The following is a 288358-nucleotide window of genomic DNA, read 5'->3' on the forward strand; positions in this document are numbered from 1 at the left end:
ATGAAGCACTTGATTTTCTCTGGTTTCTCAATGAAGCGAGTTGTGACAAAATGCAACTCAGATTTCTGAATCTAAGGCTTCTAATTTTTTGATAGGTTTCCATGCAGTTTGATAGATGATGGATGAAGCATCATCATATTGAGCCAAATAGCAAAATGATGCAGCTCAAAAGTTGACTGTCTGAACTACATGCTTAAATATTTTTTTGCGCTTTGAAAAGGGAGTTAGTTTTAAACTGCACTTATGTTATTGAGGTAGCTTTTGTGCAAAAAAAAAAGTTTAGAAAAATGGAACCATGTCACTGATATACTTTGAAGTGAGTGTTGCGCAGTAAAATCAAAGTACATTCATGCAGCAGTAGTAGCGACAAATGGAGAGAATGATTTAGGCAGCTTGCAGCCTGCAGAAAAAAGGAAAAGATTAATTCTGATTACCCATGTGCCTTTGCAACACCATGTTCTGCCATGTTCAATTCACTGAGCTCAAATTCAGACATACCTGAAATAAACATTATTGAGATATATAAATATATTTATATCCCAATCCACATATGCTCTCCTCCACTTATACTCCTGGCTAACCTGATGCTGTGTGCCTGCCTTTCTTGCCTAAATGAAATTGTAACCGTTTTCTTCTTCTGAATTTTACCTGTTTTAAAGTTTGTAAAGCAATTATTCTTTGTAATAATTTTTGTAACTAAACTATGTATTGCGGAGCTTTTCTCCCTGCGCCTCCACTGAAAACGGGCTCCCTGAGCCCAGTTGACTTCCCCGGTCATCAAACTGGAATAAATAAATAAATAAATAAACAAATAAATATAGAAACACAAGCATTAGGACTTAGAAGCACACAAGACATGATACAGATAAATTACTTCTTTGTAACTTTATTTACAAGTACGAAAAGCAACCCTGTCACATGACTTTCAAACAGCACATGTACAAATGTGTCTCCTCTCTTCCATTAATGATTATTTGGTTATTGAATTGCTGACATGCTTACTGCTCCTTGTTTTTCATCTACAATCTCAGCCACTTTCAAATAAGCACATTATTTGTAAACATTGAACTCAGTAGTTTAAAATTAATTTCATTATCAAAGCGCTTTATAAACATATGTAGCATACAATGATGGCCTCAGATAGGAGTCCCCATTGGTATTAAATGCACATACTAACAGCAGTAAGAACTATATGTGACACTTAGCAATTGGATCCAGCCTGTACATGACATCCTACCAGCATTCAGGTGTGCAAACATAGGGATTATTGCCTTTAAAAATTATACATGACATCCTGTACATGACATGCCTGTACATGACATCCTACCAGCATTCAGGTGTGCAAACATAGGGATTATTGCCTTTAAAAATTATAAATGGCATGATCAATAGCAGTAATAGGGTGCTGGAAATGCCATCTCTTAGAGCACTGGACTTCAAATGTGCTTATTAAGGATAGGAACATTGCCTGCGGCACATTTTGTACATGAGATGGCAGTAGCAGAACATTCTTCCACTGTCTGTGACATCAGGGTCATGTCACTATCAGTACTGTATGACTATTACATGCACTACAGTCAGTTATCAGATTGTGCAAGACAAAAACACATGAAAAAAAATATATATATGTATATAACAGCAAATTCCAGTATATTATGCAAGTGGGACATATCACCCACCTGGCACACTCTGTTTCTGTGTTGTGAATACTATCTACAAAGCCAGCTACTGTCAAGCAAACATCCTTAAGAGTTGTAACTCAGTAAATCATGCTCTGACAGGTAATAGTGCCTTTAAGTGTCATAATAACTGTTACATTACCCATGCTAAAATCTGGTAATGTAAGGAAACTGAAGTAGTCCTTGTAAGTTCAAAAGCAAATATTAATGGGAATCTTAGTTGTCAAGTATTCTCTATGAGCTGTGAATGAAACGGTGTAAGCCAGATAATGGACACATCAACAATTTTTTAAGAGGCTTACAATTGAGTAGGAAGATGTAAGAATATTAGGACAACACCTGTAATAGAACAGTATCCTACAATCAAAACATCCAACTCTCTCTTACAAACAGGACTTTGCAAGGTACAGTGCCTGAGCACTTCTCATCTTTTTCTTACATAGTTTCATAAACTTCCAAAGAACATCTGCGGTGGTGCAGCGGTAGCATTGTTGCCTCACAGCAAGAGGTTCTCCCATTCGATTCTTGGATGGAGTGCGGGGAGTGCCTTCTGTGTGGAGTCTGCATGTCCTCCCCGCGGTTGGGTGGGCATTCGAAAGACATGCGTAAATGGGCGTGCCTTCATTGAAGGTTGAATGTCGAGCTGGCACCTTGGCGTTCGTGAAAATCTACTGCCAATCATTAGTGGACCGGAGTTCCGCTGTGGCGACCCCTAACTGGGAAAAGCCAAAAGACAAACGACAACAGTTTCATAAACTTCCAAATTAATTAGAAGTCAAAGTAGAGTGCAATGTGATGAACAGGGAGAAAGAGGCAGATGTGATTTGAAGAAATTATAATATGTTATGTATTTTAGATATTTTAGATATACAAATTTTCAATTGTTAGTTGTTTATTACATAAAGTCATAAGCTATTACTATATGCAAAGGTTTTGCACCATGATAATGCCTATTAGCACTTTAATGTAAGTCAGCAGAGGAAAGATTTTCATCAAGATTTTCTAGTTCACTGCGAAAAGCAAGATCCTTAGTTTGTTCTTACCAAAACTGCTTTCTGAAATTGGAGCCAATATTGAATATCGAACATTGAATATTTGCTCAGTGGGGTATATTATGATATTTTGTTGTATAAACAGCACTTACAGCTGAGTACATCATTCCCTGATTTACTAAAGGTGAAGCCAACTTTCTCTGAACACACAATAAAACAAATAAAGATTGTCTTTCTGCTAGGAAAAAACTTTTTTTTTTTTTTTTTTTTACATGGAGGTTATAAACAAAATTAAACAAAGTTGTTGCTCAGATTTAGTCCATCATTTAATTTCACAGACTGACAATTGAAAGAATTGTTTATTTGGCTGTAATGTTGTAAGAGTTTAGGAGAGAAAATATGTAGGAAAACTCCAGAATGTGTAGTCTCCAGTAGTTAATACTAATGTAGAAGCCATAGCTGGAGATCTGCTAGGGTAGCAAATCATTTCTACACACAGCTCAGCAAGCTCTTGCCTGGTGCCCTGCAGAGTTCTACAGCAGCAGAGAGACTTTGGAGTGAGTAAGTATCATTTTACTGCATTTTCTTGCTGCCTTTAGCTAATTCCACGTAAAACGCCGATTTTCTAGAGTTTCTGTGATTTTAACAGCTTGTTTCATCTACATATTGTACTGCCTGCACTTTAACAAAGTCATTTTTGTGTTTAAATTACCTGTTTAACTGTTGTAGGCCATACACTCAAGTGTGATAGTCATTTATGTGCATTTAAAGTGTTTTTTTTTTTATTGTATCTGCTTTATTTTCTGAAAAAAAAACAAAAAAAAATATACTGCTTTTCCCGCCTTTCTAAGCTAGTATATTCCAGTTCTCAGGTTAGTGCTGAATTCAGAGCTGTGTTACAAGTTTCTGTGTTTGCTCATACCTTACTTGGATAGAAGGAAGTTTCTCTGTTCACTGTGAGAGAGGGGAGCTTTGAGCAGCCTATCTGTCCCTGGAGGAGTGGTTTCAGTCCAGAAATTAGTAAATTATTGGCCATTTTGGGCTAATTTCTATCTCTTTCATTTCCCTGCTATAAAACCCGCATTTGCGCTGTTTTGCATGCCAGGCAGTGCCGGTTAGCTAGGCTATAACTATTCCCGGCACCACAAAGTCCGCTCTTGAATTTTTCCCTTGGAACTAGACAAACTTTCAACTTAAGCACTCAAACCATTCACTTCTCAAAACTCATAGCAAGCACTAATAAACCTTAGCACTAGACCCCCACCCCCATACTGTAGAGAAGGACAACGCTCTTTATTCAACCTTACAGCCAATCAGTAAAACAGTTCACTGTACCTATCCCTGCATGTCCAAATGGCAGTTTCAGGTGTACTCTCCGGTCCAACTGGTAAATCTGGGCATTTTGAGGCAATGTTACAATTGCCTCATGTACACAGACAGCCCTCTCCTCCTTCCACCAAACACTAATACATGAGAGAGATACAATTATACAGCCAAACTGGAGGCTAAGCTCTCTCAACCCAAGACTGGACCAGGCAGTCAAAGGAGAAGAGAAACACTTGCATCACACCACCAGTCTCACATAGACCTATGAAAGCAGCACTGGTAAAAAACACACATAAATACATGAAAACATACTCAGAGGCTCTAAATAAAATATGCAGAAGCAACAGAGACCTCCAAAGCAGGCATCCAAGCATCTTCCACCTACTAACACAAACCATGAAACACATACTTCACAAAACCAGTGTGCCACACAATCACAGCCCTTAAGACAAAATAACATAGCCAACACACTAGTAATAGGTGACTTTGTAGTCAGGCACACTGACGTCCCACTCACTAGGCTGAACAAGGAGAAGGTTACTGTTAGCTGCAAGGATCCGCCACATAACATAAGCACTCAGGTCACTCCAGAGCAAGTACAAATATGACTCTGTCATTGTTCATGTTGGTGTGAATGACCTGAGCCGTACCTCCCTGGACTACGTGAAAAGAGACATGGAGGAGCTCTCTGATCATGTAGCCCAGGCTGGTATAACCCTGACCCTGAGTAGCATCCTGCCCTCACCAAGAATGATACCACAGTATAGAGAAAAAATTATCAATATCAACAATTGTCTAAGCTTCTGGCGTCATTCAAAGGGGATCCAGTGTCTGTCAGCCTGGGATGACATGCTCGACAAGCCACATTGCTTTGCTTGAGATGGCTGGCACCTGTCACCCTTAGACTTTCGAATACTGGCCAAGGCTCTTGTCACCCCCATAGTGCCTTTTTTAAGCAAGACTTAAAAGACAAACCCACCACCGTAAATAGCACAAGTAACAAAAAACTGAGGGTAATTCTACTCAATGCCAGAAGTCTAAACCTCAAAATGCACGCACTAGAGGCACTCCTCAGTATGGAGAAAATCGATATATGCACAGTAACAGAAACCTGGTTTAAGGCTCCAGAAAACACCACAGCACTCGGCCACAAAACCCAGACTGAAATACAAAAGGTGGGGGAGTATCCATATTCATCAAGGATAACCACACCTCCAGGTTAGTGGCACAGCACAATGCTTCAGAGATCATCCACATGCAACTAACAATGGGCAAAACTGCTATTCAAATTATAGCTTGCTACAGATCACCCAACATATCCCAGGACCCCCACTCCACATTCCTGGAAACATAAAGGTCCTAGCAAACACCCTGATACTGGGTGATTTCAATTACCCAAACATTAACTGGGAGAACTACTCAAGTACAGACTCCCTTGCCTGACATTTTCTAGAATTTATAAACTCAAACGCCCTGGATCAACCGGTCCACACCCCCACCAGAGGTGACAACATCACCAAAATGGGCGACTGGTGTTCCACACCGGAGGTCAATCCCTCACTGGTTAGATCTGAGCATAAACTAATCACTCTGGATATCCAAATTCCGGCCCCACTCCCGGTCAAAGAAACCACCATGAAAAACTTTTCAAAATCAAACTTCACGTTACTTAACACCAAGGTGGGAAGTTTCAAAGCCCCCATGCTAAAGGATAAAGCTGTACAAGCTGCAAAATCCTTTATTAATGCACTCTATGGGCACCTACAAGAATGCATGGATCGTGCTATCCCAAACAAAACCAAGACTCATTCCTCCAAGAAAAGGAAACCAGTCTGGTGGACCCCTGCCGTAAACAAGCTATACAATAGAAGGAGGAAACTAGTACAGAAAATAGTAAAATCCTAAGAAGGGAGGACACCCCTGATCAGTATCAGCAAGAAACTACGTTCCCTCATAAAATCATCCAAGGCTAGCTTTGAAAGAAAAATTGCCATGGACTCCAAAGATAACTACAAGGCATTCTTTAGCTATGTCAAGAATCTAAGTGGCAATTCTCAGATCTGCTCGGAGTTAGTGCAGAATGACACAAAATACACTGAACCAACTGATATGGCCAACATCCTGGCAGACAGGTTCAGTGCAAACTTCACCCCCCTCTCAACCCCAAAAGGGCCCATGACTATACCAGAAAAATGTAGTGCCCCTAAAATCACAGACACTCAGGTTAAAACAGCCCTCTCCAAAGCCAAAAATACAGCATCAATGGAACCAGATGGTGTCCCAAGCTGCATCCTACCTGAGCTCAAAGATGAACTAACCTCCTCACCTAAACACACTGTTTAAACTTAGCCTCTCCACAGGCTACATGCCCACAGAGCACAGCAATGTTTATTCCACTCCACAAAGGTGGAGCCACAACGGACCTCGGGAACTATCGCCCTATAAGCCTGAATAGCTTGGTCTGCAAAGCTATAGAGTACATCATCATGGATCTCATTAACAGAGATGTTGGAAACCTCCAAACACTGGACCCTACCCAGTTCATATTTGTTAAGGGCAGATCATGCCTCCTAAACCTGGTGGACTTCTTTGAGACTGTTACCAAGGCTATAGATGAGGGAAAGGTGGTCCACACAGCCTACCTAGACCTTGCAAAGGCCTTTGACACCATTCCCCACTCAGGTATTATAGACAAGCTCACCAGCCTGAACATAAACCACTACGTCACGAGATGGGTTGCCAACTGGCTCACAGACAGAACCCACATGGTAAACCCACATGGTAAGTGGCATTCCCCAGGGCTCAGTTCTAGGACCCCTCCTGTTCAGCATATACTACTCAGAGGTACAGGCAAGCACAGAAGGACTATGGCTGACCAAGTTCACAGATGACTGCAAACTAGGGGCTATAATTGACTCTCTGGCTGACACAGACATCCTCCAAAAGGGTCTCACTGAGAGAGATACCTGGTGTCAAAACCATGGCCTCAAGCTAAATGCCAAAAAGTACATAGTCATCCCCTTTGGAAAAAACAAAGTACCCACAAACTACCACATAGGTGGTAGCCCCCTAAATATGCAAGATGTAATAAGGGATCTGGGGACCTAAGTAGATAGTAATCTCTCCTTTGATAATCACATTGCCAAAGTGGTTAGAAAATCCTTCTATGTGGCCTACCTAATCACAAAAGGGTTTGCATCTAGAACAAAAGAGGTTATTGGGCCCCTCTACGCATCACTCATCAGACCCATCATAGAGTACATGCCCCATTTGGGATATACCTTACAAGATACCTGCAACAACTGGAAAGACCACAGATGTACCTCACCAAGAGGATCAGTGGCCTCAAGCAGATGCCCTATGCAGATCGACTGAAGAAACTCCAGCTGTACTTGGTTGCATACTGCCTACTCAAGAGGCGATCTCTGCCTGACATACAACGCCATGTCCAACCCAGAATTGATGGACATGCTCCACCTAAAGAAAACCATATCCCCTCGAGCCACACGCTCCAGGGATCTAAACCTCACCACAACAATGAATAGGATGTGTTGGAGGGATAGATTCCTGTCCCAGAGACTTCCCATGCTCTGGAACAAGATTCCAATCTACATTAGGCAGAGCTCCTCGCTAACCCTCTTGAAGAGAAACCTTGACGAGTGGATGGGAAACAGAAAGCTTACCCCAGGGATCACTTCAATGGCTCTGCTGGACAGAGGCACAGTGAACTAATCTAAGGGGGCAGCGAAAGCCAACACATTCTGGCTAGGCATATAAATGCCTTTGGGCAGATAGCCTAGTACCTACCTATGAACATGCTAAACATAATATAAAGGGGAATTAAGAAATTGGTCAAGAACTCACCATATTTGTGATTTTTTCTGGTCCTGTTTTAGTTAATTTCCTGTTTTTTTTCTGATTTTATGTCATAAACCATCACTGGAACATGACTTGTTAGATCCAAACATAAATACCTATCCCACTGCATGGTGTGATCTCTAGCTCATGTATTTACCGGTCTTGAAAGGATCGGTGCTGCCTTCCTCCTCTCACTATGGCAGAGCTGATATCAGTTGCTCACATGTCCACTTTTAACTTAAACCCTTCATTTGTCCCTCACTCATCATGCACTTCAGGTATTTTCTCTCCATGTGCGCAGTGCATTTCTTTGTTTTAACAACCATACTATAGTCCCCTTCTTTGAGAATTTCAAAGAAAAGGATACCTGACCATAAGCCAGACCCTGTATAACTGGATTAGAAGGTTTTCTATTGTGTACTTGCACAATTATCAGAGTCGGGGTAAATACCATGCCGAGTCTCTCCTGAAATTAGCCATGGCCACAATGAGATGTATCTCATTACAGAAACACACAACATTTTTATTTAACCTTAAGATCTATAGAATAAATAATAAAAAAGCCTGGAGCATTGTAAAAGTATTGATAGTTGTTCTAATACATTTCTCATTAACTTACAACCTGAAATGTAATGAAATTTGTTTTTTGCCTGAAGGGTGGCTGTGACTTGTGTTTCCTTGAGGTATCTTTGAAAAGTTGTGAAAAAGTTTCATCCATGCTGAAATCTGCAGAAATATACAGACTGGAAAGTTGGTATAAAATAATAGAAAAGTGGCATAATTTATAGGCTATATTTACCAAACGTAACCTTTGAAGTGTCATCATTTTTGCTCAGATTTTACTACAGATAGTATTACTTCAGGTTCTGTGCTGTAGTAGTTATGCTCTCTGTTTTGAAGGTGTACACCCGCAGTAATATATGCATCATATAAACACCTGTGATAGAAATACATTTTGCTTTTAGACTTTCTCAAGTAGGCTTCAAACTGCAAAGTGACATTCTGATCTACTACTTAGTCTGTGCTGCCCAAAATCAACATTGATTTTAACAGAGATGACTAATTAAATGGCCAAACACACAGAAACAATATTCACTAGTATCTTATCTAGGTGTAATAAAACCAGCAAATCCACAGTTTGTATCCAATTGTAATTCTCCAGTCTTATAGAGATTTTAGCAGAAGGACTGAAGCTCTTTTAATAGATAAGCTCTCTGATAACTGATGTTTTGCACAGACTACAAGATATGGTGAATCTTCTCAACTTGAATGAGCTCTTTAGTGTTGATAATTGTCTAGGAGCAGTTCCTATGTAAATACAGATTGAAGGAATTTATTAGCAGTGATCTACTTAATGGGATCCCATGGGTCTAGGCGTATCACATGAATCAATCTTTAAAAGCAGGGCTGTACAAACTATGCTAAAAATTCTGCCTGTGAATGAAGGGTTCATCCTGCTAGGGGACTACGCATGATTCTTTGGGTATTTTCAACTACCAGTGGAAAGACGAGATTTTTTTTCTGTTATCTGCATAACAGAATGAAGTGCTGACTTTTACGTTCATGAAGCAGATTTCCAAGTGTTGCATCACTAAACAACAAGTGGTACCTGATATGAAGGGGGGGGGGGGTCCCTTCCAGTTACTATTGGAAAAATACGAGTTATTTTGGCAGCTCCGTTTAGATTCAAGTAGACCACCAGGTTTAATTGAAGCGACATCTATCACTTGTATTTTAAAATTGAGAAGTTTAACTAGGTAGATTTAGCCTTAGGGTTTGTCTGTATGTAATGGTAAGGAGAAAGAATCATATATACTTATTCCTTTTTTATGTATGATTTTTAAGTTATTTTATAATTTGTTTTAGATGTGCTCTTTTATATGTTATGGAGAATATTGTAGCACCTGTTGAATATTTATGCAGTACATTTTATCATTTATCTGTTTGAAGCATACTTTGCAAGGGAGGGCCAAGGGGGACTGGTTGTGTTGTTATTGGTTGGAATTAATTAATGAAGGGGTGTTGTTTACTATATAATGGTGGTTTTTAAAATGGTTACTTGTCTGATGAAGTCTGGCTATTAAGCTGGACGAAAAGCACTTTACCTGTATTTTATTTTTATTTTTATTAAATTTGTAGTGTGCAGTTTATCGTTCCTTTAGCAGTTTTTTTCAGTTTACAACTCCAAGATATATCCACTCTGTGCAACATACTCCGTTGTAATGCAACTGACCCTCAATCTCATTTCTGCTATTTGAAATCTTGAACATTGTCTATGTGAATCCTGGCTAAACATTGCCATTCATTAAATATTCAGTGTGTTTCATACAATATTTAAATATGCTGTTCACCCAAACAGGTAGTTATAAGTTAGTACTCATGAAAAATTCATTTTTGTCAATGCATGTTCATATATCTGCAGATATGGGACACAGTCTATATGTTATGCATAATGTTTTTCAACATAAAAGTTTAGTCTAGACCAAGTTCATACTATGTGTTGCTGTTTATGTTTTTATTGATATTTACTTTAAACACATAATTCTACAAGTATGCCTTTTTAATGTGGTGACTGTACACAGTTGTTTTAGTTTCATTACAAAAATCTTGTCATATTTCTGATCTCTATGTTGTTGAGTTCCACTGCATTGTCACTCTGCAGCCTTTGGCATGACATATGAACAGTTATCTGAATAAACATTTTTTTGCAATTTCAGAGGGCTTTTTGTGATCACTGTGGTACTGTGGTTGTCATGGTGCCTCCTTTTATAAGTTACATGATGAAACAATGCATCTGGCTGAAGCTATGTTTGGGTAATGATTTAAATCTATTTTTTCATCAGTATTAGTTCCCGAGCTGGCCTAGGCTTGCATGCTTTTTATCTGTTCACAATCTGTATGAAAAATGACATGGAATTGGCATTAGTACTGCCTGAGGTATTCAGTGGACAGGATTCACTGATTCTGTCTACCTGAATGGACTGTTGATAGCTGGTTGGTCAATTAGCAAAACAAAGTCTCCAATTCTGGGACTTAGGTAAAGTCTTTCAGAGATACATTTCATGCAAAAGTTCCTCTATTAAGTCTACTGAAAATTTAGTGTACCTCTTTTCTGGGCAGTAAAGAAGGAAAGAAATGTAGCACACTGTTTCCATCTTTCTTGTCATTGACATGACCACCCTGTTTTCTTGCCAAACACACACTTTATGGCAAATTTCATAAAGGGAAAATCAGTACTATACATGCAGTTAAGGCTGACTTTTTTTTCTCTCGCATGCCATGCAAATACTGACAAGCACCTTAAACACCAATAATGTATTAGGAAGAGTCATGTCAAAATGTCACACATAAATCCTTGCTGTACTCAAGAATATAATTTGTCATCATCTCTAGTAAGACCATCACACAATGTGTGCATGCATCATACGCTTAGTGATTCTATTCTCCTAGCAACTATTTATCAAATGTTTACTGACTGACTGACTTGTTTATCTGTTTATTTCTGTTTGTTGACTGGGTACGTGAACTGATCTACTGACCCTTTTCAGCCACAATCCAGGCCTCACAGAGAAGTAGGACAAATATGATTAATAACGGAGATTAAACAATAAAAGTCATATTCAAAAAGTCAAATTAACTTTATTCTCGATCAGATATACACAGCAGAGCAAGCTGAAAGAAATTATGTTGCTTGCTCCCCATGCAAGACATGACAATGAACACATAGTTTGAATGACAGTAAGACTAATGCACATACAGTAATAATTCAAATATTAACAACACAATCAATTACCACAATTGGACAGGAAGACAGACAGTATTATAGGTATTGCAAGACTATGACTTCATATTGTGATTGCTTAGAATATTGCACTTTGTCAGTTGTAGTACGATGTATTCTGATGTTCATATTGCACATGTATGGAGTGGTGACTCACTCCTGACTATTGCACATTCAGGAAGTAATAGCAGAAGAAATCAGGCTAACTGTAGCAGTTATTGAAGGTTACTATAGGTGATACTTCACAGCAAGTGGCATATTGATCTGATTATTCGCTGTCATGCCTGGCATTGAAGTTCATCAGCCTTACGGTTGATAAAGTTGCATATATAATGGGTAGGCCAAATGAATATTTAACAGTTACAAAAGGTACATTCGACTATAGCAGATGAAGGAATACATAACTGAAGAATATAAAATCAACACTGAGAATAACACAATAACATATTTACTAACAAGATTCACTGGTGTAAAGAAGAGTCAACCATTGCCTGTGAAACACTTGCAATTATTTTGATTAACCAGGTAGGTAAGTAGAGATTTTTTAAAATTCCTCCAGAGTGTTTTTGGCCTGATTTTGCTCAATAAATGGTCCCGCGTAGCAGGCCCTAGTCAATATAAAACTTTTTAACCTGCTGTGGTGTTGAATTTGAGCCTATATCATTGTTTTGGGTATGTCTTAATGAGTATGGTTTCATAAAGGGTAGTTTTTGCTTTATAGGGGCAGGTAATATAGATTTACAATCTTGAAGATAAAGCAGCTGAGCCAGAAAGATGCACTTTCATAAAATGGTAGCCAGTGGAGTCCTTTAAAAAGGTCACAGTGGTGGGTTTGGGAATTTGTTATTAAAGCAGATCTGAAAATTTTGTTTTCTGCAACTTGGATCCTTTGGATGTTGTTAGCAGAGTGTAGACTCAGTTTGGGTAAGCAGTGTTCAAGCTTAGAAAGGGACATTTTTAGCTAGTCTTCATAATAATGATAACTGTAGAGTCATAGGTGAAAGTGTCTGTCATCTGGGTTCAAACCCTGAATCAATGTGTCTTCTCTCTTTAAGATCAATACACTTACTTCTTGTGCCACAAGCTCATCCTGCTTTCACTTCCTCACCATGTCTCCATGGGCAGTCTTTCCATAACACCTTCTTCTTATCACTTGCCAACATCCTTAATCACCTTTCTCCATGGGCAGCCTTTCCTGAACACCCACTGCTTACTAACTCTTGACATCCTTAATCAACTTCTTATCCTCAAGAATCATGGCTGCTCTCTTATATTGTCATTCTTCCCAGATATTTTTATACTAAGCCATTAAATCTAACAAATACATCGATACTACTCTACATCTACATAAACAATTTCTACATTCTACTTGGAAATTGCGTAAGCGTTCATTGTTTTGTGTTACTTTGACTTAAATGTATAAATAATGTTAAACTTGTAGAAATGTTGAATCGCTGAAAATGGGATCATATCCAGTTGGACTTTCCCTGTCTACAAAAACTAACAAGCACACAAATAAATAAATAAATTAAATAATTTTGCAAAAGGAAGAGCAAAGTTATTGACCTCTTCTTCTTTGTTACAGGGTGCACCTACACGTGTGTTCTCCACCTCAAATATCTTGAAATGGGGGGACGGAAACTAGATGGCCAACTGAGAGAAGTGAATTTTGAGAGCTCCATAAATTAGTATAATAATATAGGAAAATGTTATTATTTTTCAAGTTTAAAACATCAGAAATCTATAGATAAACTACTAAACTACATAAATATCAATTTTGGTGGAGATATACAAAAATTTTCCTGTCAAGTAACTTGGAGATATATTGAGTCACTGAATATGAACAAGTGAAGGAATTCTCATCCAGATGCTGCTTTGAAAAAAGAACTGCAATTGATTACATCTACCTTACAGGAACTATCTTTGAAGATAGATGGCTTTAAAATGACTTAGAAAACCTCAAATTAAATTCTCAGAAACAGACTGATACTCTTAAGGAACTATTACAGCAACACCATACAAAAATAACAAATATAGAGACTTCTCTAAATGGCATTGAAGGGAGACTCAAAGAAGGAGAATTCCAAAAAGAATTTCTGCTTAAACAGAATACATGGCTGCTTAATAAAATAGATGACTTAGAAAACAGGGAAAGGAGAAATATAAGGATCTTTGGTCTGCCTGAAAATACTGAAGTTGAAGACATTATGTCATTCTTAACAACCTGGATTCCTGAAATTTTAGACTTGAAAGAGGGACTTCCATTTGGAATTGAAAGAGCACATGCAGCACTGAGGAACCCTGCTTCTAACTCAACAAATACGCCACCTAGATCCATAGTTATAAAAATTTCTTTCATTTCTGGACAAGGAACTAATATTAAAATTTGCTTGGTAAAACTCATCCTTAAAATACAATCAAAGCCTGATAAGGTTTAACAATGATTATTCTTCCAGAATACTAGAACAAAGGAAAAACATCTGGCCAATAATAAAACTGTTAAAACAAAGCAACATTAAAGCACAGCTGGCCTTTCCAGCCAAGATAAAAATACTTTTTACCAATGAGATGAGAACCTTTAATGACTTAGAAGAAGCTACTATATTCATCAAAAACAACAACATAGTGTCTATCCCAGAAGAAATGGAATGGATGGCCCATACTCTTAAAAGAATAAAATAAACAAATCCTTGGACTGATGCTAGAAAGAAGAAACAAAAAACTGATTACAAGATAGCTGTCCCAAAAACATAACTCGTACAACTACATCTCTCAAAGTATCAACTATGGTACATCACTTGGCATCTGTTTTTAATTTTTAAAAAAGGAGGGTTTCTTAAACAACTGAGAAGTAATGATGTATTCAGAATGTTCAGAGTCCAGTAAGTCTTCACAAATAAATGTAGGTCAAGATGAGTTACTATTTACATTATAAATAAGCCAAACAAAGCAACATATAATACAAACATAGAAGTTTCTATTCCCCTACTTGAACTCAATGAATACTTATCTTGTTAATTTTTCATTTATTTCACTTAAAATTTAAGTAATTAATTAACTAATAAAACAAGGTACCATTCATCAGAGTTCAGACACAAATGTAACAAATTAACATCATGTATAATTGCAGTAACAGTAGAGTGCTTTGAAAAAAAAATGCTGTCATGGAGACTAATACCTTCTTCAGTTAAAGTATGATTTAGAAATGTCATGTATATCCTGGTTGAATAATAGTAGCAAGCTTTTAGTACAAATGTCATCATTATTCTGTTTAAATATAAATTATGGCAGGTATCACAGCTATGAGTGCTGTTTGATCAATCCTGATATGGTGTGCATGGATGCAGCTGTGCCTGGCAGCTAGTAAAAATGTTATTATTCTGTCTAAACATAGTTAATATCAATTATGCAGGTATCACAGCTACTAGTGCTGTTTGATCAATCCTGATATGGTGTGCATGGATGCAGCTGTGCCTGGCAGCTAATACAAATGTCATTATTATTCTGTCTAAACATAGTTAATATCAATTATGGTGGGTATCATAGCCTCAAGTGCTGTTTGATCAATCCTGATATGATGTGCGTGGATGCAGCTGTGTCTGGCAGCTAGTACAAATGTCATTATTATTCTATCTAAACATAGTTAATATCAGTAATGGCAAGTATCATAGCTTCAAGTACTGTTTGATTAAGCCTGACATGGTGTGTGTAGATGCAGCTGTGTCTGGCAGCTGTTGTATGTTGCCATTTTCATCTCTGGGAAGCTGTGGGTTGCAGCTTGTGATCAAAGTTTACTGATGCTTGTGTATTAGGAAGAGACATTTGGTGTTTTAGTCTGGATCCAGGGGAAGGGGGTGGATAAAACTGTGATTTGGGATATTTTGGAAGAGAATTGTTTGTTTAAACATCTGCTGAATGAGAGGTGGGAAGGCTGGAAGAATGTGTTATCTGTTGTCTTGTTGTGGTGGCTTGTTGGGAGGCTTTTATTTTTTGATCTGTTTGCTCTCCATTCTTTTCCTGGCTGCTGCCTCGCTAAAAGGGAGGGAATTTGGGCTTGAGGTTGCAGTGAAGGGAAGCTTTGCGAGCCTCTGGTCTGCAGTACATAGACACATTAACAGAAACAGATGCTGCCAGGTTGCTATGGTAATGTAGACAGAGTGACAATAATGCTTAATGGCTCTGAGGAGCCTTCAAATTATTCTTGGCAATGTTTTTGGTTTTAAAAAATGTATATATAATAAAAGAGCTGTTTTAAATCACATGTACACATATTGATGGTCTCCCATCACTTAGTTTAGCTCATTAAGTTGATTAAAAAAAAAAGGTACTTGCGTATTATTGCAACCAGATTTTTGCGGTAATGCTGGTTGCTTTGGTTTACGTGAAAAAACACTAATAAAATCTTGTAAACTTTAAGAATATGTTTTCTGTAATGTTTATAAGGTTTAACAATGTTTACCATTAAAACCGCTGACAAATACAAGTGCTGAAAATAAGTTTCCCGTGTTACTGCCAGTATCTCATGTCAGCTAAGCTTGTCCCGTACCGCTTTAAATGCGTTCGTTTTCTCGTGCCATCAAAAGTTGTCAACGCTGTAGTTAACAGGTTTTTTTCAAAGGCAGATTGGTTTTTACATTTTTATTTGTACAGTTCTTTAGTTTTTGCTCGTTAAAAATACATTTGTGGGATTTACCAAAGACTACAGATAAGGAGGCAATTCAGCTATTACAGCAGTATGGAGTAATAGCCAGTTTTAAGGAATGCAGCTCAGGACATGCAATGAAGTTATACTATGGGAAACAAATATTTTGGAAGTGCAACTCTGCCAAATGCTGCCAACATATTGGAGTTCGGGAAGGAAACTTTTTTGAAGGAAGTAGAATAACTTTTGCAACTGCTGTTCGTTTCATCTATTGTTGGTGTAAACAGTTTACAACAATTAATTTCTGTCATGAAGAACTGGATATGGCTGACAAGACTATCATCAATTGGAGTAATTATTTAAGGGATGTATGTACCATGGAGTTGGAAAAACAAGACAAGAAACAGATCGAAGGGCCAGGGCATATAGTGGAAATTGATGAGAGTTTATTCACTCGGAAAAATAATGCTGGTCGTATCCTCCCTCAGCAGTGGATTTTTGGAGGGATCTGTAGGGAGACGAAAGAAACATTTTTAGGAAAAGTGCCAGATAGAAGTGCCTCCACATTGTTTGTGAAAATAAGGGAATATATCAAAGAAGGCAACCTTATTTACTCAGACTCCTGGAAAGCATATCAAACAAAACAACTACAAGAAGCTGGCTTCAGCCATGATAAAGTTAATCACAAGTACAATTTTGTTGATCCGGATACTGGAGTGCATACCCAACATATAGAAAGAATGTGGGGCTCAGTAAAGTGGAGAAACAAGAAATAACAAGGGACTGCACTTCACCTTCTACAGTCATATCTAGTGGAATATATGTGGCGCAAAACAGAACTGGCAAATTCAAAAGACTGCTTTGAAGAAATATTAAAAGCCATTGCTAACAACTTTCCTCCACACAAAACCAGAATAACAGCCATTAAACAACCAACATCTTCTGAGCTTTCTACAACAAAAAACAATGTAAAAGCCACTGAGCAATCCACATCTTCTCAAGTTTTGTATGCAGGAAACAGTATAACATCAACTGAACAATCCCTATCTCTAAGTATCAAATACTTAAAACAAAGCAATTAAAACAGACATTGCACTAAAAGTACAAGCATCAGTACATAAAATCAAAGCATTTCTGTGTACTTATAACAAAGTTTAGTAAACAACCGTTCTTTATTTAGTTTGAAACACTTTAAGTATTAAATACATAACCTAAGTTAAATTGCATGTCTCAGATTTCCTCTATACTGTATGAAAATGTTTAACCATTATATACTTTACCTATATTATTTTCTCATGTGTCCCGTTTCATCTTTTCTTCAAAAACATTCATTTAAAATATGATAAACTTGAATAATCCTGCCGACTTGTGTCCTGTTTCTTATTTTAAGTACTAACTCCAAAAATCACAAACTAAAGCAGAAAAATAAATCTGGAAAGCACCTTACATCATATGCCAAGTCCCATAATGCTTTCAGGCCAATATATGTACAGATGCAACCACTCATCTCTGAACTCAAAGCTCAAATTTTTTTACACCACGCTACCCACAAATCTTAAAATTATATGTGATAATCGCATAAAAAAGCACCACCAATATCCCAGCACACATTTGAACACTTTACCCTTCCATAATACATTTATTTTTGCTTGCTTACTAAACGTCAATAAAGAACATTGTATCGCAAAATATGGTTGCGATAATACACAAGTACCAAAAATAAATAAATAAATAAATAAATAATAAGCACAATTTTATATTTAAATGTATTTTGGTCCAAACACATTAAGGACTTACATAAGAGTGGAAGTCTGAGTTATTGTGAAAGACGAAGGGCACTTGGTCTTGTGCAGTACCCTTTGCAGTGGTCTGAGAGGTGAGCTTGCTCGGACGTATTAGGCATATGGGGATACCTGATTTTAGGGGTGTTTGGGGTTGCTGGGAAGTGCTAGAGAGTCATCAGGTTTCCTTCATGGAAATATCTGTGGGAATGGAAGGTGTGTTGAGTGGTTCACTGGCAGAGTGGCCACTGCATGGAACAGGCTGTTAAAATGGAAAAGGACAAATATTGGTTTGGATATTTTAAGAACAGCCTGGAAACACACCACATGAACTAGTGAATGGTATTCTGGCAAAACTGGATGGGCATTGTTGCCCATGCTTGAAGTACTGATATGTCTGTATGTAAGGATGGAAATATACTTATAACAAATAAGAAACTAGAAGGGTCTCATCATTTAAAGTATATGGACTGTATAAGCATGCTTGGAAGGAGCTAATAATAAGAATAAGCATTACAGCTTGTGATCTCTCAAATAACTAAGCAACAGCAAAAAAAAAAAAAAAAAAAAAGACACAATAGTTATGTAATGTATTCTTCTTCTTCCGGCTTTTCCCGGTTAGGGGTCGCCACAGTGGATCACCTGTCTGCTCATGATTGGCAGTGGAGTTTTACAGTGTTGAGTTGCCAGCCCGATGCCCAACCTTCCACGGAAGGCACACATGCATACACACTCATGCCTAGGGCCAATTTAGAGTGTCCAGTTCACCTACAGCATGTCTTTGGGATGTGGGAGGAAACCGGAGCACCCGGAGGAAACACACACGACCACAGGGAGGACATGCAGACCTCGCACAGAAGGCACCCCAGCCAAGAATCAAACTGGAGAACCTCTTGCTGTGAGGTGGCAATGCCAACCACTGCACCACCATGGCCACCCCTATGTAATGTATGATTTTAGTAAATCTAGACATAAAATATATAGTCATATAAGATGAAACAGTCTGCTGAATTTAGATATTAAAGACAGGTTTTAATAACATGGGCTTGTGTATAATAACACTACTGTCTTAACTTGTTATAAATGACACACACTACATTGAACATCAAGGGGAAGCATGATGATTTTCTTATATATACGTAAACATGCATAACAAGTCATGTAATTGCTTTAACTTGAATTGTAGTTTTTGTAAATCATCTAGACCATATATCATACTTAAGCGGTTACCAAGGTAACTAATGCTTTATACATGATATCAAACTGACAAAGTTGTTTAAGAGAAACAATAGAAGCCTGAACTTGAAATGTCACAGAATGTAACAATCATATTCTGAACAAATAGTATTAAATTGACAATAGACACTCAGTTTAATAACATGGGCTTGTGTATAATAGCACTAATGTTTTAACTTGCCATAAATGACATACACTATATTGAACATCAAGCGGATGCATGATGATTTTATCATATAAGTAAATGTGCGTAACAAGTCATATAATTGCTTTAAGTTGAATTGTGGTTTTGTAACCCATCTTGACCATACATAATACTTAAGCTGTTACCAAGGTAACTAATGCTTTATACATGACATCAAACTGACAAAGTTGTTCAAGGGAAGCAATAGAAGCCTGAACTAGTAATGTCACAGAATGTAACAATCACATTTTGAACAAATATTATTAAATTGACAATAATCATTCAGTTTAACCTTTGCTGATTATACAAAATAGAATGTTGCCATTTAAATCTAAAATTTTCAGTATATAGCATAACATGGCAGTTTATAAATATGGAAAGAGAATTTGTAATCCTTAATCACAATAAGTGAATTTTTTGTTTTAAACCTATAATTTCACTCATTTTATAATAAGAAATGACATATATGAAAATCCTTATGTGTAGGAAATGGGGGGAAGAAGGATGCACTGATAATTAAAATGCACTAACTTTCATCAATGTTCACATAGAACAAACTTGATGCTTTAAGTTAGCAACAAAGTGATTACTTAATTGCTGGCGAACAATGAAATATAACATCTGATATATCCAATAAATACATTGTATTATAAATATTAGGTATAAATATTATTACCATCTATTTATATTAAGTAATACATTTTGTGTGCTATAATCTTTGACTGTGGTTTTATATATGATACATCTTCTTTACTTTGACTGAATTGCTTGTCATCCATCTTTCATGTCAGTATTAATTGCTTATACAATAAGTAAACATTTATATTGTATTAGAATTCTGTCTAATCTACAATAGTACTATATCTGTTCAAAATAATATTAATAATGCTTATTCCTATTACAAATATTTTCCATATGATAATTCAATTTATGAAGCTCAGATGTTTTGGATTGTCGAGGTATGAGTGATAATCTGAGGGACTTAGTGTTATCCATAAGATTAGGAATGATTTTCACTCCATGGCTAATGCAGATCTTAGTTTGTTAACATTTATTAATTTAAATTTATTTCACAAAAACATTTTAAGTATGCCTGACTAAAACATTACTTTATTGGTAAACACTCAAAGTATAAAACTGATAATTTCCTTTAAAAGCTCAAACATATACTTTATAGATATCAGAGGAAAATGTTTAATAGTCACAATAAAACAAAAAATACATAGTCTAAAGAACCTAAGATGGATTTAACTTTATTATCTTTAAATACCAATGGCTTAAACAATCTTAGCAAGAGATCAAATCTACTGAAATATTTAAAACTGAACAAAGCACAAATTGTATTCTTTCAAGAAACTCATGACAATTACAAATGGAATCCTAAGGAATATGTGATATTGGTACAATCCACTTATAAGACAAAGACAAAAGGGGTAACAATTTTATGGAAAACAAATGTGATTAACCCAGAAATTATTTATAAGTATGAAGACAAAGAAGGCCTTATGGCATTAGTAATAATTAAATATAATAATAGAATATGGACCCTAGCCAATCTATACTGGTTCTGACGCATTGGAACAGGAACTGTTAAAAAACACTTGGATTTAATTTCCAATAATTATAAAGGCAACTTGATATTAGGAGGAGATTTTAACTGTATATTTGATATTTTTGAAAGTACAAATAAAAGACCACTGCATACATCTGTATCAAAAGCTTTAAACAAGTGTGTAGAATCATTTCATCTTGTAGATACTTTCAAATTTAAAGAAGATAAATCTTTGTTGTTTTCCCATCGAGATCACAGATTTGATACTCAAACTAGAATTGATAAAATATTTGCTGCCCATGACTTACAGTCTAAAATCATTAATTTCTCATTCACTCCCTGCCCCTTTTCAGACCACAATTCATTGATACTAAACCTTCAAAATGGGTACAAACCATTATTTTTTAATTCCAGAATTCCAGCATATATAACTAAAATTAAAGAGTTCAAACCCTGGTTATTATCTGAATTACAGTTCTTCTTAGATATTAATTACACCACAGAGATAAATAAAATAATGATATGGGACTCAGAAGCTTACATATATGGTAAAACTTTAACTTGGTATTAAAAAAATCAGAGAATGGCATTCTGAATTAGATCTACAATCCAAACTTTTGTCAGTAAAAGCTGAAAAAAATTACAATCATTTAGAGATGAAAAAGAAAGTAGAAGTATTAAACAATAAATGCAACAAAATTATAACACACAAAACTAGTTTAGCTTTAGAAAAACTAAAAATTAATACCTTGGCCACTTCTCCCAAATATCTACATAATTTATCCACAAAAATCAAAATACTATCAAAAGCTGATAACATTAAAAGCATCTTCAATGAAAAGAAAGGGAAAAAATGTCTCAGATATAGGTGATATTCTTGATGCCTATAGAAATAACTATATGGAATATTTCCAAATAGAAAATATACATTTCAATCAATTAAATCTAGATGAAAAATTTTCTAATATAAAATAATATCAGAAAAATTAAAACTAAATCTGCAAGCACCCATATCCTACAAAGAAATTACAGATACAATAAAAGAGGGTAAAATAATAAAGCTCCAGGTATAGCTGGCATAATTATGGAAATATATAAACATTTTCCTTCAAAGATAGTATCCCTGTTCCATAAAACTCTATTAGAAATTCAGTCACAAGCTTTAATACCATCCTATTGGAGATATTCCTTAATCACAGCAATCCTAAAGGAAAACAAATCCCCAGACCTCTGTACCTCATATAGACCTATATCATTATTAAATAATGACTATAAGATATTTATGACAATATTAACTAACAGAATGAAAATACCACTTTCCAAAACAATAAATAATGATCAAACTGGATTTATATATCATAGACACATACATGACAATATTAAAAGGATAATTTCTCTTATAGATTATGTTAATAAAGAAAATAAAGAAACACTCATAATTAGTTTAGATATAGAGAAAGCCTTTGATTCTCTAAATTGGGACTATTTATTCAAAATCCTAATGCTATTTGAATTTCCTGCATCCTTTGTTCATCTTCTAAAGAATATATATACAAATAATTTAGTGTATGTGAAGTTAGGTCCTTTTACCTCAGAATCTATATATATATATATAACAAAAAGGTACTAAACAAGGATGTCCCATGTCACCGATTCTATTTGCTCTGACTATTGAAATATTGGCAGATTCAATTTGTAACAATATAAAAATCAAAGGGCTAGATGTTTATGAACAATACAATTTTAAAGTAATGCTATTTGCTGATGACATATTACTAACATTATCTAATACAAAAGAGACATTAGAAAAATTAGCTATATTAATTGACAAATTTCACATGACTTCAGGACTCCATTTCAATAAATCAAAATTTTTATTTTTAAATAAAAAAAGTTCAGACTAAGGGGGATCCCATCATAGGGAAACAAGAATCTACCTTAAAATATCCAGGAATTTAGTTATGCAAGGATAATAATGAATTAGTCTCAAAAAAACTACAATAATATCATCAACACAATTAAAATCTCTGTGGAAAAATGTAACAAAATAATATTAACATTTGAAGATAGACTACAGTTAATAAAATGGTTTTACTGCCCAAGATCCTATATATAACCTTGGCAATATAACTGTTACCAGAAAGGAAAATACTTAAAGAAATAAATTCATGCCTAATAAAATTTTTATGGTTTCCCAAAAGAAACAGAATAGCTTTAACGCATCATATCAGACCATGGAAACAGGGAGGATTAAACTTTCCTGATATAGAAATATATATATAAAAGCATCATTATCTAAAACAATCTCAGATTGGATAAGTCCAAATTACTCTGAAAATTGGAAGGAATTGCTAGCTGTAATATCAATAAATGAATTTGATTTACAAAAAAAAAATCAAATAACAGATAAAAAAATTTGCCCTTGCACATATTATGTATTAGTATGCAATATAACATAACTAAACCCACTCAAACTCCTATGATTAATTATCACATTGACTCATTTAGGAAAATTATTAATGCAAATATAGATTTAAAAATCTGGTTTGATATTTTAACACCATTTACAGTCACAAAGAACGTTCCACATAAAAAATATAGAGAAATTATTAATTCTTGGGAACAGAAAGGATTTGTTTGTTGGCTCCAGTGTATCAAAGAACTTAAAGTTTTAGATATGGAAGTAATAAAAACAACATACAAAATTCCACAACAGGACTGGCTAACTTTACAGCATATTCTGTCATATTCACAAGATTTAAGTAGAATAATTAACAATTCTTCATTTACAAAACTACCTAAATTTATGAAATACATATATAAAATCATATATAATGACTTTGACATGGGAAACAGTATTTCAAAATTTTACAAAATACTGATAAACTATAAAACAACACCCAAAACCTTATACTGGAAATATATAACAAAAGTACACTCAATACAGTTAAGTGAAGATATTAAAACAAATATCTTATTATCGATAAAATATACATCCTTTACACAATACTGGAAAGTTTTTAATTGGAAATACTTGCACAGAGCATTCTTAACCCCAGACAGAATCAGTAAAATTAGTTCTTCCATAAAAAAATGTTTTTGATTATAGTAAGCACTATTGTAATTAAGGGGGAGGATACGTCTCTATAAACACTTTGATTTTTATTTTTAAAACTGTGTTTCTTTAAAGAATTGGTGCCTTTGTAGAGTGCAAAGGGTATTTAAATGGTAGAATTGCAGTTTTTTTTATACTTGAAAAAGGCTTGCATTTAGGCAGGGTGAAAGCGCTTGTACATTTAATTTTATAATAAATCTTTTCTAAGCCATCCCGAGTGTGCCTGGACCATTTGTTTTTCAGTTTACAGTTCTTAGTAAACGGTTCTGACTACTTCTTCCATAAAAGGAATATGTTGGAGATGTGAGCAAGTACACAATGCAGATTGGAACCACATTTTCTTTGTGTTAAAAATTAAGCCATTTTTATAATGGTATTAATAACTTTCTACAAGCTTTATTTAATGAATCATTTTATTTAACTAAAGCTCTTGTATTATTAAATGTGAATGAAGGTCCTCATTTGAATAGGTCACATGTATCTAGTACAGACTATGCTTGCAATTTCAAGGAGGTGTATAACAAGAAGATGGAATACAAACACAATACCAACTTTGGAAGACTTCCACAGCCTACTGAAGACCACAGCATTATTGGAAAGTAAAATTAAAGAACTAAGAATTTATCTAAAGCCATTTATCAACAAACCTTGGGGAAAAGTCTTATCGTTGATTGACATAATACAATAATTGATCAAACACTCTGATAATGAATTGGACATACTTATAAATTAACAGTATACATTAAGATCTTTTATAGTGTCAGGCTAATGTAAATAGTGTATATAGTTATTTAAGATGTTATGTATAAATACTTTAGAATTCATTCACATGTATATGAAAAATAAAAAAGAAATTTTTCTTGAAATATTATACTCCAGAACCCACTGAAGGCAATGACGGGTTAAAATGCAGTCGGCAAAGTATTCAGTTGTAACAGAGAGTGTGTAAGTTCACAAACATAATTTGATGCATTTATTAAATAAAAACATATCAGTTATGGAGATTTTACAGCAGTTTCTATTTTTCTTGCTGTGAGGAAACCAGAAATTAATGTGAGTTAATGTCAGTGTGATTCATAAGTGGAACACAGGGCATGCCTTAATAAATGTTTTCTACATTAGATTATACACAGTACAAGTATAACTTAGCTAGAAGGCACAACAGCTTAGATTGCTATTATACTAGCATCTAACAACAAACAAAATAATAATTTTCACGGCTATCATCTTCATCACTAGAAGTCACAGAGGCGGTCACTAATCAATAATGGCTTCTTGTCTCACTTCTAGGTAACCTGGGCCCATTTTGTAGTACATGGTTACAGTATGTCATTTTAATTACCTATCTCTGGGTTTCTGATTACATGCATATGGAGAAATTGATGTATGTGTCATTCTCCAGTAGTAAGGCAAAGCAAGAATTACTTCTAAAACCACTAGTCTAGATTTGACTTAGAACTGCTGGTTCTACACATTTTAGTTGAACTTAAATTCCATTGTGTGTGTGTGTGTGTGTGTGTGTGTGTGTGTGTGTGTGTGTGTGCGTGTGTGTGTCTATGCATGTGTGTTAACTAGCCTAATGTAAACACTTTGCAGCAGCTGTGACATCCCTTGTCTGTTCAGAGAGAACCTTACTTTTAGAAAAATACAGTTAATGATAAATACAAGGAAATAATTGTATGCAAAAAAACCTATATGTTATATACAGAGAAAAAAGCTGAAATTACCTGAAAGTGCAATTAATAACAAATACTTTAACTTCCTGAAAAATTTACAAGTATGACTAATAATCTATTGCCCCTCAATAACATTCAAATGTATCACATCTACATATAGTAAACAGAAGAGTCATGCTAATAATTTCAAATGAGGTGATTCTCCAATATTAGAAAAGAATGAAGGTGCAGGGAACATGTAAAACTGTAAAAGCAGCTTGGGTGCGAAGATAGCATTGCTTCTCATCATCCATGTACGTATGCAACGCCAGTGGAAAGGGACACTTATTTCCATGCTTCCAGTATATCTGTTATGTGACAGAGCTCCATTTATACCTGGTGCTCATTCTCCTTGGCAGGCGTGCTCTTTCTTAATCACCTGTGAAACAATAAGACATGCCATGCAGTAAGCTGTCTGTTTCTCTCATTCAAGAGAGTCCATATTGTATTCATGTTAGAAAATAAGTAGAAACATGAGAGTGAAAGGGACTGGAATGGCTCTGTCCACATATTACAAGTGTCTCCCATATTTCCTTTATTCCTAGCCTACTGTATCTCTCTGTCTTTCTCTCATGAACAACCACATGTGCGCACACACACACACACACACACATGCACACGCGCACACGCACACACACACACACACACACACACACACACACACACACACACACACACACACACACACACACACACACACACACACACACACGCTCTTCAGTGCTTGACCTTATACTTTCTCATATTACATTTATCTAGTGCATTGCTTAAGAGTAACATTTATACATTTGATAAATTGTACTACATATATTTTTTAAGTAAAAATTTTAAGGAGATCCCCTGATGTTTATAAAATTGTTTTTTTTTTTTTTTTTGTGCAGAGCCAAAATGCAGTCATGATGAAAATTTGATACAGCATATTAAAAGACATAGTTGTGACCTAAGCCTGACCACTAATTTGAGGGAAGCATTAGGTCCCTTGAGTGTGATGTGTCGAGATTACAGACTGCAAAGGGCACAAAGGTCATCTAATGATGTTTCAATGGATGGATGCTTTCAGTGTTTGATTAGCTAATTGATTTATTGATTTTGGTGACATTTACTGAGAAAATGTTTAAATCTTTTCTCAAAGACTGGAATTAATTATCAACCTACAATCAATCATTCTTTAAAAACTATATCCAAATCATAGGATATAAAGGTCACTCAGACATGATTTTGCAAAAAACAAGAAAAACATCAAAGCCTGAATGCTCACTGTGTAATGCCTTAGATCTCCGGTAGTGGAGGGTCATGGGATATATGCAAATGATAGGGACATCAAACCAGTGTTTCAGTCATATCACTTCTGAATGCCCATGACATTTTACTTTCACTTTTTTAAGTCTCTACTTGTAAATTCAGTTGAATAAAAGCAAACCTCATTAGGTGTATACATGCTATGTTTTACCCTTTTTCTGAGCTTGTCAGTACAGGATAAGTGGATTTTTTGGCCATTGTTGAGAAACACTTTAGAATGTAAGAGCCACGGGCATTCAAAAGCCATGTAGCTGAAACACTGGTAGCCCTTAAGGAATCAGTGAAGACTATAGCTTTAACGAAGACTTCTTGTAGTTTTAACTACATGATTTGGCTGTGTGACCTTTATGCACTTTTGTATGAATATTTTTGTGAAATTGTTGCACTCACCCTAAAGATATGGACATCAGGCTAGCCTGTTTTCTAACCTCTGTCTATTTGTAAAGGATTATCAGTAGTGTTTAAATGAAAACTGTAAAATGTTCTGCACTGACTCTTAATGGAGTGCTTAGTATAATTAATGGTAACCACAGTGTAAACTCTAATTCAGCAGACTCTAAACACTGACAAAACAAAATCGAAAAACTCTGCCATTGAATAGCAGATTACTGAATCTCTACCAAATTTGCTGTAGTAAAACCTTCTACCCACAATAAAAAGAGTCTTTTGGTTCAGTTTGTACACGGTTTACTTGAATCTCTACCTGTTCCCAAACAGAATCTTTGTACACTTGTTTATTCTTCTCAATACCTTCGGGTCGTTCTTTGGATATTAAGTTAACACCAGTAAAACAGCACAATTTGGCATCTTTTCATGTCCTTTTCATGTCAAAGACCATCTTAATTGAAATTGACATAGACGAATCTGAAGTATCTGGAAGTCAAACAGTACTCATTTATGCTTGCTGCATCCTCAGCTTGTAAAAATAAATTGAATTTGATCCAAGAAACTTTAAGCATTTTGCAAAGGGTGTGAGCAGTTCCTGTAAGTAACATAACTCTGGTATTACATGCAGCTTAGACAATCCTTTCTTTGTCCTCCATTTCCTACATAATTAAAACTGTTGCATACATTAGCAGAGTCACATTAGAACAAAGAAGGTGAAGAATATATTTCTCAAACAGCAGTCGATCCCCAAACATGAATGTGGTCTGTCCTTCCTGATATACATGCAGTTAGAAGATCGGTATCTCACTTTGTAGTCATATTTTACTGGAGAGACCTTTAAGGAAGAAAAAAGGCAGCAGAATTGCCAGCTACTCCTCTCATGTATTTTCATATGATGCTTCTAGCTTCTCAAGCAGCAACTAATTATGCAAGGTCTGTGCATAAAACAGTAATATAGAGGTCATATTACATTGTCAAGATCTGTACTGTAAACAGAAGGATTCCTTACTCTAGAACTAAATGCTGGCTACTAGGAAATTGTATGGCTTTTCTCAAATGGTAAGACTAGCCTTTTTGAGGAGGCTCCAGATTCTTACAGGAGAGGCCTATCCACATCTGAAAAAATGGTTCATTTTAAGTTAACTGATTTATAGATGTTCATTTTAGGAGGAACCACACTAAAAATAATCAGAAAAAAATATATGTATTGGTTACAAATCTATATGGAGGGAATAATGTAATCTAAGTCTCAGTTATTTAATCTTTGTTCTAAAATTACTTCCCTTCTGTGGTGCATTTCATTGTTCTCTCTCTCTCTCTTCTTTAACCCAAAGTGAGTTTTGCTGTCTAGAAGATGCTCACTTTTTTTAATAGAACCAGTATTACTGTTCACCTTGATCAGGAAATTGAAAAATAACTCAACACTTCTTTTTCAAAATGTTAAAAATTGGATAAAATCTCTTAGCTCTTTTCATGAAACTTAACTCAAGACTGGCTCGTGCAAATTATGATATATTTATTATGGAGCTTCTATTTTGTAATGCTGCCTGTAAGACCAAACATCTAGAATTGACCCCCTCTACTCAGAGGCATGGTTTGGACAATCGTCAGGGTGGTGTCCCAAAATAAAGCTAATACAAAGCTGAAGATTAAAAATAAAACAAAAAAGCTGATTCTCAAACTATAGCAATGAACTTATGAAATTATTATAACACAGACATAGCCTGCAAACACATAAGCGTGCTCATTAAAGAAGCTGGAATATCAGCCATGACACTGAAATGACTGACATTAGTGCACTATTGCAGCACTTGCAACTGTGCAGTGCAGATTACATCCTCTGACATCTTGAACTTAAGGTAGCCTCCCCCCTCTGTCCCACCCTAGGTAGAGTGCTGCCTTCACATTCAGTTATATTTTCCCTTTGTATTAGAAAGTATAAACCATGGCATTAGTTTGTGTAATTCTTATGTTTATTCATTTGTAGCTCAAAAGGAAGCATACTTGTCTTTGGGGTGAAAGTTGTGGGTTCTATTCTGACACCATGTAGTTCAACTACTGATACTGCAGTACATTTTAAGGGGTGTTGGGGTTGTATTGCACTCCTGAGTGTGCCCTCCTTTGGATGAGATTCCTAGTAACTATGAGCCTGTTTGTTTGCCAGCCATTCCCTATTGCAATATTATGAGTGTAAGTTACCTAATGGCTCAAGGTTTTAATGATGTTTGCACTCAATTACAGTGCAGTATTCGCAGTTCTTGACTCCACATAAGTTATGCTACATTTATATTAGGGGTTGGCATAATGGTTAGAGTGTTTACCTCACAGACACATGCTACATGGTTTGATTCTCGCCTTTGAGGGAAATAGGCTTAAAATGGCCTGCAATGGCAGCTAGCCTAGTACTTATCTATAAACCTATATTTTATTTATTTTATTTATTTATTTATTTAACATGTGTTGTGACCGGGAAAGTTCAACTAGGACAGAGCCTATGTTCAGTGGAGGCCTGGGGAGAAATGCTCCAGAACATGCCTTTGGATATGAATTATTGTTTTTAATAAGCTAGATGGTCCATTTTGTTTTAAATCTTCCCACTTCCAGTTATTCAGTTATACATGCCTTCCTTACCTATAACATTATCAAATTCACTCCAGCCTTTGCCGTGTTTATACCTCAAGTTTAATGTGCTCACTTCCTGTTTAGTTGCACACCTTGCTTTCTGATTATTTTTTACTTATTTATAATCTCCTCATTGCTATTAATATGTATAATATCATCTTAGCCAGCCACAGTCACATCCAATGCACTCCTATCATACCACTTCATAACATATTACCGTAGCTCACGTTTTTCTCCAGTGTTCTAACATACTCTGTCAGCTGTCAAGCAGTTTAGTACCTGGCTTGTTGCCAGATGACATCCAGTGCTGAACTCAACTCTCTAATCTCCCCGGCTACTGCTGTATAAGTACTCCATAATTCTCCTTACTCAGCAACTCTACCTTTGATCAATTACTTTGTATTCAGTATTGTGTTAACAGAGTGTATTAATCAATTAACAGTGATTATATTACTAAGCTGAATAAAAATATGCCATAAAAATGAAATTATCCTTTCTTCTTCCTCTTCTTTTTTTGCTGTAGTTCCTAATGCTTTCAAGCCCTGGAGACATCTGTCCACCTAAACTCAGCTACACAAATCAGCAAATTAAATTACCTCCATGTTATTGACATATACCATGCATTTTGCACCAGCTTTTCTCACACGCAGTCTTTCTCTACCAGGCAAAAGAAGTCTAATTATTAAAATGACAACCACATTCACTTCCTGTTGTGTTAAAAGTTAATAACATTTCAAATATAATTTAAAATATTCATTATGTTTCATGAAACCTTCCATCATTTGAAAAGCCTAAACTGGTTAGAACTGCCACATCATCTAACATATACACAACTTCTTACTACCTATAAAATTATTCAGAATCCATCTGCCTGTCCAGCACTAAAAAACATTCTAAAAAAACTATGTTTTCAGTTGCTCATTGTGATCCATTGACCAAAAACTCCTGTCTGTCTAGAAACCTAGGAAATCTGCTGGGGATTGTCTGCAGTCGTACAAGGGTGCTAAGGCCTAGAACTTCTTACCTGCATCCATCAGGTCTATACCCTCTCCCATCTCTCAAAACCACTCTGAAAGACTATCTGGCTCTGGTCTTGCTCAAAACCAGGATAAACTATATCCCTAAAAGTGAACAAATACCTTTTTTATTCCTTACACTTCCTTACTCTCCATATTTCACTTGCTCCCATACTGCTGTCGAATTCTCTTCCCTGACTTTCTCTCTAAATATACCATAAGCTTATTTTCTCTTACTTCATATTGCAATTCCTATTTATATTACACTAACTTAACTTTAATATCTCTACAAACTGTCTAAAATTTCTCTAAATATTAAATGATTGGCATATACCTTGTATTGATTCTTAACCAATGTTTTTATATTATTACTAATGTGTTATAATTATTTAAACTGCAGATGTTTTGTTTTATTTTTGAAGATTGTAAAATTATTGTTCTTAAAATATTTTATAATAATTTGGAGCTTTTCTCCCTGAGCCTTCACTGAAAATGAGCTTCTACCCAGTTGGACTTTCCCAGTAACCAAATGTAAATAAATAAATACATTCTCAGAAGTATAAAGCAACTAAACGAGGCTGGAGTATGGAATTACAAAACTTCAAAAATCATGGTATCCAACACAAGGTATCCAAGTTAAAGCATATTTGTTTTCAGACTTCAGCACAGTATCCCTGAAAATAGGATCCCAATGGAATTGCTGCAGAATTGCAATACCTGTAAAAACAGGATCCCAGTGGAACTTCTGCAGAATCATAGTACGCCTAAAACAGGATCCCAGTGGAACTGCTGCAGAATTACATTACCCCTAAAACAGGATCCCAGTGGAACTGATGCAGAATTATAGTACCCCTAAAACAGGATCCCAGTGGAACTGATGCAGAATTACATTACCCCTAAAAACAGGATCTCAGTGGAACTGCTGCAGAATTACATTACCCCTAAAAGCAGGATCTCAGTGAAACTGCTGCAGAATTACATTACCCCTAAAAACAGGATCTCAGTGGAACTGATACAGAATTACATTACCCCTAAAAACAGGATCTCAGTGGAACTGATGCAGAATTACATTACCCCTAAAAACAGGATCTCAGTGGAACTGATGCAGAATTATAGTACCCCTAAAACAGGATCTGAATGGAACTGATGCAGAATTATAGTACCCCTAAAACAGGATCCCAGTGGAACTGCTGCAGAATTACATTACCCCTAAAAACAGGATCTCAGTGGAACTGATGCAGAATTACATTACCCCATAAAACAGGATCTCAGTGGAACTGATGCAGAATTATAGTACCCCTAAAACAGGATCCCAGTGGAACTGCTGCAGAATTACATTACCCCTAAAAACAGGATCTCAGTGGAACTGATGCAGAATTGCAAAATACTCTATGTCCGTTTGCATGACTGGGACAAGAACGTTTATCAACTACTACCATGGAAACACTATTGTCCCGTCTACCCCCTCAGTTCCTTATTAGTGACTGCATACAGGCTGCTATTTAATTAATACTAGGCTAGTTTGAAAAATCTTTAATTTACAATATATCTATTCCTCTTTGTGTTTATTTTGAATAATTTTCTAAACTATCTTATAAACATTTTATTTTACAACTTTACTATTAACCTCATATAAAGCATTATATTTAACTTTACCATGGAAGAATGCCTCCATCTGTAGCAACCAGTTGTGTTATAAATATTTATATTTTCATTAATATTAAAACAACCTTCCAATGTGTATCAGAATTAAATTATTCATTTTAGAAACTTAGAAAAAAAGTGAAATTAACTTAATTTTTCCTCAGTGGAGGTACAAGATTAGGAATTAATGTTTTCATGTTGTTGCCATCAGGATTGGCTGAAACAACAGATTTTGCATCAACCTGCATCTTTTGAACAATAAGTATGAATCAATAACATTTGATATTATTGGTAGACTATAATCCTTAATGATTTACTAGAAAAGTTTAAATTTTATGAGGCACAGGTCAAAAATATGAGTCTAAAATCCGAAAAGTTTTGCAACATTCTGGACAGTTGAAAGGGGAAAGTGTGTGTGTGGACATATATGTATGAGTGCATGTTAAAATGTAACAGTCATGCAGCCTGCTGCAAATGACTCAGTAGAACAAATGGCTCAAGCAATCTAAATTTAATCTTAATTAATAAACAAATACATGTTATATTCACAAACAGAAATTCTTTTTAAATGCACTTGTGTCAAATAGTTCCTTTCCAGATGTTGAGCACAGCTAAACATTTTTCTAAGTAGAACCAAACTTGCCAAAGTGGACAGAATGACTACTTGAGTTTTTCATATAGCACCTTATACATGTAGCACTTGTTATCCGTTGGTGTGCATCCTTAGGAAAAGAGTTGCACTGATTAAAGTCTATGAACTATTTACGTTAGGGCATTTGAGACCATCACTCAGCTAGTGCGGTCTGTTACATAGCAACAGTCAGCAGCTGATGAAGATTTCTCAGATGAATTTACTTTGCAGTTGCAAATAACAGAAATTAGATATGCAGACATGTTAAGTAACAGACATAATAACTGTACCATATTCATTGACTGCAGTATGCACCCATGTATAAGGTAGGAGAAAGAGTAAAAGAGAAACATAGTGAAAAATAATACCACATGGCATATTTATTTTTATGTATTTATTACGTCTGTATTTATTTCCTCTGTTGTTGACTGGGTTGTTATTCTTTTCAGGTCATCCAATTTGGTATTCATACTGACTAGGGGAAATTTTGCCATGGTACTAGGGAATATCAGCTACTCTTTTGAGGACAGGAAGTGTGGTAATCTGGAGTTGCTAGGTGGTGCTGCAGGCCTGCTACTATAATTCTGGGAATCCCATAATGGAGAAGAATGCAGCAGAGCTGGAGAGAGGAGCAGGAGAAACCTTACTGAAGGAAGGGGAAGGGGATGTAATAACCATTTCAGAGCTGGTAGGCTGGAGACACAACTGCTGATAAATATGATGAGCCAGGCGCAGCCATAGGAAGGAGAAGAATCAAGGTGGTGACATGGAGGAGAGAGCGTTACAGGAAGAAGGAAGTGAAAGATTTAAATCACAACCAAGGGAAAACAATGGAGCTATTCTTGGCTGCTGAAGTAGCCAGTTTTCAGGGTTTACCTCTGCAACACTTCTTTGCCACAAGAAATAAGTTATACAGATGCAGCAAAGCAAGGAAGGATGTAAAAAGGAATTGATGGGGGCAAACAGTAGACGAGTGGTAAGAATAAAAAGTAAAAGTGGTGGCAGTTTCAATGCATATGCCATTACAGACAATATTATTTTGCCACTAGGAGTTAACATTAAAGACATAAAAGCATTTATTCATTTGGGAGATGAACATTTCTGTAATGTTGTTGTGTCTTTCGACTTTTCCCGGTTAGGGGTCACCCCAGCGGAACTCCATCCGTTAATGATTGGCAGTAGATTTTTTATGTGCCGAGTTGCCGGCCCTGACGCACAACCTTCAACGAAGGTATGCCCATTCACGCATGTCTCCACGCAGAAGATGCTCTAGCTGAGAATCGAACAGGACAACGTTTTACTGTGAGGCGACAACGCTACCGCAGCACCACCACCGCAGTTCTGAACATTTCTGTAAAGTGACATTTAAAAACTTTAACTTTCTGGAAAAATTTATGTCTGAGACTGAAAGAAGAAATGCAGAGCTTGAGATTACAGCTAAAAAAAGTAAGTAAATAAATGTGCAATTTAGGACTTCAGATATGGATAGGAATGAGTTTAAAATGTATTTTTTTTACTCTGCAATAAAGTATATGAAATAAGGAATATGTGGTGAAACAAATGTATGGACTGGGGGTTGGAAAATGTAACAGTGGTTGTTAAGGATGGGAAAATTCAACATATTTCAAATAAAATAATTGTGAATGATAGGAGTGGATTTGTTAGGTACTTTGGTCAACCAAAAGCATGTTATTTCTTTGGGGGTGAGACTCATTTAGTTCAAGACTACAACAATGATGTTGTGACTAATACAGGGAGAGGGGGCATACAGAAAAAAAAGTTAAGCCTTTTTATAGAAAATGTAAATAATTTGGACAGTTCTAGTTTGACTGCCCATACTAGAAATGGAAGGAGCAGATGAAGAGGAAAGCTCAGAAGAAAGACAAACAGTAGCAAATATTATTATAGACAGTGCTAAAAGATAAACTGGTATGGGGATGGAATACTGAAGGAAGGATAAACAATGAATAGGTACGTAAAGAAGAAATAATTCAAAGTGAGGTTATGGGGAGAGAAAAGATATACAATTTTAGATCCTGAAGACGAAGAAGAGGGAGAAATTGGGACAGGAGAAGAACAAGATAGTGAAAATCAATTGGTGGGAGACTTAGGAGAAGGAAAAAAATAAGATCTGGAAGTAAACACAAAAATAGGAAAAGGATGATATAGGAATTTTAGCATTAAATGTGAATGGCATTAGAAATCATATAAGAGGTTTGGCGGTGGATGGTGTAAAATAATGGATGTTTTTGCTTTTTAGATACTGGATGTAACAAAGAAGAAAAAGGAAAATAATACAGGCAGTATGGGAGGAGTGTTTGGTTGGTAGAAAATGAGACATGATCTGGAATAAGAATTCTGATAAAAATGAAAATATAAGATTTTTAGATGCAACAACAATGGTACAAAGAAGGTAAAGATATGTGATGAGAATGAGACAAAAATATGCAAGATTAATAGTGATTTATGCATATATTACTATGATGGAAAGAAAACAGTTGTTTGAAGAAATAAAAAAATATGTAAGCTAATATGCCTATAGTGATGGCAGGAGATTTTAAACTAACACAAGGAAAGAAAAAGGAAAAATAACACAGGATATTGAGATGTTAAGGGATTTAATATAAAAGTGGGAAAAAATAGAGAATTGACATATAAAAGGATTGTTAAGACTGAAAATGATTATATAATTTATTCTAAAGACGAAGGAAATAACTAGGGGAGTACAGATGACAGAGTTTTCGGATCATAGGGGCTAGAAGAGAGGAGGACAGTGAAATAATAAAGGAGGGAAAAGGAAGTTTAAAAAGGAGGTAGAAATGGTAAAAGGGAAATCTTATGGAAAGACCATATGACGATGAGATTGTTTTATAAAAATTAGACACTTTGATGCATAATGTATAAATAGAAGTGTACAAAATATATTTAGAAGTGGAAGGAATAATACAAAAATAAGGCGAATTATACAAAAATATATAAAGATGCTTTATGGAATTATGATAAACAGATAGAAAAAGGAAGTGACAAAATAAAAGAAATAGAAATTAAGCTGTATGAAAAGCATACATAAATACATACATACAAATATTTCAAGCACAGGCATTAATGTCCTTCTAGCTTGCCAACATATCAAAACTCGTGTTCCCATAATAGGTGTCCAAGCTGATCTTAAAAATATCTAAACTAGTACTCGCTTTAATGTAATTTGGTAGTCTGTTCCATGCATCAGCTATTCTGTCAGAGGACCAATTAGTGCACTTCTCATTCGTATAGAATAGGAATAGATTGTCTGATGATTCTATAATACTTTTTGATAACCCCAAACATTCCCAGAGGTAGTTGTCTCTAAATGTCCTATATACCAGTATAAGATCATCTCTTAGATATCTGTAAGAGACACTGTACAAGTTCAGATATTTTAATCTTTCATAATAACGTAAATTTTCACATCCATGGATGCCCTTGGTATATTTCTGCTGTACTCTTTCCAGTTTACTCATGTTTGTTTTCTTATACAGTTTCCATATTATTATTCCATACTCAAGTTTGGGTCTAATGTAACTAACAAACAATTACTTCATAATTTTTGATTTCCTAGACTTTATAAATCTTGTTATACAACTTAAACTTATATATCTATCATTAACCAATTGGTTCATATGATTAGAAAAACTCATAACTGGATCTACCCATATACCCAGGTCCTTAAACGAGTCTACAGTTTCAATCAGTGTGCTGTATTAAATATTCACCTTTCAATTTATGTCTCTCAAATCTCATATGCTTATTTTTTTATGTATTTATCAGCATATTATTTTCCTGTGCCCAAATGGTCACTAGAACAAATTTTTGTACATAGGGAAAGTTTTTTTCTGAAATGAAAGAAACAGGTGGTTTCCTCTTATTTAGTAAAAGATGTAGAAATGAGAGAAGTATGGATGGATGCTATCTTAGATAGCAAATGAGATATAAAATACAAACAAGATGATATTATAGAGGTGGCATAAAATGTTGTAGTGAACATGCATGAAAAAATGAATGGATAGGCAAGAAAAATAGAAAGTGAAGAACTTTCAAAAAATATATATTTTTTTCAAAATGATGGCATAATAGAAGGAATAGAATAGGTAATAATAGAATGTAAGAAGGGGTCTGTGCCAGGAATAGATGTCATACATTATGATGAGTACTGTAAGCTAACAAAGATGAAAGAGAAGTTTTATTTAAATATTAATGAAGGAAGAAAGGTCAGATGGAAGAAGGGATATGTGGTGTACTGATTCAATTTATATGGGATATGGAAATGAAATAAAGGATATAAAACATTGGAAGACCATTACACTAGGAAATATTAATTATAAAATATTTATAAAAATTTTACAAAAAGGGAGGGAAAACATATTGGATGTGTTAGTAGAAGGAATGTATAGTATAAAATGAGAAGTGGTGAAAGAAATGTTCATTGTAGTAAAAGATAAAGAAATAAGACTGATAACACATGATGCAGTTAAAGCATTTGATAAAGTGAGCCAAGAAGCAATGTGGCAGATTTTAGAGGCATATGGCATAGGGGAGAAATAATAATGTAATAAAGAAATTTTATAAAAATGAATTGATACAAGTTATGACAAAATGGATGGATTGGAAAAATAAGTGCTAAGGGAGGAGTAAAACAGGGATGCCTGAGGAACATGTGCTTAGAAGTATTAGAAATGAATGCAGTAGCAGAGAATGCATGTATAAAATGGCAGAGGCAAGATGTGAGGTGGTAGAAAATGTTGCATTATCAATATGTATGCCATATTTAGATGATTTAGTTCTAATGATGAAAAACAAGGGATGGATAACCAAAGCTGTAATAAGGATTAAAAAGTTGTTAAATGGCTGGTCTGCAGTTTAAAAAAATAAGTATAAGGGATTTGGTGAGATAGAAAAACATAAATGGAATGGAATATATTTCACACAAAAGGAAAGTTGCTATGTCCTTAGGATTTAGTTTGCCTGACATCTGGTGAGTATGAACGTATAATGAATCAATGAAGGCAGATACTAGAAGAAATAAATGTTATCTTGGTAGAAAAGTTTTTACTTATCATTTCAGAAAAAGACATCTTTGCTGAATATTTATATATTAGCATATTTACAGGGGGAATATGTAGTGTCCTACTTAAATGGAAAAATACTTAGTAGATATTTTTAGCTTCATGTGGAGCTCAAGACTAAACCTGGTGAGAAGAAGAATAATATATAATTAAAAAAAGGTGATTTGAATTTTAAAATTTAAGTGGTGCATTTAGCATTTATGCATTTATTTTGGTTAATGAGAAAGGTAAAAGGAAATGATAGGGCATTATAGAAAAAATATAAAAATGTATGGGAAGAAAAACAGGAGAAAGGACAAAAAGGACAGGATGGAAAAAAACGAAGATGACAAAAATAAAATTATGGAAGTGAAAAGTAAGTGAGGTTGACAGGAAGTGAAAAGAACAGTACAATATGATTTTAGATTTGCGTGTGTGTGTGTGTGTGTGTGTGTGTGTGTGTGTGTGTGTGTGTGTGTGTGTGTGTGTGTGTGTGTGTGTGTGTGTATCCATGGAGGGAATTAAAAGAAGACACAAAATGGCAATAAAAGGCAGAATAAAGAGGTTTGTATTTTTTTGGAAGCAGGAGATTTTTTGTGGAGTACTCTAGACACGTTACCGTTGAAAGGGAATATGAAATATAAGGTGCTAGAGGAAAGAAAATGTGCTGCCTGTAGTGAAGGAAAAACAACAAAACATTAGGCCTGATCCTAACAGACTTGCTGTCAGTACAAGTGACCACTTTCACGGAAAGCAGGCTGTCAGTAGGTCTTTTGGAATATGGTCCATGTAGTAAGCCTATTTATAGATAGACCTTACACCGAAGTAAGTCACTTACGCTGATAGCAGGTCTTTTGGAATCAGGGAGGACTTACACTGAGAGTAACTTCAATGAAATCTAGCCCACTATGTTTTGGATTTCAAAAAGAATAAGTATGAATATAAGAAATGAGTGTGTAAAGTGATTTAAAGCTTTTTTTAAATATGGCAGAAAATAATCCAAGGCTTTTGACATGGTTGATCACAAAATGCTTATAAATACCTTGAAGGCCTTCTCCTTAAACAACCATGCACTCCAGTGGTTTCAATCCTACCTGCAGGGCAGGCAAGAGGCAGTCCTATGGCAGGACAAGCTATCATCTCGCCTACCCATCACATTAGGGGTCCTCCAGGGCTCAATACTAGGACCCCTTTTTTTCTTTATCTTTATCAACGACCTTCATTCAGTCATCCCAGATGCCACCTGCAGTGACTCCACCTTGATTTGTTCTGACACCTCACCAGCTACTTTATTCACATTAACCCAAAATACCTTCAGTACAGTGGAAAAATGGCTCTCCAATCAACATCTAATCCTAAACCCCAATAAAACTAAGCTGCACCTCTTCTCCCTCACATGCAGAACCCCCCCCCCCACCATCCTTCAACATAACCACTAACAATGGCACTATCATCTCCCCAGAAGCCCAAACTAAACTACAGGGTGTCGTAATTTATAACACCCTGAAGTTTGATGCACATATCAATCAAACTATCAAAACCATTAATAGAAAAATTGACTCTCTTTACAGAATCAAACATTTCCTTACCCCACTTGCTAGAACTGCAGTTGCCTGTTCCCATCTACTATCAGCTCTTCTCTACGCCTCACCTCTATTCTCCAACTTAAACAAAATAGAACTTAATAAACTATCATCCTGCTATAACCACATTGCCAGAGTTGCTACTGGCACAGCCTACCGGCCACATTACTGTGACAGCCTAAATCACCTAGAATGGCTGGAACTGCCTAGCCTCCTGCAGTTCAACCAGCTAATAGTGCCGCATAAAGTCCTTTACCAACCAGAAAATACACCTGCACTAAAAAATATTATCAGCTCCTACACCAGTACCTGGCCACTGCGATCATCCACTAGACTCCTAGTTCAAACATACAAATCCAACTACTTAGCTTGGGACTCTCTGTTTGCCAACTCTGTTGGAAAAACATGGAACAGACTCCCAGCTGACTTGACCCTAGAACCCTCACTAACTCAATTCAAAAACAAACTCAAGAAATACTTCAAAACTCATTGGTTATGTCCTTGCACTAACCCCGACTAGTGACCTCTCTATTACTTAGGTGCCTTACCTTCAACTACATCTAACTTTTTTCTACCACATCATTTCAGGAAGGGTCAATTGTATAACTACTGCTCAATGTGTCTTAAACCTGAATGTAATGTTATGTATATACAACTTTGAAAATAATGTTATGTTTTGTAAAGTGTTTTATAATAAGTTAGTACTATATGTGCTAAATGCTGGTATTGCTTATGACTGTAATCTGCTTGAATCTAGCATTTACTAAATGTTCAATGTGTATTATTATCTTGGAGCTTTTCTCCCCAAGCCTCCACTGAAAATGGACATGTCAACAAATGTAAAATAAATAAAAATAAAATAAATAAAATAAATGCGTGTAAATATTAATAAAATATCCCTACTCTTTGGGTGACTTTTTGTGAATTGGTCACTAGATGAGAAATAGAGCTGTTACTGGTGATCACTGAATCTAAGATGGAGGCTGTGAGTGGAGATAAGATGTAGAAGGAAAAAATGTAAAGCACAATTCAGAATGAAAATATGCTTTGGAGGTATATATCTCAACATCACAAGTCTGCGTGACACTGTTTTTGAAAAAAAAAAAAATGATGGATGAAGCAGAACCAGGAGAATCAATGGCCATGCAGTGGAGTGATATAATGGCCAAAATATCTGGCAATGAGGAGACGACAGAAAGACCAAAGGATGCTGTAAACAGAGACATCATGTCTGCTGTAAACAATGGTGTAGATACAGAGGCATCATGTCTGATCAGTGGAGTAATTGGTTTTAAGATTATGCTTTGTGTTAGGCTGTGAGAAGATAGATATCGACAGCAGTATTTCCAGAGTACAAAATACACAGCAACATTACAAGGTTCCACTGAAAGATTTCAGAAAGAAAAAGATATGCAGGTGTAGTTAAGACAGACTGGAGCTGATGACAGCTGGATGAAAAGGCCTGTCATAAGTGTGAAAACAAAGGATGAACAACAAATAAACAAGTACTTTGTTTTAGACAATGTTGTCTTGCCATTCAGATTTATTTTGTGTGATACTAAGGTTTTGATACATGTAGAAAATTAACTTTATTGTAAAATCATTTTAAACCATTTGCATTAGCAGAAAAATGTTTTAATAAATATGAAAGGAGAAATAATATGTCTCTTTGGAAGGACTATGCTTATCAAAATTTAAATTGCAGTTAAAAAAAGTGCTGTAGCAATTTAAATTTTTGTTTTGATTGGCATAAATTAATGAAAAAAGGCAAAGTGAGAAAACAAGGGAGATAAACAGCTTTTTTTCTGCAAGGAAAGGTAGAAGAGAATTATGAAAAGATGGGGTCGGGTTAGGGGTTGTAGAAGCACGAGGTGAAAATATAGAAAAAGATGGAGGAAGCCCAAAAACTAATAAATGAAAAAGCAACACATCTAGAGATGAAAAACAGGTTTGGTGTATTAGAAACGCAAAATGGAGAGATGTGAGCAGTGAGTCAGAAAAAGGTGAAAGATTTGAGTGTGAAAAGGTGAAGAGGAAAAAAAGAAGGCCAGAAGATGAACTGAAAAAAAAATGCCAGAAAGGGAAATATTAATTTAAGATTTCCATCACTGAATGAGAGTAGTATGAAAAGTGATATTAAATTAAAGTATCTGAATGGTGTGAAAACATGGATGCAGAGCAAAATTGTTTGTTTGATATAAGATGTATACATGAAAGGAAAAGGGTGGAATTTTAGATGATGTGAAAAAGAAAGGTGGTGTGGATTATAGGGAGTGATACATGCTCAGGTATTCCAGAATTACTGAAAAATAAAAAATATTAAAATATTTGATATAATGGTGGAAGTAAGTTTTAGTGGGTGATAAAAAGATGCAGAAAGTATTTAGAACAGTTTTGTATGCGTAAACAAATGCAAATGAAAGAAAAATGGTTGAGGACATTTAACGTTATGTGATAATAAATATGTCTGTTATAGTGGTGCAAGACTTAAATTGTAATTTCAGATGGAAAGAGGAAATAGCACAAGATGTAAAAAGGATGAAACGGTACTAAATAATGGTAGCTTAAGAATAGGTAAAGGGAGAGAACATGCTTACAAGAGAGGATTCCTTAAAATAGAGATTGATTATATATTGTTTACTGATGATATGAAAGAAGGAAAGCTAGAACTAGAGAAGCAAAGTTTTCAGATCATAGGATTATATGGTCAATATTAGTTGTTATATGGTCAATATTAGTTGTTATATGGTCAATATTAGTTCAGAATGAAAATATGATCAAGAAGGAAAAGGGCTGGAAAGGCTGACATGAAAAATTGCAGGAATGAATGAATGTCTTAAAAAGAAGGGAAGCAATTGTAGGAAGATCATACAACAGTGCCCTTTTCTGGCAGTCTGACAAAGTGATGAATGCTGTCTAAAGAAACATTTAAAATATATTTAAAACTATCGATACAGAGCAAAGGAAGAAGGAAAAATGACATGTAGTGCTTTAAAAGAAATGTGTGAAAAAATAGTAGAGACAAAGGCAGGGCAAGTCTTGAAGTAGAAAAGAAATTATATAAATATAATAAAGAAAATTTTGAAAGAACGGGAAAAGAAGTTGTTTCCCTAGTTTAGGTATGAAAGTGAGATATAATGGGAGAGAAAAATGTAATGAAGGATAAAAAGGACAGTTGCAATATTAACAAGAGTAAATTATGACTATAGTTGAAAGGTATGTACAGAATATATATATATATATATATATATATATATATATATATATATATATACTATGAGAAAATAATGTAAGAACGTGTGTATGGAAAGTAAAGAAAATGAAAAAGATGTAGTGAATAAATAGAAAAGAAAAGAATAAAGAGAAAAGAGTTAATGATGCTATAAAGGAAGGTAAAAAGTCCAAGCTGGGTCCAGATGGATGAGGGTATACGTTTTATAAAGAAATGCTGGATAATGACAATGATGTGTTTCTGGAAATATTGAATGGATCCATGAAGGAAGGTATAAAAGAAAAGAACTGTAAAGGTGTTATAACCTTTATGTGGAAAATGGAGGCAAAGGAATAAAAAAGGAGACCAGTTAGATGGTAAATCCATCCAACAACAATGGCTTTTTCCCCATTTTTGCACATGAGGTCAGGGTGATATTTATGAAGATTATTCATAAAAGAATGACTGCAATCTTGAAAGAAGAACTGTTTAAGGGGGTGTATGGACTTAATAGGAAAAATATTAATGATGGCTAAAAAAGTGGTTTTTGAGTATGTAGATATGAGGGAAGGAAAAGTAACTGTATGTGATATTGCTATGATATTTGGTAGTATTGATATTGAGGAAATGTTGAACATTTTAAAAGAAAATAAGGTGAGAGAGAGAGAAAAGGAAGGATTGTCTGCATAATTTATAACATTTTTGTGTGTCTGTGATGGTGAGGGGATGGATAGGAAAAAAGATACATCCGGGAAGAGCATGTGGCTTTTGTGATGGTAACAAATGCAGTTATCCAAGCATGCAGATCAAGGTTAGATTGTGGCAGATGGGAACATAAGGAAGGGATAAAGGTAATAATAATGTTAACATATGCAGATGATGTGGTTTTAGTAGCCAAGATCAAGCATTATATGAAATAGCTTATTCTCAGAACTAATAGATTTTGCAGACAGTAAGTTTGCAGTTAAGTAAGTCAAAAAGTGAACAGTTTGGAGAAGTGGTAAGAATTTATTTTACCACAAGTGATAAAGATGTAGTAGGGGGAAAGTTTGTAAGGGGAGAAATACCAATTAAACAATGGAGAGAAGTTCTAAAACAGTACAAAAGTTAACAGATTGGTGGAAAGTATTGCATTAGTCCCTAATGAAAATCTACTAAACACATTTATTTTAGGAAACCTAACCAGCATGCTTGTGTATATAGCTATGTGTTCAGTATGTTCTTCCTATTATATAGGTAAGACTGAAAGACAGTTTAGGCAAAGGATATATTCTCACATGTATCGTATTAAAAGAAAGGATACAAAAAATGCACTGTTTAGGCACACTTAAATTTGGTGTGGAACATACTTTTAAATTTGCGATTTTAGAAACAGTTAAAAATAATCCCAAAGGAGGGAATTTTAAGAGTTTATTAGCTTATAGGGAATTATGGTGGCAGTTGTTGACCAACGCTACAACACCACCAGGCATTAATGATTACATATCAGTAAAACCACTGCTAATGCTAGACAGATAATCATATTATATTTATATATGCATATATAAAGGTTTTTACAATAATAATTTTTTGTATTTATAAACATTATGAGCATCTTAATTTATTGTAGAAATGCATAGCATTAGTTTTTATGAATCAAACAATTTTTTAGTTGTTTAGATTATACAGCTTTAAGAAAGACCAGTTTTGGTGCCAAATCAGGCATTTAAATGGAGTTTGTATATCATTATGAATTTGTTCTGATGAAGCTCGCATTGACGAGTGAAAGCGCTTAACTTTTCATGTTTTACATTAAATTTGTTATTTTATCAAGTGGTTCCAGTGGATTTACTACTTTGGTACTTTGCTGACCGTTGTATGTCAGTGGCAGCGTACAGCGTTTGTGATTGCTGTAGTACTTTTTGACATTTTGGTTAGTTCAAATGCTTTTCTGGAGTTGTATTTTAGGAAACCTAGTATATGTAACTGGTGCGTACATGTTTCCAAACTGCATGGAAAGTGAATTGTTGGGTAACTTTTTTGTGTGGGGAACAAAGTTAAATCCAATTAAAAGAAAGATGTTTTTTAATGTAAAATAATTTTGTTTTGGGTGTTAAAAAGGTTCTGAAAACAAGGACCATACTTGGAAATTTATTTGAAAAATATAAATGTATGTAGATGGATAGGGTAAGAAAAAGAAAATATTAATAAAAGGTTTGGAAGGGAAGGACTATGAAAGTAAAATCAAGACATGGAAAATTAATACAAATGAACTGGGAATATAAATGAAAGCAAACTTTTGCACTGATCTTTGGGAAATGTCTGTGGGGGTAAATAGAAGAAAACAATTAGGAAAAGGTGGGAATGGTGATTTTCTGTGGCAGTTACTACTGGATAAACTGCCAGTGAAAATTAATATGAAATATAGAATGATAGAAGAGTGAGCTGTAATACTTGTAATACTGAAGAAACATCATAACTTTCTTTTTGGATTGTAAGAAAAATTAAGGTTTTTGGATATTATCCAAACATTTTTATGACTGGAAGGTATTAAATGGTGCTGTATGGCAAATATAAGGTTGGGAGTGAAAAAGAATTTGAAATATGGGATATTCATTGATATTTGGTATTTAAGGAAAAGCAGATATGAACAATTGTTCTAATACAAAAATGATAATGAGGATGTTATATGTGATATAAGCAAATGGTTATGGTAAAAATGGGTGATAGATGAAATGGTTGTTAAATGTATTTAGAAAACTGAATATTTAATGTGTTTTATTAAGATGTATAATGTTTGATAGAAAGTAAAATACAATGAATGTATAAATAATGAAAAAAGATGGAAGAGTAATAAAGCAAACCTACTCGTTTTTCATAGTGCCATGATATCGTCTACATCCACCTGAGCTGCCAACAACTCCTGTAGATGGGGCATAGACTTAACATCTCATCCATAGGACAGCACCCTCAGGCATAAAACACCCCTTATGGTCCACTGAAATGTCGATAATGGGAAATTAGTCCAAGGACTTTGTGTGGGAATTGACCCCGCAGTCTTTTCATCTTGTAATACCAAAGGAACATGTGCTACTAGATCTATAATGAGAGCTAACATGACAAGAGAACATATTGAATAAGACCCCATGAGTTTTTAATATCATGCAGTACAAGATGCACTTTTATAACAACCAGGAATATAGGAGTCAAGAAAGTAAAGTTATTTAGGTCTCAAATGACAGTGGGAAAAGACAAAAACAAATTAAATAGTTGCATATTTGTGCAGCAAACTAAAATGCTGTGACTTTGCAATGCCATATTTGTTTTGCAGCATCACACAAGTCCTATGCAAAAACTGAGCAAATTTCTTATTCATGATGTATAAATAATTCTGTTAACTGAGACAGCTTGTCTATGACTAGACTTCTGTCCAGCTATACTGTTAACATACCTTTTTGAACTTTTAAAGAAAACAATGCAAATTAAAACTTTTAGGAAACTGAAAAGTCTGTATAATCTTGTTTAGGCTAATACAATGATGGATTATCTTATTCATATTATAGGAAACTCTGGTCTTCCTTTTCTGGTAATTTCATAAAGATATGGCTGTAATTGTTCCTTCCTTGTTTTCAGAACCAACTGCCTACATGGTAGGAAGGGATACACAAGGGTTTTGATATTGTGTGCTACTGTGCTTAACAGAAAATCTTTGGGTGCTATAGTTGTGATGACTCAACCCTCTGCATTACAAGAGATACAATACAAATGTCCTGTTTATTCATGCCAAGTCTGCCAAGCCACATAAAGTGTTACTTTCAAAATACTTAAATTTAAAGGAAAGAAGCTATATATATATATATATATATATATATATATATATATATATATATATATATATATGGGTCTACTTCAGTTGGTCAAAGTTTCAGTACTTTGAAACCCACTTGTGCGAGACTACTTGTTTGAAGTACTGAAACTTCGAAAACTGAGTATGGAGATCACAATGCAGCGCGGAATCAGAATATTCCCTTTTCTTTGCTGTAGTGTGATCTTGGAGTTGGTTTATTTAAGTAGGGGGAGTGTGGGGGGCACAGCCCCCCACATGAGGATGCAGGGGGGCTTGCCCCCCTGCAAAATATTTTTGTTTTCTGTGTTTTTTTTTTTTTTTAGCCAGCTGATCCAGCGACTAGACTTCAGCAAAAGTGCACTTTCGTTGAAATGCACTTTTGCTGAATTGGGCATCTGTGTTTCTTTTTCGAAGTAATGAAATTTCGACAAAGATAAGTAGATCCATATAGATATATATATATATATATATATATATACATATACCATAACGTTTCTTTTATAGTGTAATAAAGTTGCAGACGTTTTTGCATTACACATCACAGTTCTTCTCTACTGTCAGGTTTGAGAGAGTCGCACTATCACAGCACCTTCCATACTTTCAGGAATCCCCAGTCCTAATGATCCTTTATATTTATGTGTCTAAAGCAGTACAGTAGTGAAGGGCCTTCTTAGCCTGTTTTGTAGTCTTGGTTTCTGGGCTGTTTTAACAGATCTGAAGTTATTTTGGTACATTCATTCATTACATCTCTCAAAGGGATGTTTTGCTAACAAGGCTCTTTAAAAATTCAGTACAGCAGGATAGCATAAAAAACCATCATAGTGCTAAGAATTCATTGCCTGTGGCCATGTTTAAATATTCATCATTAATCTCTTTGATGGGAGCTCATTCACGTGTTTGCAGTACTCTTTTGTTTTTATATCTGCAATAAGTGCATGGCTCCATTGGTTAGTGCAGGCCTGTTATCCCAGTGTGGCATCACCTTTACCCAAATCACATGCTTATCCCACATGACATAGTTTCACAGTGTGTCACGTCACATAATGGATTTATTCTCTTACAAAGAACAGGTTTCAGGGCTTCTTGGTAATTATTATTGCTACTGTATCTGTGAATGTTTCAGATGCATACCATAACAATGAAAAAGAAATCATGCAGTTTGACAGAAAAAAGAGCAGTGTGCTTATTAAGTAACACCAAATGTGTACTCTGAGGATACATGCAAGTAATATTCATCTGGGTCAAGTCTGATTTATGTTTCAAAGGCAGAAATTTCAAAAGCAAGCATGCGACTAGGACATTTAGCAAACCATAATGCATTGGGTCATATATTGAATACAGACCTTGCTGAAAAAAATTATAAGAAAAGGAAGATGGGTTAGTTAAACATGTTCATTTACAGTGATAGTTATTTTCATTAACCATTTTCAGATTACTTAACAGAATCAAACATTATCAAAATTAAAAAATATATATATGAAAGAAGAAGTTGCCTTTTGCATGCACAAATTACAGAATCACAGAACTGATGTTATGTACACTCATATATATGGACTCCTTACTATATTTTATGAAAAGGATCATGCTGTATGGCATTGTTTAGCAAACAGGGTGGTAACTAACAAGCTGCTGGAATTTTGCTGAACTGATTTTTATTATGAAGCAAACTAGTTCAGGTTTAAGGGATGTGATATTTATTATTCTGTACTAATAAGGGAGAGCTGGAGACAGTGAATGAGGACAACACATTTTTATCACATTCCTAGATATCATCACGTGATGTCATGGAATTTCAGATTGGTCTGTATCCCCTTCACCTTTCTCTAAAGTCATTAAAATCACTGAGGGCTATCTTATGCTCTCTGCTGATGACTTCTTTTGTTTCAACCTGCATGATTTCATTGTAGTCACAACACTGCCATTGTTCTCAGGGAATTGTGTAGCCTGCAAGTGGTTTTGGGTAAATGGCTTAGTAGAAGTGCGTACTGATCTGTCAGCTACTAAATCATTTTCTTATCTTTCAATCCGCTTACCCTGTCTGTCGTAGGATGTTCTTGATTAGTTTTAAGTTCTTTTCTCCAGTACCTGGTACATTAAAACTGGAAATGTCTATTATTTTTATTATCCCTACAGGATTGGACGGTTTGGGTGTTGGCAGTTTATTCTGTCTCCATATGTGTCCTGAAATTTAAAAGAGCACAACCTGGGCATTCTGCCTTAAATTTTAGCAAGCAGAAATGCTTTCTGCTCACTCTTTATTTCTGTAATCACTTCCTGTTTGAACAAGGAAACTTCCCTGAATTTCTAGATTCCATTTCCGATCAGGAGTCACATCTAATAATGCTCAGTGGTAAGTAATTATCTCTGAATGTTAGCACAGATAATTTAGGCTATGAACTACTAAGCGAGATGCTTTCTATAGTTCAGGATATGATTCCCTCAGCGTTCACTTGTTTACTTTAGAGCTCTCAGACACTTAGCCAGACAGGGCTCTGGGCCAGTCGGAAAATTGGGCTAGGCTCCTCAGTGGTGTCCTTGACCACAAGTCTTGTAACTACCGATGATATAATATTTGTTATTGCCGTAACATTTCATAAGTGTTGTGCTTTCATCTCTTGGTTACAGTTATCATTATAGGTGTTGTATATAATAAAGCTCAAAGGTGAGTCTCCATGTCTTTAGTCCTGCAGTGAGTAAAACTATCTACAGGTTGACAAGCCGGTAGATACTACATTCTGCCATGGAAATGAAATATCCTTCATAGTTTTATTCACTTTTTATTACCTAAACTATCTTACACATGTCCACATGCTATACTCTTTACCTGACTTTAGCTTTAAGGATAGGCATAGTTATAAATTTTTCATTGTGGCCAGAAGAATCACAGCAGGCAGGAGTCTTCTCTGTACTTCACATATACATATACCCATTTCTTTTCATGCATACAAATACTAGACCTCCTCCATGCATGTGCATATTTATTTTATTTTACATTTGTTGACCGGGATAGTCCGACTGGATGCATGACCATTTTCAGTGGAGGCTCGGGGATAAAAGCTCCAACAGAAACAATAAAAACATGTTACAAATATAATATTGACACAGATTACATAAGCAAACAAGAAAATAACAGGTTCAACAGGTTGGAGTTAAACCCTGGTGAAAGTCAGGGGTAAATTAAACAGTAAGCTGATTAATAGATTTTACACATTCTAGATGAGAGTTAGCCAGGCTTGATACAATGGATAGCCAGTTTAGTGTCAGATGTTGTTTGAGTCTGGTTTTAAATTGACCAAGGGAGGAGAGTAAAGTAATATCACCTGGAAGTGAGTTCCAAGATCTGCCTACAGAGTTTGCAAAGAGAGAGTCACCAACTGCATTGTTAATTCTGCTTATCTGAATTACTAGTCTTTTAGAGGATCGAAGCAGTCATGGATTGTTATAGGGGGTGATAAGATTTTTAAGTGCAGGAGTATTGTCCGGATTATAAAGGATTTTATAAGTCGTGATCAGTTGGTTGTACTGGATTAGACTGGGTAGTTCAAGCCACACAAGCTGATTAAGATTGATGCAGTGGTGTGTCTTAAAAGGCAGCCCAGTGGCAAACCTGGCAATGTGCTTATAGCAGGTTGAGTGTTTGTTAAGTACAGTCTTGTTTAGATTAGAGAGCAGAGGGGATACATACAGAAGTGTTGAAAGAAGGTGAGAGCGAGCTATGGCAATTTTGGCTGGATGAGTTAGGAAGGCTTTTATTCTGTAAAATGACCCTAGTTTTTTATTGATGGTTTTCATCATTTGGTTTATATGTAGGTTGAATTTTAGATTATCTATAATGACACCTAATAGTTTTGTAGAGGGGGGCGGGGGAGATTATTGTGCCATCATTTGCATTTATGGCAAAGGTAAAAGCAGTAGACCTTTGTGCTGGTGAGAATAACAACATTTTAGTTTTTTGGGATTTAGTATCAAATGACGTTCAGAGAGCCAGTTTTCAATAGTGTTAAAGGTAGACTGGGTAGCAGACCATAAGTCTGTTGGAGATGGGGCCGATCAGATCAGGGTAGAGTCGTCAGCATATTGGATACAGCTGGCTTTTGGGATGACAGTATACAGGTCGTTAATGAAGCTGGAAAACAGCAGGGACCCCAGTATAGAGCCTTGTGGTACTCCGAGGGTGTTGGGTAGTAGGTTGGAGAGTTTGTTCTACCAAAGAACAGCCTGCTGCTTCCCATTCAGGTAGGATTTAAACCATTGAAGGGCTTTAGTAGCTAGAGAGAATATTTTTAGGGTGTGTATTAAAAGTTGGTGATCAACCATGTCGAATGCCTTGGAAATATCCAAGAATAGGGCGGAGGATATGTGATTGTTATTACAGTTATGGTTTATGGTGTTGGTAAAAGCTAGTAGGGCTGAAGTAGTGCTGTGGTGCGGACGGAAGCCATGTTGGTTATCTGTCATAAGGTGATTCTGGATTAGGTGGTGCATGAGTTGTCTGTGGATACATTTTTCCATAATCTTTGCAAGTGGAGAGACTATAGCTATTGGTCTGTAATTAGAGAATTTGGTAGAGCTGCCTCCTTTATGAAGTGGGATTATGTAGGATGTTTTCCAGGGTGGGAATTCTAGCTTCTGCTATGGTTCATTTAATTAGTATTGATACTGGGTAAGCAATAGCATTAGCTGATGTTTAAAGGTACCTGGGAGTTGATCAGCAGTGTGTGTGGTGGGCTTCAATTTTTTGATCAAGGTATGGATAAGTGACGTGGACACTGGTTGGAAGCTGAATGAGAGTAGGTTCGTAGGGGTGGTACTTTCAGGGCCAGGGTAGCTAGAAAGTAATTGGCTAGCTGGGGCTTGAATTGTCTCAGTAAAGAATTGGTTAAAACTATCTGAAACTTCCTCTGGGGGGTTTATCAATAGTAACAGCGGAGATAGGGGTAGACATTTGTCCAGGATGGAGTAGATTATTCAAACCTGCCCAAAACTTCTGAGGGCTGTTTTGATTTACTGTCTATAAATTACAGCAGTATTGTTTTTTGTCTTGTAAAATAGATTTTTTTAGTTTCATTTCTAGATTGCCTGTATTTAATTTGATCTTGGGGGTCTTTAGTAGCGCGTCATAAAGCCCATAATTTGTTTCTAGTGGTAATTTTGAGTCTAGACTCTTTAGAAAGCCATGGAGCAGTTTTTGCTTTTGTTCTCTTTGAATGAGCAGGTGCATGCAGATCTAGGATCTCAAGAAATTTGTTATTAAAGTAAACAACTGCCTCCTCAAGGGGAGGTGTTTGTAACTGCCTCCCTCAGGGGGTGTTTGTTTAGTGTACACTGCTCCCTCAAGGGGAGGTGTTTTAGTGCCTCCTCAAGGGGAGGTGTTTAAGAATAGACCAGTTACATGAGTTAAGTTACTGTTGGAATTTGGCAGGGTCAAAGTCTTTTTTTGTTTCTAACTTTTCTGAGTAAGGGTTGTTTGGGATTAATGGCTTTTTGCTTAATTATATAAATGAGAAGGTGATCGCTTAGGTCATCGGGGAGGGTACTAGCGGTGTACAGTTGGGGGTGACTGTTTATGAGTATCCAGTCAAGTATGCTTTCTTTTTGGTTGGGTTTACCTAACTTGATAGGGGTGGTTATGATTTGTGTAAATGCATGCAGATTAATATGGATAGATTGGGATTCTGAGGAACAGGTGCCAGAGTCTATGTTAAAATCTCCAAGTAGTAGGGCTTCTTGGGGGTAATGACATGATAGCCAGTGCAGGGTACATGTACACACACACACACACACACACACACACACACACACACACACACACACACACACACACACACACACACACACACACACACACACACAGTGCAGGTGTTCATAACCAACTAACTCATAACAAGAAGCGTTTATACTACTGTACTACTTGTATCAGTAATTAAAGAAACTGTCTCATTCACATTAAAACAAACTCACTTCACACATAAAATATACACTCTGTAGAAGACGTTTTTTGATTTTATTCAACAACTAATAGTTTAGCACTTTCATCCAGGTACAGGACTTTATAACTGAATACAACTTGCGGACACACACACTTGTGCGCACACCACCATTTATATAGATAGATGATCATGTGACTTCTGTTGGTGTTAAGATTTAAAGGCAACAGATGAAAAATCATATTTAAACTTAATAAAAATTTAAATATAAACAATCAAATAAGAAAATGAAAAAAATAATAATAATAAACATTCTTTAAAATATCGCAAAATCACAATGTTGTGGTTAAAATATCAGGCCACTAATATAAAAAAATGATATAACTTTGGGGCTGTCATTTTTAAGATGCTGCTAATTGAAATATGGTCATTCAGCATTAAGAGTATTCCAGTCTAAACGCCAAGTGAGTTCTCTAACTTCATTTCTTAACTCCAGTATCAGACCCCTGGAGTCAAATGGTACATCTATCAAGATGCAAAACAAATATCCACCTGTGTTACATTCTAACATGTCAATAAAGAAAAACACAAGAAAAAGTGGAGTCACTGAATCCTTTGCATGAACCTTTAATACCACAAGTTAAGCGCTTTCAGCAAAAAACTTTGGCCTTCTTCAGAACAAACAACTCAGTGAATACAACCCTCTTATATAAAATGGTTAGAAATCTTAACCAATCACATCTCAATTTCAATTAATAAATTACAAAAAACATTTACCTGAAACCATTCACTTAAAAAATAACATAAACAATTCAAGTAAAAAATGGGGGGGGGGCAACCACATAACATTAAATAAATAAATAAAATGTTAACATAAAACATTTAAAATGTACATTCTATTTGCATTTGTTGTAATATTCCTTTCTTTTTAGGACTTAATTAACTCCATTGTTCACACCTGGTGCCCTACATGCATCCAACAAACTCTGCCCTGTAAATTCCCTATAATCAAGATCCGCATCTCTGTCTCCATTAAAGTCCTGGGGAACATGATCAATAACCCTACAGCAAAATTTAACTCCATTCTTGTCACCTGCACATGTAAGGGTGTGCTTATAAAGGGCATTATCAAAGTTATTCTTTCTAATGGCATAATAATGTTCATATATTCTATTTTTTAATTGTGTGTTGGTCTTTCCAGTATAGAAAGATGAACAATCGGAACATTTAGCTATGTATATCACGCAGGTGGATTTACAACTGAAGTTGCCAGGAACCTTTGATTCTCTTCTTTGGTTGCAAACTTCAAAATATGCCCCTTCGGAAATGTATTTGCAAAAATTGCAACTTTTACACTTAAAAGTCCCTCCACTTTTACTAACCCCTTATTATGTCCACTTTCGAACATTTCCTTGAAATTCTTAGCTCTTTTGTTTACAAAAAGGGGTGCTTCTCCTACAACTGCCCTTAAGTCACTGTTAGACGCTAAAATTCTCCAATTATTGGATATAATGTCCTTAATTTCTTTACTATCTATGGTGAACGTAAGCAACATAGAAGTAACCCAATCTTGATCACTTTGTGTGTTACGTCTTGTGGCCTCCTTGCTACAATTAATGTTCAGCACCCCATTGACTATTTCAGGGGGATATCCTCTGTTTTTAAACCTACAATGTAGCTCTTCCACGAAAGAATCTAACTTTATTTCATCACTTTTGAGCCTATTTATTCTAACTAGCTGCCCTTTAATGATGTTATACTTGACATAAGTAGGATGCATACTAGAGTAATGCAGCAAACTATTACTAACTACATTTTTATAACTGATAACTGAGCCCAAAACATCCTTCCCTTCTTCTTTCAAGACTTGTATATCTAGAAAACAAACTTCCGAAGTATTTCTACCACCAGTAAATCTTAAAAAGAGGTACTATTGTTCATATCTTCTACAAATTTTGAAAGTTCACACTCTGTTCCCCTCGAAATCAAAGAGGTCATCAATAAAGCAATAATAAGCTACAATCTTTTTCCTGTTGACAATCTTAGACATGATGTTGGTCTCCCAGTATGCCATTACCAAATTGGCATAATTGGGAGCCATCCTTGCACCCATCGCCACACCCTTTGTTTGTAAAAAATACTTGTCAAAAACATTGTACGAAAGAATATTGTCAATACATTCCAATAGAATGTTGCAGAAGATGATGCAATTTAGAATGGAGTAGAAAAAAAGGAAATGCATTAAAGATGCAGGATAAAAAATGTAATGCCAGTCAAAAGCACCACAAATATAAAATTAAAATCCAGGAAAAAAAAACACTTCGCAATTACTTCCTTCAAAAGTCACACCATTTTATAAGGTGGTTTGGCTTCTCAAGGGATTGGGTTCAGAGTGTTTTTGTCCTGTAAGGTAGAATGGAATAAATGGGATTTGCCTGCTTGCACGATGCCAGGATTTCCTGTTTTGCCATGCCTGACCTAAGACTGAGTAGTAAATCTGGTGCAGGATGGTGAGCTGGCCTGAACAAGTATCAAATATTTGATGCCCACTCCTTTCCTAGGGGGTAAGTGTTTGGAGAGAGGGATTTTACTACTCTTCAGTGGCGAATGCAGGTCAGTGGCACAGATACATGCATTCTGCTTAACTTCTGCTTTTGGCAAGGATAGGGGCTTGAGTAGATCCTTCACTGCCATTTGGACAAGAATGTGCATGTAATTGCATGACAAATCATTGCAAGCCTCACTCCTAGTTAGGAATTGGTCTTCCCCAAACAAAATGCAAATCCCTTGCATTAAAAAAATCCCTTCCTAGAATCCTTAGTGACTTCATTTTCCTAGAATCTGTAGAAGCCAAATGGGGAAGGAACTGAAGATCAGCAGGGAAAGCAAAGGGCAAAGAAAATCATATTAAAACCACCAAAAATAAAACAAAAAACTGGCATTGCAGAGGGAGACATAGCACTGATTGAAAGGAGGGTATTGTAATGATATTTACAGCCCCACAACTGGTCCATCAGAATTATCAATGACTGGTGCATTTTATCAATGAAAGTGAAGCCCGAGTGGGTAAATTCTTTGAGGATAAAATAAATCTGGCATCACCTCCAATCAGGTGGCAATTATCCTTATTATATACTAAACTTATATACAACTGTATGCAAAAAAGTATCTATTGCATAACAGAATTTGACTTGCAGATACCTTCATGGTATGAAAAGGTTCAGTGTAGACAGCAAACCAATGTATTATCCATAAAGACATCAAGATACATGGTCATACCTGTACAGTACATCACTTTGAACTTCTGACAGTGTGGCATAAAACAAGTATGGAGATTTTTTTAGAAAAAAATGAATTAGTTTTATACAATGAATAGTGAAGATTTTTAAAGTAGTGTTATACAGATAAAGTGAAACAGTCTTCATTGCAACAAAAAAACATTGATTTTCATGATTATAACATATGAGGTAGAAAGTTGCATGAGTCTCCCTGAGGGTAGCAAAGAACAGTTATTTATACAGAAGAAAGCAATTGATGACATATAAGATTTTTCTCTGACTAGTACATGCTTAAGATATTTCTCTGACCAGCACACACTTTTCCTTTTTTAAAGTTTTGCAATGCCTCAGTTTTCCCATGCCATTTACAGGAAATGCACATGATGCAAAAGAAATGAAATTTAAGTCTTGCACAGAACCAAGTGCTTATAAACTCCATCTTACTAACATTGCTGGTCAGATTTCAAAACAGTTGCTTATTACACAGGTGTAAGCCTGCCCTGATTCTAAAAGACTTGCTCTTTTTTTTAATTTCTCCAAATCGTTTGGATTTCTAATACCATGACCAGAATGGACACCATTCCTAAGTCAAAGTATGGTTAAAGTTCATGAAATTCGTATTGTTTCAATCTTTGATGTCAGCCAAAAGTGCTCTTCGCAGCACCCGCATTGTGTCCAGTAATGACTCCTCCTGCAATTCATATGGAGTTACATGGATTGTTCACTAAGGTGACACCTGTATGTAAATAATGTATAATGTTAGTGTTTTAGGTATGCATATATGTTATGTGTATATCAGTTATGCAGTAGCAATAGAGAGCCTGACATGGGTTAAGAAATTAACTGTTCACCATAAAACATAAAATAAACTCAGCTAGAAGTGTTTAGAAATGACACCCTTGTGGGCAATATACTGTTTTTCTGCCTATTTGCTTTATTTGCTTTTTGGTCAATGGACAACAATTTAAATTCACATACATATGACCTGTATTGTTTGTATAAAAATGTGAAAACAATAAAAATTTTTATTTGAAAAAAAAAATTGTATCCGTATATTTTCCCTTGTCAACACATGTATAACAGAAAATCTGCTGTCTCTTTATACTGTGATTTTGTCTCATCCAAATTCCTTTTAACTAAATCTTTTCAAAATAAAGTTTTCCTACTATGCTCATATCATAAGGTTGCTTTTACATCCCTTTATTAGTTTTTCCCTTAACATTTCATCATAAAATAATACATTTTTTTTCAGTAAACAACTCCACAAAGAATTGTTTTCCATTAATATTTTTACTTAGGAATTAGAGAAAACCTATGCAAAATAAATAACTTTTTTCTCTCAAAAACACTGAGTCATTTCCCCTAGTGACTTTATATGCCCATTCTAAATGTTTAATTCTGCAAAAATAGCTTTCTATAAACTTATTAAAAAGTCCCATAAATTACTTAAAATAGTTGTATTTCCCATAAACATAATTTCCCTCTGGAAACTTTACATTTGCTCATATTCACTTCTAAACCTACTTCACTTAACAAATTGTATAGAACTTTTATAAGTAAGTATAATTTCTTATCCTTTATTTTACATTTGTTTACCGGGAAAGTCCAACTGTGATAAGAACCATTTTCATCGGAGGCCTGGGGCGAAAAGCGCTACATACAGAGATTATGCAAAACCTATATAAAAAATATACAAAACTTATACAAGAAATTATACAAAAAATATACAAGACTTGCAGTACACTAGAAATTACATTCTATGCTATTATAGCTGACATTTGTATTATACAATCATCTGATATAATTCCTTATTGTAGTGTAGAAATTGTAGTTTCTCAAAGTAAGCCAAGGAAGGGTTTGTAGGGGGTATTTGGATAGAAAAAGATGAGGTTAGAGGATTATGTACAGTGCAGCAGTGTAGCGGTAGCATTGTCACCTCACAACAAGAGGTTCTATGGTTCGGTTCTCAGCTGGGGTGCCTTCTGTGCAGAGTCTGCATGTCCTCCCTGCACTTGTGCCGGTTTCCTCTGGGTGCTCCGGTTTCTTCCCACATTAGAAAGACATGCATCTAGAGCGTTTCTTCCTGGGCCTCCACTGAAAATTGCCTTCCTTCCAAGTCAGACTTTCCCAGGTAACAAACGTTAAATAAAATAAAATAAAAATGAGAGAGAGCATAGATTATGAGGTGATCAGAGAAGAAGAAAAAGTATGGCCAGAAGCTATTAAAACTAGCTAGCCTGGAGTAGTACAGGAACAAAGCCAGGGGTCATTAAGAATCTTTTTGAATTGTTTGGTATTTGTGATGGTTCTGATGCTGTGAGGTAGTCAGTTCCACCTTGTTGGTGCATAATGAGAAAATAGTGAGTCCCCTGCCATATTAGTGGATTTAGACACGTGTAGTAGAGATTTATTTATTGAGTGAAGTCTTCGATTTGTGATATGGGGCTGGAGAATATTTAGAAGGGCAGGGTTTTTTCAGGTTGATATACTAGTTTGTGTGCAAAGGATAATTGGTTATAGGATAGAAGTTTTGGGAGTTCTAACTAGGAGAGTTTCTTTAAGGAGAGACAGTGGAGGATATGATGTATTTTATCATGTAAAATATGTCATCAGTATAATTGACAATAATTTAGACAATATATCCCTCTCTATTTCCATTCCCACCCTTTTGTATAATTTATAACTTCTACTAATGCAAGATTAAATGCAAAACTTTTTTTTACTCCATTATCTAGATGTTTGTGTCTTTCGGCTTTTAGGGGTTGCCACAGCGGAACTCCGGTCCGCTAATGATTGGTAGTTGATTTTTACATGCCGAGTTACCAGCCCTGATGCACAATCTTCAAGAAAGGTACGCCCATTCATGCATGTCTCCATGCAGATGATGCTCTAGCTGAGAATCGAACCGGACAGTGTCTTACTGTGAGGCGACAATGCTACCGCAGCACCACCACCGCGGGTTTTCAAAAAATTCCTTAATTAACTCCATAAAATCTTTAACCAAATCCATATGATTTCAGAATTTTCAGTGGAATGTATGTGGCTCTGTGGGACAGAGGGATGAATCCCTGACTGTGACTCTGACAACTAGGAGTTGAATAACAGCTCAGATACTGGAAGAATCAGGTGGGCGTGTGGAGAAAATGGTGTATGCATTGTTTCACATCTCGGGGAGAAAGGGGTGGTTCCTGGTTGGCTGATTGCTCTCATGCATGTGAAAGCTTGCATAACACCAAATGCCACACAAGGAAGGAAATGGACTTGGTATGCCCAAGCCAGGAATAGTAATCCTTGTAAGTGTGCGTGCGTGTGTGTGTGGGTGTGTGTGTGTGTGTGTGTGTGTGTGTGTGTGTGTGTGTGTGTGTGTCAACATACATGTAAAATGTGGATATGGAAAGTGACTGTGGTAAATCGTGTGTTCACATGAGCCACCAGGATATTGGTTTGGAATGACAAAGAAGCTGTTCCTGGTATGATGTGGGTTGATGATTGATTAGCAGTGTTCCATTTATTTTGCAACTGAAAAATCTAGTAGAGTTACCATTGGGTGCTGTGCAAGGGAGGTAAGCCATACTACCCAGCTGATGAGACATGAACTCTTCTTTCTTATAGCAAACCTACCCAGGAATGGGCACATTCTGATATACAAACCACTCTTATGGCTACATAAATGACCCCTCCTAGAGAAGTTAGGTCTCCTTGATGGGGATACTCATTATGGGTAAATAAATGGACTCAAGTCCAGTTGAGGAAGGCTTGATGGTGAGGAATCATGAGGAGAAAAAGGACATAAACTTGTGCTGAAATTTATTTTTATGTAAAATATTAAGAGTTGTGTTAGAGGTATTCTCCACCACAAGCTTCCCTTCTTTCATATTTAGTAATACTTAGATGATTTCTATCAGTAATAGCAATACCTCCTGAATATTCATGCCTTTATGTATTTCATAAATTTCTGAGCAGACTCTATCTCAAACTCTCCACAATTGACACGTCGCAGGGGAGGAACATGGCTGGTGGACACCCAGGTCCCAAACACTTAAATACTCACTTTCTCACATCAGTCAACCAGATACTTTTGGAGCACTTGTATGCCTACAATAAAAACTAACTTGATAAAAGTAACCAAGGCTGGGGCTTTTTACTATAATAACTGTCATTTTAATAATGCCTGCTAACTGAAATCTTTTAGAGGAACCTTCTCTTTAAGCTTAGAAAAGTAAGACATTTTGGCTTATCCTTGCTACCTGTAACATCAGAAGAAGTTCAAAAAGATAGAATGCACCCTACATTGTGAGTATGGTCAGTTCTAACGTTTCATTTAGGTCACCCCTTGGACGGCAAAGGGTGAGAAAGTATCAGCCAGAAACAATACTGAGTGGCACCACTGAGTCATACATTTCTGGTTCTAGTACACTTTCTCTCATTTATGTTTCTTCATTGTAATATCTCAGTGAAAGTGATTGGCTCATGTGCTGTTATCCTTATTTGTTATAGGTCATCTATAACTCTGACAATTCATTCAGGATATGTTTTGTTTTCACTGTGTTGTTGTTACTGTTTTTTCCTGGCAAACCACCACCTTACAGTGATTTTTTTACTGAAAGATTTTTAACGTTGTGGGAGTGATTTCAAAAGGTCTGACCCTGGTGGGAATTACAGTTCCTGTTAGCTTTCTGATGGAAGATTACTGGTGGTTTTGATCTTTCTGTTGTATATACGAGCTTGTGAGATTCTAAATTTAACTCACAAAGATAATCCAAGATACCCATCTCACTTTAGTAGCTGTGACTCTTGCAACACTAACAAAAATGGATCTGGATAATTATGGCCTGTATGTTGAGCCATGTTTATTGTAAATGGATGAAATGCACAGACATGAAAAGGCAGTAAATCAACGGCAATATCTCAAAAAACATATTTACCAAAAAATCTAAAATACCAAAAGATGGAAAAAAAAAACATATTCGTTTCGTCCACCATGTACCACCTTACAAATGCATGCTAACCATAACTGTAACCTTGTCTCTGCCCCTAACCATAACCATATACCTTAGCAGAGGAGAAACCTTTCCGTACCACTATATCTACAAAAGACACCTTGAACAATCACTGCATACAAACATACACACGTATGACTTTATTTGCCCCTGCTGGTGCAGCACATTTACAACATGAAATCTCCTTACCTAACCCTAAGGTTAAAAACACTCACAGATTACTAAATCTATCTCCTTAAAGGTAAAAACACTCACAGATTACTAAATCTATCTCCTTAAAGGTAAAAACACTCACAGATTACTAAATCTATCTCCTTAAAGGTAAAAACACTCAGATTACTAAATCTATCTCCTTAAAGGTAAAAACACTCAGATTACTAAATCTATCTCCTTAAAGGTAAAAAGACTCACAGATTACTAAATCTATCTCCTTAAAGGTAAAAACACTCACAGATTACTAAATCTATCTCCTTAAAGGTAAAAACACTCACAGATTACTAAATCTATCTCCTTAAAGGTAAAAACACTCACAGATTACTAAATCTATCTCCTTAAAGGTAAAAACACTCACAGATTACTAAATCTATCTCCTTAAAGGTAAAAGCACTCACAAATTACTAAATCTATCTCCTTAAAGGTAAAAACACTCACAGATTACTAAATCTATCTCCTTAAAGGTAAAAACACTCACAGATTACTAAATCTATCTCCTTAAAGGTAAAAACACTCACAGATTACTAAATCTGTCTCCTCATCTAACCCTTTCTCTGACTGTAACCGACAAACCTCAAACAACACTAAATGTATCCCCCTCACAGAGTTCTTAATGGAAACCTACCCCACAAACAGTTGCATGTTCACATGCATACATGCGCACACACACACCAGTCCCTAATGGCAGTAATTTAGCTAAGACAGGGAGCAGAGATGGTAGCCATCCTGTGTTATGGTGCATGATCAGCACATGCAGATCAATCATTAGTGCACTACCAATACTGAGTTCTGTCCCAGCATTTCTGAAAGCTGGAAGAGGAAGTAACCTGAAGTCTGATACTACTCTACAGGGTGCGGTGCACATTTTTTGCAAATGACTTGCTACAGTTTACAAGCAGAAAGTTCTTTTATTTGTTGTTCACAAGAGGGCAGGGTGCTGGCTTCTGAGTTCTGCCAGGCAAATACTGGACCTTTATTTGCTCTTCATCTGAAGAGCTGAGGTGGCAGTGTGCCAGATCAGGTACCAGTAACAGGGGCCAAGGTGAGCCGGTTATGGCTTTGTTTGTTGGCAAAATGTTTCTAGATTAGCATAAGAAACCCATCCTTACCTGCCACAACCCATAGTCCTCCCTTTAACCCCATCAGTACAGGGTTTCAATGCTTCCAACACATTCAGGCCCATCACAGAAGATGAAGGCATTAAGTGCTGCAGTGTCTCCATATTTGTAAATAAATAACTTCACCTGCAGTGTAATTACGCAAGATAATTCCTCTGTCTCCAACTCGCCATTAAAAAAGATTCCTTACTACATAATTTAACCCATTCAGACCTTCCCCGTAATCAAAAGGAAAATAAATAAATACATTTGTTTTTTGGAGTCAAGGCTGCTGTTAAGGGTTTATGGCTGACCAAGTGTGCAGATAACTGTAAAGTTGGTGCCATCATAAACTTCTCAGAGAACACCAAGATCCTCATAGAGGTCTTTTCCCAAACCAATAGCTGGTATCAAAACCAAAGATTAAAACTGAATGCCAAGAAATGTGCAGTAGTGCTTTTCAGCAAGCAGGAAGTTCCTTTTAACTATCACATTGACAGTACACTCCTGAAAATTCACCCAGTAGTTAGGGACCTGGAAAACTATGGAGACAGTGAGTTGTCCTTATCCAGTAAGAAAGTGTTTTTTCATGGAACAACTTATTACTAACGGTATAATATCCAGGTCCACGGATGTGATCGTTCCACTTTATTCTGCACTCATCACGCCAATCACAGGTTCATAGAAGATTACTGAGCTAATGGCCCTAGGAGGCCTTTTTACACCTAGCATTGTTTTTTCATTTGTTAATGACAGAATAAAATTGCCCGGGGCATATAGCTGGGTATTGGTGTCAGAACATTTACAAGTTCCTCTGTCTGGTAGGGACATAGATGCTAGTCTGGGAGTAAATTTTCTGTTTTTCATCTATTAGTCCAAGATGTGTTTGAATAGAGTCAGGAAGTACTTTGCTCCAGAGAAGGGGTAATATCTTGGATACATACCTGTCCTTCCAGCATGTTCTTCTACTTATGCTGGGAATGAGGTTTAGGTCCTTCGAGTGGCTACTTTTAATACTGTTAGACTTGCAGTTATCCATCACTGCTGGATCAGATTATGCATTGTAAGCCAGGCATAGATCACCTCTCGGAAGTCTATATGAGACTGAGTACAAAGAAATTCAGGGAATCTGCAGTGTCCCTTGTATTCTTATGTGAGGAACATCTAGGGGTGTTCTACTTGTTGAATATGCATAGTTTGGGACATACCAAAGGGAGAATTGTATTCACTGACTGGCCTAATAAAGGCTGAGAACAGAAGGACAATGACATCATTAGAGCTGGATACCATCCCATTGCTTAAAATTTTCATAAAATAGAATGATGTCCTTACAAGTGTAAACACACAATGGTCAAGGACCAAGTCATTGTCCACATATCTTCCAAAATCCTTAGACAGTGGGTCTACTCTTAGGGGTATATAATGTTGAGTATATTGCTTTCTTCAGTATGTTTCTGTACAAACATTTGACAACTTGAAAGCCCAGAACACTTTCTTACTAATTAAATTAAGGACATAACTGATGAAAACTATGCAGGCCATCTCAAAGCCTTGTCTCTATCATACAGGATACTGAGGAGCAAACTCTTCCTCACGTACCGAACCTCAGCAGACCCTGTCCTTTCAGACCTACTGCACATTCACATGTCCAATGGGGACATAAACAACCACTTAAGAGATTTACATCTCTTTTGCAACATTAACGAAACATGTTGGTAGGATAGATTAGTATCACACAGAATGCCACTTCTTTGGAACCATCTTCCTCGCCAAATAAAGCAAAGTATTTCTCTTATACTTTTGAAACGTAACCTGGACAATCAGGTAGATAAGCTTAAATTCATTTCTAGTTTAGTGCACTTGTTCCCCACTGATAGGTGCAATACATAAATGTTTTGCTCATCTCTAAGTTATTCTTACTTGAAATACAATCACTAAAACTTCATGGGAATGTATGGATGGGCTTCTAAAGATCTTCACAGATCCCTAAGTAAGAACTTATGAATCTTAAAGATCTTCACAGATCCCTAAGTAAGAACTTATGAATCTATGAACACTTCCATCATTTGAAAAAGACAGGATTCCCTAGCACGGATATTTCATAGGTTCATAGGTTCATACTAGGCTATCTGCCCTAGGGCATTTATAAGCCTAGCCAGAATGTGTTTGGCTTTCGCCACCCATTTTAAATTTATTTTGCTATGCCCTTTTTCGAGGTTAGTATACTGTGCCTCTGTCTAACAGTGACACAGAAGTGATACCCGGGGTAAACCTGCGATCTCCCATCCACTCATCAAGATTCCTCTTGAAGAGAGTCAATGAGGGACTCTGCCTAACCTGGACTGGGATTTTATTCCAGAGTGAAGGGAGCCTCTGGGTTATGAATCTGTCCCTCCAGCATGTCCTATTTATTTCAGTGCTGAGGTTCAAGTCTCTTGAGTGCGTAGCTCGATGGGATTTGGATTTTCTAAGGTGCAGCATGTCCATTAATTCCGGGTTGGACATGGCTTTATACGTCAGGCACAGATCGCCTCTGAACAGGCGGTATGCCACTGAGTAGAGCTGGAGTTTCTTTAACCAGGCAGCATATGGCATCTGTTTGAGCCCTTTGATCCTCTTGCTGAGGTACTTTTGGGGTCTTTCCAGTTGCTGCAGGTGTCTGGTAAGGTACATCCCAAAAGAGGCATTGTACTCAATTATGGGCCTGATGAGGGACGAGTAAAGAGGCACGATGACCTCCCCTGATCTAGATGTGAATACCTTCATGATTAGGTGGGCTATATAAAATGTTTTTCTAACCACTTTGGCCACATGGTTGTCAAATGAGAGATTGCTATCAACTTGGGTCCCCAGGTCCCTAATTACTTCTTCTGTACTTAATGGATTACCACCTATGTGGTAATTTGTGGGCACTTTGTTTTTTCCAGAGGGGATGACTATACACTTTTTGGCATTTAGCTTGAGGCCATGGCTCTGGCGCCATTTGTCTGTTTCTATGAGGCCCTTTTGGAGGATGCTTGTGTTGGCTGGAGAGTCGATTATGGCACCCAGTTTGCAGTCATCTGTGAACTTTGTCAGCCACAGTCCTTCTGTGTTGGCCTGTACCTCCGAGAAATATATACCGAACAAGAGAGGTCCCAGGACTGAGCCTTGTGGGACACCACTTGTAACTGGTTAGGAGTCTGACATGACTCCAGCAATTCTAACCATGTGGGTTCTGTCCTTGAGCCAGTTTGCAATCCATCTAGTGACATAGGGGTTTATATTTAAGCTGGTGAGCTTATCTATAATGCCTGAGTGGGGTATTGTATCGAAGGCTTTTTAGCAAGTTTTCCAGGTACTTTCAATAAACTACTGAGGTCCCCTTTTGCTACAGTTTAATTTCACTTTTGCAGATATTTCTAGCTCATTTAAAAGCTGACTGAAGCGCATTTGTAAACTTTGTTCTGTTTCTTTTCAATCTATTCATTTACTTATTGGCTGCAATTGCTTTCCTTGTTTGCATCATGGTTATCTGTACTACTTTAGTGTTTTGTTCAATGGCTATATATAAAAATAAATGGCAGCACATTTTCATTTCACTAACATCGTACTTTTTTAGCATTATGGGTGCCTGAAGTTGGCCATACCTTGATGTTGTCAGTTATACGAAGTTTGTATCACATTTGGTCTACAGCAGTACTTTGAGATAGCATACTCAGCTAGGTGTGCATTTTCTCCTTTCCTCACCTTACATGACCGTGTACAGAGTTGGTAGATCCTTGGGACAGAGACACTTGTGATATTAACTGTTTGAGGTGACAATGCAACAGCTGTGTAGGAGAGGTTAAGATGCAGTTTCAACCTTCCAATGGTTGAGGACACGATGGCAGACTGGGGCTTTGTAGAATTACATACACCATCACACTGGTTCAAATGAGACAACATGGAAGCTTTCCATTTCGTCAGCAAATGGTGGCCAAATGGTGTGATCTTTTTACTGGCTGAGTAACAGAAACACAAAGACTGTATCACCAGTTTATGAAGGAAATCACTGAGCACCTGCTTACAGCAGATCATAAGGCAGCCGTAACCGAAGGGGGTGCCTAACGCTGTGCAAGGTATTTGCATTACTTGATACTTTATGTCAATAACATGAGATGGCTGACTTGGTGCTTAGCAAACAGACTGCAGTTTGCCATTGGACAAAAATTTCAATTCCAGATTCAAAATACTACTGCCATTTCACAACCCATGCAGAGGAAGAAAGAGAGCTCGTAACCATGGTGACAGGTGTTCTTTAGCGGTTGCCATGAAATGTGTCCACTTACTTCTGTTCCATTCCTTGTAAAGTGTGATATACTCATGGTGCATCATAGCACACACATCCATGCTGGCTGCTAAAAACATTGCACACTTTCAGTTTATTTCTTTTGCATAGAATGCATGTGCCTTACTGAAACAGGTCTATACAAATTGCCTATATATGTCCAGTGACTAGTGCAGGAATGTCTGAATTGTTGTTATTACCATTTTAAAACTCTATCATAAGGTGTTATAAGTGGTTTTGAAGACCCTTTAGACAAGGAGCGAGTTAAATTATTGGATGATAAAGCTATAGGCTCTGAAGGGTGGCAAGAGGGCAAATACCAAGGATTCGTTTCAGAAGTTCCATTCTTCATGGAAGATAAACAAGCTGCAGATGCTGGGATGACAGTTAACTGTGACCTGCTATAGGTCTTCCGCAGAAGGAAGGGGGCAATTATTCATGCTCTAACGGTTCATACACTCTGAATTGCCTTTTCAAAAAAAAAAAAATTACATCATGAATGAAACTTAGTAAATATGATTTATTTACATGCAGATTTGGCTGCACACATGTCAAGTAAATTTGTGGTTGAAGCAAGTTCCTGCAGGTGTTATAGTCTATTGCATGTAGAAAGGAGGGATTATGACAACAACTTGATTGCAAGTTGGAAAGGACAGGAGAGTGAAAATTGCTTTAGGAATGAGGCTGTTTACACAATGTCACATCTGAATCTGTCCTGATGACAAGAAACCATATACAAAGGAAATATGTAACAGTTATCAGAGAATGCAGTAGAAAATTGCAAAACTTGCTCCACATAAACGGATTCAAGAAAAAGGCAGACAAACATATGATGTTTTAGAAAATCATTTTATCTACATGGTAATATGTTTGTAATGTACAACTACAAAACTATCTGCAGTGCTAATAAAACCATGTCATGTATGTTTTCTCAAATAAAAGGTGAAGGTTTAAAGTAACAGACATCCTTAACAGACATTAGGGAAAGTGTACCCTCTGTTTTATTTTATTAATAGCATGAGTAGTTATAGTGCCTGCACATACATGTTTTCATGAATTTGAAGAAAAAATAATTATTTTAATGAATGATTGCTTGTAGCAATCAACTAAAATCCTCACCTATAATATGGTGGATGCTTATGCCCAGTATATGGTTTGACTAGCCCTGCATCACTGCATTCTGAGATACAATCCATTTATGCATAAAAATTAGTACAGGTGAGATGAAACATACCTTAGTTTTAGAATACCTAATTAATTACCTATATAAATATATATCTATGTATTAATCTCATGCTATATATATATATATATATATATATATATATATATATATATATATATATATATATATATATATATGGACACTGAATAATATCGACTGCTGCAGGTTTGGTTGACATTTGGTCAACATGTATGCGACATCGCACTCTACTCTTTGTTGTTTATATTGTGGATGTTGTGACTGTCAGTATTTGAGTGTTTTTAGTCTATAATTGGTACACCTATAAAGACTTACAAAGCCATGTCTGACCCAGCTCTGTTAGAAATGCTACATCTAAAGAAATCCCAATCCCTCTGCACCACACGCTCCAGAGACCTAACCCTCATTTCCACAATCAATAGAACATGCTGGAGGGACAAGTTCATAACACAGAGACTGCCCATGCTATGGAATAGACTTTCCATACATGTCAAGCAGAGCACCTCACTGGCCCTCTTCAAGAGAAATCTTGATGAGGGGATGGGAAATAGAAAATTCACCCCCAGGGATCACTGCAGTGGCTTTACTTGACAGAGGCACTGGGAACTAAGGTCCAGTGGCATGATGCCAGGATAATCCTATGGGCTAGGCTTGTAAAGGCCCCTAGCGCCATTAGCCTAGTACACACCTGTAAACCTATCAACCTCTATGTGTATATAATGCTGACATCTGTTTTACTGATGCATTTGGGTTGACAAAACAGATGATCAACAGGTATGCGAGATTGATAGTCTCCAGGGTTAGGGAATATGCCCCTTCACCAGGGACTGTAAGATCTCAGACTAAGTATATATATAATTATCATGGGGTGCAAGGCGGGCTTTACCTCTACAAAAAACAATGTTTATTTTAAGTGCTTTGAAACATGCTTGATGATGCGTTGACATTTTTTTTTATAAATTGTAATGTGTCGACATTAGCAATGTTGATGTTTGGAACTTTTCTCTATATGTGTGTGTGTGTGTGTGTGTGTGTGTGTGTGTGTGTTGTATATATATATATATATTTATTATTTACTTTATTTATTTTACATTTATTGACCGGGCTAGTCCAGCTGGATATATATCCATTTTCAGTATATATATATATATATATATATATATATATATATATATATATATATATATATATATAGTAACATATGGTTTTACTCGTAAAAGTTAAATCAGTTACTGAAGTCACCTTATCATGTTGTGGTAAAACAGCTGGCTAATATACATGAACAGTTCTTAGAACTACACAGCTCAGATCTAATCTCCATTGAGCTTTTCTTTAGTTGTTCCCACATGAAAGACTAACCAGAATAATTCTTCTTCTTGCAGGTCATCACTTACAGGGATACAGCCATACGCATTTTCCTTAAAGGGTATGAGGTGCTCTCTCACAGAGGAACACCCTCCGTTTCCTTCCTTCTGATCCATTAAAGCCCCATCGGACCAACTTTAGAACCAGAAGTTATGAATCATACTTCTCAGCTTGCAGACACTGAAAATTGCTACATAGGTTCATAGGTTCATAGGTTTATACTAGGCTATCTGCCCTAAGGCATTTATAAGCCTAGCCCAAAGTTTTGTGGCTTACGCCACCCCTTATGTTAAAAAATACTGTGCCCATTAGTTTGCTGTGCCTCTGTCCAGCAGTGACACGGAGATGATTCCCGAAGTAAACCTACGATCTCCCATCTACCGGTCAAGATTTCTCTTGAACAGAGCCATCGAGGTGCTCTGCCTCACATGGACTGGGATTTTATTCCACAGCGTAGGGAGTCTCTGGGTGACAAATCTATCCCTCCAGCATGTCCTATTTATATCCGTGCTAAGGTTTAAGTCGCTTGCTCTAGTGGATCTGGTAGATTTGGATTTTTTGAGGTGGAGCATGTCCATTAATTCCGGGTTGGACATGGCCTTGTATGTCAGGCACAGGTCACCTCTGAGCAGGCGGTATGCGACTGAATAGAGCTGTAGTTTCTTCAGTCTGGCAGCATATGACAGATTTTGGAGTCCCTTTATCCTTTTGGTGAGGAACTTTTGGGGTCTCTCCAATTGCTGCAGGTGTCGGGTGAGATACATCCCGAATGGGGCATTATACTCGATCATTGGTCTGATAAGTGAAGAGTACAGGGGAACAATGACCTCACTTGATCTGGATGTGAATCCCTTCATGATCAGGTGGGCAATGTAGAAGGTCTTTCTAACCACTTTAGCAATGTGAGTGTCAAAAGAAAGGCCACTGTCAACCTGGGTCCCCAGGTACCTGATAACCTCTTCTGTGCTTAATGGATTGCCACCTATATGGTAGCTTGGGGTTACCTTGTTTTTCCCGAAGGGTATGACTATACATTTTTTGGCATTTAACTTCAGGCCATGGCTCTGGCACCAGTTATCAGTTTCTGTGAGACCCCTCTGAAGGATATCTGTGTCCGATGTGCTTTCCACTATTGCGCCCAGTTTGCAGTCATCTGCAAACTTTGTCAGCCATAGTCCTCCTATGTTTGCCTGTACTTCTGAGAAGTAGATGCCGAACAACAGGGGGCCAAGGACTGAGCCCTGTGGGACCCCACTTGTGACCGGCTTGGAGTCTGACATGGCGCCAGCAACTCTAACCCTGTGGGTTCTGTCCTTTAGCCAGTTTGCAACCCATCTTGTGACATATGGGTTTACATTTAAGCTGGTAAGTTTCTCTATAATACCCGAGTGCGGTATTGTGTCGAAAGCTTATGCCAGGTCAAGGTAGGCTGTATGGACTGCCTTTCCCTCATCAATGGCCTTGGTGACTGTTTCGAAGAAGTCGACCAAGTTCAAAAGGTATGATCTGCCCTTGACAAAGCCAAACTGGGTCGGGTCCAATGTCTGCAAATCCCCTATGTCTTTGTTTATGAGTTCCATTATGATCCTCTCCATAGCTTTGCAGACCAGGCTTGTTAAGCTTATGGGGCGGTAATTTCCAGGGTCCGTAGAGGTACTGCCTTTGTGGAGTGGGACCACAGTTGCCGTACGCCACTCCTTGGGCATGTATCCTGTGGTAAGGCTAAGATTAAACAGCTGCCTTATATGCGGATTTAGTTCCTCGTTGAGTTCGTAGCACACAGCTGGGGACACCATCCGGTCCCATTGATGCTGTGTTTTTAGCTTTAGAGAGAGCAGCTTTCACCTGCGCATTAGAGATGTCTGGGAGGCTACACTCCGCTGGGATAGTTATCTCTCCTTTGGGGGGACAGGGGTGAAGTTTGCACTGAACCTGTCTGCCAGTATGTTGGCAATGTCTGTGGGTTCTGTGATTTTGTATCATTTTGGACTAATTCTGCGCATATCTGGGAGTTTCCACCCAGGTTTCTAACATAGCTGAATAAGACCTTATGATTCTGTCTTTTGAATCTATTGCAATTTTTCTCTCAAATTTAGCCTTGGATGATTTTATGAGTGCTCGTATTTTTTTACTAATAATGATCAAGGGTGTCTTCTCTTATGGATTTTGCTCTATCATGTAACAGCTTTCTCCTCTTATTGTAAAGTTTGTTTATGGCTGGGGTCCACCAGACTGGACGTTTGCCCTTGGCGGAAAGAGTCTTGGTTTTATTAGGGATTGCCTGATCCATGCAGTCCTGGAGGTGTTCGTAGAAGGCATTTGTAAGGGCTTCCGCAGCTTGGGTTGTGGTTTCCACTGGCTCGGGGGCCTTGAAGGATACCACACCAGTCTTGAGTAGTGTGAAGTTTGCTTTAGAGAAGTTCTTCACTGTGGTCTTTTTTGTTTGGGGTGGGGGCGAGATGTGGATTTCCAGTGAGATAAGTTTGTGATCTGATCTCACCAATGAGGGATATACTTCCGGTGTGGAGCATTTTGTTCCCATGTTTGTGATGAGATCTAGTATATTTTCTCCTCTTGTGGGAACGGTGACTAGTTGTTCCATGGCATTTGAATTTATGAACTCCAGGAACCTTTGGGCTAGAAAGTTGGGGCTTGAGTAATGTTCCCGGTCTATATTCGGGTAGTTGAAGTCACCCAATATAATGGTGTTTGGAGATACATTTATACCCTCCAGTGTCTTCAGGAAGGCTGTGTGGGGTTCCTGAGTTTGAGAGGGTGGCCTGTAGCATGCTACAAATTGTAGAGCAGTTTTGCCTATGGTTAATTGCACCTGGATGGTTTCCGATGCTTGGCGTTGCCACCAACCTGGAGGTGTGGGTATCCTTGATGAATATGGATATACCCCCTCCTTTTGTGGTGTGGTCCGGGTTTTGGGGCCGAACGCATGATATGAGGTAAAACCTGATAGTGCCAGGGTGCTCTCAGGAGCCTTGAACCAGGTTTCAGTCACAGCACAGACATCGATGTTCTCCATACTGAGAAGGGCCTCGAGTGCGTGCATTTTGAGATTTAGACTTCTGGCTTTGAGCAGCATTACCCTTAGTTTCTTCCCATTTTTGTTTTCTAGGGTGGTAGGTTTAGAATTTGAGCCTTGCCTAAAAAGGCACTATGGGGTGGCAAGAGCCTTAGCCAATATCCGGAATCCCAGGGTGACAGGTGCAAGCCGTCCCTTGCGAAGCAGCGTGGCTTGTCAAGCATGTCATCCCAGGCAGACAGACACTGGATCCCCTTTGAATGACACCAGAAATTAAGCCAATTGTTAAAGCTGATCATCTTGTCTCTATGTTGTGGCATCATTCTTGGTGAAGGAAGGATACTGCTCAGGGTCAGGGTCATACCTGCCTGGGCTACATAATCAGAGAGCTCCTCTATGTCTCTTTTCATGTAGTCCAGGGAGGTACGTCTCAGGTCATTCACACCAGCATGGACAATGACTGTGTCATATTTGTACTTGCTGTGGAGTGACCCGAGTGCTTGTGTTATGTGGCAGATTCTAGCGCCCGATAGGCAGCTTACTGTGACTCTCTCCTTGTTCAGCCTGGTGAGTGGGACGTCAGTGTGTCTGACTATGGAGTCACCTATAACAAGTATGTTTGGTGTTGTATTTGGCCTTAAGGGCTGTGACTGCTTTGCACACTGATTTTGTGGTTTATGTGTTGCCTGTGGTGTGTCATGAGGTGGCAGTTGCTTTGTTTGTCTGCTTTGGAGGCCTCTGCTGTTTAGGTAAATTTTTGCTTAGAGCCTCCGAGTATGACTTCGTGTGTTTATGTGTTTGATTCATTGTTGTGATATCTTTATGTGAGACTGGTTCTGTGGTGTGTGTAGTTGCCTTCTCCTCCTGTCTGGTCTTGCCAGTCCTGAGTTGAGATAGCTCAGCCTCCAGTTTGGCTAAATAGCTGCATCTCTCGCAAGTATTTGTGTTATGTGGGAGGAGGAGAGGGTTGTCAGTGTACATGAGGCAATTGTAACATTGCCTCAATATTCCCAAATTCACCAACTGGACAGGAGAGGACGCCAGCATCTGGCCCTTCGACATGCTAGAGAAATTTAGAAGTTAGGGGTGTAACTGAATAAGAGAGGACTTAGTAAGGAAGTGGGTACTCCTGGGGGGGGTTTGCTAGTGAGGGACTTTGTATAATACAGAAGTGCTAAACCTGAAAAGAAGATGTTTCTAAGACAAGTAAAAGCTTTTAGGAACAAGTGCTGCACTTTTTAGTTACGAGATATACTGTTTAGATTTCTAGTAGAGCAGTTCTAAGGGAAAAAATGAAGAACAGACTTTATGGAGCCAGAAAAAGTTTAACCTTGTTAAACCGGCGCTGCCTGATGCTGCTCTAGTGGCAACTCCGCGCTAAAGCACTCTAAAGCATGCTTGATAGCAGGGGCTGGAAAGAGCCAGGAATTGACCCAAAACAGCCAATAAAACTACAGTTTCAAGTCAGTAACCACTCCCACGGGGGCAGGGAAGCAGCTCAATGTTTATCACTGCCACTGATCAACAGAGAGACTTTCCTTTAGCCAGCAAAAATGGCCTCACAGAAACTTACAAAACCATTCAAGAACAGCAAGCCTGTAACTTGAACTTTTTTAAATCTCAGAAAAGTGGGAAAAAAGCAAGATTTTTTTTGTTTTTGTTTTTTCAGAGATAGCAGAGGTTCACAAGTAATATCAAGTTATAACAGTGCAGTAAATGACCCCACACAAGAGTGCTAGGTCAAAGACAGAAAATATGCAAGTTTTGAGAAAAAAACGATTTTAAAATTAAGTGCAAATAGGAAATTCAGTATACAGCTTTTGGTTGTGCTCTAAATACAGCTACTAATGCAGAAATCAAGTTTAACAAGCCAGAAAATGCTCAAACTAGGCAGCTATGCAGAAAAAACTTATCAAATAAACAGAGGAAAAATACTTAAAATCTCAAAAGTGGCTCCTTTCTTCTCTCAGCATTTTCTCCTCTTGGTGGGTGCTTCACCAACAGCCAACAAGCCTGAAAAGATGCCAAAACCACGAGGCAACTAGGTTTTAAGAGAGGAAGATGAAGGAGTTTTGGAAATGACCTTTTTTGGCCAATAAAACTACAGTTTCAAGTCAGTAACCACTCCCACGGGGGCAGGGAAGCAGCTCAATGTTTATCACTACCACTGATCAACAGAGAGACTTTCCTTTAGCCCAAGCAAAAATGGCCTCACAGAAACTTACAAAACAGTTCAAGAACAGCAAGCCTGTAACTTGAACTTTTTTAAATCTCAGAAAAGTGGGAAAAAAGCAAGATTTTTTTTTTTTTTGTTTTTTCAGAGATAGCAGAGGTTCACAAGTAATATCAAGTTATAACAGTGCAGTAAATGACCCCACACAAGAGTGCTAGGTCAAAGACAGAAAATTTGCAAGTTTTGAGAAAAAACGATTTTAAAATTAAGTGCAAACAGGAAATTCAGTAAACAGCTTTTGGTTGTGCTCTAAATACAGCTACTAATGCAGAAATCAAGTTTAACAAGCCAGAAAATGCTCAAACTAGGCAGCTATGCAGAAAAACTTATCAAGTAAACAGAGGAAAAATACTTAAAATCTCAAAAGTGGCTCCTTTCTTCTCTCAGCATTTTCTCCTCTTGGTGGGTGCTTCACCAACAGCCAACAAGCCTGAAAAGATGCCAAAACCACGAGGCAACTAGGTTTTAAGAGAGGAAGATGAAGGAGTTTTAGAAATGACCCCTTTTGGCCAATAAAACTACAGTTTCAAGTCAGTAACCACTCCCACGGGGGGGCAGAGGTCCTTGAAAAGGAGGCACATCCAGCCAAAAATCTTGGCATGTAATTAGCATAAAATTTGAATACCACATGTCACAGAACTCTTTCTGCTTCCAGCATGAATATAGGATACTAGTCAGAAATACGTTTAAAAAACAAAATGACAAAATAATGGAAAAATATAAGCATACTATCAAAGAGACATTGTAAAATCGTTAGAAGCTAATGAACTTTAATACAAAATTCTGCCATACAAGGTCATTTATTTTTGCTTCTGAAAGGGATGTAAGATATGTCTTCTTCCTTCACATTTATTGATACTGCTATTATATTGCTCTGGTAATGTGGTTTTCTGTGTACTAGGCATCTTAAAAAATCATGTGCGATGAGGCAGGATTTAGAAAATTATGTGAATGGGTGAATCAAGCCTAGAAAGGGGCATACCTTCAAAAATAAGTGCATCATGCACATGGGTAAATCAGGCCTGAAGAGAGGAATGTTAATCCAAAATAGGGACAATTGAAAGGTCTGTCTGATTTTACGAGGGACATCATAAACGCAGGAGGAGCTAAGCTAAAATCTGAGGGTGAAAATCACAGCACTGTGCATAAAACAAAGCAGCTGAGAGGTATGCCACAGAATTTATTATTTTCATTAGATATATTTTTCTTCACTCTGTACTATAAATAAAAAGTTTAAATTATTGTGCTTAACTGAGTTTTTGTTCTACAATGAGTTTAAAATTCACACTCATATTTATTTTATTTATTATATGTGTTAACTGGGTAGTACAGTAGGCCAAGGTAAACTCATTTTAGCCATAAACTAGGGGAAGACAGTTTATTTAGGCATGAAATGATACATACAGTATGCACTTACATTTGTAGCTAAGTAATACAAGTTACAAGATATAAATATATATAGATCTGCATTTTGACAAAGAATAGTTTCCCTTAATGGCAGTATATGTACATTATCATATTATAATTGTATACGGATAATAGTAAGCGCAAACACTATATGATGATAAAATTTATGAATGTAAATAAACAAATATAAAGCATTTTTAATACCAAATGTAGTATTTATACTACTAGGAAAATTTGGCCAGAACATTGGGGAACTTCCGCTACTGTTTTAATGTGGGGGCTTGGTTCACTGTGGCGCTTCCAGCTTCTGTTCCGAGTACATAGTTGGCTAAGAGAAGCTGGAAGGATGATGGATGTGATGATCGGGTGAGAATAGGTGAGCAGCAAGTAAAAGAAAAGGATTTGAAGAAGGTAGTGGAAGTTATCAGTTATTGGAAAAAATGTGGTCAGAGATTCGGATGAGTTAGTGAAAGGAGAGCAGGAGGAGAAGGGTGAAGGGAAGGAAGATAGTGAAGTGAAGGCAGTCGAATTCTCATAGGTCTCTGAATAAATGTTCCAAAAGGGTCTATTTGATGGGTCTAAATCAGAGTGCAAAATTACAACCCTCCAATCAGGACGGTTGTGGGATGTCTCCTTGAAAGAACTGTAGAGTCAGAGTGAACCAGAATCAGAGTGCATAATTACAACCCTCCAATCAGGATGGTTGTGGGATGTCTTCTTGAAAGAACTGTAGAGTCAGAGCAAACCAGAATCAGAGTGCATAATTACAACCCTCCAATCAGGATGGTTGTGGGATGTCTTCTTGAAAGAACTGTAGAGTCAGAGCGAACCAGAATCAGAGTTCATAATTACAACCCTCCAATCAGGATGGTTGTGGGATGTCTTCTTGAAATAACTGTAGAGTCGGAGCGAACCAGAATCAGAGTGCATAATTACAACCCTCCAATCAGGATGGTTGTGGGATGTCTCCTTGAAATAACTGTAGAGTCGGAGCGAACCAGAATCAGAGTGCATAATTACAACCCTCCAATCAGGACGGTTGTGGGATGTCTCCTTGAAATAACTGTAGAGTGGGAGTGAACCAGAATCAGAGTGCATAATTACAACCCTCCAATCAGGATGGTTGTGGGATGTCTCCTTGAAATAACTGTAGAGTCGGAGCGAACCAGAATCAGAGTGCATAATTACAACCCTCCAATCAGGACGGTTGTGGGATGTCTCCTTGAAAGAACTGTAGAGTCAGAGCGAACCAGAAAGTGAAATGCAGCTTTGTGGGGTAAAATTATGGATAAAGTACAGGAGGAGGACGTGAGAGAGATTATACGAAGAAAAAAATTGTATGCACAAACAGTCAAGGAAGAAGAGAAGTGAGTAAAAGAGGAAGAGTGATGGTAAATAAGAAAATTTTCAAGTGGCTTAGCAGTAAAGAACAGAAAGAAGTTTAAAGGTACAAGGTATAGGATATGGTGACTGCAGCTTTGGGTACATCACCTAAAGAGGTAGGAGCCCTTCTACATCTTAAGAGAGAGACCTATTTGACATTTTGTTCAAGGCAAGACAGTATAGGGAAAGTGTTTTAGAGAAATTAAAAAAAAAGAGACTGTAATCCTTGGAACTCTTATGCAGTACAGACATTTAACAGAGAAACAAAAAAAGGATTGTTGCACAATTTCAAATTGAAGATAATAAAGAAATATTAATGGACTGTATAAAGACTATATGTAAAGAAATTATTGACACTACAGCAATATAGTAACTCTATATTGTTTTTTCTGCTTGCATTTGATTCCAAACATGTCTAGAAATAGAAATTAACAATTCCTGCATTATCTGTATTTCCAGCTAAACGAGTTAAGTTAAAACATCCAATTCAAATGTTGAATTAGGAATTTTGTTTCAGAGTGTATGACTAGCAAACTCATTGCTAAAAACTGTTAAGTGAACTATAAGTACTCTGCTAGCTGAATATATAAGTTTTGAAGTTTTACCTGATTTGGAGATAGTTTTTATTTCGCTGTTGGCCAGGGCTCTTACTAGCTAATCATTGGGCCACAGGGCTCTTACCAGCTAATCATTGGGCCATTTTGTGCCAATACGGAATGTGGCTCCTGTGTATAACCCCTCCCCTCCTTATGCAAGTTAACAAATATCAGCTGGAATAGTAGGTGCCATTTTTAAATTTAACATGCAATGAGAATAGAAGGTAGCTATCCTACTCCGCTCTAGTGTAAGCCAAGTAACTGGGTTCATACCTGTTTGTGGTTTTAAAACTGATTAAGTAGGCTAGAAATTGAGTATGTGTCTCCAGAACACATCTTGGCTAGCTGTATGTTTATTGTAAGTCTTTTCTCAGAGGTTTAGACCAAGTGCATTAATGCATGAGATAACAGAGAAGCACCAGAGAAACTATGAAAGGATAAAACTATACCATTGTTGTTATGTGCTGCTGTTTATTCTGCCTGAGCAGACAATAGCTTAGTACTTTGAGCTTCTCTAAAACTGCAAATGTGTAACGTACCTGTCTAATTGCTAGTAAATGTGCTCGTATATATAGCTGTCTTAAGCTGTTTCTATGTCCTTTTTAAAAGCAACTATTCTGTGATGTGTTAATCTGAAGGTGAGGCATTTTTACTAATGTAAGTAATTTCTGATGTAACAATCATATTTGCTCTCGAACTCGAAACAATAAGAAGTACTATAATCTTGTCTTAATTGCAGCGGACTGTAAGTGTTTCTGATGTTTGTATACTGTGTAAATTGCTATCTACTTGATTATATCCCCCATTTGAAACTTCTAGCACATTACTCTCACATCTATTTTGTTTTACAGCTACCTTCACTTGTTTGGGATTGCATCTGTTCCCCCTTATGTTCAGGCTGACACTGTTACATACTAGGACACTGGCTGACATTCTTCACTACAGTGTCCAGCTATCTGGAGGTAAAGAAAACTGTATATAGGTCCAGGTCTGCCAATGTAGGCTGCAATTAGACACGTGGTCCCTGATATTGAAGTAACGTTTTTTTCTGAATATAAACAAGCACAGAATCCTGTTCTGTCATGCAATTTGCAGGGTCTGTTAGTTTTCTCAAAATTAATTGTGTTCCCTCCACCACCCTAGACTGGGGAGGAAATTAAAGCAGAAAAGCAGCCCTATAGTGTTTTTCTGCTCGCATTTGTTTCCTAAGAGCTCTAGGAATAGAAATGAACAATTCCTGCATTGCATGCATTTCAGGTTAAACAAATTAAGTTAAAACATCCAATTCAAATGAAGAATTAGGAATTTTGTTTGTGTGTATTACTAGCAAACTCATTGCTAAAAACTGTTAAGTGAACTATAAGTACTCTGCTAGTCGAATATATAAATTTTGAAGTTTTACCTGATTTGGAGATAGTTTTTATTTCTCCATTGGCCAGGGCTGTACCCACTCCTTTTGCTCACTACACTCGTGCATATTCTGATCGCCTACCCTATACCCATTTCTCACCTACCCCCACTAAACCTAACCTCACCACACCCACTACAACCAACTACCCAATCACAAACCTAATTACCTCCATTTAATTTATTAACCTCAATTAATCCACCCATAGCCAATCCTCAATTTCTCCCCCCTCCCAAAGCATTTAAACTCTTAATATTATATATCCTTCATAACACACTTAGGTCGACATCTACATCACACACCCTCAACATAACAATGTTACTATTTCCCATGTCTGTGCTCAGCGTACTCATACTAACCATGCATCTCACCACTTTTCATAATCTCACTATTATAAACATACATTCTCCCACCTACCCATCCCCCTCTCCTCCTCATATTTCTTATTCTAACATCTCTGTTGCACCACACCTCAATTAGCACTAAAATAGAACTATTTTCTTATAAATACATGCACCCATTAACTTCACCACATGCAGCCTGCAAATATATTAGATTATCACCTAAATCCTTTCACCCATCTTTCTACAAAACAAAAAAAAACAAAGCTGCAGTTAAGTGGTGATATACACCCAATCCCAGGACCTAACCCTACACAACAAGTTCCTTTCACAACTCAAGTGAATCAAATATCAAACAATACTAGCTTCCATCCCTTCACTAACATACCTCAAAAGGGCTCTGACATTCTGCTCATTAGTTTGAACCTTAGGGTCTCCTAAACAAAATACATGAATTCCACACTTCCCTGTACACAAATGACATAGCAGTCTTAACAGAAACTTGTTAAAGCCTGACATCAATGATAATGAAATCCTAACCCCAGGCTACAACCTCCATAGGCTAGATAGAATACAAAAGCGGGGTGAAGGAGTAGCTATAATAATATAAAGACACTGAATTTGAGGCACCTACAAGTAAATCCCCCAGGACTCAATAACACTGAAATACTAGCTTCTCACGTCAAACTCAACCCTAATAAACACAGCGTCATATTGTCAGTATATGTCCCTCCTGGCAACAACCCATCTACAATTGAGAACCAGAACCTAGATTTCTGGGCCTCCACCAAATTTTACCAGGAAGCCAGAATAGCAGAGGATTTCAATACTGACTGGCAAACTTGTTTCTCAGATAACCCATCTTAAGTACATAAACGTGCATGGCTTCACCTAGGTGATACATTCACCACCTAGGACAGACAAATATAGTAACAATCAATCAATTCTTAAATGGACCCTATCCAATAAACCCCCACTTACCTGTCTCTCAGTATGACTTCCAGATAGCCTAAGTGACCACCTATCCTCTTAGGCACTGTAACTCTCCTCCTAAAAGTGTGATTTATAAACAAGTGCACAATAAAAGAAAATTTTCATCTGAGACGTTTAAATCATGCCTCCAGAATTGTGACTGGTCTGCATCTAGACTCAGCTGTTCAATATTTTAACACCAAATTCCTTCATATTTTAAACAGTCTGGCTCCAATCAGAAAGGTCAGCATTAAATCTAACTACAGTCCATGGCTAACTAAAGAAACCATACAACTACTAAAACAGAGGGAGAAACTCTGGTCACATTATCAGGCCAAGAAAAGCCAAGCCTCCTTTGACAGCTATTGGCAATTAAGAAACAAATCCAAAAAAACAGATCAAAAATGATAAAAAAAAAACCTTTCTACACCAGACTCCAACAAAACCACCAAAATAACCCACAAAAATGTTGGGGTCCTATTAAACAGCTATTACATCCAGGCCAATCCTCAACACCAAACCCCCACTACTACTAATTGTAAAGATAGTATAGCAACCCAATTCAATGCTTTCTTTACCAACTGTATACTTTCCCTTGGTAAGAAAACAATAATGCTCCACTAGTCACTCCACCTGGAACTGGTGCATCCTCCACTACTCTCTTTCTAAAACCTGTCCTAACAAGTACAATAAAAAAAGTGTTAAACTAAAGCTCATGTCCCTAGCTGCAGATCACATACCAAAATGAATACCTAAAGCTCACAGCTGACACCATCTGTTACCCTGTCTCAGTCTTGATCAATAGATCCATAACAGATAAACAAAAAAAAACACTGTGGAGAGGACAAACCGCCAGGACGATGATGAAATCTACACTTGTGTTAACTTGAGTTTATATAAGCGTTTTTGGATGACATTATTATTTTTGGAAGGACAGTACAAGAGAAGAAGAAGAGTTTTTTAAATATGTTAATGGCTTACCTCTTTTTTTATTTACCCATATGAAATGAACACAGAGTTATTATTTATTTAGATGTGATGATAGAAAAGGACGGTGATGAATTTAAGTCTAGTTTTAGAAAAAACTTCAATTTTAAGAAGATCAGAAGAGGGGAGAGAGAGGGGGGTGGCAGACGCACAATTAATTGAATAGAGTTATATTGATTGGGTGTTTTTTCAGGTCTAAATGATTATAAATGTCTACCCCTAGTTTGCTCCACTTTGTCAGGACAGCTAAACAGCTACAAACTGTAATATTCACATTAGTTGTGCACAATATATATATATATATATATATATATATATATATATATATATATATATATATATATATTATTTATTATGATGATATATTATACATATATTTATTTATAACATTTTTTTTTATATTTTTTTTTAAAGTTTTTAATTTAATATTAATAACACAATATTTTATGGGTAACCTATATTTTCAAGTATATGTTTTATATTTATATATTTATTTATATATATTATAAAATATATACATTTATTTATGTATCAATAAAGGTGTCATTTATTATTTACATGTACTGATTCTCTATTTTTTTTTTTATCTTATTTCAGTTTCACTTTTTTTTTTAATTTAAAAGATGCAATAGGATATATACCTTACCACCTTAGATGAGTATGTATACATTGATGAATTGATGAATTGATTTTTTTGGTGTTTTGGTGTTCCAATATTATGAATTTTATATATGAATATATTAATAAATAAAAGATCCATAACAGAGCTATATACTCCTAAGTGTTGGGAAGTTTCTCATATAAACCCACTACACAAAGATGGCTCATCTTTAGAACTCTCCAATTATAAACCAATATCCATTATATCACCCCTATCAAACATTTTGGGAAAATGTATCCACTTCCAACTTATGGACCATCTATTATCTAAAAATCTGCTAACCAATTCCCAACATGGCTTTCAACCCAGACACAGCACCACAACAGCTCTTTAAAGCTTCACTAACACAGTAAATCAGAAATGGACAACTTGTTTCTTCTATCTTTCTTGATATGTCCACTGAATTTGATACAGTGCCCCACCAAAAGCTACTAAATGAGCTTGCATCCTTCAGCCCATTACAAGCAGCCCTCTCCTGGTTGCAGAACTATGTATCCAACTGCCAACAAGCTGTGAAGTGGGAAAATGATCTCTCTTCCCGTTTACCCATTACAGTTGGTGTCCCACAAGGTTTAATTCTAGGCCCAGTCCTCTTTATTGTCTTTACCAACAAACATGCCACTATCATCCAATATACAGATGATTCTACTCTCACCTGTGCTACACCTTCCTTACCACAATTATAAAAAGTTACCCAAATATCCTTCTCTGCCATCAAATCCAACCTCTCTAACTATCAACTTATTCTAAATCCAAATAAAACCAAATTAATGCTCTTCTCCACTAACTATAACAAGTCCAAAAATTGCATTCATCCCTTTAGGATCATTTCATCCAACACCACTTTAATAAAAACAGTATCTCATACCAAACTACTAGGTGTTACTATCGATACCAGCCTGAGATTTGATAAACATGTGTCATTTGTTATTAAAAAGGCCCACATAAAATTAAATTCTCACTATAGAGTTAAGACTTAACTTAGCAGCACCACCAATCAATTGCCAGGACCCACCTTTTGTCCATCAGACTATAAGCCTCCCCTATCTTCACAAACCTCAAAAAAATTTGACCTAAGTAAACTAAAGGCATGTTACCACAAAATCACCAAATTTGCCACAAGCCTATCACACAGAATCCATCACTGTGTTTTGTTTCTCTCTGACAACTAAAATGGCTAGAGCTACCCAACCTCTTATTCCTCAACCAACTCACACCAACTCATTCCATCATATACCAACCTGATAAATGCCCAGCCCTGCAAAACCTAGTTCAAGCCCATTCCAAGAACAGAAGCCTAAGATCTTCAGACAAATTCCTGCTAAAAGTTACTAAATCCAAAAACGGCTTTGGGGATTCTTTGTATTCAAATCATATCTCTAAGACATGGAGTTCCATCCCTCAGCATATTCTTAACACCAGTAATTGGCTATGCTCCTGCACATCTCCAGGCTCAGTTCTAGTATCACTACTGTTTTTTGCTTCTCTCCTCTAACACTTCTTCTTCTTTTCTTTCTTTCTGTTCTTTTTCTTTTCAACCCGATCTCCCCTATTAAACTCTACAATGCTCTGCTCGTCCATTTCCCAACCACCCACCTTCCCCTATAATGCCTATACTACTATTTATATGTTCCCAATCATCTCAGTAATTCCACTCACTCTTCTTCTCTTCCTCTTGAACATTCTCCTAATCTTATATCTTATCACAAATCTCTTTTCATACTCTAAAATGATATAGCTGTGAAATGCCTATACAGAATATATGTGTTAAGTTTTCTTTCTTCATAGTCCTCCACTATAAGGCCCTTTTTGCACCCATAGTTATGTATTCTAATTTTTGTGTTTTTTCACATTTTGTTTGATATTGCCTGTGACTGCTAAATAATTGTATCTTCATTCTTGTAGTATGTTAAATAATTGTATTCTGTCTGTTGCATTTTTTCAACTTCATAACATGGTACTTGTATTCTGACCTTTTTCTCCAAATTTTGTATGATGATCCTATGCTTCTGTGTCAATAATTTGTATCCTCCATCTAGTAATGTGTTAAACAAAAGTATTTTATTTGTTCTGTTCTTCAATTTTTGTAATGGTGTGCCTGTCCATATTTGTAATTAAAGTTGTAATTGCAATTTTTATGTGGAGCTTTTCTACCCAGCCCTCTGTGGAAAATGAGCTGGTAGCCCAGTCGGACCTCCCTGGTAAACAAATATCAAATAAATATGATGACAGAGGTTTATGAACTGGAGGATGGGATTGTGGGCCGATTTTGAAAATGGAAAATTATAAAATTGTACATATTCCAAGTGTAATGAATGTAAAAACAAAATGAAAACTCCAGCAAAGCTCGAACTTCCACTGAGTGAACTCCAAATATCTTGTGTCAGAGGCACGTGGGATATATGCAAATGATCCTTATGAACGTCAGCTGTTTCATCTAATTGGCGATTCAGAATGCCCATGACTTGTTTTGTCATTGTAATGGACAATTTCAGGTCAATAAAGCCAATCCCCACTAGCTGTGGATATGCATATTTTGGCCTCCAATGCCCTGGATCAACTTATTCACACCCCCACCAGGGGCAACAACATCCTAGATCTAGTCATTACCAACATGAGTGACCGGTGTTCCACACCTGAAGTCAATGCCACATCCTGCCCCCACCCCCCATTAAGGAAACCATGGTAAAAAATGTCTCCAAAGCCAACTTCATGCTTCTTAAGACAGAAGTGGCGAACTTCATGACACCCATGCAGATGGACAATACAGTTACGACTACTGAATCCTACACAATTGCACTGTATAAGCACTTACATGAGTGCATGGATCGTGCTATCCCAAACAGAACCAAGATGCTATCCTCCAAAAAAAGGAAGACAATTTGGTGGTCCCCTGCCATAAACAAATTGTCAAACAGAAGGAAGAAATTGTTGTAAAAGAGAGTAAAATCCCATAAGTGGAGGAGCTCCCTGGTCAGCCTCATTAAGAAGCTGCGATCCCTGATAAAATCCTCCAAAGCTAGTTATGAAAACAAAATCGCCACTGATTCTAAAGACAACCACAAAGCATTCTATAGCTATGTCAAGAATCTCAATGGCGACACTCAGATCTGCTCCGAGTTACAGCACAATGGCACTAAATATACAGACCCAAATGATATTGCCAATATCCTGGCAGATAGGTTCAGTGCTAACTTTACCCCCCTTTCACCCTCTAAAGAGCCCATCTCTATATCAGAAAGATGCAAAGTTCCTGTAATCACAGCTGCACAGGTAAAAACCACACTCTCCAAAGCCAAGAACACAGCATCCATGGGACCAGACAACATCCCAGGCTGCATTATACACAAACTATAGAACGAACTGGCACCTCACCTAAGTACCATGTTCAATCATAGCCTCACCTCAGGCTTTGTGCCTGCTGAATGGCACACAACAATGGTTATCCCACTCCACAAGGGGGGAGCCACCACGGACCCCAGGAACTACCGCCCCATTAGCCTGATGAGCCTGGTCTGCAAGGCCATGGAACGTATCATCATGGAACTTATAAACAAAGACATTGGTAATCTCCAAACTCTGGATCCCACCCAGTTCGGGTTTGTAAAAGGCAGATCATGTCTCCTAAACCTGATAGACTTCTTTGAAGCAGTCACCAAAGCCGTAGACAAGGGTAAGGTGGTACACACAGCCTATCTAGATCTTGCCAAGGCTTTCAACACCATCCCCCACTCTGAAATTATAGATAAACTCACTAAACTAGGTATAAATCCCTATGTCACAAGATGGGTTGGCAACTGGCTTACTGACAGAACCCACACTGTGAAAGTAGCAGACTCCAAATCCGACTTCAGACCAGTGACAAGTGGGGTACCACAGGGTTCAGTCCTGGGTCCTCTCCTGTTTGGATTTTACTTCTATGAAGTACAGGCTAACACAGAAGGTCTTTGGCTAATGAAGTTTGCAGATGACTGCAAACTAGGAGCCCTAATCGAAACTCCTACCAATGTGGACATCCTACAAAAGGGCCTCACTGAGACAGATGCCTGGTGTCAAAGCCATGGCCTCAAGCTCAATGCCAAAAAGTGCATTGTCATCCCCTTTGGTAAAAACTCTGTACCCATGAACTACAACATAGGCGGTAGTATACTTAACACTGAAATTGTGATAAGAGACCTTGGCACAGGTGGACAGTAGTGTCTCCTTTGATAATCACATTGCCACAGTAGTCAGGAAATCCTTCTACGTGGCACACCTCATCAAAAAAGGTTTCTCATCCATTAAAAAAGAGGTCATTGTTCCCCTCTACTCATCACTCATTAGACCCATTATAGAGTACAATGCCCCTTTTGGTATGTACCTCACAAGACATCTACAACAACTGGAAAGGCCGCAAAAATACATCACAAAGAGAATTACCGGCCTCAAGCAAATGCCGTATGCAGACCATCTCAAAAAACTCCAGCTTTACTCCGTCGCATATCGCCTACTCAGAGGTGATCTCTGCCCAACATACAAAGCTATGTCAAACCCAGAACTGTTGGACATGCTCCACTTAGAGAAATACCAAACCCTCTGAGCTACCCACTCTAGGGACCTAAACCTTGTCACCTTAATAAACAGAACATGCCGGAGGGATAGATTCCTGTCACAGAGACTTCCTATACTCTGGAATAAACTACCTATCTATATCAAACAAAGCTCCTCATTAGAACTCTTCAAGAAAAATCTTGATGATTGGATGGGAAATAGGAAATTCACCCTGGGGATCACATCTCTGTGGCTCTGCTCGACAGTGGCACAGGAAAATAATTTTCATGGGTGGCAAAAGCCAGGGTACCTTTTTGGCTGGGCTTGTATAGGTCCCAGGGCCGATAACCTAGTACCTACCTATGAACCTATGAAGAATTCAGATGAAACTATGTCCATTCTTAAACAAAAATATTTAACATACTACTGGTACATTCTGTTTTGCCAGACTGCTGGAAGAAGTTTTTAATTATACCAATTCACCACAAGATGGAAATGTCTACTTATCATCCAAGTGGTCTAATGTCTTTGGACATGCAAATGCTATGAAAGATGTTTACTGAAGCTTTTACTAAATCCTAACATGCATACTGGAGTACACAGTTTATGCCAACATGGTTTTACTTTAGGTAAGTCTACCTTTACCAGCTTGGTTTAACTTTATGATGAAATTAGTGAAGAACTGACCAGGGCCTGTGAGCTGGGGTTGTATATAGGTTCATATGTGTGTACTAGGCTAATGGCCCTGGAGCCTTTACAAGCCTAGCCCATATAAGTGCCCTAGCATTGGGCCGCCCGTCATTAGTTCCCAGTGCCTCTGTCAGGTAGAGCCACTGGAGTGATCCCCGGGGTGAACTTTCTATTTCCCATCCACTCATCAAGATTTCTCTTGAAGAGGACCAGTGAAGTGCTCTGCTTGACATGTATGAGAAGTTTATTCCAGGGCATGGGCAGTCCCTGTGTTATGAACCTGTCCCTCCAGCATGTTCTGTTGATTGTGGTAGTGAGGTTGAGGTCTTTGGAGTGTGTGGTGCGGAGGGATTAGGATTTCTTCAGATGTAGCATTTCTAACAGACATGTCTTTGTAAGTCAAGCAGAGATTGCCTCTTAGATGATGATATGAGACAGAGAAAAGCTGGAGTTTTTTGAGTCTGTCCGTGTAAGACATGTGTTTAAGGCCTAGGATCCTCTTCATGAGGTACTTTTGTAGCCTTTCCAGCTGTTGCAGGTGTCTAGTGAGGTACATGCCAAATGGGGCATTGTACTCTGATTGGTCTAATGAGGGAAGAGTAGAGAGAGATGATGACCTCTTTCTTCCTGGATGCAAAACCCTTGGTAATGAGATGTGCCACATAAAAGGACTTTCTGACTACAGCGGCAATGTGGTGGTTGAAGCAGAGGTTGCTGCCAACTTGTTTCTCCAGATCTCTTATAATGCCTTCAGTGTTCAGTGGGCTCCCATCAATGTGGTAATGAGTGGGAACTGAGTTTTTCCCAAAGGGGATAATAACACATTTATTTGGCATTAAGCTTAAGGCCATGGTTTTGACACCAGTCATTTGTCTCAGTGAGGCCTTTCTATAGGATGTCTACATCACTTGGGGAGTAAATAATGGCTCCCAGCTTGCAGTCGTCGGTGAATTTGGTCAGCCAGATTCCCTCAGTGTTAGCCTGAACTTCTGAGAAGTAGATGCCAAGCATGAGAGGACCCAGGACCAATCTCTGTGGAACTCCACCCATGTCTGGTCAGCAGTCTGACTTGGAGTCTGCTACTTTCACACTGTGGGTTCAATCTGTGAGCCAGTTTGCAACTCACCAAATGATATAGGGGTTGATGCCTATTTTGGTGATTTTTATCAATAATACCTGAGTGATGAATGGTATCACAGGCCTTGGGTAGATCAAGGTAGGCTGCATGAGCTGCCTTATCCTCATCCACAGCTCTGGTGACTGCCTCACAGTAGTCAACCAGGTTAAGTAGGCATGATCTACCTTTCAAAAAACCAAATTGCGTAGGATCTAGAGTTTGGAGATTCCCTATATCTTTGTTAATTAGGTCCATGATGATGTGCTCTATAGCTTTACATATCAGACTCACTGGGCTAGTGGGACAATAATTCCCAGGGTCTGCAGTCACTCCCCCTTTATGGAGAGGGAGGACTGTAGCAGTGCACCATTCAGCAGGGACAAAGCCTGAGGTGAGGCCGTGAGTGAACAGGGCACACAGATGTGGTGCCAGTTCACTTTGTATTGCATGTAGAACACAGCCAGGGATATTATTGGGTCCCATGGAAGCTATATTCTTGGCTTTGGACAATGCAGCTTTAAACTGTACTGCAGTAATGCTGTGTGCCTGGCATTCTTCCGGTATTGCGAATGGCCCTTGGGAGGGGGGGGGGGCGGGTAAAGTTGGTACTGAATCTGTCGGCCAATATGTTGGCCTTATCTGTTGGCTCAGTATAGGAGGTACCATTGTGCAGTAGCTCAGAACAAATCTGGGTATTGTCATGGATATTCTTGATATAACTATAGAAGGCTTTGTCGTTGTTTTTAATGTCTGCTGCAATTCTGCCTTCATAGCTGGCTTTAGAGGTTTTAATGAGGGATCTCAACTTTTTGTTGAGGCTAATAAGGGAGTTTTTCCAGTCTTGGGTCTTCACCTTTTTCTGCAACAGTTTCTTCCTTCTGTTGTAGAGTGTATTAATAGCAGGGGACCACCAGATTGGCTTCCTTTTTTTTGGAGGAGAGCATCTTGGTTATGTTGGGTGTGGCTAGTGCCATGCATTTATGTACATGTTTGTACAGTGCATTGGTGTATGATTAGGCAGTCATGCAACTATTTTCCATTTGCATGGGTGCCGTGTGTGAATTTAGTAAAATCATTTGACTATCTTCATATTCCTCAATACTTCAAGTATTACTGAAATGTAAATACAATCCCTGCTTAATTAATTGGATTGACAAGTGCATATCTGGTAGGACTCAGTATATGTAGATTGGAGTGTAAGTGATGTGTGTGCTATATCTTTAAGAAGCATGTCAAGGCTATACGTGCATATATAAATTCCAGACAAGTGTAATCCATAGTGCCATTTTGGAAAAGCAGGCAGGGAGTGCGCATGCAAGATCGCAGTTGTTAATTTGTATATAAGTTACTTAACTTAAAGTCAGTAATCTTCTATAGTGATGTGTTTGTATAAAATAAAGCTGCTTGAACAGAACCCATGAAGACTATTCTGTTGTGTTCTAGATAGGAGAGTGACATGGTGTCAGAAGTGGGATCGAAGAGAATAATATGTAAAGTCATGAGGTGCAGAGACGACAGTGAAAGTAAAATTCAGAGAAAAGAGCACAAACAGAGCCAGAAAAGATTCAAAGGTAAAGAGAAACACCACAAACTGTTTATTTGATACAAAAGACAAAAAAGGGGCATTACAAGGGCACAAACTGTATTATTAAGCAAGAGGAAACAGAAAGTTTGTTAGCTAAAGGAAATGATTAGGATAAAAGTATTTGATGAAACAATTAACATTAAAGCAAAAATGAGTATGTTTAAAGCAAAACAAGTGTGTTTAAGTCAAAACTGGGCATGTTTAGTAAAACGAGCACAAAAAAGTACATTGGCCATGAAAATAGCTTAAACAAGCAAAATGAATGTAATAAGGGCAAAAAGGGCACATTACGCAAAAATAAAGCAAGGCGACTGCATGTGTTTTGGCAAAATGCTGTGTTTTGGCATAACTACGACTTTGTATTGTATCAAGGGAATAACTAAAGTTATTTGAAGTTTATCAAAGTGTGTAAAAGTGCTTACAGAGTTTGCTTATTACTGTGCATGTATTTCAAAGAGTTCATTGTGTGTAAAGTACAACTATTTCAAAAAGTTTCTTGTGCTGACTGTGGCTATTCACAAGTGCTGCCATTACAGAGTATTTCTTGTACTGTAAAGAGCTGCCTAACAAGGTACCACCATTTTGGGGACATTTCAGTGAGCTGTATGCAGTTATTCACAAAGTATAATTACTTCGAAGTATAACTGAGTGTTAGGCAAGAGATGTTCAGTTCATTTGCTTTGTGTAGTTACTTGATATGTTTCTTACACTGATAAGAGGTGATTCTTGCAAAAAACGACATTACAAGAGCATTACAGTGCCTGAGAGTTATTTAGTCACATCATAAAGTTGTTGAAGTGTTTCTTAAAATGATGATAAATGACTTTAGTAAAGTGATGATAAATTACTTTAGCATTTTAGCCTTTCAAAATGATATAGCAAAAGTATAAAGTGCCAGAGAAGTTTATTCCGCAAAGCCCAGTTATTCAAAGGTACTACAAGTTTGTACATTAGCATAATTTCAAACAGCCCAAAAGGTATAAATTCAGAAGCACAAAGCCATTGGACAAAGTTACAAATACTGGCTAAGTTTCTGGCATGTGTGTAAGTTTGTCCTTATTTGCAAAACCCTTCACTTGTATGTTAATACGGCAGGCGGATTTCGAAAACACCTACCACTTGTATTTGATTGGAATATTGTAGAAAATTGGAGAATATTTGAGCAAGAGTACAATATTTTATACAAACAGGTTATGCAGATAAAGATGTATGCACCAGGGCATTAATTTTGCTAAACCTAGCTGGGTCAGAGGCCATAGAAAGAGAGTGCTCATTTGTGTATGCACCTGCAGTATATGAAGGAGAAAGTGAAAATCATCATATTGCTGTACAGGCTGAATTAAGGGAAGACCCCGAGTGTTTGAAGTGCAAGTTCAGAGAAATGTGTAACCCTGAGATGAATATTACATTAGAGAGGCATTTCTTTTACACAAGAGATCAGAAACAGAAACAGAGCTAAAATGTGTCGCTTTGGTGACTTAAAAGACAAGCTGATAAAGGACAGGCTTGTGTCTGGTATTAATAGTGCTGCTGTGAGAAAGATTTTACTTCGTGACAAGTGATTTAACATTGAACAAAGCCATAGAGTTTTGTCAAATCCATGAGGTGACAGAAGTATGTTTGCGAATGACAAGAGCATGGGTCCATTTGGCTCCAGAGCAAATATAGATAGTATGCAACACTTGGCAAACAAAAGCAGGCCCAAGCACATGGCAGCTACAGGGTTTCCAGGGAAGGCATGTGGCTTTCCAGAAAGTTCTAAGAAAGGAGTGCATTCAAGCTCAGTGCAATACAAGCATGAATCAGCAAAACCCAAGTCTAGCTTTATTGTTAACTGCTGCAGTTGTGGTGCAAATCATGAGTCTAAAAGAGAAAAGTGCTTAGAATTTAATCCAATTCCAACTTCCTACATAAAGAAACTCCTCAGCAAGCTGAAACCATGCTCAAATGCCCCAGATAACATTCCCTCTAAGTTCTTAAAAATTGCTGCAGATGGCATCGCCCTCCCCATTAGCATCTTAATCAACAGATCCATACAAGAATCTTATGTCCCCAAGCTCTGGCGTTCTGCCTTTATACATCCCCTTCACAAAGGTGGTAAAAATAATAATACCTCTAACTTTCGCCCCATAGCCATCCTCTCCCCAATATCTAAAATACTGGAAAAATGCATTCACACCCAACTAATACCCTTCCTAACCACAAGCCATCTAATCTCTCAAACCCAACATGGCTTCCGCCCTGGCCATAATACTATTACTGCTCTCCTCTCATTCTTAGATATACTCAACCATGCCCATGACTCTGGAAATATCATTTCTACAGTTCTACTAGACCTCTCCAAAGCTTTCAACACTATCTCCCATACCCATCTCCTTAGCCATATGGCTAATCTTAACCTTTCTCACAACTCCCTTTTCCTGGTTTTCAAGTTATTTAACTGCTAGATCTCAAGCTGTAAAATAGAAGAAAGGCACCTCTGACTTCCTTCCCACCCCTACTGGAGTTCCCCAAGGATCTATTCTCAGCCCTATGCTCTTTAACATCTTTGTCAATGATTTCCACCCAGCCATCCCAAATACCAAAATAGTACAATATGCTGATGACTCCACTTTAATCTGCAAAGCCACCAACCTCCCAGAACTTCAATCTTACACACAAACTGCCTTCTGTGCCACTGAGGACTGGATGTTGAAAAACCATTTATCTCTAAATGCTAACAAATCTAAAATACTACTCTTCACTCCTTCAAAATTCTGCCCACCTGATATTAATTCTTTCCAAATCAGAAGCCGCAACAATTCTACTATAGAAATCATTCCCTATGCTAAACTACTTGGGGTCACTATAGATGAACACCTAAAATTTGACACACATATTCAACTAAACATAAAAAAAAAAACATCAAAAACTTGGCCTACTATACAGAAATATCCACCATCTCACTCCTTCTACTAGACAAATCCTTGCCACCACCTACCTTCTCCCCACTCTAATGTATGGTGCACCCATATTAACTAACCTATCTGCCTCAATCTCTTCTAAAATGGAAAGTTGTTACAATAAAATCTCCAAGTTTGCCATAAAAGCCAAACACACCTCCCACCATTGCTCTGCCCTCCACATTCTTAACTGGCTAGAACTTCCCAACCATCTGGACTACCTCCAACTTACTACTGTCCATAGGCTATTCTTTAACCCTACCATATGCCCTACTCTTTCCAACTTCATACAACCTTACACTCCTAATAGCCTCCTTAGATCTTCCCACCTAAACCTTCTCACTGTCTACAAACCAACCCGCCCTGCTGGACTGCACCTCCTGTCCTTCTCCCTAGCCAAAAAATGGAATGCTCTCCCTTCTTCTCTACGAACTACTGAAAACGCTAACAACTTCAAATCACATCTCCATTCGTACTTATTCTCTAAGTGGAAGTGCAATTGCACTTTACCCACATAGCCTTCTTCTCTTCTCTATTTAAATCATATTTTCCCTACTTCCCCTTTGCCTACTACTTAACTCCTCTAGAACTGACCTCTTAACACCTCTAGAAATGACTCTCTCTTCAGCATTATTTCTTGTACATTTCATACATATTGTATCATTATTTCTTGCACATTTCATACATATTGTATCATTATTTCTTGTACATTTCATACATATTGTATCATTATTTCTTGTACATTTCATACATATTGTATCATTATTTCTTGTACATTTCATACATATTGTATCATTATTTCTTGTACATTTCGTACATATTGTATCATTATTTCTTGTACATTTCGTACATATTGTATCATTATTTCTTGTACATTTTGTACAGATTGTATCATTATTTCTTGTACATTTCATGCATATTGTAGTTAGTTTTCATTCCCTGTTCTCCTCTCCCTTCATTTGTACCTGTTCTGGCACCCAAACAAGACACATTTTCTATATAAACTCTGGAATTTTTTCCTTGCAACATATGACCTATCTGCTAAATTACTAATGTACTAGTTCATGTCTCTATTCTACAAAGTATTTGCACCACTTCATGTCTCTGTTCCCAAAAGTGTCTGCACCCTCAATTGCTACTATAACTTGATTATCTTATGTATCTGCATCCTGAGGGGGTACTTTATCTGAATGCTTAATGCTTACTGTGTAAAGTGTAGCTTTAACAATGTACCAGTTCATGTCTGAATTTTGAATAGTTACTTAATCCACAAACTCAGTGTCTACTATGTAATGTGAAGCCTTACCAATTTACCTGTTTATGTCTCTATTTTTTTCTATATCCTCTATATCAATTGTATTTTGCTTAGCTTATGTATCTGTATCATGAATTGTAACTTTATCCAATATCTAATGTTTTTACTATGTAATGTTGGAGCTTTTCTCCCCGGGCCTCCACTGAAAATGGGCTCTCGAGCCCAGTGGACCCCTCTCCGGTCACCAAACTGAAATAAATAAATAAATAAATTTGGTCAGCAAAGATACAAGTGCAAAAAATGGAACCATTTCCAAAAGTTTTGCAAATCAAGTAAGCGTCACACAGCTGTAAAAAAAGGTTGCATTAAAAAGCAAGCTAATCAAGTACAGCCGAAGCTGTCAGCTTTCTATGTAGATGGTGTATCAGTACTTGATAAAAGGGTTGATCCAGTGAATCTATTGACAAGAAGCAAAGTGTTTTGTACTGTCTGGATTCATGGAAAATCCACAGAGCTCAAAGTAGACACTGGTTCAAAGTGTAATGTTATATCAGCAGACACATTTGTTAACGTGAGAACTAACGAACAACTCAATGTGGCTAGTAGTGCGAGACTTGTTGCTTATGGTGGTTAAAAAATTCAAACCGTAGGTTCAGTGATGCTTTCATGTTATTTGGCCAAAAACTGTTACAATTTGTTATTTTGTGTAGTCTGAAGACCAGTGCAATCTTTATTGGGTCTCAAAGATAGTTTAAGAATGAATCTGCTTTCTTTTGCTAAAGAAGTCCATCACATAAGTGCATTTCCAAGTTCTAATTTTTCAGAGGCCATTTTCTCAGAGTATGCTGATATTTTTGATGACAGGTTAGGCAAATTTCCAGTTGTGCATTCCATGAAGTTAGACCCAGAGGTCACTCCAGTAGTCAGACCAGTGAGAAGAGTTCCGATAGCTATGCAGGATAAAGTGGAAGCTCAGTTGGATAAGATGGTGCAGCAAGATGTGATTTGTCCAGTCACAGAACTAACTGAATGGGTGTCATCCATGGTAGCCACTCACAAAAAAGGCTCAGACAAAATCAGAATATGTATTGACCCAAGAGATCTAAACAAAGCATTAAAGAGACTGTATCTTCCAATGCGCACAGTCAAAGAAGTTGCAGCTCTAATCCCGAATGCTACTGTATTTTCTGTCTTGGATGCAAAGAGTTCATTTTGGTAAGTGATGCTTGATCATAAATCCTCATTTCTAACACTTTTGATACTCCATTTAGCAGATACCGATTCGTAAGGATGCCATTTGGAATAAATTCTGCAAGTGAAGTCTTTCAGCGTGCAATGGAGCAAATATTTTTGGGTTATCCTTGTGCCATAACAGTAGATTATTCACTGGTTGGAGGCAATGGTGAAGCAGAGCATGACAGAAATCTCAAGAAAGTTCCAGACAGAGCACATGAAGTAAACTTGAAGCACAATCCTCTGAAGTGCAAATTCAGACTTCCAGAAGTTACATACATAGGTCATTTGTTTAAGAGTGCAGGTTTGAGAACAGACCAAGAAAGTCATTCTTGAAATGTCAATACCAGATAATGTACATGCTCTACAGCAGTTCCCAGGCATGGTCAACTATTTAGGCAAGTTTATACAAGACTTTAGTGAGTTGACAGCACCTTTAAGAGCACTAACACACAAAAAGGTTGCATGGTGATGGTGGAACAGCACCAGAAGGCATTTGAAGACCTCCAGCAGAAAACTGCCACCCCACCTACATTAAGATACTATGATGTGAACAAACCAGTTACTCTTCCCTGTGATGCTTCAAAATTTGGTGTTGGTGCAGTTATACTTCAAGAGGGCACATCAATACCCTATGCATCTAGAACACTAACCCAAAATGAGATGTAGTATGATCAAATTGTGAAGGAGCTTTTGGCAATAGTATTTGCATGTTCCAAGTTTCATGATTATATTTATGATCAAGCTATTCAGATTGAAACTGACCATCAGCGTCTAGTTACCATTCTAAAGAAGCCTATGCATTCTGCTCCAGCGAGATTACAGAGAATGATGCTCAAATTGCAAAAGTACAATTTCAAAATGGTTTACACAAAAGGCAAATTGCTCTGTCTGGCTGGTACCTTATGCAGATCTCCCAGAAATATGACAGAACAGCTTGATGCTGAGAATTTTGACTTTGATGTGATGTCAGTGCACAAGACTTGATGACTTAAGAGATTACACTCAGACTGATCCAATTTTGCAAAAGCTCAATCACTACATTAATGTTGGGTGGCCATCAAAGGAATCTAGTGTAACAACCTGAAGTGCAAACCTATTTTCCTTATAGAGATGAATTGTTGATGGAAGATGGCATTATTTTCAAAGGTCCTAAAATTGTTGCCCCTGCTTCCTTACAACAAGAATATATCCAGATTTTGCATTGTGGTCACCTAGGATCCACATCCACTAAGAGAAGAGCAAGAGAATTAGTATTTTGGCCTTCATTACCAAAGTCCATTGTTAGAGTTCTTTCTTCTTGTTCAGTATGCAGTAGGACTAGACCACATTTGCAAAGAGAACCACTTCACCTAAGTCCAGTTCCTGAACTACCTTGGTCTACTGTAGCAACTGATATCTTTGAGTGGAACAATCAACATTACTTGGTTTTGGTAAACTCTTATTCAGATTGGTTTGAGATTGATCTACTACCTTACCTAATATCCACTGCTGTTATTACTATGTTGAAATGTCATTTCTCAGTTCATGGTAGTCCACACAAACTTTTTTGTGACAATGGTACTCAATTCACTAGCCAGTTGTTTCAGAAATTTGCAAAAGACTGGGACTTTGTACATGTCACTAGTAGTCCTGAATATCCTCAGTCCAATGGTCTAGCTGAACATGCAGTGCAAAGTGCAAAGCAATTACTTGAAAGGTCAAAGTGTGACAATACCGATGTGTTCTTGAATTTGCTTAATCTCAGAAACATACCCTGTGATGCTATTCTTGCCTCACCTGCTCATAGACTACCTTCCACACAAACTAGAACTCTGCTAATCATTACTCCCAATTTACTAAAGCCTAAACTTAACAACAATAAAACCACCAAGGCTCAATTGTTGAAAAAGCATAATATCCAGAAATCTAATTACAACAGATTGAGCAGAATACTTCATCTGTTGAGGGAAGGAGATACGGTAAGAATCCAGACAACAAAAGGATTTGATAGAATAGGACAGATTACACGCATATCTGCCGAGCTGAGATCCTACCTGGTAGACTTCAAAGGTATTGAGTATAGGAGGAACTGTAGACATCTTCTTCCTGTAACAGAATCATCAGCAAGATCACAACATTGCTTTTGTGATGTAGATTCCAGATCTAAGAGTGAATCAGACATTGTTTCCATACCAGAATGTGTTCAAAATTCTGATTCCATTCCAGAAAATGACCCGAACATTCCATAGGTCAACCATTTTGCAGAGACAGTTCCATTTGCTAGATCTCGTTCCCAGTTTTATGTTGCACGATAATGGCGAGTATCTAAGTCTAGTGTGAAATACGCAGCAACGTGGACTTGATTGTATATATCTGTATATATAGTATTGTATAATGCATGACATAGAATTACCTGTCATTTCTGCATGCCTCATAACGGTATACGATATATTTCTCAAAGAGTGAGGATGTAGATCAGAGTGCAAGTGATGTGTGTGCTATATCTTTAAGAAGCATGTCAAGGCTGTATGTGCACTTATAAATTCCAGACACGTGCAATCCCCAGTGCCATTTTAGAAGAGCAGCCAGGGAGAGAGCATGCAAGATCGCAGTTGTTAGTTTGTATATAAGTTACTTAAGTTACAATCAGTAATCTTCTATAGTTGTTGTGTCTTTCAGCTTTTCCCGGTTAGGGGTCGCCACAGCAGAACTCCGGTCCGCTAATGATTGGCAGTAAATTTTTACGTGCTGAGTTGCCAGCTCTGATGCACAACCTTCAACAAAGGTATGCCCATTCACACATGTCTCCACACAGAAGACGCTTTAGCTGAAAATCGAACAGGACAACGTCTTACTGTGAGGCGACAACGCTACCGCAGCACCAGTAATCTTCTATTGTGATGTGTTTGTATAAAATAAAGCTGCTTGAACAGAACCCATGAAGACTCTTCTATTGTGTCCTAGATAGGAGAGCGACATTATATTTCAGTTCAAGTCATGCTGTCTGAATATTTGCCTGTAGTGTCAGCTGTACTCCAGAACTCCATTCCATGGTCTTTCCTATTCAAGCTGGGACTTTCTATCAGCCCAGTTAACAGATATTGTTGTTATTATGCAAAGTACACTGATGACTGTATAATGAGGTGCATCATCACTTCAAAAGAAAATATATTAAACTTTAATAAAACATTAAAATTAGTTTTGACTGGGCAAAACTAGCTGGCCTTCTATTAAGCCATACCAAATTAAAGATAATGTTTAAATCTAGACGTTTGATGGATCTAATAATTGACAGTGAGTAGTGGAAAATCTACATATTGTTGTACTGAAAGCCAGTTTACCTATTTGAGAGTGATATACTTGTGCTCAATGTGTGGGCACAGCAGATGGAAATGACAGATTCTGCAGGAAATAGTTGATAATTCCATTAGTTTTTTCTTTGAAACAGAGGCAAAGAGAGGTAGCCTGTATTCTAACTAAGGTTGCAAAATGTTTTTTTTTTTTTTTTTTTTTGTACTTTGTCACTTTGAATTCGAGGATAAAGTAAAGAAGTATTTTCCAATAGCCATATCGAATGTATTTTTTTCTTCACGTTACTATGGTGAAGTGACATAGTTAATGAGGAACCGAGAATAAGGTCTAGATAATCCATTGAGGATAACCCAATATTCTGCTTGCTGTTTTTGTTAGTGGTGCTGGAAGCTTGGGTAGACTTTTATTTTTTTTTGGGTGCCAAAGAACATCACATTATTTCTTTTTATTTGATGGTGCTTTGAGTTTTACTCTGAGACCAGCTTAATTTAGAACCTCTCCACAGGTGAATACCTTGGCTTATCACAGTTACTTCTGAGTTTTCATATTGTCTCTCCATTTCTTATAAAACAAATGTGAATACCTTAAAAGTAAAATATGTCCTTTAACCAAGAAAGCTGCTAAGTGTAACATTATGTACAAAATGTTTTGTGCATAGCACATATTCTAAATGAACAAAAATGCAAAAAACAAAATCATAAGTTTAAACAAACTGACATCAAGTACTCCTAAATAAAACACATAGTAAAGTTTAATAATTGTAAAAGTTATTATTCTAAACTACTCTACAACTGATGGCAAACATCTACTCAGTTAAATGTATTTGTCCAGACTGTGGAAATCTGTACTGCAGATGGCAATTTGGATACTGATTTGAGTGTTTCATTCAGAAACAGAATCTTCCCCATTGAATTACTGAGTCCTAAACACATAGACATTATGCAGTTGATCACAACAGACTGACAACACTACAGAAGGAAGTACCAATCCATCCATTTGTGCAGTATTTTTTTCCAAGAAAGGAGGTGACCCCAGAACCCTACTCTGTTGTGTAAATAAACTAATGAAACAAACTTGGAAAAAGAGCACAACCAGGAAGATAAATGCATGGAATGCAGGAAGATCACTACCAAAGATGACCAAAAACAATTTAAACACCCACTGTTAAGTGAAAAAAAAAAACTTTTCCACTTTGGGGAAGTACAAATCACTCACTGTTGATAAACCAGGCTTGCGAATAATTCACTGTTTAATAAAAGAAACCATAAGTGCTTTCATCTCAGATATAAATCCACAAGACTATGTCAGATACAGAGAAACCAGGATGTAAAACCTTCTGAAGATCACACGACCAAACTGCGCCAAAGAGTTAAAAGAAACATTCTCACTTTTAAAGTCAACTATATACAAATTTTAAAACCATTTTAAACACTGCAAGGCCTTCTAGTTAATTAAAAGTGACTAAAACACTTTTCAAAATGTATAAGGTGAATGTGAAGTATTAAATAAATGTTGAAAAATCAATAATGATTAACATTGATTGACTTTGAGTTTAAGTAAAAAAGAAATAGATATAATCCCATTCAAGCCTGGTGGACTAGCTGAATTCAAACACAATTGCCAAGTAAGTTCTTTCTTTTCTAGTGTTAGACCCCATGGGCCTCCCCTAAGATGCATGCGCAATTGCTCCAGAATGACAAATTTAAACGGGTGATCTGAGTATACTGTTAGGTGTTTAAAAAGTGCATTAGTTTCATACTTAGTTCTAATTTCGTAAAGCTGTTCATCGACTCTTTGTTTTTGAGCATTCGTTCAGTCTTTGGCAAAGGGCCACATAAACCACTCCTTTCATTGTGTAACTATAGTTACCTTTTATTATAACAAAGAAACCACTATTTTTTACTTTGGTGCAACAAAAAATACTTTTAGAGTAGTTGCAAGCATTACACTTTTGTATGCCTTTCCATTTACAAACTGAGTGGTGTGGAAGTTTGCCAGACAATTCAAATAATTTCTTAAAACTAGTGCCTTGTCCCGCAACTTGTCGATGATATCATCATTAAAAATACACCAGTTTTTCCTTAAGGTCCACCTGAATAGCTTATGATCTGTAGAGTATGATGTGATGAAACTATACCTGTAGGTATTAAGGGTTCCTATTAAATCAGTGAATGCTGTTTAAACGACCCTTTTTATTCTAAAAGGTGAAATCCCAAAATCACTGAACAGCGATTTTTTTTTTTCCCATGGAAAAAAATCACTGGGCCATTTTTGGGACTTTGCCATTTCCTCCACTGTGGTGTGATCTTGGAGTTGATATATTTAAGTAGGAGGGTGTGGGGTGCACAGTCCCCCACTTTATTTTGTCTTTTTTTTTTATTTTTGTTATGCAGCAGGGATTTTTTTCCTGGGAAAAAAAATCATTGTTCCTTGTGTTCACCATTTTGGTGTTTCAACATATTTGGGACGATTATACAGTGTCTGTTAAGTTAAGCATTCACTGATATAATATAGACCCAGTATTTACCCCAGAGTGCCCTGCAAGTGCCTGTTCAAGGAAAATTTCTGTACCACAGTTCTCCAGAGTTTTATTTGGTGGAATAGTTCTAAAATGGTTGTTTTGTCTTTTTCTTGCTAACTGTTCACAAATGTTTTTGATAAAAATGTTAGGGTATCTCCTTTTGAGGAACATGTCCTTGAGTAGGGCACATTCACTAATAAAATCCTCATATAAAGTGGTCATGCGTGCAGCACGAACAAATTGTCCTTTAAGTACTGCCTTTTTCTGCGAGGTTGGGTGGGAGCTGGTGTAGTGTAAGAAGGAGTTGGAATAAGTGGGTTTCTTGAAGATCTTTGAAAGTAGTCTCTTAAGTCCATCTGTTTCAAGTAAAATGTCTGAGCATGATATATGGTCAGTGTGATGCCCGTGCACTGGCTCAGTAATCAAGGAGCCTCAATCCTCACCACTAGTACCAGTGAGGGGCATGCACACCGGGGGATAACAAGTACACACACAGTAAAGTACAATTTCCCTTAAGAGCCCACAGAGATCACAGTCAGTCTGGGGCTGGTTTCTCCCTTTCTCTCCAGATCCCCAATAAGACCCCCCACTGTCATGGTTATAGGGTCTAGATCTCAGCCTAGTGGTCAAGCTAAAACCTCCAGCACCCTCTCTGTCCAACCATTGCTTCATGTCCCTGCCCAAGTAGCTGACACATACACACTTTAAGATATGATTTAGATACAAGCACACAGACACTCCTGGGGAAGGCTGGCACAGGTTCTCTGGCTATGCCCCCTTTCTGTCCAGACTGCCACCAACCATATTATCAGCTACTATAAGGCCCTTTCCAAAGGGTGACCAATTTCACTGTGTAATATTACTATTATCCAAATAATAAGTGTGACTGAGCAGCAAGACTATTGGAGTGGCTTGGACAGTATCACCAAACACATGCAAGTGCTCCCTAAGAGCTTAAATTATCTCTACACAAAGCAACCACTGTTGAAAGGTTTAAAAATATTTAATAATAAATAATAAAATCACAAGACAAATCTCATCTATTCAACACAGTGCTAATCAAAGTATCCAAAAAAACAGGCGGACACAAGATAGACTCCAGGTTATAAAGCTTTAATCAATCACTTTCACATCTGCTTATTCAGGTGCATAAAAACAAACTAAAACTAGTCATACTTTTAAATATTGCTGAATGCATCACATGTCTATATAAACTTCATCACTATAAAATATTAAAGCTATATGGTAACCACAATATAACTAAATATTCAAAAAAATCATAAAAATCTAATCATAAAATATTTCTAATATACTTTGTGCACTATAAAAACATTGTTAAAATACATATTCTTAATAACAACTACTTTACCTGTGTAGAGGTCTGGCCTTTAACTTTGGTCTCAGTGGTATTTGTTCATTGAGATCATGTCCCATGTCAGCTCTGAATAAGACTATCCATCTAGCTTTCAGTTCCTCTGTTTTATTACATATGCTCCCCCCCCCTTTTAAAGGCCAGACCTCTACATAGGTAAAGTAGTTGTTTTTAAGAATATGCCTTTTAACAATGTTTTTGTAGTGCACAAAGTATATAAGAAATATTTTATGATTATATTTTTATGATTTTTTGAATATTTAGTTATTTTGTGGTTACCATAAAGCTTTAATATTTTATAGTAATGGAGTGTATACAGACATGTGATGTATTGTCATGTGATGCATTCAGCAATATTTAAAAGTATGACTCATTTCATTTTGTTTTTATGCGCCTGAAGAAGCAGATGTGAAAGCGCTTGTACCTGATTAAAGCTTTATAACCTGGAGCCAGTCTTGTGTCCTCCTGTTGTTTTTGGATACTTTGCTGTAGTTTTGCTGTGGACACAAGGACCTGCATACTAGTGTTTTTTATTGTTCTGACAGTGCTAATCAAGGTTTCAGAAATCATAGGAACTTTGAAACAATATTGTAGGATAGTCTGACATAAATATAGAAAACAGCTAGAATAATCTGGCTAAATTCCTATCTAACTGTAAGAGAAACTGTGTCCTAAATAACTTTACGTACAAGGCATAGTGCTGGTCAGTTGTTGTCAGCTTCATACAAAATCCAAAATGCACAATCTTTCTCTCTGAGAAAGTCTTAAATTGATGATACCCAGTACTGCTGAGTCATTTCACATTACATCATTTTTATCACTTCTCCTTTAGTTCCCAGGCTAACAGTAGCTCAACATTTATGTTTCTTTGTAAGCTGCACCTGGCCAGGAAGCCGCAGCAATACAAGACACTTTTCCATGTAAAATCTAGCAGTTATCATTGTCTTAATAACAATAGAAAGAATTTGCTAGCTCATACATCCTGTCTCTAAGCTTGAGATCAAACGCAGTTGTAATTCTTTACTTAACAGCTTTCTTCCAGCAGGGTGCACTGTGGTTATATTTTTGAAGTTCAGCATATAACACTGTTTTCTTACATTTAGTTTTATTTAAATTTGTAAAACAAGCCTGTGGATTATATTAATATGTGCAATGACACAGAATTATCTACAAGATTATATCTAGCTAGGCTGGCAGCCTTCACAGTCAGTGCCAATGTTATGGGTAAAAAAACAAAAAAAACTGGTTGTGTTGTTAAGGTAGTCAAGAAAAAATGGAATTTGACACACATCACCCTTCCATGCCTCAAAAATATCATCAAGGTCTCTGATAAAGAGGTGCCCTGAGTCCTAGAAAGGACTATTAAAGCTGAATTTCTCCTCCCATTCCCCCATGATGATGTTAGCATATAAGGAACTGCATGCTAACCCCATGGCTACCTCCTTTTTTTTTTTGCAAAAAGTATTGGTCATCAAAAACAATGCGATTATCCTGGGGGGGTACGCTTGTTTATTGAGGTAATCCAATCAATCCCTTTCAAGTTATTGAAGTTTCCTATCCTTGATTTTAACCAGTTGTGCATCGATTGAGTGAAATATACATGAGGACTGTAGTTTATTCTGCTTATAATTACTTTGCTCTGTGATTAATTTGTCCAACGCTGTAACATCACCCGTGAGTTCATCAATAAGTCGAGTGTTGTGTTTGACGAAAAGCTCCATAAGTTCACACCCATGACGGTCGAACATGTGGAGCAAGTCCTGATGTGATGGTTTATTATGGACAAGACCTGTTGCGTATTTCTGTAGTCTTAGGCCCTTAGGGACTTTTTTCTAATGCACTCCGTTAAATACCCATTCTCAAGCTGTCACTTCTGCACTTTGGTAAGTTTACATTGAAAGACATCCAAAGATTCATTCAGGGACTTAGCTTTAGCAAGTGAAATGTTATTACTGGAACACCCCAAATTAAAATCAAAGGCTCTCTGTAACAACTCCTGAACTTTAGGTACCCTATGTATGTGAGAATTAGAGGGTAAGAAAGAGTCACTATTAACTGCTCCATGCTGCCGCGTGCTACTGTTTGTAGTATGCAGGAACCCTCTAGGCCTGAGTTAAAAATGAGATAAACCTGTTTGTATGCTTCCTTCTGGGTTCTCCTGTGGTTGATTGATGAGAATGCATGGAATCGATCCTTTGTGAGAGTTGTTGAACTAGTGCTGTAAGATTCCCAATGGAATGCTGCTTTTCTTCATGATCAAAGCTCGAAAATAATGGTGATGGCGTACTTGGACCACCTGCAGCCATGCCAAACGATACAAACAACGAAACAAACTTGGAAAAAGAGCACAACCAGAAAGAGAAAAGCATGGAATGCTGGAAAATCACTACCAAAGACAACCAAAAACAAATGTAAATCCCACTAAGTGAAAACAAACTGTTCCACTTTACATTTGTTTTTGGTTCTCTTTGGTAGTGATCTTCCTGCATTCTATGCCTTTCTCTTCCATGTAAATAAACTAACCCAGCAGCATCACAGTCATTGAGAAATATCCTCAATTGGCATATTGAGTACATGCCCACCACCAGCTAGACAGGTGGTCAGGCTATCTGTGTGGATTAAATGAAAACCCGGATACATTGCTTGGGGAAGAAGAGGAAGAGGATTAAACAGAAGGAGTTAGAAAACTGTTTACACATACAGCACAGAAGCCGAAGTCTGAGAATTTGAAATCTGCAAAAGAACATTCACTCATACTTAATAGGAACTGGATAAGGAAAGAGTGTGATTCATTTGGTAAGCCAGTAATTGTAGTTTGAGTTTCATTAACCAAAGCATAATTAGCAAATTATTTTCTTGATCCATAATGATGTCAGGTCATTTGCATCATTTTATGAGACTGCAGCTTGGAGGGATTGTTTTTAACTGAAGAAGTTCTTGTTACTTTTGTGAATGGAATTGCTTATATTTTTCTGTTAAATTGTATTGATTGCTCTCTGGTGTCTGGATTTTTGTTTTGGTTTATCTTTTATTTATGCAGAAAGATTTCTGTTGTTGTTGAGTCTGGAGCTAAGGTTCAGAAAACATAGCAGGGCATTGATGACCAAGGTTGATTTATAATCAGCATGGGTCTATGTTTAATCATCAACAGTTACATTCATCGAACCTCCGATAATTGAACATTCAACATCAAATGTTCATTCAGTGAATGTTCACTTCAACGACTATATGAGATAGGGAAAGTAACCAGTTGGGAACATTTCCCTGTCACACACACATACTATTTCAGACCCACTGCCCCCAGTGAGGGGGCTTCACCTCTACACCCTCACAACTATATATACCAATTCTGAGATTGCACAACAGTGCGGAAAAGGACAAGTAGTTGGCCAACATGTGGTTGGGTTTGAAATCATGTGGTGTGTGTGTGTGTGTGTGTGTGTGTGTGTGTGTGTGTGTGTGTGTGTGTGTGTGTGTGTGTGTGTGTGTGTGTGTGTGTCAGTGTGTGTGTGTGTGTCTGTCAGTGTGTGTCAGTCATGTTGGCCAGTTGCTACTGACCCCATCTCACACATTCGCTGAACTGAACATTCGATGAAAGAATGTTTGCTGGTTTGTGTTTGATCATCAGAGGTTCCATGAATGTAAACCTCTATGATTAAACATAGACTCAGTCAGTATTACAACTTCTTGCAGTGCAGGTGGGGACCAAGTTCCAGTGCGCACTGAGTCTAACGGCAGTATTATTTTTACAGTTGTATACTTATGGGCTGTTGTGGCCTGTTAATTTTTTCTTTAAAACAAAGGCAAAGAGAGGTAGCTTGCACTCTAACTAAGGTTGCAACATGCTTTTTTTTAGTTTTATTTTTTTTTGCATATTGTCACTTTACAAACAATGTACTGCACTGCTCACCTAATTTTTGTTTGCAAGAAGCAGGAGTCAGGTCTTGCAGGACAATTCATTTTCCTTGTATAGACAGTATTATTCAGGCTGCCAGGGCAAAAAGTAGAGATGTTGCAAGGAGAAATAGCAAAGGCGATGGAGCTAGAAAGGTTATATTTAGGGATTTGCAGAAACTGAGGTGATATCAGAGGTGAGGCTTTGTCAGAATGTCTTGGGAGGGTGTCATAACCTACACTATAGAATTTGAATAGCTGAGAGTATACATTTACATATGAAACTCTGGGCAAACTTTTATCACTACTCCCAATAAAGTGGAAATATCACAGGTAGTAGTCAACACTAACCATTATTATTGTTTGTATGCAAACATCAACCCACTGGATGAAGGTAGAGTTGTAGATTAGCTTTAATGATGCACCATTTTATGATTAAATATCTGCTGCTAAGCATAGTAATGTGGGCATATCTTATTAAGTGTGCAGACACTGTAATAGTGCACTTTATTTCACATTTACACTGGAACTTATTTTGCTGGGTAGTTTCAATATTGGGGCAGAACTTATGCATCATTCCAAGCTACTTACTGGGGTTACAAAATCTGACATCCAAAATGTAATGAAGCATTCCCTTTTGTCTTTACCCTAGAAGAATATATGGTACATGTGAACGGGCTGTTTGTCAAGGTCAGAAACTTAGGTGTAGAAATAAATGACCAGTGCACATGTAGTAATTAATAACATAACTCAGAACCACAAGGAAACCTGCCACAACAATGGTGCACGTGGCAACAGCACAGCTTGGTTTAACAGTATAAAAGACTGAATGGGCTATATTCACGCATTTTGGGTTAAGAAGATGTTGCAAGGTTAGATGAAGAGATCAGAAAGGGTAAACAATGTGCAATGAACTTTCAAAGGTGTTTAAGATATAAACATATAGTATGTTGTGGGACATACTGCCCAGAGTATGTTATGATGTGGCAGAAACACTGTTGTTTGGGACTGGCTGCCTACTGTCCTTTTGTACGGCTGTTCAAAATTTTTGAAATTGTTCAGCCCCAAACAGTGGTTAAGGGACTTATACTGCTACCCAGAGACCATGTCACTGAAGAATGTGTTGAGGTATAGGGCTCCTTAAAGAAGTGCAAGTGTGTCAAGAAGGTAAAATGGAGCCAAGTTTCTATGTGCTGAGCAGTAGGAGCCAGTTTTGAGCAGCAGCACACTTTAAGCATTAAGGGAAAGGCGTGCATAAAACAAGCAGTTTTCCCAGCACAACAATAACTCCCACTGCTTCTTAATGGTGCATTCTTGTAAAGTGCCATAGAAAATGTTGGTAAAGCCATAATTAAAGAACACCTCTCCTTTGATTAGAGCTGTGGCCAGACTGCATGCATACAATCAGCTATCAGAAGGGCAAGACCTGTTCCTTCAATTCCTAGTACACTGAAAAATAAAACTGCAGTTCAGACAAATAAGGATTTCCCCAAAATTTACTGTTGTACATTTAAAGTGATTTTTATTTTTACATTGGGCCTTTGACTGCATTACACCAACATAGGGGTGGGGCATGCCATCTCTACCCCTGCTCACTGTACCTCATGCTAGAAAAACAATCTGAGGTACAGCAGTTTCAGGATATTCCCCCATGTTCACTTTTTCTTACGCTATTTTTAACACTCAAAGTTTTGAACAGCAGAAGTTCAACAGGCAGCTGAGTAGTACCATTCAGAAAATGGGAAGGTCAGAACTGAGATCTGCTAAAGAATTTGTTTGAGAACATTGTGACACTGATTTCTCTCCAGATGCATAGAAGGAACTGATGCATCTGGTTGTCAAATCATTCCTACCTCCACTGGGCAGAGAACATAGTACATGTGACAGGAGGGCTGAAGATCAGATCTGACAAGTAGAATGTGGCTGTATGTTAGCCAGGAGTGCAAGGATTAGTGTAGTTCCAACAAATTAAGGGACTATATGAATAGGATTGCAGGAGTCCTGGTTTGAACACATTACTGCTACATGCTGGAGGTAACAGTATCACTACTAACTCATTGTTACACTTCCAACTCAAACCTTGCTCACTGTCTGCAGATAATTTTCCCCCAGAATATCTGCAACTACCAGCTAGCTCAATAGCATATCCAGTTACCATTCTCATAAATCACTCTCTCTCTGAATCTTACGTTCCTCTCCTATGGAAAAAATCCATCATTACCGTACTACACAAAGGGGGAAACTCCCATGATCTTTCCAAGTACCGCCCTATCTCTATACTCTCCCCTCTATCTAAAATCTTGGAAAAATGTGTTCACTCACAACTCCTTAAACACCTCTCAAATAATGCTCTTCTATCCCCTACCAACATGGTTTCCGGCCAGGCCATAGCACCATTACTGCCCTATTATCTTTCACTGACTCTGTCAACAAAGCCTTGGACGCAGGCCATCCAACCTCAGTAATCTTACTAGACCTATCTAAGGCTTTCGACACAGTGTCACATACTAAGCTAGTAAACCAACTATCAAGACTAGGTTTCTCCTCAGAATCCCTCAACTGGTTTACCTCTTACCTAGAGAAAAAAGGAACAATCAGTAAGGTTGTTAAATGCACAATCCTGTTACCAACCTAACAATATAGGAGTACCACAAGGATCCATTTTTGGTTCACTACTGTTCAATATTTTCATCAGTGACCTGCACAAAGCCCCCCAAATCCAGAATCTCATTCAATACGCCAATGATTCAACACTGATATCCACCTCCAAAAATTTCTCAGACCTCCTCACAGTTACACAACTTTACTTCTATCGAATCATGGCTTACTAATGCACAACTTATGCTAAACCCCCCCAAAAATAAACTTTTACTTTTCTCTACAAAATCACCTGACATTGACTTCAAAATCCTTGCTAAAGATGGCACAGAAATAGAACTAGTGAAAACAGCCAAACTACTAGGTATAGCAATAGATAACAAACTCACATACGAACCACACATCCTAACTGCAATAAAGAAAACCCATTTCAAGCTAGGTAAACTATATTGCCACAAGCTCTACTTGGATAAAAATACCAAAATAAAATTAGCCATTACCCAACTCATCCCCTCCCTTCTATATGGCAGTGCCATTTTTACTAATCTGCATACAACCCTTAGTAATAAATTACAATCCTGTTACAACAAAATAGCCAAATTTGCCTCAAATACCACACCGTTCTCATCACTGCCATGCCATCACCAAGCTAAAATGGCTAGACTTTCCCACCATCTACAATACAGCCAACTAAACTTAGCCCACAAACTAATTTCTAAACCAAATGACTGCCCTGCCCTCAACTCAGTCCTACAAACATACACCCCCACAAGAACACTAAGATCTTCCTGTAAACACATGCTTACTGTAACTAAACCCAACAAAAAAGCAGGACCATGTCTGTTCTCCCATACCATAGCTGGACTATGGAATAACCTTCCATCAGAAATAACCCAAATTGACCACCCAAAAACTTTTAAAGTAGCTCTAAAAACACATAATCTAAATAATCCATCTTGCACCTGCCTCATGAGCAAACCACCTTAAACAGTACATTTCACCAAATACTAAGATGAAAAAACTTTGCAAAATAGACCCTTCACATTTTGCTAGTGTATTCCTACTATACAGGATACTATAATCTTACCAAAGAAAGTACTGTTTCTTAGTCTATGCCTTGTCTATTGATGTAACATTACAACCTATTGTACGGATTTTTCTAGTTCAATTTAATGTAATAAGAAATGTAAATTGTAATATGTTTTTCTCCCTGTTATATGTGTAATACTTTGAATTGTATTTTAAATATTGTCTTTCTTTTGTAATGCTTGTGGAGCTTTTCTCCCCGGGCATCCACTGAAAATGGGTCTCTGACCCAGTGGACTTTCCCGGTCAACAAATGTTAATAAATAAATAAAATAAATCAAACATTTCAAATCACTGGGTGAAATCATGGTTAGCAAAGTACAATTTTTTTTTTCTTCTGGTCTGAGGTTGTTTAGAAGTTGAAATTCAAATGCCAGCCCTGTAAGCAAAGAGAGATGCAGTTCTGACTATGACCTGGGGGACTAGAATTTGAACATGGGCTGAGAGAGATGCAGTTCTGACTATGACCTGGGTGTCTAGAATTTGAGCATGGGTTGAGGCACCTGTTCAGGATGGCATTATGGCAAGAGTGTCTTCTCATCTCTCTTGGAAGGATGAAGGGGACCATATTTAGGGACACAACACTTGCCATTGTTGGAAACCACAGAAACATGCATGGATGAATGTCTGTTCAGATGAAGGGGGAAGGGCTGTGGGCTTGCTCTCATGGACATAAGCAGCCACCCAGTTTCATCCCTACTACACTACACTTCCTCACATGTATGCTTGCTGGACATATAGGGGGAGTTAATGCTTAACAAAATAAACTCCCCAGCTTCAGTGAGCTCCAGTGGTGTTTCTCAGGTCCATCTCTTCCTACCTCATGGAACTTGTAGGGCAACAGGTGACCCAAAGCCTGTAGGTAATAAATTCTAACCAGTCCACTGACCTGTGATCAGTTGTTCTTTGGCTTTGTAAAAGTTGTACGTATTTGTTTCCATAACTATATGCTATAACATCTGTGGTTCAGTTAATTACTCTATTGTAGTTTGTTTTCTATACTCATGTATTTTATGTAATACAGACTTTGTATTTGTACTCATATATGACTGAAATGGGTTTTTGAACCAGTACATACCTGGTTAATAAAACATAGACACACAAAGACATGGTTGCAATGAAAAAAGTAAAGAGGCTCTAGAATATTAATATGGAATTTAAGGTACTGAACTTTGGTGATACCATTTTGTGACATGTCACTATAAAGAGCCAGAGGATAGTGTGTTACGAACTTAAAAGGAATCACTTGGATGCAAAAGATTTGCTTTATCCTTGAGGGATTTAAGGGGATATTGAAAAAATGCTAATCTGTAATGCATTGGTCAGATATACTTTGAGATTCATATCAGCAGGCACTTACCCTGTGGCAGAGGGACAGACCTTGTAAGAAAGAGTGGAAGCAAAATGGAATAAAAGGCCCTGCCCTTGGGCAGCTGGACATCTTCCCTCAGGCTGTTGTTTTGGGCCTGGTGGCTGTTGAGGCTTTGGTTTTGGGCCTGGTCTAAGAGTATGAGGTAGGTTGCTAAAGAGCGACCCTATGTGCTCCTTTCTGTGCTTTGGTTTCATGTTCAATGTGGCATGTGGCCTTGCCGAAAAGTCTGTAAGTTCTCCAGTTAATGTTGTGCAGGTCTGCCTTTTGTATGTGTCATTGACTAATTAAACTGATCAATGCATAATGAAAGCTGAACAATCAATTGTTTTGGTCTAATTTGCGTATAAATGCATGGTTTCAATAATTTTTGTAGGATTATTTCTAGTATCTTTAATGGGAAGTAAGCTGGATATTCATGGCTCCTCATGAAACAAATGGGTGTTTCTGGAATTACAGGTTTCACATGTTACATGCATGTGAATCTTTGCTGTTAGATACTTGTCTGTGAACAGACCTATAGGAAAAACTCCAGAAAAATATCTAATACTGTGTCACCTAGTAATGACACAACATTCCTTTTTTGCTTTGAAGATGTATTCCTGAGTCTGGCACTTAAGGCAATTAGATGGTCTGTTTTAATCCTGAAATAAAATGTTCACATTAAAGAGGTCTGCTAGTGCTACTCTTAAAATGGTCTTAAGGCGAGGCAAGCAAGTTTTTTACTTCAGCAAACTCAACTGCTGCAGCAAAATGAGTGAGTGTAGGGTAGGGAAACTAAATGTCATCACTGTGAGGGGATAATGTCATCCTCTCAGTTTCTCATGTCTGGTCCCTTACCAGACATTTACGATGTCTCACTAGTCTGGATCCCATGAAAGTTTAATGCTAATTTTGTTGGAGTTCAGTAGTATTTATTACTCAGAATTGAAAAGCTGCGTACCTTACAAATGAATACCTGAAGATAGTTTAACCCACCAGTATTCATTGTTACTGAACTATTAGCAATAGTAATATTCCCCAAAAGTTACATTTCATTCCCTGTAATATAAACACCATAGACCACCATCATTCTTTTTATTCTTGTATTGCATGGAGTCCAGTGATAATATTCAGATGTTGCGAAAATCCATTAAGCAATTCTACACCACAAGACCTGATTGTAATAGTTATATCTCCCAGTACTGGCCAGCAGATGACAGCAGGCGGAATTCAAAAATTCTTTCTGCTTACTGCCTATACCACTATTCTGTCCCTGACTTCTCTCAACACGTAAGAGAATGTGTTACGCTATCTTTATGACTCTACTCACTAAGACATGTTACACTCTCTTTCTGACAGTGCTCACTAAGTACTTGCTCTCCCTAAAAACACATAGCACTTTTTTACTGTAACTACTAGTAAGTGGAGCAGATACAGCTCCATGAACTGCAAAGAATTATGATCGGGTTCTCTAATTATAACACTAAATAATGTGTTCTCAACATGGATGCCAAAGTTCACTTCTCAAGCTTCGCTCTCAAAATGAATTCCTTGGTATCCATGTCTCGAACACATAATAAACCAGTTATGATGGGAGGCCTGATCATAATTCTCTATATGTGTTTATAATGTTGTTTTGTAGCCTTACTATTACTTTGGTATGTGTGCAGTCAAAATTTATTTAACTGTTTTTAAGTGCTCCTCCAAACTTTTTCCAGAGGGTTAAAATAAATATTGAAGGTGATTTATTAGCTGCTATTATACCTAAATATACTTAATGTACTCAGATGATTACATTTGTTGACTATATCTCAGAAAAATTATGGGTTATATGGCTGAGAATGCTTAGAACCTAAGCTAATGTACATAGCTTAGATATATGCAAAACATGCTTGTAGAAAATTGCCTTTTATGCCTTTAGGGGTAATGGTTAAAATAATATGTGCAGTTCCTAAGAATATGCATTGCAGCATTTATAGATATGTGTATTTTTTTAAATATTAATCATGTGTGGAGGAGAAAACACTATAATGTTTGAATAAAAAAAAGAGACAGAATTTCAGGCTATACCACTGGCTGCATTATAAAAGTATCTTCACAGAAACTTTTAGGATTGTTGTATAATTTAAAATACAGACACTAAGCCTGATAGTCTCAAAAGTATAGAGAGGTTTCACAAACCAAACTATTTTGGGAGTTGTGAATTCTAAAATGATTTGGGCCCTATCACCAATGTGTTAATTGACATAAAGTGTGAGGAGTCTTGGCTGGCGTTGTCAGAATCTGGAAGCATTGAGAGTGTAGGCAGGAGGCGTGATCCTTCTTGACAAATATGACTAAGGGAATCTGATGTGAAGGATTAGAATCATCTCCCTCAGGGAGCTCTTAAAGTACTCATCAGTTCCAGACAGCATACTGAAATCTGACATGAGTTTCAGCAGAATATGCCTACATGTGACTTTATGCATCACTGATTTTAGGTTGTTTTTTCCCAATTCTATTTACCCATGTTAGCCCTGCTGTCTTGTAATATCTCTTTTCGACTGGTGTAGTGTTCCTTTTTATTTATTTATTTATTTAGACAAGCTGCAGTATTTGGAAATCGTGTAGTTTTTTTAGCAGATACAGAATGAACATTTGGTGCTAAGGGGGTTTGAACCTGTGATGATGTGCTTTAGAGGTCTGTGCCCGAAAATGGTGGCTATACTGTATTTTCATATTTAAGAATATAAAGGAATGTGGTGGTTTGCCCTTCTTTAGTCCATTTCTTCCCCTGGTTGCATTTTTATTCTTACATCTGATGTATATTAAAACAGATAACAAAGGTGTAATGTAGTCTATGATTCAACAGAGACTACATTTTAGTGGGAACCAGTTACTCCGTCTAAGTCAGAGAGCAGTACAGTGCTGTGCACCTTATGTCTGGCTTCAGTGGATAAATTGGTTTGTGTTGACATGGGGTAAGGATACATTTTTGTGGATTGTTGGGAGTGAAAATGCCACATTCTATAGAATAATTATAGTAATCGGATCTGACACTGCTTCATAGATGTTTTTATTTAATAAAAAAAATTGACTTAAATAGTTCAGAAAATGAAGTCATTGTTTTAGTTTTAAGAAACCTGATAGTTTGGCTTGCAGAAATCAAACTGAAACATTTCACTGACATTAGTTCTTCAAATGGATTCTTTACTCAATGTGCTACTTTGCTTTGAAGTTGTATTATCGAATGATGATTTGCTTACTGCTACTGGAACCAAACCCTTTGTCTTTCTCTCTCTCTCTCTCTCTCTAGTATTGTAGTAGGTTGCATTTCTGTGCATATAATTTGTTTCACTTTAGTACTTCCTGCAGCTAAGTGTCAATGAGCTGAGCTAATTTAATATAAAACAAAATGATTTTGTGCTACAATGATTTCTTAGTGTAACATCTGTGGATGTTAACGAGCAGGTGCAAGGTACGCATGTCCACTAGTGTGTCATTCTGCAACATTCAGACTCCGGGGAAGTTTTCAATCTCACTCTCATAGCTAGCATGTCGTATTTATATGGTTGTGCAGCAGAACAGTTTATACCAGATGCAATGCACTGGTGTTGTCCCAGCCCTTATGTGCAAACAAGTTTTGGGAAAAAAGGAGTGAAGAGAAAGAAATGAAAATAGGAAGGCACAGCAAGCAAGATGAGTACTGCTGATTGAGAAGGACTTTAAAAGTGGAAAAATCAGCAATTGTACTGTACGTAAAAGCAGGATGTGTAGAATGATTGGTCAAAACACTTTAACAAAGGGCCTGCTGACCAGAACCATACACCAAGAAGGATGGATGATCATAGTTTGACTTAAGAAAGGGTATATAACTGAATCACACCCATAGAAGTAGTAGTCATACACTGACTTCCCCAAAAGGGAAGGGGTGATTTAATGACTGTACCAAGTCTGAAAAAGGAGAGGTGGCCATTTGGATTCTCCATAATCCTAAGGTGTAGGCTTTGAGCTAGTAAGCCCCCTAGGTGAAGAGTTCTTTTCTGGATGTGACTTCATCAGTTGGTCCCAGGCTCGATACTGATCCAAGTTCCATGGAGCTGCAGAGATGCAATCCAGGTAGTTTGAAGAGCCTGTTCTTGGAGACTAAGCTTCTGATGAAGGTGGAAGTCAGTGAGAATATTTCAGAAACTATTAGAATGCTGAATGTGATACCTAAATCAAGTCATTTGTAATACAAAAAAAACAGTAGCACATATGTAAACATACTGCCTCCTAATCCAAATGTCACCATCTGAAATGATCATGCCATTGGTGCCGTGGCTTTAAAAGTTTGAATGCAGTACATAATATCTTTACACTACTACACATATACAAGACATGCTTGTGCGCACATATGGCATAATGTTTACACAGCAATAAATTCAAACGTCAGTCTCTTTCCTGTGTACTGGATACTATTTGCATGGCAGTACAGTACGTTAAGCTTGACTCGGCACTTAGGTGATGCGGGTATATACTGAACCATGGCTTGGTGTTCCTAGGTGATGTATGGGTGTAGTCAGTTACACAGCAGAAGTATTCACCTGTGCTTAATCAACTGCGCAGGAAATTATACCACTCTGCCACGTTAAATGAAGATTGGTCATATTTGTAGACAGAACTGCTTCTTATTTTGTTTTATTTTATTCATCTGTTAACCAGGTAAATAAATTACACAAAATATCTTCAGGTGCAATTTTGCATCTCAGTCCAGTGACTTTGCCTCTGCTCAGATACTGAGTCCCTCATACAGACACTTTTACAATCAGCCTTTTTCTTTCAGTTTTAAAATAAATTTCAGCAAGTTTAGTTCCTGAATGCATTTTTTTCATGTTAAACTGTGTTGTGTGATGCGGTTATAATTATGTTATTGAAACATTTTAGCATAAAAAAAAACAATTTCCTGCACAGTGGTTAAGTACAATATTTTACAGGTTAAAGGTAATGTCCTCCCCATCAAATGACTATATTTCCATTTATTTTTATTAAAACTTCTTCCCATCAAATTTTGCTTCCTTTCTCCCTCACAGCAATTTCTGTTATCCGTCGAAAAAATGGGATGTGAAAAGAAGGTCTAAGATAGTTTGCAGGGGCAAGCAGACAGACATGAAACAGTACAGACACACAGTGGGTTGTTTTGCACGCACACTAAGCTGGGGGTGAAAAGACATAAACTCGTGCATGCAGAGAGGTTGAACAAATGGTGATGGATAGGGTTGGACCATGTACAATCATAGGAAGTTACTAGGCTATTGGCCCTCAAACCCTTATAAGTCTAACCAAGAGTTTAGCCCATGTTTAGACAAGTCAGCACCAGATGCCCCTGTCCAGCAGAGACACGGCTGGAATCCCACTGATGTATTTTCTGTTTCCCTTCCAGTCATTCAGGTTGCACTTAAAAGGGGTAAAGATGTACTCTGCTTGACATAGAGAGGGATTCTATTCCACAGATGGGGGAGTCTCTGGGATACACATCTGTACTGCCAACAAGTCATATTGATGTCACAGACCACCTCAAGCATGGGTAGGGAAACCTCAAGATTCATAGCATGGCGGATTCTGTTTGGGCGTCCTGCAGACTACTACAGCACCAGAAAGAGAAGCAGAGACTTGTTGCTGTTCTGAGTACCTTTTTGGCTTTCTTTTAACTGTTTTAAGCTAATCCCACTTTAAAGAGCCATTTTTACCTATTGTTTGCTGTGTTTCTGCTGCATTGTCCTGTTAATTCATTTTGACTGTTTGTGCCCTTGTTTTATCTGTTTAAAGCTTGAAAATTAACTGAATGTATTACTGTAGTCATCACACTCAAGTGCAACAGCCTTTTCTGTGCATTTATACTGTTTTAAGTGCTTTTTTTCTGCTTAAATTAAAAAAAAAAAAATGCGAAAAATACTATCTGTACTGCTGGTTTCAGGACTTTAGTTTGTGTTTCTGAGTGGTCCAGACCTTGTTGTGCCAGTGGGAGGTCTTTCTGCTTATCGGTGAGAGTGGTAAGCACTAGAGCAGCCTATCTGCCACAAGAGGCGCAGTCTCCAGCTCTAAAATTTATCTTATTGGCCGTTTTGGGGTAATTCCTATCCCTTTCAATTTTCTAAGTTAAAAATCTGTATTTTTGTGGGTTTGCGCTTGTTTTAGCTCGCTGGATACTGTTTGGGTGTCCTGCAAATGACTACAGCACCAGAAACGAGAAGGAGAGACTTTCTGCTGTTCTAAGTACCTTTTTGGCTTTCTTTTAACTGTTTTAAGCTAATTGCACTTTAAGCAGACATTTTTTACTGTCATTTGCTATATTTCTGCTGCATTGTACTGTTAATTCATTTTTACTGTGTGTGCACTTGTTTTACCTGTTTAAAGCTTAAACATTAACTGAATTTATTACTGTAGGTGTCACATTCAAGTGCAACAGCCTTTGCTGTGCATTTATACTGTTTTAAGTGCTTTTTTCTGCTTAAATAAAAAAAAAAAATACTATCTGTACTGCTCGTTTCCCACCCTTTCCTATACTAGAATAGTCCGGATTCCATATCTGCCAGTTTCAGGACTTTAGTTTGTGTTTCTGAGTGGTCCAGACCTTGTTGTGCCAGCGGGAGGTCTTTTGGCTTATGGTGGGAATGGTAAGCACTAGAGCAGCCTATCTGCTGCAAGAGGAGTGGTCTCGAGCTCTGAAATGTACCTTATTGGTCATTTTTGGGCTAATTCCTATCCCTTTCAAGTTAATGAGTTAAAAACCTGTGTTTGCATGGGTTTGCGTATTGCGCAGTGCTGCTTAGCTAAGGTTAAACTGTTCCCGACTTCTTAAAGTCTGCTCTTCAGTTTTCCCTTAGAAACTAGCCAGTTTCTTATTTGTAGCACTTAAATCTTCCTTTTTAAGCTTGGCACTGGTTCAGAACAGCTGATAGCACCAAATAAGCCACAGATCTCTGAAGCACTAAACCTTCTCATTACCTAGTGGCTAACAGTTCTTTTGTTACTTATCTTCCTCAAAGTTACCTCGAGGAAACAAGACAGAGTACTTACTAGTCTCACTGTCTAGAGGAATAAGTGATTCCCAAGCAGGTCCAAGGGACAGCTCTTGGTGTTCTCTCCTGTCTACCTGATGAATCTGGGCATCTTGAGGCAATGTAGCAATTGCCTCATGTACACTGACAACCCTCTCCTCCTACAACCTAACACTACAACCTGTGAGCGATGCATTTATCTAGCCAAACTGGAGGCAAAGCTCTCTCAACTCGACTGAACTTGTCAGTCAGAAGGAGAAGGCAAACACCCACTCCACACCATACATACCACATAGTCCCAGTACATCTACACCACCAAGACCCACACATCGATACACAAAATCATTCTCAGAGGCTCAAAATAAGAATCTACCCAAACAACAGAGACCTCCAAAGCAGAAAGGCAAGCACCCTCCAGCCCTCACCAAAACCCAAAAGACACATAACACACAGACTCAGTGTGTCACTAAGGCAAAACTACGTACCTAACGCATTGGTCATAGATGACTCTATAGTCAGGCACACTGATATTCCACTCACCAGAATAGACAAGGAGAAGCTGCTTGTTGGATTCCAGGATCCGCCACATAATCCACGCACTCAGGTCACTCCACAGCAAGTACAAATATGACTCAGTCATTGTCTATGTTGGTGTGAATGACCTGAGATGCACCTCCCTGGATTACATGAAAAGAGACATGGAGGAGCTCTCTGATCTTGTAATCCAGGCAGATATAACCCTAGCCCTAAGTAGCATCCTAACTTCTCCAAGAATGTTACCGCAATACAAGGACAAAATGATTGACTTCAACAATTGTCTAAACTTTTGGTGTCATTTAAAAGGGATCCAGTATTTGTCTGCCTGGAACGACATGGTTGATAGGCCACGATGCTTTGCCAGAGATGGTCTGCACCTATTCCCTGGGATTCTGGATACTGGCTAAGAATCTTGCCACCCCTATAGTGCCTTTTTAGACAAGGCTCAAAAAACAAAACCACCACCATAACTGATACAGGCAAGCAAAAACTGAGGGTAATGCTACTCAATGCTCGATGTCTAAACCTCAAAATGCACTCACTCGAGCCACTCCTTAAAATGAAGAATAATGATATCTGTGCAGTGACTGAAATCCAGTTCAAGGCTCCAGAGAGCACCCCCGCATTACCAGGATATAACTCATACCATACCTTTAGGCCATCAAACCAGGACCGGAATAACAAGGGCGGAGGTGTGTCCATAACCACTAAGGGCAACCACACCTCCAGGCTAGCTGCCCAGCATAATTCATCCAAAATTATCTAAGTGCAACTAACTCTGGGCAAAACTGCAATCCATATTGTAGATTGCTACAGATCCCCCAGCAAGCCACAGGATTCCCACTCCTCTTTTCTTGATATAATACAGAATATCAGGATCCAACCTAACATCCTAGTATTGGGAGATTTCAACTACCCCACCATTAACTGTGAAAACTACTCTTGTACCAACTTCTTTCCTCAATGCTTCCTAGAATTCATAAACTGCAATGCCCTGGATCAACTTGTCCACACCCCTACCTGGGACAATAATATCCTAGACCTAATTACCAACATGAGTGACAGGTGTGCCACACCTGAAGTCAACTCCTTGTTTATCAGATCCGACCATAAACAAATCACCCTAGATATCTACATACCGCTCCCAACCCCCACTAAAGAAACCACAGCAAAAAACTTCTCCAAAGGCAACTTTGCGCTTAAGACAGAAGTGGCCCAATTCACATCACCCATGCAGATGGATAATACAGTTACCACTGCCGAGTCTTATACAAATGCACTCTATAAGCACCTACACGGATGCATGGATCATGCTATCCCTAACAGGTTCATAGATTGGTACTGGGCTATCTGCCCGAAGGCATATATTAGCCCAGCCACATTGTGCGGTATTCACCGCCCCTTTAGTAGTTCCCTAGACCCTTGTACTAGCAGCTATTACCCTTGACCCCTATCTAGTAGTGCTGTTGGTGTGATCCCCGGTGTGAACTTTCTGTTACCCATCCACTCATCAAGGTTCCTCTTGAAGAGTGATAGTGAGGGGCTCTGTCTTATTGTAATAGAACCAAGACACAGTCTTCTTGAAAAAGGAAACCAGTCTGGTGGTCCCCTGCTATTAACAAACTCTACAACAGAAGGAAGAAAGTGTTGCAAAAGAGAATAAAATCCCATGAGTGGAGGAGCTCCCCTGGTCAGCCTCAGCAAGAAGCTGAGAGCTCTCATAAAATCCTGCAAAGCGAACTATGAAAATAAGATTGCCACTGACTCTAAAGACAACCACAAAGCATTCTACAGCTATGTCAAGAATCTCAATGGCAACACCCAGATCTGCTCTTAGTTACAGCACAATGGCACAAAAATTCATGGAACCAACTGATATCACCAACATCCTGGCTGGTTCAGTGCCAACTTTACCCCCCCACACCTCCTAAAGGGCCCATATCCATACCGGATGAATACAGTGTCTCTGCAATCACAACTGAACAGGTGAAAACTGCGCTATCAAAAGCCAAGAACACAACATCCATGGGACCGGACAATATCCCTGGCTACATTGTACACGAACTTCAGAATGAATTGGCCCTCCCACCTAAGCACCATGTTCAGTCATAGCCTCTTGACAGACTATGTATCCACTGAATGGCACACTGCAACAGTTGTACCATTACACAAAGGGGGAGCCAGCATGGACTCCGGGAACTATCACCCTATTAGCCTGATGATCCTGGTCTGCAAGGCCATGGAGCGTATTAACATCGAACTCATAAATAGGGATATTGGTAACATCCAAACCTGGACCCCACCCAGTTCGGATTTGTGAAGGGCAGATCATGTCTCCTTAACCTGATGAACTTCTTTGAAACAGTCACCAAAGCTGTGGACGAGGGTAAGGCAGTCCCCACAGCCTATCGCAACCTCGCCAAGTCTTTCAACACCATCCCCCATTCGGTTGTCATAGAAAAACTCACCAAGCTAGGTGCAAATCTGTACGTCACAAGTTGGGTTGTCAACTGGCTCACAGACAGAACCCACACTGTAAAAATTGCAGACTTCAAATCTGACTCCAAACCTGTGACAAGTAGAGTACACAGGGTTCAGTCTTGGGTCCCCTCCTGTTTGGAATCTACTTCTCTGAAGTACAGGCAAACACAGAGGGCCTCTGTCTGACAAAGTTCACAGATGACTGCAAATTGGGTGCCATAGTCGAGTCCCCAAATGACGTGGGCATCCTGCAAAAGGGTCTCACTGAGACTGATGCCTGGTGCTAGACAGCTAGAGCCATGGCCTCAAGCTCAGCGCCAAAAAATGCATTATCATCCCCTTTGGTAAAAACCCTGTACCCATGGACTACCTCATAGGCGGCAGCCTACTTAACGCCGAAGGCGTGATAAGAGATCTCGGGACTTTAGTGGACAGTAGCTCTCTCCTTTGACAATCACATCACCACAGTAGTCAGGAAATCCTTCTACATGGCACACCTCATCATGAAAGGGTTCTCATCCAGGAAAAAAGAAGTCATTGCCCCCCTCTATGTCAGTATTGTGTGTGTTATATTGGGTTTGCTAATAGGGATAAATTTAAACCCCTTTTCAAACAAAGTAAAAAAAACCTGTAAATCGATGGAAGGATGACTGCAGTTGAAAATGTGAACTTCCTTATATTTGACAAGCCTACCATTGTGAGAAAGCATAAAATCTGTAGGGGTGCTGCATATCAAGTTAATCAAGTCATGACCCTCCCTTGTTGTGGTTCCCTGTTCTTTCCTCAGCAATCCAGGGGCATCAGTTGATAAGTTGTTTGTCAAATCTGTGTATTCTGCTTTGAGTGTTTGTTCCTTAATCTCTCCAATCCTTTTATGAGCAGGGGAATTTATAAAGGGTACAAGTCTTTATTTGAAACCCCCTGATTATTATTCATACTAAGATCTTCTGTTAAAGGCTCCTTATTAGGTTCTTCAGGACTTTTATGCATAGTCAACTTTTGATAAAATACCCCCTTCCTAAAACTCTTCTGCATTGTCCTTAAAGGGGTAAGTTAGCCCTTCTATATATTCTTTCTCATCTCTTATGTTTTTTTTCTATCCTTTCTTTATTTAGGCTAGAATGTTCTTCATCTTTCCTTAAGACATTATCATAAAAATCATGGTGAAACTCAAACAATAAATCTTGCAAAATATTTCATTCAGTATTTTAACATCATCTAGCAAAACATTAATCCTAGAAGTGTTAGATTTTACAATAAAATCCAACAGTTCTAAACCTTGTCTGCCAAACATTTCAATTAAATAAAATATTCAGTACTGTCCTATAAAATACCAAAGGGAAGTTTGTAAAGTCTCAAACCTTTGGGAGTATGTTTGTATCTGATACACTCTGTTTAATAGCCATTGTCTACTTGTAGCATTTGTACCTTGATAAGCTTTTTCTCTGAAGTCAGCATCATCGCTTTTAAACTGGAAGGAACTTCCCGACTTGAAACTGTCTTTGTAGAAAAAGTGAAATATTGGTTCAGCCATCCTTCTAACTCATCACTATTGTGAATTGTCATCCATGAGGAAGAAAAAAATGGTGCAATGAGTAATCCTAAGGTCTGAAACTGCTGCTTGGCCATTAGTTTGAACTTACTGTAGGGGAGACCTCCAATGTTTATATATTACTCATTTTTATTCCTTATTCCTTCATTTCTTATTAGTAAATTTATTTATTTTATTTATTTAAAATGTCATACTTTGATTTAGCACATATAGTAGATTAATACTTTTGTTTATGTTTTTTTTAAATTAATTGTTTTCTTACTAACTGTATAATTATTTAATAGATGTCTAATTTTCATTGGTTACTGAAATGTACTTACGATAAATGTTTTCAGTGTTTAGTATCTGGAGAAATCCTAAGTACTATGATGAAAGTGCTTCATAAATATTTTCTATTTTTTTCTTGGATGATATATTTTATTTTCCTTGTATTGGTACCACTGTTAGGGTTTGCATAGATGACGTAGACCTTTTTTCTGTGTTATTAGTATTTCTTTGGATCGCGTGGTTACACATCTTCTTGGAATTTTCCTCGTATAACAGTACAAATGAAGAGACGAGTAATAGAATGTTCAATCAGCGAAATGAGAAGTTAAATAATGAGTCATATCAACGTTCGATTAACAAGTTATCACACCAACAGAAAATTACATGGTGCTCACTTTTACTCAGTTTGGAAATGTGGAAAGAGTAACTTTTGATGATGAATTTAACTGAATAAATATCAGAAAACAAACTTTTTTGTGGGAGGCTATGGGGTTGTGAGGCCTGGGATTATTATAGTCTTGTGTAGTACACCATTTTCTTATATTTCTGCTCAGTTTAAATGTAAAATATATCTTCTTCTTCTTCTTTTGGCTTTTTTTATTTTTGGGTCGCCACAGCGGATCACCTGCCTGCTCATGATTGGCAGTAGAGTTTTACGGTGTGGAGTTGCCAGCCTAGCTCCCAACCTTCCACGGAAGACACACACACACGCACACGCACATGCACACACGCACACACACAATTTAGAGTATCCAATCCACCTATAACATGTCTTTGGGATGTGGGAGGAAACTAAATGTAAAATATTTAAAAAGTGATTTGTTCAGAGACATACACTATACAAGTGGAAGCTAATGGAATCAAACACATGAATGTAAGATAAAACTGATTAGCAGTGCATATCTGTATTCTTCTGTAGTACACTGCCAGACTTATTCTCTAAAGTTCAGCTAACCTTATTCTTTCATTGACTCTGAAACTGGCTTGTCTAGATATAAACTCTTCAGAAAGATATGCAAATAGAGAAAAGTTGCAGGGTATTAGTCTGGTTTTAAATGTCCTTGTCATTTTCTGTACATTACCTAATGGTGCTGAAGCTTACTAAAACCTTGTTATATGGATTAAAGCAAGTAGCTTAAGTCCCTTCCTGTATGAACACTGATGTGTTGAGTTTTGGGTTTATTCTTTTTTACTTCCTGGAATTATAGAAGTTTGTAATTTCAATCAGCTTATTCCAAAACAAAATTATATCAGTGCCATCCTTAAACTATAATTTAATGAGATCTGTTTCCCATAACTGAAACAATCTCTATCACTGATTAGATTTAATATGTACAGTAGACTTAAGGTAAACAACTGAAGTGATCATGTCTATGATCACATATCAACAACTGTGTAAAAGCACTCCTATTGTCCTTTGCTTTCAGAAGTGACAAGAAATTTTCATCAGAAGCTTTTTTTTTTGAGGATCTTCCAATGCCTCTGGTCCCCTGTAGCAGGAGTGTAGCCAGACTTCTTGGAAATTTATGAGCTTTCAGATTGCTCCACCCCACCCATGAAGACAAAAGCATAGCTAGGGTGGGGCAAAGGGGCAGCCACTATGCACAAGAGGTGTTAGAGGGCATATGCTGATTGTAGTGTAGTGCTGATATTTATTTCTGTACTGGTGCTTCTGAATTCTAGTATGGAAATTAATTCCAGTATCGCTTTAGCAGTCTGCCAGAACATAATAAGAGATTTTTGTCAGTGCTTTGTACAGGATATTTTTACTCCTCAATCTGGATTTGAGGAGCACATCTTAGGGAGAAATGGAAATGGGTAGGTCAGATAAAAGAACAGCCTATTTTTTTTTTTTTGCTTGGTCCTCAACTTTGAGTAGCAACTACACCTCTGAAGAGAAGTCAGAAACACTGGGACTGATATGTCCCCAGTTTAATTCCCCTTTATGTGGTTGCTGTGTCTTTTGGCTTTTCCCAGTTAGGGGTCGCCACAGCGGAACTCCGGTCCGCTAATGATTGGCAGTAGATTTTTGCATGTCAAGTTGCCAGCCCTGATGCACAACCTTCAACGAAGGTACACCCATTCACGCATGTCTCCACACAGAAGACGCTCTAGCTGAGAATCGAACATGACAACATCTTACTGTGAGGTGACAACGCTACAGCAGCACCACCACTGCCCCTATGTCTTAAATAAGACAATAACGTTGCAGTACATCATTTGAGAGTTGTATATTAAACTCTTTTAAATGAGTAACTAATAAAACACACATCTGTGTTACTTTCTGGCCCACATGTACCTTTTAATTTAATTCAGGTGCTAAAGCTAAGATGCTTGGGTGCCCTTATGCATCATAACATGTTGTCCCCCTAAATTAATTTCTGCAACATAGCTTACATGGATACAAACCATTTACATTTATTGTAAACTACTCTAATAAGACCTTTCTTGTCCTAGATGAAATGCATCTACCTTTCCTACTATGCATGTTAAAAAGATTTAATTGGTCATACTTGGCATCAGTGACCTTCTAAAGACAGACCCTCTGTCTGAAAATTGTGCAAGACAGACACCCTGAAAGAGGCACTTTCTTATCATGAATTCAGTTGACATTATAGGTGAACTTTCAGCAATGATTAACTTAGATCAAAACTCTAAAATGTAAGATCACCAGAACTGTAAATTCAGATGGTGAAAGTTTGAGAAGCAAAAATAAGAGCCTATTAATTAGTGGACAAACTGGACAAAGAATAAAATGACAATCTTTATGTCAGCTATGAAGCCCCCAGTATCCAGAAGAATCACATATGTTAGCGGTGGCACATACCTCAATGAGAAGGCTTTCTTAACAAGCTTCAATGGGTTACTATAATTCAAAAAGAATGCAAGATGGAATTCCAAGGACTTCAGCCGAAACTGTGCAAGTAAGGCAACAGATCAAAGAATAGAAACATCACATACTGGCCAAGGAAGGCAATGGTATGCACGACAAGGTCATCATAATATGACAGCAACACAGATGCAATGATTGCAACCCATACATAGCAAGTTAGAAGCCTGATCCTGTATGTACATCGTTCTTCAAGCATTGTCTCCATTCTTTTTTCCTGAAAGTTTTCAAATACTTAAATGCCTGTGTACCAGACGTAAAGAGCTTGTATTCTGCATTAAGTATAATGAACTGTTTATGTGTGAAGACACTTTCTCTGTTATTTATCTGTGCAACAGAGTTTTAAATGATGTTGATAACTTTCATCTGCCCATGACATTCAGAGAAGGTACTTAGCAGCATTCATATTTAGGGAGAAGAGTAAGAATTATCTGCACAGAGACAATTCACACATGGTCACATGACTCACCATTACCATCATCATTAAAAACAGGATACAGAACAGAAATCGTCCAGAAAATCTTCAGCAGGTAAGTGGTCATATAGTATAAAATCTAAAATTTGTAGCTAGACTTAACAGAATTAAGATGATAACATATGGAGCAAGTGAGTCAAAATACCTAGAACCAGAGATTAAGAGAGATGTAGTACTTATCCCTGCAAGGAAAATACTTGTAATTTCATTCCCATTACTGCCACAGTTCTGCATAACCAAATACATTACTTTTAATAATTCCAAGAAAAGGTCCACAGACAAGAAGTTGATAATGTTATGAGGATATGAAAACCACATTTTGTTGAGGAGCTGTACTGAAAGAACAGTTTTCAAGATCGAGGTCCATAAAAAAATGTAAAGATATTTTCCCTAATGAAATAATTTGTATAGTTATTCTGTAATGATTTCAAAAGGACTTTTTTAAGCTTCTCTTTATTATCAGCAGAATAGTCAATCACTGACTGATGGGAAGATGAAAACGTAGTAGGAGTAAGATTATGGAAAGACAATATAACAATTGTTTATCATGCTGAATCACTTCAATTTGAAAAAAAAGCAACATAGCTCATTTAGACTAATGCAAAGATGGTTTTGCATAAGGAAGGCAAGTGCTTCATAACTTTTGATCAAAGCATTTAGTTAGAATGAAAGTTAGTCATACAAAGAGCATCAACAAGTCACATCAGTAACTCTACAAAATCATGAATATGGGAACATTGAAAAATCTTCTGCAAGGACCTTCTAACTTTCATTCAAAGCATGTTATGTTAGTGACAGTTAATCATATAAAGAGCATCAATAAGTCATGCAAGTGAATCTACAAAATCACAAATGTGATAATGTCAAAAAATCTTAGGCAAATAAGGCTGAACAGTGCAACCATGTACCGTAGTCTTTGTACAAATACTGTCTCCCCAGAAATTGATACATTTGAAGCCTGATATCCCACTAAGCCCACAAAAAACATATTAAGCCACAAAATAAGGATGCAAGACATTATATAAATATATAAAAATAAATAATTAAATGACAATCATTTTATTGAATGGGCGTGTGCAACCAAAAGTGTTAAAATGTAACTAGTGGACAGACTCAAACAGTGGATACTTACTATCCAAGCAGAGGCAGGTGCCACTATGCTAGCAAGCAGCTGCTGGATGAAGATTGCAAATCATCATGCAGCCTTTGTACCACACATGATGAATGGTACAACCTTATTTACTTAAGCATTTTATTTGAAAGTTATCATGTTTGTGCTTTTGTTGAGTATCTGATGATGTTTCTTGTCAATGCTCTTTGTATGATTAACATTTGATTAAATTAACATACTTTAATCGAAAGTTAGGAAGCTAAAGACAAGTAAGACACTCTTCTGATAATTATAAAAATAGTAATTTCAGTGTCTTTTTGTCACTTTTTGCCTTGTGAAAAATTTGTTCTCCGCTGACATTCTTTGACCATTAAATTCCTTACTCCTTAACCTTCTAGAACAGTTGTTTAGCACTGTTTGTGTAAATGTAAAAGAAAGAACTATGACAGGTCAAACTTGTTTTATAGTTTAATTGACATATTTTTCTTTATTAACAGGGTTACTTTGCTAATGTTCTAGATTTTCTTGGGATCTTTAATTGAAGGCAGGGGCACTGATTTTTATATCTAACCTCATCTTTAAGGAATAAAACAGGAAAATACTATGCAACCTTGAAAATAACATTAATTTTTAACAAGCAAACATAAAGCATTGACAAATGGGAAATCTATGGATCCTTTTATTGTCTTCTGCAAAAGTGTTTTTATCTAAGGGATGAAATAAAAAGGAATGTAATTATAAGAAAGTGCAGCATTAAAATACATTTATTCATTAAAACCTCAAGAGGCTTGCATGCAGAAGAGGGGAAAAGAACAAAACAGAATTTGCTTGCTAAGTACAAGGTATCTAAGACATAATTAAGCTCTATGAGCTATATGTTTCAGATCTCTCTTGTCTGCTATGATATGGTGATGGCAATATGAAATGTTATGCAGCTGCATGTTTGCATGCATATCCGGAAATGATATGGATATTAAAGTATACTTCAATTAACAAAACGTCTGAATCTTGTCTTGTGTGAAAGTTTGTTTATATAGCTTGGTCTGGCCTCATCAATGACATAAGTAAAATAAATATTTTTAAATCTTCATTTTATGAAACAATATTTTAAGTATTTGTAATTATATACACAAAATGTATGAATGTGAGTTACAGTGTTACAGTTCTGCTCATATATGTACAATGCGTCTTACTGTCATACCACAGGAAAAAAAAATTGTCAGAAGCTAAGAAATAGCATTTACAAGATACTCCTACACAAAGTATCTAGAGGGCAAGCACCCATGACCTCATATTGTGAAATGCCATACAGTTCAAAATAGAATTGACTACTAAATAACTTATAACAAAAGTAAGAAGAGAGCTTAAATAAAAGTACATGATGGTTTAATATGATGAATAAACTTACAATACATAGGTTTGCAATAATTTCAAGCCAATAAAGAAATATTATGGCTCTGCTTTTAAATTTACCGAGAGTTACAAAACAGTCTATCTTCTCTGAGTGCCATAACTGTGCATTACAAGACTTTGTTAATGTTCTTTTGAAGGCTGAAGTTGAATTGTAAATAACCAGAGTTGTCTTAAATAATAGCATGGTGATTTGTTTTAACTGGAAATTAATCCTAAATTGTATTTCTTTACTGTAACTAAACTGTACCTGAGCTTAAGAGGCTACCTCGGTGTATGATATTTGCTACATTAGGGGTTTTGGTCAATACATATTCCAAATCACATTTTTGGTCAGTATGTACCAAATCACATTTTTAATCTGTATCACAGCCTGTAGTTGCAAAAGTATTTGTTATAGTTTCTGAGTGACCTATTACTGTTTGTTAAACAAAATAGTGAAATTCATACAGACTCTGATGCAAACAAATATAAATATAGGCCAGCATACATTGGTTCTTCAGGAGAGGTAGGTGGCTCTCCAGGAACAACTGAATATGAAAGCCATTATTGTACTGGTCAATCTGAAGACCACTCCACCACAAAAAAAACATAAGGATCATGACATCAAAGTCTGCCTGACATACAAGGCCATGTCTAACCCAGAATTGATGGACATACTTCGTCTAAAGAAAACCGTATCCCCTCGAGCCACACGATCTAGGGATCTAAACCTCACCACAACAATAAATAGGACATGCTGGAGGGATAGATTCCTGTCCCAGAGACTTCCCATGCTTTGGAACATGATCCCAATCTACATTAGGCAGAGCTCCTTGCTAACACTCTTTAAAAGAAACCTTGACGAGTGGATGGGAAACAGAAAGTTTACCTCTGGGATCACTTCAGTGGCTCTGCTGGACAGAGGCACAGGGAACTAATCTAAGGGGACAGCGAAAGCCAACGCATTCTGACTAGGCTTATAAATGCCTTTGGGTAGATAGCCTAATAACCACCTATGAACCTAAGTAAATCTTGTTGTTTTAAGAAATATGCCAAGGAGGAGATTTGGATTCAATGTAACTTGGCCAAATTATTATCCTCACAACCTACAGGAAAAGTGTTTAAAGTCTTTATGGAAATAGAAGGTACCAGTCATATAAATTATCAAAAACTAGAAAAAGCTGCTAGCTAGGGGTGGTGTATCCTCTTAAATACAAGCAACACAATTTTAAACTGGACATTTAAATCAAGTAAAGTGGTAAGAGCACAAATATATGATTAAAAACATGCTATAAACATATGATTAGAAACAGTAAAAGTATGATTTGATGGTTCCATCCAATGCAACCATCAAATCAACATATTTTGTCTGTGCTGCTACTACATATATGGCATTAATGGATGAAAAAGAATTGAAAGATTCTGTGAGCATGATTATACTTATTAAGGATGGATATGTTTGTTGTCATAAAACAAATAACAATAGGAAGGTAGAGCTAATATATATTCATGGGGACAGGAAGCTGCATCTTGTAACCTGTACAAATTCAGATTCCATTGGGTAAAGTGGTCTGAATATACCTCTAATAAAAATTATGAAGGCAGCAACAGCCAGACTCACTATTAAGCATATACAGTCCTGAATATACACCTAGTAAAAATTAGGGAGGAAGTAACAGCAGCTTGATATGTTGTTAAACATCAGCCCTGATAAAGACAAATATATATGTAGGAAATTCAAAAAGATCTGAAACATGGGTCTGGCTGGAAGGAATAGCACCACCTGTGTGTTATCAGAAACTAGTCGCCTAGTCAGTTATTAAAGGAGAATCCATGCCACAGACTGAAAAAAAACATGCTTGATGTTTCCTACATTTAACACTAGTTTTGAACTCTATATACGTTTCTGTATTTTTAAATGTAATTCCAGACTCTGTCCACATGGGGTCCGACATTTTGATTTTTTTAGTCTACCTCCAAGTATCCCACAATGCAGTGTTTGGCTTTAAAATATTACATCATAGCCCCTAAGCTCCTGTCAGTGCATTGACTTTACATGTATTTTCACATATACTTTGCCTTCTTTTAGTCATTTGGATTTAAATACCATTTCTTACTTTTCAATGACTACTAAAAGACAAACAGGATAATCACACAGAACAATATTTTCAGCACATGAACTTCATCTGCTGCTGTGAGCATAGGTCTGAACCTGCTAAGAAGAAGAAGTCTGAAGAAGTCATTGCAGATGAAGAGCTTTTTAATTTTTATTTTTTGAATAAATTCTGTGTGGTCCAAGTCTTCAGTCGTTGGATCTTCTTCTTCTTTTATGGTGGGTTTGTTTTTAAAGTATTTAGTTTGTCTCTTGAACCTGCTAAGAGGTCAGTGTGAAACATAAACCATAGCAACGTGTGACAAAGTCAAAATGTGGAACACCTTATTTTTGCACTGCGCGAAAAGCGTACCTTGAACATGGCCATGATCACTCAACCAAAATATACATGAGGACACACACGCACATGCACACACACACATTCACCTTGTCATACATCCTCATCAGCTTTTGGCTTATTCACTCAAGATGTTGAATAATAACCCTTCCTGCCCTCAGAAAAGCCAACACACACACACACACACACACACACACACACACACACACACACACACACACACACAGTGTAGTGTCTTGGAAGACAGGAATAGTAAGGGAGGAGGACTAAGTAAAAAGAGATTGGCAGGTCACAGGACAAATTGGCCAGCCTTCCCACAGGATACGGATAATGGGAAGAGGAGGGCTGATGATGAGGAGCTCTGTAAACGCACAACATAGTGCTTCAGTTTCAGGAATGCAGGTGCTCTAATTTTAAGGAGGCAGGTTGTACGTTAATACAACAATGAAGGGTGGAACTTTTTTTAAATCAAAGTTTTGTTTATTTCAAGACACTTGTCAGGAACCAATAGGAACTAGCTGGTCATGTCAACCAGATGCTGGAAGTAGTGTTGCCTTTTCAGATGCGCAAAATGGGGCATTTTTTATTGGAAATGTAGGGTTTTGCAAGACTGGCCATACACACAACCAAGGCAAAAGACTGAACTTTACTTTTTTTAATACTAAAACAATTGTTAAGTGTTATAGAACTGGAGTTATATAGTTTTATATAATAATAATGCAATTTGAATACAAATGAGTAGTTCATGCAACTATTAATGAACATTTAAGAAATGTTTCATCTTAAATTCCCAAAATATCCAGTCTTCTTGATTTTGATTTAGATGTTTGCTCTAAAGAAAAAGTGATACATTTTACTCAATAAGACAGAGTGAAAGTTTTCTTTTACTTATGAAAATTTATATTATTTGGCATTTTCATATTCTGTCAGTGTTTCAAGTTAATAGTATTACTATTTAAAAATGACCCTGACTGTCCTTGATTAGGTGAAAGCTGTGGTAGGTGCTCTTGACCGCAGGCTGGAAGGTACGGGTGCAACTGTTGGAAGAAAAGTCTGAGAACCACAAAGTGCAAGTGTTGCATTCTTGTCCAAATAGCACAGATACAAACCAAATCAAGCTGCTATAAAACAATGTGCCTACTAGAATTATACAACACAAGAACTCCACACCAACATACAGGGGAGGGGGGGAAAAGAACCCAAACTGGAGAAAACCCAACAATGCAGCTTTCATTATTTATATCTGCGTCTCTACCAATAGGAATCAGAGTCTCCTAAGGAAGCCCAAACAGCGGTAAAGTCTCGCAACATGAGCCATGGGTTGTACAGTCTTCAGCAGAGCAGAGAGATGGGAGCAATTATCTAAGAAAAAGGCTGTCTGTGCTGTGGGCTGTAGAACTGAATGTGTTGTAGCAGGTTGTGGAGATAACTGTGCTTCAGGGAGTGTTGGAAATATGGCATAACACATTGGTTGCAGTTTTGCATTTAATATTGCATGTCTGTCAGGATTAGGCTTGATCTCAGTTGTTAGCTCGTCACTGCAGTGAATACTGTCCTGTGACTTCTTGTAATATATATTGACTTTAGAATGATTATTAGAGACCCATAAACTTTGGGTCAGCAAAGAGAATTTTGAAGCTGTGCACCAGGAAGTCTTTTCTCAAGTCAGAGCCAGCGTGAGTCATGGAACTTTTATAGAAACATCCATCACCATTGACGAAACAATACAAAAACATTAGCAGCGCACCCATCTTACAGATACCATAGTAGCACGAAAACTAGTAGTGTCATGCGACTGGCCACATTTTGTGCCACTAGATTGGCTCCCTTTGTATTAGGAACAGATGTTTGATTGGCGTGTATACCGCAATGCCAAATGGCTTTAATTGCAGTATACAAGCCAGTCAAAAATTGCAAAGCGGAGCCACCACTGTTCAATGCGGAACTGCGGAACAGTTGGTTAAATCAATCCCAAATGCAGAGCATTCCGCACAAATCAGAGCGCTTGGCTGCTCTGGCTTGAGATATCAATCACAGCAGCAAACAGCTCAATTTGCCACTTTGTCAGATATGAAGGAGTAGTGTTTAGAGGAAAGGGGAGATGAGTTACAACTCAGGAATAACAAAATAATGACAACTGGGGTTCAGGCGCCTAGACAGCGAGACATTTCCCTGTAGTACATTTGACTGGGGACACATGGCTGAAGTAACAGTCAGCTGCAGAGAAATATGGCTGGTTGCAAATTCCCTGCAGGCAAAGAGAAGCACATACTGCCATGCTCACAGCTTTAATAACCAAATGCATGGTGGCAAAAGAAGTAATGAGTGTTGTGCTCAGTGTACAGTACATACTTATGTAATTACAACATGTAGAAGTGTGCTACAACATGGAGGAAATCCTGCAGGCTACTGTAGTCACATTTATGCTCCAGTATGCATTTCAGGTAATGTTCCCTAGACACTGTGAAGTGGGTAGAGGTCCACACACACAGATTATAAAGGCACTGCCCATTGGGCATTGCATTCGTACTGCCACTGACATGCCCTCTGGCCAGCCTGCTGCTGATGCCTGCTATATTGCCTGCTGTCTCATGTTCCCTTGGGGACCATGGACATTGTTTTCCCCCTGTGCATTTGGTTCTTGAAGTTGCGGGCATGGCAACACATTCTTCTCTTTTCCCACAGGGAATTTGCAAACAGCCATATTTCTCTGTAGCTGACTGTCACTTCAGCTATGTGTCCCCAGCCAAATGTACCACAGGGGAAATGTCTTACTGCCTAGGTGCCTGAACCCGGAAACTGGCTACTTCGGAAAGAAAAAGAAGCAACAGACACTGATTATACAGATGCTGGGAATGTTTTTTCTTAACTTTACCCTAACTTTCCCTTCCCACGCCCCCTTTTTTTAAATGTTTGAAATGCAGTAAATTGGCAGCATGCTGGTATATCATGCTTCCTCTGCAGTGACCTAACCAGTACCACTTGCCTCCTTGAACTCCCCCTCCTGCAGGTCTCCAGCCTCCACTGGGGATCTAACATATGATACACATGCCCTCTTCACCCAAGATTGGCATACCTATTCTTCAATAACAGCACCTTAGATGTAAGTGCTGCTAACTGAACCAAGGTCACTGAGGCCATAGTTAGGGCTTTATCCCTCTATGTCATGACATTGTTTCTTTAACCAGCCTAGATTGCCCCAAGGTCAATGGCGGTTTTCCCTCACCTTGAACCCAATAAGAAGACAGCATTCTCCACCCCAAAGGTATTTATCATTTTGTTATTTTACCTTCAGACTTTTTGGAGCTCCTAGCACTTTTCAAAGTCTAATGGGCAGTTCTGAAACCTCACTCCACATAATCAGCTACATCATCATTTTGCATACCACAAATGATTCTGCATGTTATAAGAGGAACATGCAAATTATTCAAATTCAAGTTTTGGTTCTAGACATTATCCCAATAACATAAGCATTTATAGTCCCCCTAATTTGTGCCCGTGTAAAGAACAAATGACAAAGTATACATTCAATCTAGGCCTGTTATAACTCTAGGATTTCTGTTATTGTTCTAGTCTGTCTTTATTCTCTTCAAGAAAAATCAAACATTTAAATACTTTTCAGGCATGTCTCCCAATGACATGCTATGAATGCAGCATTCTGTAGGTTTCATGCTTCTCAGCTAATCCATTTGCAGTAAGTGCTGCTAAAAAATTGCATATTTAAAGGTATACACCCTAATATGGTAAGCTTATTTTTAGTTATATATCTATGTTAATAACATTGTTAAAGTCATCCTGAATTTCTTACAATTATTTAAATTATTTTATTTATTTATTTGCATTTGTTTACCAGGAGGTCTAATGGACCAGGGTAAGCCCGTTTTCAGTAGAGGCCCTTGGAGAAAAGCTCCAAAAACAAACAAACAACATGATAAAGCTACAGAATCAAAATATAGAAATCAAGCAGCAATGTTACATAACACATTACAGAATAGGTAATACAATAAAATAGATGAAATCTAACATCTATGTAACTAGTATTAAGTATGCAAGCCAAACAATAATACAACGGATGACATGGGATAATAGTGACTGTGAGAGCAATACAGTATTGCAGTTTTGTAGTAGACAGGGATAGAGGGAGAGCAGCATATTAAAAAATGCCAAAGTAAGGTATAGCCTTAGAGCTATTATATATAGGCATCAAGAATGAATCGAAAATATGGTAGGTAACTGATACAGTACATTATGTGTGGCTGGGTGGCATGTGTTGGACTTAGTAAGTTGGAAGCACTGAATGTATATATGAGGAGTGTGAGCCATAAGTGACATGGGGAGGAAAAGCAGGAAGGCTAGGAATTGTGGGCTGGTTTATAGTCAGTGCTGGTACATGTACATAGCTAATTGGACAATACAGGTGTTGTTTCAGCGAAGTCTTAAAGCATTCAAGGTTACTAGTAGACCTAACTGAAGGAGGGAGAACATTCCATAGTTTTGCTATACATATGGGTAACGCTTTTAACCCGTGGAAAGATTAGCTTTTGCTACAATAAGCAGCATCTGATTGACTGATTGCAGAGGTCTATTTGGGTGATAAATCGTGAACAGAGAGGAGAGAGTAGGACAGCTAGAAGGCTTATAGATTAGCTTATGTGCTGTGGTTAGTTGCAGTTATGTTAGATGTTGGGGACGTTCTAGCTAGTTTAGATGTTGGAGTGATATGCAGTGGTGGGAGGAGTGTTGGCACTGGTTACACATTTTGCGATTTTATTGTAGCATGAGTCCAGTTTGTATTTAAGAGAAGATTGAATATTAGTAAGGAGAGGTGCACCAAAGAGCAAGGATGGAAGTAGAAAGGAAGAAGCAAGGGGTAGTCTTACTGCACAGGTGAGGAAGTGTTTGTGCCTGTACAGGATGCCTAGTTTCTGATGTTTTTATTGATGTTTGTGTTAATATGCTGGTCAAAATTGTTTTCGTCTATGATGACCCCTAGAAGTTTGGTATATGGGACTACTTTGAGGCAAGTGTTGTTGAATGAGTTGATGGCAAATTCAGTTTTGGTTAGGGGTATTGTTTTTTGCGGGTGAACAACATAAGTTTGGTTTTATTAGCATTTAGGACTAAATGGTTATTATATTGGTATTCCATGAGAAGGCGAAGGCCGAGGTACCAGAATTAAAGAAATTTTCTGCACAGTTGGACTGCTTGTGTTTAAGCATCATTGGTATTTTTGGATGGTTATTATACATCCAGGTTTCAGTGGAGGTGAAGGCATTTTGGGTGACTGTAAGTAGTTCTGAAGTAGTAGGATTTTAACGTGATATTAAGCTTTGCATACACTTTTATATCTAAATCATGTATTTTTGTGCTGTTCAAGAATTGTAACAAATTCAACCTTTCCAACTTAAAGTATCATGATCAGCTCTCAAACTGCATATATGTTTGACCGGTTGCTTCAGTAGTCTATCATGCTCATAATATTAGTAGGACTATTCATGGCGTTTATATCACGTTATTGAAAGATGAAAATAGCAAACGCTATTTCATTGGCCCCAAAACATCTAAACATGAAAATATCGAACATTCAAACAGCAAATTTTTTCCCATGGAAAAAATTCTGTGCTCCAAAACACAAGCACACAACACAAGCACATCAAACAAACAGCAACCACACACATACACTTAAATTCCTACATCTAACTCTACACTAAACTAAACATACACTACTATCTACCCACTTACCTTAACCCTAAGCCAAACCCTAAGGTCCGTCACTATCGCACACTCACCTAACTCACGCCATAACCCTAACTCACTTAAACCATCCCTAACCCTAAAGTCGTTCACTATCGCACACACGCCTAACCCGCGCCCTAACCCTAACTCACTTAACCCGCCCCTAACACTAACGTACAAACAATCGCACACTTACCTGAACCCAACCCGTAACTTTCCACCACAGCGCTAAGAATAGCAAAGCCACAGAAACAGCCAACCAAATTCTTTCCCAAGGAAAGAATTCACTGTTCTGCAGCTTCGCTATTCTTAGTGTTTGCTGAATAGTGTTCAATATCAGAACATTCAAAGTTTTAATACTTCGATGTTCTGATATAGGCCCTATTCATGTTGGGCATGTGCTCTTCCTTTCAGGACAGCTGTGGTAACTAAACAAATTTTCTTGAAAACAAAATAAGATGAGCATATCTGCAAAGCTCTTGACTATGGCAGTTCTGATGGTCTATATTTTCCTTTGAGAGTACTGGTTGTGACAATTCTAGTTACTCACCTTGCCTGAAATTTCATTGTATTTGTTATATACATAGCTTTTCTATCTTCCATGAGAATAGCAGAGGAGATCATAGAACATTTGCTTTATTATTGACTTCTGTTTAAGGCTGCATACATTCCTGTGGTTTTGTAGAGACCTCTCAACCTCCTACCACAAGAAATCCAGGCAAGCCAAAAATAATGGGGGGGGGGCAAAGGCCAAAAAAACAGAGACAGATTTTAAATATTGCTCTTATGGATTTAAGAAAGTTGATAGAAAAGCAGGTTTTGCATTTGCATGCATTTTCTCAAAGATAGGAAGTCCGAAACTCAAATGTCTGTCATTATTTAGTGATGTCATTCCTCAATGATTTGCTAGAAAACCACCTATTTCATAAGGAACACATTAGAAATATGAGGGCAAAGGTCTGGAAATTCTGCAAAAATTTGGACAGTTGAGAGTATGCTTTTGTATGTTTACATTTCATTGGCTTGCTGTATTTTCGATATACAGCCAGGAAAATTCAGCTTTATTTGATTTCATTCCATCATTTTATTTACTTTGATTTTCATGAATCAGTATAATAGCTGAAATAAGTAATCTGCTTTTCAAACTTCTATCCATTAAGAAATGAGCTTATAAAAGAATGAGTCCTTTCAATGGAGTATTCTTATATGCCATACTCGTATGCTCTGTAATCTTATGCTCCATATTCTTATACTCCATGATCTTATGCTCCATACTCTTGCACGCCATACTTTTATGCTCTGTACTCTTATACTCCAAACTCTTATAGCCCATATTCTTATACTCCATGGTGTTATGCTCTATACTCTTGTACTCCATATTTTTACGCTCTATATTATTATACTTCACAGTGTTATGCTCCATACTCTTGTACTCCATACTCTTATACTCCAGTCTCTTGTACTCTATGAACTCATATACTACAAAGATATGAAGTGATAATCCTTATAGTTGTTACTAATGCTGCTTCTAATGGAAAATGTCACTGTCTGGATAGTTCTCTCCAGTTGTCAATTAATAAGCAGATAGTACAGACTGAACATTATATGCTGAAATTCCCTCTAGTGCAAACATCTTCCAAATTGTCTGACTTTCATATATTGTACAATAGTCAGATATAACAAAGTAAAATATCCCTTATCTCAGAAGAATAAACTTTAATGTACTAACCATATTTGAACTTTTTTTCATTTGCTTATTTCAGTTAACTTGTAATAATAATCTACAATATAAGATATATGCTTCCTTAAACTGAGACAAGTCTGTTCTCGATCAACTTCATGATTTTTTTTTTTAAATTGGGAAGGCTAGCATCTTTTCCTTAAGTTTGTTATTATGGCATGTATTATAAATGACACAGCGCTGCAGTATATGTTATGTCTGAGTCAACATTTATGGCACTTACATTATATTAGATGTTGTCACTTTGTACTTTGCCATTCACATGTGTAATTCATGTCTCATCTCAAGCAGTTGTAATCACAGTTGATTGAGAATTATTATTCTGGTTTTGGCCAGCCATTCATTGTAACTTACTTTAATAAGTACATTTTTATGTCAGTGCTAAAAATATTTCTAAATGATTTTGTTTTTTCTTCTGTCACTGTTAATTGTGGTATTACTCAAAGAATCTTTAGATAATCTTCTAGTAATTCTATATGCTTCTTTGTAAACACATTAAGCTCAACGTGGTTTTTATGTCCAATTCACTTCTGCTTTTCATATTCAGATTATACTTTTGCAAATTAAGCAACATCCAATGCAGTCTCATCGCATATGTTTTGGCCTGTTTCTACCAGAACTTCTTCATTATAGACATATTCATTCATCCACATTGCTAAACTTCCTTTTCTAGCTGAGCATATTTCATGTATTTGTAAATGCTCTTGTCCAATAGGGAACCAGTATTATATGTCATTAAGATCACAGCTCCATGGTAATTCTAACAGGAACCTACCTGCAACAGAACTGACCTACCTACTGACATCATAGTATTTTAATGCATGTGCTTCTGTAACAAGTTTCTTCAACATTTCAAAATGTTTTCCTATTCAAAGCTCAATTTCCATTACAGTTTGCTCTAAATGTCTTCTTATATACATTACATACAAAATATGCAAGGTATTGCATCATGCCTAGAAATCTCCTTAATGATCGCTTGATTACCAAATTTTGCATTAGCACAATTGTTCTGAATTCTGTATAGGCTTTTGTTGTTTTAGCAATGGAGCATATTTTACACACACACTATATATGGGTGTCAGACACTGTGTCGAACATACAATGTCCTGGCACAGTATCAATACAAATGGTCAACATAGGTAGGGGGGGTGCCAAGTGTACGAGATCGACAGTCCCCTTCCTTTCCGCAGAGATTGTGCAGTCTCAGAGTTAGTATATATAATTCTCAGGGTATGATTTCCAAAGCATGAGAAGAACATGTTATTTTGAGTGCATTCAATATCTGGACATCTATCAGCAGGGTGTTGGGACATTGTATGTTTGTTACAGTGTCCACCTATATATATGTGTATATATATATATATATATATATATATATATATATATATATATATATATATATGCATATACATACACACACACATATGATAAATATCTTCAAGTTCACCTCTGAACACAGAAGCTCCAACTTGAACTCACACATCAACAACAGGTGGTGCGAAAAACATGAGTGAACACTAAATGCTAAAAGGTGCAATATCATCGCATTTGATAAAAACCCCTTTGTCCAAAAATACTACATTTCAAAATTAAGGTTTTGTGATAGAGATTGAAACATGGATAGCTTTTGACTGCTGCAGTACTAGTTAGGAAATCCTATTATGTGATACAGCTGATTACAAAAGGTTTTTCATCTAGATCCAAATAAGTTCTTAATCTCTATATTCCATTATCCTGTTATCAAATACAGTGCCCCTTTTGTGATATATACCTTGCTAGGCACATCACTGAACTGGAAAGCCCAGATGTTTTAAACTAAAAAGCTCATGGGCTTAAATGACAAGAGCTAACAGGAGAGGCTGGATTGTTCCTGTATTCAGTGTCCTATAGACACCTTGGTGATTATCTCTGTCTTGCCTTTCAGGCCATTAGGAATCCAGTAGACAAAGAGCTCATATATTTCCACAAATCAAATAATCTCAGTAACACTAAGTGAACAAAACACAGGGAAGAAACAGATTTATCACATGCACAGTGCTTACCCCTTTTCTAGAACAAAGTTAAACAACTGAATGGGTACCTATAAATTCACCCAATAAGACTGACCTGCTGCACCTTGAAAAACAAGGTGAGGCCTAAGGGTGGGTACTAGATAGGCATAAAAAACCTCTGGGTCCAGATGCCTTGTATTTTCTATGAGTCCATGATTTAGCTAAGTAATACCTATATATGTATAATTCAAGCCTATAATGCTTTTTACTATACTTCTAGTTCACACCCATAGCTTCTTATGAAATCCAGACCTTTTTTTAGGTCTGGCTTCATTTACTAAGTGATTTATTAACCAATAATAGACAATGCTAGAAAATGCAAGGACTTCTTAACAAAATGACACTGAGATTGTTAATTTAGGATAGATTCATAAATGAAATACCTGTTTATCACTTGTTTTTCATATTTTCATAACTGAGAGCCCTACATGTTTTTGAGGGGTAGGGTGTGATATGCCATGGTGGGATACAGAAAATTTCATTATCAAATGCCCTTCTGTATTACACTATACCTGATATATTTGCTAGCTGTTTGTTAGTAATTATAAAAATATACAGTATTTCTGTATGTACTTAATACTTCAGAAAACAAGTGACTTGAAAACTGTTCCATGACATCAGATGAAACCTTCAATGTTAGCGAAGAAAACTATCTTTGAAATTTGCACTGTATATTGCATATCTTGAGAAATATTCAGTGTTCTTTATTCTTCTAATGCATATATTTTCATATTTCCATAAATATCTCACTAAACATACACTCACAAAGGAATTTCCTGTGGTAATGTGGAAGATTAGTTCTTGTTAACAAAAATGTTCTAACAATGCATGTTTAGGTTGTATACTTTTCTATATACGATAAATTGTTTGTGAAAGTTTCTCAAAAAATATAATTTGGGGTGTGTGGATTATAATATATTATAGTATTTGTGGAAAGACTATGAATGCAGTGACTATTAACACTGCAAAAATACTTTACTGATAGCATTGCAATTTGCATAATTTTAAAGGTTTTTGTTGTTCACAAAATATTTACTTTTGTTTTTCTTACCCTTTTTAATTTTATTTTTCAAAAAAATGTTCTGGAATGCAAGATGCACTCCACACCACTTGGGTGTTAATAATAGATACACACACAAATTTATATATATATATATATATATATATATATATATATATATATATATATATATATATATATACATAGAGAGAGAGAGAGAGAGACAGCTGGTGGTTGTAAACCTTGGCTCTAGATGATTGCCAGTAGTGAAGTGCCATCCTGACTCCATGTGTAAAAATGGAAAAAGGATGGGTATAGAGAGAGGGAGAGGGATATAGTGCCATCTACTGTCCAAAGTGTGAGCTACAGTACAAGGCAGTTTGAAAGGAGGAACCCACACTCCTCCACAGAATGGAGAAGACTAGCAGACAAAATTGCCATGCCTATAAAAAGAAGTGATCTCTCACTTGCTCTCTATCTCTCTCTCTCTCTCTCTCTATATATATATATATATGTATATAAAGACATGAAAAGAGAGAGATTTTGTACAGAAAAAGCAGACACTCTCACATAGAGAGCAGCCAATGTTGTCAAAGAGAAAAGTTTGCCTCTTGAGAGGGAAATGGACTGATGCAAGGAGTGGAGATTCTGGATATTTTGGTTGTGGGATTAAGTTTGTGAACTCTGAGTTCTGGAACACATAAGCAGATTATTTGTGGCTGCTGCATCATGAACATTTCCGAGTGACTTAAAAGCACATTGAACTGTGAGTTATTTTTGTGCACTGGCATTTGAGTTTTGCACCAAAGGTACATTATGGATACCCTGCATAATGTACTTTACTTATTAGAAAATAATTCTGACAGGGTATAGGGGTGTGCTGTAAATACAACTGCACCTTATTGTTATAGAACAGGATTTCCAGCATTATATATACCATATAGATTTTTTGGGGGGAGGGGTGCAGGAACATTTTAGTCTAATATACATTAACAATATTATGTATTCCAGCATTGTTGTCTACAAGCCATTATACCTAGTGATTTAGCTTTCTCCTTTTGTAAAACTGTTGCTGTTCTGTGTATTACCAAACCTGTCTGCAGAGAGATGGAATTGGATATATGGCTGCTGAGGCACTGCCATATTTTTGACATAGTCTGAGTTCTGATATATGTAACACAGGCTGACATCATGGCTGAACAGAGTCACCAGACAAGTACACCTACCTGGTAAACAAATAGTAAATACAGTGAAAGGTATAACAGTGCTTTTGAGTTAATGCAAGTCTAAAAAAAGCAAAGTTCAGGGAGGTGTATTGTAAAGAAGAGTTATTTAAATGTTAGGCATGGGGGAGCAACCCTACTAAAAAGTACTGATGAATGTATCCTCAACTGCACATTATATAGGTTCATAGGTTGCTACTAGGCTATCGGCCCTAGGGCCTATACAAGCCTGGCCATAATAATTCCCTGTATTTCTTTCCACAGTATTTACTTCCCTGGACCCCTGTCTAGCAGGACGACTGATGTGATCCCTGGGGTGAAGTTCCTAGCCCCCATCCAATCATCAAGGTTCCTTTTGAAGAGGGCCAAAGAGACGCTCTGCTTGACATGTATGGGCAGTCTAGTCCAGAGTCTGGGGAGTCTCTGAGCCAGGAACCTATCCCTCCAGCATGTTTTGTTCATTGTGATGACAAGGTTTAGATCCCTGGAGCATGTGTCTCTGAGGGATTGATATTTCTTTAAGTGTAGCATGTCCAACAGGTCTGGGTTTGACATGGCCTTGTATCTTAAGCAGAAATCGCCTCTGAGTAGATGATATGTGACAGAATATAGGTGGAGTTTTTGTAGATGGTCAGCATAGGGCATCTACTTTAGGCCTGTGATTCTTTTAGTGAGGCATTTCTGCAGCCTTTCCAGTTGTTGCAGATGTCTTGAGAGGTACATACCAAATGTGGCATTGTATTCTATAATGGGTCTAATGAAGGATGAGTACAGTGGGACAATGTCCACCTTTTTTCTGGATGAAAAGCCCTTAGTGATGAGGTGTGCCACATAGAAGGATTACCTGACTGTTGGCTGTTGTGTTGATGTGGTTATAGAAGGTGAGACCACTGTCCACCTGTGTCCCTAAGTCTCTTATTACACTTTTGGTGTTTGGTGTACTGCCACATTATGTGTTAATTCACGGGTACATTTTTTTTCCCAAAGGGAATAACTATACATTTCTTGGCACTGAGCTTGAGCCCATGGCTCTGGCACCAAGGATCTTGTTTCTGTAAGGCCATTTTGTAGAATATCCACATCATTTAGGGATTACAATAATGGCTCCCAGTTTGCAGTCATTTGAGAACTTTAGAGTCCCTTAGTGTTGGCCTGTACTTCAGAGAAGTAAATGCCAAACAAGAGTGGTCCCAGGACTGAACCCTGAGGTACTCCACTTGTCACTTGTCTGGAGCTGGATTTGGAGTTGACTACTTTTACAGTGTAGATTCTGTCAGTAAGCCAATTGGCAATCCATCGAGTGACGTAGGGATTAATGCCCAGCTTAGTAAGTTTATCTAGGATTCCAGAGTGAGAGATGGTGTCGAAGACCTTGGCAAGGTCCAGATAGGCTGTATGGACCTCCTTACCCTTGTCCATGCTCTGGAGACTGATTCAAAGAAGTCAGTCAGGTTCAGGAGACAAGATCGGCCCTTCACGAACACAAACTGCATGGGGTCCAGTGTTTGAAGGTTGCCAATGTCTTTGTTTATAAGTTCCATGATAATACATTCCATGGCCTTGCAGATCAGGCTCATCAGACTGATGGGGTGGTAGTTCCTGGGATCCAAGGTGGATCACCCCTTGAGGAGTGGGATAACTTTAGCTGTGTGCCATTCAGTGGGCACGGAGCTTGAGGTGAGGCTATGATTAAACATGACACTTAGGTGAGGTGCCAACTAATTTTGTAGTTCATGTAATACACAGCCTGGGATGTCATCTGGTCCCATGGATGCTGTATTCTTAGCTTTGGAGAGTGTGTTTTTTAACTGTGTGGCCATTACCAGAATTGGCAATCTTTCGGTATTGAGATAGGCCCTTTAGGGGTGAGATGGGGGTGAAGTTTGCACTGAATTGAACTGCCAGGATATTGGCGATATCCTTGGGATCAGCATATTTAATGCCATTCTGTTGTAGTTCAGAGCAGATCCGAGCATTGCCATTTAGATTCTTCACATAGCTATAGAATGCCTTGAGGTTGTCTTTTGAATCTTTGGCAATTTTATTTTCATAACTAGCATTGGAGGATTTTATGAGGGATCTCAGCTTCTTAGTGAGGCTGGTAAGGGAGTTTTTTTGCATCCTGGGATTTTCCTCTTTTCTGCAACAGTTTCTTCCTTTTGTTGTAAAGTTTGTTTATGGCAGGGGACCACCAGATTGGCTTCCTTTTTTGGAGGAGAGCGTCTTGTTTCTATTGGGGATGGCACGATTCATGCACGAGTGGATGTGCTCATACAATGTCTTAGTGTAGGATTCAGCAGTTGAACTTTCAGTTCCCGTCTGCATGGGTGTTGTGAAGTTTGTCACTTCTGATTTAAGTAGCATTAATTTGGCTTTGGATAAGTTTTTTACAGAGGTTTCCTTACTGGGGGATTGGGGTGGGATGTGGATGTCAAGGGTGACTAGCTTATGGTCAGACCTGACCAATGAAGGGGTGAACATAGGCATGGAGCATTGATGTCCCATGTTGGTAATGACCAGGTCTAGGATATTGGAGCTTCTGGTGTGACTAAGGATTAGTTGATCCAGGGCATTGGAATTTATGAATTCCAAGAACTGTTGGGCAAAGGTGATGGTACACAAGTAGGTTTCCCAGTTAATGGCAGGGTAGTTGAAATCACCCAGTATTAGGGTGTTTGATTGTATCTTAATATTTTCCAGTATGTTTAGAAAGGTGTAGTGAGAATCTTGGGGCATGGTGGGGGATCTGTAGCAAGCTACAGTTTGGATTGCAGTCTTACCTAGTGTTAGTTGCACCTGGAGAATTTCAGATGCATTGTGTTGGGCAACTAGCCTGGTGTTGTGAATATCCTTGGTAAATATGGACATTCCTCCACCTTTAGTGTTTTGGTCCTGGTTTGGTGGCCGAAAAGTGTGGTAAGAGTTGTAGCCTGGTATTGCAAGGGAGCTCTCTGGAGCCTTGAACCAGGTCTCAGTTACTGCACAGATATCTGAGACCTGGTTCAATTCTGATATATGGTCATATTCCAAAAGACATACTCTTGATGTATGTGAGTTACTCAGGTGTGACCTGCCTCAATTTGAAAATACTTGTTCTCAGTGTAAGAGACGTACTTCACTTTGTGTCTTATCTGTAAAGCAGGATTAAATTAGAATAAGTTACTTACACCAACAGTAACCATTTGGAATTGGGCTGATAAGGTCACATTCTTATGGCACAATAGCCAAAGAAGCAGAACCAGGGACATGGAAGCACAACTCTGAAAATGAAGTAAGTGGAACAATTCTTAAACAAAGATTAGAATAACTGCATAAAAACAGTGGTAGAATGATACGTTTTAACAAAGTGATGTGAAACTTCTGAGAGGTGTGCAGTAAATGGAATGTTGCCTACCAAAGGAATGCATATAGAATATGTTACGCTACTGAAGAAAATGTGTTGGGATAGTGTTCTTGCAGTATGAAGTATCTGCTCTAGAATACTGGTAAAGAAATTACTGAAGGTAGTGAGTATGGCTAGAAACAAAGCTAGGGTGGGATATAAGGGGCAACATCCGTGGGTGCATGTTAGGGGTATAACTGTCAGATGCTTATCAGTGGATAGTGTGTTACAGGGATTCATTTCCATACTGATATTTTTGAATGCTGGTGCAAAAATGAAATCCTGCATTTTCTATCAAAACTGAAGCCTGCATTACTGGGCTTTGTGTGTGGTATAACTTGAAGCATACTGACTGCTACAAAAAGCAAGTGGCTTGCTACAGTTAAACATAAAAAACTTTTTTAATTCTCAAAATCGTTGTGTGATGCAGACAACCTGGTGCTCCTGAGAAGAGAAAGCAATAAAAAGCACTAGATTGGGAAAGGGATTTCCCCAAATGTAAAAAAAAGCTTTGTTAGCAAATTCAAAGTGTAGAAGAGTGGTGTGTTTACAAAAGTGAAACACTAACTGATATACACCATGTTAGAAAAAAAGCTCTTTCCTCAAAAACAATGGTGCACTGAGGAAAACTATTACTATAACTATAACTTTCTGACAAAACAAGTGAGACTATTTTAAACTGTACACTGGGCAATACTGTGGAAAATGTTGCACTGGCTTTTGGAGAAAATAAAAGTTATTTCTGAAGTATGTGGGCTGCAAAATAGTGATTGAACTTCAAATTTTAACTGTAGTCTATGCAGTGTGTGCTTTAAAGCCAAGTCAGTATGTGAAGTGCTAATGAAGCTAATGGTATGGTGTTTCTAAAATATTTCATTAGTGCTAATGACATTACAAGTTCAATAATATGGTGTTTATAAAATATTTCAAAAGTACTGATGCACAGAAATTAACCCAGTTATATGTCTGTGTTGTGCTGTTTGCCTTTTAACTACTGGGGGTGTTTATTGGCATATAAACAAACTGAGAGCTGAACAGAAGGAACACAAGGAAGTGAGAGCATTTGAAGTGAAAATGATAAAAAGTTGGAAATGTTACAGTGAGTAGAATGAAATCTTAACATGAAATTGAAGCAATTTATAATATGCTGTACTACAACACTAGAAAATAATGTGCTTACATTAATCAGACATTTACTGCATTAGTTACTTGTTCTATGTTGAAAGTAAATGAAAATCTCTGCCTACTGTTGCTTTGTGAGGAAAACTATACTCCTTCTGAAATACATTGATTTGCTAAACACTGCTCAAAACTCTGTCTAAGGCCTGCTTGTAGTGATCTAAAAACATAGTAGTATGCAGTTTTTAGAAGTTGTGACAACCCCCACTGGACCATTAATCAAGGAGCATCAATCCTCACCACTGGCAACAGTGGAGGCCATTCACTGACAGGATGACAGGTACACACACACAGTATTTCCAGATGCAGCTCTCTGCATCAACAGCACAGAGAGACCACTGTCAGTCCAGAGCTGGTTTCTCCCTCTTTCTCCAGATCCCCAATAAGACTCCACACTGTCACAGCTATAGAGTTGAGATTTCAGCTAAGTGACCAATCTAAGACCTCCAGCACCCTCTCTGTTCAATCAGTGCTTGATGTCCCTGCTCAAGTAGCTGACACACACACTCTTTGAGGTCAGATACACACACACACACACGCACACATACACACACACACACACACACACACACACACACACACACACACACACACACACACACACACACACACACACACACACACACACACACAAAAAAAACCCAAAAACAAACACACACCTGGGAAAGGCTGGTACAGGCTTACTGGCTATGCCACCTTCTGCCCAGGCTGTAAGGTAGTTCCACTGCCACTAGTCATTCCTTTCTTAGCTACTTTAAGGCTCTTAACAAAGGGTGTCCAATCTTACTATGTAATGTTAATATTAATACAAATGGTAATTTGTCCAAGAGCAAGTCTATTAGGAGTGACCCACATAGTGTCACCAAATAAATGTGCAAGTACTATCAAAACTTAAATATCTCTATACAGATCAGCCATAATGTAATGTTTAAATATATGTAATAATAAATAATAAAAGAATAAGGCAATATTAAATATATATTCTCAGTGACATCAGAGTTCAAAACCATAGGAAATATTTAAAATATTTAAAATAACATTGCAGTACAGCCTCCCACAAATAAAGAAAAACATCTAAACTTCACTATATTCCTGACTGTATCTAAGGGAATTCTACTGTTCCCTAGAAAATTACTTCATTAGAGCAAGGTAGATGTAGTGAATGGTTCTTGTTGTTGTCAGGTCCAAGACATAATGCAGAATGCTCTACCTCACTAAGAGATTTCTCAGATTAATATGTAAAATATTGCTGCTGAGATAGTTTCCAGAATGACATTTAAATGAAGAAGGAAAGGGAAAACATTATCTTTTGAAGGGCATAAGCCACTCTGCATATCCCACACCCTCTGCTAATTTTATATACTAACTCCAAGATCACAAAAGTTGTGGATCTTTTGGAGCATGTGTGACTGAGTGTTCCAAATGCCGATTTGTTTTTAAATTTTTTCTTGAACATTTTGAAGTGTTTCAGTAAATGTTTGTGGGTTAAGGTTTGAGTAAGGGCTAGGTTAGAATTTTATTTAGTGATATGTGTGTATGAGCTTGTGTGTGAGAGGTTGTAAGTCCCAGTGTCTTGTGTAGTCATACTGTTAAGGAATGGGATTTTCATAATTAATTTCTAGTGTTAGGGTTAGGGGAAAGGACAGGTTTAATGTTAGCATACATGAGTAAGGTGAGCTGGGGAGAGGGAGGCTAACCCTAGCCCTAACCATACACAATAACGTACAAAAAAAAAAACTTTCCTTAGCAGTACCACTATTCAGTCCCAGTATTCAGACAAATTTGGTTTGAAGGCAGGTATAGGTTTAGGGTTTTGACTGAAGAAGGAATCTATTTGTTTTCTTTTTTTTTTTGATTGTATGGAAATTTGACTTAGGGGGAGGGGTTAAAATTATTTTTTGAAATGCCTGCATCAATTCACACTTTCTTGTGCACTTCAAAGGAATGTCCTATAATCATGAGTACATATATGGCACATTGAAATTAAACTGTCATATTCTGGCCAAGTAACAGACGATAACAGGCTTTAACATGGTTTCTGCAGAGAGAATATGTTTTCCATCTTCCCACTCAATATCCAAAATGAGCTTTAACATGGATCCAGAAGGTGAGCAGGTCCTGTACTATCACTTTTCTAACTGTTGGTGCATCAGGATATGACCACACTGATGCATGGTTGTTCAAACACCATGACTTGAAGAATTTAAATCTTCCCATGTGTATGAGCTATCTCAAATGCAAATTGTATCAGGACTTGAGCCTTTGAAACTGAAACACCATATCCCAATAATATAAAATGTAACACCATAGTCATACCACACACCATCAAAAGCACATACTCCTCTTCTTAAAAAACATACTGAATGGAAAATTGCAGAACAGAAAGAAACCAGCACAACTACTTACCCACAATTCCACAATCTCTCAACACAATGTTGGAAGTATACTGTGATGCATAACGTAATGCCATACAAAAGAAATTGCAGGGATGTCCTATGCATAGTTATAAACTTAAACTTAAAAAAACTCTAAGCTCCACTGTAATGTGATGTCTATACATACAACATAACACATTTTGACGAAGCAGTGAATTAATTAAACAATTCATTTATTCCTAATTGTCAGTCTTAATTTATTTTTACTTAACCTAACATTATTCCAAATCAGTTTAACAACTGAACAAGTCTCCATTCATACTCTTCTTGTCTCTGAACCTCTGTTAAAATATCATAAATTATGTGTACAACAACTCCAGTAAACACTTCTGGAGCTCCCTATTGAAATGGAAAAACATCTAGGACCAGCTCTGATGTTAACTGTCACTCCAGACACAAAATATTCACACAGAGCAAGATGAAGTCCAGTGATCAGAAACACTAGGCAGGTAATAGTATGTAGCAAACTTGTTTATTTACAATACACATCTTTCTAAAATGTGCTCTTGCAATACACTGTCATTAATCACATCAGTTTTTAGACGCTCAAGTGTAGCTGCAGCATAGCATGTTTGTCACTTTAAGAGCATGTTTTACTGTTATACTGAATGACTGTGGACTAAAGAATGTGTATGTTTTTATGTTAACGTAGCAATATGCCAACTAGAGAAATATATACTATTTGTGAGTTGACAGATCTTGTTCTGAACATGTTTATTTCTGATGAAAATGTTTACTATCAGAAAGCAGGTGTGGCCATGGGTAGCCCAATGGCCAACATCTACACTAATACTGTAGAAGGGTTTTGGGAGGAACAATTTATGTCCAAACATCCCCTGAGACTTGTCCACAACCATGTATTTTACAAGCATTCATGTCTTTTTTATTTGGAGTGGGAACTCTTTTGAATTAACAGCATTTGTAGAATTAATGAATACATCCAGTGATTCACACACAATGCATTTTCTAGATATTAAGCTAGACAAAACTAGTAATGGTGTTGAAACTTCTATCATTTAAAAGGTTGTACATGGAAACAGGTATACCCATAGAACAAGTATGCACTCACCACATATTTTTAAGAGCACAACTAGGAGTCAGCTACTTACGGCAAGTTGCTTGACTACAGATGATATAAAATGTATAACTCAGATGGACCAGATGGTAAATGAATTTAAAGACAGTGGGTATGATGCCGCTACACTTGAGAGTCAAAAACGGATGTGGTTAATGATAGGCATGGTAATGCAAGACCTTATTTTATCAAGCAAGATGTGCATCTTCTTCTTCTTCTTTCGGCTTTTTCCCGGTTAGGAAAATTAATTAATTAGTAAGTCTAGTACTAAGGTGTGGTGCTTCAGAGTTGGATGTTAAAAAAGTTAGTCATTATATCAACTCAAAAAATGAAATGTTTGCAATAACAAAAAAAAAAAAAAAAAGTGCAGATGTTATTGCAAACATTTCATTTTTTGAGTTGATATAATGACTTAGCGAAGCACCACACCTTAGTACTAGACTTACTAATTAATTAATTGTATAATTGCCAGGCTATTTAATGGAGGTTACTGCATACTGCATTTTGTTTTCACTTGATAAAGCTCAGGACTGCCTGAGAAAAGCGCAATGTGATTTTATCTGTGACTTTTGGAATACTTCAGTGTGATTTTATCTGTGACTTTTGGAACACTTCAGAAATAAAAATACAGCCTTGTGGACTTTAGCAGAGTTCCGGTTCCTTTCTTCAAGGTCGTGGATTATTCTTTGCTTGTCTTTGGTTTTTTGTGCATTACTTCACTTTTTCCCGGTTAGGGGTCGCCACAGCGGATCACCTTGTCCGCACATTGAATGGCAGTGGAGTTTTACGGTGTCGAGTTGCCAGCCCGGCGCCCAACCTTCCACAGAAGGCACACTCACACACACACCTAGGGCCAATTTAGAGTGTCCAATCCACCTGCAGCATGTCTTTGGGATGTGGGAGGGAGCACCCGGAGGAAACCCACGTGACCACAGGGAGGACATGCAGACTCCGCACAGAAGGCACCCCAGCCGAGGATCGAACCGGAGAACCTCTTGCTGTGAGGCAGCAATGCTAACCACTGTACCACCGTGGCCGCCCTATCAAGCAAGATGTGCATATTCTACATAAAAAAGTTTACGACTTACTATTACCTGCCTAGAGTTTCTGATCACTGCACTTCATCCTGCTCCCTATTGAAATGTCGAAAAGCCAAAGAAAAAAATGACCAAAAACACCAGAGAAGTGCAATTCTTGAAAATAATCCTTCTCCTTAAAACTTTATGAACTTAAATATACCAACTCCAAGACTGCCGTACCTCAGAGAGAAGGGAATATTCTGAGATATGGCATTTTGGACTTAGTATATAAAAAAATTCCGATCTGTTGGCCATTCAGTATCCATGTTTTGGGACTTGCTCTAGCGGGTCCTCCCATTTCAAATGGTTACCCAGTTCTGGTCCTGATGAAATATAAAAAGGAAGGCTAATGACTCTGTAATGTTCTAATAACGTATTAAATGTACATTGTTTGGCACTTTCTTCATTGAGCTTTATTTGTCTGTACTCATGACTTGCATCCAGTGCTGAAAAAAATGTATATTTAGCTTTTTTTAGGACTAGCAACAAAAGTAAAAGCACTGACAGCACCACAGCTGGGAAATTTATTACAAAAATAAAGAAAAAAATCAAAACAAAGTTACAAAGAATAAATCCTTACAAAACAGTGGTAAGCGCTTTCAGGGATCTACCCCTTCATCAGACAACAGTTAAAAATCCCATAATTTATTAAATACTGGAGGTTAGTCACATGATGTTTCAAAATTTCACTTGTACCCAATAAGGACATAACAATTAGTGCATAAGTACATATTAGCACAGTTATGCAAATAAAAAGACCATACACTAAAGAAATTATAGCTAAGATAAATAACAAATGTGTGTAACCTTGTATGATGTATAACTATATATAATAAAAACCTGATAATCTTAGCGACAACACTATAAATATATATATATATATATATATATATATATATATATATATCTAGGACAGAACCCACATGGTTAGAATTGCTGGAGCCATCTCAGACTCCAAACCAGTTACAAGTGGCATCCCACAAGGCTCAGTCCTGGGACAAATGTGTGTAACCTTGTATGATGTATAACTATATATAATAAAAACCTGATAATCTTAGCGACAACACTATAAATATATATATATATATATATATATATATATATATCTAGGACAGAACCCACATGGTTAGAATTGCTGGAGCCATCTCAGACTCCAAACCAGTTACAAGTGGCATCCCACAAGGCTCAGTCCTGGGACCTCTCTTGTTCGGTATATATTTCTCAGAGGTACAGGCCAACACGGAAGGACTGTGGCTGACCAAGTTCGCAGATGACTGCAAACTGGGCGCCATAATCAACTCTCCAGCCGACACAAGCATCCTCAAAAAGGGCCTCATAGAAACAGACAACTGGTGCCAGAGCCATGGCCTCAAGCTAAATGCCAAAAAGTGTATAGTCATCCCCTTTGGCAAAAACAAAGTGCCCACAAATTACCACATAGGTGGTAATCCATTAAGTACAGAAGAAGTAATTAGGGACCTGGGGACCCAAGTTGATAGCAATCTCTCATTTGACAACCATATGGCCAAAGTGGTTAGAAAAACATTTTATATAGCCCACCTAATCATGAAGGGATTCACATCTAGATCAGGGAGGTCATCGTGCCTCTTTACTCATCCCTCATCAAGCCCATAATTGAGTACAATGCCCCTTTTGGGATGTACCTTACCAGACACCTGCAGCAACTGGAAAGACCTCAAAAGTACCTCACCAAGAGGATCAAAGGGCTCAAACAGATGCCATATGCTGCCCGGTTAAAGAAACTCCAGCTCTACTCAGTGGCATACCGCCTGTTCAGAGGCGATCTGTGCCTGACGTATAAAGCCATGTCCAACCCGGAATTAATGGACATGCTGCACCTCAGAAAATCCAAATCCCATCGAGCTACACGCTCGAGAGACTTGAACCTCAGCACTGAAATAAATAGGACATGCTGGAGGGACAGATTCATAACCCAGAGGCTCCCTTCACTCTGGAATAAAATCCCAGTCCAGGTTAGGCAGAGTCCCTCATTGACTCTCTTCAAGAGGAATCTTGATGAGTGGATGGGAGATCATAGGTTTACCCCGGGTATCACTTCTGTGTCACTGTTAGACAGAGGCACATTATACTAACCTCAAAAAAGTGTGTGCCGGTTCCCAAGAATACATAGCAGTAGCGTAAGCTATTTCCTTTTTGGTAACCTCAAAAAAGGGCATAGCAAAATTAATTTAAAATGGGTGGCGAAAGCCAAACACATTCTGGCTAGGCTTATAAATGCCCTAGGGCAGATAGCCTAGTATGAACCTATGAACCTATATATATATATATATATATATATATATATATATATATATATATATATATATATATACACAATATATACAATACTAGTGCATCCAGCTTATATAGATACATGCATTAAAAATTTTAATATGAAATATAAAATGCTAATATATATATATATATATATATATATATATATATATATATATATATATAAATAATCAGACAATCTAAAATACAATGTAAAAAATATATAGAAAATGTAACATATTAAAAATCTAAAACTGCAAGAGAATCAATGTTTCAAAGGTCGAGCTTTTAAAAAAGGTTTAAGTGACACCATTTGATTCAACCCAGCTGTGGTGCTGTCAGTGCTTTTACTTTTGTTGCTTTTCACTTTTCACTGACAGTTTTGTGCTTAGAGAGAGGATATTTACTTTTATTTCTACGTTTTCTTAGGACTAATTCATTTCTGAGCATCAGGTCATGATCTCCTCTAATCTTTCCATTTAGAACTTGTAGAGCAATGTAAATGTGAATCCTCTCATGCTTTATAAAAGCAATCATACTATTCACACACTTTTTTTTGTTCTAATTGCTTCCTTAGAATACCTGCCTCTTCATTTGCTTTTAGTTCCTGTTATGTGCACTTCTAAGCATTAAGGATACTTTCTGTTGAGCATGATGTATCATTAGAATAGCATTGGGATGTGTTTGTATGCAGTATTCTCCTGGCAAACATAGTAAGCAAAAACATAAACAGCATTTGAATGAAAACAATAAAATTAAAAAAAAACTCTGAACCAGATGTTTAAACGAACCTTTAATCCACAATTTGAGCACATTCTTTCCTCTTAGTAGCAGAACTTCATCATAAACATGGCAACCATTTTATTACAAGGTTTAAATAGCCTCAAAGGCAGCACCTGCATTCATTTAAGATGCTTGGGTTTTTTAAATAATGATGATTTCTTTGTAGTATATCATGAAACAAGATTAATATAACCTACTGAGGCATAGACTACTCATTGGAGGATTTATATACTACTTTAGATATACCTCCTAATATGAGGGATTTCCTTGATGTCAAGCATCCTTGGGTTACAGGTATATTTGGAATCTCTAAGATTCATAAGTTGGGATCAGTCCCCCACTCAGACCCATCATAGCTTCAGCAGGGTCAAAGATTGAAGCACTGGCTAAAATGGTTGATTTTAAGTTAAAATCTTTTGTAAGTATTAAAAGACTTCTGGCACTTTCTTCAGTCTACTGCAGATTTGAAATTTTTAGCTGATGCCTTGCTTGTGCCAACTGATATTAAAGAATTGTTCTCCTGCATCCCATCTGATAAAGGTTTAGAATGGTTCCTGGGTGCCATGGCTAAGGGTACCAACCTTGACTAGGCTGAGATTTGTTTCATTTTTCAATATATGGAACTGGTGCTTAAAAGCAACTTTGTATTTTTTTGAGGGGGAATACTATAAGCAACACAGGGGTGTTGCGATGGGGGCAGCCTCAGCAACTGTTTTTGTGAACATAGTTATATGTTATTGGGAAGCTATGAAAATATTCGTTTCACCCCTCTTTTCCAGGGTCAAAGGTACCTGGATGATATAGTTATTGTATGGAAAGAGAACCTCATTGAGCTGCAAGTATTTGACTTTTGGAATTTTACTAGGGATTTCTTGTACTTTTCCTATCAGACCTGTGATAGTTCAATAAAATACCTAAACATTATTTTATACAAAATTTTATCTGAGAGGTATGAGTTACGAGTCTAGATTATTTAGAAAAGAAACTTTTTCAAATGCCTTTTTCCACTTTACCAGGCAGCACTCTTGGTGGCAAAAATAAATATTGTTAAAGGACAGCTTATTAGATTCAGTAGGTTGATTTTAGATGGTTTTGTGTTTAAACAAGAGATTGATAAGCTCTGCACTTTGTTCATTGATTGTGGGTACCCCTTTGTCATTGTTGGGGGATCTCAAAAAATGGGTTCTTGAATTTAGATATAAAAAATATGGTCCCTTAATGAGTTGTCCTAAGGATATGATGGCTAACAGAAATACTAGGAGTACTGATTCAACCTGAGTTTTTGTTATTCAGTATAATGCCTTATGTAAACACTTAAAGTCACGACTTTAAAAAGTTTGCATTTGTTTGATTTTTAAATATTTGTGACACTATTTTAACATTTTGATACTTATTAAATGTATTGATTAATATTTTTAATCTTAGGGTTTTTATTGTCATGTCTTTGGTATGTATAATGCTTTAATAAGTTTGCAAGATTTTTTTGAGTGCATGTGCCTTTAAATGCTTAGAGTTTTGGCATCTTTGAGGCTATTTAAACCTTGTAACAAAATGGCTGCCATGGTCCTGATGAAGTTCGGCTACTAAGAGGAAGAAAAGTGCTCAAACGGTGGATTAAAGGTTCATTTAAACATCTTGTTCAGCATTGTTTTACTTTTTATTTTCCTGGCAAACTTCATAAGCTTTTAAATAATTCAGCAAAGTCGCAATCAGCATTTTCCAAGAGGATGTTCTAAAAATAGCTCTGTGATTTAGTAACTTTTCCTGAATATATTTATGCACACACTATCCCTTTGCTTTCACTCTGTTGAATTTTTTTTCCATTACTTGATTCTCACCAGCCAAATGGCCCAGCATATTGGATGGATTAGTTTTCTTTATCGATGCAATTTTAAACAGGGTCTTATAGCCTCATTTTATAGTCTCATACCTTTTTTATCCACTGGTTTTATTTACTACTTTGACAACATTAATAATGTGCACAAAACTGCTTTGTCTGTGCATTTCAATGTACTCTTTATCTGTATCTGGTTTAACTTCATCATTTCCTTTATTAACTCTCAACAATTCTTGTAAACAGATTGACTTCCGCACTCGTCTCACTGTTTCTAATACTATTCTCTACCTCACCATATCAAATCTTTTCACTTTAGTACCATCATCAAGTAATTGGTTTTCATGTTTCAGATAAATATGCAAATTGTTTTCAAAATATTTTTTTCAAAATATTGTACGAAACTTCTCTGCGTCGAAGATTTTCAATCCATATATATCTAGTTAATTTATTTATTTATTTATTTGCAGTTGTTTTACCAGGATAGTCCATTGGGCCTAAAAGAACCCGTTTTCAATGGAGTCCTGCTCAAAACAGACATACAGAATAGGTACATACAATTGAAGAAGCTCTTAAAGCAAACCAACAGACAAGGTATAAACAATAGATAGCTAAGATAATTATACAAATGTAAAAGAGAATACAGTCATTGCTTTTGCATTTGAGGTACATTCAATAATGCATCTTATTAAATTAAGTAAAATAAATGAGAGGAGTTTTAGGGCTTTGAAGAGGTAGAATTGTTTTGTTGTATAGTGTAGTTAGTTATGAAGGAAGTAATAAGTTATGTAGGCTTTGTTGAGTAGCAAATGAATGAATGGAGGATGAAGAGTTCCATATTTTTATGATGGATGGGAACAAGAGCATTCCCATTTTGGGTAAGATGTGTATGAAGAGATTTTTGAACATATAAAGATTAGAGAGAATGGATGGTGGGAGAGAGAGTTCCAAAGAGCAGCTAGGTTTAAGGATAGTAGGTTTTTGGGGGGGGGTGTTGGTTTATGTACTTCTAATAGGTTTTGATTGTTTGACCTTAAGACTCTGTCAGGTAGGTGCAAAAAAGCAGAAGACAAGAGGAAACAAAGAGAAAAGTTGTTAATGTTAATATGCTAGGGGTAAAAGCTGAATGTAGTTGAGCTGATGTGGAAGTTCAAGCCAGTTTAGTTTTTGGAGAGGAACAGTGGTGGGTGGGCGACCATTTTGTTGTAGCAAGAGGAAAGTTGTTTCTTTAGAGAGGACTGAAGATTAGTTAGGAGAGGTGATCCATAGAGAAAGGAGGCAATAAGAAAGGAAGAAGAGAGAGCGATTTTAGAGGTCTTTGTGAGGTATTGATTTTGGCGGTAGAGCATACCCAGCTTTTGGTGTTTTTTTTTAATATTTAGTTGTAGGTGGGAGTTGAAATTAAGCTGGTTATCAATTTGGACACCAAGTAACTTAGTTTCAGATACCAGTTCTAGGATTGAGTTGTTTTGACTAGTAATCAAGAATTTGTTTGTATCGAAGGGAGTAGTTTTAGAGGGGGTAAATACCATGAGTTTAGTTTTGGAGGCATTGAGAGCAAGGTGTTTTTTTTTCATCCAATGCTCAGTAATTGAGAAATCTTCTTGTGTGAGCTTTAGAAGCTTAGGGGTAGATGTGGCAGAGCAGATAATGGTAGAATCGTCAGCATATTGGATGATGTTAGAGAATGGGATAGATTTATGAAAATCGTTTATAAATATGTTAAAGAGAAGAGGACCAAGTATGGAGCCTTGGGGAATTACGGTGGGGGTACTAAGAAAAGAGGAAGTGGCCTTTTTCCATTTTACAGTTGGTGTCTGTTAGATAGGTAGCTGGAGAACCAATTCACAGAGGAGGGAGAAAGGTTAAGTTTGGAAAGTTTCATTAAGAGCAGACTGTGTGAGATAGTATCAAAGGCCTTAGAGAGGTCAAGTAGTAGGGTAGAGACAATTAGGCTGGAATCCCAAGATAGGAGAGGAGGGCTGTGGGTGCATTATGATTTGATTTTAAAATGTTGTTGTTGTGTAGGTAAAAGAAGGTTATTGAAAAAAAAAGAGTAGTAGTTTGAGTTCTTTTTTATTTTTTTAGTAGCTTAAATGGGGACCGGATAGCAATGGGGCAGAAGTTGTTAACACTGCAGTTACTTTATGAAGGGGATGATAAAGGCTTGTTTCCAGAGTTGGGGCACTGTGCATTCCAGGATTGAGCGGTTAATGAGAATTGCTATGGAGATAGGCAATTGCAGCAGCAGCTATGCTTAGGAAGTATGGGGATGTTATCAGGTGCATTAGTGCCGGGCTTCAATTTTTGAAGGAGTTTCTTTATTGTAGAAATGGGTATAGGTTTTAATGAGAATGGAGCAGAGTGGAGAGGGGAAGTATTTGATGCTGGTAAGGATGATGAGGAAGTTAGAGTAAGAGAAGAGTTGGGGATATAGATTGAGTAGATGGGAATGGGGAAGGAAGAGAAGTGCATGGTGGGCTTTTGGCAGGAGAGGGTGAGGGGGTATTGGATGGTAAGGTGGAAGTAGGAAAAGAGGAAGTTAGTTTGCTAATAGAGTCAATGGAGAAGGCGTTGAATTGAGTAGCCAAGTCTAAATCTGGGGCATTTGCGTCAGGGGTAGGGGTGTGTGGTTTGCTGGGGTTGAGGAGGGTAGAGATTCCTTTCCAGAATTTCTGTGGATTTGTTTTATTATTGTTTTGGAGGGTAAAGAAGTAATTTTGTCTGTCAGAGATAGTAAGCTTTTTTAATTTATTTCGCAGGGTTCTGTATTCAATGTGGGAATCAGGGTCTTTCTTTTCTGATAAAGTGCTCAGGCTTTATCTCTTGGTTGCTAATGTGTTTTTGGTAAGCCATGGGGCAGAATTATTTTTATTCGCTTTGTCCTTAAGGGGCTTGGGAATCTAGTATTTTTAAGAATGTAGAGTTAAAGCTTCTAAGGATAATGTCCTTAGATTGTTCCAGTTAATTGCTTTTAGAGAATCTGAAAAGGTTGTTGGGTTAAAATTTTTGTGGTTGCAGGTAGTAATATAATTGTGGGGGTGGTGAGAGATACAGGGGAGTCGGTAAGTGAAAATGGGCATATGATCATACCACTGTCAGAGTGATAGTGGGGGTGTGAGACTAGGATCCAGTCTAGTGTACTGCCACAGGAAAGGTTTTTAGATGGACGTGTTACTTTGTTGATTAGCTGGGAAAAATTATATAGGTTGATGTTAAGGGGGTTGGTTGGAGATTGAATGGAGGTCCAGTTGATATTTACATCACCTAAGATTATGGTTTCATTACTAATGTTGCTGGAGAGCCAGGAGAGGATATCTTCTAATGTAGAGATATTGTCACCTGGGGGGATATAGAGGGATACAAGACATATGTGTTTGTGCTTATTGATTTGTAGGAGAGTGAGGAGTAATTCAGCGTTGTTGAAGTGTGGAATAGGTTTGTCATAGGAAGTAATTAACAAGGAAGTTGAAAATAGAAGAGCTACACCACCGCCTTTTTTGTGGGACCTGTCTTTTCTAATGATAGAGTAGTTAGGTGGAATTATTTCAGGGTCTTTTATATAGGGTTTTAGCCATGTTTCTGAGATAGATAGGATGTCAGGTTTATTATATGTGAGCCAGGCATGGAGGGTTGCTATTTTGTTGACTATGCTTTGGGAGTTTAGTGAAGTAAGTAATAGAGGCTTGCGTATGGTGGTGGAGGTAGACGGGCCTGGGTTGGGATGGATATCACCTGATGAGAGATTTGTAACTAGGTGAAGGATATGGTTAGAGAGGTAATTAAGCAGTTTAGTAAAAGGGTTGGGTACTGTTGTGATGGAGAAGGGGTTTCTGGTAGCTATGGGGATGGAGAGTTTATGAGAAGTAAGTACTTTATAAGAGAAAGATAGAAGGTGTTTTATAGGATATAGATGGGGAGAGATAGGTGAGTGTGAATGTGAGAGGGGGGCATTTAGATGGCTGGTTATATGATAGAGTTGTGAATAGTGGCAGGTACTGGGTTGGGTGAGGTAGTGAAGATAGGTAAGTTTTAGAAGTAGTAGTAGTAAAATAGAGATGGATGAAGGTTTTAAAAGCATGTTAATTAAGGTTACTTTGTGAATAGAAATCTAATTTGAATTAAGTATGTTTTTAAAGATAATTATAGGAGGATGTGATGCTATAGGCCTAGATTGTAGTGGGGAGTATGGAGTTAAGAAGGAGGTGGTAGAAGTGGTAGAGGCTGGTGGAAAGGTAAAGATAGAATCAGTTATCAGAGTTAAAGTGTGGACTTGGAGTCTGATAGTGTAGCTAAGTAGAGGGCGTGGTAACAAGGAGGTGATTAGAAGATACTGGGTGTATCCAGGGTGTTGGAGATTGATTGGTGTAGGGAGGAAGTGGGTGTGGTAACAAGAGGAATATAGCTAGGAGTACCGGGGGTGGGTGGGAATTGGGGGCAGGGTAGGGGAGTGGAGTGAGGAGAGAGGCGGAGCAGGAAAACACAGGAGAGAAGGCGAGAGACAATCAGTGGAGTGTAGATTGCAGGAAAGTAAGCTGTAACAGAGTAAGTAAGGTTCTGGATATAATAGGTAGAGTGGGCTAAGAGTTTAGTGAGAACAGCATCGCTGTATATTAATCAGATCAGATAATGGTAGTAGAAGTAGCAAACTTCAACTCGTCCTAAGTCAAAAAAATAATAAAAATATATAATTTGAAATATTATACAGAATTACTAAGTATTTGAAAGTAATCAAAGGAGGGTAAGCAGTCTGTTTCCAGTCAAAAATCCTTTATTAAGTACACCAACAAGTGATCCAAGTAAAACAAAAATAGCAGAGTAATATTTTTTTCACAAGCTTTGTAACTATATATATACTTTTTATCAGGCAAGGCAGTGGTTTGTAGTGCTGTAAAACAAAATTTTATTGGTATATATGTTAAACTTACAACCCTTCCCCAATCAGTGTGACAGTCAAGCCGGTCCTGCCCTACTTAAAAGCTGTCATAATAATATAACCCTTATGTACTTTAAATAAAATTAATAATGATGTGGTACCTTTTATTTAACCAGATTATTAAGTCTGTGATTTTATGTAAGACACAATATACTACATGGCTGGAAATATATAAACCTTATACAATAGGTTATGGAAAGAGAACATTTATGATTAGAATATAATATGATTTTTACAATTTTATTTTATTTTTTTTATTTTACATTTATTTTACATTTGTTGACCGGGCTAGTCTGGCTGGATAACAAGTCCATTTTCAGCAGAGGCTCCCACTCACTAGTACATTACACAAGAAAATAAATTAAAAAAAAAAAAAAAAATTAATTAATAATAATATAAGAGAAGATATACAACAGTATAACAACAGTTAAAAAAAAAAAAAACAAATTCTTCAATTTTTCAAATTTTACAGAAAAATGTATAATACTTATAGTTCTAATAGTAGTAGAATCAAGACAGACAGGAGGAGGAGAGAGAGGGGAAGAGAGGAAGGAAGGAAAGGAGCAAAAAGTAAAAATTAGTAGTCAGGTGTACAGCTGCAGGAACACAGTTTTTTTTTGGAAGTACAGTTTAATTTTCTGTTTGAAAAGAGGCAAAGATGTAGTCAGAGTTATGTCACTATGGATTTTTTAAGTTTGCTACTTCTACTACCATTATCTGATCTGACTAATATACAGTGATTATATATATGGACTGAAAATCTTCCACACAGAGAAGTTTCTTACACTGTTTTGTTTTTGTACCCACTATACTTGTTTAGTGGGTTGTTTGAGAATTTGGGGATACCATAGAGATTATTTGTATTTTTTAAAATACTTTTTTCCTTTTGCATATCTTGACAAAAAATATTCTTTCCACCAAAGCTTTTGTAAAACAAAATAAATGCAAGGCACATCTTTCTTACATGCTTATCACCACATCAATTATATAAGGTTTGAATTTTGACCGAGCCATAAATCCTGTGCACCATATGTCACAATTTCACATCGCCACTGCTGTTATATCAGATTCACATTCTGTTTTTTATTTTTATCCTTTGATTTGACTTACAGTTTATTATACAATTCTAGTTAATTCCTTTAATTGTATCCATGTAATTTCACTTACTCAGCATACATCCTTAGCTTTCTATAAGGTCAGGTCAGTTTCTCTTAATAGTCCCCCCCCCCCACACACACACACACACACATACATTGTATATAAAATGACAATATAGTTAATCCATCTATTGTAGAGGGTGAATATTTACTTTGTTGGAAATTACCAAGAGTTATTTCTTTAAAAGTTTAACAGCAAAACTTTTGTCCCATTTCTGTTTTCCCTCTTGTATGATCATTTTTAGAGAGAATTGTTTATCAGCATGTTTCAAATTTTTGTTGAAGTTAATGCAATATCATCTGAGTGCTAAGACAGTTTATGTGTTACCTGTGACACCTACACAGCGTTAGTTAAATTTGTGAAAATCATCCATGACTCAGTAGACAGATGCATTTTTTATATCTTTTAATTAAGTTTTCTAATGCTTTTTGAAGTTTTCCAATGCTTTTTGAAGTGTGACCCACAAAGGGATTTTGGATAACATATCATCTATGTGTTTTTGTAATCTGTTGGCTAAATGGTTCTGTGGCTACTTAAATAGGAGGTCAACTTAATTGGATTTAATACCTACAAATTTACCAACCACAGTTTATTTTCAAGATTACATCATGATTTGATCAAGGACATATTCATTTTTAGCATAATTGCTGAGGTTTATCTATGGCTTCTGTTTTCTCTGCTTAATTTATGAGCCTTTTTATTATTTAGGGTTATTTCATTAAAATGGTTAAATGCAACTAATTGCAGTCTGAGTTTGTTAGGGTTCAGGCTTGGTTTGCAAAACACAAAATGATACTTAATAATCAAAATGCCACTCTTCTCAACTTCAGTAAGAAATGCCAGTTGTCTTTGAATGACAGCTCATGCAATTTGATTGGCACATTACAGGAGCGTGATCATTTAGATATTATAAAACACAATCAGCTTAACTTTAAGTCACATATTTAACAATGATTCAGAAAGTCTTTTCTTAGTTGTCCAAATCAATTATGCATTTCTGGCTTCAGTGAAGAAAATTTTATTTTATTTGTTTATACTAGCTCACATGTTGCATTTTTATTTTTTCTGCAGCAGTTTTTTCATGCGTCTGCTAATGAGATCAAACAAAATTAGAAATAAATTAGTTTTTGCTATGGTATACGGATAAGACAAAGTATTACCAGCCTCTTCAACTCAAAGTAAAAGCAACAAAACAACACCCACAGGAACTAAAAAAAACAGCCCAACAAAAGAACCACAATGAAAATAAAAAGCATGGATAAAACCATAAACTTCTTTAATAAATTGACAGGCACTTTCAAACAATTTTTCCTTCTTCGGGTCAGCATATAAAATGATAAAATCACAACACTATGTTTAATCTAAAACTAGCCAATTAAATCAGTGAACTAGCCTATGCCCTTTAAGGGTGGGTTTTATAGGAACACATACATTAAGTTCTGGTATCTTATCTGATTGCAATGTAGCAATCCAATTCATCTCTACCATTTCTGTTTTATTAACTAGATCTCCACCCTGAAAACGTCCTTCCACCACTTGTAGACCTAGAAAAGACAACATATGATCATTATTATTATGTACACGTTTGACAAGTGCATTAGTCAGTTTCTATGATCATTATTATTATGTACACATTTGACAAGTGCATTAGTCAATTTCTATGATCATTATTATTATACATTGACAAAGTGCATAGTCAATTTGTTTGACAAGTGCATTAGTCAATTTCTATGATCATTATTATTATGTACACGTTTGACAAGTGCATTAGTCAATTTCTATGATCATTATTATTATGTACACGTTTGACAAGTGCATTAGTCAATTTCTGACAGTGAATATCACTTAAATGTTGCAAGATACGTTGTCTAAGTTGTCTCTTACTTTTCCCAACATAAAAACTAGTACATTGTTTACATTTAGCTAAGTAAATAATGTTTGAAGTCGTACAATCAGCATAAAGTTTTGGGGAATAGATTTTACCGGTTACAGGGTGTTTAAATACATTAGCAGATGAAATATACCCACATACACTGAAATTTTGACAGGAAAAGGTACCTATTTTTTCTAACAAATGTGATCTTTGTGGTCCATAACATAACATTCTTTTTTAATGATTTATTATTCTTAAAACCAAATTTTGGGTATTGCCCCTACTATAACATGTCTTCAGTAGTTTTAAATTCTGATCAACTAAATGTACTATGCAAAGGGATTTCTTTTATTCCTGCTATAATTAGTAATTTCAGTGATATTATTCTTGATTTAAAAATGTTCTGTAAAGATTTGCTGCTGAAATTAACATTTCTGAATGAAGATGTTTGAACGAATAGGTTTAAGAAAACGAGCACTTGTGTTCCAGTTCTGCATGCACAAATAGAAGCATTCTCGAGTTCATGTGAACATGATCTGTTTAAGAACAGTGGTAATGCTCCAGGTAAGAAAAATAAATGTTATAATCTCTCTGCTAAGGAGCATAGGGTCCTGAAAGATTTGCAAATGAATAATAAAATTACCATCTGCCCCACAGATAAACGTGGAGTGATACTGGTTGTTAACCGAGCTGATTATTTAAAAGCTTTGGATACATTATTGTCTGATTCATCCACTTATCAATGCATAACACTCTCAGAAGTCAAAAGAATTATCATTGAGGTTCATGGTGAATTGTATCATAGTCTAGCATGTAGATATGTTAGTAAGGAGATGTATGATTATTTTTTGAATGAAACACCAGTTATACCTTTAATTAAAGGGCTGCCTAAAATACATAAATCTTTACAGAATCCTCCATATAGACTGATTGTGTCTGGTAGTGTATGGCTTACTGAGTCAATCTTGATTTACTTAGAGAAGACCTTACATCCAGTATTATTGAAGGTTTCAACAATTTTGACAGACACTAAACGTTTTTTAACATCTTTATACCATGCTCTACAGATGACCCCACTAAGAGAGAATGAGATACTAGTCACACTTGATGATTGCTCTTTGTTTACCTGTATGCAGAATTCTACAGGAATTGAATATATGAGAGAATTCTTATATAAAAATAGTGATTTTTCCACAAACCGCATACATACTTTATGTATACTGATGGAATTGGTTTTGGAAAGTAATGTTTTTATATTTGATGGGAAGGATTACCATCAAAAATCAGGAGTAGCCATGGGAACCCCCGTGCGTCAATACTTATGCAAATCTTGTTATGGTGCACACTGGGAGGATTTATTTATTTATTTTACATTTGTTGACCGGGATAGTCCGACTGGATATATATCCATTTTCAGCAGAGGCCCGGGGTGAAAAGCTCCACATACCAAATTTACATGCATCACTGAGTGATAAACTCAGGCAGACATGTTTAGAAAAATATAGACAAAGAATACTGGCAGATATCAATATACACAATGTGCAGATGTTACATCCGATTGGCAAAGACATATCCGAAAATGTCAACATAGAATACAATCAGATCTCATATTCACAATCAGTTTAGTATTATGTGAACAGCAGTCATACTAAATGACCATGGCTTGGAAAAGGAATCTGCTTTTAAAGAATGGACATTTTATCTAATCTACTATTTTACATGGTTGTCTTTTTCCTTCTATTTTTATTTTTTTTTTTTGATGTTTGATTTTTGCTATATAGTTTTGTTTTGTATTCTGATCCAAGAACTGATGTGTACACTATTATTCTGTCTATAGTAAGTTTGATTAAGTTTGATTTTTTTATTTATTTATTTGATACAGTATAATTTTTTTATTCTATTATATATTATATAATTAATAGTTACTATGTTTATTTTTTTGCCTCCGGCCTCTGCTGAAAATGGAAATATATATCAGTCACTAGCCGCCGGTTAACAAATGTAAAATAAAATAAATAAATAAATATAATAAGCTGTATAAATCCAGTTTATTTTAGAGGAGAGGTAGGGACTCATCATTTGTCCTAGAATCAGCCAGCAAAGACTGAGTGTCTTAAGAACACTTCAAATCCATCACACCAAGAAGGGGTAAAAGCTGAATAAAAAAAAAAAAAAGAAAAATAAAGAAGAAATAAAACAAAAAAAATAAACAACAATAAACAAAAATAAACAGAAAGAAAAAAAAAACAAAAAAGGGTCTGGGAAAAAAATAAAAAAAAAAAATATCATTCCTTCTTGACAATACTTTATGGGGAACAGGTATTTAGTGTATTAGAAATACTGGTAAACTGGATTAAACCTGACAGAGTAAGATATTTTACAAGTTTGTTACTAGCTATCATAATGGTTATTATTGTATTGTTTAGAATTAAATTGTATTTACAACCTGTTAGATAAATTGCTTTATTAAAGCTATAAAGAGAGAAGATATGCAAAATGCATAAAATTTTTTCAATAGCAAGAATGGTCACTATTTGTTTATGAAAAAACAATGTTGGTATAAAAAGCATGAATATTTTAAAATATGAATACATTTAGTAAAATAACATGACATACTAAATTTTTGGTGCCAGTTCCTACATTATTTCTAGAAATTTCATAAACATTTCAAGATTTGCCCAATATATTAATTATTAAAAATTTAATAGATTTAAATGTGTTACACAGTCTTGTAATTTACAAATGTAGAAAATTTCACATGTAGAAAATTTCAGTACAAATGACAAACTTTGTATGAACAAATGCAGAAAAATAATGTACAAATGAAAAAAAAACATAAAAAAGAAAAAACAAGAAAAAAAAACTACCAGAAAGAAATGCATGCATAGCATAAATAGCAAACAAATCAAATAACATACTGCATAGGATACATGATAATAAATAAATTTTTCAAAAGTGTAATAAGTTGTTGTTGGTTTGTAAAATTACAATATTTAAAATTTACCCAAGTAAATGCCCAGTATAGTATTAGCAGTACTTAGTTTATTCAATCAAGATGTTAATGGGCAGTTCAGACATGGGCAGTTCAGTATGGTGCCATGACCACAATGTTATGGTTAAAATGAAATTTGGTGTGTGTTTTTCAGCAGTGTATACATTTATCTCTTAGTAGTTTATAGTTATTATCTTATAGTTAATTCAGCAGTGCAAAAGTCATGAAAAAGTTCTAAGTCATAAATGAAAGAATAAATTGAAAAAAATAAATAAATTGATCACACAACCAAAGCAGACACAAATATAAACTAAAAAATATCACAAAAAGGAAAAAAGGTAAAAGAAAAAAAAAAGTTTTCAAATTCAGTTCAGTTAGTAATACTTAATATCATTGTAATTGCATTTTTGGCTTGTTTTGACTTGTAAAAAAAAACTATAAAAATTTATATAAAATTCTATATTTTCTATATATGTTTTGTTTATGTTTAAAACAGAAGGGAGGAATTAGATTTTATTATTAATATTAGTCTATTTTTTGTGTAATATGCTGAAGAAAGAAAAGGAAAGCTTAAATGAGAGTTTAGTAATAGTAATTAGATCAGCAGTCATACTAAATGACCATGGCTTGGAAAAGGAATCTGCTTTTACAGAATGGACATTTTCCTTATACACAGATCCAAATAGAATACAGAACAATGTGTTTCCTCAAAATATGTTTTTCTACATGGACATCAGGACACTGTTACAGGATATTTCACACACAGAAAAGCTGGTTTCTTTACTTACACATTGTTATACAAGGAAGCTTTTAGTATTGTTTACAGGATATCAATTCAAAAAAAATAGAATACCAAGGACTAAAACTGTATATAAAGAGCTGTATAAATCCAGTTATGTTAGAGGTATGGTAGGGACTCATTTGTCCTAAGAATCCAGCCAGCAAGACTGAGTGTCTTAAGAACACTTCAAATCCATCACACCAAGAAGCAAGCAGAGAGCCATATAATTTTTCAACAATGCTTAGACATTCAAATGCTGAGACATAGATACTTGGCTAAACAGCAGGTTGGGTAGCAAGACATGTATTAGTGAAGTTGTTAGTCAGGTTTAGAACAAGAGCACAGCCAATGAGATGTGAGGTATTTTTTGAGTTCTCTTTGAAACAGGGGTAGTGAGGTTTCCTTGGTAATGGTAGTAGGGAGTAGATTCCAGATTTTACCGGTTGAGTTGACAAATATAGCATCGCCTGCAGAGTTGTTGGATTTTTGGGTCAGTATCATTAGTTTATCAGCTGAGCGTAATGGCCTGGGGGCAATATGAGGGGTGAGAATATTTTTGAGGGCAGGGGTGTTATCAGTTTGATGGAGTATTTTATGCACTACTATAAGCTGGTTGAACTGTAGAAGGGTAGGATACTCTAGCCATCCCAGTGCTTTGAGGTTCTGGCAATGATGGGTCCTTAAAGCCATGCCAGTAGTGAATCTGGCTATATAATTGTAACATCCTGATAATTTGTTGAGATCAGTTTTGGATAGGATGGTGAGTACAGGGGAAGCATACATGAGGGTAGAGAGGAGGTGTGATCTTGCAATAGCTACCCTAGCTAGGCGGGCGAGGAAAGGTTTGACTCTGTACAGGGAGCCAAATTTTTTGTTGACGGATGTAATAGTGTGATTGACATGTTTATCAAATTTAAGGTTGTTGTTTATTATTACTAATAGAAGCTTTATGTGGTCATCAGGGGAGATAATGGTGTCATTGCTAGATTTGATGTTGAAGGAAGGAGGAGAAATTCTACTGTTAAGGGAAAAAAGTAGTAGCTTGGTTTTGTTAATATTTAGAAGCAGGCGTGTTTCTACCATGCTGAAAAGTCTGTGGGTGAGGGTTAGAAGTTGTTGTGTAGAGGCGGGATATTAGCATTGAGTCATCTGCATATTAGATGCAGGTGGTTTCTGGGATGGTGGTGTGCAGATCATTGATAAAGATAGAGAAAAGAAGGGGACCTAGTATGGACCCTTGTGAGACACCTAGGGTTAGAGTAAGTTGGGATGACAGCTTGCTCTGCCATAAGACAGCCTGTTGTCTACCATTCAGTTAGGAGTGAAAAGAATAGTTGTGTACACTTACCAAAAATGTAGATGTTCGAGTGTATTCTCTGTTGCAGTCCTTACAGAATGGGTTATCCAGCTTCTGCTAGCCCACAGTCAGCCAGAATACCAAAGTCCTTGGTATATGACGTTGGCTGCCTTCGGTTTAAGCCTGACGTCAGGTACAAAGGAAGGCAGCTAACGCCATTTCTCCAGTTTTTCTTGCCTTAGCTGTCAGAAAGCACTGCAACAGTGAATACACTTGAACATCTGCATTTATGGTAAGTGTACACAACTGTACTATGTTCATTGTGTTTCACTGTTGCAGTCCAAAGCCCAGGAAAAAATAAATGGGAGGAGGAACACCCACTGTTTAAGGGTTGGTAAGGATGCCCTGCAACACTGTAGTGGCAAAACCAGCCTTAGAACCTATGAACCTATAATACCTATGAACCTATAATCTAAGGGGGCGGCGAAAGCCAACGCATTTCGGCTAGGCTTATAAATGCCTTTGGGCAGATAGCCTAGCACCTACCTATGAACTTAAAAAACAAGGCTAAATTGTAATGCTTTGTGAAAGTGTTGACAGAAGTTCAGGTAGCTGCTTCCAGGATGTCCCTAGTAGGTACACCTCTTAAAAAAGCTGCTGAGGTAAAGGCTGCCCTAGAAGAATGGGTCCTAATATTCTGTGGAGGAATCTTGCCATGCTGTAAGTAACAAAAGTGAATACAATGAGCAATCGACTTAGAAATGGTCTGTTTATAAATAGCTTTACCTTGAGTTCCAAGAGCAAAACTGACCAACAACTGATCCGACTTTCAAAAAGGTTTAGTCCTGTCCAGGTAAAATCTAAGCTGTCTATGCACATCCAGGGAATGCAGTAACCTTTCCCCTTTATTCTGAGGAATAGGAAAGAAGGTAGGCATGTGGATAGACTGGTTAAGAGACAGGCTAGAAACCATCTTAGGCATAAAAGCGGGATTAGTTCGAAGAGAAACGTAATCCACATGGAAGATGATAAAAAACTCTACTGCCATTAAGGCCTGCAACTCAAAAACTCTCCTAGCTGAAGTAATAGCCAAGAGAAATACAGATTTCCAGGAGAGAAACTTCAAATCTGCTGTGGCAGCTGGTTCAAAAGGAGGCAGAGTAAGTTTTTCAAGTACAAAATTAAGATCCCAAGCAGGAGTAGGAGCCCTTCTGAGAGGCTTTAGATTGCTAACTCCCCCTGAGGAACTGTTTCATCAAGGGATGAGAGAAAATTGGTTGCTCAAAGGAACAATGAGCAGAAATAGCTGAAGCATGAATCTTGATAGAAGAAAAGGAAAAATCATCATTAAGCAAGCCTGCCAGATAGTCAAGAATAATAAGAAGAGTAGGTTGAGAAGGGCCTTCCTCTCCAGTCTGCATCAAGATGGTAAATCTGTTCCACTTATCTGAGTAAGATTTCCTAGTGCTAGGCCTCCTGGCCTCATGAAGGACCTCAACCACCTTTTGAGAAAGGTTTAAATTATGAGCCAGGCTGCCAAATGCAGAGTCTGAAGATGAGGATGCAGAATTTTTCCCCCCTTCTGAACCAAGAGATCTTTATCAGGGGAAGATTCCAAGGCTGAGACTGGGAGAGACTGCGAAGTAGTGGATACCAGTGTTGCCTGGGCCAGTCTGGAGCTATGATGATGGCCCTTGGTTTTTCGTCCCTTATCTTTAACAGCACTCTGGGAAGAAGAGGCAGAGAAGGGAATGCATAGATTGAGAGAAGGACAGAGCATCCACTTTCCAAGCTTTGTCTTGATGATCCCTGGTGCAAAAGGTTAGAAGAAGGTGGTTGGTCAGAGATGAGAAGAGATCCACCTTGGGAGTGCCCCAACACTGAATGATGCAAACAAAGATGGTCTTGTTTAGTTGCCACTCGTGAGGATCCAGGACCTGCCTGCTCAACTGGTCTGCCAAGGTGTTGAGCCTTCTTGGAAGAAACTGAGCTATCAGATGAATGCCCATGGAAGCTGCCATGGACCAAAGTATCATGCTTTGACTACATAGGGGGTAAGAGTGAGTCCTTCCCTGCTTGTTGATGTACCACAAGATTATGGTGTTGTGTGTCCTGACTAAAAGAGTATCAGGAAAGAGAAGATGCTTGAAAGCCATCAAGACCTGCTGGACTGCCATCAAGTCCTTCAGATTTATGTGTAAATGAACCTATTGATAGTTCCAAGTCCCTTGAATGCACCTTCCCCTCTAGATGTTCTCCTCAAGCATAGTCTGAGGCATCTGTGGTGAGAGTCTGGCTGGCAGGAGGTGGACAGAAAGGTAGGCCTTTGTTCTGTGCACAGGCCATCGCCCACCAAAGGAACTCCGTCTGCAGGCAGGGAATCAGAGGAAGAATCAAGTCCAAATCCTGAGTGTGTTGACAACAAAGGTTTTTGAGGTACCATTGTATTTTCCTCATATGCAGTCTGGCATATGGAATCATCAGAATACAAGAAGCCATGAATCCCAGGGCTTGCAGGAATTGCCTTGCAGAGAGCTGGGTCACGCTTGCCAAATTCCTGAAGTAATTCGAAACAACCATTTATTTCTCTTGAGGGAGGGATACCATCTGGGTGGCTGTGTTCAGACTCACTCCCAGGAGTACAATCTCCCTGGTGGGCACCCAATTATGACTTCTTTTCATTGACAGAGTAGCCCAAAGAAGTGAGAATGTTCTTTACAAAGTCCAAATCCTTTAGAAGTTGCTCTGGAGAGTTTGCTTGAATAAGACAATCATCCAAGTAAGGGTAAATTTGAATGTTTCTTTGCCTGCAAAAAACAATGACTGGAGCCAGGCATTTTGTAAAAACTCTGGGAGCAGTGAATAAGCCAAAGGGCAGTGCAGAGAATTGGAAGTGCCTTTTCCCCGCCCTGAAGCAAAGAAACTGCCTGCAGCTTTCCCTGATTGGGATGTGCAGATAAGCTTCTTTGAGATCCAAAGTCACCAGCCAGGAATCCTTGGCCAGCATTGGCAGCAACTGCTGAAGAGTAAACATTATGAACTTGGGAATCACCAGAAAAGTGTTTAGAATGGACAAATCCAGAATAGGGCGCCAGGTGCCCCCTTTTTTGGGAACCAGGAAAAGTCTTGAGTAAAAACCCTGGCCTATTTGAAATGCAGGAACAGGCTCTATCGCTCCCAGGCTTAGCAAAGACGAAACTTGTTTTTCTGCTTCTGCCCTTTGATGTGGGGGGATATCTGGGTATCCTTGGTGGACCGGGAAGGTGTGAAAGGAAAACTTGTAGCCTTGAGATACTATTTTGAGCACCCATTTGTCATCTGTGATGGTGTACCAGACATCTGCAGAAATGGCTAGCCTTCCCCCCAGAGGAAACCCTGGGCCCGCAGTGGCAGGCAAGGGAAGGCCGGAGTAATTGGGAATGCTTGCTTTGAGAAGTTTGCTTAGAACTCCCCAGTTGTGAAGAGGAAGCCTGCCAGTGCTTAGCCTTTTGAGGGGTGGAAGTCTGCCCCTAGAAGACCTGTAACTCCTAGGCCTAGAGCGACCCTGTTTACTAGGGTCAGGAAAAGTCCAATTCTTAGAAGGGTAATGCCTACTAAAAGGAGGAGGCTGCACTTGCAGAAAATCCTTAACAGTTTGCATAGATTTGGCCTTATCCTCCAACTTTTTCAACACCTCTTCTGCTTTGCTACCAAAAAGATTGTCCTTGTGCAAAGGTACATCCAGTAATTTAGATTTGACTGGTTCAGAAAGAGGCTGTTCCCTGAGCCAAGCATGTCTTCTAATAACAGAGCCAGTGGCTGCTGCCCTGCAAGAAGCCTCCAAAGTGTCAAAACCACAATGTGGAGAATGTTTAGTGACAAGAGTGGCAGAATTCAATAATTCTTGCATGTCCTTACTCTCCATCAGGGAAGGAACACCAGCAATTTTAGCCTTAATGGCCTCCAAAGTATGCTGCTGATACTTAAGCATATAAAAAAGACAATTAACAGACCTAACAGCTAGGGTGGAAGAAGTATAAACCTTTTTACCCCATCTATCCAAGGCCCTAGATTCCCTGTCAGAAGGAACAGGATTTTAACAACCATGGCTTTAACACCTTTAGGGACGTCGTGCTCAAGACCCAAACAAGTGATACAATAGGAGTGAAAATCACAGTGCAGAATCTGTTTTCCACAGGCAAGACAGTTATTAACTTTATCTGACATTCGTTAAAGCAAGAAAAGGGGGTCCTCAATGGGGGTACTTATCTGAGGATGTCTTCAACTTAGGCAGTCGGAATACCAAAAGAAGGTACTCAGCCGACCGGCACTCATGCAAAAAGCTTCTTCTTCGGGCTCCGCGGCAAGAAAGACTGAGGAAATGGTGTCAGCTCCCTTCCTTTGTACCTGACGTCAGGCTTAAACTGAAGGCAGCCGACGTCATATACCAAGGACTTTGGTATTCTGGCCGACTGTGGGCTACTGGGAGCCGGATAACCCATTCTGTAAGGACTACAACAGTGAAACACGATGAACATCCATTGTATTGCGTGTTGGTCTAAACCGATGGTTTGTAGGGTATTGAGCAGTAGCTGATGGTTGACCATATGAAAAGCTTTTGAGAGATAGTGCTGAAGTCGGTGAGCTTTCTGTTTTGAATAAGAAAGTGTATGATTTGTTTGTGTATGCATCTTTCCATGATTTTAGCTAGTGGTGAAAGAATGGCTATAGGTCTAAAGTTAGATAATTCTGTGAAACTTCCTCTTTTATGGAGAGATATAGCATGTGATATTTTTCATATTGCTGGGATGGATCCTTCTGAGATGGATCTGTTGATCAGAATAGAAATGGGAAGTGCTATGGCATTAGCTGCTTTTTGAAGATATTTAGCTGGGAGGTGGTCGACAGCTAGTGTTTTAGCTAGGTTTTAGCTTTTTGAGTATGGTCCGGATCAGGTTGGTAGGTATGGTTTGAAAGGTAAAAGTGGGTTGGGTGCTGGGTGGATCAAGGCTAGATGTACCAGAGCTGGTGTTTGTGTCCGATGGAGTGAGATGGATAGCTAGAGACTGGATAGTTTCAGTAAAGAAGGAGTTGAAGCTATTTGCAATTTCTACATGGGATTTATCAATGGCAGTTGATGGGGTAGGAGTGGCGGAACGGCCTGGGTGGAGAAGATTGTTAATACCAGCCCAGAACCTTTGAGGTGTTAGCTGATATTTTTGTTGTAGGAGGGTGTAGTGATTTTTTTTTGTCTAGAATGACAGATTGTTTGGTCTGGTTCCTTAGCTGCCAGTATCTTACTTTGTCCATAGGGGTTTTGGTAACATGCCCCCTGGCCCAGGCATTGTTTCTTAGTTTAATTTTGTTTTTTGTTTCTTTAGATGGCCACAGTGCAACTGTGGTTTTTACACAGATGGTACAGGTAGGAGCATGGTGGTTAAGGATAGCCAGAAATCTGATATTGAAGTATTCAACTGTTTCTTGTAATGGGAGTCATTTCAAGGCATTCCAATTATATGCTTTGAGTTCATTTTGGAAGTTGTCAAGGTTAAAGTTCCTGACGTTTCTTATAGTTTTGTATGTGGGCTGGTTGGGAACGTCGGCTTTGAGCCTAATAATATAGGTAAGGCAGTGATCACTTAGATCATCGGGTAATGTACCTGACTTGTACTTTTGGGGTTGGCTGTTAATAAGTATCCAATCAAGGATACTATCTTTGACTCTATTTTTACTAAATCTGGTGGGGGTGACAATGATCTGAGTAAACCCTGGAGGTTTAAATGGGTGGAGGGAGTTTCAGAGGAACAGATGTTCCAATCAATGTTAAAGTCCCCCAAGACAATAGTTTCCTGGGGATAGTTAGAAGCTAGCCAATGTAAGATATTTTTTCGAGTATTATCATTCTTGCCAGGTGGAATATAAATGCAGACAATGTATCTGCATTTATTTTTGTTTATTATTAGCTTGGTGAGGAGAATTTCTGCATTGCCAAACTGGGATGGCTGTTGGGTGTCAATTGTTATTTTAGGGTAGACTTGTATAGTACAGCTACCCCATCACCTTTCCTGGAGATCCGGTCCAGTCTAAGGATGTTGTACTATGGGGGGGTTATTTCGTTATCTTTGGTTATTGGTTTTAGTCAGGTTTCTGTGAGGCAGAGGATATCAGCAGAGTGAACACCTAAGAGTCCATGTAGGCTATGGATCTTGTTGTTTAGGCTTCTGATGTTAAGATGCCAGACCAGAAATGAGTTTGGAAGTCTATCAATCTGGGTAGTACACATTTGGTTGTTAGATGGTGTGCTTGGGTCTACTGTTGTGGATGGGCCAGAGTTGAGGTGGATGTCTCCATCCTTCATAAGATTAATTTTTAAGTTGCTTATGAGTATTAAAAATTTGTTTATGACTTTTTTAGTAGCTTTTGGTTTTTAAGCTAATGTAGCAGTATTTAGTCGGGTGATGGTAATTGGGGGCAAGGAATTGGAGAGGGGCTGGTTATGTGGTGGATAAACTTATTCATTGCAAGGTTGGTGTCTGAGAGTTTGGGTATTGGATTTCAAGATGCTGTACATATTGATAGGAGCTTAGGTGATAAGGAATGAATAGGAGGGGTACTAAGGGTAGCAGCATTAGTGTTTTAGCTGTAGTCATAGTAAATTATACTGAAAGAATGCAAAGTTCCTGTAATCACGGCTGCACAGGTAAAAACCTCACTCTCCAAAGCCAAGAACGCAGCATCCATGGGACCTGACAACATCCCAGGCTGCCTTCTACACGAACTACAGAATGAACTGGCACCCCACCTAAGTAACATGTTCAATCATAGCCTCACCTCAGGCTTTGTGGCCATTGAATGGTGCACCATGATGGTTATCCCACTCCACAAAGGGAGGGCCACAGTAGACCCCAGTAACTACCACCCCATTAGCCTAATGAGCCTGGTCTGCAAGGCCATGGAACGTATCATCATGGAACTCATAAACAAAGACATTGGAGATCTCCAAACCCTGGACCCCACACAGTTTGGGTTTGTAAAAGGCAGATCATGTCTCCTAAACCTGATAGACTTCTTTGAAGTAGTCACCAAGGCCATGGATGAGGGTAAGGTGGTTCACACAGCCTATCTAGATCTCGCCAAGACATTCAACACCATCCCCCACTCTGGAATTATAGATAAACTCACTAAACTAGGTATAAATCCCTATGTCACAAGATGGGTCGCCACCTGGCTTACTGACAGAACCCACACTGTGAAAGTAGTAGACTCCAAATCAGACCAGACCAGTGACAAGTAGAGTACCACAGGGTTCTGTCCTGGGTCCTCTCCTGTTTGGTATCTACTTCTCTGAAGTTTAGGCTAACACAGAAAGTCTTTGGCTAACTAAATTCACAGATGACTGCAAACTAGGAGCCATAATCAAAACTCCTAATGATGTGGACATCCTACAAAAGGGCCTCACTGAGGCAGATGCCTGGTGTCAAAGCCATGGTCTCAAGCTCAATGGCAAAAAAAGTGCATTGTCATCCCCTTTAGTAAAAACTCTGTACCCATGAACTACCACATAGGCGGTAGTCTACTTAACACTGAAAGTGTGATAAGGTGACAAGGTTTAGGTCCCTAGAGCATGGGACAGTAGTCTCTCCTTTGATAATCACATCCCCACAGTGGTCAGGAAATCCTTCTACGTGGCACACCTCATCACAAAAGGTTTCTCATCCAGAAAAAAAAGAGGTCATTGTTCCCCTCTACTCATTACTCATTAGACCCATTATAGAGTACAACATCCCTTTTGGTATGTACCTCACAAGACAACTACAACAACTGGAAAGGCCACAAAAATACCTCACAAAGAGGATTACTGGCCTCTACGCAGACCAACTCTGTCGCATATCGCCTACTCAGAGACGATCTCTGCCTAACATACAAAGCTATGTCAAACCCAGAGGTGTTGGACATGCTCCACTTAAAGAAATCCCAATCCATCCGAGCTACATGCTCTAGGGACCTAAACCTTGTCACCTATGCTGGAGGTATAGATTCCTGTCCCAGAGACTTCCCATACTCTGGAACAGACTACCTATCTATGTCAAACAGAGCACCTCATTAGCACTCTTCAAGAAAAATCTTGATGATTGGATGGGTAATAGGAAATTCACCCTGGGGATCACTTCTGTGGTTCTGCTTGACAGGGCACAGGAAAGTAATTTTCTTGGGTGGCGAAAGCTAGGGTACCTTTTTGGCTAGGCTTGTATAGGCCCTAGGGCCAATAGCCTAGTACCTACCTATGAACCTATTACTAGGGTAGGGTCTGTATTGAGTGTATGTGGTGGAAAATAGATTAGAGAGAACAGAATAGCTATGGGTTGGTTGATATGAATAGTGGGGTGGATAGAGGGTGTATTATTGTGCTAGGAGTTTGCTGTGTTCTAGGAGCATGTGTAGTTGGTTAGCTAATTAAGAGGGCGTGCCAGTGGTGCTATAAGAGTAGCACTACTGGGGGCAGGGTGGGGCACACAGTGAGCGAAGTGAGTGGAGTGGGGCTGAACCAGTAAAGCAGATGCCAAGAGGCAGCATGTGCAAGTATGAGTTACAAGCACGCTTTTTTGTTTCTTTTTATATGCCCAGTACTGTGTTCCTAGTCACTGATGTTAAAAACTACACAGTTCCCTGCCTGCTTCTCAATTTGCAATGCAGAGAGCCCGTTTTCCAACTCCCTTTTGTGGCACGCTTATTTCACTTAGTTTATTGAGAAATGCACTGTTTGGAGGTGCAGAGCACACTACGCTCATCTGTGGAACAGTAGAAAGCACGCTGTTTTTACCTTAATTGGGGAAGAAGGAAGGCTACAGGAAACTCTAACCCTTCCAACCTAATGCTTATCAGCTTAAACAGATTAAAAGCGGGAGTTATAGGGACATTCACCAGTGCTTTTTTTGGACCCAGTTTGTTAGGTTTACAGGTGGCAAGGTATTTAAGTGGATATTGACTTTATTAAAACCCGTTCTGTGATGGGGAAAGTCTTCCATACTTGGTGTTATTCCATGAATGACCCTATATGCTTTTACAAGCCTTTCAGGGGGAGGTGAGGTAGGAACACCTTATTAAACAAGTTCCGTGGTAGGGAAAGTCTTCTGTACTTGTTGTTATTCCCAGAATGACCCTATATGCTTTTAAATGCCTTTCAGGGGGAGGTGAGGTAGGAACACCTTATTAAAACAAGTTCCGTGATGGGGAAAGTCTTCCATTCTTGTTGTTATTCCCAGGATGACCCAATATGCTTTTACAAGCCTTTCAGAGGGAGGTGAGGCAGGAACACCTAGAGAGTGGATATGATTATTAGTACTATACCAAGAACAGAGGTAATGCATTCAAACATTCAGTATACATGATTATCAAACAAGTCCATGTGCACCTTTTAGTATTAGCAAAGAGCAGCACTCTTTCCTATATATCTGCCTTAAGGGCTCAGTTAATATTCATTATTTCTGTCCCTTATCAATGCTACACTACCCAGGACAGACCTCTAAGTCAATGCAAACGACAATAAATGGATACAATATCAACAGCAGTTTGCAAGCAATTTGTAGCAGCCGGTACCAATAAACATGCCTTAATTCATCAAGGTTTCAGTTTGCGAGTAAATGCAGTAAACAGTTAGTACACTGAGCTCAGATAAAGAAACAAGAATTAAATACAAAGTATGTGAACACACCTCAACCGACTGGGACCTGATGCACTGGCTCATTTCAAAATGGCTGGTCAGGTAGGTGATTATGTAACCTCTGATTACCTGAGAGAAGGGGGAGGTGAAGAGCTGAACCAGGCTAAACAAGTAAAGCAGATGCCTAGAGGCAGCATGTGCAGATATGAGTTACAAGCATGCTTTTTTGTTTCTTTTTATATGCCAATACTCTGTTCCTAAGCCCTACTGTTAAATGAGGTACAAGCACGCTTTTTGTTTCTTTTATATGCCCAATACTCTTTTCTTAGTCACTGCTGTTAAAAACTATACAGTTCCCTGCCTGCTTCTCAATTTACAATGCAGAGAGCCCATTTTCCAATTTCCTTTTGTGGCACGCTTGTTTCACTTGGATTATTTAGAAATGCACTGTTTGTTTCTTCACCAATTAAAGTAAAAACACTGTGCTTTCTACTGTTCATCAGATGAACAGTAGAAAGCACACTGTTTTTACTTTAATTGGTGAAATAAGAAGGCTACAGGAAACTCTAACCCTTCCAACATAATGCTTATCAGCATAAACAGATTACAAGCGGGAGTTATGGGGACATTTACCAGTGCTTTTTTTGGACCCAGTGCGTTAGGTTTACAGGTGACAAGGTATTTTAGTGGATATTGACCTTATTAAAACAAGTTCCGTGGTGGGGAAAACCTTCTGTACTTTTTTTTATTCCTGGAATGACCCTATATGCTTTTTCAAGCCTTTCAGGGGGAGGGGAGGTAGGAACACCTTATTAAAACAAGTTCTGTGGTGGGGGAAGTCTTCTGCACTTGTTGTTATTCCCAGAATGACCCTATATGTTTTTAAATGCCTTTCAGGGGGAGGTGAGGTAGGAACACCTCAACTGACTGGGACCTGATGCACTGGTTAATTTGAAAATAGCTGGTCCATTGGATACCATGACTTTAGTACATAGTCATTATTCCAAGTTTCTGACTAGTTATACCTACATTGTCACTGTCAAATGTTGAATGTACATTTTGTCTTGAGTTTTTCCCCCCCAGACATTGAAAACGGGTTCTTTTTGGCCCAATGGACTATCCTGGTAAACCAACTGCAATAAATAAATAATAAATAAATTATAAAAGATTTGTAGATGATATTTTTCTCATATGACAAGGCTCTAACTCTGAATTGGTAAATTATATAGAGTATTTTTTGAGGTTTACATCAAGTACTTCCTTGTGGGAGATGGAATTTTTAGATGTACAACTTAGGAAGGTTGATGGGCGATTAGCTACCTTACCTTAAAGAAAAGAATGTAATAACTGCTTGCTAGAAAGAAGTAGTATGCATCCACCATATAAATTTAACAGTGTTATGAGGGGACAAGCCCTACGTCTATCTAGATTGGTAAGTAAGGATGGAGATTATGCAGTTCATGAGAAGAATTTGAAATAGCAGTTCCTAGATAGAGGATATAATAAGAGGGACTGTGATAGTAGTTTTGAAAGTGTCAGAAACGATAGACATGATAGATAAATCATTTTTTGCTGATAATAATAATGAGATTATAATACCATCCAAAAGTCTAGATATGAGCAGATGCAGGGTTTGATTACCATTTAAGTCTGATAATAAAGACATAGTGGATGTTTTACAACGAAACTGGCACATTCTAACAGCTGATGATAACATCAGGAAAATAGTAGGAGATAAACCAGCCATTACGTATAAGGATATGAAATCCTTAAAGAGACGTTTGTGTAATAGATCTGGTAATCTGAGATCAGAGTTACCTGTAGGAAAAGTAGGGCCATTCAAGTGTGGATGCTGTAATTATTGTAAATATATTTCCAGTGATAATATATTTACACATCCAGATACCTTTAAGATCACACATTTTTCCTGTTACGCAGCTTGTACCACAAAGAATGTAGTTTATTTGGCTAGATGTGTAAAATGCCCCATGCTTTATGTGGGGATGACCACCCATTCACTAAGAGAGAAACTTAGGGAGCATATCTATTATACTAATATACAAGATGTAAGAAGTGCTTTAGCTAAACATTCTATGTTGAAGGGTAATGAATATTATTTTACTTTTTCAGTTATTCAAATTGTATCCACAGATGGTAGATTAGGTGACATCAAAAATCAAGTTGAAAACATAGAACAGAGATGGATCATTCAATTGCAAGCTGATATGGGCTTTGGATTGAATGACGCCGTCACTTTAAAGTCATTTCTTAAAGATAGAAAATTACTTCATTAGTACATAGGAACTTTTTTATGTATGGTGTGAGCTGAATGAGTGTTGTTATACCTTTACTAGAATTTTGTATGAGGTGTATATTTTATCTGAAGGAGAGTTGCACTGTGAGCTTTTGAGTTTAGGCTCATGTCTTGGTTGTTGGTTGTCATGCCAACGGTGAGAGTTTCTCTTGTGAGATTTGTTTTTTCTATTTTTCCACAGCTGGAATAGTTTCTAGCTCCTGATAATTGTATAACTTGATTGTTTTTTTCAAGTCATTCTTATTATAAGGCTGAGAAGTATTTTATGCACTAGATATGACATATTTATTGCTCACTCTGAAAGAGCCGTAAGAATGGTCACATAACTCTTGTGACAAAGGTTTTGTAAGAGCAAGCTGTATTCTTGCGATATTTTACACTGTATTGGTGATGAGGAATTTGGACTTGCCTGGCTGTTTTGATGGGTGAGCTACAAACAAAGGAATTAAAACTTATTCCTAGTGATTCCTGCAGCATGAGAAATCATTTTAGGTAAAAAAATTTTGGTTAAGTACCTTATACTCAAAGACATGAGTTTTATGTTACTTTATTTCAAAGGGATCGGGAATCATATTGTTTTAAGTAGACAATGAAATGTTCTCTTATTCTATTTTATTTTAGAGTTGATTAGCTAAGGCAACTGAGTTAAATATAAAGTATGTTATGTTTTTTTGATGGGCATTCTGTGTTATTCTGTTTTCCACAGAGATTGGACACTGTTGTGTCTTTATGTACTGTTTCAATATATAATGATTTCTGAGAAACAGATAGTAGACATATTGAGAAGGAGATGTTTTTTATGTTTAAATAGCCATATTTTGACAATGTTCTAATGTTTGCTTAGAAATGATGTCTACTATAATGTTTGTTCTTTGAATAATGTTCTTTATATAGGTTTTTAGTACTGCAAAGTAATATTTTACTCAATGTGTTTGTTTTAAATAGCAATGAACCCAAGTTTATTGTTTGATGTTAGTAACTGGCAACCAGGAGAATGGTTGTCCTAACTGAATGATTGATTGTGTATATATTGGGAGTGAATTTGAAGTTTTTTAACAGTTTGATGAAGCATGGTGGTTCCATCTGAAAGTGCTTACTATTTTCGCAGTTGAATAAATGCAGTTTTTATTTCAACTGGCTGCCGTGTTTGTCGTCACCATGTTTTACTTTTTAACCTTGGGATTTGTACAGAGTGTGGTGACTTTATTCTCAACAGTGAAGGTTCTGTTGTTGTGCTTATTTTTAGATATTATTTACAAGCCTTGCTATCCCATGCTTCAGCTGGTTAAGTGGAAGTATTGCCGAAGGCTACTTCAGCTGGTTAAGTGGAAGTATTGCCAAAGGCTACTTCAGCTGGTTAAGTGGAAGTATTGCTGAAGGCTACATCAGCTGGTTAAGTGGAAGTATTGCCGCAGGCTACTTCAGCTGGTTAAGTGGAAGTATTGCCAAAGGCTACTTCATCTGGTTAAGGGGAAGTATTGCTGAAGGCTACTTCAGCTGGTTAAGTGGAAGTATTGCTGTAGGCTACTTCAGCTGGTTAAGTGGAAGTATTGCTGTAGGCTACTTCAGCTGGTTAAGTGGAAGTATTGCTGTAGGCTGCTTCAGCTGGTTAAGTGGAAGTATTGCTGTAGGCTGCTTCAGCTGGTTAAGTGGAAGTATTTCCGAAGGCTACTTCAGCTGGTTAAGTGGAAGTATTGCTGAAGGCTACTTCAGCCGGTTAAGTGGAAATATTGCTGAAGGCTAATTCAGCTGGTTAAGTGGAAGTATTGCCAAAGGATACTTCAGCTGGTTAAGTGGAAGTATTGCTGTAGGCTGCTTCAGCTGTTTAAGTGGAAGTATTGCCGAAGGGTGCTTCAGCTGGTTAAGTGGAAGTATTGCTGAAGGCTACTTCAGCTGGTTAAGTGGAAGTATTGCTGAAGGCTACTTCAGCTGGTTAAGTGGAAGTATTGCCGAAGGATACTTCGGCTGGTTAAGTGGAAGTATTGCTGAAGGCTACTTCAGCTGGTTAAGTGGAAGTATTGCTGAAGGCTACTTCAGCTGGTTAAGTGGAAGCATTGCTGAAGGCTAATTCAGCTGGTTAAGTGGAAGTTTTGCTGAAGGCTACATCAGCTGGTTAAGTGGAAGTTTTGCTGAAGGCTACTGATGACAATGAACCAAACTCAGCACCTGAGTCACTCATACTTTCCATTCCTCTTTTACCTGTCGTCCCTGCTCTGTCAGCTGGCTGCTTCATTGCATTGATGAGTGAGCTCATCCTCTTAGTAGCGTGGTGGTTACAGCCATACAAGTTGAGCGAACTGAATGTTCAGCACTGCTCTCATTCTTCTTAGAGAATGATTGGCTGGAGAAGAGCTCTCAGAGCTGCTCTGTTTCATTACGCAGACGTAAACGTAAACTAAATCTGCCCCTTTAATAAGGCAAGAAATATTGTGCTACTACAGATACAAAGAAGAGCAAGAATAACTCTCTCTAACCAATACCAATCAGAACAGCTCACTGACAAAGCAAGCGCCTGAAGATCTGCCCTATCTTCTGCACAAGGTCCTTGGAACTGGACTTATTTACCTCTCTAATGTGAACGCTCTAACATGATTCTTTATTCACACATTTTTCTGGGTTTTTTTCCCCCTCATACCTCAGAATTTTACACGCTGGATGAGGTGGTACTTCTCTGAAGGGTACATGGCTGCATGGTATTAGTGACACTGAACTGATGGACAGGGACCCTGCTTTGCCTTCTCTGTGTCTCTCCTCTCTTTCCCCAAGGAGCCTACATGTATATTTTGTTACTATAACAACCCCTTCAGAAATGTCTACATATGAATTTTCTATTTTCCTCTTTTGTTTTCTACATATGTGTGTATATGTATATATATATATATATATATATATATATATATATATATATATATATATATATATATATATATATATACTCCCAGGGGAATGTGTAAGACTCTCTCTCCTGGACATTTATATGATTTGAAATCACAGACAATATATGGCAGGACACTCTTAACTTTCTGTCAATTTTAGTAAGGGCCTTTTATGTATATTTATTTAATAACTTAAGATACCCCTTCTGCCTAATATTTTACCATTATGCAGTGTTTAGTACTTCTTCATGCAATGTCCCCAGATATACATACTGGAAGAGGTGGGCCTTTTCTAATGGTGTGCTGGTCATATGACGCCAGTGGGGTCCTAATAGACAGATGATGAAATCATCAAGAAAAGGAGAAGACTATTGGTGGAACTGAATTCATCCTCAAGTCTTGGTGAGTACCTTCATATGGTAGAGCCTGTTTTGAAAAAATCTCACCAAGATGATACTGAAATAAAGATGTATTTTATATAGCAACTATATTGGACATAATTAAGTTAACAAATAAAAAAGCTGGGTACACAGGTCCAAGGATGAAAAACTGCCCAATTGTGGTATGCACAATGGTGCCAGGGCTGCAAAAATAGCATTGTAGAATCCTCAAGACATGGAAACATTCCTTCAAAGGGGTTAGGTAGGCTCAGTGGGGATGATGTCCCCCTGTTCTAGAATGAAGTAATAGTCCACAAAAAACTTAAAAAATGACAGTCCAAAAATATATATAAAGATGACAGAGAGAACTATTGAGAATAACCATATTGTATTGCTACTATTATGCAAGAAACCTAGAATTTCCAGATAGAAGTTATTCAGAAAGATTAAGAGAAATTACAGGAAAGAAAAATACTTGCACAGGAAAAACTGACAAAAGCTTCAATTGCAAAATTGCATTCATTAATACGATAGATCCATGAAAAATATTACATAGACAAAGACAATTGTGCCACCTGGAGAAAGAAGCAACAGAAGTGTGAACGTATAAAGAACAAATCTGAGAGATTTTTGAAAGGTATTAAAAAGAAACATGGACATAGAAAAGAAGAAGAGATCTGACATGGTGCAATCATTATGTAAAGGAGAAAGCCAAACTAATCAATACACAAAAGCAGCTACAAAGATACTGGAAGAGAAATACAGGCAAGGGCACCCAGATATGGAAAATTTCTCAAGACAAAACAAAAGAAAAAGATGGAAAGCAGAACAGAGGATTAGTAAGGCAGAAGTTAAATAAATAAAAAATGAAGTTATAGAATACCTGCAGAGAAAAGGATTTAGTGTAGAAAATCCAGCAGAAGTAATGTCACAGCATTATGTCATCACAATGTGACAGAGGTAATGTCGCATCAATGTATCCCCAAATTAAGGAGAAATAGATGAAGTGGGATGCATCTGAAGAAGAAATATGGACGTGGGAAAGAAAAAGGGATCTGACATGGTGCAATATTTATGCAAAGGAGAAAGCAAAACGAATCAATACAAAAAGTCAGCACCACAGATATTTGAGAAATACAGGCAAAGGCATCCAGCTATGGAAAATTTCACAATACAAAAAAAAAACAGAAAACAAAGGGGTAAAGTAGAAATGAGGATTAGTAATGGAAGAGATAAAGAAATAGAATCTGAAGTTATAAATTACAGCAAAGTGAAAGATTTAGTGTAGAAAATCCAAGACAAGTAATGTCACAGCGTGATGGAACAATGAATCCCTAAACAAAGGAGAAACAGATGGAGCAGGATGCATCTGAGGACTTGCCACATTGTGATGCTCTGGACCCTTTTGCAGGAGACGGGTACAAAAGTTTAGTTGAAGATGCACAGCAAGGGAAAGAGTGGCAACTCTAATGCAGGCAGTGTCGTGGAGTGATGGGCAAATGAGCTCCCATATGAAAGAGTAGTAGATGACACATGTGAAGAGGCTTTGTCACAGGAAGATGTTCTGGAACTTTTTGTAGAATGCCTACAGGGAAAAAATTAACAAATAATGTGCACTCAGTTTAGAAGAAAGTGATGGAAGGGAAGAGCTGGTTGATGTAATAGAGATGACAGACACATTTAGATCAGTGAAAGAAATAGATTACAGAAAGCAGATAAGACCCGCAATGTTAGAAGTCTGATAAAACAGATCAACACAGAAATCAAGGCTATTAACAGACGTCCGTGTGATATAAAAGAAGTAAATAGGATATATTACTGTGCAATTAAATTATTAGCAGATAAAGTCTTACACAAAAACACAGGCAAGGAAGGGGAGAAATCAAATGCCATCATGGCAGCATCAAATATAGAAAACTATAAAGCAATTAGGACAAGAAGTGCCACTGTTAGAAAAATACAGGAGAGGGAGCAAATCAACAGAAATACTTAGAAAGATAGACGTGATAAAATCAACGCACAGGATCTATCTTACACTGTTGCAAATGAACTAAAGATATCAGCTAAACACAGAAAAACCTGGAAGACATGCAGATAAATATAAAAAAAGCTCCAAAGTAAGGAATTCATTGTTGACCCAAGAAAGTTTTATGGAGAACTGGTATACAAAGCAAAAGGACTAGAAACACCACCCAAAAGATTTTGGAGAAATATTTATAAAGATCCTGTGAAACATAACAAAGATGCTGAATGGATAGAAACATTAAAAACAGCAGTAAGGATATCAAATGTAGAGGATATAAAATGGGATGAAGTATCAGCCAAAAAAAATTAAGAAAATCTCCTAACTGGAAAATCCCAGGCACAGATGCAATATCTATCTTTTGGCTAAAAGTATTAACATCTTTATACAAAGATTTAGTGCGGAGTAAGAATTACTTATACATGCATACCAAACAGACACCAACCTGATTAACAGAAAAAGTGACACTCCTCCTTGTGAGCTATCCTAAAAACTATAGACTAATAACTTGTCTTCTGGCTATGCACAAACTGTATATTGGAATCAATGCAGACAGAGTTTGTAGTCAATTAGAAAAAAATTCATTCAAGGCGCTAGAACAAAAGTGCTAGAAAAGAATGTCATATAGAACAAAGGACCATTTGTTGCTAAATAAAACCTAATAGAGAACTGTAAAAAGGGGGATAATCTAAGTATGGCAGGGATAGACTACAAAAAAGCATTTGACAGCACCCAGCATTCATGGATAAAGGAGTGCTTACAGATGTGTAAGATACATCAGACATCCTACATTGATCAGTTACATTACAGTGACCATGAAACGGTGACAAACCACTTTGCAGTTAAGTCATGACAAATGAGAAATTATTAACCTAGGGGTAAAGATTCAAAGGAGGATATTCCAGGGAGATTCTTAGTCACTGCTGTTGCTTTGTCTTGCCCTTAACCCATTAAGCTGTTTACCTAACAGATTGTGCCATGGTTACATTTTGGCTGCCATAAAACAACCATGTTTAAAGACGTCTCATCTAGTTTTTGTGGATGACTTACAACTGTATAGTTCATCAGATAGAGAGTTGAAAATACAAGTTCAAGTAGTTAAAACGTTATCAGACTATATAAGAAATTCATTTGGTCTTGATAAATGTGCAAAAGCAATGTTTAAAGCAGGAAAGTTGCAGTACCAAGAAAATATCAATCTGGGACCGGAATGTGATATTAACTAACTTGAGGAAGAGCGAGTGTATAAATATTGAGGAATTAAAGAAGGATCAGCAATAAAACATGAACAAATGCAAATAAAACTCAGTAAGGAATACCTCAAAAGACTAAAACTAATATTGAAAACAGCCTTGACACTTAGGAATAAAGTGCAAGTGATAAATCAATTTGCGCATTATGTTCTAACTTACAATTTTGGGGTGAGTGACTGGCCTGTAAACGTATTGGATCAGTTTGTCAGAAAACCAAGAAAAATGCTTCATATTTATAAAATGATATATAAAAATCAAAAAAAATTACATATCCCTTGTTTTGAAGGAGGTATGAGCCTCTTCAAAATTGATTACACTCCTAGATCTGCAGTTGTGAGATTGCATACCTATCTGCTGATCTAATTGGAATCAAACATAGTAAAAGTTCTAAAATATGAGGAGAATAAGTCTAAGGTGACTTTCCTGCTTAGTTTAGCAGAATCATATTGGTGTCAAGCAGGAACATAAATCAAACCAGAAGAAGACAAAAATCAGACAGCAACTAAATATGCCAAAAAAAAGCAAGAATATAAGGATCAGATTAGAAAGAAAGGAATGTGAAAAAGGCATAAATATTGTAGCAAGTGCAGAGATCTCCTGGAGCAACCTTGTGTTGATCAGGATATGATGCAGGAATGGTTAAGGAGAGGTAAATTGAAACCAAAAGGTAAAGGTTAATATTGGCAGCCCAGCCCAGGATAATGGAATATATACATGTTGATTTACAAAGTCCACTGAACACGTGGGAGAAACAGACAAATACAGGGTCTGTAAAAAAAAAAAAAAAAACCTGGAAACAATCGCATATCTTGTTACTGGGTGTGATTCACTCGCTGCAGAAAGCAGTGCACTGAAAGGCATTATAATGGTTCAACACAGTTGCACTGGGCATTGTGCAAACACGACAATATTGAAGTAGTTGAGAAGCACTGGAAACATGAGCCAAAAATGTTATAGAGAATGGTGAAGTGTAAATTACAAGGGATTACTCATTACCAACAGTTTGAAAAACAGATACAAGAAAACCAGATATAGAAGTCCATGAAAAAAGGCAAAAGTAGCATTGATCATGAATTTGGTACACCCAGTAATTACAGTGTCTTACTTACAGAGAAACAGGCAGAAACAAGGACAATGTAAAAGAAGGATACCCGGACAGTTTATTTATTAAACATTTGTTTACCAGGAAAGTATGACTTGGAACAAAGCCAATTTTCAGTGGAGGCCTGGGGAGAAACACTCCAGACATGCCTTTGTAACATGGGAGGAAACTAGAACACCCAGAGGAAATCCACACAAATGCAGGGAGGTCATGCAGACTCCGCACAGAAGGCACCCCAGCCGAGAATCAAACCAGAGAACCTCTTGCTGTGAGGTGAAAACACACCCGTTGCACCACTGCACTGTCCAAGTTCCAATAGTAGTACGAGCAATGGGTCTCATAAAAAAGAAGTTACAGTTGTATTTAGATAGATACTGATAAATGTAACTCCATATGAATTACAGGAGTCAATTCTAGACACATTGCAGGTGCTGCGGAAAGCACTTTTGGCTAGCACCAAAGACTAAAGCAATACTAATTTCAAGAACTTTAATCATACCCTGACTTAGGAATGTGGTCCTTTCCAATAATGGTATTAGAAATCCAAAAGATTTGGAGAAATTAAACCTAAGGGGACCTTGTATATATATATATATATATATATATCTATATATATATATATATATATATATATATATATATATATATATATATATATATATTGATTATTTCATTAATATAACTCCTCAGATATATCTCCACTGTCCACATTGCCTTTTGCCATTTTATATTCTTAGTTTTCTACTTTTTATGCATTTCACCAGTTATGCAGGTGTAATACAGGTGGGACTCAACCTAAAATGCAAGAGCCATGTGACATAATTTCTTTCTCTTTGGCAAAACAAAAAGTATATTAACATACTCAGCATTTATTTTATTTCTTCTTTTTTATGTTCTTGAGATCTGATTCTTTTTTCTCAGCTTCATGCTGTCCCGTATGTCATTATGTGCTCCTATACCTATATTAAGATTGTGCTTTCCATCTCCCATTTCTTTCCACATTTTCTCTATTCGTATTTTGTCCTCCCTTTCTCTTTCACCAACTCAGTTTCCAGCAGTACTGACATATGTTGCACCTTTTGAAGAACAACAAAATGTCAACCTTTTAAACACATCCTAGTGCTTAAGAATAACATTTTTATAGCTAATAATTGTACTCCATCCTTGTTTTCTTTTTTTATATCATTGTAATCCCCTGGCATTGCAGCAAGAACTTTCTGCACGTTTGCAATGTTCTTCAATAACTGTTATAAGATTGTGTCTGCTCGGTTTATCTCTGAAAATAAAATAACCTTATCATAGTAGTTGAGTTACTCACGGATGTTCAGTGGTAGAAATCTGCAAATATGTCTTCAAACGGAGATATTTGGGGTTGGGGCAGGGTTATATAATCATCCTCCCCAAGCTTGAGAGAGGCACTCAAATGCAAACTGAGAACAGTCTGTGTACGACAACAGTCTGAACAGTATGTCTCAATGGCCAATAATAAAGTTTGGAATTCATCTGTAATTAATAGCAGAGGACAACCACCACGATGTGTGGACTGAACTGAATGTTTTGAAGCATACTAAGGGTATAAGCAAAGAATCCTCCGTCAGCCATGAATCTGAGAAAGTTATATCTGTCTTGTAATGATGAACCAAGGCCTGCTGCTGCTGTAGCTTATTACACATACTGTCCAGATTTAAGAGGGCAGTTTTAGGTCATATTTAACGCAGCAGTTTAGTAGATAATGAGAGGGAGTTTCCAGCAAGGCTACACGCACTATGACAAGCTGTCTGTGCTTGTATTTGGCAATATTCTACAGTACATTTTCTTTTGGGATATTTGGCAATATGATTAGGATAGACACTGGAGGTCTGTATATTTAAGAGTAGTATGCAAGTAAGTAATAGAGTGTTGTTGTTGTGTCTTTCGGGTTTTCACGGTTAGGGGTCGCCACAGCGGAACTCCGGTCCGCTAATGATTGGCAGTAGATTTTTACATGCCGAGTTGCCAGCCCTGATGCACAACCTTCAACGAAGGTACGCCCATTCACGCATGGCTCCACACAGAAGACGCTTTAACTGAGAATTGAACAGGACGTCTTACTGTGAGGCGACAAATGTAACAAGCTCAAATAGGTGATCTGTGTCTGATAAGCATACTTTGTGTTAGACCGATTGATAGCTCTACTTGTATTTCTTTTGTTGATAGCATCTAGATATTTAAACTGTTCTCAAGAGAGGATGCATACAATGCAAACCACAAAAAAAGTAGTTTTGCATGGTGTTTTGGGTGTCATAGTATTACAGAAGAAATAAACAACATAAGGTAATATACCAGGCCAAGACAACATGAAAAGGAAGGTATGAGAATATATGAGGAGGTACATCTAGGAGAAACATGCCAAATGGCAGAAGTGATATGACAGGCCTAGAGATTAAATCAAAACTTAAATTTGAAGGAAGAAGGCTTGCTAATCAGAGGCAAAGGTTGGTATAAGACGAACAGACTGATCCGAGGACAGTGCATTGTGGGAAGGTCAGAGGGGCCCAACCTCCAGACTCATGGTGTCAATAAATACGGAATGGCAAAAAAAGAAAGTTGAAACTTGTCCGTTCTGTGTAGCACGAAAAACTAGTATGTAGACGGCTACTAACTGTGGCTGATAATTTGAAAGGCAGTGTTCACTAGAAAGCAAGCCAGGCAGCAGGACAGTTTGATGAGAAATGCGACTTGATAATACTAAATAGAGCATGCACAGTACTACGTTTTTACTATCTTGCATTAATATGATGATTATTTTCATGGACAGCTATGCTCTAAAAATATTCCTAATAAGGATCTAATACATTTCTAGGTCAAAGACAGAGTTAATAAGTTTTAAAGACCTTCTGCTAGGCAGAATTAATTTCATGGAAAATGCTTTTTAAAAGAATGCAAACAAATGTCACTTTGGCTTTACAATGAGATGTAGCTTCAAAGCATAATGTCGGAGGTTTGAACATGGTTGTTTAAATGATGGCTGTAAATAGCTCAAAGGAATGATTATTTTCTGAACATCATACTTGGAAAGCAAGATCATGGCGAGCTGTCATTTCAACGAATTATCTATGGGTTACAGTCACTAACTTACATCACCTGGGCTCAAGTTACACATTCAAGCATAAAAGCTCAGAGGGACAGTTGTTGATGTTATGCTGTTGCTTCACACTAAAGTGAGATTGTAGTGCTTGAATGTTAGTGATTTGTGGATGGACCAAGTTCACTGCACCTAGTGAAAGCAAAACAGCTATTATATTCTCTGTCAGTGTTTGAGCTTTCTCTGAGGTACAGCAGTGTCACAGTGAAAGTAAAAGTTACTTTTGGGGATAAATTTTCCATATGGGGGCATAGAAGTGGTCCCCCCCCCCCCCATTAATGCTTATTTTATGCATCTCACTTCCCTATAAGAGGATGTCTGAATATGTGTATTGTGGGAAAATGTATCAGTTTGTGTGTCATTTATGAGATGTAGCGGATCTGCTGGGATGTGACTTCAAATGTATGAAGGCAACATAGTGCATCCATCATCTACTAGAATTCAGTGCACCCATCATGTACAGCTACAGAATGCAGTGCACTCATCATCTACAGTTACAGAATGCAGTTACATGTGAAATCTACAAATACAGAATGCAGTGTGGCCATCATCTGCAGTTGCATGTGTCATCTACAGTTACAGAACACCATGCACCTATCATATGCTGTTATAGATTGACCTCTGGCTGCACATGTAAAGAAAAAGGACATTATAAAAATGGTGAAAAACACTGCAGGTAGCTGAGCCTCATTTAATTTTGCCTTTCTTTGCACTGAAAGCAAATCCAGCAATAAGCTTTTCCTTCAGTGTAACAGGATAAAGAAAACCTTTACTCCCTGTAGTTACCTGCTCTCACAGTGGAAACCAAGGAGAAACCTGCTTAACTTTGAGTTGCTGTTGATTATTTTTTTATTCAGGTTTAGTATACCACTAGGCTGTGGGGAAGAGAGATAGACAAAGGACATATTCAAAAGACAACACAAGATTATTGATTGTCATTTAGTTAGAGATGGATGCATGACCCTACTTGCATTTGTTGACTACGTATTCTGTTACATTATGGCTCCCAAAAGCTGCACGATTGTAATCAATCCGAAAAACTCCTATAAGGTCTGCAAATATTTATTTTTGGTATTTGACTGTTGCACTGCTAAGTCATAAAAAATCAAGCTTTTCCTTTTTCTTCTGGATGGGGCATTTTACAGGTTGGTAGTTTAACGTTATTTTTTTAATTCATTTCTTTTATCAGTTAGGTAATTGAAACGATCAAGTGCACTCCAATTTATGATGATTATGGGCACACAAAAACAAACTAAAGTAAATAAAACCTACCCAAGTGGTGGTGGGGCTTCACCTTACACACACCCCCATGTGTGGGGCTTCCCCCCACACCCCCAACTAACTAAATATATCAACTCCGAGAACAACTGAAATGGAAAAAAGGGCTAAGTTCACCATGGTGGACAACTGCCTCCTTTCGAGGTGAAAAATTATGGTGATGTGAACTTTCAGTAATGATTTTCATCTCGATGTTCTGCAAGTCAACATTATGGCATTTCGGTAGTTTAAAGTAGGCCCATATATATGTAATATATTAATGAAAATTAAATTTCATTGTGAATACCAAAGCAAGATATTTATAATGAAAGGTGACTGGCTAGAAAATGTGTATGATTCTTCTTTCTAAGCTCTAGTTTTATTACTGTATGTGTTACACCAGTATATACGGCCTTTGATTCATTTCTTGCATGACATCAGAAAGATCGCTCTTTATGCAGTAAAACAATAAGACCTGACCTATGGTAACACAGAGCACTGAGCATGCTCACTACAAATTCTGTGAACTTCCAAACTCTGCAGTAGGAGTGAATAATGTTAACACACTGATTATACAATGACCCCCCATTAATATTCAGAAAACGTGCATGCTGATTGGTCAGCGTGCACATTGTAAATCAGAGTTATAGTAATGGAAAAAGGTCCGTCGGCCAGACTTTTCCATTACTATAACTCTTTTTTTTTTTTTTTTTTTTGCAGCGGAGAATGCAAGATCTCTGTTGCTTCACACTGTCTCGCTTATGTTAAATGAGTTTAACATAGCGAGACAGCATTAAAAGCAACGAGATTCTCCGTTGCTTTTCACGCTGTCTCGCTATGTTAACATGGCTGACAGTTTGTAAAAAGCAACAGAGAGCTTTCTCCGCTCACATTAACTGTTTCGCTATATTAAATGGGTTTAACATAGCGAGACAGCTTTAAAAAGCAACGGCTCCGCTGCTTTTTAAAGCTGTCTCACCATGTTAAACCCATTTAACATAAAACAGTTTGTAAAAGCAACGGAGATCTTGCTTTCTCCGTTGCTTTTGCCCACAGCTCTGATGTACTGCGTAGGTATATGTACGCGAAAGTACATCAGAACTTCCGCAGAATACCAGACAGCCGCGGAAGGGCAGCAAGGAGGCATTATACAATGCCATTATTTAAGAAAATTAATTATTTTTTTTCTTAAATAATGTCATTGTATAACAGCAGTAACCCACTTCTGGGTGTGGGTAATGCTGGATTTACCTACACCAAGGTGTGGGTTATTGCTATATTAATTACTTTCATTAAATGATTCCTGGTGGACTATGGATTTAAAAACCAAATTTAGAAAATAAGAAAACGTACATCTCTTCAAAACATATCAGTTCTTAAATTAGTGAAGTCCCGCATCCAGTTAGTCATGGTTATGGTCCTCACAACCAATTATCAATGATAAGATAAAACATGATTTTTAGATGGATAGCTTTTTCTAGGCTAATTTTTCCAATATAGGTCTCCACTCTATTTATAGGAGTAGCAGCAACTGAGCACTTCTTCTGCAGATAATGCTTCATTTCCGTATATACCACTGTACCTGATAAGTATAATAACACTCTCTAGCAGCTGCTCATTCATCATTTTGACACTTCAGAGTCTTGTGATATCAAGGTGGCTATGTAACTGCTCTAACCCCATAATCCTTAGTGACCAAAACCCACTTGTACCCAATGTATCATGGGCCATTTTTATGAGTCATTGTTAAGCTTTCAGAGGTTATGGGGTATTGGTTAGTTTTGATGGCCCTGTTGCCTCTTTGGAATCTGTGTGCAAATTCGGCCATTGTACTGGTCTAGCTGGGCATCTGAGATGTTAGGGAGGCTACACTCTGCTGGGATAGTTATTTCTCCTTTTGGGGGAGGGAGGAGAAATTTGCACTGAACCTGTCTGCCAGAATGTTGGCAATGTCAGTGGGTTCGGTGTATTTTGTGTCATTTTGGACTAACTCTGAGCATATCTGGGAGTTTCCACCCAGGTTTCTAACATAGCTAAAGAAGGCCTTGTGATTGTCTTTTGTGTCTTTTGCGATTTTTCTCTCAAAGTTGGCCTTGGATGATTTTATGAGTGATCGTAGTTTTTGCTAGTACTGATCAGAGACGCCTTCCCTTTTAGGGATTTTGCTCTGTCATGTAGTAGCTTCCTCCTCCTGTTGTAAAGTTTGTTTATGGCTGGGGTCCACCAGACCGGTGCCTGCCTTTGGGGAATGGGTCTTGGTTTTATTTGGGATTGCATGATCCATGCATTCTTGAAGGTGCCCATAGAAGGCATTTGCAAAGGATTCAGCAGTGTGGGTTGTGGTTTCCACTGGCCCAGGGCCTTGAAGGATACCAATTCAGTCTTAAGAAGTGTGAAGTTTGCTTTTGAGAAGTTCTTCACTGTGGTCTTTGTGCAGGGGTGGGGCGGGATGTGGATTTCCAGTGAGATTAATTTATGGTCTGATCTACCAAAGAGGGATATACTTCCGGTGTGGAGCATTTAGTCCCCATGTTTGTGATGATCAGGTCTAGTATATTGTCTCCTCTTGTGGGAATGGTGACTAGTTGTTCCATTGCATTTGAGTTTATGAATTCTAGGAACCTTTGGGCTAAGGGTGTTGGGGCTTGAGTAATGTTCCCAGTCTATGTTTGGGTAGTTGAAGTCTCCCAAAATGATGGTATTTGGAGAGACATTCATACTCTCCAGTGTCTTCAGGAAGGCTGTGTGGGGTTCCTGAGTTTGAGAGGGTGGTCTGTAGCATGCTACAAACTGTAAGGCAGTTTTGCCTATGGTTAGTTGCACCTGGATAGTCTCCGATGCTTCGTGCGTTGCCACTAACCTGGAGGTGTGGGTATCTTTGATGAAAATGGATACTCCCCCTCCTTTTGTGGTTCGTCCAAGTTTGGGGCCAGAAAGCATGATATGAGGTAAAACCTGATAGTGCTGGGGTGCTCTCAGGAGCCTTGAACCAGGTTTCAGTCACCGCACAGACAGCAATGTTCTCCATACTGAGGAGGGCTTCGAGGGCGTGCATCTTGAGGTTTAGACTTCTGGCATTGAGCAGCATTACCCTTAGTTTTTTTCCACTTGTGTTTTCTAGGGAGGTAGGTTTGTCATTTGAGCCTTTCCTAAAAAGGCACTATGGGGTGGCAAGAGCCTTGGCCAATATCCGGAAGCCCAGGGTGACAGGTGCAAGCCATCCTCATGAAGCAGCGTGGCTTGTCAAGCATGTCATCCCAAGCAGACAGACATTGGATCCCCTTAGAATGACACCAGTAATTAAGCCAATTGTTAAAACTGATCATTTTGTCTTTGTACTGTGGCATCATTCTTGGTGAGGGTAAGATGCTGCTCAGGGTCAGGGTCATACCGGCCTGGGCTACATAATCAGAGAGCTCCTCTATGCCTCTTTTCATGTAGTCCAGGGAGGTACGTCTCAGGTCGTTCACACCGGCATGTACAATGACTGAGTCATATTTGTACTTGCTGTGGAGTGACCTGAGTGCTTGTGTTATGTGGCGGATTCTAGCTCCCGACAGGCAGCTTACTGTGACCTTTCCTTGTTCAGTCTGGTGAGCAGGACGTCAGTGTGTCTGACTATGGAGTCACCTATTACAAGTGTGTCTGGCATGTTGTTTGGCCTTAAGGGCTGTGACTGTTTAGCACACTGACTTTGTGAACTATGTGTTGCATGTGCTATGTCTTGAGGTGGTGGTTGCTTGGGTGTCTGCTTTGGAGGCCTCTGTTGTTTTGGTAGATTTTAATCAGCCTCCAAGTATGTTTTTGTGTGTTTATGTGTTTGGTTTGCTGTTGTGATAGTTCTATGTGAGACTGGGTTTGTGGTGTGCGTGGTTACCTTCTCCTCCTGACTGGTCTTGCCAGTACTGAATTGAGAGAGCTCAGCCTCCAGTTTGGCTATATAGTTGCATCTCTCGTATATATTTGTATTTGTTGGGAGGAGGAAAGGGTTGTCTGTGTACATGAGGCAATTGTAACATTGCCTCAAGATTCCAAGATTCACCAGCTGAACAGGAGAGGACGCCAGCAACTGACCCTTCGACATGCTAGAAATAGTGAAAAAGATTACTGTGTAACTGAGTCAGAAAGGACCTATAGGGAGATGTGTACTCAACAGAATTTAGGTGAATGAAGTACTTTCTTTTGTTTAAGAGTGCTTTACCTGTATAAAAATGCTTTAGGAGCAAGTGCTGAGCTTTTCAGATAGAGTATAGGCTGTTTAGATTGCAAGTAGAACAGTTCTAAGGGAAAAATTGAACAGCAGACTTGGCGGAGCCAGAAAAAGTTTAACCTTGTTTAACCGGCGCCTGTGCTATGCGCACGACCGCACAAAGCCGTGCAAAGGCGGATTTTAAGCAGTGAACTACAAAAGAGCTAGGAATGGTCCCAAACAACCAATTACTACAGCTTCTTGTGCTGAGGTCACTTCCCCCAAGGACAGGTAGGCTGCTCAAGGCTCCCCACTCCCACTGGTGAGCAAAGAAACTTCCTTCTATCCAAGTAAGGTAATGGACAACACAGGAACTACACCACAGCCCAGAATACAGCAATGCCTGTAAACTGGTCTAAGCTAGTCGAGGAAGGCGGGAAAACAAGGATTATTTTTTTGTTTTTTTGTTTTTTTTGTAGAAATACACAGAAAATGCAGAGACAGTGATAAATTAGTTACACAGGCTAGCACACTTTAGTGGGCAGCCTCCACAGTTAAATTAAACAAACAAACAAGCAAACTTTCGATTAAATTCGACTAAATGTAACTTTAAGTGCAGATTTAAAAATAAATGCAGTAATCAGAAAAAAACAGTTCAGGCTAGTTTAAAGTAAGCAACAGAAGCTATTTCCAGTGGAAAAAAAGCAAATATACTTAAATCCAGAAGGTAGTCGCTTTTTCGAGTTCCTTGCTGCTAGGACCACTCTGTAAACCCACGTGGAGCTTGTCTGAGCAGTATAGCCAGAAAAAAACACTCAGAGGTGGATTTTAAGCAGTGAACTACAAAAGAGCTAGGAATGGTCCCAAACAACCAATTACTACAGCTTCTTGTGCTGAGGTCACTTCCCCCAAGGACAGGTAGGCTGCTCAAGGCTCCCCACTCCCACTGGTGAGCAAAGAAACTTCCTTCTATCCAAGTAAGGTAATGGACAACACAGGAACTACACCACAGCCCAGAATACAGCAATGCCTGTATACTGGTCTAAACTAGTTGAGAAAGGCGGGAAAACAAGGATTATTTTTTTGTTTTTTTGTTTTTTTGTAGAAATACACAGAAAATGCAGAGACAGTGATAAATTAGTTACACAGTCTAGCACACTTTAGTGGGCAGCCTCCACAGTTAAATTAAACAAACAAACAAGCAAACTTTCGATTAAATTCGACTAAATGTAACTTTAAGTGCAGATTTAAAAATAAATGCAGTAATCAGAAAAAAAACAGTTCAGGCTAGTTTAAAGTAAGCAACAGAAGCTATTTCCAGTGGGAAAAAAGCAAATATACTTAAATCCAGAAGGTAGTCGCTTTTTCGAGTTCCTTGCTGCTAGGACCACTCTGTAAACCCACGTGGAGTTTGTCTGAGCAGTATAGCCAGAAAAAAACACCCCAGATGTAGCGGATCTGCTGGGATGTGACTTCAAATGTATGATGGCGACATAGTGCATCCATCATCTACTAGAATTCAGTGCACCCATCATGTACAGCTACAGAATGCAGTGCACTCATCATCTACAGTTACAGAATGCAGTTGCATGTGAAATCTACAAATACAGAATGCAGTGCGGCCATCATCTGCAGTTGCATGTGTCATCTACAGTTACAGAAAGCAATGCGCCTATCATATGCTGTTATAGATTGACCTCTGGCTGCACATGTAAAGAAAAAGGACATTATAAAAATGGTGAAAAACACTGCAGGTAGCTGAGCCTCAGCACAGCAGTAGCTCATTTAATTTTGCCTTTCTTTGCACTGAAAGCAAATCCAGCAATAAGCTTTTCCTTCAGTGTAACAGGATAAAGAAAACCTTTACTCCCTGTAGTTACCTGCTCTCACAGTGGAAACCAAGGAGAAACCTGCTTAACTTTGAGTTGCTGTTGATTATTTTTTTATTCAGGTTTAGTATACCACTAGGTTGTGGGGAAGAGAGACAGACAAAGGACATATTCAAAAGACAACACAAGATTATTGATTATCATTTAGTTAGAGATGGATGCATGACCCTACTTGCATTTGTTGACTACGTATTCTGTTACATTATGGCTCCCAAAAACTGCACGATTGTAATCAATCTGAAAAACTCCTATAAGGTCTGCAAATATTTCTTATTGGTATTTGACTGTTGCACTGCTAAGTCATGAAAAATCAAGCTTCTCCTTTTTCTTCTGGATGGGGCATTTTACAGGTTGGTAGTTTAACGTTATTTTTTTAATTCATTTCTTTTATCAGGTAATTGAAACGATCAAGTGCACTCCAATTTATGATGATTCTGGGCACACAAAAACAAACCAAAGTAAATAAAACCTACCCAAGTGGTGGTGGGGCTTCACCTTACACACACCCCCATGTGTGGGGCTGCCCCCCACACCCCCAACTAACTAAATATATCAACTCCGAGAACAACTGAAATGGAAAAAAGGGCAAAGTTCACCATGGTGGACAACTGCCTCCTTTCGAGGTGAAAAATTATGGTGATGTGAACTTTCAGTAATGATTTTCATCTCGATGTTCTGCAAGTCAACATTATGGCATTTCGGTATTTTAAAGTAGGCCCATATATATGTAATATCTTAATGAAAATTAAATTTCATTGTGAATACCAAAGCAAGATATTTATAATGAAAGGTGACTGGCTAGAAAATGTGTATGATTCTTCTTTTCTAAGCTCTAGTTTTATTACTGTATGTGTTACACCAGTATATACTTGATTAATTTCTTGCATGTGACATCAGAAAGATCGTCTTTGCGAGTAAAACAATAAGACCTGACCTATGGTAACACAGAGCACTGAGCATGCTCACTACAAATTCTGTGAACTTCCAAACTCTGCAGTAGGAGTGAATAATGTTAACACACTGATTATACAATGACCCCCCATTAATATTCAGAAAACGTGCATGCTGATTGGTCAGCGTGCACATTGTAAATCAGAGTTATAGTAATGGAAAAAGGTCCGGTCGTCCAGACTTTTTCCATTACTATAACTCTTTTTTTTTTTTTACAGCAACGGAGAACGCAAGATCTCTGTTGCTTCACACTGTCTCGCTATGTTAAATGAGTTTAACATAGCGAGACAGCATTAAAAAAAGCAACGAAGATTCTCCATTGCTTTTCTTAATGCTGTCTCACTATGTTAACATAGCGAGACAGTTTGTAAAAAGCAACGGAGATCTTGCTTTCTCCGTTGCTTTTTACAAACTGTTTCGCTATGTTAAATGGGTTTAACATAGCGAGACAGCTTTAAAAAAAGCAACGGCTCCGTTGCTTTTTTTAAAGCTGTTTCACTATGTTAAACCCATTTAACATAGCGAAACAGTTTGTAAAAAACAACGGAGATCTTGCTTTCTCCGTTGCTTTTGCCCACAACTCTGATGTACTGCGTAGGCATACGCATGCGCAGTACATCAGAACTACCGCAGAATACCAGACAGCTGCGGAAGGGCAGCAAGGAGGCATTATACAATGCCATTATTTAAGAAAATTAATTATTTTTTTCTTAAATAATGTCATTGTATAACAGCAGTAACCCACTTCTGGGTGTGGGTAATGCTGGATTTACCCACACCAAGGCGTGGGTTATTGCTATATTAATTACTTTCATTAAATGATTCCTGGTGGACTATGGATTTAAAAACCAAATTTAGAAATAAGAAAACGTACATCTTTTCAAAACATATCAGTTCTTAAATTAGTGAAGTCCCGCATCCAGTTAGTCAAGGTTATGGGTTATGGTCCTCACAACCAATTATCAATGATAAGATAAAACATGATTTTTAGATGGATAGCTTTTTCTAGGCTAATTTTTCCAATATAGGTCTCCACTCTATTTACGGTAGCAGCAACTGAGCACTTCTCTCTGCAGATACGTTCATTTCCGTATATACCACTGTACCTGATAAGTATAATAACACTCTAGCAGCTGCTCATTCATCATTTTGACACTTCAGAGTCTTGAAAAATGGGTTATTTCAAAAAACATGTGGCCTCTTCTCAGCTCACTGACAAGAATCACAATTTACAGCAAACTTGCAGCTCTTGCAGAAACCTGAAGAACAGTTAACCGCAGAAAGAACACTGCTGCAAGGGTGACCTACTTATCTATGTGAAGAAGAATGTTAAACTGAAAACGTTTGAAACTTATGAAGTCATCCTTTATTCTTTCATTTTCTGACACATGCTTTATCTTATTCTGTCTCATGGAGAAAGGGGGAGGCAGCCCCCATAATCAGTGGGTGCAAGGCACAGAAACAATTCTGGATGAGATGACATTCTACAGCTGGCCACATGCATATACTCATCACACACATACAGGTAATTATCTTATCTTAGATCTCACCATTTTACCAGTTACCATGTTATCATGTCTCTGGGAGGTACAAGAAAATTTTGAAACACCCTGGCTAACTTTATATCTGCTGTATCATGAACTGCTTACAAATGAAGATACACAGGACAAATGGTTAGAAATAATTTGAATTTAGTGCTTATATCACTGGAAAGCTATGTGAATTATCAAGCATCAAATAGCTTATTTGCACATTGTAGTGGTGGTCGTGGGTATAACCAGGCATATATATTATATAAGTTGTGATATACAAATTATTTACTAAGGGACTACATATAACTGGCTCTAGTGCTCCAGATCTCCCACATTTAAAGACATAACATGAAAAGAGTACAGTTGATCCAGCAAAGAAGATAACAGTGTCCAAGATATGTACCTGTTAGACTGTTAGCCATCAAGTTAAGCATTTCTCAAGTAGTAATGGTGTCAATCTCTCCTCATGTAAGTAATACAGACTAATTTTAATCTAACTTTATTATCACAACTAATGACAGTGCTGCTAGACAATATGCTGCTATTTATTGTACTGGCTGCACTAATCACCATCACTAGCTGTCTATCTCTCCCATACTGATAAATATTACTCCATATAATCCTCATTTACCAAATAATAAGTCACCTCAGCTCTTCTACAAAAATATCACTTTACCTATACCATTCTACTTTCTATGATCTCTTGAACTACACATACATTGAGGCAAAGTCCTTACCAACAAAAATTACAGTAAAGAATAAGATAGCATGCATATGGCTTTACACTTTTATACACAATAATTGCACTTAGAGACTCAGCGATAACATTCATTCATAGCCCCCAGCTCCAATAAACAACACTCCATCAACCCAGCCAGCATAACTACAAATGCTTCTAGATCTTCTTACGTATCTACCTGTGAATCCAAACTCCTGCTTCTAAACATAAATGTTAGAAGTAGATGTAACAAAATCCAGGACATCCATGCATATGTAGCTACTCACTCTCTTGATATCCTAGTTACTAATGAAAGCTGGTTAAATATAGATATAGTTTCACTGGTATATACTTGGCTAACAACCACCAGGACCTTTATAATCCTAGTAGTGCAGTCCAACCCACTTGTATCCCAATGTATCATGGGCATTTATTAGGAAGGGGGCATGTTAGGAAGTTTCTAGAGGTTATGTGGGGGTGGGATATGTTAGTTTTGGCATTGCTGTCTGCCTCTGTCTCTCAGAGACATGGTGTGAATTTCCAATTCCCCATTCACTGGTCAAGGATAAGCATACATAGAGTTAGGGATGGTGTCTGCTTCACATGGATGGAGAGGCTGTTCCACAGCGTGGGCATCCTTTAAGACACATATCTATCTCACCAACATATCTTATTTATGTCACAAGCAAATTTTAAATCCTTGGAAATAGTGGTTCTAATGCTGTTCATTTTGCAGATGTGCAAAAGGTCCAGCACAGACAGATTTGAGGATGTGTTCTACGCCCGGCATAGACTGCCTTTCAATAACCTGTAGGAGAGAGAGTATAGAGATATGGCTTTAAGACAATCCATATAGGACACTGTGTTTATACCTTGCATTCTCCTGGTATGAACCCTTGTGGGCATTCCAGCTGTTGCGTACATCTGGTCAGGTACATGATGAAGAGGGCATTACACTCAATGCCCTGTTTGGCATGTAGTGTAGAGGGCATTATGCTCAATGATGGTTCTAATAATGGACGGATAAAGTGATACTTCCTTGGACCTGGGAGACATGCCCTTATTTATAAGTTGAGTGACATAGAAAGGATTTCTTACTATCTTGGCCACATATTGGTCAAAGGCCAGATTACTGTCCACATATGTCCCCAGAGCCCTAACAATCAGGTCAACTCTTAGGGGTATCTTACTGATGCAGGAATTAGCCTGGGTGGCAGATTTTCCAAAAGGCACTGTAATGCATTTCTTGGCATTGAGTTTTAATCTGTGACTCTGGAACCTGTTATTTATCTGTGTTGCACGCTCTTGTAAGATGTTTGTGCCATGGAGGGAATCTATGATAGCTCCCAGTTTGCAGTCATCTGCGAACTTGGTCAGCCAAAGACCCTTGATATTAGCCTTTACCTCTGAGAAGTAGATGCCAAATACGAACAGTCCTAGTACAGAGTCCTAAGGCATCCCGCTGGTGACCAGTCTGTTAGTTGAGGTGGTCTCACCAGTCCTGACTTCCTGGGTTTGGTCTGTGAGCCAGCTGGCAATCCATTCTGTTTTGTAGGGATTTATACCCAGTTTGGTGAGTTCATAAACAACACCTGGATGGAGTATTGTATCAAATGCCTTAGCCCAGGTCCAGGTAGGTAGTATGCACCACTTTCCCCTAATCTATTGCCTTGGTGACCTACTCAGACAAGTCCACCAGGTTTAATAGGCATGACTTCTCTTGACTAAGCCAAACTGGGTTGAGTCTAGTGTCAGAAAGTTGTCTTTGTCTTTGCAGATCACTTCCATGATAACTCAGTCCATGGCTTTGCATATCAGACTAGTCAGACTAATGGGCCTGTAGTTTCTGGGGTCAGTTGATGGGCAACCCTTGTGATGTGGTACAACTGTTGCAGTTCTCCATTCTCATGGTGCAAGCCTGTTTTATAGCTATAGTTAAAAAGCAACTGAAGTGGTCCTGATAGGTTGTCTTGTAAGCTATTTTGGAGGCATCCCATGATATTATTGGGGCCCACTGAGGCTGTGTTTTGTCCTTAACGTGCACCACAGAGACCTGCTTCCTTGGTTATAGTTGGGGGGGGGTTATGCTATTATTTATTCCATGCGGAAGCAGGAGGGGAGTCTGGGGTGAAATTTAGCTGAATTTGTTGGCCAGCAAATCCACTGTGTCACTGATGTGTGCTGCCTTTGAGATTTCGGACATAACTGTAGACTGTCTTATAGTTGTCTTTAGTATGTAAAGCTATCTTGACCTTGAAATTGGCTTTGTTGGATTGAATTAGTCTTCTTTGTTTCCTGTTTAGTTTAATTAGAGAGTTTCTATTAAGGGAACTGCTGTTTCTGATTTTAGTCATGAGTTTTTTCTTTTGTTATGTACCCTATTAAGGTTTGAATTTCACCAGAGTGCTTTGTTTTTACAGTTAGATTTGGGCTTATTTTTAGTAGGTACAACAGCATCTATACAGCCATTTTCATGGTTGTACAGGGTCTCTGCAAACAATTCCACATGGGTTGCTGTGAATTCGGGGTTGAGAAGAGCACTGAATTTTGGCAAACTATTACTTAATAGGATGTGGTTTGCTTTGGAATAGTTCCTAACTGTTACAGGGTTTGCTGGGTATTGCCAAGTTGATTTTTACTTCAAAGGAGATGTATTTGTTGTCTAACCTCATCAATGAGCACATGACACATGGAGGAGGGGGTGCAGTGCTCTTCCATATTGGTGAGTGCCATGTCCAGTATGTTTGAAGCTCTGTCAGGTGGGCACACTATCTGGTTAAGGGTATTCATGTTCAAGTCCAGGAATCAATATGCCTGCGAGTATAAGGCACTTTATGTTTTGCAGTCTAAAGAGGGGTAGTTCAAGCCTTCCATGAATAGGATATTTGGTTTATTGGTGATGGTCTCCAGTAGGTCTAAGTACAGGCTATGAGATTCCAGAGACAAAGAGGATGACCTGTAGCTTGCCAGGATATAGTATAGGACTTTGTCTATGGTGATTTGCATGCAGGTAAATTCAAGGGCATCATCCTGTCTAACCAACATAGAGTTATGCATATTGCTAATACGGACCAAGACTCCTCCACATTTTATCCCTGTCTGTGTAGCTGATGGTCTAAATGTGTGGAAGGCACTGAAGCCTTGTACTTCTGGAATACTTTTTGGGGATTTAAGCCACATCTTGTAATGACACAGACATTTATATTCTCCAGAGTGAAGACAGCTTGTAGGGTGTTGAGTTTGTTATTTATCTCCTAACAATGAGCAGTAACACTTTTATGTTTCTTTGAACTTTATTTGCAATGTCAGTAGGTTTGTCAATTTGGCATTGCCTAAAAATGGCTCTAAGGGGGTGGATAAAGTTTTAGCCATTGTTTGGAATCCCAGAGAGACAGGTACTGACCATCCTTTTCAAGACAACATAGTTTGTTACCCATGTCCTCCCATGGAGACAAATATTCAATTCCCCTGGAAAGACACAAGAAACCAAGCCAATTTCTGAAGTCAATCATCTTTTGTTCATACTGTGGCATCATCCTTAGTGAAGATAGAATGCTGCTCAATGCAGGGGACATACCTGCCTGAGACACACATTCAGAGAGATCAATAATGTCTCTTTTCATATAGTCCAGGTCATATCTTAGGTCATTAATGTTCACATCGACTATGACAGAATCATACTGGTACCTGTGGTGTAGTGACTTGAGTGCATGTGTAACTTGGAGCATCCTGGTTCCATATAAGCAAACAACCTTTGTCTTCTCCTTGTCTGGTATGTAGGGCGTCTGTGCATCATACAATGAACTCCCCTTTGATAAGAATGTAATGTATTTGCTTGCCTTATGGGCTTTGATCTTGGGGGTCCATTAGGTGTAAGTGTATATGTAGTGTTTGGTGTTGCTTTTATTGAGTGCTTTACAGATTGCTGAGGCTAGGCATTGTTGTTTATAGGCTTAGGTGGTACTTGAGGTTTGGAAAGATTGCTTTTAAGCACCTCAGCATAAGGTGATCTGTGTGTGTGGTGGACATTATGTGTGGTGGATTTGTGTGTTTGTGTGTGTGTGTACTTGATAACCTTGTTTGCATGAGATACTTTTGCCTTCAGTGAAAGAGTGTATGTGCATCTCTTGCATACTGCATTTGTTTCTTTTATGATTAAATGTTTGACTGTAAGCATAAGACAATTGCTACATTGCCTTGCAATGCCCATATCTATCTGGCTATGGAGACATTTGGAAATTGCATATCCTTGTTGTCTGAACCTATATTTGGTAGGCTACTGTAGGTCATGGACTGGGTTATACAAATGTCCTTGGGTGGTCTCTAGATTTTGGCACTAGACTATGTTAGATGTGCTAAGATTTGACAGTGGTACTGTTTATTATGCAAACTAGGCGTTTTAAGCTTGTCTCCATGCGATGGCTTTGTTTTAGCCACAGTAAGTTGCAGGTTTCTGTTCTAAGGAAAGTTTTATAGATAAAATTTACTTTCTGAGAGTTTGTGTCTGTACAAGGCACCACTAACCTCTTGATGTAACAACACCAAGAAAAATTGCTTGTGAGTGTAATACTACAACAAATCAGCCTAAACAAGGCAATTTTACGTATTATGGACCTTTAGAATTAAAGGCAAACTCACGAAGTAAGGCAAAAATAAATTGTATAATAGATAATGAAGTTAGCACTCCTGTATTTAATACACTCAGGCTTGACTGGAAAAACAAATGTGCTGATAGTGTTACTATTTTCTAGAAAAACTTCCTAGAAATTACCCCTCTACCCATAGAGATTGCAAAATTTAACAATGTGGAACTCCTCAAAATCAGCAATAATCTCTGTGTATTTCAGTTATTTTTATTCCACCTGGTAACAAATTTCAAGAGCAGAGTATATCCTTTTGCTGGGTATCTCACCAGACTGATTAAGAAAATATTAAACTAGGCAACCTCATTATAGACTGGAAGCTGATCAATAAAAACACTTCCTCAGAATCAATTAATTGATACAGCATTACAGAGTTAATCAGCTCCACCAATAGAATCAATAAAAAGTCTGACAGGCACTCAGCTTTTGATTGGATCCTTACCAACAAAGTAAACACAATTCAAACATTTGGATGTCTACCAGACACAATAAGCAACCACCTTCCCACCTATGCAGTTAGAAACTATAACACTTAATCCAAAAGCATAATTTATAACCATATACGTAACAGAACAAAATTTAACAAAGACACCTTTATCAATACTTTGACCCAGTACTGGAATGTATTATAATTTATGTCATTTGATGCTGCTATCTTACAATTTATTGAAACTTTTATAAATATTCTAAAAAGCCTTACCCCTATATGAATAAAAAGAGTCAGAGCAAGCACTGTATAAAGATACTAAAAGCATCAGGCTTTAAAGAGGCAAAGCCTGGAAAGTGTGACAAAAAAGAACAAAAAAAATTATTTCATACATTTAGGTAGCTCAGCAATCTTGCTATGGACCACATTTAAATGGATAAACAAACATATTATACCAGTATATGTACCAAAATAAAAATGCCAAACACTTTTTTGGTCATCACTAAACAAATTAAAACTTCCTGGCCAAATCACCGCTCCCTTTCTCAAAACTTCTAACACCACTGATTCAATACCAGTTAAATTCAACTCCTACTTTATAAACACAGCAGAATCTCTTATTAATAATAACAATTCACTCCCATCCACTACTAACCAATGACATCCATTCTCCATTCGCCACCTCTGCTATAAGAAAACGTCTTCTGAAACTAAAACCAACCTCTTTAGCTGCAGACCAGTTTCCAATAGATTACCTAAAGACGGCAGCTAATGTCATGGCTTTCCCAGTATCTATACTGGTCAACTGGTCCATACCTGAGAGATATGCCACATCCATTTGAAAAAACAATACTAGAGCACCATGCAACTCCATGTTATGGCTATCGCTGAATTCAAAAAGGTTACTATGACCTGCACATGAGGTATGCTTGTTGCAGTAACCTTTATGACCTTTCCCCACAATAATTAAAGCAATATAGAGTTGTAGTAGACATTAGGGTCTTGAATATTTTCTGAAGAGATGTGTAGTTATTTGCAACAATGTAGACACTCAGCATAATAAAAACAAAATATTAAGGTAAAATGAGTGGACTTATTATCTAGTTAATTTACTGGGTTTGTACATAAAAGAACTCAATTGTATGCACATTGCAATGAAATGTGAGATGGATAACAGGAAGGTTTTGACTCTGTTTCTTATATGTAATAGCTATCCAAATGTAAAAGCAAGACTGAATTATCTACATTTAACTGTACTGGACACAAATCTTGCTTACGTATGATGCTATGTACTGAAAAGCTATGTGTGTTACATACATTTTGTACACAACATCTACAAAGCTTGTTGAGTTGGACATATTAATAGAGTGGCACAGAGCAATAGACAATGGAAGGAGAACATTTTATATGGCAATTTCATTAGGTGAGTTGGACTCAAAGATCAACAAACTCTTGGTTTGGTTGTTCATTTATTTATTTAATTTGGTAACCAGGGTAGAACACTGATCCAAATGGACACATTTGAGTCACAGCTCGGCCAAATATAAAGGACAGTCGGCTAGCAAGTTAACAAGAAGTATGAATACAAACAAAATGCTGTGTGCAGACAGCAAATTAACAATAACAGTAATAATAAAGTGCACAGGATAAGGGACAATAGGAATGGTTAGAGTAAGGAGAGAGGACGAGAGTGAAATAGCAAAGGGACAGAGGACAATGTGTAAAAGATAGCAAAGGTAAGATAAGGGCACACAGAAATGAACTCTATACAATAGATACAGTATGGAAGAGATGTCACATATTAATCCAGGAAAATAATGCAAGGAAGACAATGTTGCTTGACAGGTGAAGGGGAGAGTGGAGGATTAGGTGATGTGTCCAGAGAGAAACCATTTGGATACTGATTCAGACTTGAGAACATTTTAAGCTGAGCACAGAATGAGAGTTATGAGGTGAGGTCTTAAAGATAAGAAGGGAGTGATTCCCAGAATTTGGAGGCTAAAATGGAAGAAGGCATGGTCCGTGCAATGAAGTCTGGTTATGAGACATTGAAGAAGTGGACCAGAGTGGTTAAGACCTATTAGAGTGTAACTTAGGGGTTGTCTAAAGAGGTTGTAAGCAAGTGAAGTACAGTAGTGTTCTTTGAGGAGCTTGTAGAGTTGGTATCCAAGAAGCAAGTTGGCACATTGTTGGACGGGTAGCCAATTGTGTTTATTAGGCATGATACCATGAAGCTCATTTCTATGAAAATGATAATGAAATGGCAATAAAGTTGGTTATAGTTTGGACGGTGGAGGAATTTTTCTTGGATGCTGCTGCAACCAGTGGAGTCCATATTCAAGCTGTGCTAGTAGAAAGCCTTTGCCTTTGGCATTCCTGGTAGGTCTAGAAAGAAAGGGGGAAATATTACAGGACCAAAATAGGAGGGAATTTGTTTTCTTCTTTATTTGTTTTAGGTGAAGGTAAAAGTGGAGTGAAGGATCTAGCCACATACTAAGTTATTTGATGGAAATGACTTCATCAACGAGGTTGTCAACTTGGTCATAGATAAGATGGGATTTAGAGTTATTTTTTTTTCATTTTGGGGCGGTATCAAACAGCATTGTTTTTAGTTTTGGAAGGGTTCAGCGTTAGCTTTTTGTTATTAAGTCATTTGATAAGTTTGTAGTTGTTGCTATATGGTGGAGGATGTCAGATTTAAGTAAAATAAGACTGTGCCATCAGCACAAAGAGAGGTGATGGAGGTCAAATTGTAGTTTATTAATGAAAATGAAAAAAAGAAGAGGAGATACAATGGGACCTTCAGGGATAGATGCAGGACAGTTTGATCCCAATGCAATTGGATACACTTTCATATTAACATTCACATTTATTGTTTCTTGAGAATATTTATTAGACAGTCTGACCCCAGACTATTTCAGCCCAATTAAATTTAATAAAAGCATTTTAATATGTAATATTCTAATTAGAAATTTTAGATAGCAATTTAAAATATTACTTAATATCTAAATATAATTTAATTAACAATAGTTTTTAATATTAACAATGAAATTAGTCATGAATTTTACATAGGAAGTTATCATATTTAATTAGCGTATTTGAAGATTTACTCAGTGTGTCTGAAGTTTTATTCAAATATGCATTTAATTGTTACTAAAGCTGTTTTTATTCTCCAGACAGTGTTCCATTTACTAATGTGACTTCAATATGATTGTACCCAGTTACAGATCAACAATTCAAATAATATTTTGTTCTGTTTAATAACGGGTTATTTTCTGCTCATTTGTTATGCCTATCACATGTTTTCACTATTCTTGATGAGTGTTATAAACTATTATAAAGCCTTGTTAACTAGGTCATAACAGTAGTATCAAACTGTATTCAAAGTGTTACAGATCTAGACATGGAATGTGTTAATGAAGGGGTCAAAACATTCCGCACCATGAGGGACTCCTTTAAGGAGAAGGGAGGAAGCAGACAGAGTGTTTTAAAGATGCACAAAGAAGTATGATTGAAAATAAAACTTTTAAACCAAGGAGCTGTATCTTGATTGATTCCAATTTCAGTTAGGTGATCTAAAAAAATGCTATGGTTAACCAGATCAAAAGCTCTGGTGAGCTTAATAAAGATAGCTCCAGTGAGAAGACCTTTGTCCAAAGCCAGGAGGATGTTATGTGTTAGTGTCCAGAGTACAGTAGTAGTGCTCCTACCAGCCCAAACACCTTGCTGTTCTGAGGATAGTAAATGATATTAGGAGATATAATGGGGAGTAACTAACTTTTCAAGGATGTTTACCAAGTATGAGAAAAATAGAGATGGAACAGAAGACAGTGGCATGGGATAGAAGTCAATGGTGTGGAATTGAAGTCAATGGTATGGGATAGAAGTCAATGACATGGGACAGAAGTCAGTGGTGTGGGATAGAAGTCAATGATGTGGAAAAAGAAGTTATGTACTCACCATAATGTTCCATCTGAGTAGTTCTATTTCATTTGTCTTCAACCTGTGGGTCTTTGGATCCATATCGGATCCGACACAGCTGCTTTTTCCAGCTACGGCTCTGAGCTCCATGCTCCTCCCATTACCCATAATCCACCTGTTTCCCTTCTCGCTTCATATCAAGTTTGCTGCCTAACATATAACAGATATCAACCTAATAACACCTTATCCTCCAACACCAACATCACAAAAGAGCTTTAGCCCTAAGAGAACCAAAGATCCCAGCAACAATTATCCAGTACAAAGGACGTGTCAAATCCCAAAGGATAAGGTTAGGGGGAAGGAGGGGGGGAACAGTTGAAGACAAATGAAGTAGAACTACTCAGATGGAACATTATGGTAAGTACATAACTTCTTTATCTGAAGTAGTTTACTTCATTTGATCTTCAACCTGTGGGATAGAGTCCCCAACTACCTAACTCTTGGGAGGCCCTCATGGAAGGATATTCTGGAGCACCACAGAGCCAAAGGATGCTCTACTCCTAGAGACCAAATCCAGTTTATAATGAGATATAAAGGTATGAGATGAGACCCAAGTAGCAGCTGAACAAATATCATCCGAAGGGACCCTAGACCAAAAGGCCGCTGACTTAACCATAGATCGGGTTGATTGAGCCTTCACTTTTCCTGGAAGAGACAAACCTCTAGCTGATTAAACCTGGCCAATGCATTGTGAAATCCAGCGAGCAATAGTCACTTTCGAGACAGATTTACCAAAGATGGGCTTAGTATAGGACACAAAAAGCTGATCAGACTTGCGGAAAGGTTTAGTCCTGTGCAGATAAATCCTCAACTACCTATGTACATCCAGTAAATGTAATTTGTATTCCCCTTTGTTCTGGTAATTCAGAAAACATACTGGTAGATTAATAATCTGATTTATATTGACTTCTGAAGCTACCTTGGGAAGGAAGGACAGGTTAGTGCATAGCGATACTCTATCTTTGTGAAAGATCATGTAAGGGGTTTTGATAGAAAGAGCTTGAAGCTCCGAAACCCTTCTAGCAGATGCGATGGCAACCAAGAAAGCAGTTTTCCAGGTCAAAAATTGTAGATCCACAGATGCCGCAGGCTCAAAGGGTGAAGAAACCAATGCCTGCAACAACAGGATGAGGTCCCACGGAGAGATGGGGTCCTTAACTGGAAGTCTGAGAAGAAAGGCACCTTTGAGGAAGGTCTTAAAAAATTTAGCCAAAGTCAATGAAGACATGACTACCCCAACATGAAAGTTAGAAATAGCAGCTAGCTGAACTTTTACAGTAGAGGAACTAGCACCCTGATGAAAAATGCTAGCTAGGAAATCTAAGACCACTGGAAGTGGTGCAGTGAAAGGATCCAAAGACCTCTCCATGGCCCAAATAGAAAAACGTTTCCATTTACTATGATAAACTTTCCTGGTGGGCGATTTATGAGCCTCCACCAGAATGGATTTAATGGGAGAAGATAGACCGGGAGTCCTAAGAATCATGGGAACCAGAGCAGCCAAGCAGTAAGCTTCAGACTGTCCAGATCTGGCTGAAGAATCCCCAAGGGATGTAAAAGCAGATCTGGGACCAGATCCAAGATCCATGGTGGAACAACTAGGTGAGACCTGAGTAAGGGAAACCAAACCTGATGAGGCCAGAATGGGGCTATGAGGATCACAGTGCTCCCCAGCCTTCAGGCTTTCTGCAGAAACTTCAACATGAGAGGAAGAGGGGGATAAGCATAAAGAAGCCCAGGAGGCCAAGCATGTATCAGAACATTTCTGGGGACTTCCCCTTGAGGGGGGCTCAGAGCAAAAAACTGGCTGCATTTCGCATTGGAAGGAGATGCGAAGATATCGCAGCAAGGATGACATCACTCTAGAAAGATCTGCTCAGTAAGACTTCAGAGACCACTCGTAAGGCATCAGGATAGATCTGCTGAGCCTGTCCGCTAAAATGTTGGGCCATCCCGGGATGTGTGTCTCCACCAGAAAACAGCTGATGGAGATCGCCCATTCCCACACTCTCATGGCCTCTCGACATAAGGGATAAGATCTGGTTCACCCCTGTTTGTTGATATACCAGACCACTGACATGCTGTCCATCTGAACTGCAGTCATTCCCAGAGGAAGCTGAGCATGGAGGGCCTGCAATACAACAAAACCACTCTCATCTCTAGAACATTGATATGCAGACAGGTCTTGGAAGGGGACCACATGCCTTGGACTGTCCTTCCCAAGCAATGCCCCTCCCCAAGTAGGAAGGTGTCCGTGGTCACCATGGTTGGGATAAAGGGGGTTGAAAGTGATGGCCCTTGAGTAGATCCAGGGACTGATTCCACCACCAAAGGGAGTCCCTGCAGACTTTTAGAATTCTCACTGGGAAGGATAAGGGAAGGTCTTAAAGCGACCTCTGTACTGCTAGAGTCCACTGCAGTACTCTCATATTGTGACTGCCATAGAACCTAAAGCCCTCAACACTGCTTTGGCTGTTGGTAACTGGTTCTGAAGGATGTGTAAGACATATAGCCTCAAGCTGCGTAACCTGTCTGAGGTTTGAAACACCTGTGATTACATTGTGTCCAGCTGTGCCCCAATGAAATCTAGAACTTGGACCAGTTGGAGGGCAGACTTGTTCATGTTGATTGTGATGCCCAACTTGTTGGCTAGCTGAAGAAAGGAGTCCCTGGCTTGACGTAGTAGATGCTCTGGGGGAGGAAGATAGAAAAGCCTACCAGCAAAACAATGACAATAAATCCGTGAAGGTACAGAAAAGGTTAGACACAAGAAGGATAGCTAGAAAGGTAGCAAAAATTAGAGTTTTTTACGCTGTAAAATGCAAGGAGATCAGACCACTCTGCTTCCTCTCAGGAGGCAAACAAGATGTAGGGGGAGAAGGGAGACAGGGGCATTATGGGTAAGGGGAGGAGCATGGATCTCGGAGCCATAGCTGGAGAAAGCGGCCGTGTCGGATCTGATATGGATCCAAAGACCCACATGTTGAAGATCAAATGAAGTAAACTACTTCAAATTAAAAGTCAGTGGTGAGGGATGGAAGTCAATGGTGTGGAATAGAAGTCAGTGGTGTGGGATGGGTTAGTTTTTTTGATGAGGTGTTTTAACAATGACTCTTTGCTAGATATCAAGCATGATGTTTTGAGTTAGGCAGAAATTATAAATGTGAAGGAGGGACTATGAAGTCCTAACTTAGGAATAAGAAATGTGGGAGGAGATCGGGAGAACCAATGGTTGGGTCAGTGTTTAGTTCTTCAAGTAGTGGTACTTTATTTTAGCTAGAAATGCTTTATAATGGAATATGGGAATATAGGGGGGAGAAGAGGGGTTATGATGGAATTGGAGACAGGAAATATACGGGAGTGACAGCTGAAATCTGTGGCTGTGAGCTGAGATGTGGAGGAGGAATTGGTGTTAGCTGGATTTGTATGACCTGTCAGGTGGTTAACTTCTGCTGAGAAATTTTAGGCAAATCTAAAAGGGAAAACTGATGCTTTTTCATAGTGTGACTTTTACAGATTGAGATTGGCCTACTTTTCTAAGTATGCCAGGTATTCTCTCTGAGACTAAGGAGGGATTTGAGTTCATATATGAGCCAGCTATTTTGCAGGGGGGGGGGTTACAAAGCCATGTGCTTTCAGGGAAGAGTGAATCATGAATGTTAGTGAGAATCTGTGTGAGGAGAAATCTGCAGTGAAAAGGGTCAGTAGAAGAGAGAATAGGAGACCAGTCTAATGAGGCTAGAATTGCCTTTAGGTTGACTGTCGGATTAGGATTTGTTCCAGAATGATATGATGGAGAGAGGGATTTTGTTTATGTGGTGAGAGATATTGAAGATGATTGGATAATGGTCAGTCAAAGTAGGGGGTGAATGAGAATTTGAGAAATTATTAGATCATTAGTAATAAGTCTAAGAAATGAGTGATCATTGATGAGAACAGTTGAGATTTGGTCTTGTGGGTTCAATGACCTGTTGTGTAACTTTGAAGTTATAAAGGATTTCCAAGAAATTTGAGATTGAAGTCACCTAGTAGGATGAAGTTTTTGAGATTTTTTATTTAGGAGGTAATTTTTAAGAAAAGGGTTTTGAAGTTGGCTAAAGAAGTTGGTGAGGGGAAATAAGTTATAGCAAAATAAAAACAATAGTTGTTAGTGGTAGGGACATGAAGAAGTAGCCAGTTAGGAAGGGAGTCTGAGGTAGTGTTGCTTTGGGCTAAGAGTTGAACATTTGAATTAGATTTAAATAGCAGTAATGTTCCACCCCCAGGTTTAGAACCAAGTCTCTCATCAGGATAATAGTTGTACCCAGGGAAGAAGTTTTGAATGGAAGGATCAGTGAGTTTGAGACAAGATTCTATTATCGCTATGAGGTCGGGGTGGTGGAGGATGAAAAAGATGTTTACTTGATCTGTTTAGTTTTAATACTTTGGGCATTAATTAAAACACAAGATGAATGAGGTAGGCCAAGGGTTAGGTTCGATGTTACCACAAAGGAGCCGGAGGGTTTTTGGATCCATATCGGATCCGACACGGGCGCTTTCTCCAGCTATGGCTCCGAGCTTCATGCTCCTCCCCTTACCCATAATGCCCCTGTCTCCCTTCTCCCCCTACATCTTGTTTGCCTCTTGAGAGGAAGCAGCGTGGTCTGATCTCCTTGCATTTTACAGCGTAGAGGAATTTGGGTAGTTTAAGGGAATGTCGGGTAAGGGATGAGGTGGTAGTATAAGCAATTGAAAGTGGATGTGACATGCAATGAGAAGTGTGTAAAGGAAGGGATATGGTTGGGGGATGTGTATAGCTGGGTTTTTGAAAAGGGAAGATGAACAAAATTACTGAGGTAGGACAACTACAGATTTTACCAGATGTATAAGAGGTGTGTTTCTACTCAGAATGGGAGGAATCCTTACTGCTGTGGTAAGAGCAAGACAAGTGCAACAAGGGAGTATAACTTGAGATGAAAAGAGTGGAGGACATTTCAAAGGAGATTATCCCCCTGAGGATTTTTTGGGAGACAAGTTATTGATGTTTAATTTTAAATGATGTCTGCATGTTGGAAACAGCTGGAATTGGTTCTGACTTGAAGTTATAGAAGTTCTGACAGTTGATTGTCCTATAAACGTAGAACAACAATGGAAAAAGTCAGATATGATGTACATTGTAAACTTTCTGGTTGCTGGAGAATTTATGCCAGAAATGTAACAAGACATTTTGGTGCACAGAGCGACACACGCAATATTTTTTGCCCTCCTTGCCCCCCCCCCCCATGTCAACTGCATCATAGAATAATATTCCATCAAAAAATACACAACCAAAAGTCATGTGCACTTTATTGCACATCTCCCCTTACTCGAATTAGCTTGCATAGTCAAAAGAAACATACTGCTTCATTTATAACAATGCATTGTTTTCAAAACTGAGCACTACATTCTTTTTCCTCATCTAATCTGCCTGCTTTCTTTCTCTCTTGGTATACAGAACCACAAACGAGGAGCACACTTTGAACTAAGGACCACCAGGTTAGTAGGTATATCCATTATCATATTGTAGTTTGTGTCACTTGAATGAGTCAAGTAAGTAGGTGATGTCACATACCTTTCAGGGATTCATATTGTTTGTAATAAAATAGCAGATTTCACTTTCAGGTTCAGATAAAGCTTTGCGTATTCAGAACATAGACTTATAGAATGTTCATGAAATAAGTGACAGTTCTGACACCTTTGATAGCTTCCATTAGTTGCAGAGTTAACATGTCTGTTTATTCAGAAAACCTTTATATCAGAATGCAGCTTATGTTACAGCATCTGTCAAATATATACTCAAATCCATGTAGCAGTACATGTCTAATATCTATATATATTCAAATGAAAAATTAAGTTGCACCTTCTTATCAGCTGAATTTAGGCTTTAAACTGTCCCTGATATCCAAAAATTCTCTAACCTGGTTGATAATTTTGCAGTGCCTAAATACAGTACCATATATGCTTCTCCTTGAATTATAAGCATACCCCTCAACTGTACAGATTCAGTGCCAATGGCACAACAGGTAAGCCACTAACCTTTGGTGGAAAATGCTGCAGGTTCTACTCCTACATCAGGTAGATCAAATGGTAACACTGCAGTGCAGCATAACAGATGTGATACACTCCTCAATGTATCATCCTTCAGATTAGATGTTAAACTGAGGGACCCACCTGCTTGAGATGATGGTAGCTCAGCTGGATGTAAAAGATCCCACAGCACTTATCAAAAATAATTCATTGGATTATAGGAATTTACTAGGCTAATGGCCCTAGGGCCCTTATAAGCCTAGCCAAGCACAATCCCTGTTCCCAAGAATATCAAGGTATTAAGTGGAACTAAGTCAACAACTACCGCTCCTGTCCAAGTTGGACACAGGTGAAACTCCCAGGGTGACTTTGCAGTTTCCCATCCAATCATTCAAATTATGCTTAAAATAGGGTCAGTGAGGGGCTGTGCTTCACCTGAATTGAAAGTTTGTTATAGAGGAGAGGTAACCTCTGTGAGACATATCTGTCTCTCCAGCAAGTCCTGCTGATGTCATATACTAGGCTGAATTCCCTAGAGTGAGTTCATCCTATACCATTTGATTTACAAATGTGCAATTAGAGCAGGATCTGAGATTGCTTTATATGCAAGGCAGAGGTAATTCTGTAAGACACAGAGTATAGTGGCAGTGATTTCAGTCTGTCAATGACTGATATATTCTGAAGACCCTGAATTTTCCTTGTAAGAAACCTTTGAGGTCTTTCCAGTTGCTGCAGGTGGTTGGTAAGGTACATACCAAAGGTAGCATTGTAATCTATTATTGGTCTGATGAATGAGGAGTACAGGGGGATTATAACCTCTTTTGTTCTGGATGCAATGCCTTTACATATGAGGTGGTGAACATAGAAAGCCTTTCTTACCACTGTGGAGATGTGGTGATCAAAGGAAAGGATGCTGTCCATCTGTGTGCCCAAATCTCTCACCGCTGATTCCATGCTTAGGGTGTTGTTATTAATTTGGTAATCTGCAGGGATGTCACCCTTACTGAAGAGGATGATAATGCATTTTTTTGTGTTGAGTTTTAGCCCATGACTTTGGCACCAATTTGTCTGTGTATGTCCTTCTTGTAGGATATTGACATTTGTGGACTCAATGACTGCACCCAGTTTGCAATCATCAGTAAACGTTGTCAGCCATAGGCCTTTTGTTTTAGCCTGCACATATGAGAAGTAGATTCCAAACAACAGGAGCCCCAGCACAGATCCCTGTGGAACACCACTGGTTATGAGTCTGGTGGTGGAGGTAGAGATGACTGGTGCATTCTATCAGTGAGCCAGTTTGCAACCCACCTGACAATATATGGGTTGATCTACAGCTGGGTGAGTTTATCAATGATGCCTGAGTGGAGAATAGTGTCAAAGGCCTTGGCCAGGTCCAGGTAGGCCATATGCATGGATTTGCCTTTGTCCAGGGCTTTGGTGACTGTCTCAAAGAAGTCCACCAAGTTCAAGAGGCAGGATCTCTCTTTAATGAAGCCACACTGGGTCAGGTTGAGCATTTGGAGGTCTCCTATATCTTTGTTGATGTGGGCCAAGATTATTCTTTCCATAGCCTTGCAGATTAGGGTGGTCAGGATTATGGTTCTGAGAGTCTGTGAAGGCACCTCCTTTATGCAACAGGAAGACAGTTGCTGTTTTCCATTCAGCAGGTACAAAACCAGTGCTTAGACTGTGGTTAAAAAGAGTACTCAGCAGTGCAGCTACTTCCTGTTTTAATCCATTTAGACCGCAGCCTGGGAAATTATCAAGTCCCATAGAGGCTGTGTTTATGGCTTTGGAGAGAGAGTTTACGATCTGCCCCTTGGAGATACTAGGTAGAGGGCAGGTGGTAGGGATGCTTTGGGGGATATGTGGTGGGGACCAGGGGGAGAAGTTTTCACTGAACCTTTCAAGTAGAAGGTTGGAGATTTCTGCTGGTTCAGTATATGTGGTGCCATTAGCAATCAGTTCTGCACAGCTCTGGGTTTTTCTTAAGGTTTCTGACATAACTAGAGAAGGCCTTATGGTTATCCTTAGAGAAGGTTCATAGGTTCATAGGTTGGTACTAGGCTATCAGCCCTAGGGCCTATACAAGCCTAGCCATAACAATTCCCTGGCTATTTCTTCCCACACTATTTACTTCCCTGGACCCCTGTCTAGCAGGGCGACTGACGTGATCCCTGGGGTGAATTTCCTTTCTCCCATCCAATCGTCAAGGTTCCTTTTGAAGAGGGCCAAAGAGGCACTCTGCTTGACATGTATGGGCTATCTATTCCAGAGTCTGTGGAGTCTCTGGGTCTGGAACCTATCCCTCCAGCATGTTTTGTTTATTGTGATGACAAGGTTTAGATCCCTGGAGCGTGTGGCTCTGAGGGATTGGGATTTCTTTAAGTGTAGCATGTCCAACAGCTCTGGGTTTGACATGGCCTTGTATGTTAAGCAAAGATCGCCTCTGAGTAGACGATATGTGACAGAGTATAGCTGGAGTTTTTTTAAGGCGGTCAGTGTAGGGCATCTGCTTTAGGCCTGTGATTCTTTTAGTGAGGTATTTCTGTGGCCTTTCCAGTTGTTGCAGATGTCTTGAGAGGTATATAGCAAACTGGGCATTGTATTCTATAATGGGTCTAATGAGGAATGAGTACAGTGGGACAATGACTTCCTTTTTTCTGGATGAAAAGCCCTTAGTGATGAAGTGTGCCACATAGAAGGATTTCCTGACTGTTGTGGCGTTGTGGTTATTGAAGGTGAGACCACTGTCCACCTGTGTCCCTAAGTCTCTTATCAAACTTTCGGCATTTAGTGTACTGCCACCTATATGGTAATTCACGGATACATGTTTAACTATACATTTCTTGGCATTGAGCTTGAGCCCATGGCTCTGGCACCAAGCATCTGTTTCTGTAAGGCCTTTTTGTAGAGTATCCACATCATTTGGGGATTCAGTAATGGCTCCCAGTTTGCTGTCATCATCAAGTAGGCAAATTTGAATTTATAGTTAGCTTTAGAATACCTTACAAGGTGTCTTATTTGCTTGTTTTAAGTCAAGGAGGGAATGCTTCCAATTCAGAGAGTGTTCCTTCCTGGTCTGGTACAGCAATTTCTTTCTCTTATTGTATAACCTGTTAATGGTGGATGTCCACCTAGCAGGCTTGTTCTTTCTTGAGGAGCTTGTTTTGATCCTATCAGGTACAGCTGAGTCAGTACATTTGTACAGATGTTTATACAAGGCAGTGGTGTAAATCCCAGTATAGGTGTCCACACCATCAGTGAGGGGAGGGGCTATGAAGCTATTAATGTCATCACATATTAGGTTGTCATTGGCTTTGGAGAAATTTTTTAGTCTAGTTGCTGCTAATGGGGGAGGGGGGGCAGATGTTATTGTTAGTTCTAATGAGACTGATTTATGATCAGACCTCACTAGGGAGTGCTGCACACATGGGGTGGTGCAACGATCACCCATATTATTGAGCACCAGATCCAGAATGTTTGAGTCCCTTGTTGGGTTTCAACCAACTGGTCCAGGGCATTGGAGTTGATGAAGTCCAAGAACCTTTGGGCAAGTGTGTTGGTACACGTATAATTTACCCAATCTATGGATGAGTAGTTAACGTCACCTAAAACCTGGGTGTTTAGTTGTATCTTGAGCGATTCAAGTAGATCCAAGTATGCAGTGTGGGTACCCTGGTTCATGGAGGGGGTCCTATAACTGGCAATAACTTGGAGGGGGAGTCTTACCTACAGTCAGTTGGACATGGATTACTTCAAGGGAATCGTTTTGTTTAATCAATCTAGAGGTGTATTTACCTTTGATTAATATTGAAACTCCACCTCCTTTAGTTCTCTCACTTTCAGTTTGTGGTCAGAATGTGTGGAAGGCATTATAACCCGGTATGGCCAGGGTGCTTTTGACGGCTTTAAACCAAGTCTATGTGACTGCACAGATGTCAGCATCTTCTAAGGTGAGGGCTGGTTCCAATGAGTGCAGTTGGGTAAGTTTCCCATAGAACTGATCAACTTTTCCCTAACAGTATAAGTACCACCTTGGGTTTCCCCTGGAAAGAGGATACAAGCCTAGTGGGACTAAGTCAGTGAACAAAGGATAAACACATTAAAATTTTTGCTTTACATTTTTGGTCTGTTCATAAAGAATTGTGGTTTTCTTGCAAATCATTGAGGATCTACATCACTAAATAATGACATACATTTCAGTTTCAGACTTCTCATCTTTCAGAAAATGCAAAGCTAAAGCAAATCTTGTTATTTCAGTAATGTTTTAAGCTTATAAGAGCAATATTTAAAATCTCTCCCTGATTTTAGGCCTTTGTTCCCTCCCCCGTTATTTTTGTCAGATTTCTTGCCCTTGGAGGTGGAGAGGTTTGATTATACAATGTTTATGTTTACCATCTGTAGCACATCCTGTAACATCAATACCTTTCAATTTACAACAACCAATCACAGAAAAGCAGGTGGGTATTACCATCATCTAGCCACAGTCAACAGGCCAACAGTTTGTTTAGAGTGGCACTTTAGGTATGTATCTTACATAAAATTTAAGGATGTGCAAATTTTTTTATTGCATGGAAAGTGGGTGAGGAGCAGCGAGACACCAATGAAAACTTAAATCCCACAAGTAAATGTTTCTTTTCAGCTTTTATTTAAATAAATAATAAATTAACTGATAGGTTCATAGATTCAGAAGAAATACTAGGCTAATGACCACCAGTGCCTTTATAAGCCTAACCGTAAAACTCAACCAAGTTGTGTCCCCATGTAACATGAGTGTCCATTTGGACATGTATGTTAGTTAGGAGGTTGCTAAAAGTTTAGTGGAGGAGAATATGTTAGAGAATATTTACTGTCTGTCTCTATCATAGACATGGGGGCCAGACCAGATATGAAGTTTTGATTTCCTATACAATGGTCAAGGTTTTGTGTGAAAAGGGTTAAGGATGGACTCTGGTTCACATGTATGGGTCATCCATTCTGGAGCATTATAACCCTTTGAGACACATATCTGTCTTACCAGCTTGTTTGATTTATGTCGCAAGCAAAGTTTAAATCCTTGGATCTAGTGTTTCTGGTGCTACTCATTTTGTATAGAAACACGACTTTAAGGCCATCTGTATAAGACAATCTGTTAATACCCTGGATTCTCTTGCTGATGAACTTCTGTGAGCATTCCAACTGTTACATATGCCTGGTCAGATACATGCTGGAGGGGGCATTGTATTCCATGATGGGTTTGATAAAGGCCGAGTAAACTGGTACTATAACTTCCTTGGACCTGAATGCCATACCCTTACTTATGAGTTGGGAGACATAGAATGACCTAGAATGACCAGCACAAGCTTTGTTTATGTGTTGGTAAAAGGCCTGATTACTGTTGACATATTTTCTCAGATGTTGAACAACTGGATTAACTCTTAGGGGTGACTTATTCATAGAGTAATAAACCCTAGTGGACTTTTTTCCAAAAGGCACTATAATGCACTTCTTGGCATTGAGTTTTAATCCACAGCTTTGGCACCAGTCATTTGTCTGTCTTAGACCCTCCTGCAGGATGTTAGTGTCATGGAGGTAATCTTTGATAGCTCACAATTTGCAGTCATCTACAGATTTGGAGAGCCTGAGACCCTTGACATTAACTTTGACCTCAGAAAAGTAGATGCCAAACAGGAGTGGGCCAAGCACGGAGTCCTGAAGTACTATGCCGGTGACTGCCAAGCACGGAGTCTTGAAGTACTATGCCGGTGACTGCCAAGCACGGAGTCCTGAAGTACTATGCTGGTGACTGGTCTCTTGGTTGAGATGGTCTCACTGATGCTCCCTTCTGCCTGGTGCAGCTGCACTTTTTACACCCTCTCTTCCTTGGGCTTTGATTAGTATATTGTGTGATTAAGAATGTACAACACAGGTTGAGGTAAATACTTTACAGCAGAGTTACAGTGTGTCAGTGTTGTTTAGTGCTTTGTATACGAGAGTCAGATATAAAGGGCCTGACTATTTCGGTATGGGGGACCAGGTTCCACATGCTAGATAAGGAGAATGTTTTTCATAGTGTAAAAAATGAAAGATAAAGTTGCATATGTAATTTGTTAGGGACATTGGGACAGTTGCTTACTTTTCGGAAGCATATGCCAGCATGGGCAAGCAGCCTTCATAAATGGGGTTGCAGAATGTCCTTTCCAATGGTTGTCCTGCTCTAAGGAGTTAAGAATGTTGACTTACTGTCTGCCAACACGTGCTGATAGTCCTATTTATGTTGGATCTGAAGAGGCTAACATGGATGGTCATTCCTAGGGGATGAGACATTCCTATTGGATACTGGTTTTAATGTTGTGATTGAGACATACTTGAATGAAGTTGCAGGTTCCTTGCTGGGGTTGTCAAGGATGAGTGGTACAGTTGTATTGTATACTGGTTTTAATGTTGTGATTGAGACATACTTGAATGAAGTTGCTGGTTCTTTGCTGGGGGTGGTCAAGGATGAGTGGTACAGTTGTAATGGATACTGGTTTTAATGTTGTGATTGAGACATACTTGAATGAAGTTGCAGGTTCCTTGCTGGGGTTGTCAAGGATGAGTGGTACAGTTGTATTGGATACTGGTTTTAATGTTGTGATTGAGACATACTTGAATGAAGTTGCAGGTTCCTTGCTGGGGTTGTCAAGGATGAGTGGTACAGTTGTATTGGATACTGGTTTTAATGTTGTGATTGAGACATACTTGATTGAAGTTGCACATCCCTTGCTGGGGTTGTCAAGGATGAGTGGTACAGTTGTATTGGATACTGGTTTTAATGTTGTGATTGAGACATACTTGAATGAAGTTGCAGGTTCCTTGCTGGGGTTGTCAAGGATGAGTGGTACAGTTGTATTGGATACTGGTTTTAATGTTGTGATGGAGACATACTTGGATGAAGTCATAGGTTCCTTGCTGGCGTTGTCAAGGATGAGTGGTACAGTTGTATTGTATACTGGTTTTAATGTTGTGATTGAGCCATACTTGAATTAAGTTGCAGGTTCCTTGCTTGGGTTGTCAAGGATGAGTGGTACAGTTGTATTGGATACTGGTTTTAATGTTGTGATAGCATCGGTTGATCAGTTCAGTCTTTAGGTAGTTGACCATGGTCATTCTGCCTTTTAATATATGACACAAGTTGTTAATATCTGTCTGACATTGCTTATGGATGGTGTCATAGAATTAATTTTAACAATTAAAAAAATAACCAAAAAGCTGTCTTAGTATGAAACTTTATTTACATAGTAACTGCAAAGTTGTTTTCTGTTTTGTTACCCTGCTAGCTTACACATTTGTCATCATAGTCCAAGCACAGTGTGGATGGGATGTGTGGACAGTTGTCCCCAATCAAACCTGACAGGCATGTTTCTTTTCAATTAATAATCAATAAACGTGAATATTCTGGATGTCTCAGAGCTTAAACATGGTAGTGACTGTAGGAGGACAGTGTGGTTGACTGTGCCAACGTATTGGAAAGATGAATGAAGAGAGAACTAGTAAGGAGAACTTGGTCAGCTGATGCAAGTATTGCATCTGTAAGGGCTAGCATAGCTGTCCAACAGCTTTTACCTCTCGTGAATCCATGCTGTTGTGCAGACAGGAGGTTACATTGTATAGGCAATCTGTACTTTGGTTATACCTAATCATATGCATTAATTTGCTGAGCTGAGAAGGAATACAGTTGGTTGGTAATCTGATGAGTTGGATGTCTAGCTTTTGGAATAGGTCTAACTGTGGTTATTTTCCACACAGAGGTGTAAAAATGTTGCTTTAGAAAAATAATGAAATAATAGAAATAATTTATTAAGTTATAGTAGAATGAGTAGAAAGGGAGTCTAGGAGTTTGTTTACTGTTTTTAGACAATGTTTTAGTGTCATAGTCCTGGCAGATGCAGTTCTGCCAGTTGATGGGGAACAGTGATAAGTAAACTGTTATGAATGGTATCATGAACTGTGCTCAAATTCTTTCAATAGAGTCTAAACAGATAAATAGAGGTTATTGTTAGTTTTAGTGGTTCTTTTAATTTTTTTTCCATAGTTCTTTCAGGTGGGAATGCTTTTTTTTTAATTATTTGTTTTGCTCTGTATGACTTTGGTTTTGCTCTCCAGATTGATTTTGGGCTTTATTTCTCATATGGATGTACAATTTTTGATCTAATGGGAGGTTAGACCTGTTCCATATAGTTAAGGAATTGACCAGTTTTAATAGAGATCATACAGGATCTGGTTTCACAAAGGTTTAAAAAGTATTTATTTGTGCTTATCAGGAGGTAACTTTCAGTATCAAAATGTTCTGTTTAGTAGACATGGGTCCTCTCAATGTGTATATTTTATGAGTGTGTATAAATATTGCCATGTGTTCTAAAGTGCATTCACTAAAGTATTTTTGGAACTTTTTGTTTTTAAGATGTTCAGGAGAGAGTAATAGGGTAGTGATCATTGAAAATTTGGGATGCATAAAAACTTTCTGGGTTTAGAGTGTTTGTTAGTTACAATTGCATTGAGAAGGGTATGGTAATTTGTACTGAGGTTTAGATGAGTGGATTTATGATTGACTTAGTTTGAAGTCTAAGTAGACTGATCAGATCATATTTATCTGGCCATAAGAAGTTAATGATGAGGTCACCAAGTATTAAGGTACTGGGCTTTTTTATTTTACAATAACTGCATAGTGTTCCTTGAATATGTTGCAGAATTGGGAGAAGGTTATTTGTGGCAGGTAATAGATTGTTGCTTAGGATATGGTTGAGTATGAATTTTATTGGTGGTCAGCTATGATCCAGATTGGGTTGTGTTCATATGTGTCAAATGACTATACTAAGATGGAGCATTTGATATATTTTATGTGTAACAGAGCAGATCTGTCTCCTATTCTTTGGTCTGGTCATTCCATGTGAATGGTTTTAGAACAAGAAAATGATCGTTAGTGCTAGAGGCATTGGGTTTGACCCTTGCATTGCATTGCATTGCATATTCCTTCTACCTCAGTGTTATGTTGTAATATACAAGCATGAACTTGTTCTACATCATTTCACATACTATCTTCATTAAATAGCCTGATGTTTATAGATTAGGTTGCATCCTATGTCTCCTAACAATAGAAGTATACATATGTTGCCAGGATATACTATCAAGTAAGTTTTACATTTTTCTTTTTCCATTTGAAGAGATGTAGAAGCATTAAGTACGATACTCTGAAGGTTCTTTGGGAATAGTGAATGTGAAGACAGGGTGTTTTTACTGGATGTTTATACAGAGTACGATGGGCTATGATACTGAGGAAAGTGTAGAATATTGATAGGTAAGTTAAAGGTATAATTTAGGGTAATTGTTATGATTGATACTTCATACAAAACTGAGAAATTGGAAGCTCTCTTATATGGATATGAATAGTAAGAAACAGTTAAATTGTTTTAGTCCCTTTAATCTCATACACAGGTCAGGCATATTTTTATCAACCAAAGGAGAAGTTGTGGATAGCAATTAATAAAGAGCTGAAGGATTTTATCTGGGGGGGTGAAGATGGCAAGAGTCAAGTGGGATAAGCTGATTCTTCCAACAGAACAAGGCAGTTTGGGATTACCCAATTTGAAGGGGTAGGGTATTTCTGAGCTACACAGTTAAGGGTCCTATACATAGCACAAGCAGAAACCTTTAACTCAAAGTGGAAAGAGATGACAAAACAGGGGGGAAGCTCAAGAAACAAAGAGAGACTGGAATTTTAGATGCAGACCTTTAAGGAGAATAACAATAATCATACAGAATATTATATCCATAAAGTAGCAGAAAGTATTCTAAGAACTAAGCAGACACTGGGATGGATAAAGCAGATTCTGCTGATATTGATGACTGCAATTAGGGATACAGACAGTAGTCAAGAGAGGCTGGAATTTATTGGAGAAAACTGGCAAAGGAACCAAGGTATTGTTAGCAAATAACTAAAGAGGAAAAGGTAATAGAATGGGAAGATGCCAAGAATTTATTTAGACTGCAGGATAGAGATTACCTTCCCTATCAAAGACTGATATCACAGTATAGGCGAAGAGAAAGAAATAGGGGAGTCCTAAATGAAAAAAAACAGTACTGGTAGAGTTTTTAGTAGACTCTAGAACAGAAGCTGCTGTTAAAAAAGGAATAATTAATAGAACATATAAATATTGCATGATAACTATAAGAATCAATCAGAGAAGGTTAGAAAGGATTGGGAAGAGAGACTGGATAAGTAATTCACAAAGAAACAATGGAGGATATATGTTTGTCCCCCAAATATGTAACAAAATCTAGACGATATAGGATTTTTGCTTGGAAATGTTTACATAGATATTTTTATACCCCAAGTAAACTCCAAAGAATTTTTCCTCAGGTACACAGCAAATATTGGGGGTGTGATGGGGAAGACAGAGGTAATTGGGAATATATTTTCTGGGAGAGTAATGAGTTGACACACTTTAAAGATTCCCTGAAGACAACATCTGTTAGAGATATTGGGTGAGCAAATTGGTATAACTAGGGAAAATATTTTTCTGAGCTATGATACAGAATCGCAATTACCTGGACATAGTAAGGCCTTCCTGAGTCTAATTGTGGTGCCTCCCAAAAAACAATTACTAGAAAATGGAAATCATATTCTAAAGCAACTGTACTAAAAGTAGTGAATATAGTAACAGAGATAACAACTGGAATTGAGATCTTTAGAAAAGGGTAGGAGTAAATTACATAGTAAAAAAAAATGGGAAGTGTGGGAACAATACATACAGGGGAGGAATGAGGTTTAAAAGAAGGCAGGATTTGAATGAGATATGTAATGTTTGACTGGCAAGTGATGTATAATGTTTGCAACTAAAAGTATGCCAGTATATGGTTTGTGATGTAAAATGCTTGCAATTAAGATTATGTCAATATTGTTTGTTTTCATTTATATAACTGTATGACTATGTCATGAGTGATAATTTAATAGATATTTTCTTGTTTAAAAAAAGTGAAATAACAGTTATTACTAAGATGACATGCTACACATTATAAGTGGATTTCATGAACTACATTTTATTTCTATCTCTTTATATTTTGTTACATATTATCCAGATAATATGTCAAGAATTTAATGATATCACTTTATCTGTCAGCTGATAACCTCTTGTCACAAGGCTGAAAATGCAGGCTGAAAGGGGACCATTTATACCAGGCTTTTGCAAAAGTTGGTAGCAACACAGGGTAATTTCTAGAAAGACACACAGCCTAAAATAAAGAGTTTTTTTTTCCCCAACAGCATTGCCCATGCAAGGAAGCCATTATGTGTTTGTGCAGGAACAGAAGGAAATAGAAACTCTGGAGAAATACAGTGGATAGAAAAGTAACATAATGACACTGGATAGAGATAGCTGTGGAAAAGAATACACATAAAAACCTAGCAGAAGGACTACAAGTACAGCATAAAAATGCTACATGCCTTTTGTATTGTACCTTGACTCAAGCTGTGACTTACATAATGAGCTACATCTTTGCCCAGGCCAACGTATTAGAGAAGAAAAGCATGACTGACATCCTGTTTCTATCCTTTTATGCAGTATATACTTGCAACCTATAGGTCCCTCTCCATGTCCCAGGAAACCTGTACTATCTTTCTCAATGTACTAGATTCCCTCAACATTCAACCCAATACTATATTCCTGGGAGGTCTCAACTACCCCTCTATAGATTGGGAATCCTACACCAATTTTAGTGCACAAGCTTGATGATTTTTAAACTTTGTTAATACCAACTGTGATGTCCCCACTCTGGGCCAGTAATCAAGGAGCCTGAATCCTCACCACTGACACTGGAGAGGGACGTTTACTTGGAACAAAAATGGATACACCCAGTATTTCCAGATACAGCTGTCTGCATCAAGCACAATTTCCCTTAAGAGCACACAAGGAACACACTCAGCTCAGGGTCTGGGTTGTTTTCTCTTTCTCTGCCCAGATCCCCAGTAAGGCTTGCCACTGCCACAGGTGTAGAGTTAAGTCCTAAGCCGAGTGTCAAAGATAAGTCCTGCAGTACCCTGTCTGTGAAACTAGTGCTTCGTGTCCCTGCTCCAAGTAGCTGACACACACACACACACTCTTGGAGATTTGATTTTCACACATACACAAAAATGGGAAAGGCCGGCACAAATTTACTAGCTATGCTCCCTTCTGTGCAGACTATAAGGTGGATACACTGCCACCAGGCACTACAAAGCCATATTCTCTAAGGCTCTTACAAGGGTATCCAATTATACTGAGTGAAATTAATATTAATACAAATTATATTTTTCGACCAAAGCAGTAAGGCTTTCAGGAGGGCCACAGAGTCACCAAATAGATATAGATAGATATAAGTATTCTCAAAGTTTAAAATATTCTCTAAAGGACCAGCCACGAAAAAAAGTTTAAATATATTTAATAATTAATAAAAGAAAATGAAAATACGAAATATCTATTTACAGTAAACACCAGAGATTCAATTACAGGAAATATTAAAAATAACCCAGGTGGACAGATTCAAACAATAATTAACTAACCTCACTATCTCTTCCTGACTGATTTAAAGAATTATTATTCCCTGGTTACTTACTAAAGCAAGGCAAGATGAAGTAGTCGAGGGATTCTTCTATGTCAGGTTCCAAGAAACAGACTGCGCTAAGACTTCAGTCTCACCTAGTATTAAACATTATTTTTAGTGATGGATTACAAAATGACACCACATACATCTGGTCATCGGACATTTGGTTCCCATGTAACCCCCCCCCCATTGCTAGAAACTGCCAGGATTTAGCAACTATGTGTCAATAATACACACACACAGCCTTGCTAAGATCTGCTGCAGCGCCTAGAAGTCATAAAACACTTCCACTTCTCCTACTGTAGGTAATAAACCATACTTCTTACAGACATTGCATCTGTGGCTTCATTCAAAACAGAAGATAACATCTTTATGGCCTAGACTCTGAGGTTAACCTCTTCCCTTCCAATATCCTCTGTAAAAACATTTACATTTAAACAGTTACAACAATGCATGTATATTTCTTTTTCTGACCAGCAGGGTGCACTGTTGGTACATTTTTAACAAGCAGCTTTACAAATACATTTCTCAACACAAGCATTTGTACAAATCAGTGTGATATACACATGACATATAATTCTTTACAAAATGTCAGCAAGCTGTGCTGGCATGTGTTACACATCCACTGCCCTACTTCTTCTGGCATAGCTGGCAATATTTCACATCGTCACATCTCTCCCCCCTTAGATGACTCAAGCTAGTTTTTCAAGTGACCCTTGAGAAACCTTGCTTGAGATAAATGAGTCTATCTGGGACTACATTACCCCATACCTTGTCTTGAGACCCCATCTGCATTGGCATTGCTGACCCCACTACAGTGCTGCACTGTCATATCATATGCCTACAACCCTAGGCTCCACCATTGTAGCCTGGCATCTTGCAGGCAGGCTTGCTGTTGCCATAGATCCTTCTCAGACTCTTCCTGCCTCCTACTGCAAATTCTTAGCACTAGGGACTCCCTACCATGGTAAGGTTTCATTGTGTTAACATGATACAAACTGGGCCCCTGCCTCCAGCCTAGCAATTCTACAATGTAGTTAACATCACTGAACTTCCTTACCACTTTGAACAGTCCCTCCCTCACTGCCTGCAGCTTATTGTGTCTGACAGGAATGAAAATCATCATCTGCTGTCCCACAGTGTACTGTCGGGCTTGAGCATTCCTGTCTTACCAGACCTTTTTCTGATGTTGGGTTCCTGACAGGTTCTCCTGGACCAAGCCCATGAGCTCCCTAAGCCTTATCCTGAGGTGTAGGACATGTGTCAGAACAGATTCCTTGTGGGATTCACAATCACTGTTCCCACTCATCATGAATCCCATGTAAAGGCCCCCCTCACCCTATGCCCATACAGCAACTCAAATGGTGAAAATCCTTTGTATTCCTGGGGTACCTCCCTCTATGGCCAATATTTGTCCCACTCTTTCCTAAACTGGTCTGCAAATGCTTGTAGCATGGTCTTTAGTGTAGAGTTTAACCTCTCCACAAGACCATTAGTCTGGGGATGGTAGGAGGTGATTTTTAGGTGCTTCACCCCACAGCCCTTCCACCAACAAGTCAGCAGGTATGACATGAAGCTGGCACCTCTGTCAGTCAGTATTGCTGTTGGGAAACCTACCCTACCAAAAATCTCTAACAAAACATTTGCCACCTTCTCTGCCTCCATAGAGGACAGAACCACCACCTTAGGGTATCTAGTAGCATAATCTACTACCACCAGGATATACTTCTTCCCTGTGGAACTCATGATACTCAGAGACCCCACAGTATCCATACCTACCCTCTGAAACAGCTCCTCAATCACATGCAAAGGCATCAAAGTAGCCTTGACCTTGCCTTTTGTCTTGCCTACCATTTGGCACTGTTCACAGGTATTGCAGTACCCTGTCACATCTCTTGCAGTCCCAGGCCAGTAAAAGTTCTGCATAAAACATCTCTTGGTACGTTTTATGCCCATATGACCTACAAAAGGAATGTAATGGGCTATGGTTAGAAGTGCCAGAGGGTAGGATCTAGGCACTACCAACTGCTGTATTACCTCACCTTCTAGCCCTCCCTCAGGGATCCACTCTCTATATAGTAACCCTTTGTTCCAGTATACAGACTCCCCTTTTCCTTTGAGGATCAGGCACCTCCCTAGCTATCTCCCTCAAGCCTCTCAGTGTAGGGTACTAGAGCTGAGTGTGTCTTAACTTCGTCTTTGTAACTCTTCCCAGCTCCCCTTCCACAGGAAGTCTGGTATCTTCTGACAGTGGTGCCTCAATCTCAACCTGGGTATTACTACTCACTTCTGCCTTTGCAGTCACTCTGTCCTAGGTACCTACCAGCAGCTGTGGCTCACCATCAGGCTCACTGCTACAGCTCCCTCCCTGAAATAGCCACCTCACCAGCCCTGGCTTTAGGTGTGGGGGTCTGTCTGGGTCTCCTCCAGGCTATAGAATTAAGCTGATACCGTGGTAACTGGAGATTCTTATAATAAATGCTGAACACCAACACAACAGCTCCAATGCCAAAACACTTTATTCCAAAGCAAAGCTTTCAGGTAAGACACCCTTCTTCAGTGCTAATACTCCATATAAAAGGTATTCACTTTAACATACCCCTCCAAAACAATGAAAGAATACAGACATGTAAAAGGTACATTATTACATAATTAAAAAACATTTACATACACATATACATTCATATTTAAAGTATTTGCTGTTGTTTTCTAACCAATGCAGGTTTAATACTCACAGAATTATTAAGATCAGGCTTAATGTCTGACTGGAGTCTAACAGTCAATTCGTATTCTTTATTTTCCAGCATATTGTTAATTTCACTTCCCCTGGCTCTCTTAAAAACTATATCCATAACTCTAAACTTAAAATAATGTTCATGACAATTAGTCATAATATGTTTACTTAATTAATTTGTTTCAATTTTCCTACGAATATCAGATTTATGCTCAATGATTCGTTCTCAGTTTTTTAGTGGTTTTACTCACATAAAATGATGAACATTTAACACAGGTAGCCAGATAAACCACATTTACACCATCTCCCCCAGGCTACCAAGCTCACATGCCTATCTCCAAGCCTGACTGCATGTTACTACTTGCACACAAGGTACTGCGTTATCAAAATCATTCCCTGTCATAGGTGTTTACTAGGCTAATGACCACAAGAGCCTTTTTAAGTCTAGCTATGCATCCCCAAATCTCTGATGAGTTCTGATACTCTTGATAAGTGTAAGCATGGGCCTGGGAGATTAACTATTTACAGGTTACCTGTTTGATTCAGAGACACAGGTGCCAAACCAGGGATGAATTTCTGGTTCCCTATCCAATTGTCCAAGTTGCACTAGAATTGGATTAGGGAGGAAATCTGCTTCAAATAGATGGGGAGCCTGTTCCATAGACAGGGTAGTTTCTGGGATACATACCTATCTCTCCAGCAGGTCCTATTTATTTCACAGGCAATGTTTAAGTCTTCAGAATGGGTAATTCTGGTATGGTTTGTTTTGTGGATATGCAGGAGGTCCATCAGAGAGGGGGTCTGACAATACCCTGTATGCCAGGTATAGATCTCCCCTCAAAAGCCTGTAGGAGACAGAATAAAGGGATATGGCTTTGAGGCGGTCTGCATAGGACATATTACTTACGCCCTGTATTCTTTTAGTGAGGAACCTCTGTGTATGTTCCAGTTGATGGATATGCCTGGTTAGATACATACCAAAGGGTGCATTGTACTCAATGATAGGTCTGATGAATGTCGAATACAGTGGAACAATGACTTCCTTGGACTTAGATGCCATACCTTTGTTTATAAGTTGCGCAACATAGAATGAATTCCTCACCACTGTACACACGTGATGATCAAAGTCTAGATTACTATCTATGTGTGTGCCTAAGTCCCTGACTACTGGGTCAACTCTAAGGAGTGTGTTGTCAATATGATAGTTACCAGGGATGGATGACTTTCCAAATGATACTATTATGCATTTCTTGGCATTTAGTTTTAGTCCATGGCTTTGACACCAGTTGTTTGTCTCTGTCAGTCCCTCCTGGAGAACATTTGTGTCAATGTGAGATTCAATGACCACTCCTAATTTGCAATTATCTGCAAATTTAGTCAGCCAGAGACCACTGACATTGGCCTTGACTTCTGAGAAATAAATGCCAATAAGAGTGGTCCAAGGACTGATCCCTAAGGGACTCCACTTGTGATTGTCCTCTTTGTAGAGGTGGACTCCTCAATTCTAACTTCCTGGGTCCTGTCTGTGAGCCATCCACAGGGTGACATTCGCGTTTTTACCTAACCTCTTGAGTTCATCAACAATGCCCAAGTGGGGTATTGTGTCATATACCTTGGCCAGGCCAAGGTAGGCAGTGGTGACCATTTGCTCTCATTCATTGCTTTGGTGACCATCTCAAAGAAGTCCACCAGGTTGAGTAGGTATGACCTGCCCTTTATGAAACCAAACTGGGTTGGGTCCAGTGTCTGGAGGTTTACTATATCTCTTTTGATCATCTCCATGATAATTCTTTCCATGGCTTTACACATAAGACTAGCGAGACATATGGGTCTGTAGTTTCTAGGGTTTGTAGATGGCCCACCGTTGTGCAGAGGGATGACTGCTGCCTTTCTCCATTCATGAAGCACGAAGCCCATTTGGAGGCTACAGTTAAATAATTCCAGATAGGTCATGTTTCAGGCTATTTAGAAGGCATCCTGGGAAATTGTCTGGGTCCATTATTTTTACTTCAAAGTAGATCATTTTGTGGTCTGAACTTACCAGGGAAGGCATTACAGTAGAGGGTGTGCAGCATCTCCCATATTAACGAGGACCAGGTCTAGTATAGTTGCACCCCTAGTTGGTGTATGGACTATCTGGTCCGTGGAGTTTGTGTTTACAAAATCCAGGAATCTCTGTGCATGTACATTTGATATCATATAGGATACTTCTGCTGCACAAACTGCATAACCACAACTTCTCCTCTGATACTGTTGCATGGTTCTCCAGCTACCTCACTGATAGATCTCGTTCAGTGAGATGGCACTCTGCATTCTCCCTTCCTCTCCCTGTCAAAATGGGTGTGCCTCAAGGGTCTATCCTAGGGCCTTTACTTTTTAATATCTTTACTAATCAGCTTTATACCTCCTGTCCTTAGTCATCTTTAGTGCAATACACAGATGACTCTACAGTCATCACCACAGCCAGCTCTCCCTCTAAGCTCTTCTCAGCTACTCAGGCATCTTTTAACTTAGTTGAAACATGGCTCTCCAACAACCAGCCCATCCTTAGCCCTAAAAAACAAAGCTGTTAGTCTTCCTACCTAAAAAGTTCAACAATATTAAACCCTCCTTCTCCATACAGTCCCTTAATAACACTCCCATTCAGGTAGAATCCAGCACTAAGGTCTTAGGCGTAACCATTGACAATCAGCTTAAGTTTGACTTGCAAGTTAATAACTGTATCAGAAAGACTCATTCAGAACTAGGGCTCCTTTATTGTAACAAGAAATTCCTTACCTCTGAAGCCAAGATTACTCTCTTTCTTACCTACCTTCTACCCCATCTAATGTACAATTCTCAAATTCACACAAATCTTAACTCAGCACTCTTGACCAAACTCAAATCTACCTACAACAAGGTAGCTAGATTTGCTGCCCAACAAACCTACAAATCCCATCACTGTCTCTCTCTAAAACACCTAAACTGGCTTGAATTACCCCACCAGCTTCTTCTCTCTCAGCTCCATATCATCCATTCTATCCTATACCAGCCTTCCTACTGCCCAGCACTATCCCCTCTCATCTCCCATTATTCTCCCTCCAGACCTCTCCGAAGCTCTAACCAAGACGTACTACAAATCTTCAAACACAAGTCTAAATTTGGACGCAACATGTACAGCTATCACCCCACTATTGCCTGGAATAGGCTCCCACTAGAAATCAGGACCCTTACACATCCTAAACAATTTAAGACGGTCACCAAGGAGCACTTTAAAAGTCACTGGTCCTGCCACAGCACTCTCCCTCCTTAACATCCCCTACTTCTCATACCTTAATCTACTTTCTGCCCTTAACTCACTCTTCTCACTAGCTCTCTCTAATCTTCCTTGACTGCTCTTTCTACTGTCTTCTAAAATCTATTAAGCAAATCACCTCAGAGAAACATTCTATTGTAATTGTCTTGCCTTCATGCAACTACATTATGATAAAACTGGGTTGTTGTAACCACTTGCCCCAGAAACTATATTCATCTTAATGACATATTTTATTTTCATACATCTTGAAATAGTTTTGCTATAGTCCTGATTATTGACACTGTATAACATTGTATTGCTACTTAATGTTTTGTAATAATCCTGTAACATTGCTGTTTAATTTTAATTTATAATGACAATTGTATAATATGTTAGAGTTTTTCCTCCCAGGGCCTCCGCTGAAAAAGGGCTCTTCAGCTCAATCGGACAATCCCGGTCAACAAATGTAAAATAAATAAATAATAAATAAATACCCAGTTAATAGTAGGGTAATTAAAATCACCCATGAATATGGTATTGGGTTGGATGCTTAGTGTTTCTAATAAGTATAAATACACAGTATGGGTTTCCTGGGTCAAAGAGGGGGACCTATAGCTTGCAAGGAAGTGGTATTGGATTTTACCTATGGTGATTTGAACATGGAGCAGCTTAAGTAGATTGTTTGACTAGCCTTGAAGTATATTTAGTTTTGATGTAAACAGAAACACTTCCACCTTTAGTCCCTGTCTGTGAAGTAGCTGGTCTAAATGTGTGGAAGGCATTATAACCCTGTGCTGTCTGCAATTTTAAACCACATCTCTGAGACCACACAGACATCAGCTTTCTCTAGGGTAAAGAGAGCTTCCAGGGAATGGAGTTTTTTGTTTAGGCTCCTAGCATTGAGCAGTAATCCCTTTAGATTTTCTTGGTTTTGATTTGCTATGTCAGAAGTACTTTCAGTTTGGGATTGCCTAAAAAAAGGCACTATGGGAGAAGACAATGCTTAAGCTAATATTCAAAAGTCTAGAGGGGAGAGGTGCAGACCATTCCTGGCAAAGCTGCATGGTGTGTTGACCATCTTCTTCCATGCTGAGAAGTATTACAGCCCCTTAGAATGACACCAGAAACTAAGCCAATTATTAAAGTCAATCATCTGTTGTTAGTATTGTGGCATCATCCTTGGAGAAGGTAAAATGCTGCTCAATGCTAGGCTCATACCAGCCTGAGACACATATTCCAAAAGCTGTATGATGTCTCTCTTCATATAGTCTAGGGAGGTACGTCTCAGGTCATTTACTCCCACATCGACTATGACTGAGAAATATTGGTAATTGTGATCCAATGACCTAAGTGCCTGCGTAATGTGGCAGATCCTAGCCCCTGATAAGCAACTGACCGCAACTTTCTCCTTACTCAGCCTGGTGAGAGTGACATCAGTGTGTCTCACAATGGAGTTTCCAGTGACTAGAATGTTGGATTGTGTGGTAACGTGCCTTATGGGCTTAGAGGTAGAGGCTTCATGAGATGTAGCTCTATGTGTTGATGTGGGTGTTGTTTTGAAAGAGTGCGTTTGGGGCTACTGAAGGTATTTCTTATGTGTACTTTGTCTAGGAGGTCTTTGTGGTTTAGGAAGGTTACATGTAAGTGCCTCTGTATATGTGGGTCTATATGCCTGCTTTGAATTGTATGTAATGGGTGCAGCATGTGCACTACTGACAACCTTATTGACATTAGGAGTACATTTATGTGAGAGCTTTGCCTCCAGTGACATACCATATCAGTTTGTTTGAGAATTAACTGGTTGTCAGTAAACATGAGGCAATTTCTACACTGCCTCAGGATGCCCATATCCACCAAGCTGGCAATGGAGACAGTAGGAAAGTTCATATCCATGGCAACAGACCCTTTTTTATTGATTAGATTGTTGGAGTGTGACTATCAATCACTGTCAGGAGTATCCAGTTTGCAACTATGTGGACAGTGCTTGTCACTGCAAACTAGTTGTCCTGTATGCAACTAGATATAGGAAAAATGTCATTCAAGGTGTCTGAGTCTGTACAGAGCACTGCCAAACACTTGAGGGGAAATTAAAATGTAGACCCAGAAAATTTAAGGATGAAGTATTTAGGCAGATATTCTGAAGTTAGAAAGAAACCAAGCAGTACTTACTGAAAAATAAAGAATTAACTTGTCAAGAATGATGAAAAGAGGGGAGCCGCATGAATGGCTACTGCCTGGCTACTACTAATGCTGGTCTCAGCACAGCTTCACTCTGGTGGGATGAAATGCTCCTTTGCTTCTTCTCCTACCAGAAGCAAAGTGTTAGCACCAATCCCAAGAAGAGAAGCAGGCCACAGCCTGTTTGGTGATTCACAGTCTTCTCCCAGATGATGCAAGGGTCTTTAGGCTTGTAGCCTTTTTCTGGTAGATGCCTCGAATAGCAACCAGGCCAATCAGGTACGTTAAGCACAGACACTCGGTCTCCAACCAGAAAGAGTCAGGAATCAATGCACTCTGCTCTACTCTCACCAGGTCAGAATATAAGCACAGATTCCAAGCTGTCACCTATAAAGCAGTTATTAGGCTTTCTGGTGATCTGCAGTCTCCAGGAAATAATGTAACTGCACTCCTTCTCTCACCAGGAGAAAACAGAAGCACTAATCCCAAGATGACTACTTAGAGGCAGAATGTGGGCTCTGCAGTAACTGGTGGTCTTGCAATAGATTCTTAAAGGTAAGATGGAAAAAAATGGTTTATCTTAAACACTGCAGTGTGCACTAAGCAGTTAGATATGAAAGTGGGTAACTTGGTTAAAAAGTTTTAGTGGAGAGCCACTGTTTTTAAAAGAGCAAGATAGATTGAAAGGGGGTGGACACTTTTATATTCTGGTACTATGGAATACAGTAGGATAATAAATAATAATAAATTGAAATAGTTGAAGGGGAGTGATTTCACAAAATGATAACCTTGTTAACCTACTCACACTAGCCAGTCAAACCAGACAGGAAACGAGATATATGGTCAAATTAACATAAGGGGCAGGCAACTAGAAAGACAGTGATGTTTAAGAACACAACAGTAATAGGGTAGGATGTTGGAAAATTTCTGTCTTACTCACAAGAGACAGAGTTGTGGTCTCTTTTCAAGTTTTAATATGCAGTTAAAAGCAGAATGCAAGTAAAACACAGTGTAAAGAAAACAAATCGCAGTATACAAAATAGAAAAAGGCAATAAAGTAATACAAAATGCAAAAAAAATAAAAAGCAAACTAAGCTTTCCCCTCATAACAAACTGTTGCAGAGTCTGGGTGAGCCTTTCCAGTAAATCAGGGATGTCCTCCAACACACCTGCTTGCTTGCTTCTTTTTTCACCCTCACAGTCAAGGTGAACCCTGGCCACAGGCATTTGGAATGAGGTCCCTACTAAAGCTATGATTGAAGTGGACTACCCAACCAAGTACTGCTCCTCTTTAACCACTGCAGGCTTCACAATTGTTATAGCAGAGGCTGTGTCTCTCTTGGCAGTGGCCTGTTTTCTATCCACTATGACAGGATATAACCTCTGTTGATAGTTTGGTACCCCCATTGTCTCTAGACAACTTACCATTGGCATACTATTATTCCCACTTGCTGGCTCCCCCACCCTGCACCCATGAACATCTATATGATACATGGCTGCACTGGTTACATTTAAAACATTTAACCCTTGATCCTGGCCATGTACCATGTACTGTGTAGTGGCTTCCCCTGATACTGGTGGACTCTGTTGTGGTGGTTTAGGCTGCCCACCATGGGTTCCTTTATATCCATGTGCAGCACTGGGTATCCCCTTCCTGTGCAGTGATGCCCTGCTTGCTAAGTAGTGATCCCCTTTTTCCTCCATCTCATCTGCAGAGTTAAACTCTGGGTTTGCCAACCAGATTTTCATATCCTCGGGCAAAGTGCTAAGGGTTGATTCCCTCACCAAAACGTCTGCCAGAACTTCAAAAGTTGTGACGTGACACACAGTCACCCACCTATGAAAATAAGTGCTTAACTCAGCAATGTAATCACACACACTTTCATCTGCCTTTCGCCAATGCTCACGACCTTTTTTTCTGTAAGCTTCAAGTATTAACTTAAAACATTCTAGTAAATAATGTCTGACTTTATCATAATTTAAACAATCAATATCAGATAATTTAGAAACAGCAGTAACAGCTGTGGTTATTCCCTTCCCCATTACCTCCATGTTACTTTTTAAGGGTCAGCATGTCCCTCTCACGTTGATACTGCTTCTCATTTTCTTTGGCCTCCAAATGCCGCAGTCTCTCTCTGCTGATCCTAATTCCAAACTTTTGGACTCCAGTTCAAGTCTCTAACTCCAGACAGATTTTTAAGTCCTCTTAGGAAGAGGTGAACTGTCCTGTTTCTGAGGGCTGTGTCACCACACTGGTTAGCCTCCTGGTTGCTGGTCTGAGCTATGACTAAGGCTGAAATAATTTCCTTTTTACTCAGGTTGGCATGCTCCAGTCCTTTGACTTTGCACATTTTGGCCAACTGGTTCCTTGTCAGCTTGCCATAATCCTCTGTTGACATCTTTGCCTGCTTTCCCTGATTAAATTAAATTAACAAAAAAATAAATAAATAAAACTGTTGTGAAATGAAACTCAGACAAGGCACACTCAGCCTGGGGTCTGGGTTTCTCTCTATGTCTTTCCCCTCGTCCCCAGTAAGGCTCCTCACTGGCACAGCTGTAGAGTTAAGTCCTTAGCCGAATGTCCAAGCCAAGTCCTCCACCACTCTCTCTGTGAAACTAGTGCTTCATGTCCCTGCTCCAAGCAGCTGACACACACACACTTTGAGATTTGATTTGCGCACACACACACACACACACACACACACACACACACACACACACACACACACACACACCTGAGAAAGGCTGGCATAGATTTACTAGCTATGCCCCCTTCTGCCCAGACTATAAGGTAGTTACTGCCACCAGACACTCCAAAGTCAGCTTCTCTAAGGCTCTTAATGGGTACCCAATTATTTATTTTATTTTACATTTGTTAACCGGGCTAGTCCAACTGGATACATGTCCATTTTCAGTGGAGGCCTGAGGAGAAAAGCTCCGCTATCTACTTCTACTACATGGTAACAAAACAGTAAAATACAAAAATACACAATGGATAAAAATCACAAATAAGCAAGGCAAAAAACAACGATTTCAGGAAGATACAAAAAAAGAGGGATAGAGAGACAAGGAAGTTATTTAAGTACAGATATGAGAAAAAAAAGGTGAGAGAAGAATTAAGTTGTTTAAAAAAGTTAACGGAAGTGTTACTAGAGAAGTATGGAATATAGTTGAGATATTATACTGAGTGAAATTAATATTAATACAAATGGTAATGTTGACCAAACAGTAAGGATTTCAGGAGTGGCCACAGAGTCTCCAAATAATTATAAGTACTCTCAAAGTTTAAAATATTCTCTAAAGAACCAGCCATAATGAGAAGTTTAAATATATTTAATAATAAATAATAAAAGAACATGAAAATATGAAATGCCTATTTACAGTAAACACCAGACTTTTACTCACAGGAAATGTAAAAAAACAGAAGCAACCAAACCGCTAAAAGGATCTGCAGCCAAACAGAGCAGGTAAATCAAACAGATAAACTGAAGATCCAACCACGATGTAAAATCCAATACAGAAAGTAAGAGATCCAAACGAATTCTGAAGCTGAAGCAAAACCTTCTTTATTTTGACATGAAAAAGGAATACCGCTTCATCAGACAACATTATGTAAAAAACAAGCTCTTAAATACCTCCAAAGGTGGGAAATCATTCAATTAACAGACCAATTAATTAAAATATATCAGGCTAGTATAAAGGTAAACTACACTAAAGAGCACTATAAGATCACGTAAATATAAAAGTGCATTGAAAGCTGTGCAAAGCTGCATGAAAAATCTTCATTTCAGGGCATCATGTACTTAATAAAGAAGGAATATATTCCTAAACACGTAATGATGTATACAAATTTAATAAGGAGATACACACCTAAATACAAGCAAAGTATATAACCAGATAAAAAACTATAAAGGGAATATATCCATATACAATCAATAAACTGTCTGTAAGACCTAATTTAAAAGTACACTATATTTAACTGATGAAAACATAAATATAAAAATGAATACAAATAAAAATGATAACTAAGCACATAGTGTATAAAACACACTATCCTAGGGTAAATAACCAATCTAGTGGGCATTGTCAAAAATATAAAAAATATATATAAAAATACATATATAAACTTTATTAAAAGCGTCTAGATTCAAGGACAGGTTTAATAGATATCTGATTATTCAAACCTGGGGCTAGGTGGGCACCAAGCATTATGATCCACTTTAGCTCAACGGAGGATAAATCTTTACTTGTGTTACCACCCCTAGGGTTTACTTTCACTACTTGTAGGACCCTAAAATGAAACACATGGGAAGGATACTCCAAAACATGTCGTGCTAATGCATTGGTTTCATTACCTTTATGTATATGGTGATTGTATATTCTGTCCTGTAACCTTCTCTTCGTCAGACCCACATAAAAGGCTGAACAGGACTGACAATTAGCAAGATAGACTAGGTTCCTCGTATTACATGTGGCATAAATGCTAGGAACAAACGTAAACTTTGTAATAGGATGATGAAAATCTTGAACTCTACTAATATAAGCACATCTACTACAATTGTTACATGCATAAGCCTAAAGTCCGAGTCATCAGGGTAGTGGACTTGCACATATAAACATGATCATTACACAAGATCAATTTCAAGTTGTCACTATTGGTATATAGAAATCTTGGTCTGTCACTAACAATCCTTCTGGTTGGGGAGTCCAAAACTAGAACATTCCAGTTACGTGCAACCACTTGTTGTATATTATTAATATCACTAGTGAATTTAATGGATAATCTTAAAATATTGTCATACCAGGTGTTATATATCCATCTCTATAGTTCCTGTGACTCAACATAACAACATTCGTCGCTTGAGATGGCGTGCCTAGGCAACTAATATCCCTCAAAACACTGTTTCTAATGCTTCTGACCATATCTATAGGGTAACCCCTATCTACAAACAGAGATTCCATAAAATCTGCTTCAATCTGATGTGCATCCCTACATAGTCTTTGTATTCTAATTGACTCTTGACAATGCCATAGAACACATGTCTAGGATGCATACTGTCATAGGTCAAAAAGTGTTTTTCCACACGGTTTCTATACAAGGGCGACACAATAGATCCACTATCAGTAAGATTCAGTGTGACGTCTAAAAATGTGCCTTTGTATTAGATACCTCTTTTGTGAATCGGAGAAAAGTAGTAGTTGTCTCTAGATAGCATAAGAGCTGATCAAAATTTTGTACAGTACCCTCCCATACAAGTATGTCGTCAACAAACTTATAAAGTTTAATATATTTAAACATTTCATGTGGAAAACATTCTCCCATTGGTACAACAAATAGGTATTGCCATGGCTACCCCCACTGTTGCAGATAACATTTGTCTCCAAACATGAATGCATTATTGTATAAAACAAGTTCAAGTAACTGACAATTCCTATCATTAGTAAATGAGGTTTCACTAACCAACAACTGTCTAACATACTGTATACCTATCTCATTTGGTATAACTGTGAAGAGATTCTTCACATCTAATGTTATAAGTAAAAGCCACATCTAATGTTAGGGTATCTATACTTTCAAAAGATGATAAGTGTCCTTAAAATAAAATTGATTGACAACAGGCCTAAGTAGATGTTCAATAAATTTGGAGACATGGAAGTCACCCTTCACCAGAAACTATTGGTCTCATTGGTGTAGGAATAACCCCTTTATGTATCTTGGCTAGTCCCTTGATGATAGGTGTGACTGGATGTTTCACTAAAAGATAATCATAAACCTCAGGACTAATTTGCTGACACATTATCATATCATAAAGTGTTTCATGAACATTATGTACCACTTCAAGGATATTATTCTGATTAATCTCCCTATAGGTAACATCATCAAGAAGCATATTTAATATGTTGGTTACATAGTCAGATGTATTCATAAGCACTACCCCGCCCCCCTTGTCAGCGGGTTTTATAGTGATGTCTTCATTATGTTTAAGTTCTTGCAAACATCTTGACTCAGATTGTGTTAAATTATGATACCTGCCTTTTCTGTTACAACATGAAAACAACGTGTAAAAATCACTCTCATATAACTTAAGAAAACATTCCACATGGGGGGGGGCATGACTGGAACAAATGTACTGGGGTTCTTGAAAGGAAGCTGATTCACATTGTGTTCATGCAATAGTGGTTGATCTAAAAAGCATAATCTTAGAGAAACTGATCGACAAAAAAGTCTAAGGTATATGAGAGTCTCACTGAGGATCACAGGTTTAGCAGGAATAAAGTTTAAACCCCTGTTTAACATAGTAACACAAGAGTCATCCAACTCAAAGTTAGAAAGATTAAACACCAAACTAGTCAGTGTCTTGTCCTTCTGTTCTGTCCAAACTTCTCTCCTGAAAACTTTCTTTTTCTTGGGCCCCTGCTGTTGGACCTCCCTCTGGTATACGTTGTTGGTTTCCTTTGGTAGGGTAAAAAAGGGACTTTACCTGAAGAAACAGTTTTAGGTATTGCCCCAGCAGGGGCAGCATTATTGCCAAACAGTGCTTGTTGGTTGGGTGGAGGTGCATTGAAAGATAGTGACCCAACGTTATTATTATTGATCAAAGGCAAAAGTGAAGCTGATTCAGCTCCATCAGTAAGAGAAGACAAGTTTGTGGTGGGTACCATAGACGGTATGAGAATACCCAAAGTATCACTATTAGTTGCAGGTGTAGTTGTAACAATAGAGGATGCGTTACCTTGGGCATTACCTGAATCTCGAGAGTCTTGATACCTAGGGCAAACAAAAACTTGACCTTTAAGGAAATCATTATAATCCCTTGCAAGTTTGCGTTGCTTAGTTAATCGAAGTCTATTTCCAAAAGCATTCACTTGTACACATACTCCATGTAGCTTGGTTTGACAAAATCAGAGAGAAAACGCCAGTTAGATCTTTATAAAGGCTGTCAACTTTGTCATTTTCCAACAGAAGAAAGTACTGTAACAAAAGCGACATAGCTAAAACCTAGCTCTATGTTTAAGTCCTGCCACTGTTTCAAGAGCATAGGATCATGCAAAAACCCACATGCCTCTGGGGACCACTGGCAGGCTTCTAGGTGTAGCCTTTGCCATATATATCTTTGTAATTGGTATAAATCATTCTCAAGTGTTTTAAGTAAAGAAGTAAATTCAACAAGATTCTCACCAGCATTGTGAGTCGGTGTAGCCAAATCATTCTCAGCAAAATCCAGAGACAATAAAGGGTTTAAATCCTGGCATAGAATATCACTCCACAAACGAGCCATGTCCCTTGACTCCGGACGTTGAGCTGACGTCACAGCTGCTGCCGCTTCCATCTGTGTGGATCTCTTACTTTCTGTATTGGATTTTACATCGTGGTTGGATCTTCAGTTTATCTGTTTGACTCACAGGAAATATTAAAAATACCACAGATGAACAGGTTCACAGTTACAGAAAAAGAATACTTAACTAATCTCACTATATTTTGCTGACTGATCTAAAGAATTACTATTCCCTGGTTACTTACTTGAGCAAGGCAAGATGAAGTAGATGATGGATCGGGTCTATATTACAAAATAGAATGCTCAGGTGATCAAACACCTAAACACTGAACTTGTAATATCGAAAGCAAAAAACAGCGAATGGCCGATTTAACGCAGGGAAAGATTTCCCTTGGGCGTTTGCTGGATTTTGCTATTTTGTCTAATGTAGAGCGATCTCGGAGTGGGTATATTTAGTTGTGGGGGTGTGGAGTCCCCCACTTAATTTGGGTGTAAAGTTATTTTTTTTCTGTGGCCAACCGATGTGTTTTCCTATGCCGTTCGATATTACAAGTTCAATGTTTAAGGTGTTCGATCACCTAAGTATTCAATCTTGTAGTATAGAAGTGAAGGATCCTTCTATGTCAGATTCCAAGAAACAGACTGCCCTGGGAATTCAGCCTCACCTAGTATTAAACATTATTTTTAGTGAAGGATTACAGAATGATATCACATACATCTAATCATCTGACTTCTGGTTCCCATGCAACCCCACTTGGCTAGAAACTGTCAGGATTTGGCACCTATGTGACAATAATACACAGACACACACACAGACACACAGACACAGACACACAGACACACACATACAGACACACAGTCACACACACACACACACACACACACACACACACACACACACACACACACACACACACACACACACACACACACCTGCTGCAGCTCCTGGAAGTCATAAAACAACAAAACACTTCTACCCTTACAGGAGCTAATAAACCATACTTCTTACAGACATTGTGCCTCTGGCTTCATTCAAAACTGTGAGACAACATCTTTATGGCCTAGGCTCAGTAATTTAATTTCTTAGCATTTTAAAAGTTTGAAATTAACCTCTTCTCTTCTAGTATCCTCTGTCAAAACATACACATTTAAACAGTTACAATAATTCATGTATATTTCTTTTTCTGACCAGCAGGGCACACTGTTGGTACATTTTTAACACAAGCAGCTTTACAAATACACTTCTCAACACAAGCATCTGTAGAAATCAGTTTGATACACAAATGACATATACTTTTTTAAAAAAATCCAGCTAGCTGTGCTGGCATATATTACACACCCACTGCCCTACTTCTCCTGGTATAGCTGGCAGTACCTCACATTGTCACACCAACATCCTGGAACAGTTGGTCCATTCTCCTACCAGGGGTACAAACATCCTTGGCCATGTTTCTCAACCAATGTAATATCTGATCTGACCATAAGGCAGTACTACTTGAAATAAAAATTAAATTTGGGGATCCAGTGAAACCAAAAACCTTTAGGAAGTATTCCAAAGCTAACCTCTCTATATTAAGCAATACCTTGGCTAAATTTCAAGCACCCCCAAATCCAGTAAACAACATAGCATGCACTGAGCTATTTGCAAAATTTCTGTACAGCCATATTGATAGCTGTATAGAGGGAGTTTGCCCATTTGTATTATGAATAAGACAAACTCAAAAGACATGCAAGACAAGCCACCCTGGTGGAATCCTGATATCAATCAGTTTTACAACAAAAGAAAAAAATTCTTGCCCAAGCATAGGAGGAACAAAAGCCACCTGCCCAATCTAAACCAGCAGCTAAGAGGGTTAATTAATACTCCAACAGCTAAATTTGAAGAAAAAATGTCCGTAACCTCAAAGGAAATATATAAAAATGTGCAGCACTTATTGTAAATGCAAAACCAAATCAGGTCATTGACCCTCAAAACCAAGTTTTAAAAAACACGAACACCGAAACCGTACCAGTCACAAAGAGTTTAATGCTCCAAAATGTGAACAACTAAGCTCTTTCGCCAAGGTAAAAAACCAAAGGCATCCTCAGAGTTGTTCGTACAATTACATTCTCCACTTTAAATACTCATTCAAATAATCAACAGCCAATGACAGTTAAGTAATTATCACTTTAAAAACACACTAAAATTACAAAACGATTTTTTTAAAAACCAATAGGTTTTCATTACACATAAAACCTCATTCATTAAATCTTTGAAGGAAGTACAATAATACTAGAATTAGTGATAACTATAAAAATACATTAATACATTCTCCTAGTCATTATTTAACCACTTAGATACACTAAATAGTAATAGTGATATTACTTATTAAAACACTTTATTGTGTTTAATTTTCAGGAATGATTTTATTGAAATAAAATCATTCAAACCTGGGGGGGTTGTAGCATTGGTCCGTAATTGCCACACGGACTTCCAATACTGATTATTTAAAGTGGAGAATGTAATTGTATGAACAACTCTGAGGACGCCTTTGTTTTTTTACCTTGGCGAAAGCGCTTAGTTGTTCGCATTTTGGAGCATTAAACTCTTTGTGACTGGTACAATTTTGGTGTTCGTGTTAGTATCATCCATATTGAAGAGAACTTGTTGCTGGTTGTGACATACTAATGGCAGAAGGATTATATACTAAAAGGCATAATAATGTGGCGAGACTGTTGCACAGGGGATTGTGCAAACATTATAATGCTGAAGTAGCTATAAAACACTGGAAACGTGAGCCACAAAGCATCGTAGAAAATGACAAAGTCTACATCACATGGGATCACCCATTACCAACAGTTCAAAAGACAGATGCAATAAAACCAGATATAGTGGTCCACGAAAAGAAGGCAAAGAAGCACTGATTTCTGAAATCGCTACACGCAGTGACTACAGTGTCTTGTGTACAGAGAGATAAAGTCATAAAATATCAGGATTTTCAGGCAGAAACAGCAGGAATGTGGAAGAAAGATACCCAGACAGTTCCAATAGTAGTAGGAGCAACCAGTCTTATGAAAAAGAATCTACATTCATATTTAGATATGTTACCCCTACAAGTAACTCTGTATGAATTGCAGAAGGAGTCATTACTGGGCACATTGCGGGTGCTGCAAAGAGCATTTCTGGCAGACATCAAAAATTGAAACAATGCTAATTTCATGAACTTTAATCATACTTTGACTTAGGAATGGGGTCCATTCTAGTCATGGTATTACAAACCCAAAAGATTTGGAGAAATTAAAAAAGACAGAAACCAGAAGCCATTGCCAACCTTTTGACTGACAGGTTCAGCCCAAATTTCTCTCCCCACTCTCCCTGATAGTCCAAATAATACCGCATAACCCAATCCCTCCAACCATTACTATGGAACAAGTCAGCAATGCACTTTCCAAGACCAAAAGCACTGCATCGATGGACCCATGTAACATCCTGGGATGTTTAATAAATAGCATGAAACATGACCTCTCTGGTCCACTTGAATCACTTTTTAACTGGAGCCTTCAGTCAGGTTTTGTGCCCAAGGAATGGAAGATAGCTAGAATCATTCTGCTCCACAAAGGCTGTCCAACCACCTATCTGGGTAACTACATGCCCATAACACTAACCAATCTCATATTTAAGGCCATTGAAAGAATATTTGTAGACACAATAAATAAGGACATAGGTAACCTGAAAACACTAGATCTGTCACAGTTCAGCTTTGTTTAAGGAAGGTCATGCCTATTAAATCTAGTTGACTTTTTTGAGAGGATCACCCAAGCACTGGATGAAGGTAAGACTGTGCACACAGCTTACCTCAACCTGGCCAAGGCTTTTGATACAATACTTCACTCAGGCATTATAGACAAGCTCACTAATTTAGTTATAAACCCTTTTATCACCTGCTGGATAGCCAACTGGCTCACTGATAGGACCCGGGAGGTCAAAATAGGTGAAGCCACCTCCATTAAGAGACCAGTCACTAGTGCAGTACCCAGGGTGCAGTACTGAGCCCGCTTCTTTTTGGCATTGATGTCTCTGAAATGGAAGCTAATGCTGAAGGTTTATGGCTGACTAAGTTTGAAGATGATTGTATGCCAGGGGTTATCATCGACTCCCCTGCAGACATCAACATTCTTCAAGAAGGTCTATCTTTGAGTAACAAATGATGCCAAAGCCATTGTCTTAAACTCAATGCTAAGAAATGCATAATTTTACTCTTTGGGAAGTCAACCATCCTGGTTAATTACCATGTTGATAATACACCCCTAAGAGTTGACCCAGTGGTCAGGGATCTGGGTATGAACATAAACAGTAGCCTTAACTTCGACTACCATTTCACAGTAGTGAGGAAATCCTTTTATGTTGCACAGCTTATAAATAAGGGCATGGCATCTAGGTCCAAACAGGTCATTATCCCACTGTACTCTGTCCTTATCGTATCATTCATAGAATACAATTCTCCCTTTGGTATGTATCTGACCAGGCATATGCAGCAACTAGAGGAACATCAGAGATTCCTTACAAAAAGAATACAAGGCATAACAAACTTGCCTTAAGCAGAGCGGGTTAGGGGTGATCTATGACAGGTTTACAAGGCCTCTGCAAACCCCACACTTATGAATCTCCTACATATTTGTAATGCAAAGTGCACCAGAAATGCAAGGTCTAGGGATCTGAATTTTGCCTGTGACTTACACAGAATATGCTGGACAGACAGATATGTGTCCTACTCCTATGGAACAGGCTTTCCATCCATGTGAAGTTGAGTTCTTCTATCACTCAGTTTAAGCACAACTTAGACCAGTGGATGGGGAACAGGAAATTAACACCAGGCCTGACAGCCATGTCCCTTATGGACATAGGTAGAGTAAAAATTCCTGCCGTAAATGTCTTATTTGGATACATGCCATCATTATTCTTTCAGGAAAATTTGAGTCCCCCACGGGGTCATTAGCCTAGTAAAAGTCTATGAATCTATAATGCAGTAACAGTTGTATTGCTTCAGCAGCTTTTCTTCTACAGCTTATTCAGTAACGAGGACAATGAAGCAGAGTGGTGTACTAGTCATGCTTTCATATTTTAACATGCTTCCTTAGATTAGGAAAAATATTTCATAAAGGAAGTAGGGAATCCTCAAACTTAATAATGAAAAAAGAAATAGTGCAGAAAGTGTCATGACGAAGATGAAGATGATCATCATCATCATTATTGTTGTTGTCATCATCACCTTTATCACCCTGCTGCCTATCTCACTGTCAGGCACAAATGATCTGATTTACATATGCACATGTCACAGAGATAAGTGTAATTTTATTCACAAGATGAATAATTGCATCCTTGTTTGCTTTTGCAAAACTGTATTTGTAAGGAGACAGAGAGTTCGGCTTGCAAAAAATATATAACTGCAACATGCCATCCATCCATCCATCCATGTAACAGGCTCACTGTATCCAGTGTTTTAGTAATGCTACATTAAACGCGCTGTGATGCAGTGAGGCTGAACAGACTCACTAGGGAAGAGTCTGGGAGAATATTCTGCAAGGAATGCTGTCATCTGGAACAAAATGCATGCCTCATACTGCCAGTCTGGCTGTGGAGTGAGCTGTTACATTGCGAGTAAAATCATCTTGATTGCTTTCATATTAATTATTTAAAGGGAAACTGCTGTAAACAACTTCCATTTCCGAAAGAAAAAAAGGCGTTATATAGCATGAAAACTATACAACTCTCTTCCAAAAATAAAACTAAACCAAATGCTTAATCTACTTGTAAAGAAGAAATTATTAGTTTTAAGTAACCACTTATTGACACAGCGTGTCTTTATCAGTAATGTATGCATGTACTGCTTTACAGCCAAACCCTAATTACATTCAGTAAGTCCATTTTATATTGCTTTTGCTCTACTGGTCAGTCCCTAGTTGTCTTCTCCCTGATTCCATAAGTAGCTTTCTTTCAAGAGACAGTCATTTGCTAGCATCCTGATGGAAATGAATAGCAAGCGTTGTAAAACTACCATACCTACCAATTGGAATTTGTCTACTATGGCTCCCTGGCTTCCTACAGGATATCAGGATAATGACATCAGATGAAAACACACACAAAAGTTGTATTACTACAATCTGTGTTAGCATGTTTCTATAGTCCAGTCTCTATAAGTTCAGGCTAAGCTGTAGAAATATTGCTGTCCACCACAAAAAACAAGTAGCCTTTCCTTTCTAGCCATTGTATGGATTGGCTACATACCCAATAAAATCTGCAGGAAATGAAATCAGATGTTTTATCACCGTCCTGGTGGACTGGAATAAATTTAGAAAGCTTTGTGATTCATCATGTTCTAATGCATTACCGTTTTATTTTTTTCATTTTCAGTTATAGATTCATTTTGAGGATTGTTACATTATTAGTGCAAATTATACATTTTAAACTATTTGACTTGCACGTGTCTCTTTATTTATATTTCACACCCTGAGCAGGAACACCAGTGCCACAAAGCAACTTTATTTTTCCCCTTCCTTTTACACTCAGTAGGCTTTTATTAGTGTATATACTCATTATTGTTTTATACTGAAGTATAATGCAGAATGTAGAGTAATGTGGCAGTAAGAATAATTATTAATCAGTGAAAACTGTCAGTCAAGTCTTACTCACTGGAACAAGTCTGGCTAAAAGTAATGGAAAACAAATGCGTTTGTTTGTATTTGTTAAGTGGGTTTCTTCAGACTCACCCTTGGAGTACTATCTGATCAAATAACTTGCTCAAAGTCTCAGTGCAAGAAAGAGAGACTGAAATAATCAAATCCTGGAGTGCAGGGAGCTGCTTATTTACAGCCCATAACCTCCTCTTATTTTCTTAATGTGTTCAAGTTAAAAAAGGAAGGCAGCTGGTGTTACTTTAAAATAAAAGGATACAAAAATCAAGATAGTGGCTTAAGCCTCATGATCTGGGTACTTACCCCTTCCCCAACTGCATGCAGTACATAGCCAACCAAGCAACTCAATAAATTAAAATGATCAAATGTAGCCACAGGGAATAAATAGCAGCTGCCCCAAGAAATGTCACTAAATTCTCCCTACTGCAAAACACCTATTCTAACGTAAAGTGCACTTGAGTTACAAAATGGAAGTAAGTATGTACTACAGTATCCTTGGTGACCCAAAACAAAAGAAAGGGCAGAAAAGTAAAAATAGTGGGTTTATCAGATACCTCCTTCTCATGTTCTGGTACTCGCACCTTCCCCAGTCAGAAGCAACACAATGTCAACAGAGCAACTCAGGAAATGTCACTTTGGTGGCTCAAATGTGCTTTTAATCTTCCTGTTTTTATTACCACTGTGACCAGTTGTCTGAAAATCCAGAAATATCCCCTGTGTACAAGCTGCTAGGCAAGGAGATGGCTCCTACAGCTAGCTCATTTAAGTGAATAACTGTAGGTTATCTGTCCACATTTTGGTCTTTCTGTCTTTTTCTGTTCATCATTTTTTCTTCAGTGGTTGTTGAATTGCCTTTTGGCTATGACATGTTTGTCTCAACTTTTCTCCAATTTTCTTTCTGTGAATTTCTGACACAGAACAAGAATATTCAAGAATGACTCCAGCATTTTCTGTTTTTAAAAGGAGAATGTTACCTGAGGCTTATGTTACTTACATTTTAAGGAATGGTAAACCAAAAGATAAGAATAGCCCTTTTAGCTGTAAGTGAACGTGGTCGCACTCTTTTTTTAATTACTTAAAATGTTTTAGGTTTCTAATATTAGGAATGGAATGGACCCTGTTCCTAAGTCAGCTTATGATTAGAGTTTGTGAAGTTAGTATTGCTACAGTCTTTGATCTGAGCCAGGAGTATTCTCCTCAGCACACAAAATGTACCCAGAATTGTCTCATTCCACAATTCATACAGGTTACATGTAATGGTAGCATCCATCCATCCATCCACAACCCCTTTTCCCAATTTTGTACATGGGGTCATGGTGTCACTTCAACAGTGACAATTATCTAGAGCCAAGATTTACACCACCATATTTAACTAAAATTGTAAATTATTTTTTATTAGTCCTGTTACTGCTATTGGAACTGTTTGAGTATTTTTCTTCTATACTGCTCTTGTTTCTAATTGCAAATCCTGGTATTTTAGGAATTTGTGTCTCTTAGTAAGTAAGAATTTATAAGGTTAATGCTAATTTTGTCATTTTACTTGGACTACTCTTTTAGTTTTTTTTTCATCTTTTTTTTCTCATTTGTTGGTAATGAGTGATCCCATGTGATCCAGACTTCATCATTATTAATAATATTTTGTGGTTCATGTTTCTGATGTTTAGCAACTACTTTTGTATTGAAGTGTTTGCAGAATCAGTGCAACAATCTTGCCACGTCATTGTACCTTTCAGAATACAGACCATCAGCTATAAGGGTATCTCACCCAGCAATGAGATGTGTTAACTCTTTCTAGTTTTGTTTTCTAGAGTCTTCTTTTGTCTGTTTTACCCAGTTTTCCATATACTTTGCAAACCATCAGGTATGTAGCTCACTATCTTGGGACAACATTGTTCGCCTTTCACGTTTTGGTTTAACTTAATGTTTCCTTAACCATTTCTGGACCAAATCCCGATCTGCATGTCATTGTACTAGAAGTTTTCTATACTTGCAACTATATTTGTGGGGTTTCCAATTTTATTTTATTTTCTTCTGGTCCCTTTCTTTATATTCTTTCTTTTTTTGTAGATGTAGTCTCCATAATAAGAAAATACAAGTAAAAAAAAAAACATTCTGGAGCACTGCTGTACAATGGAAATACCTCTTAGCCCTGGCCGTAGTGTTCACGTTGCACTGGTGGTCAGCAGAAAATTGCCTTAGTGTGTTTATGCCAGAAAAAAGAATGTGCTCAAATTAGAAAGAAAGAAAGAAAAACTATGGAAGCTTCAGTCCAAATTGTAAAATCTCAGTTCCTTTATTGTGGGAGAGATGCACTCAGTGGTATACATGACTATTACCAGGCAAATGCAGTTATATTGATACAAGCCAAGCTGTTTGGGAACATGTGGATATGGGCTGGGAAATGCTTCTCTTTGGAGAGCAGAGGGGCCTGGACCAAGGCTGAGACTTCCCCATGCCTGTGGAATGGACGCTGGAGGGCTGCCATAGACGGGACTATTATAGCCTGTCTCCACCTACCCTCCTTTAAAGAATTTTCTTCCATGTAATATGATCCAGACAAGGAACCTTTGGAGAAGTAGAGAGATTTGCACACTTAGTTAAAGCCTGTATACTGATTTGCTGTGGTTTCATGCCAGCTTTATCAGCTCTGTCCCTAATTATAATGTCAAAAATTATCAGAATAAAATAAGGAAAAGTATAATAAAGAATCCAAAAAATATAAAAACAAATCACCCATATTGTAGATCATTTTAGCCTTTCTATTGGACCTGTGACTCTACTTTTACAGGAGGGTGTGTGTGTGAGCAGAAAATGTTAATGATCAAAAAGAAATCAGTAGTAAGTGCCAGACAGCGGGGGCTAGCCTTAAACCTGAATATATTTAACACAAACATTAACTTATTATTTATCTATTTCTCCAAAAGTCATTTGTAAATGAGGAGTTTATTATTTTCATATACACCCATATTATTCAGACTATGCCAGAATAAATCTGGGAGCTGCCATGTCCAAAGGTTAAATGTAGGTTTCCTTTCCTATATACCCTATGCCTGTCTACCAGAGGTTGACTGTAAACTTCAGCTGATAAGCCTCTTGAAAGTGTCAATTGACTCCCCACCAAAAGATGTTCCTCAGGCAAATGTCAGTAGAAATTCATGTTTCACTTTCCTGAGGCTAAGAATTCTATGGCTGGAGTTGAGCCCTGGTCCTTTACATGCTTACAGTTTGATTTGCCATTGTAATTCTTTTTTCTCCAGTGCGTCATTTCTGTTCACTTGAAGGGTAACAATGTTGACATTATGTATACATATGCATATATATATATATATATATATATATATATATATATATATATATATATATATATATATATATATATATATATATATATATATATATATATGAGTTCTCTGGCATATGTTAATTTTGCTGTAAATCGACGTATTGGTCAACAGCGCAGATGGTCAATAGATGTGCAAGATTGACAGTCTTCAGAATACGCAGCTATGCCCTTTCCCTATGGACTGATTGATCTCAAAGTTAATCTACATAATTAGCAAGGGGAGTGGAGTGGCTTTGCCCATGCAAAAACTAAAGAAATAAATAAATAAACACTCTCTTCCCTTTAAGCATGTTCTGAGGATTAGCCTCGGAGCATGAACTACAGTGTCAAAATTTAGCTGTCAACACTAGCCATCAACATTTGTACTATTCAACTAAAAGTCATATATATATATATATATATATATATATATATATATATATATATATGTATATATATATTTGATATATATATATATTTGATCTAAACTCATTTGATCGAAATTTCATTTGATCGAAAACCAGTATTCAAGGCAAATAACAGGGATTTGTCCCCCTTCCCAAGGTCATGAGACCCTGGAGTTGGTATATATATATATATATATATATATATATATATATATATAGTTAGAGGGGGTGGGGGGGGTGAAGCCCCCCAACTATTTTCATTCAAAATCTGTACTTTTTGTATTTTCTTCTTTTAAAGAAAACAAGGTGGGGGGCTGCACCCCCCACCCCCCCAATGTGGGGAGCTGTGCCCCTACACCCCCCCTAACTATATATACCAATTCCAGGGCTGCACGACATTGGGGAAGGAGACCACTCCCTGTTATTTGCCTTGAAGTGTACTGAATTACTGGTTGTCAGTCAAATGAAATTTTGATCAAATGGGTTTCAGTCAAATGGGCTGTTGAACAAATGAAGGTAACCCATATATACATACACACACATACATGTATATATATATATATATATATATATATATATATATATATATATATATATATATATATAGATTATATATAGATTTATATATCGGGCATAAACAACATGATCTAGATATCTATATAGAGCTCATCTAAGCAATATCCCTTTACTTGGTCTCCTACAGACTGTTGAGGGGCGATCTGTGCCTGCCATACAAGACATTCTTGGATACCACTGCAATGGACCATCTACATATCTGCGTATCACCTATGAACCTGCTAGACAGGGGTCCAGGGAAATAAATAGTGTGGGAAGAAATAGCCAGGGAATTGTTATGGCTAGACTTGTATAGGCCCTAGGGCTGATAGCCTAGTACCAACCTATGAACCTATGATTGTGTTTCTTTGCACTTTAAACATTTTTATATTTTAATTGTGGGGATGTAATAGGGGAATAAGTGCAAGATTTAGTGTTAATGTGTATTTAAATAATTTTGGAGGTGTGCTTTGAGTCATGTGACCTTGTAGGAGGGTTATTTAAACTCATTGCATGAAATGGTTTTTGAATTCTGATGAAGTGTATGTTATAGGCACACAAAAGTGCTTAATCCTTGTGAATAAAGGAGTTGTTGACCTTGTTCCTGGCTGTGCCTTTGTTCGGGTTTATGCAGTTGGTTATTCCTTGTGTTTCTTGTTTCATTTTGGTGCTTGAATCTTTCAAGGGAGACCACAGAGGTGGTATTTATACTATATATCAATATATATGATTTGATAAGAAATACATGCAGGACCAAACGAGAAACACCCTGGTAAAACAGATGTGACAAAATAATTAAAAACCTTCCTCAATATATGTGTTTAAAATTTTTTATATATATTTGTAAACTTATAATAACAATAATGTATTATGCACGGAACTACAACCCGTAAGGAGTTATTTATAGGTAAAGACAAGGAAATATAGACATGATTTTTCTAAATTTTAGACCTATGGTTACTGTAAAAAAAATTTCTTCTGCCTGCCAGGTTTCATACACAAGATGTGAGGCCTGCCAGAAACATCCGAGGATGCAGTTAAGCTTTACTGCCAGCTGTCAGTACACAAAAACATAGTCTGGAATATAATCATGCTAGCATCCTGCACTGTCACAGTCACTCTGTTTCTCTTTAAATGCTGGTCATGTTCAGGAAGGCACACCAGATGGTTTTAGTGTAATGAAAACATTTCTTGACATTTGAAGGCGACATAAGGGAGCAGCTTTCCATTGGGAGTGAGAAACAGGAGAATGTTCTGCTACATTGCCATTCTGTGTAAACTGTTGACTTGTAAATGAAGATGTCTGGTTTCCAAAAGGATGCATTCAAGTAGTTCGATCATATGCTTGGGTACAGCTCATAGCTCAGCATATTTATCTGTACAGAAGCCAACGTGCTGTGCAGGTAAAACAAAATACCTTGCTTAAATCCTACAGTAAGACAGACACTAAAACATTATTGTTTAGGGTCAAAGTTCCTAAAATGCAACTCTTCAGATAGATGTAGGGATATTTTGGTCCTCCAAAGTTAATAATCATACAAGCACAATTTATTGTGCCTTGATACAGGTATGTGAACATAGTGCCTTACACAGCAATCTAAGCGTAGCAAAAGCATTATTTAGGGTTATTTCTATGAAAGAATAAAAAGACTATCGAAACAGAAAGAGACAGATAGACTGTTAGAAAATAATAGAAAAGTAATGGAGAGCTGCATCTGAATGTGATGTCATTATTATCAGCAACAAGTTAGATTTAGAGCTCTAGTAGTTGCACAAAGACAGGCACTGCCTGAAAATGGGGTATTTTCTAATGTAGTTCATTTGCACACTTCAATGAGGCCATTCTACACAATCTGGGAAGTGCAAACCATGGGAACTGAAAATGCATAAGGCCAGTGAAGAAAATCCCAGCTCTACGACTATGATCAGGCAAATAAAATAAGGTGTAAGTGCCCTTGGGAAGGGCTATCTGTGCTGTGGATGTGACATTTTTTCATCAGCCTCTTCCCTCACATACTTATGTCATATGGTCTACACTTATATTATATCATATCATATCATATGGAATGCTTCCATGGAGGGGGGCATATGAACCAGATTGAGAACATTCACTCCTTTCAGACTCAGCCCTCCCCTGTGTCTCCCTTAAATGTCTGACTTTTTGCTGACATATCAGGACAGATTAGCAGTTAGAGACAGATGTATGTTATATGAGAGCAGATGATGATTCTCCAAGTTAACTCCCAATGAAAATGTAAAAACCAAGAACAGGAAAAATGGGGTACTACCAAAACATTGTAAACATTGTAAATCATAACTAATTACATAGCAGTTGAGACAGAAGGCTGCTCAGCAGAATCTAGACAAGCAGAAAAATGGATAAACTTACAGCATTATAAAGTCAGGGACATACATATATATACACCCCCCACACACACACACACACACACGAATGATAATAAAAATATAGCAATTGGATAAGCGCCACCAATATCTGAAAGTATCAAGGGAATTCTTAATTTGGGGATGTCAGACATAAAGGAATATGATCAGATCTCTGAGTGTAGCCTCCTTCCACAGACCAGAAGCCACAGCAGAATAACAGCCAATGCCAGCTTACACAGACCTAACAGTAGCCAGTGCCAGCTTCCACAAAAAGAAACAACAGTATAACACAGACATTGCCAACTTCCACAGACCAGATGCCACAGCATAACATCAGTCAATACTAGCTTCCACAGACCAGAAGCCATAGTGTAACAGCAGCCAATGCTGGCTTCCACGTACCAGAAGCCACAGTGTAACAGCAGCCAGTGCTGGATTCCACAGACCAGAACCTACAGTATAACAGCAACCAATGCCGGCTACCACAGACCAGAAGCCACAGTGTAACAGCAGCCGATGCTGGATTCCAGAGACCAGAAGTCACAGTGTAACAGCAGCCAATGCTGGCTTCCACAGACCAGAAGCCGCAGACCAATGGCAGAAACTAAAACAGGCTATTGGTTACTGGGGCCATTAGGTCATTGGTGCATAACATTCAATCAGTTCAGTTTTACTTTCTATCGCACACAGTTCTTGCACTGTTCTGAACACTGACTCTGTTTTAGACAGCATAGGCAATATCTTCTGACTGTGGTCACAGTATATGCAAGAACTTGTTTTGTTTCCAGATAAGCAGACAGTTTCACACACACTTCTACATTGGCATAGTTTATTCTGCAATCTGTCCTGTCTGTCATACCTCACCTCTGCTGGGCAGATTATTTAGGTACGGACCCTCCAACATATAAACCTTGAACTCATACTTGTAGGATATACCTCTTCTGTTTTTTTCTGAATTCCTTTTCAGTATCTCAAGACTCAGCAATGTGATTCTCATGATTTCAGAAGAAAGCTCTACAATTTTAGTTTTAAATATTTACAGGCTTAATGCTCCAAAATAATGTCATGAAAAACAAAAGCCTATTATTTAACATACCCAAAAGTAAAAGTTAAAAGAAAAAAACATGCTTTTGGCACCATTTTAGAAGCTCCACAAAACTCATTCTCAGCTACAAAAGTTAGAAAACCTTGACACAAAAAACAAGATAAGTCAACTGTTAGATCTGATGAAGTCTTCAGACAGAAGTACTTATCTAAAATAATTAAAGAAAGCTGATTATTTGAGAAGACTGGGAAGCCTCTGACTTTATCTTGTTTATTTTGTTGTAGTTTTTGCTCGTGGTTAAGTAGTGGTGCTTGATTAGCTCATCTGAATTTACTTGATTTTAGCCTGTTGAGCCCTGCTTTAGCAGTCAGTGCACCTAAGTACTGAAAAGGGGATTATTCACCAGCATTAAGGTCCTTAAGAGACTGAGATCGAGGTTAGCAGCAACTTGGAAATACCCCTTTTTGTCAGTGTGATCAGTAATGACATATGAACAGAATTACTGGATTGGGATTGGGATTGGGTAAAAGATAGAAAACCATTTTTGTTGAAGAATCTTGTGGTTGGTTTTATATCAAAATTGGAAATAATCGTCAGATCAAGAAAAAGCTTGCATCTCCAAGATCAGATAACAAGAAAAGCCGAAAGAAGAAGATATATATATATATATGTATATATATATATATATATATATATATATATATATATATATATATATATGTATATGTATGTATGTGTATATATATATATATATATATATATATATATATATATATATATGTATATATATATATATATATATATATATATATATGTGTGTGTGTGTGTATGTGTGTATGTGTGTGTATGTGTACGTGTGAGTGTGCATATTGCCTAGAAAACTACATGTTTTTGTATCTAACAGAAAAATGTCCATTTTGAAAGAAACAAAGCATGGTTACAAATAGGTTTATAGCAAATTCAGAGGTGAGATGAAGAACGTCAAAAGGAGGTGTAAAATTAACTTTAGTAAACATACTAAAGACAATAAGAATGTTTTTCTATAAACATGTCAGAAGCAACAATGAAGAAACCACTGATAATTATACACTTCAAAACAATGGTACTGTTATCACTGACATAAAGGCCATTGCTAACACATTTGGAAGTACTTTTCAAGTAAGACAGTAATCAGATTTCCTGTCCCATTTCAGGAAACAGGTGTGCTGGGAGTAAGCATTTAACAATTAAGGAAGTCTGGATTGTTGAGTCTCTATGGAAAAGAAAACCAGTCAAAGCAGTTTGTGCAACTGGCCCTGATGAGCTTAATGAATATTTTTGCCCCATATTACGGTGATTTTAACATTTTCGTCACGTTTATCATTTTCAGCTTGCCTAGATCATGACCATGTCTCATATTCTTGGAAGGAATTTGATATTACCCTTATTTTAATGTTGGCATTTCTGAGATCCAGCTAGTTACTGACCAATACTTTTGACTAATATCCTGGAGAAATGCTTTGAGATTCTGTTAAATGCCGTATTAGAAAATATTTCTGACTATATGGATATTAACTAACATGGTTTTATTCAGGACCGGTCTTATTTAACTAATTTAATACGTTTTTGTATAATTGCCATTGGTATTCCTGATGCCAACATACCAGTGACTATTTTTTTATAGACCGTGCCAAGACCTTTGAGACTTCTTCTGTTCATTTCACCACAATTAAATCCCCGCAGAACTCGGTGATTAATACATGTATCATTAGATAGCAAATAATGTACAAGATCTCTACCCAATAACCACAGAGGTTTCTAACAGATCAGCTATGATTCTGTTTTTCTTTATGGTAGCTACACCAGATGTCTGGATGGAGGCATTTGCTAATGATTTTGCCAAGGTGGTAGCTTTGGTCACTTTGATAACTGACCAGCCAGAACTATGAAATTATGTAAACAGACCGTATATTTGGGTTGGCCAAAACAGAATCAGCTTCAGTAGCCAAAATATGGTATTTTAGATTAGTGAGTTTTAAACAGCCACTATCTCTGTCCTTTTAATAAAAACATATTGAATACTTGTACTTATTTTAAAGATTTGAGAGTCCTGGAATGGATAAGTACCACCAGTGAGGTATAGTACTAATGTAGACATAGCAGGAAATGTTTTTGCACTCACAGGGGAGCAGTCATCTGCAGGAATAAGAATATGCTTATCCCATTGGATAAATCCATCGTTAGATCCCAGATTGAGTAATGTTCTGGATTTTGCTCCTACACTAATAAGGAGACTGAGAAATCAGAAAGACTACAAACATTATGCACAAAGCAACTTTCTTGGCTGAAAACTCTGCCATATAATAGGAGGCTTGAATGCCTCAAATTACCTTCAGTGCATTATAAGTTAAATATGGGTACAGTAAACTCTCAGTTAACTGACACTCATCGGGATTGGTAGAGTCTGAATAACTGTAGTTTCTGGTTGCTTGAAAGTTACTATTAAAAATAGGCCTGACTAATACTGTACCCTATACTATTTGTTGCTTTGACTTGTTCTCAGGTTGGGGAAAGAGGGAATTTATTCCTGTCTTCCTTTTTAAAACTCTAAAACAGTAAGATATGTTTCTGCAGGGGGAAAACAGAAAGTGCAACACATGAAAATTGTACTGTATTTCTTCGATACTTTTTTGCTGGTTGCTTGAGTTCTAGATAACCAACAGTATCCTTATATTGACCTATAAATAAAAGTTCAAAACACAGCATGCTTAGTGCTTCATTAGACATTTAGGTTATTGAGCATTAATTTGTGGACTAGAAACAATCTGACTGTGGTATCACAAATATTAAATGAAATGTCTTTTTACATCAGAGTAGCTAGAGCTTGAAACAGGTTGCCATCTGATATAAGATCTTCAGTCAGCTCCCAGACAACCTTACCAATGTATGCTAAACCTATCCCTGCCCTTAACTCCAACTTAACACATCACAAGTTAGTACTAGAGTTCAGTTAATGAATCACACAAGGAAACTATTTTATTTCATTTCACAATGAGTTTGCAGTTTAGATTCATTGATTTGATTTTTTGTTTTGGTAAGTATGCTTTCCACAGTCTGTGTTTCAATGTTTGTGCGTGTTGATATTTTGATGGAATGAAAGAAAGACACACACGCTGATACACACATTTTGCTAGTATAACACTGATAAATCGCTATATAAATAGCTAGCCATCTCTATGGAACCCATTGGGGTCAGGTACCATGTAAGAAATGGTACAAGTCCCTACACAAATATTTATAATCATGTTGTGTGAGATCTGGAACGGTGCTGTTATGTATCCAAAAATTTTAATAAAACTCTGCCATAAAAAAACATACAAACTTCTGAGAGGTGTTAACCCTTCATCAGACAAAGGTAAAATGGTGCAGAACACAATTTAAATAAGAACACAGCCAATGAACAATTAGTGAAATCAATTCAGTAAAAAACCCACCTATTTTTTAAGGTGGGTTTAATAGGAACAACATCATTGAGCCCTGGATTCCTATGTGCCATAAACTCTAGGATCTTCCTTGACTCTGTCTGTTCTGTGTAGTGTTTTATATCACCCCCCCCTCTTATTAAGCCTTACATTGACTATGGCCCTAAAAGTAAAACAATGTGTAGGATGTTCACTAATATGTCTGAACAAAGCATTATGTGTGTCCTTGTTTCTTATACTAGAAAGATGTTGCAATATTCTAACTTTGAACATATTATTCACCTGCTTTAGCTTTAAGTGGCTTTCAACATATAGGTCCTATTAGTAACAGGATGTATAAAAGTAACATCTTGAGAAATATAAGGGCAGGCCTTGCATCTACCACAAGGCTTGCTGCCTACAGATAAAGCAGGGGTATAAGATAAACTAACATGTTCCCCACATAGAATGTCTTTTAGACTCTTATTCTTCCTATATCAAATACTGGAGTCGGCCCTACTATGGTGTTGATTCTATCATCACTGGTAAGGATGTCCCAGTTGTCCCTTATAATTCCAGTGATATCTTTTATATCACTACTATAAGTGAACATAACCTTAAATCTAGCATCCTGTTTCATTTCTCTTGAAGGTATAGCTAAGTCCCTAGCAGGCCTAGATAACCAGGGCTTATATTTATGACCCCTTTTATCTCTATGCTTCTCTATAACATCTTTGACCATGGTTTCATTATACCCCTCTCTAAAAAGACCCTTCAAACTCTCAATTCATTGTTGAAACAAATATCATCCGCAGTTCCTAGATAACCTGGCTAGCTGTCCTTGTACTATGTTGGGAAAAGTGTATCGTGGATGCATACTATCAAAAGTTAAAATGTATTTTTCCAACACCCCTTCCTATACATACTGGTAGAAAAACCTTGTAAAGTCTGTGCTATTGTGACATCTAAGAAGTCTATCTCAGTATAAGATGTTACTTCCGTAAACTTAAAGAAATCTGTTGTGGAGTGTAGAAAATCAATAAATAATTTAAGGGAGATGGTATCACCCTTCCACAAAATAAAAACATCATCCACAAAGCGTTTATAAAAGCCAATATATGGCTTCCATTCTCTATTGTTAAAAATGTACAAATTCTCCCAATAGGCTAATACCAGTTAGCATAGGTGTTCGCACAGGGTGTGCCCATGGCTACACCCTGTGCTTGCCTATATGTCTGTTCTAGACCCAAAAATACATTATTTTCCAAAACTAACCTAAGTATAGTTGTAACCTGTTTGATATAATGATCTAGGGCTCCATTTTCTCTCAACAATGTATCAATAGCCATTATGCCATAATCATTACATCTTTCTAGTATACGAAACAAGGACACACATAATGCTTTGTTCAGACATATTATGAACATCCTGCACATTGTTTTACTTTTAGGGCCATAGTCAATGTAAGGCTTAACAAGAGGGGAGGTGATATAAAACACTACACAGAACAGATAGAGTCAAGGAAGATCCTAGAGTTTATGGCACATAGGAATCCAGGGCTCAATGATGTTGTTCCTATTAAACCCAAAAAAAATAGGCGGGTTTTTTACTGAATTGATTTCACTAATTGTTCATTGGCTGTGTTCTTATTTAAATTGTGTTCTGCACCATTTTACCTTTGTCTGATGAAGGGTTAACACCAAAAGCTTACCTCTCAGAAGTTTGTATGTTTTTTTATGGCAGAGTTTTATTAAAATTTTTGGATACATAACAGCACCGTTCCAGAGTTCTTTTGTTTTTGTGGCTTCTCAATCGTTGTTCTCTGGTTGGGGTATCAGCACCAAGCATTTGTTTTTTGGATGTTGTGTGAGATGTTACACATGTTAAACAAACCAGGCTCCCATATATTCAATGTATCCATTTGTCACAATTTTTATTGATTTCAGTGTGATACTTTAACTATACGTTATGTGCTGAATAAGGCTTTATGTAATGGCTTCCAAGTAAGGAACAAAGTCCAGAAAGTTTAGGATTTTTGCATGGATCTGTTTGCATATACCCCCAGGAGTCTTCATAGAATATTTTTTTTTGGTAGATGCAAATGTTGGAGGTTTGATTAGAAAGATAGAGATAAATGCAAACATGCTTTTTGAGAGAGTGATGCATTGGGAGACTTTAACATTTTCCTACAGACTATTTTGTCAGAAATGTTGATGAAGCAAATGTCTGTAACTAAGGAAATGACCATTTTGAAAATGAATATAGGATATCAATTGCCCAGACATTGTAAGACAGACGCAGTCGGTGGTGACATTAGACCTACTCTGCATCTGCTCATCTCTCCATGGTCATTTGGGATAACTCAGGTATAATATGGCTCAGACTGTAAGGGTAACTCTGCTATAACATGGCTAGGCTTATAAGGGCCCTAGGGCCGCTAACCTAGTAATCTCTTACTAGTTGAATAAACGTACATAAACTTAAGAAAATTGGTACTACTGTTAATATATTCCACAAATTTCTCAAATTCTACGAACCTTCTAAAAAAAAAAAAATATATATATATATATATATATAGGTCTACCTGAAAATGCTGAAAGTCCACAATGCCGACAACGAGAACACCGACACTGGAAGATCGACAATGGAGAAGACCGAAAGTTGAGAATCCCGACATTGGGAACACCGACATGTTAAGGTAAGTGTGCGATAGGGACAGACGTTAGGGTCAGGGTGTGAGTAAGGTAAATGTGTGATAGTGACGGATGTTAGGGTAGGGTGCAGGTCAGGTAAGTGTGCGATAGTGACGGACTTTAGGTTTAGGGGCGGGTTAAGTGAGTTACGGTTAGGGTGTGGGTAAGGTAAGTGTGCGATAGTGACGGACTTGAGGGTTAGGAGTGGATTAAGTGAGTTAGGGTTAGTGTGCGGGTAAGGTAAGTGTGCAATAGTGACAGACTTAAGGGTTGGGATGGATTAAATGAGTTAGGGTTGGGTGTGGGTAAGGTAAGTGTGTGATAGTGATGGACCTTTGGGTTAGGGTTTGGGTTAAGGTTAGTACATAGATAGTTTTGTATGTAAGGTTTAGTGTAGGTTTGTAAGGTTTTTGCTGTGCTTGTGTTGTGTGTATGTTTTTTGGGAAAGGTATTTATTTTGTTGATTGTCAGGATTGTGGTTTTTTGGGCATGTGAAGTTTCATGTTTTTGAACTTTCGGTTTTGTGTCGGTTATTTCGTTGTCAGTGTTTTGGAGTGTTGGTTTTATCAGGTAGACCCATATATATATATATATATATATATATATATATATATATATATATATATATATATATATATATATATATATATATATATATATATATATATATATATATATATATATATATGTATATATATATATATATATATATATGCTTATTCAACTAGTCAGATACATTTTTTAGATGTAGCAATAATAATGGATAGAGCACACAACAATATTTATACTAGATTATATAGAAAGGACTGTTATGTTAACCATTTGCTGTCTAGAGATAGCATGCATCCCCCGTATGTGTTTAGAAATATAGTCCGTAATCAACTATTTAGAGCTTCAAGATTGAATGCACAGGATATGGATTTTGTTGAGCAGGTTTATACAGCTAAAAGGAATCTTATAGATAGAGGGTATGATGCAGAGATCATAGAGACTAATGCTCTAGAAATTATGGACTTAAGAAGTACTATAGCTTAAACCATACTTCTCAGGTCACAATCATGTGAAAGTGAATGAGAGTAGAGATAATAGACTGAAAGTTCCATTATATTATTCTAGTAATGTTTAGTCCTATATTAATATTGTACGTAAACATTGGAATATTTTGACAACGGATAAGGACATATCTAGTTTGATAGATACTGAACCTACGTTTTTGCTTAAGAACAGCAAGTTACTGAAAAGATGCTTGTGTTATCCAAAGGAAGTACGGAATAGAATGGAAAACATTGGAACAAGACTTTGTGGTCATTGTTCATTCTGTACATATATAGATGTTGAATCTAAGTTTGTACATCCTGACCAGAATAGGACATATGAATTTAAAGTTAATGCTGTGCTACTGCACATATAGTCTATCTAGCTCATTGTGTCTAGAGTGCAAAAAATTTTACATTGTGAAAACTGATAGGACTTTTAGACAAAGAATAAGTGAATATATTTATTATATTAATATGAGGAATGGGGTTAGTGCGTTAGCCAAACATGTGATGTACACTACCCCTGAACACATGTTTAAGTTTTTAGTTATTGGGAGGATTTTTGAGAATACAAGGGGTGGTGACATACGAAATTTAACTGAAGAATTGGAATCTACATGGATTGTGAGGATGAGGGGTGATGCAGGGCATGGCCTAAATGACCATGTCCCTTTGAGACCGAAGTGCAAAGCTAGAAATTTAGCTTGTATATATGTTTTCTTGACAATATGTTTTTATTTATTTATAAGTGATTTTTGCATTGTATTCATGCTGCTGTCTATAGTATTTCTATTTTTATGTATCATGTGTGTTTTTTGTTGTCATGTGACTGCTTAGACATATGATTAGTTTGAATTTATATTTAAATAGTTGAATGATTAAGTCATTATAGGCATCTGATGAAGCTGAGTTCACGTGTATTTTAATAAACAGTAATTGTTTTTGGAATTCGTCCTGAAGCCTTATCTGGGTCCTACTGTTTTTTCCTATTGTTTGTGACTTTTATTGGGACATAGATACCTGGAAAGTGGAGGCAGTTGCAGTTTTCTTGTTGATACATATGCACACACACACACACACACACACACACACACATATATATATATATAAATATATATATATATATATATATATATATATGTTACAAAAATATATAATAGTAATATGTATGCTTAGTGCATTTGAGGTTTAAAAGGGTTAATACAATTATTCTGTTCACACTGCATGAATCTGCACAGCTATTAGTAACTAAACAAGAGACATTTGATTTCTGCTAATGTCATGATACTTAACAAAGACATATTAATTTCTGCTTATGCTATGAGAAAATATGCAGCTGCTAGAAGCACTGATAAAGAGAACAATAGACGCTTGAAAGTATAAACCGTAGTCAACATTACTTGCACCAAAGCTAGAAATGTACCTTGAATCTAGACAAAATGTAACACATGTATTAGAACTGCACAATTGAAGAATTGAAAAGATGAAATGGGCTAAAATAAGCCCCAAGGCCAGGTTGTTTTTCTCAAAATGTTTTGCAAGCTAGCAAATAATCTGACCTAGTCAGCAATAAGTCTAGTAACATTTTCTGTAGAACATACAGAAAGCTGTGTTTAACTATGTCAGCAATAGAATAGTAACATTTTCTGTGTGACATGAAGAGAACTGTATAAGAATAACATACTAATCACCAGTAATTCAGTCAAACCTTTTGCCTACATGCTTTGTCTCCTTGCTGCAAGTAATAAAGGGTGCCTTGCTTGAACCTAACGTGTATTGGTCTTTGAAGTTTTTTCCTTTGACAGATTGGTCCTTCAAGCTGGAGCCCTCTCTTCACCTCGGATCAGATGGCCAGGTGGTTGAAACCGTACAGGGAAGAAACCAAATTGGTTCTTCTTATGTGGAAAGTCCTCCGACTGAATTGTCATTCAAAAGAGGCCAGCCACTTTCTGATCTGTGACTGAAGGACGGGTCTCCACGAATCGGTGATCAATCACGTGAGGCTCAGGTAAGGCAAATCTACTTTTTTCTGTTTTCTGTTTAGATCAGGGACTAGATGTGTATTGTTTTTGTTAGACTGTATTTTTCTTGCAAGTCAGGGACAAAAGAGATTACTGTCTTGTCATAGATCAGGAGAAAACAGAATAAGTAGGCAGTCATTCTGAAGAGACTATAACAAAATCCGTGGTACCACGTTAAAAAATTAAGAAAAGTTACGTAACGATCAAAGGGTAAAACAAAATGCGTAACAATTGCACAAAAAGACCCCAAAATCCACCGCCATTAACAGAAGACGCAAAATACATGCAGTCGCAGCGCGCCGACAATGTTAGATATTATTCAAAATGGGTTAATAAATACGAATTTGACAGAAAACTATAAAAATCCTCGCTTATCAAACTTATCAAACAGCTTAAAACCAATTCCAAAGGTAGGGTAAAGAAGCAACATCGGTTAGAAATTCCTCAGGCACACAGATGGCTTGAGGAAGTAAACCGTAGGGAACAAAAGAACAAAAATTCAAAAGCAATGTTTTTAGATAAGGAGGACAACAACTTAGTAATAGCATCAGCACCTCCGCCTGCCTTACCAGAATATGAAGCAAGTGAACAGGTTAGTCCACCCCCACGATATCCTGTAATCACTGAAGATAGAGATATTATGAAACTAAAACTGACTAAAGTTAGAGATCCCATCAGGACCAGGTTCCGGACAAAGACAGGTAACTCAGATGAAGGCATCAAGTTATGGTAAATGGTTAAAAATTCACAATCTATAAGTGAAGAAGAAAAAAAAATATGCCCACTTATAGAAGTACCCAATCCTCAGGCAGGTCAAGTCAATCAGGACCCAACTATTTTAGTGTATAGACCTTGGACTCCGGAAGACATCCAGAAAGCCACTGAGGGAATTCCCCATCCAAAGGTTAATTTTAGAAAATTCTCAAAAGATTTACAAGGAATGAGGCTGAGTTACAACTTAAATGGAGAAGAGATAGAAAAGGTAGTTAGACAGATTGTAGGGCCAGATTGGTACATGATTAGTGGGAACTGGAATCCCCGTGACGCTGCACAAAGACCCCTCCCACATAGCAGCGCAGAGTTAGACACCAGAGTAAAAGGTCTAACAGACCACATCTCTGAAAAATGGAAACCTAGGGCAGACTGGACTTGCATTAATCAATGCATACAACAAGAAGGTAAAATAATTGACCGGTATTATGCCAGATTGTTAGAATGTTTTAATAACCACTGTGGAATGCAGGTTCCTGAAGATCAAACACAAGATTCCCCATATGAGCAGCAATTAAAGAATGCATTCTTAAAGGGCAGTAGTGCACCTATAAGCAGTTTTATTACAAAACTCATGGTAGATCATCGTACAAGCAGGTTACAATCATTACATGAATATGCTAGGCATGCCGAAAGGCATTTTAATAGCAAAAAGAAAAAAAAAGCCCAAGTATTTTCTGTAGAAGATGGAGCAAAAGTTTATGTAGTACAGTCTGGGAAAAAAGGCAAGAAAAATGCGCAGGGAAAAAAACAATCTGATCAAAGATCAGAGGACTTTGAAGGGCGGAAGAAAAAGGGAGAGTGTTTTAAATGCGGTAAAAAGGGACATTTGGCAAGGGATTGCAAGAAAAACAAGAAGGCAACAACGGAAGACAAGGAGGGTAAGGACTGACTGTATGGTAGTCAGGAATCACTAGAAGGGGCTAGCGAAGAAAGGACAAATGAGAATGTGATAGAGGGAGTAGAGGAAGTGCAGGAAGTTAGTGACAATGAAGAAAATGAAATATTGGACCTAGCTTTATTGAGCTTGGAGCTCTATTTAGCAGACACGAAACCAGAAGTTACACTCTTGGTAGAAGGGAGGGAAGTCAAATTCTTGTGTGACTCAGGGGCATCACGAACCGTGATACATCCCTCCAAACTGTCAGAAAACACAGAGTCACCTGATTACATACTGGTTAAAGCAGCTAATGGACAGCTGTATCGGGAGCCTCTCTCCCATAACATTGCAATAACTGATCCAGTTTCAGGATTGACACACAAAAGCAAAATTGTTGTTTCTTCAAAATGCCCAGTAAACCTTTTGGGCAGAGACCTCATGCAGCTATTTGGTATAGCAGTAGTCCCAACCATTCAGGGTATGGAAGCACAGTGACAAACTGATACCTTTGCAGTGCAATCAGAGGGTGAAATATTTTATTGGTACAGCCAGGACTTGGTTACGACTGGTCCAGGGACTGTGACCAAAGAATTAATAAATGTAGCCATCAGCAAGTTCCCCTCCCTTGACATTGAAAAGCAACACCTGTTGCACTGTACCCTGTATTATTGTAACACACCAGGACCTGATAAGGAATATGAGCAAGAATTATTTAAGAATCATGCAAACAGATTGATATTGCGTAACCTGTACTGGGACATAGAAGGGAACAGTGTAGCCAGCTGTTCATTTTCCCAGGAATTCTTTGCACTTTATAAATCTAATCAATTACCACATGTTAGCTTAACAAAAACAAGAAATATAGAATGGGCAGACCTAGGAAAAAAAGTTACGAGATGGGAGAAACAGACAGAACTAGAACTGTCAAAACAGGGAGTACAAATACAAAAGTTGAATTGGATAACTCAGACCAACCCAGCTGTGCACTTGCAGCCTAGTGAGGACAGCTGATTGACACTCCTATTAAAGTAGGAAGAGAATGCCTTACGAGACATACCAGAGACTCTCTGGACGGCAGGAAAATCTGATGTAGGACTCATTCGTACAGCAGGACCAGTTACTATCATGCCAAAGTCAGCATTCAGACCACAAAAAAGACAGTATCCCTTAAGAAAAGATGCAGAGGCAGGAATAAAGCCTATTATAGCAGCCTTACTTAAAGGGGGAATACTGGTAGAATCTCCCGATTCACCATGTAACACACCCTTATTTCCAGTTAAAAAGGCCAACGGAGAATGGCGTATGGTCTAAGATTTATAAGCTGTAAATGATGCAGTAATATCAAGGACACCCACGGTGCCAGACCCACATACTCTGTTGAATGATTTAAAACCTCAACAAAAATATTTTTCTGTGGTAGACATCAGCAACGCATTCTTTTCGATACCGATACAGCCTGACAGCCAGTAATGGTTTGCATTTACATTTCAGGGGAAAAGGGATATTGTGAAAGTCCAACAATATTCTCACAAGAAATGGCAAGCAACTTGGTGGGATTCACCCCACCAAGAGGCAGCCAGATTTTACTTTATGTTAATGACATCTTGCTGGCAGCCCCCACCCAGCAGGATTGTAGAGAAGATACCATAGCGTTTCTATGATTTTTAGCCGCTGAAAGACATAAGGTAAACAAAAGTAAACTGCACCTTTGGAAAAAACAAGTCAAATACCTGGGTTATGTAATATCCAAGGAAGGTAAAACATTAGATGAGGACAGAAAAATAGCAATTTTGCAAGCACCAAAACCCACTACCAAGAAGGAAATGATGTCCTTCCTGGGTACAACTAATTTTTGCCAGAGCTGGATTCCAAACTATGCCTTGGAATCTGCACCTCTAACTGACCTTATATATAAAAAGCCTATGGCAGCGCAGGATTTGTTACAATGGAGACCAGAGGCAGAATCTGCATTCTGCAAACTTAAGCAGTTAATAGCGTCCTCATTAGTTCTGGGATTGTCAAACTACCATAAATGTTTTTTCCAAACTGTAGATTGTAAGCAGGGTTACATGACATCAGTATTAATACAACAGCATGGGGATAAGCAACGCCCCATTGCTTACTATTCATCACAACTAGACCCAGTGGCACGGTCCTTACCTCACTGTATACAAGCAGTAGTTGCAGCTGCAATGGCAGTACAGGCTTCAGCCTCAGTAGTCTTGTTCCACCCTCTCACTTTGAGAGTACCTCATGCAGTCACGATTATTTTACTACAAGAAAAGGTGGCATATATTTCCCCTGCTAGGCATCTTTCCTGTATGACTATATTGTTGAGCCAATCTCATATGACAATCGAACGATCCACGACTTTAAACCCTTCTACTCTGCTCCCAACTCCTGCAGACAGCACACCGCACAGCTGCTTGTAGGTAATTGAGCAAAAAACACTACCTAGAAAAGATCTCACGGATGTCTCCTTGAATAATGCCGAGGTGACATACTACGTGGATGGCTCGTGCAAAAGGGGTCCTGCAAGACAGAACCTAGTAGGATATGCAGTAGTCTCTGATACTGAGATTATAAAAGCAAAACCTTTACCACGCACCTTATCTGCACAGGCAGCAGAATTGATTGCCCTGACACAGGCATATACCTAAGCAAAGGGTAAATGTGTAAACATTTTTACTGATAGCCAATATGCTTTTTCTACTGTACATGTTTTTGCACAACAGTGGAAAAACCGGGAAATGATAACATCTACTGGCAAACCTATAAATCATGCACAGTCTATTTTAGATCTTTTAAAATCTATTCAGTTACCTCATAAAATAGCCATTTGTAAATGCACAGCTCACACCAAGCAACAAGATAGAGTTTTAAAAGGTAATGCGAGAGCTGATACAGCTGCAAAACAAGCAGCCACAAAAGTATTTATTTTAAATGAGGAATTACAACCCTCTGAGATTTTAGATTTAGATTTGTTAAAAACAATGCAGACACTCACTATGCAAGCTGAAAAACAACGATGGATAAAATGAGGAGCAATCCTTGAAAAGGGGCTGTACATCTCTAGAGAGGAAAAACCGATACTACCCTCTAATTTGTTCCGATATGCAGCATGTTGAGCCATGGGCAGTGCCATGTCTCAACAGGGGGGATGGTATAGCTGGTGAATCAGATGTTCACAATGTATGGATTTACAAACTACTCTAAAAAATTTTGTTTGATGTGTCAAATTTGTAACAAACATCATGCACAGGGGGTGATAAAGCCCAAGCAAGGGAGTTTCCCTATACCATCATATCCATTTCACACTATCTGTATGGATTTCATAGAACTGAACAAATGTGAAAATAAGAAGTATTGTCTTATCATTGTAGATATGTTTTCCAGATGGGTGGAAGCCTTTTCAACCAAAAATCCAGATGCAGCTACGGTGGCAAAAGTACTTGTCAAGGAAATCATTCCTAGGTTTGGTATTCCGGAAAGGATCTACACTGACAATGGTACACACTTTGTAAATCAAACCATACAGCAGTTGAGTAAGCATTTTGGTATTTCTTTAAAAAATCATTGTGCATACCACCCACAATCTGCAGGGCTAGTTGAAAGGCATAATGGTATACTAAAAAACAAATTGAGAAAATTAATAGCTGAGACAGGAAAAAAATGGTTATACTATTTGCCCCTGGCACTGTTGAGCATGAGAACTGTCCCTACAGCAAAAGGATTGACTCCTTTTGAAAAATTATTTGGAAGGGCTTATTACATGCCCCAGTGGAAACTTCTCATGTCATCAGACCAGGAAGATGATTTTACACTAGTTGAATATATGAAAAAGTTGTTGAGTTCTAAGCATCTGTTGCAGTTAAATCCTGTTTCAGATAAAAAAAACAAGTTGAGATATCAGAAGTGGCAGTGTCGCCCGGAGATTGGGTGTGGATCAAAAACATTAAGAGAAAGAACTGGTCATCACCAAGGTGGGAAGGTCCCTACCAGGTGCTTCTTTTGACACCCACTGCAGTCAAGATAGCAGAACGAGCTTCATGGATACACCTGGCGCACTGCAAGCTGGTTAAGAACTTTGAGTTGGACAAAAATCTTACCTCTCCATTGGGGCCCTCAGCACAAAGTCTGGCTGCAAAGGGGGGTCATATCAATAGGACTGATCCGTCTCAACCCCAGTGAATAAACCATCAGTGCTGAAGGTCCTATTAGGGCAGAGAGTAAGAACACATGTCCAAAAAAAAGATGACGGAATCCAGTAAGATCCGAATACACCTACTTGGAAGAGTGGGAGAAAACAGAAATGCAGAACAACCGTTTCCACAAAAGTATTGCATAACCATCCTGTTGACTATACTAGTGACAATAATCTTTTTGTTGTGGCCATTTCTTTTCTCAGCCACACAAATTGAACTGAACAAGCGTGCAGAGTGGCACCCGAACTTTAACACTTACCAGGCAATCAAATATGTGTATGATGAAACTTTCAACGTTTTGAATTACTGGATTTGCACAGCTTTACCAACAACATATGGGGGGTTACTGTTAACTTCAGTTCCCCTGGGAGCCAACAAGACCTGGGAAAATCTAATTCATGATACATTAGATGTCACATCACAAGATAAAATAGCAGCATTGCACTTGTCTGTTCGACAGAAGGGGACTGTGTGTTTTTACAAAAATGATACAGTTCAGGTGGGTTGGAGCAATTGCAATGTGACTGTTCCCTATAGATGCTACACAAACCCTGATAATACCAGATCCTATTGCAACACAAGCTATGATACACTTTTTGAACTGATGCATAGGACAACTGAAGAAGTAAAACATAATGCTGATTTCTATAAGCAACTGTCTATAACTGACAAAAAGATGTTTCATGCAGAGCCAGGACATAGTAAAGTTACTACTAAAGTAGAAGATTGTTACTTTGTATGTGGTAAAAAAGCATATAAATGGCTACCTGAGAATTGGTCCGGAAGTTGTTTTTTGGGCTACCTGGTTGCGGCCATACGACACACAACAGTTTTACCTCAAGGGAAAATCCGAAATGTTCAAGAAATCAAGAAACCTATCAATCCAGTGGGGCAAATCAATGCGCGCTGGAAAAAACATCATGCTGTGGGCGATGGACCGACACACATGCACTTGAGTGATACTGTTATATTGTGGGCAGGTGTGCTGCCAGCATATGGAGCAATGAAATCAATCTGGGAACTGAAAAAATTGTCTAAGCTTCTCGACGTAATGAGCAATGCAACCTTTTCTGCCCTAGAGCTGGTGACTGATGAACTGACTGCCATGAGAACTGTGGTACTTCAAAATCGCATGGCTTTTGACTTCACCCTAGCTGCGAGAGGAGGTATGTGCGCTTTAATCCAGGAGGAGTGCTGTTCGTATATTCCTGACCACAAACACAAAATAGACAACCATCTTGAGGTGATTCAGCAGGAGTCGGCCATGACCAAACCAGGACCAAATCCATTGACGGACTTTTTCCAGAGATTGTTTGGGGGGTGGCAGTATCCTGATGAACATTCTGATTGCCATCTGTGTAGGAATAATCCTACTGGTGGTATGTGTGTGCTGCTGCATCCCCTGCCTGAAAAGACTGATTAAAGACTTTATAGACATTTTGATTTTGGAAACCTTATACCAAGATACTGAACTTGAATTGCTAAAAACTGAAAATGCTTTCATGAGCTTAAACTGAATGACTCTCTTAACTGCAAATCCTGAGCAGGAAGAGGTTAGGGGAAGAAAAAAAAACTGTTTATGCTTATCTTGAAAGTAGAATAAAAGTATTAAAAGGGGGGAAATGTTAGAAAAATATATAATAGTAATATGCATGCTTAGTGCATTCGAGGTTTAAAAGGGTTAATACATTTATTCTGTTCACACTGCATGAATTTGCACAGCTGTTAGAAACTTAACAAGAGACATTTGATTTCTGCTAATGTCATGAAACTTAACAAAGACATATTCATTTCTGCTTATGCTATGAGAAAATATGCAGCTGCTAGAAGCACTGATAAAGAGAACAATAGACGCTTGAAAGTATAAACCATAGTCAGCATTACTTGCACCAAAGCTAGAAATGTACCTTGAATCTAGACAAAATGTAATACATGTATTAGAACTGCACAATTAAAGAACTGAAAAGATGAAATGGGCTAAAATAAGCCCCAAGGCCAGGTTGTTTTTCTCAAAATGTTTTGCAAGCTAGCAAATAATCTAACCTAGTCAGCAATAAATCTAGCAACATTTTCTGTAGAACATACAGAAAGCTGTGTTTAACTATGTCAGCAATAGAATAGTAACATTTTCTGTGTGACATAAAGAGAACTGTATAAGAATAACATATTAATCACCAGTACTTCAGACAAACCTTGTGCCTACATGCTTTGTCTCCTTGCTGCAAGTAATAAAGGGTGCCTTGCTTGAACCTAACATGTATTGGTCTTTAAAGTTTTTTTCCTCTGACAGATATGTATATGTCTTTGTTAAGTTTCATGACATTAGCAGAAATCAAATGTCTCTTGTTATTTTCATGACATTAGCAGAAATGAAATGCTTCTTGTTAAGTTTCTAACAGCTGTGCAGATTCATGCAGTGTGAACAGAATAAATGTATTAACCCTTTTAAACCTCAAATGCACTAAGCATACATATTACTCTTGTTGATACACATACACACACACACACACACACACACACACACATATATATATATATATATATATATATATATATATATATATATATATATATATATATATATATATATATATATATATATTATGAAAATAAATGTAATTATGGTTTGTTTTCTTTTCTGATATTGCATGTGTGCCTATGTCACTTTTTGAAAAAATGTCATATTTAATAAAGATGTTTAAAAAATAAGGCTTTATGCAGGTTCTTTAGAGTTTGCAAATAATATTTTGCGTGGGTATTTTTTTAATTTTTTTGCTGCTGTTATAATGTACTTTTCAGTAGTTTCGTAATGAATTTTTGATATCTTTTTTTATGCTGTGATGCTTCTACTGGGATTTGTGTGTTCTGCAGTTAAGATTTTTTTCCTAGTTAATTTAATGTTTAGATATTTAGGCATATCCGTTTTGTTAATCACAGTCTTTTATATGGTATTCTTAGTGTTTTTTTTTTTTAATAATACATTTACTTATTAGAGGCAGATTTATGTAGGGAGTGTTTTGTTTTTGTATGTCTGACTGGGTGGTGGGGCATTCAGAAAGGCTTATTGTTATGTGGAAACCATAACACAGTACAGTTGTGTAAGTAAACTTACATATCAGAAAATGTTTGAATGATCCCTGCTGAAGTAGCCTTAGCTATATGAGTTATATCCTGCGTAGGATATAACAGCTGACCAGTTACCAAAGCTTCCGGGCACCGTCTATGAGCCCAAAAATCAATCAGCTTGAGCTGAGCTGACTGAAAAGACATTTGGATGTTACACTCTTCAGAGGTTTCATGCTGAGAGAGAGAGAGAGAGAGAGAGAGAGAGGGGCTGAGCCCTGAAAGGACCATGCTAGAAACAAAAAATAAATGTCCACACATTGGCTTATCAAGACACCAGAAAATAAGGGGGATGGAGCAAAGGAACAGCTACAGCATAGAGATCATTCAAACAGCTACTGTTATGATGAGTTTACTTTCACAACAGCTGTACTCTCTTCATTATATTGATCACTCCTGCAGAAGCCTTAGCTATATGGGTAGATTACCCTATCATAGTACATTTGGGAGGTAGAACGAAAGGGTTCAGGAGCCTGTGGAGAATGGTCCTAGCAAAGCCTGATCTAGACCTAGAGAGGGAATCAAGCTTGCAATGCTTTGTAAAAGTATGTACAGAAGACCAAATAGCAGCTTCTAGAATCTGAACTTTTCCTAAAAGCTATAGATGAAGCCAACACCCTGGTAGAGTGGGCCTTAACCCTGCCTGGAATACTTTTGTTGTGGTGAGTAAAATAAAAATAAAAAAAAAATAGCCTGAGACAGCAATAGTCTGCTTTGATACAGGTTGTCCCTTTCTCTTACCCTCACAAGACATGAACAATTGATTCAAAGATCTGAAAGATTTAGATCTCTCAAGATAGTGCCTGTGCTGTATGTGGACATCTAAGGCACGACATATCCTCTCCCCCTCATTTTTACATTTAGGAAAGAAAATGGGGAGATGGAAAGTCTGGCTTAATGTAAACTTGGACACCACTTTAGGCATAAAAGAAGGATTAGTTCTCAACGAAACTGTGTTAGTGTGGAAAATCAGATACTGTTGACATACCATAAGCGTTCGCAGCTCAGATACCCTTCTAGTAGAGGTCACAGCAATCTGTAAAACTGTATTCTGTGTTAAGAACCTCAAGTCAGACAGCTTAGCAGGTTCAAACAGAGCAACTTTTAGCTTTTATTATACAAAATTAAGATCCCAAGGAGGGACTGTGACTCCCCAACACTGACCCAGTAATCAAGGTGCCTCAATCCTCACCACTGACAATGGTAGGGATCATACATACTGGGCGGATGACAAGTTCAAACACAGTAAAGTGCAATTTCCCTTAAGAGCAGACAGAGATCGCAGTCAGTCTGGGGCTGGTTTCTCCCTCTTTCTCTAGATCCCCAATAAGAGTCCCCACTGGCACAGCTATAGGGTTGATATCTCAGCTGAGTGGCCAAACCAAGATCTCCAGTACGCTCTCTGTCCAACCAGTGCTTCGTGTCCCTGCCCAAGTAGCTGACACACACACTCTTTGAGATTTGATTTACACACACACACACACACACACACACACACACACACACACACACACACACACACACACACACACACACACACACACACACACACACACACACACACACACACACACACACACACACACACTCTCTCTCTCTCTCTCTCTCCTGGGAAAGGGCTGACACAGGTTTACTAGCTATGCCCCATCTGCCCAGACTATGAGGTAGTTCTGACTGCCACCAGCCACTTTTTGTCAGCTACTTTCAGGCCCTTAGCAAAGGGTACCCAATATTAATGTGTAATATTACTACTAATCCAAATGGTAGTTTGACCAAGACCAAGGCTATTAAGAGTGGCCTGTACAGTGTCACCAGATAGATATGCAAGTACTAAACAGACCAGCCACAATTGAATAGTTTAAATATATTTAATAATAAATAATAAAAGAACAAGACAATACTAAGTAAGTAACCAGTTACACAAGAATTCAAAATCACAGGAAATATTTAAAACAGCATTGCAGGCCAGTCTCAAATAAATAAATAAAGAAAACATCTAAGCTATACTTTACTATATTCCTAGCTGAATCTAAAAGAGTTGCAACAACAGTCTCCCATATTGTCCATATCTCTGCACTATGGGGTAGGGTTGCAAGAAGAAAGCCTTTTCTTACACAGAAAAATATCTAGGCCTGGCTAAAATTTGCAAAACAATGTATCAAGTCTCCCAAAAGCATGTGGGAAAATGCGTTATAGTCTGATGAGACCAAGGTTGAACTTTTTGGCCAAAATTCCAAAAGGTACGTCTGGCACAAAAACAACACTTCACATCACCAAAAGAACGCCATCCCCACAGTGAAGCATGGTGGTGGCAGTGTCATGCATTGGGGTTCCTTTTCTTCAGCTGGAACTGGGGCTTTAGTCAAGGTGAAGGGAATTATGAACAGTTCCAAATACCAGTCACTTTTGGCCCAAAAACCTTCAGTTGTCTGCTAGAAAGATGAAGAGGAATTTTACCTTTCAACACGACAATGACCCCAAGCATACATCCAAATCAACAAAAGGATGGCTTCACCAGAAGAAAATGAAAGTTTTGGAATGGCCCAGCCAGATCCCAGACCTAAATCCAATAGAAAATCTGTGGGGTGACCTGAACAGGGCTGTGCACAAGAGATGCCCTCACAATCTTAAAGATTTGGAGAGCTTTTGCAAGGAAGAGTGGGCAAATATTGCCAAGTCAAGATGTGCCATGCTGATAGTCCTACCCAAGAAGACTGAATGCTGTAATTAAATAAAAAGGTGTATGGTTAAGGGTGTGCACACACAACAAAGTATTAGTTTAAGGGTGTGCACACTTATGCAACCAGCGTATTGCACGTTTTTTATTTTTTATATTTTTCCCCTAAAAGATTTGTTTGTTTTTTAATACAGTTGTACAGGTTATAGGTCACATTAAAGGTGGGAAATGTTTTGAAATTATTTAGTGCGGTCTCTTTTTATTATATTACAAAAACCTGGCATTTTAACAGGTGTGTAAACTTTTTATATCCACTGTAATTATTTACAAAATTCCAGATAGCTGGGATGACAATGTGACATCCCCCCCCTGCCTCTGAAAACTCAAGCTAGTTTTTCAAGTGACCCTTGAGAAATGTTGCTTGAGTGGGTTCAGCCTATCTGGGAATATCTTACCCCATTCCCTGTCTTGAGAGCCCATCTGCATTAGCATTATTAACCCCACTATGGTGCTGCAGTGTCATATCATATGCCTGCAACCCTAGGTTCCACCTTAGTAACTTGGCGTGTTGCTGGCTCGTTCATTGTATCCATGTTAAGGGATTGTGGTCTGCAATGATAATGAATTTCCTTCCATACAGATAAGGTTGAAGTTTCTGCTGTGCCCACACTATGGCTAGACATTCCTTTACTACAGCTGCACAGCATTCCTCCCTTGGTTAGAACCTACAACTGAGATATGCCACTGGGTGCTCTTCTCCCTCTAAGGAAACCTGGCTGAGTACAGCCCCCACCCCATGGTTTGAAGCATCTACCTGCACAACAAATTCTTTGCTGTAATCAGGACTGGCTAAAACTTGGATCCTACCAAAGCTCCTTTAAGCTTCTGGAATGCCTGCTCACATGCTGGGGTCCATGCTACCTTATCTGGCCTGTTTTTCCTTGTTAGGTCTGTGAGGAGAGCAGCTGTGGTACTATAATTGGAGACAAACTTTTTGTAGTACCCTGATGTCCCTAAGAATGCTCTCACCTGCTTTTTGGTAACAGGGAAAGGCCATGCCTGAATGGCTTCCACTTTGGCCCATTCTGGCCTGACCTTACCATTCCCCACTCAATGTCCCAGGTAGGAGACCTCTGCCATACCAACATGACATTTGCTGGTTTATGGTCAGATCTGGCCTCTGTAGTCTGCCCAGCACCTCCCTGACATGCTGAAGGTGCTCTTGCCAGGAATGGCTGTAGATGACAATATCATCCAGGTAAGCAAGGGCAAAATCTGCTGCTTCTGCTAGGACATGATCTACAAGCCTCTGGAAAGTCACTGGGGCATGTTTCATCCCAAAGGGCATATTCCTGAACTCATACAACCCAAAAGGAGTCACAAAAGCTGACCTGTCTCTCTAGCACTTGGAGTCAAGGGCACCTGCCAGTAACCGTTAGTAAGATCAATAGTGGTAAGATACATAGCCCCACACAGCTGCTCTAGGGCTTCATCTGTCCTAGGAAGAGGGTAAGCATCTGAATCTATGTGACTATTTAATTTCCTGTAGTCCACACAGAACCTGGTGCTGCCATCTTTCTTTGGAACCAGCACCACTGGGGAGGTCCAGGGACTGCTGGATTCCTGGATTACACTTAGTTCTAAGATTTCCTGTATCTCCTCCCTCAGAGTTTGTTTGAATTTATCAGGCACCCTATAAGGGCCATGGTTAATAGGCCTTTGGGATCTGTATCCACATGGTGTTGCACCAGGTGGGTGCACCTTTGTTTCCTAGTGAACATGTCCCCAAACTCTTGTAACACTGCTCGGATTTCTTGAACCTGGGTAGGGGATAGCTGCTGGGATACTGCTATCCCTTCCACTGAGGTGCCAGTCCAAGCCTCACTGAGGAGATCAGTCACCAGATTCCCCCTCAGACTCCTCCTGCCATCCACTGCAAATACTCAGCACAAGGGCCTCCCTATTATGGTAAGGTTTCATCATGTTAACATGGTACAATTTATGCCGCTGCCTCCTACCTAGCATTTCTACCATGTAGTTAACATCACTGATCTTCCTTACCACCTTGAAGTGTCCCTCCCAGGCTGCCTGCAGCTGTTTGTTGTGTCTGACAGGAATGAGAACCATTACCTGTTGCCCCACAGCATACTCTCTAGCTCAATCATTCTTGTCATACCAGACCTTTTTCTGCTGTTGGGCTTCTGCCAGGTTGCCTTGGGCCAACCCCATGCACTCCCTGAGCCTTGTCCTGAAGTTTAGGACATATGCCACAACAGACTTCTTGTGGGATTCACATTTACCCTCCCACTCATCTCAAATCAAATCTAGAGGCCCCCCTCACCCTATGCCCATACAGCAACTCAAATGGTGAAAAAACTGTAGATTCCTGGTGCACCTCTCTGTAAACAAACAATAGATTCATAGGTTCATAAGTGTGTACTAGGCTAATGGCCCTGAGGCCTTTACATGCCTAGCCATAGGATTATCCTGGCATAGTGCCACCCGACCTTAGTTCCCAGTGCCTCTGTTGAGTAGAGCCACTGGAGTTATTCCCCGAGGTGAATTTTCTGTTTCCCCTCCACTAATCAAGATTTCTCTTGAAAAGGGTCAGCGAGGTGCCCTGCTTGATATGTATGGAAAGTCTGTTCCATAGCATGGGCAGTCTCTGGGTATGAACCTGTCCCTCCAGCATGTTCTGTTAATTGTGGTAATAAGGTTGAGGTCTCTGGAGTGTGTGGGGTGGAGGGATTGGGATTTCTTTAGATGTAGCATTTCCAACAGAGCTGGGTCAAACATGGCTTGGAAGTCAAAATGAAATTGTTTCTAAGTAGGCGATATGAAACAAAGAATAGTTGGAGTTTTTTTGAGTCTGTCCATATAGGACAAGTGTTTAAGGCCTAGGATCCTCTTTGTGAGTTACTTTTGCAGCCTCTCTAGTTGTTGCAGGTGTCTAGTGAGGTACATGCCAAATGGGGCATTGTACTCGATGATTGGCCTAATGAGGGAAGAGTGGAGGGAGACAATGACCTCTTTCTTCCTGGATGCAAAACCCTTAGTAATGAGGTGTGCCACATAGAAGGACTTTCTGACCACAGTGGCAGTGTGATGATCAAAAGAGAGGTTGCTGTCAACCTGTGTTCCCCGATCTCTTTTAATGCCTTCTGTGTTCAGTGGATGACCATCGATGTGGTAATTCATGGGAACCGGGTTTTTCCCAAAGGGGATGATGACACATTTTTTGGCATTGAGATTAAGGCCATTGTTCTGACACCAGTAGTTGGTCTCAGTGAGGCCATTCTGTAGGATGTCAACATCACTTGGGGAATTAATAAGAGCTCCCAGCTTGCAGTCATCTGTGAACTTTGTCAGCCAGAATCCCTTCATGTTGGCCTGGACTTCAGAGAAGTAGATACCAAACAGGAGAGGACCCAGGATCAAACCCTGTGGGACTCCACTCATGACTAGTCAGCAGTCTGACTTGGAGTCAGCTACTTTCACACTGTGGGTTCTATCTGTGAGCCAGTTTGCAACTCATTTAGTGATATAGGGGTTGATGCCAAGCTTAGTGAGTTTTTCTATGGTTCCTAAGAGGGGAATGGTATCAAAAGCCTTGGCCAGATCAAAGTAGGCTGTATGAACCACCTTGCCTTCATCCACAGTTCTGGTGACTGACTCAAAAAAGTCAACCAAGTTGAGCAGGCATGATCTACCCTTCACAAAACCAAACTGTGCGGGATCCAGAGTTTGGAAATTCCCTACATCCTTGTTTATTAGGTCCATGATGATGCATTCCATAGCTTTACATATCAAACTCGTCAGGCTAATAGGGCGATAGTTCCCAGGGTCTGTGGTCGTTCCTCCTTTGTGGAGAGGGATGACTGTAGCAGTGCACCATTCGGTAGGGACAAAGCCTGAAGTGAGGCTGTTATTGAACAGGTGAGGTATCAATTCACTCTGTAGTTCATGTAGAACACAACCATGGATATTGTCAGGTCCCATAGAAGCTGTATTCTTGGCCTTGGACAGTGCTATTTTAACCTGTGCAGAAGTAATACTGGGTGCCTGGCAATCTACTGGTATTGTGATTGGTCCTTTGGGGGAGAGGGGTAAAGTTGGCACTGAATCTGTTGGCCAGTATGCTGGCAATATCTGTTGGCTCAGTATAGAAGGTACCATTGTGCAGTAGTTCAGAGTAAATCAGGGTATTGCCATGGATATTCTTTACATAACTATAGAAGGCCTTGAAGTTGTCTTTCTATCTGCTGCAATTCTGTTTTCATAGCTAGCTTTACAGGATTTGATGAGGGATCTCAACTTTTTGTTGAGGCTGAAAAGGGAGTTTTTTCCAGTCTTGGTACTTCACCTTATTTTGCAACAGTTTCCTCCTTCTATTGTAGAGTTTGTTTAGGGCAGGGGACCACCAGATTAGCTCCCTTTTTTGGTGGAGAGCATATTGGTTCTATTGTATAGCGAGATCCATGCATTTGTGTACGTGTTCGTACAGTGCATTGGTGTATGATTCTGTGGTCACACAATTATTTTCCATTTGCATGGGTGTCATGAAGTTAGCCACCTCTGTTTTTAGGAGCCCAAAGTTAGCTTTGTAGAAATTTTTCATGGTGGTTACCTTTGTAGGGGGGCAGGAGAGGGATGTGAATTTCTAAGGTGATCAGTTTGTGGTCAGAGCTAACCAGGGAGAGACTATTGGTGTAGAGCAATGGTTGCCCATGTTAGTAATGACCAGGTCAAGGATGTTGCTACCGCTAGTGGGGGTAAGAACAAGCTGGCCCAGGGCATTGGAATTAATGAATTCCAGGAAATGTTGGGCAAGTGTATTGGTACATTAGTAGTTTACCTAGTAAATGGAGGGGTAGTTGAAGTCACCTAGTAAGACAGTGTTAAGTTGGACCCTAATATTCTCTTGGGTGCTTAGAAATGTGAAGTACGAATCTTGGGGCATGGTTTGGAACCTAGAGCAGGCTATGACCTGAATCGCCGTCTTACCCAATGTTAGCTGCACCTGAAGTATCTCTGATGCATTATGTTGGGCTACCAGTCTGGAGGTGTGTGCATCCTTTATGAATATGGAAACACCACCACTTTTGAAGCTTCAGTCTGGGGCCAAAAGATGTGGAATGAGTTATAGCCTGGTAGTGCAGGGGTGCTTTCTGCTGCTTTGAACTAGGTCTCTGTTACAGCACAAATGTTGATTTTCAATGCCATCTCTGGCAAAGCATCGAGGTCTGTCAATCATGTCATCCCAGGCAGACAGATTACTGGATCCCCTTAGAATGACACCAGAAACTTAGCCAAGTGTTGAAATCAATAATTTTCTGCTTGTGCTGTGGTATCATTCTGGGTGATGGTAGGATGCTGCTCAGGGCTAGTGTCATACCCGCCTGGGTTACATAATCCTAGAGCTCCTTCACGTCTCTTTTCATGTAGTCCAGGGAGGTACATCTCAGGTCATTCACACCCACATGTACAATGACAGAGTCATTGTACATGTGGATACACATGGGGCAAGTATTTGTCCCACTCTCTCTGGAACTGGTCTGTAAATGCCCAAATTATGGTCTTGTGTGTAGAGTTTAACCTCTCCACAAGACCATTAGTCTGGGGATGGTAGGAGGTGGTATTTAGGTGCTTC

This window comes from Protopterus annectens, chromosome 16.part0 (genome assembly GCF_019279795.1).
Source record: "Protopterus annectens isolate FY-2018-M chromosome 16.part0, PAN1.0, whole genome shotgun sequence".
In the NCBI taxonomy this organism is placed as follows: Eukaryota; Metazoa; Chordata; order Ceratodontiformes; family Protopteridae; genus Protopterus; species Protopterus annectens.